Source organism: Biomphalaria glabrata, chromosome 6, assembly GCF_947242115.1.
Source record: "Biomphalaria glabrata chromosome 6, xgBioGlab47.1, whole genome shotgun sequence".
Lineage (NCBI taxonomy): Eukaryota > Metazoa > Mollusca > Gastropoda > Planorbidae > Biomphalaria > Biomphalaria glabrata.
Window position 1 is genome coordinate 36,536,374 of NC_074716.1, and position 244,600 is coordinate 36,780,973.

General features: G+C 38.0%; 2 protein-coding genes and 1 long non-coding RNA gene across 8 annotated transcripts; 2 read left to right on the plus strand and 1 right to left on the minus strand.

The window, feature by feature from the left end:
* The first annotated feature begins 424 nt into the window (after positions 1-424).
* Positions 425-162,461, plus strand: LOC106060865 (protein O-mannosyl-transferase TMTC3-like). 4 transcript variants are annotated; one of them, XM_056033756.1, is made up of 23 exons: positions 425-518; positions 22,874-23,059; positions 37,894-38,030; positions 62,749-62,830; positions 65,681-65,780; positions 66,045-66,160; positions 66,310-66,482; positions 66,598-66,850; positions 76,495-76,646; positions 79,588-79,671; positions 80,729-80,866; positions 81,043-81,167; positions 81,673-81,776; positions 99,717-99,799; positions 100,209-100,281; positions 101,761-101,847; positions 106,275-106,348; positions 111,925-112,045; positions 112,181-112,285; positions 125,960-126,043; positions 133,968-134,153; positions 160,750-160,925; positions 161,928-162,107. In XM_056033756.1, the coding sequence occupies exons 2-22, from the start codon at positions 22,874-22,876 to the stop codon at positions 160,909-160,911; spliced, it is 2,625 nt and encodes an 874-aa protein (XP_055889731.1). In that variant the 5' UTR covers positions 425-518; the 3' UTR covers positions 160,912-160,925; positions 161,928-162,107. The 4 variants fall into 4 exon arrangements, with proteins under 4 accessions (XP_055889731.1, XP_055889729.1, XP_055889728.1 ...); XM_056033754.1 differs by lacking the exon at positions 425-518 and adding an exon at positions 14,956-15,148; XM_056033753.1 differs by lacking the exon at positions 425-518 and adding an exon at positions 15,178-15,494.
* Positions 162,462-184,200: 21,739 nt separating this feature from the next.
* Positions 184,201-232,537, minus strand: LOC129926632 (uncharacterized). 3 transcript variants are annotated; one of them, XM_056031821.1, is made up of 4 exons: positions 232,298-232,422; positions 220,052-220,167; positions 218,196-218,359; positions 184,201-194,327 (listed from the first exon to the last, which is right to left on the minus strand). In XM_056031821.1, the coding sequence occupies exon 4, from the start codon at positions 194,312-194,314 to the stop codon at positions 189,875-189,877; it is 4,440 nt and encodes a 1,479-aa protein (XP_055887796.1). In that variant the 5' UTR covers positions 194,315-194,327; positions 218,196-218,359; positions 220,052-220,167; positions 232,298-232,422; the 3' UTR covers positions 184,201-189,874. The 3 variants fall into 3 exon arrangements, with proteins under 3 accessions (XP_055887796.1, XP_055887794.1, XP_055887797.1); XM_056031819.1 differs by lacking the exon at positions 220,052-220,167 and having other exon boundaries at positions 232,298-232,537; XM_056031822.1 differs by lacking the exons at positions 218,196-218,359; positions 220,052-220,167; positions 232,298-232,422 and adding an exon at positions 205,617-205,730.
* On the plus strand, positions 205,757-232,605 carry LOC129926633 (uncharacterized). The gene is made up of 4 exons (XR_008778345.1): positions 205,757-205,897; positions 218,231-218,270; positions 220,703-220,807; positions 232,471-232,605. It is a non-coding gene; the product is annotated as an uncharacterized LOC129926633 (long non-coding RNA).
* Positions 232,606-244,600: the final 11,995 nt, after the last annotated feature.

Here is a 244,600-nt window from a genome sequence, read left to right on the forward strand (position 1 = left end):
AATATGTCGGCATATTATAATGTCCCACAAAAAAGTAAAGATCCGTTCACTTTCCTGGTAGACTCTATATTCTGAGTCCTATATATATTTCATAAACGCACTTGGTAGTATTCCATTAGAAAAAAGTGAGGGCCCTAACGTTGGAAAAGATACATTTTAAACATTTTTTTAGGGGGGGGGGATTTTTATATATTTTGTGCCGACGTTTCGGTGGGTCGGGTGGAAGTAGGCCTACGTTGCGGGCCTGATCTGGCCCGCGGGCCGTATTTTGGGCATCACTACTCTAGTGAAATGTGATTATTCGTTTGTTATGAATCTTACAAATCTCACTTCTCTATTTTGTGTCTGTTCCTTTTTTTCTTTAGTTGAGGGGTCCCAAACAGATGTAGATATATATAAATGTATATAGGTATGTGATCTAGATCTAGATCTAAATGTCTTTGGACTTTTGTTGTGGTTGTTAACAAGATGGCGTCATATCAATATCACTAATTGAAGTATTCTTGTCTAAATTCGAGGTTACAATCAAAATCTAGATATAGTCATATAGATTCTATAAAAATTTAATTAAGATCTAGACTAGTTAATAGGGTATTAATAGACCTAGATCTATAGTATATAGATCTAATCCTTATTAGGTCTATCTAGACTAGAGCTAGGGCTAGAGCCAGACTAGTCATACTAGTATTACTAGTCAAGTCATAGTATTAGTATTCAATTCACTGACTAGGATTATCTTTATTTATTATTAATAAAATTAGATCTAAATATTAAACTTTAATCTTTATGACTTTATCAACTTTATGATTTTAAGTTTATGATAAGTTTATCATACTTTATGATATTAATTATTTAAATTAATTAATTATCTGAATGTTTTCTATCTTTAAATAATCTTAAATTTTAAATCTATTGCCAATACAATAGTAGTCCTGGTCACTCTAATTACTCTAAATAGTTAAAAATAGTTACTAGTACTCTATACTATAGTCAGTATAGTACTAGTAGTAGTAGGCTATATAGTATAGTATATACATTTATATATAATATTATATATATATAGACTATAGACCTATACCGATATCATACCATAGATTAGAATTGATTAGATCTAAATATAGATCTAACTCTGTCTCTACTACTCTGGATCTATTCTAGTTCTCTAGTCTAGATCTATTACTTATAGTATTTACTAAGTCTAAGATCTAGATTCAATGCATTAGAATTTTTAGATTTAATAGATCTAATCTATATTAATCTAGATCTATAATTTTAAATTTATTAATTATAATAATAATATTGTGACGAGATGTTTAATTAGTTAATATTTGGCTTGTTTATTTAAGTCTAGGGGAAATTTTATTAATTTATCCCGCGCACATATAAGATTTTGTACAGGCACACCGCAACCAACAGTAAGAACAGACCAATATTATAAGTTTATAAATAAAAATAATTTATAAATGAAAGTTTACAAAAAGATAAATGATCAATAAAATTATAATCAAGAAATGAAATGAAGGTGCTAATATCTAACATAACTGCTCATCATGGATTGCTACTTAATGCGTGAATGGAAGAGTGTTCCTATGCCTCGACTACTTATATTCTTAGCTGCTAACCCGTGGGTCGTCTTCTGGCGGTCGAAGGACTGGCACTCAGAAGGATGTTCTCTATGCTGTAGTAAGCTGGCTCTAGGGTGAGGCCGCTGCCTGTTTAGCAGTAGAGAGGGTTGGTGCTGCAGACTAAGTTGTAGTGGGGTGGACCTCTCAGCTGTGGTTTCTAGCTTGTAGATGGCCGTGCTGACTCACACCAGTTTGTCTTCTGCAGAGAAGGTTGCTCTAAGCAGTCGGCATTAGGCAACAGCTATTGGGCAGTGGACAGTTTGGGCCGGGTACTGGGCAGTATAGGGCATTGTGGACAATGGGCAATATTTTAAGGCCAAGGACAGTAGGCAATGCCTTCTTGCTAACAGGTATGTAATGGGGGGTGGGGGGTATCTGGTGTGGTCTGCACCGGTTACAGCTTTGGGTGGAGATATGGCCGTTACAGCATACAGTTACTGAAGCATCAATCAGGTACAGCTATCAGTACAGCAATTGGGTGTAGCAATCGTGTGTAGCAACCAGGCTGGGGATAAGACAGACAATTAGGAACCTCCTAAAGGCATTGAGTAGGGATTCTCATATGCCTTGCAATCAATCAGATGTAGGAATTGGTATCAATCCCAACAAGGAATTTAAGACAATTAAGTGTAAAATCTTAAAGCATGCATATAACTCAATAACAAACAAAATATAAGGAAGACAACCACAATTAATGTGTTATCATACAATGTAGGATGAAACTAGTCAAGATTCATCCATTGAATATGATTATGTCGATAAGTAATCAGTTATAGTAAAATGGGGAATGAGCATAGTATACTAAAGGATAAGATGAAAATTAAATACTAGGGATCGAGATACAATGATAAAGGTTTGATATAATTAATCAAAATTAAACTCATCCAAGGAACTATAAGTTCACAAAGGTGTGAGACATAATAATATGTATGAGGGATATATATGTGACAAGTCAAAAACTCGCTGTCAGAGTCACTCAAATTTATCACAGCATTAATTATTATTTTTCACTATTTATTTATTTTATTTTGATTATTTGTCCATCCTACCCCTAAATCATTCACCCACCACACCTTTTCCTCTCCAGGCTAGACTTAGTTGACCACCTTGGAGATAGCTAAGGCGCGTCCTTTCATTTATTTGCCCTTGACCGGGGCAAAGATAGACACGTTCTCTTTAGTCTTATCCGCGGATGTCCGCCGCGATTGACACCCCCCCCTTGGGTGGAATGTAGGTCACTCTTCCCCCCACGTCTCTCTTTGATCTAAGAGATTACACGGGTCAATACACCGCGTGGTACTCCAAGGTGTGACTCTTGTCGGACTTCACCCACGTGTAAGCTAATTCTTAGCCTAGGACATTTCCTGTGTCTCACATTTCCCAGGCATATATAAAGTAAATTAAATCAGGCCAGACCCTCTTTCATTCTCATACGAGCTGAGCTATCGAGTCTGGACTACTTCATACATTCTCTCTCCTAGAGGAATACCTGGTGCCTCCCTCAGGTGTCTGCCTATTTATCGGATTACTTACCTGCCTATTGGCCTACTGGCCTATCTAGGTGCTTAGTGCACTTGCCTAGTTGCTACCAAGAATCACCTATTGCCTAGTTTTGGACCAACGATCTATTTACCTGCATCTGTGCTTAGTGCTATTCAGCACTGCACTTGCCTACTGAGATCTACTCAACTCTTCTACTCGGCGCTATCGGCATTGCCCGCCTATTCGACAGCCCACCTGTCAAGCTATTAGGTGCGACGTCCCTATGGATTCAGATCTGTGTGAGACGTCATAGCTACGCCAACCCTCTGCAACTCACTGGACATATCCTGTCAACTACGCTGCACACGGCAGATCAGCTCTGCCCGCAGTAACCTTGTGCCCACGGTAGCCGGCCACCCGCCCTACTGTGCCCACTACAGATATTAGATTTTGGGGATTGAGACTCCACAAGAACTATATCGCCGGCGTCCCTCTATCCGCTAGAGCGCCACCTCCAGCTGCAGATCCTCAAGCCAGGACACAGCCAGCTGCGACATCAACAGGAATACCAGCTAAGTCAGAGGACAAAGTGACCTACTCTCTTATTAGGTGCAAGAGTGATGATTAAACATAGAATATACTAGAGATAGATGCAAACCCTCCCCCTTTTTATTATTATATGTATATTTATGTAAATAAATATCCTTTATTTTAACTTTTGTATCTATCTTTCATTGCTTTGTCTCGTTGCGTGTCTGCTCCCAATTCATATGCTGATAAGTGGGGGTGTGATAGCATTAAAAATAATCATCCCCTAGACATAAAACGTGCCAAACACACGTCACATTTCCCCACCTGTCACATTATGGCGAGCCCGTCCGTGGATTTAACCCATTAGTACAGCAGGCACGAACAGGCAGCAATAACTAAATTTCCTATCAATATTTTTTCTAAGAATATTTATAAGTATCATCACCTTGCATTTTCAAGAGTGTCACTTCTGTCATATTTTATATTTTATATTTATTGCATTTTGTTTGTAACATTTCATTGCAGGAATTTGTGATTAACATAGGCAGACACCACATTCCTTTTGCACTCTTTCATATAACCAGCGACTCACTTTCGTTAACTCACTTTCTTTAATTCTAGCTCAATCCTATTATCCATTCTATCTGCCCCTCCACCATCCTAGTACCTCTCATTACCCACCCCTCATCACTATGGCCAGTGGCACGTTCTCCAAAGAGCACTCTGACTTAATGCAGAAAATAGCTGAATTCAAAGGAATAGCGGCCACCCTATTTAATGATGAGGCAGAACGAAAAAAATATGTGAGAGAACGTTTTGAGGCACTTGAAAAGAAAGAAGAAGAAAGGAGAAGGCAAAAGGAAAAGGAAGAAAGGGAAGCGAAGTTTAAGCGAAGAATTGAAGAGTTGGACAAAGCCCATGAGCAGAAAATACTAGAAATAAGAGAACGCTATAGACCGCAGAGATTGGAGCTGAACATCACACCGGCAAGGCAAGACCAGGAAGCAGAGGAGAGCGGAACCACAGCTCATGTCCAAATTGAGTACACTGCCCAAACGGACTCAGAAGTTGCTGCTAAGGATGAAGCTTTCATACCTGATATCCCTCCTCTCGACGATTCCACATTGTCTACCCAGCCCAACCCTCCTGCTCAGTCCAATAGTCCTGCAAACTGCGATGCCCCCATCCAGCCCATGCCCTCAAGCAAACCCCAACCTAGAAAGGCACCAATCCAACAACCAGCCTTGCACAAAAACTGCATCTACCCAGCACGTAAGCCTCGTCATAACCAGAACAATCAAGCCCACCGTGACTGCAACGACAGCACGCGTGGCAACAAAACTAACCGTGCCTACTGTGACTGCAACGACAGCATGCGTAGCCACAAACCCAACCGCCAAAAGCAGCAGGCCTCACAGCGCATTTCAGTAAAGACCGCGGTCCCCAAACCCTCTGTGTCTAATCAGCAACCACATACTGATAGAACAGCGGGCGACCCATACGTCATATCAACACTGACTGTGGCCCCTGAACACACTGCCCTCGGCCCTACGAAAACGGAAGTCCTACCGGCACTTCCTCACCCTGTCTCTTCTTCCCCCGGGATAGAGACCATTCTGGTTAACGGGCGGTACGTCCGGTCCCTATTTGACACAGGCTGTGCGGTAAGTTCAGTTATCTGCAAAGCACTGGTTGACCCGGCTGATCTCACAGATAGAACTGTGACGATTCAGTCCCTTGACCGTGAGATTCCTCCAAAGGTTCTACCTGTCGCGAGGGTGCACGTGGAGTGCAGATACGTACATGGCACCATCGACGCCGCCGTCATGGACACGCCAGTATATGACTTCATTCTAGGCTCCAAATATGTCCCTCTTGGAGTAGTCAATAAACCATTCTTCTCTCTGCCCGTCGGTAGATCGACGGAGCAGAAAGGTGGCCGCAACCAGCCGGTTGGAAGCCCTGGTCGCCACACTAACCCGCATAGTCCCGACTCATCAGCAAAGCACAAACCACCCCGCCCTGGCATTGACTCTGCTAGGAAGTCACGAGTTAAGTCGTTTACCCGCGCTCGTGAGGGTCTACTTCACCCAGGCTACTCAGCCAAAATCATGCAACGTTCCTCTGACCTTGACAGGGTCAGAATGCCCCGAGGTAAGATTAACCCTTGCTCTCGCGGACTCACTCCTCTCCATGGCTCATCAGCCACTACTCCGAATCAACCTCTCCCTGGCATTGATAGTGTCAGGAAGTCACGAGGTAAGCCGAACCCTCGCGCCCGTGAAAACACTTCTCCCTATGGCTCCTCAGCCACCATTCCAAATCAACCTCCCCCTGGCATTGATAGTGTCAGGAAGTCACGAGATAAGCCGAACCCTCGCGCTCGTGAAAACACTTCTCACCATGGCTCCTCAGCCGCCATTCAATATCGACCTTCCCCTGGCATTGACCATGTCAGGAAGCCACGATGTAAGCCACATTATTGCACTCGTGGGGACGTTCTCCGGCAGAACTCCACATTCTTTGTCAGGCCACTCTTCCCTGACATTGATCGTGTCAGACGATACCGAGGTAAGCTAACTACTTACTCTCGTGAAGAAGCGCCTCACAGCGGCTTCGGAGGTAAGTCCCAACGAGCACACGTGCCTTGGGCACCCCGCCTAAGCCCTAATCACACTCCCCAATCCGCCCCAGAAAGGAATTATTACTCACCCAATCGCCCAATCTACTCTCCCAAGCAACCCCATATGTTTCACTCAGGTGACTACATACACAGGGACGGGAAGTAGACCACGGACAGACTTGGACAGACTCTCCTCCTGGCATGGCTATCCCTTTATTTTACCAGATTTTTTTTTCTAATGCTGTGATAACAACTGATCTTAAAGTTAGAGTGACATCAGTCTGCTCGCACTTTATGGATCTTCTGCGATAGATCCATCTTGGCGGCGGCGTATGTGACAAGTCAAAAACTCGCTGTCAGAGTCACTCAAATTTATCACAGCATTAATTATTATTTTTCACTATTTATTTATTTTATTTTGATTATTTGTCCATCCTACCCCTAAATCATTCACCCGCCACACCTTTTCCTCTCCAGGCTAGACTTAGTTGACCACCTTGGAGATAGCTAAGGCGCGTCCTTTCATTTATTTGCCCTTGACCGGGGCAAAGATAGACACGTTCTCTTTAGTCTTATCCGCGGATGTCCGCCGCGATTGACACCCCCCCCCCTTGGGTGGAATGTAGGTCACTCTTCCCCCCACGTCTCTCTTTGATCTAAGAGATTACACGGGTCAATACACCGCGTGGTACTCCAAGGTGTGACTCTTGTCGGACTTCACCCACGTGTAAGCTAATTCTTAGCCTAGGACATTTCCTGTGTCCCACATTTCCCAGGCATATATAAAGTAAATTAAATCGGGCCAGACCCTCTTTCATTCTCATACGAGCTGAGCTATCGAGTCTGGACTACTTCATACATTCTCTCTCCTAGAGGAATACCTTGTGCCTCCCTCAGGTGTCTGCCTATTTATCGGATTACTTACCTGCCTATTGGCCTACTGGCCTATCTAGGTGCTTAGTGCACTTGCCTAGTTGCTACCAAGAATCACCTATTGCCTAGTTTTGGACCAACGATCTATTTACCTGCATCTGTGCTTAGTGCTATTCAGCACTGCACTTGCCTACTGAGATCTACTCAACTCTACTACTCGGCGCTATCGGCATTGCCCGCCTATTCGACAGCCCACCTGTCAAGCTATTAGGTGCGACGTCCCTATGGATTCAGATCTGTGTGAGACGTCATAGCTACGCCAACCCTCTGCAACTCACTGGACATATCCTGTCAACTACGCTGCACACGGCAGATCAGCTCTGCCCGCAGTAACCTTGTGCCCACGGTAGCCGGCCACCCGCCCTACTGTGCCCACTACAGATATTAGATTTTGGGGATTGAGACTCCACAAGAACTATATCGCCGGCGTCCCTCTATCCGCTAGAGCGCCACCTCCAGCTGCAGATCCTCAAGCCAGGACACAGCCAGCTGCGACATCAACAGGAATACCAGCTAAGTCAGAGGACAAAGTGACCTACTCTCTTATTAGGTGCAAGAGTGATGATTAAACATAGAATATACTAGAGATAGATGCAAACCCTCCCCCTTTTTATTATTATATGTATATTTATGTAAATAAATATCCTTTATTTTAACTTTTGTATCTATCTTTCATTGCTTTGTCTCGTTGCGTGTCTGCTCCCGATTCATATGCTGATAAGTGGGGGTGTGATAGCATTAAAAATAATCATCCCCTAGACATAAAACGTGCCAAACACACGTCACATTTCCCCACCTGTCACAATATAATAGGAATGCGGATAAGTATAGTAAAATGTTTACACTCACCCGTTTGTCCCTAATGAAACCTCACAAAATAAATTTCCTAACAGAGGAGACTGTATGAATTCTAGCGGGCCTATCTGAGGATGCTTTGGTCTCTATATATAGATGGGACTTTTTGTTTAACAGGTGGGGAAGAATGCTAGGTGATTTTCTCACATGTATCTATGTACCGGAGATGTCAGACGTCAGGTCAGATTTATGGTCAATATTCGTTGCCTACCGTGAGAGTAAAAATTAAGCGAATATGTATCTGTCCAGCCCGAGTGCAATGCTATTCTTAGAGTGGTGCGTATGCTGCGCTGGGGTGGGGGGAATAGGTGTGAAAAGTTATTAGGCTGCTTCGTGTAGCGCTGGTGCCGCTACTATTGTGTGCTGCTGGTCACCTTTACAGCGGTCAAAAATTAAAAGTTAGCCCTAGAGAAGCTAGTTAATGTTTTATGTCGAGATTCGTCCACTGAGAAACAGTGCGAGGGGAGATAAATCCTAAAAGAAATTAGTTATGGGTGGACAAGAAAATAATTTTAAGGTTAAAAATAAAAGTTTCAAACGATTTGCTGGGAAAAACTCAAATGAACTTTTGCATGCAAGTTTCGTATTGTCACAAATATCTATATTTAAATTTAATAAATTAAAATACAAATAAAATAGAATTTAGATTCTAGATATTCTAGAATCAAGTAGAATCTACTAATCTAGATCTAGTAATCTAGTCATTATAATTATATCAATATGGACTATACATTTATAGAAATAAAAGATCTAGATCTATCTAGTACTTTCAGATTACATTTCTATTCTAGGCAATCAAATTTTAAATCTATATTAACCATATATATATAATAATAAATATGTATATATATTATATATATATAGATCTATATATATATATATCATGGGCGTAGCCAGGATTTTTTCGGGGGGTGGGGGGAGTAGGTTTTGGGGGGATCCCCCCCCCCCCCCTGAAATTAAAAAAAAATATATGTTTGTATGGATGGATGTGTGTATGTGCACATAATTAATCTCTATTGCATTCCGACCCTTCATTCTTTGGAAGACGTTTATTGTGCCCAAGAATAGGTTCTTCCTGGAGTTAGTGAAAAAAAGGAGACTCCTTGCCCTTGCCAGCATGGGGTCTGGGGGAGCGCTTAGAGCTCCCACAGTGCGGGGCAGAGCCCCGCCACCAAGCACTATTTCTGGTATTGAAAGCCAACTAAATGCATATTCAGAGGTACCTACAGTGCATTATTTTGTTATTAAAAAGTTTTATTTAAAAAACTAATGTGCTATTCCTACTGACTTAAACCCTCTTGCGCTGTTCCGCACATTTGCTGGCAAGCTGTTTCCACAAAAATCTGTCACTGGCAATGTCTGAAGCCTCTTCCCACCTGCTCTGAGGACCTCCATGAAAGTATGGTGCAAAGTTGTACTAGGATGTCATCACAACTCTTATTATGCGTAATTCATTTTGTCGGAGAACATGTCCCGCAAACCTCATGCGGCGCTCTGTCACAACCTTACTAAGTGGTCGACTCCCATTTTGGTACACAATTTAGACCCAATCTCTATAACTGACTCCTAAAATCCATCTTAGCCATCTTTGTAGAGCCACATTTAATGCTTTTCAATTTCATTGCACTTTATTAATGAAGCCCAGCCACTGGTAGACATGTGTAACTTCTCTTGACTACGATTTGGAATTAGGTGACTATTTTGCTTTAGATGTTATATCGAAAAGGGAAGTTTTAAACTAAAATATATCTGGAGTTTTTTTTTTTTTTTTTAAAATTCAAAACCACATTTAGCTACGGTCATAGAATTTGGTAACTGTAGTTTGGTTTAGAAATAATATTGAAGAAAGAGGCTTTCAACCTTAAAACTCTATGTAGGGGGATTTTAAACTCAAAACTATCTTGAGGGGTTTTAAACTTAAAAAAGCCATCTGGAGGAGAGGGGTTGAAACTCAAAACCCCCCATTGGCTTCGCTACACTCAAAGAATTTTAGTGTGTAATTTGCTTTTTTTTTATATTGAAGAGGTATTTTTTAGCATCAAACCCCTCTGAAGGGAAATTTAAACTCAAAACACCCAATAGGCTTGGCTACGATCATAGCATTTTGATTGCGAATTTTTTTTTTTTTTTTAATTTTGAAAATTTATTTTTTAGCTTCAAACCCCTTTGGCTACGCTCATACAATTTTTAGTGTTTAATTTGCTTTTATATATTGAAAAGGGGTTTATCGTAAATTTTGGAGAGGGTTTAAAATCAAAATCTTCCTTAGATGTGCTCTTGGAATTTTGGGATTGTCGTTTGCATTTTTTTTTGTAGAAGAGGGGGATTTAAATGCAAAACCACCTTGTAGGGGTTTTAAACTCAAAACCCCCTGGTAGGAGGGTTTTCAAACTCAAAACCCCCTGGTAAGGGGTTTTAAACTCAAAACCCCCTGGTATGGGGTTTCAAAATCAAAACCCCTTGGTAGGGGTTTCCAACTCAAAACCCCTCTAAACCCCCTGGTTGGGTGTTTTCAACTCAAAACCCCCTTGGCTGTGCTAGGGCAAGTGATGGTTTATTGTTAAAATTTCACCTAAAATAAACAAAATTAAAGCAAAAGATCAGTCACTAAACTCCGACCCCTGGTGGGGGGGGGCGCGATTTCATTTCGAGGTAGGGGTTTGAACACCCCCCCCCCGGCTACGCCCATGATATATATATATATATATATATATATATATATATATATATATATATATATATATATATATATATATATATATATATATATATATATATATATATATATATATATATAATAATTAGTCTTGAGTTGGTAGAAATCTAGTCACTCAGTTGATCTATTCTATGTCTATAGTCTATATTGACGATATATAAATAAATAAATAATAAATAAATTATAGCTTTTATATTGCGCTACTTTCATGCTTATAGCATGCTCAGAGCACTTTGGTCCAATCTCATATTTGGACCAGTCGGGAGAGGGGAGAAATTTTTCTGTGCTGCCTTCAGGAGCTCAGTAAACACAACTCTCTGCTCGGGTCGGGTGTCTAACCTGGAGCCCATTTCATATTTAGCAAATGCACATCTGACATCATCTTGATCTAGACCTAGATCTGGGTCTAGGACTAAGTTTAGGTCACTCTTGAATTTACTAATACTCTACGTCCACAGTCACAGTAAATACGTTTCTAGATCTAGTAATACTTAACTTTTTAAACTTAGTCTAGGTCTGCTATAGATATTCTCAATTCTACTTTCTAATACTTCTAGATAGATCTATTATTCTAATCTGGATATAAATTTAGGTCTACTACTGTCTTTAGGCTAGACTTTATAGCACTAGCGGATCCAGAACTTTGGAGTGGGGGGGGGGCGATTTTTTTCCAAACCCTAACCCTAACGCCCAATAAACCCTAACCCTATGTATAAACGTGTGTACAGAACACACACACACACACACACACACACACACATATATTTTAAAAAGCAGCATTTCTCAACCTTCGGCGAAAAAGTGGGGCAACGCTATAAGGTTCCCTAGTGGGGTTTGGGGCAAAGCCCCGACGACAAAAGCGTTTTCTTGCATTCTTCACTGCAGAAACGCATTCTCCTGATATCTACAGCTTATTATTCATCAATGAAGTTCGGGGCGAATCCCCGACGCTAAAAGCATTTTCTTGCATTCTTCACTGCAGAAACGCATTCTCCTGACATCTAAAGCTTATTATTCATCAATGGAGTTCGGGGCGAAGCCCCGACCCCAAAAGCGTTTTCTTGCATTCTTCACTGCAGAAACGCATTATCCTGACATATACAGCTCATCATTCATTAATGAAGTTCGGGGCGAAGCCCCGACGACAAAAGCATTTTCTTCTATTCTTCACTACAGAAACGCGTTCTCCTGACATCTACAGCTTATTATTCATCAATGAAGTTCGGGGCGAAGCCCCGACGACAAAAGCGTTTTCTTGCATTCTTCACTGCATAAACGCATTTTCCTGACATCTACAGCTCATTATTCATCAATGGAGTTCGGGGCGAAGCCCGAAAGGACAAAAGCGTTTTCTTGCATTCTTCACTGCAGAAACGCATTTTCCTGACATCTACAGCTCATTATTCATCAGTGGAGTTCGGGGCGAAGCCCCGACGCCAAAAGCTTTTTCTGGCATTTTTCACTGCAGAAACGCATTCTAATGACCTAAAGCTCATTATTCATACTATTAAAAAAAATTACCTTTTGAATAATATTGTACTTGAAAGATATTCTAATATGAATTTATAGGCCCTTAATACATTGCAAATAAAACCGATTTGTTCCTTGAAAAGATAAGATACCCCACATATTTAGATTTTGGCTTTGAGGATCGCCGCCGAAAAAAAATTTTTCGATAAATAATATTCAATAACATCGTAGTGTAAGTTATGAGTTATAGTCCCAAATTTATTTAACTAGAAAAATATCCGATTGAGTAAAGGTTGGGAAAAGGCGACAATAAATGTATTTTTTTCGGTTTAGAACTCATCTCAATCATGATTCTTATAGTGAAAAATTTCGTTTGAATTCTAACTTTTCCAAGGCAAAGTCTTTCTTAAAATAATTATGATAAATTCATGTGAAATTACATAAACTCTGGAAATGGGAGGGGCGGTAGAATGAAAACGACTAATTCTCGCTCCTTTAATAATTTCTGCTAAAGATTGCATTTGGCATTAAAGAATAAAAAAAAAAAAGTAGGGCGCCTCGATATAAGAATTTAATTTATAGTATATATAAATTATATTAGTGGCAGATTTTTTACATTTTGTAATTTCTAAACTATAATACTAAAAGAAAAAGTATTGGTTTGTCCGATGGGGGAAATGCAATTGCATATATAGCCCTTCCCACATGGTGCAACCCTTTTTCATTTAAATTTACTAATGATAACATTTGAGATTAGAGTATGGTACGACATAATATACAATGGGTTCACATATCAATACGTAGTTTATATTATAAAGATATTCAACTAATTTTGTTCACAAACTATGATTCTCCATAAAAATAGGACCGCCCCCCCACTCAGAGGGCTAGAGTGGGAAGGGCAGTACATGCAATCGCCCTCCCCCCAACCCCACCGAATCGGCCAAGATACCAGAAAGGGAGCGACATAATATAAAATTTATAGATTAATTCAACTAATTTTGTTCACAAACTATGATTTCTCCATAAAAGTAGGACCGCCCCCCCCACTCAAATGGTTTAGGTGGGAAGGGCAGTAGAGGTATTCGCCACCCCCCCCCCCCGCACCCCCAAACGGTAAACAGGGAATGACCTGATTGCCTGGCTCAAGCTGGTCATACTTTAGTCAGTGCTGGAGCCTTTGTTTTTGATGATGATGATGATTACCTCTCAGGCAATGAAATAGACTATCACAGATTGAAACTACAAGTTTGTTTCCTTTCTTAGATTTTATCTAGTGTTTATCTTAATTTATCTGTTCTCTCGAAATATTTGTGTGTGAATCTTATAATTTCAAAAAAAAAAAATAAACATAAACACCAAATCGGTCAACATACTAGAGGAGGGGGCGAAATAATAAAAAAATAGGTTGAAATATAAATAATTAGTATATATTATTAACATAAGTAATAAATTTGTATACAAATTGTGTGAATTCTATACTAAAATTCGTCCGCCGCCCCCCTTTAAGGGGGGGGGGGTCGGCCGAGTGGGGGGGGGGGGCGATCGCCCCTACCGCCCCCCCCCCCCTGGATCCGCCAGTGCTCTATAGAGAGAGTAAAGTTCCATTAGTGAACAAGTTGGCACATTTTTTTAGTTTTTAATTTTTAACTTCCTAATGGTTAGACCAAGAATTTTTTTTTTAAAGTATATATAATATCAGCCATTGGCTAATACAAATCCAGACTCAAGTCTAGTTACTTTGATTGGAACACCTTTTTATACTTAAAATTCAAGTCAATTTGTGGTAAGGTCAAGCTTTGTGAACACAAAAAACATGCGTGTTAACGTTTGCCTATGCCAAGAAAATATTGGCTACCGGGTACAATGCATATATTATAGATCTATATGTTAAAAACAATATTATCTTCAAATTCCTTTCATTGAACAATTTTCTTTTACCACACAACATATTTCCCTTCTCTGCTTGTAATTGACCTATCCTCACCTCTCACTATGCATCAATTTTTACCTATACTGGCTTAGCCTAGCCTACGATACTGGTCATGTGTGTTAACATTTGTCAACACCAAGAAAATATTGCGTATAAAGCATAAAGATTAGATCTCTGTCTATATATATGTTAAAAATAATATTATCTTCAATTTCTTTTCATTGAGCAGTTTTCTTTTAACACTATAGTTAGCAAAACGTGTGCCCGGGGCAAGCTACTTTATTAGAGCCCTCCTCCCCCTTTTCCATGAATATCACATAGAAATATAGGCATATAAATAAAATGTATTTTATAATAATATTATACAGTATATAAAATGTATTACTTACTTAGACTTAGGTCCTCCCGCGCCCCTTCCGCGCATTGGGCGGCAAACTGTCTCCATAAAGATCTATCATTGGCAATGTCTGAAGCCTCCTCCCATCTGGTGTCCAATGTTCTGAGGTCCTCCATAAAGGTGTGTCGCCAAGTAATACGAGGACGTCCAAGTTTGCGCTTTCCTTGTATTGGCTTCCATGTTATCGCAACTCTTGGTGTGCGTAATTCATTTTGAGTAGAACATGTCCCGCAAACCTCATGCAACGCTCTGTCACAACCTCACTAAGTGTTCGACTCCCAGTTCGGCATAGGATTTCCTTGTTTGAGACCCGATCTGTGTAACTGACTCACAAAATCCGCCTCAACCATCTCTGTTGAGCCACATTTAGTCTTTTCTCAATTTTGACAGATGACTCCCATGTCTGACATGCATATGTAGCTGTTGGAATGACGATTGTGTTGAGAAGGTGTATTTTTGTCTCGAGTCCAATGGCTTGGCTAGTCCAAATAGGCTGCAGCCTTTGGAAAATGCTCCCTGCCTTTCCTATTCGGCACGCTTCATCATGGTAGGCATCTCCATCATTTGTTATGATGCTGCCAAGGTAAGTGAACTTGTCCAGCTCTTCAAGCTTTGACTCGCCAAGTCTGACGGGGGGCACCCTTTGCCTTATATCCCACTCACATAATTTTAGTCTTATTCAAGTTTATGCGGAGGCCAATTTCGGGTGCCTCTCTGTCTAGGCTTTCCGTCATTTCTTGAATGCATTTTTATTTGTAGCCCCGAGTAGTGCAACATCATCAGCAAAGTCCAAGTCCGTCAATCGGAGTTGTTCAGGCCATGGAATACCAAAGGCAGTCTGGTTCATTGCTCTCCTCATTATGTAGTAGATGGCTAGGAGGAAAAGGAAGGGAGATAAGATGCACCCCTGTCTCACACCTGCCTCGATGGTAAAAAAAACTCTGTTGTTCCGTCTTCTGTTTTAATGCATCAACTAGACTTACTGTAAAGATGTCGTAGGATCTGGACGAATTTTTCTGGGATGCCGTATTCTCTGACTATTTTCCATAGTGATTCTTGGTGGACACTATCAAACGCTTTTTGGAAGTCCACGAAACTGATCGTTAGCCGTTGTTGGTACTGAAGACTTTGTTCTATGATATTTCGTAGAATGAAAATCTGCTCTGTACATGATCTGCCTCTTCGGAAACCAGCTTGTTCTTCTCTGAGCCTTTCATCTACAGACTGTTGAAGCCGTCTCATTAAAACAGTGCTGAAAAAGTTGCCCAGGACAGAGAGGAGAGTAATGCTCCTCCAGTTGTTGCAGTCTGCCAAGTTGCCCTTTTTTGGAACCTTTACAATCACTCCCTTTTGCCAGTCCTCGGGGACTTTTGAAGTTCGCCAACAGAAATTTAAGAGATCAGTCATTCTGTTAACAATGCACTGTCCCTCATATTTTAGCATTTCTGCTGATATCATGTCTAGCCCTGGTGCTTTGTTATTCTTTAGCACTATAATGCCCATGGTAACCTCCTCAGCAGTTATTGGGTCTGTCTTGACCTCGAGATCATTGTCCGGAGAAGGGTCCTTGAATGTGTAAGTTAGGTCTGGCGACGGTTGGTTAAGGATCTCTTTAAAGTGCTCTACCCATCTTGCATCCATTTCTTCTTTCGTTAACAAAGTTTTTCCTTGCTTGTCTTTTATCGGTGCCCCATGTCCACTCTTTGCTCCAGTGAGATCTCGGACAATACGATGGAGAGTTTTTGTGTCATTTCTGCTTGCAACTGCTTGTGCCTCTTGCCCCTTCTGCTCAATCCAGTCCCGTTTATCTCACCGACAGCTTCTCTTTACATTCAGATCTGCTTCCCTATAGGCTTCTTCCGCTAGGCTGCGATCCTGTGTTTCATTTTTCTAATCTCGTCTACGTTTGGCCTCTTTCCTCTCATTGATCAATATCCATGTGTTCTGTCTTGTATCCATCGTTCCTTGTATGAACCTCGCCCCCTTCTGATAACTTCTTCCTCGCACTCAATTGTGATATCTTTGAAGTTGGCCCACTCTTCTTCAAGGGTCAATATATCTGCAAGAGCCTCAAAGCGGTTTGTTAGTTTCAATTGGAACTGTGCTGCAATATTGCCGTCTTTAAGCTTCTCTACATTAAATGGGCGGGGTCGTGTGGCTCGTTTTGGTTGGCGTTTCAGTCGGAACTTACATTTGCCACTGACAAGGTAGTGGTCTGAGCTGATATCCGCTCCTCTGCGGGTCCGCACGTCTAACAGAGATGACCTCCATCGTTTGGAGATGCAAATGTAATCTATCTCGTTGAAGGTTTCTCCATTTGGTGATCGCCATGTTTTTTTTGTGTATTTGTTTGTGCTTAAAATATGTGTTTCCAACTGAAAGGCTGTTGGATGCGCAGAGAGAAATCTAGCGCTCGCCATTATCACTGATGTTTTCTGCAGAGCCATATGGTCCCATTACATATAATGTATTACCTAACTAAAATATCTACAATAATTCTACTTATATAAAATACACTACTGTTTTACGTGGTAAAAAGAACTCAAATACTCCTTGTTGTTTCTGAATTTTGTAAATCGATTTTTCTAAAATTCAACCATGAATTGGTAGCAAAAATGTATTGCAAGTAATATTAACCTGAATAAAGAAAATAATTATACAAAGTCTTCCTCTACATGGATGTAAAAAGGAATGAAAACCTCTAGTTGGTAGGCCTATAAATGTTAAAAAACAATTAGACCTATCATTTAAATTTAAATTTGTCACTTCTATCAATTCATTTTTTATATGTCATGTAAAGCCAAGAGCTAATCATACCTATCACAACTATTTCAAAATTAGTTTTTTCATCTTCTAGGACAAAAATAATTTCTGGTCACAATGCCTTCGTTTCAGAAGATTAATGAGTGGATTGTTTCACATGGTTACACAGATCCATTTCTTCTGGTCCTTAAATGTGTGTCCAGTGGCCTTCGAGCTCCTTAACTGTCTCTTTCAGAGACCATCTGCTTCCAGCTACTTTCCTCTATGCTAGTGAGGGCAAAATGGTATCTGAGTTAATCTATATATCACTGTTACGCCTAAAGAGTGGTTTTGGTCTGCAAAATCTCCAAAATACCTAGCGCTGACTTGATGTCTAAAAATACAAGATCTACGTAATTTCCTATCATATTTCACAAAAAAACTGTAGATCACATTAGTATGATGTCAGATTACATACCAACATTACATACCAACATTATTCTAAATAATTAGATATAGCAAAAATTGTCTTTTTATTGTCTATCTAATGGTCTTAGTTGCTGCACATAAAAATTATATATATATATATATATATATATATATATATATATATATATATATATATATATATATATATATATATATATATATTTATGTGTCAGACGCGAATAGCCCAATTTTTCAGTAAAAGAAATGTGCAATGTTGGACTAGTCCGTTTCGTTTCTTTGATTAAAAAGTATTGGGCCGGAAGTCGCTTTTTTCCTTATATATCTTTGCATTTATCAGTTCTCTTTTTAAATTAAACTGACATTATTATGCTATAATTTTAAGTGTGCCTGATAGAGAAAAAAAATCTGCACAAGAATACGGGTAGTTGGGATATAACCCGATAGAGGCTATAAAATAAAAGACCTGAAACTAGCTCGTGAAACTATATATTCAGAGACCAAAAAACCCAAAAGAATCACACTAGCGGAGACGTTTTAAAATGTTATCTTCAAACGTTTTGACCCATATTATTGCATGCGCCCCCGCAAAAACAGTCTATATTTAACAAGGTTCTTATTAGAAGATAAAACGGCGTCTCCTACGTAAGATATTTTAATTTTTATAGGCCCCTACATGTAATTTAATATTATTCAGATAAATTACACTGAAAATAAAACATTTTTTCACCGCCCCCTCTCCTTGTTGGTCGTTGGCTTGTCGCTCCAAACAACTAGTGCAACTGAAGGCGTTTTATATTTTTAATAAATAAACTTTAAATAACTTACAAAACTTCTTATGTGAACATAAACTCAATATAACTGTTATTTCAATATTCACACATTTAACTTGAAATAGAGACCCTAATATTTATGAAATAAACTGATATTTAAAAGAAATCTAGCTCAGGACAAAACAACGTCTTTACTCTTTTATGTCTCAAGATCGTCTGCCGTTTCACTAATTTAATCATCCTCAACACCAATCAATTGCTTAACCTCTTCTTACCGTCGCCTAGGAAGAACACACACTTTATGACACCCCGTTTTGTCAGGAAGTTGCTTCCCCCACTCCCCTAGATATATTTTCTAGAAGTAGATCTATACTGATTCTATCTTACAATTTGAATTCAACGTGAATATTTATGATTATATAGATTACAGATTTATAACTAGATTTTATAGATCTATAACTATTATGAATGACAAAGCCCATGGTAGGCCTATGTGTGAGATCAATTTTTCAAAGCAACTATAATTAATGGACTTCATCTAATACAAGTTCATTCATATATTCACATACGATTTTTTAATATATTCTTAAGCTTAGCATTATTTTGGACCAAAGTCTCACAACGACTGATGAGAGAAATTAGGTATAAACATCAGGAGAAAACACGACCCCTTAACTCAAGAAAACATTAAGAAATTAAAACAGACACAAAATAGACAGTGAGATTCATAACAAACGAAAATTCACAATTGATTACAGTTACACCTTTTTAAAAACACCTTTTAAAAAATCATTCATTAACTGTTTTAAAATCACAATTTTTATTTCTACAATTATTTTTGTGTGTGAAATTGTATATCGGAAAATGCCGGGTACTTGAAGTAAGCTAGTCCTAAAAAAAATACACAGATCTTGGGTAAAAGACTCGTCAAATAAAGTACTGTAAAATGTGTAGTTTCACGAGCTTGTTTCAAGTCTTTTCTTTTTATAGCCTCTATCGGGTTTGATCCCAACTACCCGTATTTTTGTGCAGATTTTTTTTCTTTCAGGTACACTTAAATTTACAGCCTAATAATGTCTGTTTAATTTAAAATGAAAACTGAAAAATGCAAAAGATATATAACGAAAAAGGTACTTCTGGCCCAATTTCTAATCCTAGTTTTAAACCAAAGAAACGAAACGCATAAGCGCAACATAACCCATTGGTTTATTTTCTTTCAGAAGTTAGTTAACCAATGTGAGTAATAAGCCAGAAGACCCACTACTCTTTTCTTTTCAAGCATGTTAACAAGTATGGGTAATTCCCTTAAAGCGCAGAATCCTTACGATTCGGCTTAAGTTGTCTTTTGGAGAACTTTTATCCTAACAGTCTCAATAGGGTTTGTTGGACTAGTCCGTTTCGTTTCTTTGATTAAAAAGTATTGGGCCGGAAGTCGCTTTTTTTATTTATTTATTTTATGAGTATTTTACCCAAGATCTGTGTTGTTTTTTTAGGACTAGCTTATTTCATGTACCCGGCATTTTCCGATACACAATTTCATACACAAAGTAATTGTTGAAAAAAATTGTAGTGATTTTAAACTTTAAATGATTACTTAAAAAGGTGTTACTCTAATCAATTTGAATATTATTTTGTTATGAATGTCACTGTTTATTTTGTGTCTGTTCTAGTTTCTTAAATTTTTCTTGAGTAAAGGGGTCGTTTTTCTCCTAATGGGTATACCCGATTTCTCCAAGCAGCCTTTGTAAAATATTGGTCCTAAATAATGCTATGTTTATAAACGAAAAATCGCATGGCTGCATTATGATGAATGTACGTGTTAGTTCAATATATTTTATATTACTAGGTAACTATAAATAATCGCATAAATAAATGTAAGTTTAATTTTTTTTTCTGTTAGATAAAGTCATATGGCAAATGTTTGTTTATATCCTAATTCTAAAAAGGAATAATAATAGAATTATACAGTAAAAATAATCACTAAGTTTTTCTTTTAAAAGTTTTGAAAGTCTAACTGAGTTTGTGTTTTTGCAGATGTACACAAGCTACACTATGAGTCAGTCCATCTCTTCTAACTATTTAGAAATGAGAGTAAAAATGTAGGCTTCGATATTTTTAGCCTGAATTTAAGAAGTTACAATCTTCAAACAACTAATATATTGCCTCTTCCATAAAACTTTGTACTTAGAAAATAAATTTATCCAATGCTCGAAATCCTGCTTGTATACTTAGGCCCTATTTAAATCGATCCGGTATCAATGTATTAAGTAGCAATAACCCCGCAAAAAAAAAAAAAAAATTAAATGAAAGAAGATTGAGATATACATATATTTTTGTGACGGTACGCACCGGTAGGCCTACGGGGTACCGGCACCTTTTTTCAATGTCGGAAAAAATGATTACTTTTCTTGTAATTCAACGTTAATTGTTAATTTATTATTAGTTGAAAGTTAGGCAATCTATCACTGAGCACAGGAGCCTCTTTTTTATTTTTACAAAATAAAAAGAACTTTATATACTTTCAGCCGACATGCCGTATTAGTAAAAACACCTCTATGTGAACTTCTCAATCATCTAGAGTCTTAAACAGTCATTATTTTAGACTAGATTTAAGTAGAGTCTAGACCTAGATTTAATAGGCCTATTATTATAAAAAAAATAAATCAGTCATTATAGACATCATTCGCAATTTTATTTTTAGGTCTAGGCATTGAAAAGTAAATCTATTAATAAACTAAAATCGATCTAAGTCTAAGTACTAACTTATTAAATAAGTCATTATAAGTAGAAGTATTATAATAAATATTGTATAGATCTAGATTGACTATATTATAGATAGATCTATAGATAGATCTCTAGTCTAGTAGATTAAGTATAGAGTATAGTAAACGTATTACAGTATTATTAAATCTATGTCTTATGTCTATGTCTATATCTAATTAATTCTAATAAACTAATAATTAAAAAACTTTAGTCTTTATTAATATCTAGACTTTTTTCTTATAAAAACGGACTGTAGGCATAGCATAGGCTAGACTCGGCAATCTAGTCTCAAGATAGAATCTATACTATTACTAGATCTATTCGATTTTTATATATAGATCTAGACTAGAATTAGATTATAGATCTAAATATACTAATGGAGAGATGATATGAGGTGTTAGCTAATAGCGTTGCTCAAGAAACAAACCTGGGTTTTTCTAAACTCTAATACTTGGTATGTAATAGTAAAACAGCACCTACCTAAATAAATCGTAACTAGCAATCAAAAACCTATATTTATTGTAGTATATATAGGTCTGTGGTTGTATTTTATATAGCCTTCGTAACTTTTTCTATAGAGAAATGACTTTTTGTAATTTCTTTTACTGAAAATTGGGCTATTCGCGTCTGACACATATATAAATTTTATGTTCAGCAACAAACCCTATTGGCTTTGTTGCTGAGCATAAAAATTATATATGTGTCTGTGTCCCTTTCGTAGACCCCTGGGGGTCTATATAGACCACTTTGGGAATCACTGATCTAGATCTATACAATATTCATTATAATACTTCTACTTATTTAATAAGTTAGTACTTAGACTTAGATCTATAATAGTTTATTAATAGATTTACTTTTCAATGCCTAGACCTAATAATACAATTGCTAATCATATGTCTAATTTGAGTGCATCTCTGTTGAGGATCTCCCTTATACATGTATACATTTGATTGCATCCCCTAGAGATGCTATAACGTCCGTAAGTCCTAGTCTGCCAGTTGGTTTTGGATACCAAATGCTGCATGATTCTTTTTTTGTTTTGTTTTCATGACATAGTTGATGGCAGCAGAAAGAGAAATGGGGATATTATAAGATAAACCCTTGTGTCACACCGGACTCAATGTTAAAGAACACATTTATTCCATCTTGTGTTCTAACAGCAAAGTTATTTGCTGTAGAGATTTTGCATAATATAGGCAAATTGTTATGGGATGTCGTATACTCTTGTTATTCACGGGGGCACCGTGAATCGAAATTTGGCCATAGCCGTGAGGAATATGAGTCAACAGGACAGTGGTCTGTCCTGCACTGTGCTATAATAGCTTGCTCAGCCCTGGACAGCCTCCATCACGGGGAAGTGCGGTCAGGGCGCCTCATGCGCTCCCAGACTCCACGGGCTTTTTGGGACTTGTCCTAGCACTCAAAACACTATGAAAAGACTTGTATTTATGGGTATAAAAATATGTATCCTGTATTTCAGAAAATTATTCGTTTGACACTTCAGATTAAGATTTATCAATTAAGATTTATCTATTTAGACTTTCTTAAAATATGTATTACAAGAAATTTTTTATACTTCTCAGATGGAAAATTTTGCCAAGTTATCCTTTATCTTGTGTGCAGTTGTTGCTACAATATATCACAATGCATTATGGTGTGGATTTGTATTTGATGATATGTCTGCAATAGTGGAGAATAAAGATCTTAGACCAAATACACCATTTTCAGACTTATTTTTGAACGATTTCTGGGGCACACCAATGCATAAGGTATTTCCCTTTTGTGTGTGTTGTTTTTGTAAGACTTTGTTTATGCAGTTTAGAGGTACAGTAAGCTAAGCAAATAATAATAATAAGGCTAGTCTTCGAGTCCGAAGATTAGTGAGGAATACAGTACTTCCCGTGGCTGTGACAACTGTGACCTACATATTTTGCCACATCCAGGGCAAGCATAACCATTGTCCGCAGGTGATCGATTTAGATTTTCTTTTCGCCGTCTTCGTCTGTCCTAGGCATCGGATTTTCTTTTGGTCTCAAATGTGTATCCCGCGGCTTTTGTGAGTGACCTCCAGCTGTCTCGTTCCGATGCCGCATGCAACCAGGTGCTCTCTTCTATGTCAGCCAAGGAAAGTTGACGCGTTTCCGAGGTGCACCTCTGTTACGTCGACCACCTTTTAGCTCACCAAAAAAAGACTGCCTTTGGCATACGTTCGTCTCCCATACGGGATACGTGCCCTGCCCAGTGCAACTGTCGGACCATAAGAAGACCCTCTATACTGTCCATACCGGCGTTGGCAAGGACATCGCTGTTTGTTGTGCGGTCCTGCTACCGTATGTCCATGATGGAGCGGAAGCATCTTTGGTGAAAGCACTCAAGAAGTCTTAGTTGTTTTCTGTAAAGTTTCCATGTCTCAGAGCCATAATGAATATATTAATTGCAATATTAAATGTCAGAAAGTAACCATTTTAGAGGTTACACTGAAAAGACTTTCTTCCAAGCCTATAATAGCCCAATAGTTTTACACGAAAGAAGCAATGTAAAACGTTAAGACGTGAGCTGTGGTTTTCTATAGGCCTACAGTTTCTGTTTTTATCGCCATGTACAATTACATTGAGAACTGACAGAACGAAAAAGCAACTCTTCGGATTGATAGTCTTTACCCGATCGTTCATTTTCGAAATTACAACAATATTTCCAAAATGACTTCGGGTATATATCCTTCCTTAACAAATTATTCATCCTAGCGAGGCTCGGTCACCTGATATTCCTATACTCTTAAGCGAGCAATTCTTATATGTATGTATGTATGGCCCGCTCTGGGTCCAACGGATGGTCACGCTGAGCTACCAGCATAGGCTTTCGACCTATGCTGGAGGGCAGTGGCCGGAGGGCCTATCAGAGGGCTGCTGTATTGGTCACATGTCCGGTGCGGCAGCTGACTGAGTATAGCACCTGTGTAGCCCTGGCGGGCTCATTCTGGACATCCGAATGGCTCGTCTCCTTGTTGGACTCGATGGCGGGTGGGGAGTACATGTGCCGAACTACAAGAAATGTCTATGGACAAAAAAAAAATACCCCCCCCCCCTCAGATTTGAGTCTGAGCAAGAGACGCCGCGTAGACAAAAAAAAAAAAAAAAGGAGAAGGCCACACGAAGCTGTACTACATAGCCATCATTTTTGGTGGTCAGGTGCAGCGAGGAGGGAAAAAGCCTGACAAAGATAAGCCCTTTTCTCATCTACAAGGGACTTGTAGTGGGAGAGCCCAAGACTGAATCTAAGCTGGAATTTCTCGTAGAAGTTGATAGTAAGATACACTCTGATGGGCTTCTACGATACAGAAGAATCTGTGATCTCCAAGTAGAAGTCATGCCACACCAGAGTTTGAACACCACCAATCAGCTCTAGAGACCTGCTGGAATGTTCCGTGAAGGAAATAGTGGAGGGAATTGAAGGAGTCACCCATGCCCGGAGCATTACCAGGCGCGGGAATGGTGAGGAGGTCAAAACCGCCACTATTATCCTCACATTCGGAGCTAGGACACCGCCAGAGTATGTGAAGGCAGATTACCTACGAGCCCCAGTGAGGTACTATATACCTAACCCTATGAGGTGCTTCAAGTGCCAGAGTTATGGATATGGCACTGCAGACTGCAAGAGGAACACTGTGTGTGCCAGATGTGCTTGCGAGGGTCATTAGGACAAGGGCTGCACAGCCCAGCTCAAATGCCAAAACTGTCACGGTAGCCACTCAGCCTACTCCAAGGACTACACAGGAGTACAAGGCAAGAAATGTATGGGCCTATTCGGCTTGACAAAGACCTACGCCCAGGCAGTGGTAAAGATAGGGAAATCCATAGCCACACAGACGGACACATTGACCCAACCAACCCCTCCTCCTCCTCCAACGCAGAAGAAAACAACGCCACAAAATACACCTCCGAAGAGAAAAAAAAAGAGAAAAAAAGCCCTTTTGTCATGCTAAAGAATAGGTTCTCTTTGCTCGCTGATGAGAGCATGGAGACTGAGCAGGATGTCAAAACCAACACTCCGGGAGAACTCGGAGACATTATGTCTGACACAGGTTCTCCTCAGAGAACCCAGCCAGACACCCCAACCTCTACTGAGTTAGAGGTTGACCAACTCCCTAAGGGGAGAAATGAAATAAAAGATACCCGAAGTGAGGGAGGAGGAAATAGCCTCCGCTCTAACCAGAGGGATCTCCCCTCTCCAGAGAGAAGGACTTCTCCCAAAAGGGGGGGGGGTGTCCTCCTCTCCACCTAAACCTAAGTCTAAAAATACTAGTCAATGGAATAATGGGAAACCCCTCCGGGGGCCTCCGAAGGCCTAATAGCTCCAAGTAGGTCATTTAGAATAAGCCATGAATTCCAGAATTGTGCAGTGCAACTATAGAGGCCTCAAGGCCAATTATGAAGAAGTGCAGCTACTGATGGACTCTGAGACTCCTGTAGCTGTCTGCTTACAGGAAACATTTCTGAAAGATAGCATCAGTTTTCGAAGCTACTGTGCTTACAGCAGGAATGTTGAGGATGCGGAGAGAGCATTAGGTGGAGTCTGTATCCTTGTAAAGGACAGCGTGTTTCGTACATCACCTATCCCAAGTCTCCATGTAAAGGCTGGAGAACTCTCCATGGACATAAGAATGAAAAAACTTTAAAAAAAAAGCTTAAGGGACACCTTCCGTGCTTTGTAAGGGAATTCCTAAAAGACCGGAAATTTCAGGTTCGAGTGGGCAACTCCGCTTCTGACACTTATGACCAGGTGTACCCTAGGGCAGCATTCTTTCAGTCACCCTGTTTAACATTAAAATAAACAGCATAGAGTGCTCTCTGTATGTTGATGATTTTGTCATTTTTACATATGGGAAAAACATGAATACTTTAGAAAGAAAATTACAGTTATGTTTAAACAAAATTCAAAATTGGGCAAACGATAATGGTTTAAATTTTCGGACTCCAAAACAGTTAGTATCCATTTTGTAATTTAATGGGAATCCACCCAGACCCTGAACTATTTATACACAAAAAGAAGATCCCAGTCGTGAATACTACTACTACTACATACTTAGAGTACTCAGACATACGGACTGGGGAGCTGACAGAGATACCTTGCTTCTGCTATATCGAAGTTTAATCCGATCCAAGTTGGATTACGGATCCATAATATATGGAGGAGCTAGGAAATCTTATCTAAAAATACTGGAACCCATACAAAATGCTGCCCTGCGTCTCTGTCTTGGCGCGTTTCGTACATCACCAATCCCTAGTCTCCATGTGGAGGCTGGAGAACTCCCCATGGACATAAGAATGAAATGCAATGCAGTATATAGTCAAGCCAAAATCCAACCCCACGAACCCTGCTTTCGACTCCATATTTAACCCTACAGAGGTAGAACTATACAGTCGAAGGCCTAACGTCATACAGCTGTTGGGCCTTCGAATGAGAGAACCCATCCAAAATTTAACCCCACTTATTGACCAATGGAGGCTGAGACTGACAACAAACTCAGGCAGATTGTGGAGGATGTCAGGTGGCGGCCCACATCTAAGGGTCTGACGTCGCGTGGTAGCACCACCATGTCCAGACTTAGAATTGGCCACACATACATCACGCACTCTTTTGTGCTGAAGAGAGAGGAGCCCCCACTTTGTGAGTACTGTGACTCTCGCCTCACTGTGGAACATATCCTCATTGATTGCCCCAGATACAGGATGTCAGGGAGAAAGTTTTTAGAGCACACAACTTAAAAACACTATTCGACAATGTCGACCCTGGGAAGGTACTGAGCTTTGTCCGGGAGGTGGGGTTGTCTACGAAGATCTGACTTTTTAAAATTGTGAACATATAATATTTACGTAAGATTTTTACCAAATTATTAAATTTGTACTACCTTTACTATTTTAACCGTGAATAGACCTTGTTTTAAATGATTTAACTGTATAGAATTTAGCCCTTGTTATATAAAGGGAGAGTGGTCCTTAAGGGATTACGGGAAGAACATGGCCTAAATTGTGCCGATGTGCCTAAACTCAAACTCAAACTCAGGAGTCATAAAAAGGATCCCACTTCTGACACCAGTTGTATTTAATGTCACTATTCAGACTTTCTGCAAACTGCACCATGCAACAACAACCAACTCAAAGAACTTGACAAATCAGGACTCCAAAATAACGTAATGGTTTAATGTCAAATAGATCAATGCCAATACCATATAATTGGCAACTTGTAACACAGACTGTACAATGTTCTAGTTATCTGAACTGTCGTGACGTACTGAACTGATTCGTAGATCGGGAAATTGTGTCTGACTCGACCCTCGCTCTTTATATAGGGTCCCTAATGGCTTTCTAGAACCGGACGTAACATCGCTCGACTCTTTTGGTTAATCACGTGACCACATCCAACGTGCCTGGTCTGAGTAGTATTCACTCGTGTTTTTTTTGTGTACTTCGTAAGTCACTGCAGTTGACGGTCTCGGTTCGTCACGGTTGACTGCACCTCTAGCGCTGGCCTGGGTCGATTTGCGTCGACTGACACCACACACACTACTACCCCCATCCGTGTTACCACCAGGTTTATAACCATATTTTTAAACTAGTCCACCGGCGGCGTTGCATACGCCGCTATTTTGCAGGGCTGTCCTTTGGTAACCGCAGTGGGCTCCGCACTTATGCGGCCGCAGTGGGCTCCGCACTCTCATAGGACCCGCGCTAATTCTAGATGTATAAATTATTAAATTAAACCACTGTATAACTTATAACAGATTTCCCGCGGTCTCCTGTCGATTTACCAGGAGCTCCTGGAAATCTCCTGAAATTGCAAAGTATACGAACAAGTCATGGAAATCTCCGGAAATTATTAAAAATCTTTTGAAAACTCATACAAATCTCATGAAATATATAGACAAAAATTGTCATTTTGTGGTGTCATTCAATATGGAAAAACGCCAATTCTATGTGCAGTATACAAAAACGGCATTATGCATTAGCCGTAATTGTGTAATCTGGTGAAAGAAGCTTCTCGCGCCTCAAACTAATGAAGAATTACTTGAGGTCAACAATTCTCGTCGATAGATTGAAACATTTGGTAATTCTTGCTATTGAGCGTGATCTATGTAGGAAATAAAACTTTTATGATATACTTTATGACTTCGCTACACGAAAGGCTCGTAAGGTAATTCTGTACGTAGTAAAGAATGAATAAAATGCAAAGGCGAATTTATTTTGTAATACAAACTCTAAATTTTCACTTATTATCCGTATCCCTACCCTTACTGGTCCCCGCAAATGTTAGGGCCGGCCCTGGTTGTGCAAGTAAGGCATAGATAAGCTGTGTTATGACCATTTCCTATGTTTTGGTATGGGACAGTAGACTTCGAAGCTTAAACACATTGCAATAATTCACCAGCAAAATAATAACAAAGTAAAAGCTACCTACGGGTGTACGCAATATAAGTGTAAACAATTTATAAAGCCTTTAAAACACAATAACTAATCATACATAAAGATATTTAATTTCATTATTTTTCTTCCATATTTTCATAATGGATCAATGTACAATAAGATGGTGCGCAAATGTTTAATTACGCCAATTGTTAAAACTTTTCTTGTTTGCGAAGAAATGTCTTAGTGTACTGCTGTGAGCCTAGTGACGTAAGCGGTGTCAAGTTTTTTTCCCATTGACGTCATATCCTATACTCTTAAACGAGCAATTCTTGTATGTATGTATGTATATATATATATATATATAATATCAGGTGACCGAGCCTCGCTCGGATGAATAATTTGTTAAGGAAGGATATTTACCCGAAGTTATTTTGGGAATATTGTTGTAATTACGAAAATGAACTATCGGGTAAAGACTATCAATCCGAAGAGTTGCTTTTTAGTTCTTTCAGTTCTCAATGTAATTGTACATGGCGATTAGAATAGAAAGTCACCCCAACAGTAGGCCTATAGAAAACCACAGCTCACGTCTTAACGTTTTACATTGCTTCTTTCATGTAGAACTATTGGGCTATTATAGGCTTGTAAGAAAGTATAACTTCTAAAATGGTTACTTCATGACATTTAATACTGCAATTAGTATATTTATTATGGCTCTGAGACATGGACACTTTACAGAAAAAACTAAGACTTCTTGAGTGCTTTCACCAAAGATGCTTGCGCTCCATCATGGACATACGGTGGCAGGACAGCACTACATACAGCGATGTCCTTGCCAACGCCGGTATGGACAGTATAGCGGGACTTCTTATGGTCCGACAGTTGCACTGGGTAGGGCACGTATCCCGTATGGGAGACGAACGAATGCCAAAGGCAGTCTTTTTTTGTGACCTAAAATGTGGTCGACGTAACAGAGGCGCTCCACGGAAATTCTTCAAAGACCAGCCTAGTCGTCAACTTTCCTTGGCTGACATAGAAGAGAGCACCTGGTTGCATGCGGCCTCAGAACGAGACAGCTGGAGGTCTCTCACGAAGGCCGCGAGATACACATTTGAGACCAAAAGAAAATCTGCTGCCGAGAACAAACGCAGACGGCGAAAAGAAAATCTAAATCGGCCACCTGCGGACAATGGTTATGCTTGCCCTGGATGTGGCAAAATATGTAGGTCACAGTTGGGGCTGCACAGCAAAGGGAAATACTGCATTCCTCACTTATCTTCGGACTCGAATTTCATACCATTTTGCAAGAATATCGCTATTTGTATTGTGGTCTTTGGTAAAGTCTTAGTTGCTTTCTATAAAGTACTCATGTCTCAGATCCACATAGAGGGGTTGAGAGAATACTGGTTGACACTGATTTTTGTAGACAGGAGGAGCGATTTATTTCGCCACACTCTCGCTTGGAGGCGTCCAAAAGCACGACTATCCATGATCACATATCAACCTCTCTTTAAAGCAATGCGTCAATTGATAAAATGCTTCCCAGATTATGTGAAGTTATCTACCACTTTAAGGGAAGTCTATGCGCAGTTATCTTTGGGCTGAGTAGGTTTTATTGGATGACTTTTGGAACATGACTTCTGTTTTACCGAGGTTTATAGGTTAACAAATAAAAAAAAGGCAGCAGCGTGATGAAAATTCGTTGACCGCGAGCTGGATATCATCAGGGCCAGCCCTAGGCCTATGCTGTCAGAGTGGTGGACTCCGAAGGTTCAAAAGCCCCGCGCTAATTCTAGGTGTAAATTATTAAATTAAACCATTATAATTTATAATAGGGTTCCCGTGGTCTCCTTGTTTTCAAGGAGCTCCTGGAAATCACCTGAAACTCATAAAAATGTCCTTAAAAAGACAAAATTGTCACTTTGGGGTGTCAATCAATATGGTAAACGCCAGTCCTACGCGTGATATAAAAAAACGGCATCGTCAGCTTTCATTTAATAAAAATGTAATGCAAATACGAATTTATTTTCTAATACAAAATCTTTATTTTCACTTATTATCTTTATCTCTACCCTTACTGGTCCGCGCGCAATTCTCACATTTCACATAGGGCCCCGCAAATGTTAGGGCCGGCCCTGATTGTGCAAGTAAGGCATAGATATGCTGTGTTATGACCATTTCCTATGTTTTGGTATTGGACAGCAGACTTCGAAGCTTAAACACATTGCAATAATTCACCAGCAAAATAATAACAAAGTAAAAGCTACCTACGGGTGTAAGCAATTAAAGTGTAAATAACTTATAAAGCCTTTAAAACACAATAACTAATCTTACATTAAGATATTTAATTTCATTATTTTTCTTCCATAAATTCCTAATGGATCAATGTACAATAAGATGGTGCGCAAATGTTTAATTACGCCAATTGAATCATTAAAACTTGTTCTTGTTTGCGAAGAAATGTCTTAGTGTACTGCTGTGAGCCTAGTGACGTAAGCGGTGTCAAGTTTTTTTTCCCATTGACGTCATACAGAAAATTTCATTCATAAAACATTCTAGCCAAAATAAATGTTTCGATAATGAGCCATTTTCAAACCGATATAACGGTCGACCTCGAGTTTTCCCGAAGTGGCCAGTGAGTTGAGAATTTTTTTCTCACTATTATGCACATACCGTGAACTTTTAAAGAAAATCGTTAGAGCCGTTTTCGAAATAAAATTTATATATATATATATATATATATATATATATATATATATATATATATATATATATATAAATATATATACATACATACAAGAATTGCTCGCTTAAGAGTATAGGATATATATATATATATATATATATATATATATATATATATTATTTCAAAAACGGCTCTAACGATTTTCTTTAAAATTTCAAGGTATGGGCATATATCGGTTTGAAAATGCCTCATTATCGAAAAATTAATTTTGGCTAGAATGTTTTATGAATGAAAATTTTCCATGACGTAAACGGGAAAAACGCTGCTTACGTCACTAGGCTTATCGCAGTACACTAAAATATTTCTTTGCAAACAAGAACAAGTTTTAAAGAACCATTAGACCTAATTAAACATTTGCGCACCATCTTACTGTAGATTGATTTATTATTTGAACTATGAAAGAGAAGTAATGAAATTAAATGTACCGATGTATGATTAGTTATTGTGTTTTAAGTGCTTAATAAATTGTTTACTCTTTAATTGCGTAGAGTGGTGTAAATACCTTTTACATTGTTGTTTATTTTGCTGGTGACCTCCAGCTGTCTCGTTCTGTGCTATCTTCTATGTCAGCTAAGGCAAGTTGGCGCCTAAACTGGTCTTTTAAGCGTTACGGTGTTACGTCGACCACTTTTTAGCTCACCAAAAAAGACTGCCTTTGGCATACGTTCGTCTGAGATTCGTCTCCCATACAGGATACTGCTCTGTCCAGCGTAACTGTCGGACTTAAAGAATTCCATCTATACAAAGGACGCGGATACACAAAATAAAATCTGCTGCCGAGGACAGACGCAGACGCTAAAAGAAAATCTTAATCGATCATCGCGGACAATGGTTAAGCTTGCCCTGTATGTGGCAAAATATGTAGGTCACATCTGCAATCCTCATTAATTTTCGGACTCGAAGACAAGGCTTATTATTATTATTATTTTGCTGGTGAATTATTACCATTTGTTCATGCTTCGGTGTCTACTGTCCTGTACCAAAACAAAGGAAATGGTCATAACACAGCTTCTCTGCGCCTTACTTGCTCACACTAAACATGATATCCATCTAGCGGTCAACGAGTTTGCGTACGATGCAGCCTCTTTTGATTTAATTATAAACCTCGGTAAAAAGCTTGGATTTAGGGCGTGTTGACGCAAGGCTTAGGAGAGATCTGAATGGAGAGATCTGTAAAAGCAGTCCATATCCCTCCACGGGCTGTAGCACCACTGGGATGGATGGATGGATGACAAAAGCCGGTATGAACTTCTTATAGTCCCACAGTCAGGCTGGGCAGGGCACGTATCCCGTATGGGGGACGAACATATTTTTCGTCGAAACATATGTGCCCCACGGAAACATTTCTTTAGAAAACTAATGCAATGGTTTAAGTCTATTAAGAAAAAATTTGCCAAATCAATGGAGAGATCTGTAAAAACAGGCCATATCCCTCCACGGGCTGTAGCACCACTGGGATGGATGGATGGATGACAAAAGCGGTTATGAACTTCTTATAGTCCGACAGTCAGGCTGGGCAGGGCATGTATCTCGTATGGGGAACGAAGAATATTTTTTCGGCGTAACAGAGGTGCCCCACGGAAACGGTTCTTTAGAAAACTAATGCAATGATTTAAGTCTATTAAGAAATAAATTGCCATTTTACTTTGTCACAAGTGCCTGTTTTACCCTATAACGTAGAGATTTGCGTCACTTGATGTTTCGTACTAAAGCCATAATGAATGTATACTAATTCCATAATTAAATGTCTGAACGTAACCATCTAAGAAGTAACACTGCAAAGACTTTCTTCCAAGCCAATAATAGTAGGCCTACAATAGTTTTACGCAAAAGATGGATTGTAAAACTATAAGACGGATGTGAGATCTGGTTGGTCTAGAAGTCTAGACTATAGGAGGACTTAAGAGACTTTATATTTAATCGCGTGTGCAATTACATTTAGAACTAACAGAACACTAAAGCAACTCTTCAGATTAGTAGTCTTTATCTGATCGTTCATTTTTGTAATTACAACAATAGCCCAATAGTTTTACGCGAAAGAAGCAATGTAAAACGTTAAGACGTGAGCTGTGGTTTTCTATAGGCCTACTGTTGGGGGGACTTTCTATTCAAATCGCCATGTACAATTACATTGAGAACTGACAGAACGAAAAATCAACTCTTCGGATTGAGTCTTTACCCGATCGTTCATTTTCGTAATTACAACAATATTCCCAAAATGACTTCGGGTATATATCCTTCCTTCACAAATTATTCATCCGAGCGAGGCTCGGTCACCTGATATTGTAATATAAATTAGAAGAGCAAACAAACAAACTTTATCTGATCGTTCATTTTTGTAATTACAACAATAGCCCAATAGTTTTACGCGAAAGAAGCAATGTAAAACGTTAAGACGTGAGCTGTGGTTTTCTATAGGCCTACTGTTGGGGGGACTTTCTATTCAAATCGCCATGTACAATTACATTGAGAACTGACAGAACGAAAAATCAACTCTTCGGATTGAGTCTTTACCCGATCGTTCATTTTCGTAATTACAACAATATTCCCAAAATGACTTCGGGTATATATCCTTCCTTCACAAATTATTCATCCGAGCGAGGCTCGGTCACCTGATATTAGAAAATTACATTCCTAAAACATTCTAGCCAAGATTAATTTTTCGATAATGAGCCATTTTCAAACCGATATAACGGTCCACCTCGAGTTTTCCCGATGAGGCCAATGAGTTGAGAATTTTTTGTCACTATTATGCACATACCGTGAAATTTTAAAGATAATCGTTAGAGCCGTTTTCGAAATAAAATTTATATATATATAAATATATATACATACATACATTTATATAAGGATTGCTCACTTAAGAGTATAGGATATATATATATATATATATATATTTTATTTAAAAAACGGCTCTAACGATTTTCTTTAAAATTTCAAGGTACGTGTATATTAATAAGAAAAAAAATCTCAGCTGCCGGGCCTAACATTTGCGGGGCCCTATGTGAAATGGATGACCAGTTAGGGTAGGGATAAGGATAATAAGTGAAAATAAAGATTTTGTATTAGAAAATAAATTCGTATTTGCATTACATTTTTATTAACTGAAAGCTGACGATGCCGTTTTTTTTATATCACGCTGTCGTGAATTTGCTTGTTTGGATTGTCACCCCTTAGTGTTTATTTACATTTGTTAACCTGTGTACTGACCGTATTTCGTAATCCGTGTTGTGAACTCTACTATGTGTGTAGTTGTTTGTCATTCAGTGAAATAAAGCTTTGAATGTAACATGGTATTGTTATTATTAAGTACAACACACGCGTAGGACTGGCGTTTACCGTATTGATTCACACCCCAAAATGACAATTTTGTCTTTTTAAGGACATTTTTATGAGTTTCAGGAGATTTCCAGGAGCTCCTTGAAAACAAGGAGACCACGGGAACCCTATTATAAATTATAATGGTTTAATTTAATAATTTACACCTAGAATTAGCGCGGGGCTTTTGAACCTTCGGGGTCCACTGCGGCAGCATAGGCCTAAGGCTGGCCCTGATGATATCCAGCTCGCGTTCAACGAATTTTCATCACGCTGCTGATTTTTTTGGTTAACATATTGTCAATGACAGGTTGAATATTAGAGACTGATTGAATGGTGTAATACTGGGTTCTTACTTCCTGAAGTACTCTAGACACGTGACGAGACAAACACTATACGACTGACTCAAGTCCGTTCAGCAGACAACATGAAGTTTATTTACAACATAATAATAATATACTGCACTCCTTGTTAGTGCTACAAGTCAAGAAATAATAATCCTATCCGCATAACAGCGGTATCAAAAGTATCAATCATGTCTGTCAGTCACAAATCACGTCCGCATCTCAGCGGGTAACAATAAGAACAATTACTACTAGTGACACTGGAGCTTCAACTATAGATATCCATTGAAATACGATTAGTACCTTAATATTCAATAAGCACATAATGAAATCAACTCTCAAATATAATTAATCAACAATCATTAGTCCATCGACTTTCATGCTATATAGGCCTACATATATATACACCAGTCCAGGAAGAGACGTCCAACCTTCCTGTACCGGGAGCAAGACCTTACTGACTTGACTTGACTCTAAGTCAACTTTTCATTCTACTTCCTGTTTTCTACATCAGGAATTCCACGTGTCTTTTAAACTATTAACATGACGTGAACTTTAGATCATGCAATGTCAACTAAGACTGTGACACATATAAACCTCGGTAAAACAGAAGTCATGTTCCAGAAGTCACCCAATAAAACCTACAAAGATCACAGCGCATAGACATCCCATAAAGTGGTAGTTAACTTCACATTATCTGGGAAGCATAGTATCAAATGACGCATTGCTTTTAAGAGAGGTTGATATGTGATCAGGGATAGTCGTGCTTTTGGACGCCTCCAAGCGAGAGTGTGGCGAAATAAATAGCTCCGCCGGTCTACAAAAATCAGTGTCAACCAGTGATTCTCTCAACCCCTATATGTGGATCTAAGACATGAGTACTTTATAGAAAGCAACTAAGACTTCTTGAACGACTTCCCAAAGACCGCAATACAAACAGCGATATTCTTGCAAAATGGTATGAACTTCTAATAATCCGACAGTCACGCTTTGCAGGGCACTTATTCAGTATGGGGGAAGAACATATTTTTGGCAATCTTTTTTTTTTTAGTAAGCTGAAAGGTTGTCGGAGTAAAAGAGATGCCTCACAATAACGCGTCTTTAGAATACTAACGCGATGTTTTTAAGTCTCTTAGGAAAAAATGCGCGATTTTACTTTGTTACTAGGTGCCAGTTTTACACTATAACGTAGAGATTTTGCATCACTTGATGATTCTTACTAAAGTCATAATAATAAGGCTTGTCTTCGAGTCCGAAGATTAGTGAGGAATGCAGTATTTCCCGTGGCTGCGCAGCCCCAGCTGTGACCTACATATTTTGCCACATCCAGGGCAAGCATAACCATTGTCCGCAGGTGGTCGATTTAGATTTTCTTTTCGCCGTCTGCGTTTGTCCTCGGAAGCAGATTTTCTTTTGGTCTCAAATGTGTATCCCGCGGCCTTCGTAAGTGACCTCCAGCTGTCTCGTTCGGAGGCCGCATACAACCAGGTGCTCTCTTCTATGTCAGCCAAGGAAAGTTGACGCCTAAGCTGGTCTTTGAAGCGTTTCCGTGGGGCGCCTCTGTTACATCGACCATCTTTTAGCTCACCAAAAAAATACTGCCTTTGGCATACGTTCGTCTCCCATACGGGATACGTGTCCTACCCAGTGCAACTGTCGGACCATAAGAAGTCCCTCTTTACTGTCCATACCGGCGTTGGCAAGGACATCGCTGTTTGTTGTGCGGTCCTGCTACCGTATGTCCATGATGGAGCGGAAGCATCTTTGGTGAAAGCACTCAAGAAGTCTTAGTTGTTTTCTGTAAAGTTTCCATGTCTCAGAGCCATAATGAATATATTAATTGCAATATTAAATGTCAGAAAGTAACCATTTTAGAAGTTACACTGAAAAGACTTTCTTCCAAGACTATAATAGCCCAATAGTTTTACGCGAAAGAAGCAATGTAGAGCGTTAAGACGTGAGCTGTGGTTTTCTATAGGCCTACTGTTGGGGGGAATTTCTATCCTAATCGCCATGTACAATTACATTGAGAACTGACAGAACGAAAAAGCAACTCTTCGGATTGATAGTCTTTACCCGATCGTTCATTTTCGTAATTACAACAATATTCCCAAAATAACTTCGGGTATATATCCTTCCTTAACAAATTATTCATCCGAGCGAGGCTCAATCACCTGATATTTTAAGTATATGTGACAATTGATCATTCAGACACCTTTTTTTTTTAAAGCTATAGCTTACTTCGCCTGTAGTGAAATCCAGCTCTGAGTAGGGGATTTCGGTCGAAAATTAGCATACAAAATATTTAAAATTTTGATATTAAATTGATAAGCCAAAGATAAGTCAGAGATTGTTTGTAGTTTTTACTTTTTTGTTGTTGTGGCCGAAGGGTTGGGGGAATAGTAGAAGTGATACTAGAATTTAGAATTTAGAATTTATGTGTGCGTGTATGTGTCGTGCGATGGGTGTGTTATAGAGCGGGTCATTCCAATTCATATATGTTTGATAACGTAACGATTTGTAGGAGAAAAAACAAAAAAGGTGTTTCAGAGAGAGAAAGAAAGAAGGAGAGCGAGTGATAGGGAATGAGAAAGATTCTGCGTACAAATCAACGGGGTACCCGGTGTGCAATGCTAGCAGTGCTTATAAAAGGGAAATATAGTGAATATAAAAATATGCATAAAGTATATTAAAAGGCTCTCATAAAACTTCCAGAGTATACCCATGTCAAATAAGACATACCCAGTTTTACACTAATGTTGGTTCCCAATTTTGTTGCATTTTTTTTCCAGGAAAAAAGCCATAAGTCTTACCGACCTTTGTGTGTGGCAACCTTCAGATTAAACTATGCTCTTAGTGAACTAGAGCCATTAGGTTATCATTTATTGAACATCCTTTTGCATTCTGCTGTTTGCATTATATTTATGAGGTGAGTAATATAATTCTACAATTAGTGTGCTAATAGCAGATTCCCGGTATATCAATTCTGTAATATCATGACTCACACCACATGGTGGACTCTAGGGACAAGGAATAAGTAAGAATGACTGTAGAGAAAAAATATAATGTATTTTTAATGATTTAATTTCCATATGTGTGTTCTTTTACTAAACTTAACATATCAAACAGCACTGTTTCAAATTTTACTTAAATTGAATAAAATAAGTAAACAAGAAAACGATTAAAAAACAACAACAACAGTGCGACAGATCGTCTCAGATTACTTTAAAATATCACTTAGGTTTCAGCATTTATGTATTCAGTTAACCCTATCATTATTATTTCTACCAACTAGTCTATGAAGACTATTTACTATCATCTCTACTCTTAAAAAGTAAAGTTCCCCTTTCAGACTTTGTGGTCTATAGGGCAGATGATGTAAAGGTCATCTTTTTCTTTGGTCCACGGTTATCGAGGGTGTCATGTGGCCAGCACAACGACCAACCGCCTTTGCTTTTCCCCAACTAATGTCAGGCACCTATTAGAGCTGGGTGGACTCAGAGGCGCCCAAAGATCCCGAAATTAAAAATCACAATCTTCAAGTGCTTTACCGCTCAGCCACCGCGTCTCCAACTTCGCTCATGAATAGTATTACTATCATCTCCACCCTTACGCATGTACTTTCCCATTCGACACCTGTCATAATGTGACTTCAGCAGAAATCACACCCCCTGGCGAATTTAATTATGCGACGATCAAAAATATGCCAATGAATACAAAATTTCAACATACATAAGAAGCGATGAAGAAGTGGATAGAGAAAAAATTGTCAAGTAATTGAGGAGGGGCTGAACAGAAATGAAAGTAAAAAAGCGTACCAGCCACACAATCTTAAAACATGGTAGAGAGGCTAAGTGCGCTTGAACTTGGCTACCTAGAAGGGGGCTCGAGGTTTGACACCCGGCTCGGGCAGAGTTGCGTTTACTGAGCGCCTAAAGGCAGCACGGAAAACCAACTCCTAGATACCCCCCCACCCCCCACTGATCCACAAATGAGATTGGACCAAAGCGCTCTGAGCATGCTATAAGCATTAAAGTAGCGCTATATAAAAGCTATAATAATAATAAAACTAACACAATAGAAGACAAGAAAGAATAAATGTCCGACCGAGGAAAAAGATGTGATAAGAATAGGGGCTGAGTACTGTCCAGAGTTGTATAACTTTGAAATCTCAGGAGATACCGAGTTACTAAAAGTCCATGCAATATCCAACATCGAGGAGTAGGCCTATCATATTCTCCGCTCGGAAGTAACATCAGTGGTGAAAGCACTAAAAAGGTGAAAATAAGCCGGAGTGAACAACATTTTTGTTGAGCTTCTAAAGGCTTTAGGAGAAACCATGATAAGCGCACTTTTAAATATTTCTAGCAAGATCTTGCAATCAGGAGAATGATCCAAATCCTGGACCCAATCATTCATCATCACTCTTTCAAAGAAAGGTAATTTGAAACTCTTTCAAAACTATCGGACGATCATCCTCATAAGCCATGCCAGCAAAGTTCTGTTAAAAATTATACTAAACCGGCTAAAACCAAAAGCTGACAACAAATGAACAAGTGGGGTTTAGACAAGGTTGCAGCAGAAAAGAACAAATCCTAAACCTCAGGATACTCTGTGAGAAATAGCTCCAACACCAACAGAACCTTTTTCATGTCTTCATTGACTTCAAGAAAGCTTTCGACAGAGTATGCAGGCATGGGTCAGTCTGGGCAACAATGGAAAAATACAATACAAAACATAGTAAAAGTTAACCAAAACCTCTATAAGCAGGCCTTTAGTGCAGTGTACTTCAACAACATTCGAGACTGGTTTAAAACTACGGAGTGAAACAAGGCTGCCTACTCCCACGAATTATTTTCAATATCTTCCATGAAAGGATAACGGAAGATGCTCTCGAGGGCTATGAAGGCTCTATAACTATTGGAGGAAGAACAATTACTTAATTGCGCTTTGCGGACGACAGATGGCCTGGCAGGGACAGAAAAAGAAATAGCTGACTTGGTGAAGCACTTAGACAAGTCTTCCGTATGTGAATCAATGCCGAAAAAAACATATTATAAATAAATTATAACCAATAGCCAATGGGGCTTTAAAAGAGACATCAGCATCGGTTGTGAAAAGCTTTCACTTTTAAATACCTCGGAGCTGTTGTCTCAGATGAAGGAATCAGACCTGAACTTCTGGCCAAAATTGCACAGTCTACAGCAGCACTGCCAAAACTCAAAACAATCTGAACAGACAAAAGCATAGTCCTCGACTAAAAAATCAGACTGATGCGCTCCATGATCAAGGCCACATTCCTACATGCAAGCGAATCCGGGACACTTACTGCAGATCTCGAAAAGAGGATCCTAACAATTGAATTAAGATGCTACAGAAAGTTCCTAGGTGGCACTTACAAAGACCGCACTACAAATGAAGAGATTAGAAACCCTTACCCCACAATCACCTGCTAATCACTGTCAAAAAACGTTAACTCAAACTCTATGGCCACATCACAAGGTCCTCAGGTCTCGCAAAGATCTTCCTTCAAGAGACAGTATCAGGACGAAGATTATGGGTGATTTCAACCTACCTGATATAAATTGAAAACACTAACCATAGATAAACACCAAAACCTCAAGGACATAAATGAGCTTTTCATAGAAACTTTACACAACCTAAGTTTAGATCAAATCATTAAAAAGCCAACTAGATTAAACAACACATTAAATCTCTTCTTAACCAACAGACCTGGATTAGTAGTTGATTATGAAATTATCCCTGGTCTATCAGATCATGAGATCATAAAAATACACAGTCAGATAAAAGCAGTAGCCAATACAAAACCCAAAAGAAAAATCTTACTCTGGAATAAATGTAACCTGACACAACTACACCAAGCTGCACTAAACTTTCAACAAACATTCTTATTAGAAAAAGACATTAACCAACCAGTCGATGACCTCTGGAATTTCATTAAAAACCATCTTAAAAGCATTATAGAAAATCATATACCAACTAAATACACATCAAACAAAATAAATAAATGCTGGTTTAATAATAGACTAAAGAAGCTTTGTAAACAGAAGGTAAACCTATATAAAAAATTTAAAGAAACTAATGCAGAAAGAGTTTACAAAAAGTATACAAAAATTAAACACTTAACCCAAAAAGTAAGCAGACAACTGCAGAGTGAATACATAAACAATGTAATATCTAAAGATAACAACAAAAACCTATGGTCATACATTAGGTCTAAGAAAATGGAAACAACAGGCATAGCGCCATTAAAAGATGAACATAACATAATACATAATGATAATGAAACTAAAGCAAACATCCTAAACAAATACTTTGCATCAGCATTCTCAGCCCCAGGAGACAAAGACATATTACTGAATTTGAACCAAGTAAACAACATAGAAGATATAGTAGTACAAGAAAATGGAATTCAAAAACTATTAGCCAACACCAAACCAAATAAAGCATCTGGACCTGATGGTATTCCAGCTAGATTACTCAAAGAACTAAGCAATGAGCTAGCCCCAGTGTTCAAAATACTCTTTCAGGCTTCACTTAACCAGGACAGAGTACCAAAGGACTGGAAAGAAGCTAATGTCACCCCCCTATTTAAAAAAGGAGAAAAATCTGACCCAGGAAACTACAGACCAGTATCACTTACCAGCATCACATGTAAAATCCTAGAACACATAATATGTAGCAACATCATAAACCACTTAGACAAACATAATGTCCTCACACCATACCAAAATGGCTTTAGGAAATATAGATCATGTGAAACACAACTGATAGGACTAATTGATGATTTTTCAAAAGGTTTAGATAATAGTGAATAAATAGATGCTATCTTACTAGATTTTTCTAAGGCTTTTGACAAAGTACACCACCATAGTTTGCTTAAAAAATTAAAATATTTCGGCATTAATGGTTCACTGCATCAGTGGATTAAAGATTTTCTGATAGGGAGAGAACAAACTGTAATAATAAATGGCTCTAAATCAACACCGAAAACAGTAAACTCAGGTGTACCACAAGGAACAGTATTGGGTCCACTACTATTTTTAATTTACATAAATGATTTACCAAATTGCATTACTTCAGGAACAAAAGTCAGATTATTTGCAGACGATTGCATAATATATAGAACAATAAAAACAACACAGGACACAGATATTTTACAAAGAGAACTAGATGAATTACAGAAATGGGAATCAAATTGGAGCATGTCTTTCCACCCAGAAAAATGTCAGTTGTTAAGAGTAACAAAAAAACTAAAACAAATTAATTCCACTTATCTTATTCATGGCAAACCAGTAACACAGACTAAAAACGCAAAATACCTAGGTGTTATAATAAATGAAAAACTGTCATGGAATCCACATATTGATGAAACTACAAAAAAATCAAACAAAGCATTAGGATTTATTAAAAGAAATTTCTATAAATCAAATAAGAACATAAAACTAAAATGTTATTTAAACCTTGGTTAGGCCAATAATAGAATATGCATCCTCTGTTTGGGACCCCTCAACCAAAGAAAACATTAAAAAACTGGAACAGACACAAAATAGAGCAGTGAGATTCATAACAAACGAATATTCACATTTGACTAGAGTAACACCTTTAGTAAAATCACTAAATTTAGAAAGCCTTCAGGACAGAAGGCTCAAAAGTAAAGTTGCAATCATACATAAAACACTGAACCATAATCTTCAAATACAAAAACAAAATTTAATAAAATACTCTGAAAGACACAAAGATAAAGGCACATTCCTCGTCCCATATGCTAGGACAAATTTGTACAAACACTCCTTCTTCCCTAGTGCTATTAGAGCATGCAATGGGTTGACTGAGCTAGCCAGGAAAACCAGTGACTTGGCTGAATTTAAGTCATTGGTTAATATGCATGACTAAATGCATGACGCGTAGGACGTAATCATCTTCTTTTTTGAAGTAACGTCTGTATTATATAACATAAGATAAGAAGAAGAGGAAGACAGAGGAAGCGGTGGGAAGACAGCATTAAAGAATGAAAAGGCATGTCATTGAATGAAATTCTAGCCAATGCAAAGAACAGAGAGGATGCAGAAAGATGGTTAGATCCAACTTTTTAACAGGCTAAGGCGGCTAAGGGATTGGTGAAGGTAAATGGGAGAAGCGTCACCTTCGTATACAGTAGTATACCCACAGCAGAAGAGACATTTCCACTCCCCTCACTTCATGACATACTGATAATTCCTCCCCTTCTACACCCCTCTCTCTATGTGCACTGGTGTGACGACCAACGTGTATTGCTTGTATATTTGGCGTGTTTTGTGTATAGGCCCTAGGGGATGATTGTTGGAGTGCGTTATGTGCTTGGTCACCACAGATAAATCGGCACGCAACAAACAGACAATAGAGTAAGATACAAATATTAAAATATACAATGTTTCTTTATTTACTCACAGAAAAGATAATGGGGGGGGGGCTGCATCTTAACTCTTACTGAGAATATTTAATCTCACTCTTAGCACATATATAATAAAAGAATGTGTGATCGTAATATCAGTAGTGTCACCTGAGGTAGGCTGCAAAAAAATAAACACGTTAGGAAACTTATCTCGTGCATCTTATAGATGCCCTAAATCGAAGTGCATTCATCAGATCGGTAAGATAGTGATTACAATCAGGGGAGATGATGACAAAAAATAGCTTAAAGAGTCTGTTAATAACAACTATAAATATAAAAGCATAGCTAGGGAGATGATCTCAATTAAACATAAGTTAGTGGGGCAATAAGATTTTTTGCTCGAGATACAATGTAGGTGTGGACAATCAATTAAAGTGTCACTTGCTACACTGTGTCAGTTCATCGCACTAGCGGATCCAGAACTTTGGAGTTGGGGGGGGGGGGCGATTTTTTTCCAAACCCTAACTCTAACGCCCAGTAAACCCTAACCCTATGCATAAACGTGTGTACAGAACACACATACACACACATATATATATGAGAATTTTAAAAAGCAGCATTTCTCAACCTTCGGCGAAAAAGTGGGGCAACGCTATAAGGTTCCCTAGTGGGGTTTGGGGCGAAGCCCCGACGACAAAAGCGTTTTCTTGCATTTTTCACTGAAGAAACGCATTCTCCTGACATCTAAAGCTTTCATCAATGGAGTTCGAGGCGAAGCCCCGACGACAAAAGCGATTTCTTGCATTCTTCACTGCAGAAACGCATTCTCCTGACATCTAAAGCTTATTATTCATCAATGGAGTTCGGGGCGAAGCCCAGACGCCAAAAGCGTTTTCTTGCATTCTTCACTGCAGAAACGCATTTTCCTGACATCTACAGCTCATTATTCATCAATGGAGTTCGGGGCGAAGCCCCGACGCCAAAAGCGTTTTCTGGCATTTTTCACTGCAGAAACGCATTCTCCTGACCTAAAGCTCATTATTCATACTATTAAAAAAAAGGACCTTTTGAATAATATTGTACTTGAAAGATAATCTAATATGAATTTATAGGCCCTTAATACATTGCAAATAAAACCGATTTGTTCCTTGAAAAGATAAGATAACCCACATATTTAGATTTTGGCTTTGAGGATCGCCGCCGAAAAAAAATTATTCGATAAATAATATTCAATAACATTATAGTATAAGTTGTGAGTTATAGTCCCAAATTTATTTAACTAGAAAAATATCCGATTGAGTAATGATTCTTATACTGAAAAATTTCGTTTGAATTCTAACTTTTCCAATGCAAAGTCTTTCTTAAAATAATTATGATAAATTCATGTGAAATTACATAAACTCTGGAAATGGGAGGGGGGTAGAATGAAAACGATTAATCCTCGCTCCTTTAATAATTTCTGCTAAAGATTGCATTTGGCATTAAAGAATAAAAAAAAAAAAAGTAGGGCGACTCGATATAAGAATTTAATTTGTAGTATATATAAATTATATTAGTGGCAGATTTTTTACATTTTGTAATTTCTAAACTATAATACTAAAAGAAAAAGTATTGGTTTGTCCGATGGGGGAAATGCAATTGCATATATAGCCCTTCCCACATGGTGCAACCCTTTTTCATTTAAATTTACTAATGATAACATTTGAGATTAGAGTATGGTACGACATAATATACAATGTGTTCACATATCAATACGTAGTTTATATTATATAGATATTCAACTAATTTTGTTCACAAACTATGATTCTCCATAAAAATAGGACCGCCCCCCCCCCCCACTCAGAGGGCTAGAGTGGGAAGGGCAGTACATGCAATCGCCCTCCCCCCAACCCCACCGAATCGACCGAGATAGCAGAAAGGGAGCGACATAATATAAAATTTATAGATTAATTCAACTAATTTTGTTCACAAACTATGATTTCTCCATAAAAGTAGGACCGCCCCCCCCCCCCACTCAAATGGTTTAAGTGGGAAGGGCAGTAGAGGTATTCGCCCCCCCCCCCACCCCCAACCCCAAACGGTAAACAGGGAACGACATAATATAAAGATCGGTTAAAATATCAATAACAAGTTTTAATCATATAGATATTTAATTGATTCTGTTAGCAAGCTTTGATTTCTACAAATAAATTGGACCGCCCCCCCACTCGAAAATGTATGGGGGGGGGGGCGGGATAGATACCATTGAACCCTCCCGACCCCATCAAATCGGTCAACATACTAGAGGAGGGGGCGAAATAATAAAAAAATAGGTTGAAATATAAATAATTAGTATATATTATTAACATAAGTAATAAATTTGTATACAAATTGTGTGAATTCTATACTAAAATTCGTCCGCCCCCCCCCCCCCCGCCGAGTGGGGGGGGGGATCGCCCCTACGGCCCCCCCTCCTGGATCCGCCAGTGGTAAAATCGTCGTGTTGAACATAGTAATTGATGATGAATGCTAATGAGCTAATGACAATATTAGTTAACTTTATTGAAAATGTAAAACAAGTTACACATGATATAAGGGTTGTCGAACAACTAGGTGAAAAGTTTGGCATTAGTTGCCGAACGTCTAGTTGACAAGAAGTGTACGAGTCGTCCAATAACCATATGAGGTTTCGAAAAACTATGTCATATTAAAGCTATATGTATGTAGGCGTACGTATGATATTTATGAACGTAGGATAAAACCCAGAATAAAATAGAAGCGATAGTAGACACATAAATTCAAGAGTTGTGAAACTCAAATGGTTAATACTATAGAAACCATGTTTATTAATAAGGCTTGTCTGAAGATTAGTGAGGAATGCAGTATTTCCCGTGGCTGCGCAGCTCCAGCTTGACCTAGATATTTTGCCACTCCCAGGGCTAGCATACCCATTGTCCGCAGGTGGTCGATTTAGACTTTCTTTTCGCCGTTTGCGTCTGTCCTCGACAGCAGATTTTCTTTTGGTCTCAAATGTGTATCCCGCGGCCTTTGTGAGTGACCTCCAGCTGTCTCATTCTGAGGCCGCATGCAACCAGGTGCTCTCTTCTATGTCAGTTAAGGCGAGTTGGCGCCTAAGCTGGTCTTTGAAACGTTTCCGTGGGGCACCTCTGTTTCGTCGACTACCTGCCTTTGACATACGTTCATCTCTCATACGGGATACGTTCCCTGCCAAGCGTAACTGTCGGATCTATACTGTCCATACCGGCGTTCGCAAGGACATCGCTGTTTGTAGTGCCGTCTTGCCACCGTATTTCCATGATGAAGCGCAAGCATCTTTGGTGAAAGTGATCAAGTAGTCTTAGTTGCTTTCTGTATAGTAGCCATGTCTCAGAGCCATACAGAAGGGTTGAGAGAACCACCGCATGGTAGACATTGATTTTTGTAGGCAGGCGGAGCGATTTATTCCGCCAAACTCTCGCCTGAAGGCGTCTAAAAGCTCTACTGGCCCTGGCCAGACGGTTATCAACTTCCTTTGAATGTGAGGCGTCATTTGATACTACACTACCCAGATATGTGAAGTGGTCTACCACGTTAAGGGGCTGTCCGTTTACGGTTATTTTTGGTGCAGAGTAGCTTTTATTGGGTGACTTCTGGAACATGACTTCTGCAAATTCGGCCTAGCAAACTATGGTTTGACGCAGCTAGCAAGAGTGCTATTGCCGATAGGAAAAAACAATTGGCCTCATTTATCTAAAGCTAAATCTAAAGCTATTCAGGATAGCTAACAACACGTTCAGCCAAAACGAATTCCTGGAGAAATTTTGTTTGCAGTCTGGATGCCAAAACTTCTGCTAGAAAGGTTTGGAAGGTTGTAAGGCTAATCAAAGGGAAAGAATGAATCAAATATAATTGGGCATTTGAAAAACCAAGGACGAACTGTTACGTCCCCCAATATTGCATCCTCAATAGCAGATACGTCATACACTGCACACTACACGCCAGAATTCCAAAAAGTTAAAATCAGGGAGGAAAGACATCCAATTAATTTCAGATCAGAGAACAATGAAGACTATAACAAAACCGTTCTCACTTGAAGAATTGAGGAACTCGCTGGACAAATCACATGACACGACGCTAGGAGAAGATCAAATCCATTATCAGTTCCTCACGCATCTTCCCGAACCCTCATTGACAACCCTGCTAAAATTCTATAACTGTGTATGACAATCAGGCGCTTTCCCAAACAGCTGGAGGAAAGCCACAGTTATACCAATACCTAAACCTGGAAGAGATGGGTCTGACCCAGCTAACTATCGCCCAGTAGCGCTAACAAGCTGCATCTGCAAAACCGTGGAAAGGATGATAAATAATAGGCTTATGGCAAAACATGAATACTTTATAAAAAAAAAAAAAAATTACAATTATGTTTCAACAAAATTCAAAATTGGGCGAACGATAATGGTTTTAAATTTTCGGACTCCAAAACTGTTAAGATGCATTTTTATAATTAAAGGGGAATCCATCCAGACCTTGATTTATTTTTAGACAAAAGACGATCCCTGTTGTTAAAACTACAAAATTTTTAGGCCTTACCCTAGGTTCAAATTTAATTTTCTCCCACATATTAAGGAACTTAAGAAAAAATGCCAAAAGTCATTAAACATTCTCAGAGTACTCAGTAATACTGACTGGATAGCTGACAGAGATACCTTGCTGATGCTATATCGGAGTCTGATCCGATCCAAGCTAGACTATGGATCACATAATTACAAGAGCGTGGTCAAGAAAGGTTACCAATTTCTTAAAGTGGCTGGGCTCCATTACTAAATTCAGTGAAATGTCATCTGCCAAAATTGAAAAAGACTAAATGTTGTTCAACATAGATGGCTAAGACGGATTTTATGAGTCCGTTATAGAGTTTTTTTCTCAATCAAGGAAAACCTATGCTGAAGTGGAGTCGATCCCTTAGTGGGGTTTTGACAGAGCGTCGCATGAGGTTTGCGGGACATGTCTCCGACAAAATGAATTACGCATAATAAGAGTTGCGATGGCATGGAGGCCATTACGAGGAAAGCGCAAACAGGGACATCCTAGTACAACTTGGCGCCATACTTTCATGGAGGTCCTAAGAGCAGGTGGGAAGAGGCTTCAGACATTGCCAATGACAGATTTTTGTGGAAGCAGCTTTCTGCCCAGTGCGCCGAACGGCGTGGGAGGATCTAAGTAAGTAAGAATATCATATAAAGTTTTTGAAATAAAACTTTATAATAGCAGGATAATGCTTTGTAGATACCTCAGAATATTCATTTTGTTAGCTTTCAATACCAGAAATAGTGCTGGTCGAAGATCGAAGCGCTCCCCCATACCTCCTTGCTGGCAAGAGCGGGGAGTCTACAATTTTTCCACTAGCTCCAGGAAGAACCTATTCTAGGGTACAATAAACGTCTTCCGAAAGAATGAAGGCTCAGAATGTAATAAAGATTAATCACACACACACGCACACATATACTGGCCCCGGGGGGGGGGGGTCGAAAAAAATCCTGGTATCCATAATATATGAAGCAGCTAGGAAATCGTACCTAAAAAATCTGGAGGTCATACAAAAAGTTGCGCTGCGGCTCTGTCTCAGCGCGTCTCGTACATCTCCAATCCCAAGTCTACACGTGGAGGCTGGAGAACTCCCCATGGACATCAGAATGTAATGCAGTATATAGCCAAGCTAAAATCCAACCCCATGAAGCTGGCTTTCCACTCCATATTTAACCCTACAGACGTAGAACTATACAATAGAATGCCTAACGTCATACAGCCGTTGGGCCTTCGAATGAGAGAATCCATCGACCAAATCTCTAAAATAGAAATTCCACAGAACCCTCCTTGGTTGATGAATAAACCTAAAACAAATTGATCCCTTCTTAATTTAAAAAAAAGAAAATACAGACCCAAACGCACTACAAGTCCACCTCGGAGATTGTGTCACCATTTACATTGATGGATCAAAAATGGATGGAAAGGTCGCATGTGCCTGTTTCTTTCGGAACAAAATCTCCCGTAGACTCCCCGATGTATGCTCCCCGATGTATGTATGTCTTTACGGCCGAGTTGCATGCAATCTAACTTGCACTCATGGCCGTAAAAGCAGGAAAAAAATTCTAATATGCTCCGACTCCAAAATCTGCATTGCAAGCTTTGGGGCGGATGAAGACTGACATTCTATTGATACATAAAAGCTTTTAGACCAAATAATATGTAGGCATAGAGAGAAATGAAATGGCAGACAGAGAAGCAAAGAGAGCCCTAAATCAAGTTGCGCCAGGAACCCAAATTCCCTGCTCGGACCTGAGACAGAGTGGCAGGATCGGTGGGAGGCTGAGATCCACAACAAACTTCGACAGATCGTGGCGGATGTCAGGTGGCAGGCCACATCAAAGGGTCTGACCACGACCATGTCCAGACTTGGGATTGGCCACACCTACATCACGCACTCCTTTGTGCTGAATAGAAAGGGGCCCCCACTTTGTGAGTACTGTGACACTCGACTCACCGTGGAACATATCCTCATTGATTGTCGCAGATACCAGGATATTAGGGGAACATTTTTTAGAGCGCACAACTTAAAAACACTATTCGATAGTGTCGACCCTGGGAAGGTACTGGGCTTTGTCAGGGAGGTGGGGTTGTCTGCGGGGGTTTGATTTGTGATGGGGCGGAGAAATTGTAAATATATATAATATTTACAACATATTTTTATTGAATTAATACATATTTTTTATTTTTATTATTTTAACTGAACGAACCATGTTTTTGGTGGCTTGGCTGAAAAAAAATTTAGCTCTTGAGATATGAAGGGAGAGTGACCCTTGAGTGATTATGGGTGCGACATGGTCTAAATTCTGTGATGCCCAACCGTATACAGGCTGCGGACCATTTTAATTACCGACACTCGTGTCGCGGGCCACATTAATGAAAAGACACAGAAAAATGAAATAGAGACTAAACCATTTTAAATATTTTATCACAATATCGTGGATGCAGTAGATCTACTTACACCCATAAGTCAATTACGTAGCAAGGGTTTCAGGAGTCTTGTAACTGAAAAAGTTTTTTTTCTACTTAATTAAGTGCTTGTAAACATTGTTTTCTGAAATGTGCAAGGTTAATGTAGACAACAGGGCATATAAATCTATTGTCTGTATTGCTTGAAATTTCTCAAGCAGAGAAGTCTGGTTTTGAAAGTCAATCTGCTCCAATAGTAATGATTTCACAATCTGCTGCTCTGTCATTTAGTTTTGAATGGAGCTTTTCACCAACATCATCCACTCGTTTTGCAATAGTCATGCCAGAAAGGCGGCAGAGCTTCAATTTTTTTTTCAGGCCGATTTTATTCCATCTCTGCTAGCAAGCACTTTTTAATGCTTCATTTGTCTTCTTAAATTGTGATCAACTCTGTAGCCTCCATTACAGCCAACCCATTTTCTTGGTAAATATTTTCGTCACTCGCTCAACACTAGACGTAACTTAGCGACTCTTTTCATAGCGGCTCAAGCCGACAGTGCCTCCATATTTTTGTAATGGTTTGTTATAGAATGCCTTTTTATGTTATGTTCTTTAAAACAGCCACACTTTCTGTACAAATCAAACATGTTGTCTTGTTAATTTAGATTTAATAAAAAATCTTTGTCTACTTGTCCTGGAAAGTTTCAACATCCAATTATCTTTTCTTCGACATTAACGTACAAATGTTACATGTTACCTATCATGTTGATGTCAAAAGTACTCGAACCAAAATGATACAGAAAAGATGCGCTGTGATACACACATGAGTTGTCAAGGACACAGCTAGCTCAAGGCAGCCGCGGCATCGTCCAAAACTTTAAAATAACTGTCAATTCTTGTCGCCAAAAAAACTAACTTGTGTTCTTATAGAAAACAAATTACATGAATAACTAACAAGACAAAGATTAGTATGAAATACATCAAAGAAAACGTGAGAGTCCTAACATAGAGAAAATAAATTTTTCAACCTTTTTTTTTTAATATTATTTTTATTTTCTACATTTTGTGCTCATGTTTTGGCGGGCCTGTCAGAACCAAGGCGCGGGCCGGATCTGGCCCGCGGGCCGTAGTTTGGACATCACTTGTCTAAATTGTCAGATAAGCCAAAAACCCAAAATATCAAATATATCAAGCTTTGTGGCGGATGAATACTGACATTCCATTGGTTCATAAAAGCCTAAAGCTTTTAGACAAAAAAACATCTGACCATAGGGATGTCACCTTCATCTGGGTCCCCTCCCATGTAGGCATAGAGGGAAATAAAATGGCAGACAAAGAAGCAAAGAGAGCCCTAAATCAAGCGGTGTCAGGAACCCAAATTCCCTGCTCGGACCTGAGACAGAGTATAGCCTCTGCCACCTACTGAGAGTGATAGGATCGGTGGGAGGCTGAGACCTACAACAAGCTAAGAGTATAGCCTCTGCCACCTACTGGGCTTTATCCATGAGGTGGGGTTGACTACTAAAATTTGATTTGAGATTGGGCAGAGTAATTGTAAATATATACATAGTGTTACAAATGAACAGTGACAGGTAGAGGTCAACGTGTGACCCCGGCGAGATGACACAGCAGCGAGTGTTCTCTTGAATCTACGCGTATAAACAAAGAGAGGATGTGACGTATCCTCACGTGTTGTTACAGAAGGTACTAGCAGTGTTTTTGCAATTTGGAGGCGCGATTAGGACTCTATATAAACCAGAGAGTTAATGTGAAAAGGCAGTCGTCGGTAGAATCTAGAGCAGTGGTCTTCAACCTTTTTTTAGTCTACCGCCCCCTTTTCGAATTTTTTCTTTAAAAAAATCCGCCAGAGCCCCCCTCTAAGAAAAACAGTTATAAAGAAGCGTGAGAAGGAAAATTTGAACAAAATATCATCTATCTATTAAGTTTTATGTTGTCAATCCTATACTCTTAAGCGAGCAATTCTTGTATGTATGTATGTATGTATATATATTTATATATTTATAAATTTTATTTCAAAAACGGCTCTAACGAATTTTCTTTAAAATTTCAAGGTATGTGCATATTAGTGAGAAAAAAATTCTCAACTCATTGGCCACATCGGGAAAACTCGAGGTGGACCGTTATATCGGTTTGAAAATGCCTCATTATCGAAAAATTAATTTTGGCTAGAATGTTTTATGAATGAAAATTTTCCATGACGTAAACGGGAAAAACGCTGCTTACGTCACTAGGCTTATCGCAGTACACTAAAATATTTCTTTGCAAACAAGAACGAGTTTTAAAGAACCATTAGACCCAATTAAACATTTGCGCACCATCTTATTGTGGATTGATTTATTATAGAACTATGAAAGAAAAGTAATGAAATTAAATGTGCCGATGTATGATTAGTTATTGTGTTTTAAGTGCTTAATAAATTGTTTACTCTTTAATTGCGTAGAGTGGTGTAGATACCTTTTACATTGTTGTTTATTTTGCTGGTGACCTCCAGCTGTCTCGTTCTGTGCTATCTTCTATGTCAGCTAAGGCAAGTTGGCGCCTAAACTGGTCTTTTAAGCGTTACGGTGTTACGTCGACCACTTTTTAGCTCACCAAAAAAGACTGCCTTTGGCATACGTTCGTCTGAGATTCGTCTCCCATACAGGATACTGCTCTGTCCTGCGTAACTGTCGGACTTAAAGAATTCCATCTATACAAAGGACGCGGATACACATTTGAGACCAAACTAAAATCTGCTGCCGATGACAGACGCAGACGCTAAAAGAAAATCTTAATCGATCACCGCGGACAATGGTTATGCTTGCCCTGTCTGTGGCAAAATATGTAGGTCACAGCTGCAATCCTCATTGATTTTCGGACTCGAAGACAAGCCTTATTATTATTTTGCTGGTGAGTTATTACCATGTGTTCATGCTTCGGTGTCTACTGTCCTGTACCAAAACAAAGGAAATGGTCATAACACAGCTTCTCTGCGCCTTACTTGCTCACACTAAACATGATATCCATCTAGCGGTCAACGAGTTTGCGTACGCTGCAGCCTCTTTTGATTTAATTATAAACCTCGGTAAAAAGCTTGGAGTTAGGGCGTGTTGACGGAAGGCCCAGGAGAGATCTGAATGGAGAGATCTGTAAAAGCAGGCCATATCCCTCCACGGGCTGTAGCACCACTGGGATGGATGGATGGATGACAAAAGCCGGTATGAACTTCTTATAGTCCGACAGTCAGGCTGGGCAGGGTACGTATCCCGTATGGGGGACGAACATATTTTTCGGCGTAACAGAGGTGCCCCACGGAAACGTTTCTTTAGAAAACTAATGCAATGATTTAAGTCTATTAAGAAAAAATTTGCCATTTTACTTTGTCACAAAGTGCCTGTTTTACCCTATAACGTAGAGATTTGCGTCACTTGATGTTTCGTACTAAAGCCATAATGAATATATACTAATTCCATAATTAAATGTCTGAACGTTACCATCTGAGAAGTAACACTGCAAAGACTTTCTTCCAAGCCAATAATAGTAGGCCTACAATAGTTTTACGCATAAGATGGATTGTAAAACTATAAGACGGATGTGAGATGTGGTTGGTCTAGACTATAGGAGGACTTAAGAGACTTTATATTTAATCGCCATGTGCAATTACATTTAGAACTAACAGAACACTAAAGCAACTCTTCAGATTAGTAGTCTTTATCTGATCGTTCATTTTCGTAATTACAACAATAGCCCAATAGTTTTACGCGAAAGAAGCAATGTAAAACGTTAAGACGTGAGCTGTGGTTTTCTATAGGCCTACTGTTGGGGGGACTTTCTATTCAAATCGCCATGTACAATTACATTGAGAACTGACAGAACGAAAAAGCAACTCTTTGGATTGAGTCTTTACCCGATCGTTCATTTTCGTAATTACAACAATATTCCCAAAATTACTTCGGGTATATATCCTTCCTTCACAAATTATTCATCCGAGCGAGGCTCGGTCACCTGATATTGTAATATAAATTAGAAGAGCAAACAAACATTTGTTGGGGTTGATTAGTTTTGCACAAAAAAATCCGGAACAATCAATTTTTAGATACTTAAAACTATTGAGATGATACGGGAGGAACATTAAAGGGTAAATCAGATTTTCAATAGCTTTTAGAGTTCTAGTTTTTTAAATCTAATCGTGACGGACAGACCGACCAACAGACAAAACGCACAAAAATAATCTTCTTTTATTCGGATGGGGGCACTAAACAAAAAATAAATAAAATCTGATTTTTTTTTAAAGTTTAAGGAATTGGTTTAGCACCTGATAATGTAGCGACTTTACGCTACTGCACGAAAATCGCTGCATAAAAAGTCCATTAAAAAAATGTGCGTGATATTTACATACAAAATGCATTATTAGCCTTTATAAACAAACAGAAATGTTTTCTTTTAATTTTAGCAGGTAGTTGACCAGAAAAAAACATCTTTAACTATTATTTATATTTGTTGTAAACATTTCCTGTACATTTTTAAAATATATTTGACTTAGTGATACTGAAAATACACAAAAATTGTCCATCTTTGTTAACATATTGTAACATTGCCTCCCTTACATTTACGTAATTGTTTTAGAATTGGTGTATTTTTATGAAAAAATCGCTTGCATAATTAATTTTATAAATTAAACGGTTTGCTTTTAGAAAACCAAAAGTAGCCGTTGCACCTAAACTTTTCAAGCCGCATTTAATGATGAAATAATATTTTTATATCTCTTCTAGTTTTCGAGATCTGAGTGTGACAGACGGACAGACAGACAGACGGACATTTTGCACAAACCTAATAGCGGCTTTTTCCCCTTACGGGGGCCGCTAAAAATAGGAATAAACTTTATAGAATCCTAAATGCTGCTGGCAAAATCATTGGCAAAAAACAAACCCCATTTGCGGCTTTGATCCTTTTTAAATAAATTCTATTAGAACTCAGTGCACCAATGTCTATGAACCCTCGTTAAATATCTCGTGTAAATAAAGACATTTTTTTATGGTACCGGTACTAGCCTATTGTGAGGTAATGGAATTTTTTTTCTTTGACGTCATATGAATGGACTCTTTAAATGTAATGTTAAAAGAACGCACTTGGTGCACCAATGTCTACTAACCCTCGAAAAATTGCTCGTATTAATGAAAACATATTTAAGTCTAACTAAGCCATGTGACGTAGTGTTTTTTTTTCCTTTGACGTCATATGGAATGAATTCTTTAAATGAAATGGTAAAAGAACGCACTCGGTGCAGCAATGTCTATGAACACTCGATAAATGGCTCGTATTGATGAAGGTGATTTTTAGTCTAGCTAGGCCGTGTGACGTAGTGTTTTTTTTCCTTTGACGTCATATGGAATGAATTCTTTAAATGAAATGCTAAAAGAACGCACTCGGTGCACCAATGTCTATGAACACTCGATAAATGTCTCGTATTGATGAAGGTGATTTTTAGTCTAGCTAGGCCGTGTGACGTAGTGTTTTTTTTTTCTTTGACGTCATGTGGAATGAATTCTTTAAAAGAAATGCTAAAAGAACGCCCTCGGTGCACCAATGTCTATGAACACTCGATAAATGGCTCGTAATGATGAAGGCGATTTTTATTCTAGCTAGGCCGTGTGACGTAGTGTTTTTTTTTCCTTTGACGTCATATGGAATGAATTCTTTAAATGAAATGCTAAAAGAACGCACTCGGTGCACCAATGTCTATGAACACTCGATAAATGTCTCGTATTGATGAAGGTGATTTTTAGTCTAGCTAGGCCGTGTGACGTAGTGTTTTTTTTTTTCTTTGACGTCATGTGGAATGAATTCTTTAAAAGAAATGCTAAAAGAACGCCCTCGGTGCACCAATGTCTATGAACACTCGATAAATGGCTCGTAATGATGAAGGCGATTTTTATTCTAGCTAGGCCGTGTGACGTAGTGTTTTTTTTTCCTTTGACGTCATATGGAATGAATTCTTTAAATGAAATGCTAAAAGAACGCACTCGGTGCACCAATGTCTATGAACACTCGATAAATGTCTCGTATTGATGAAGGTGATTTTTAGTCTAGCTAGGCCGTGTGACGTAGTGTTTTTTTTTCTTTGACGTCATGTGGAATGAATTCTTTAAAAGAAATGCTAAAAGAACGCCCTCGGTGCACCAATGTCATGAACACTCGATAAATGGCTCGTAATGATGAAGGCGATTTTTATTCTAGCTAGGCCGTGTGACGTAGTGTTTTTTTTTCCTTTGACGTCATATGGAATGAATTCTTTAAATGAAATGCTAAAAGAACGCACTCGGTGCACCAATGTCTATGAACACTCGATAAATGTCTCGTATTGATGAAGGTGATTTTTAGTCTAGCTAGGCCGTGTGACGTAGTGTTTTTTTTCTTTGACGTCATATGGAATGAATTCTTTAAATGAAATGCTTAAAGAACGCACTCGGTGCACCAAAGTCTATGAACACTCGATAAATGGCTCGTATTGATGAAGGCGATTTTTAGTCTAGCTAGGCCGTGTGACGTAGTGTTTTTTTTTTCCCTCTGACGTTATATGGAATTAATTCTTCAAATGAAATGAAAAAAGAACTCGATATAGTAATGTTTGTTAAGCCTCGTTATGTGACTCGCGTTTAAGAAAGGAATGATATCTTGATTTAGATCTAATCTAGATTTTTTAAACTAGATCTAGATTTTTATTACAGTATATCTAGATCTGGATTTATATTCTAATTAAAATTATTTTAGAGTCTAGATCTAGAATTTCTAGATCTAGTATAGACTAAAATAGACTAGATTAAGATGTAGAATTTCAATTTCTAAACTTAAAGTGTAAAAAAAAGTGTAGATTTTCATTTCCAAACGTTTTGATCAATATTGTAATGTTTTAATATACTAAAACTAATCTAATATTTTTTATTTAATTTAAATTTAAATTAACGGCAATTGAATCTTTGAAACATTATTACTTTTGACCATCAAAATTAAATCACCTCTTGAATATTATTTGCGAATATGCAGATCCGACAGGGATCCGACTTCGACGGGGGCCGCCTCTGAGTTTGTGTAACACAAACTCTCTTTGTAATCTTGTTAATGCTCAGATTGCCATATCATTTTAGTTATGAATTGACCTTATTTTTAATAATTTAGTTAAAATCTTAAGCAAACTACAGACACCAGATTCTAAGAACGTAGTCAAGAAAGGTTACAAATTTCTACCAGTGGCTGGGCTCCATTACTAAATTCAGTGAATAGTCATCTGCCGAAATTGAAAAAGCTAGTGGCTCAACAAAGATAGATAAGAAGGATCTTAGGAGACAGTTATAGAGATCGGGTCTCAATCAAGGAAATCCTATGTTGAACTGGGAGTCAACCACTTAGTGAGGTTGTGACAGAGTGTCGCATGAGGTTTGCTGGACATGTTTTCCGACAAAATGAAATACGCATACCTAGAGATGCGATGACATGGAGGTCATTACGAAAAACAAAATCGCAAACAAGGACGTCCTCGTATTACAGGGCGCCACACTTTCATGTAGGACCTCAGAGCAGTGGACTCCTGGCGAGAAGAGGCTTCAGACATTACCAGTGACATTTTTTTTTGTGGAGACAGCTTTCTGCCCTATGCGCCGAACGACATGGGAGGATCTAGGTCCTAAGTAAGTAAGAAAAGCAGATTAGGTATTTGAACAAAAAAAAATTAATATCAGTATAATACACTGTAGATACCTCAGAATATCCATTTTTTTAAATACTGCCTGGAGGCGGGGCGGAGCCCAACGGGGAAGCTCTCAGCACTACCCCAAACCCCCTTGCTGGCAAGGGCGGGGTGTTTACAGTTTTTTTTACTAACACCAGGAAGAACCTATTCTAGGGTACAATAAACTTTCAAAAGAATGAAGGGTCAGAATGTTATAAGATTAATTATGTACACACATACACACTAATATACCCCCCTCTCACCAAAAAAAAAACGGAGGGGGAAACCCCCCTCCCGAAAACCCTTCCTAAAAATATCCTGGCTATGCATATATATATATATATATATATATATATATATATATATATATATTAGGGGTGCACCGGATAGTACTTTTTGATATCCGACCGGAGCCGGATATGACCGGATAGTAAAATTTGATATTCGGCCGGGGCCGGAGCCGGATACCTAAGTGTCTTGTAAATATCTTGTATTGCTGAACATTTTAAGAAACTGTTAAATAACATACCTATATTGGTTGTTGTTTTTTTTCCTTTTATATACCTTATTGTTTTAAACTCTGTTACTGATTGATTTATTCAAACTTAAGAGTATTTCTAAAAATCTGTATAGCATGAGTGTGTCTGTGTGTATGTACGATGCCACCAACTGTAAAGGATGTGTGTAGGAAGGTCAATGTAAATAATGTTAGTATATATTTAACTAGTTACTAATGTAAATCTCATAAGTAAAGTACAATCTGCCTTGTATAGTGCTCGGTTGTGTGTGTTCATGAATTCCAGACCATCAACTTGGTCAGATATACCTAATGAGCCTACACATGTAGTCCTAGTGTAGTGTGTATAGTTGTTTGTGTTAACCATCAAGCATTGTTTTTTTCCTTGAGCATACGCACGCAATAGAGTTGGGTGTCAGTCAAAAAAGATAACACATTGGCATGGTCAGTCAAGCGTATAGATAAATTATACCCGTCCACTAGTTAGAGGTCAAGGGTTGTTTTTGTTTTTTTACGCTCCAGCATATTGTTTCTTTGTTTGCTAGATCTAACGGCGGTATTATATTCAATTTATCCTTTGCGATTTTAAAATTTACTGTAAGGTTTTCCGTTATTTATTAAGTCAAAAGAATTAAACAATGAAATTAGCTTTCTTTCTAAAGGTTTTAATACAAGGCAAAAAAATACACACACGCAAACATGCACATCTTTGTTTTATTTTATTGTGCAAAGAACGTACGTAAGAAACATTAAATGCAAAGAACGTATGTAGGAAACATCTTCCTTAATTATTACTTATTAATTATTTTATTCATGGTTTCAGTAACTGTTACAAAAGGGAACGATAGTAAGCCTATGGATGTCAGGTGTGTAAAAGTCGTCCTAGCCATATACACAGTGGCTAAGTACGCGTCTTAAGTAAAAAAAAAAATTAGTAATAACAAGGAGTTAATTGACTGTCACTAAATATTAAGAATATTGTTATCAAATCAAGACACTTAACTGCAGGAGTAATATTCAAGTTAACACGTTAGAAAAACTATTTAACAGTAATATTTATTGACAGTGTAATATCCTTTGTTAGCACGTTGTGATTTTTCATTCTGGCTTAAAAATGGCCAATGTCTATCAATAAATTGGGTGTCAAGGACCAAAGAAATAAAATAAAGAGTAGGGGGTGTTTAGCTCTCCATTTCAAGATAGCCCTGGTCGTGTCTTCTACAAAATAATTAGTTACTGGCTTACTGGGCTATATAATCTCGCGGTTTGTGTTCTGTGTAGCTAAAGGTCACTCGTTTAGATGCGTTTGATCTTTAGTCCAGCTTACTAATAGAGATTTATGTTCAAATAACTCGGCACACTTGAAAAGGTGTGGCCTCTAGCCCAACCACGTGATTAAGATTTTTCTCCAAATAAGCAAACTCTTTGTCCGGATACCCGTGTAGATGTTTGGCTTGAAGTCCAGTCCACCCCCCCCCCCCAATTAAGATTAACGACTAAGTAAACAAACATAGTTCCCTCGTGTGACCTCTAGAGAGTGCTTACGTCCATCGTATCTGACTTGGGGTCAACTGTCAATCAATGAATTCATTGTGATGAACAAAACAAATAAAAGGGGGAGGGAGTTGTTCATCTGGAAATATGCCTAGTTAATTAGAGGTGTGGCTCTTGTAGTCCAGCCCCCCTAATAAAGATTAACTACTAAGTAAACAAACTCAGTTCCCTCGAAAGGTGTGACCTCTAGAGAGTGTCAATACGCTGACATTAAACCTACGTCCATCGTATTTAACTTGTGGTCGCCTACCTATAAAAAAAACTCAATGTGATGGACAAAACAAATAAAAGGGGTGGGAGTTGTTCATCTCTACCTCTGGAGATATACTCGCACAGCTAGACAGACGTCTGGTCAGCATGACGTAGTCAAGGAATGTAGCATTTTAACATGTTAACTAACCTACTCAAAGGTCAAGACAAATTGAAAAAAAAAAGTGCCAGCCATTTCTGCTCTGTATGTAAAGCGCATTTATGATGTAAAGTTTCATTTCTATTTATATTAAGTTATTAACACGCCTTGTCTTTATAATAAACGATGTTTGGTGCATATTCATAAAGGCTCTATTTTTAAGCACATTATTTTGTTTTAATATAAACATTAATACATTCTACAACAGACATTAATGGAACGAGGTCCACTTTATGCATATTAAATAGGTGTATTTTTTACTATCCGGTTTACTATCCGGTAGTGATATCCGACCGGAGCCGAATAGCACCGGATAGTAAAAAACGCCGGATATTCGGCAGAAGCCGGAGCCGGAGCGACTATCCGGTGCACCCCTAATATATATATATAAGTGGCACATAATTTTAAAAAAAATCGATAAGTTGTTTTTCATATTATCGTGTGAACTGGGGAGCAGCGCCACTGCTATGGAACTCATAACTAAAGGAATGTTGTTGTTTTTTTACGGAAATGTTTGTTTTTTCTTGAGGCTTTGAATAAGAGATTGACCCTTTACAAAACAATTAAAACAATTAGATAATCATTATAAGTTAGGCCAGGTTCACATCAATGTCACATTTAATTTCAACTATCCCTTGGTCTGCAGGACCGTTGGGCACCACACCTTCTTTCTTCATTCTTCCCTGGCATTTGCCTTTGATAGAATTTCATTCTGATATTCTTTCTGAAATTATTGAAACTTCCTTTTTACCTGACTGGGTGGACCACTTCGGGGGCCGATTTTGAGCGTATGTTTCCACACAAACTGTCTTTGTAACTTTGTGTAAAAATGTTTTTGAAACACAAATTTGAAGGTTAGTTTTATTAAATAATGAAATGAATAGACCATATTTTATATGTTTATGTGCTAAAGTAAAAAAAAGAAGAGTAGATATATCGTCTTAGACTTGAATTATGTAGGCTTCGAGAGATTTTAAGTTCTGCGCATGCGTAGCCTTTCGGTCTTGTCTATTGAAAGAAGTGCGCGATGTTTGGGTTATAAAGTACACCGGGACGTCTAAATTCGCAGATATTAAGAAAAAATTTATGTAAAAATGCTTTTGAAAAACTTTGAAGGTTAACTTTATTAAATAATGAAATCGATGGACTATACTTTGTATTTTCATTAGTCACAGTAAAAAACTATCTTTGAAAGTGTATTCCTTAAAATTAAATCAAGATGCTTTCGGTCTTGTCTCATGTAAACATTCTATATGACCAAGACTCATGAATTAGTGATACTTTTATAGAGTCTGGCAACGTTTTTTTTTTTTGGAGAATTTAGGGCTACTTTATATACGTTACTGTTTCAGTTAGTACCCAAAAAACATTCATGCCATGATTTTATCAAGATTCGGTCAAACGGTTTTGATTTCTATTCGGGACACACATACGTACATTTATACATATGCCTTACTTTTTGCTATATATTATATATATAAGGCTACTCTCCCTTCATACCACAAGATCTTAATTTTATTTAGTAAAGTTATTAAAAACAAGGTATATTCACAGTTAAAATAGCAAAGGTAGTGAAAATTTAATAATTTAGTAAAAATCTTTTGTAAATATTATATGTTCACAATTTCATAAATCAAATCTACCTATATATGGATCAACAGTGAATTGTTAAAAGTAAAAATTACATTTATTAATACCAAAATATTAAAACCAGAAAGTCCAGACTGACTGTGAATTCCTTATCTGGTATTTTTTTAAATTTCATGTATCTATTCAGCTCCAATTTCTAATGGACTGGATCAGACGAAAGCTGTGTAATTGAGTGCTCTGTGTTTTTAGAATCAATATAGCGATGGTGTCATTTTCCGTTAACTTATAGAAAAAATCTTTTATTTTGTTCTGAAATATAGCATTCTGTTCTTCTTATTATTAAGGTTATGTGATAATCAAATTAATAAAAGACCACAAAACGCAAACACATTATAAATATTACTTATAAATATGGGTAAGTTATTGTTTGCTTTAACTTTAAAAAAAGATTTATTGTCATTATTTGTCATTTTATGTACAGGGTTTGTTTAATGTTCATGTCTGAAGCTACCAGTTTTGCATCAGCCTTACTTTTTGCAGTCCATCCCATTCATACCGAAGCAGTGAGTTTAATTTTTCACTAATATTTGGTCTATTTAATATGTTTTGTATGAATAAACCCCGTTTTGTCTATTTTTATACCTTTTCTTTTTGTAAAATAATGAGAGAGGTGACTGTGTGATCAAATACATAGCTCCTTATTACAGTATTAAAGAATCCCAGTTAGGGCTTAAGTTTTGTGATTTTTATGTCCTCACTGAATCACTCTACTATAAAGGATACATTTGGCGAAAAAAAAGGCAGCTGCCAACTGGCACATACATCAAAAGAAAATCATCTTCATTTAAATAATTTTTATTGTAGTCTGAGTATGTTCTTACGTTCATATTAATAAAAGTGTTATTTGTTTTTAATTGTCTATAAAGCAATATCAATGTCAACTATAATAACAATATGATTCTATTATACTTTAATAATGATGAAATAAAAAATAAATGTGTTAAAGTGGAGCAAATTGGGAATAGTGGTGTCCCTTTCAAACTGTTCCATGGGAGGGGAAAAGCTTAAATGAAAACTCGGGATCAAAAGTGTGCTATGAAGTGCAGTGTGCAAAAAAGTTGAAATATTTTGATTTAATTGAGAAGCCAAAGAAAAGTCAGAGATTGTATGTAGCTTATTTGTTGGAGTGAGGGTGGAAGACTGAAAAGTTATACTAGAAGGAGAGCATTTTAAAACAGGACATTGATGTTTATTTTAACAACTTTGTCATATATGTTGTCACGTATCAGTTTAAATAAACCTAATTTAGGGTAAATTAAACTTAGGATTTAGTTCACGCGCTGGAATTACCCGCGTGCAGGTGTCATGAAAAACCCATAAAGTCACGTATCCAGTGACCATTGGCGTAGCCAGGGGGGGGGGAGATTATAGACTGATTTTTTTGCTATGATTTGTTTATTTTAGGTGAGATTTTAATACTAAACCATCTCTTACCCCAGCGCAGCCAAGTGTTTCTATGAAACAATAAAAAAAAAATGCAAACGTGAATCCCCTAAATCCAAGAGCACAGCTAAGGAAAACCCCCTCCAAAATTAACGATAAAAACCCCTCTTCAATATATCAGTCACCATATTCTAAAAGCGTAGCCAAGAGGGGTTTTGTGTTTAAAACCCCCCTCCAGCGGGTTTGCAGCTAAAAACCACCTCTTCAATATAAAAAAAGCAAATTACGCACTCAAAATGCTATGAGCGTAGCCAAAGGGGTTTTGAGTTTAAACCACTTTCAGCGCGTTTTGAAGCTAGAAAATACATCTTCAATATTAAAAAAAGCAAATTACGCACTCTAAATGCTATGAGCGTAGCCAAAGGGGGTTTTGAGTTTAAACCCCCCTTCAGAGAGGTTTAAAGCTGAAAAAATACCTCTTCAATATTAAAAAAAAAGGAAATTACACACTGAAAATACTATCAGTGTTGCCAAAAACGGGGTTTTGAGTTAAACCCCTCCCCCTCAGCGGAGTTTGATGCTAAAAAATACCTCTTCAATATAAAAAAAAGTCAAATTACACACTAAAAATTCTATGAGCGTAGCCAAGCCAATGGGGAAGGGGGGGGGGTGAGTTTAATCCTCCTTCCTACAAAGGGCTTTTTTAAAAGTTTAAAATCCCTCTAGAGGATTTTGAGGGTAAAAACCTCTCTCTTCAATATTATTCTAAAGCGAAATACAGTCACTAAATCCTATGAGCGTAGCTAATGGGTTTTGAATTTTTTGGTTTAAAACCCCCCAACAGATGATTTCGACGAAAAAAACGTCATTTTTCGATATAAAATCTAAAGCAAACAATAGTCACCTAATTCCAAGAGCGTAGCCATGAAAGATTACAAATTTCTTCTAGTGGCTGGGCTCCATTACTAAATTCAGTGACTAGTCATCTGCCGAAATTGCAAAAGCCTAAATGTGGCTTAACAAAGATGATTGAGAAGGATTTTAGGAGACAGCTATAGAGATCGGATCTCAATCAAGGAAATCCTATGCCGAACTGGGAGTCGACCCCTTAGTAAGGTTGTGACAGAGCGTCGCATGAAGTTTGCGGGACATGTTCTTCGACAAAATGAATTACGCATAATAAGAGTTGCGATGACATGCTAGTACAACTTGGCGCCACACATTCATGGAGGTCCTCATAGCAGGTGGTAAGAGTCTTCAGACAAATTCAAAACCCCATTTAGCTACGGTCATAGAATTTGGTAACTGTAGTTTAGAATAATATATGAAGATAGAGGTTTTTCACCCCAAAACGCTCTGTAAGGGGATTTTAAACTCAAGACCACATGGAGGGGTTTAAAACTTAAAAAAAAAACATCTGTAGAAGAGGTGTTTAAACTCAAAACCCCCAATTGGCTTGGCTATGCTCAAATAATTTTAGTGTGTAATTTGCTATTTTATATTGAAGAGTGGGTTTTAAAATCAAATACTTCCTTAACTGTGCTCTTGGAATTTAGGCATTGTCATTTGCATTTTTTTTTGTTTTGTTTTATAGAAGATAAGGATTGGACTGCAAAAACCTCTGGTAGGGGGTTTAAACTCAAGACCCCTGTTAGGGGGTTTTAACCCTCCCCTGGGAGGTTTTTTTTAGAATCAAAACCCCCTGGTAGGGGGTTTTAAACTCAAAAACCCTTGGCTTGCTTGGGCAAGTGATGGTTTAATATTAAAATCTCACCTAGAGATCTAGAGATACATCCCCGGTATGTCACAGTAACATCTTGTAACATCTCAACAATCTCAATAAAAGAAACTGACAATGTTTATACCTATACATTTGTTGTGTTCTATAATAAGCCTTTTTATTTTTTACTTACAATAATTTCCAATGCCTACACATTTCATTTAAAATCTATCATTTTCTTTCTTTTTAGGTTACTGGTGTTGTAGGGAGAGCAGAAACTCTTTCTTCTATTTTTTTTCTGGGAGCTTTTATATTTTATTCTAAATCTACAGGATACAGAGAGAAAACAAGTAGAGTAAAAATATTGATTAGAAGCTAATTTAGTTCATGAATACTGCCATAGAAGTCTTAAAATTATTTTCTTTACACATACATTAACACTACATAAATTTCTTCAAGTACATGGTATATTTAATACCAGTAATTAATTTTTCATTTTTAAAGATAAATAATTAATTTTTTTTTATTTTAAAAGTATGACCTTCCTTTTGTTGTGTTTTAAAAAATAGAATCCTTTTTAGTTTATTCTTGTTTTATTTTTCACTTTTATATAGAATGGGTAGAATTGCTCACCACTGTGTTTTTAGTGACTGTTGCCATGCTGTGTAAAGAGCAAGGCATAACTGTTGTTGGTGTTTGCTGTGTTTATGAGATTTTTATTGTTCAAAGGGTTTGTGTTTTACCATTTTGTGTTAATAATGCTGCATTAGAGGTTAAATCAATGAAACATTTCATTAAGATTATTGTATTAGTGTAGCAAACATTTATATAATACATATTCAATGTATTTTATTTACATATTTTGTTTTTAACTTATAGTGCACTTTACAAGAACTGTTGATTATATTAAGAGGCATGTTTGGCAAGAAACCATCATTTCCCCAGTGGCTTATAACATCATTAGCAAGGGCTGGATTTTTAGTTTTTAGTACAACATTTCTTTTATTTGCTAGAATCAAAGTTATGGGAGCCCAGCTGCCAGTATTTACTAAGTAGGTGCTCAATTGTTAATTATTTATTTAAAGTTTATTCTTCTTTTAGTGCCTATAGTGCCATCATTTTTGTTTAGCTCTGCTGATTATTTCAAACATTTTTTTTCCCCTTTAGTTTTGATAATCCTGCCTCAACATCACCAACTCCAGCTCGCCAATTGACTTTTAACTATTTGTTATCTGTTAATGCATGGCTTCTGTTAAAACCTTCCAATTTGTGCTGTGATTGGACAATGGGAACTATTAAGGTCATCTCATCATTTTTTGACCTTCGTAATCTTTGTACACTCATATTTTATGCTGTCTTAGTCATTTTATGCATTTTCGCAGTCACCCAGCAGACACAAAGATCAAGAACAGTACTAATGGTAAGCATCAAACTTTTTTTTGTCCTTACAGCAAAAACATTTGCATTGAATAAATTGTTGATAAAACAGTTTAAATACAGTAATAGAAGACTTAGAAGTAAAAGTAGCATTATACATAAAAACACTGAACTATAATCTTCAAATACAAAAACAAAACCTAATAAAATACTCAGAAAGACACAAAGATCAAGGCACATTCCTTGTTCCATATGTTTTGACAAATTTGTACAAATGCTCATTCTTCACTAGTGCTATTAGAGCATGGAATGGGCTGCCTGAGTCAGCCAGGAAAACAATGACTTGGCAGAATTTAAGTCATTGATTAAATTCACCTAGGAAAATGTGTAGGATGTAATAATCTTTTTTTTTTAAGTAATCTCTGTATTTTATAAGCTATAAAATATTATTTGTATATTTTTTTTTTACTTGTAAGTTAAAATATGTTTGTTTGTATAATGGTTTACATGTTTCGGATGCTTTTAGAGTTGAAGATAATTTACTTCCTAGTCTGAACCTCTCGCAGGGTGACGGGGCATGGAATCGGGCAGGGCTTGAACCCGGAACCATCGATAAGTCTGAACGACAATCCAGCGCTCAAACCACACGACCAGGCAGCCATATATTGCAATTCCCAAGAGAAATGTCGCCATGGGCCAAAAAACCTTGAACGACAGACAGCCTTAAACTAATAAGATATTTTTCTTTTTCAGGGATAGCTAAAAATGAGTAGGCTATAGTGATAAAGCCAAAATAATGAAGGATGCAATAAAAAAAGGAGGGGGGCTCCCAGATATTCCCTTTAATTGTAAACGGAGAAGAAAAAGGATAGCGGGGATAACTGATCTAAATAAATAGTCAACCCTGGAAACAAATCAACTTAAAATCACAGCATTATTGTGATACTGCCCTAATGCTACATTACAAGCTGGCGTTTAACAAATCCTGCTTAAAAAACTAACAATGACAGAGTGATTTTAAACCTGCAACATATATTTTGTTTTCTATTTTATATTTGTATGTATTATGGGGTGCACCGGATAGTACTTTTTGATATCCGTCCGGAGCCGGATAAGTTTCGAAAGTAAAATAATATATCCGGCCAGAGCCGGATCCCGTACCTACATGTCTAGTAAATAGCTATATATTGAAAATTTTGTAAAAACCCCTAAATATCATACCTATGTTATATTTTTATTTTACGTTAATTTTCAACTTATTATCACATTAAATTGTGGCAAAATATGTAGGTCACAGCATGGGCTGCTCAGCATGGGAAATACTGAATTCCTCACTAATCTTCGGACTCGAAGACAAGCCTTATTATTGTTATTACCTTAAATTATGATGAATTAGAATTTATAATTATTTAACATATTACAAACTAATCTATGTAACTTTTTTTTCGATGGAGAAAAATACATGTATATTGTACTAATGTAAAGCTCTCAAAGATAAACTACACTATGAGTTGCATAGTGTGTAGATGTTTTCACATATTTCAGACGATATTGATTTATGATAGTGATTTAGTATATATTGTAAGTAATGACAGCATGGGCGTAGCCGGGGGGGGGGGGTTTGAGGTTCAATCATCCCCACCCCCCGCACTGATTTTTTGCTTTGATTTTGCTTATTTTAGGTGAGATTTTAATACTAAACCATTACTTGCCCCAGCGCAGTCAAGGGGTTTTTGAGTTTAAAACCCCCTCCCTCTCTTCTGTAAAACAAAACAAAAAATAACGCAAACGACAATCCCCATATTCCAAGAGTATAGCTAAGGAAAATTTTGATTTTAAAACCCCCTCCGAAATTAACGATAAACCTCCTCTTCAATATAAGACTATCCATTCATCAGTCACCAGATTCTATGAGCGTAGCCAAGAGGGGTTTTGACTTCCAACCCCCCTCCAACGGGTGTGGAGCCAAAAAATACATCTTCAATATAAAAAAAAAGCAAATTACACACTCAAAATTTTATGAGCGTAGCCAAAGGGTTTTGAGTTTAAACTCCCCTTGAGCGGGGTTTGATGCTAAAAAAATACCTCTTCACGATAAAAAAAAAAGCAAATTACACACTCAAAAATGAGCGTAGCCAATGCAAAGGGGGTTTTGAGTTTAAACCCCCCTCCTCCATGGGCTTTTTTTTAAAATTTAAAACCCCTCCAGATGATTTTGAGTTAAAATATCCCCCCTACAGAGAGTTTTGATGTTGAAAACCTTTCTCTTCGATATTATTCTAAATTTAAATTCTAATTAAAAATAAAACAACTCCAGAGATTTCTTTAGTTTAAAACCCTCCAACAGATGATGTTGACGATAAAACTTCCCTTTTCGATATAAAATCTAAAGCAAACTACAGTCACCTAATTCCAAGAGCGTAGCCATGAAAGGTTACAAATTTCTACTAGTGGCTGGGCTCCATTAGCCTACTAAATTCAGTGAATAGTCATCTGCCGAAATTGAAAAAGTTGAAAAAGCCTAAATGTGGCTTAACAAAGATGATTAAGAAGGATTTTAGGAGACAGTTATAGAGATCGGGTCTTAATCAAGGAAATCCTATGCCGAACTGGGAGTCGACCCCTTAGTAAGGTTGTGACAGAGCGTCGCATGAGGTTTGCGGGACATGTTCTTCGACAAAATGAATTACGCATAATAAGAGTTGCGATGACATGGATGTCATTAGAAGGAAAGCGCAAACAGGGACAACTTGGCGCCACACTTTCATGGAGGTCCTCAGAGCAGGTGGGAAGAGGCTTCAGACATTACAATTTCAATTGCATAGTTTAAAATTTAAGATTTTAAATTAGAATTAACATCAATTGAACATGCTTTCCTTAGTACACTTTAAAGAGCTCCTAATGGAAAGTTAAACATATAGCGTTAGTTTTGTACCGACGACAAATTTATTAATCGATACAAAATAATGATAACAAATATTATTATTAATCTTAACATTTAAAAGCGTACATTAACTTTTCAGGCTTTCAAACCTTAAAAACTAATAAATAACTTTAAAGTCAATTTTTTTTTTTTGATTTCTTCTTCAATTGACAGAATTGCTTGATTTGAAATTTGTGTCTCAAAGTTTGTTAATTAAAAGTTCCTTATTAACTTCAGTTTTGAAAAACTTCTTTCATAGGCCCACCTTGATATGCATTTGGAAAGAAGCTCTTGAAGACTCAATCAAAGAGCTGGTAATGGTATTCCATTCAAATTGAATATACAAGTACTTCTCAGGTTTTAGCTTCCTCAAAATTAACCTTTTCTGCCTGTAGATGTACTCTAGTTTAGGTATTTCTGTTAAAATATCTTATCCCTGGTTCAGCATAAAAGGGATCAATGCACACCAGCATTTATTTTTTGTTCTCTACTTGAATGGTAAATCCGGCATTTTGAGACTTCTCTATTGCGATTTTCATAATGTTTAAACTAATTTTTCTGCATTAACATGCTATTTTGACTTGACAAGAATTATCTTAATAGCACTTTTACATAATGCGTCACACTTTTTGTTGAGAAAACATTGTAGTGTTCTAGCTTAGCCACCGCCACTTCAATATTAAAGCTCTTAATTTAAAGCTTCTTTAGTGTTGACTTTTTTAAAAGTACATCTGCCCCCCAAAAAAATAAAACAATACAAGGTATACATGTTTTCACAGAGAGCTGACAATGGTCTTTGATCAGCGCCTCTAGTATTTGTATTTTCAGAGCGGTGGAAAAGAGCTTTAGTAGCCATCACACAATCATTAAATCGTTCTTTCTTGGTTCGAACAGTAGTATGATTAGTACTCCAGTGTGTTGTTTATAGGTTGAGACAGAGCAGCAAAAGGTTTGCGGGACAAAATAAATTACGCATACCAAGAGTTGCGATGACAAGGAAGCCAATATGAGGAAAGTGCAAACAGGGACGTCCTGGTATAACTTGGCGCCACACTTTCATGGAAGACGTCAGAGCAGTGGGCAACGTCTGAAGAGTCTTCAGACATATTTTCCACAATTTCATTTATTCTTTGTAGACTCGTTTTCAATTTTCCACGAAACGCTGCATTCTCTTTACAAGTAACTTTGTGATGCCATGCATTCTGTGCAAGATTTTTCTCATGTTTTACCTTCTTAACCTTTGTCATAGCTTTTTTTAGCGGCTCCCGAAAGGGGAAAAGACGCTATTTGTTTTGTGTGGAATGTCTGTCCGTCCGTCCAGTTTAGATCTCCGTAAACTAGAAAAGATAGGGAAAATCAGACATCATAATATTTTAGACCAGTGATGCCCAAACTACGGCCCGCGGGCCAGATGCGGCCCGCAACGTAGTTCAGACGGCCCGCCAAAACATCGGCACAAAAGATAGGAAATAGAAAAAAACTTTTTAAAAATTAATTTAAAAATTTATTTTCTATGTTAGGATTAACTTTTTCTTTGATGGATTTCATTCTAATTTTTCGTCTTGTAGTAGTTAATAATTTTTTTTCTATAAGAACACAAGTTGTTGTTTTTTCGGCGACAAGAATTAACAGTTGTTTTAGAGTCTTGGATAGTTTCGCGGCTGTCTTGAGCTAGCCGTGTCCTTGACATCTCATGTGTATAACACAGCGCATCTTTTCTGCATCATTTTGATTCGTGTTCTTTGACACCAACATGATTGGTGTCGTTCCATGTAACATTTGTTCGTTAAAAGTAAAGTGGAAGATCTTTTTTTTTTTTTTGTGGAACATAGTAAGTAAATATGTTTGATCTGTACAGTAATGTTTTTAAATAACATAACATGAAATGCATTCTAAAACAAACAATTACAAAATATTGAATCATTGTTGTCTTGAGCCGCAAAGAAAAGATCGGAAAGTTACGTCAAACGTTGAGTAGAATTTATCAATTGGCGAAAATATTTACCAAGAAATCAAGAAATGGGCAGTAATAGAGGCTACAGAGTTGCTCACATTTTAAGAAGAAAAATGAAGCATAAAAAAGTGATTGCTGGCAGAGATTGAATAAAATCGTCCCGAAAAAAACAAGTTGTATCTTTCAGCTTTTCTGCCATGAAAATTTGCAAAATGAGTGAAAGATGTTAGTGAAAATCCAAATTCAAAACTAAATGACAGAGCAGCAGATTTCGAAATCATTTCTATTGCCGCTGAGGAATGACACCAACTGGAACTGATTGACTTACAAAACCAGACTTCCCTGCTTGAGAAATTTCGTCAATACAGATAATAAATTTCTACACCTTATTGTCCTCATAAACCTTGCACATATGCGAAAACAATTGCTGGGTATGATCACAATGTTTACAAGAACTTAATTTAGTGGAAAAACTTTCAGTTACAAGACGCCTGAAACCATTGTTACATATTGACTTATGGGTGTAAGTAGATCTACAAGCATACATGGGATTGTGATAAAACTATTTAAAATGTTTTAGTCTCTATTTCTTTTTTTTTTTTTTTATCTTTCGTTAAAGTGTCCCGCGACTCGAGTGTCGGAAAGTAAAATGGCCTGCAGGCCGTATAAGGTTAAGCACTACTGTTTTAGAACATTCAAAGTTCTGATGTTCTACTTTTTAGCGGCTCCCGAAAGGGGAAAAGACGCTATTAGTTTTGTGTGAAATGTCTGTCCGTCCGTCCCGTTTAGATCTCGTAAACTAGAAACGATAGTGAAAATACGACATCACACTATTTTAGACCATTCAAAGTTCTGATGCAAGGGCTACTTTTTTTTTTCTGAAATCGAAAAATCTAATTTTTTTAAAATCACTTATGCATGCAGTTTTTTTTAAAAAGAAAAAGCTATTTAATATGCATTATAAGTTAGACCTAATTTAAAACTAATAGTAATCTTCTAAACTGCATTTTGTTGTGCATGTTTTATATTGCGGAAATATATATCTAATTTTGAGGAGTCGAAAAAGAGATTGAGCCTTTTCAAAACAATTACATCAATTATAAGACTTCAGTTAGGCCAGGGGAGGCGCGGTAGCTGAGCTGACCGGGGTTCAAATCCTGGTGAAGACTGGGATTTTCAACTTCGGAATCTTTGGGCGCCTCTGAGTCCACCCAGCTCTAATGGGTACCTGACATTAGTTGGGGAAAAATAAAGGCGGTTGGTCGTTGTGCTGGCTACATGACACCTTCGTTAACTGTAGGCCACAAAAACAGATGAACTTTACATCATCTGCCCTATAGACCACAAGGTCTGAAAGGGGAACTAGTTAGGCCAGGCTCACATCTAACTTTGCATTCACTTGCACATATCCTTTGATCTGCTGGACCGTTGGGGCACAACACAAGATCTGTCAACCTTCTTTCTCCATTCTTATTTCTCATTTGTCTTTGATATAATTTCATTCGGATGTTCTTTCTGAAAATATTGAATCCTGCCTGGATGGACCACTTCGGGGCCGATTTTGAGTTTGTGTTTCCACACAAACTGTCTTTGTAACCTTGTTTTTTTTTATGAAAGCGAAAAATCAAAATTTTTAAATCACTTATTCAAGCAGTTTTTCATAAAAATACACCACTTTTACAACTATTCACTATAAATAGTAACAAACACGGGAGGCTCTTTGTTAGGGGAGAAGACCATTTACCATTTTTCAACACATTTATGCAAACGGTTGTTGATTTTTTGTCAAAAAATATTTTTTTACTAGATCAATTAGATATTCATTATAAGTTATCAGTTAGGCCAGGTTCACATCTTACTTCACTTTCACCTAGCCTTTGGTCTTCTGGACCGCTGGGGCACCACACAAGATCTGTTAACCTTTTTTCTCCATTCTTCTCTGTCATTTGTCTTTGATAGAATTTCATTCTGACATTATTGAAACCTGCCTTTTTACCTGCCTGGGTGGACTACTTTGGGGGCCGATTTTCAGTTTGTGTTTCCACATAAACTGTCTTTGTAACCTTGTTGGTTTTTTTTTTTGTAGTTCGGGTGCCAAAGTGTTCCAAAGCCTGATAAAGGTTCTTTAGTCTTCTCGTGATTTTCTAATTTTTAACATTTCACAATAACAAAAGCAATAAAACGTATTGCTTTTGAATTTGTACCCAATTATGCTTAATTTTATAAACAAAAATAAATTCTTATATTTTTTTATCTTTTTACTTTCACATTTTTTTAAGTTGTCTATTTTTTGTTTTCAAAAGTGCATTTTTACCACTTGGGTTTCATCTTCTATTGGGTGTCACCCTGTACGGCCTGCACCTCCCGCACTCCCCTCAGTCACGCCACTGACCTCTAGACAGTGTCAAAATGTTGACATTACATCCATCTGATTTAATGTGGTCACCTGTCATGTGATGGACTAAACAAATATTGGAGATTCACCTCTACCTCCGGAGATACACCCGCATAGGTAGACAGGGTGACCGGTCATTTCATCCCCGGTCACTTCAACCTCGGTCATTTCATATTTGGTCACTTCATTTCCGGTCATTTCATCTTTAATTATATATTTTTTCCTAGTTATTGTGTAATTAATTGTGTTGTAAAGACTTTGCCTTTAAGCCCTCATTTCATCTAATATATAAATATTGTTACAAATGAACAGTGACAAGTAGAGGTCGACGTGTGACCCCAGCGAGATGACACAGCTGCCTGTGTTCTCTGGAATCTACGCGTATAAACAAAGACAGGATGTGACTTGTCCTTACGTGTTATTCCAGAGGGTACTAGCAATGTCCAGTGACAGATAGAGGTCACAACTTGTGACCCCGGCAAGATGACACTGCAGCAGGTGTTCTCTGGAATCTACATGTAAAAACAAAGACAGGATGTGACGTTTCCTCACGTCTTGTTCCAGATGATACTAGCAGTGTTTGTGCAACTTTGGAGGAGCGATTAGGGACTCTATATAAGCCGGAGAGTTAATGTGAAAGTCAGTCGTGAGTGAGTCGTCGGTACTGTTGTCTACTGTGCGAGACAGTAGAAGAGAGATGTGTACGACTCGATGCAAGTTAACTAGGGTAGAGTTAACTGGAGTGGACTACTGTCGTTAAGGTCTATACAGTGGACTTGAGCCATTACAGTCGATACAGTCGATGTAAGACGTGTACGGCTCTAATTCGGTAGACTTGAGTACGACTTGGTTCAGCTTTGGGAGACCTGGAGCGACACTGGGAAGTGTGTCGTTGGTCTGTTCTTTGGAATACGGCTCGATGCAAGTTGAGAAGAAATGAATTGCAACGAAGTGAAGAGATGAATTGCAACGAAGTATAGCTAACTGTAAACTGACAGATATTGTACAGTCTTCTACGCTACATGTTACAGTAACGAATTGTTAGAGTTAATTGTCATTAAAGTTATATGAAACTGAAAGTTTAGTCGTCAAGTTCTTTACAGTGTTTTTATTTGTGTGCCAACTAATACATCTAGCCAGAAGATTCAGAAATACGTAACAATATATTTATTCAGAAAATGCTTTTTGATATTTTTGGCATGTTATTATAGTGTTAATAGTTTTCACCATCCTCTCTTCATATTTGTTTAAAAATGAAAGAATATATCTAAATAAATAGATATATTATAATGTGGGGTTTGTATTTATTTCTATTGTTTCTATTTGAGATGAGATCTAAATATTATCATGCGCATATTGCATGTTGTAATGATCAAAGGCCATGGTGTGGTGGAAATAGTGGAAATTTTTTGAAAGATGAGAATGATTAGAATACTTATGATCATACTGCTGACAACTTATCTCGTGAAAGCCATCATATATTAGTTCTTTCTTGAATTTGGGCGGGCCAATTTTATTCTAAAAAACTCTGACGTAAACCTCCGGACCTGATTATTATCGCCTATATACTTTTTGTTTTAATCCCCGTTATAACATTTAAGTTACAAATTCTGGCAATGAAGAACGTCCAAGGAAGAAATATACAACACTGGGAAATAAATTACAAACGTTGTATAGCAATACGAATCAACGAATCATCTTGTAAACCTACGTACTATCTTTATTATTGATTTAGACATGCAAAAACAATTTTTAATGAGGTCTTTATCTATAGATATTTAAATATTTTTATTTTTAATGACATTAAGTTCTATTTTTATTTAATGTGTCACACTTTTTTTCATGCAAATTAAAATAAATGAAATATTCTTGATATTATATAACTATTATTTCTTGGATCAGAGATGAAATGACTATGGAATGAAATTAACAGGAACCGCTAGACAGAAATCTGGTCAGTGCGATGTAGTTCAAGAATATAACATGTTGACTAATCCACTTAAAGTTTTTTTTAAATGTGCCACCGATTGCTGCTATGTGTGTAATGCTCATTTATAATGTAAATTTCCTTTCTTTTTGTATTTGTAATAAAACATGTTTGGTGCATATTTATATAGGCTATCTGAAACATATAAAAAAAAAATAAAAACGTTAATATATTCCATAACAGACATCAAAGGAACCACATCCTTTTTATACATACCGGGTATTAATAGAAATGTATGTACTATGGTTACTTTTTACTGCCTGACCAACCATGATGTAGTGATATTCGGCCGGAGCCGAATATGTGTCGATAAAGAAAAATGGTGGGATATTTAGCTTGAGCCGAAACTACTATCTGGTGCACCCCTAGTATGTATGTGTGTGTGTGTGTGTTTTAATAACTATTTGTTGTTGTTTTTTTTTCTGCAGAGTTTGGCATTAATTGTTCTTCCATTTATTCCTGCTTCAAATTTGTTCTTCCCTGTTGGTTTTGTTGTTGCTGAAAGAATCTTATACACCCCAAGCTTTGGCTTTTGTATGTTGGTAGCATTTGGTGCACAAGTCTTGAAAGAAAAGTTTAGGTTTGTAAGCCAGTATCACTTGCTGCACTAGTCAAATAAGAATAATTAGGTTTGTATTATGATGGCACTGGTGCACTGATCATATATGAAATGTATGAAAATTAAGTTTTTTTTTCTCCCTGATCTATGATTTGTTTGTTTTGTAAAATGTTCCTTCATAGTTAAAGATGATTTACTTCATAGTCCAAACCTCCCACAGGACGACGGGGATGGGAGCGGGCAGATTTTGAACCCGGAACCATCGATATGTCCAGACGACAGTCCAGCGCGCAAACCGTACGACCAGGCAGCCCTCTATAATGCAACACTGTAATGTTTATGAAATAAAGTTTTGTATTATATGTATTTGTCCTTGCCAGTCCTTGCCAATCAGTTGAAATAAACCTCAGCAATAGATGTAAATATATTTTAGCATTAAGAATGCATTTATGCAATTATGACTAAAAATAAAATTATATTTGAATATTAAAATTTTACTTCTGACTTGGAACATATCAGATAAATGATAAGCTTACTGTAAAGTAGCATAATTGATCAATTGACACATCAAGAAAGTAAAGAAAATGTTTCTCAAAAACCCATGTCTAATATTGGTTCTCACGCTCATTCTATAGGCCTATAGTTTTGAGACCTGTTTGTTACATAAACATAAAAGCATATTTTTGTTACTCTGCACTTCACAACACTATCATTATTCACTGGGTTTGTTTTGTTCTCACTGACAATAAATTATTGTACACAATTAAACAAAAGACTTTGTGTTGATATAAGCAGACATTGAAATACTTTTCAAGTATGTGAAGGTGAGACAGTAGATAAAATAATTGAAAGATTTCAAAATCATTTTTTGCTTTGGTCTAACACTGTGTATGACAGGATTAAATTTTTCACAAGAAATCAGAAAGAATGTGAAATGTATGAACAGTATAATACTGGGTTGAAGAATTTGACGAAAGAATTAAGTTCGACAACCTTAGAGATGAACTTATCAGAGATCGATTAGTATACAGCATACAATCGGATCGAGTGAGACTTCTTAGAGGCGTCTACGTAGCATATATAAGTGATATATATGAAAGGACTACATGTAGATGCTGCTAATAAATAAAAGAAGACAGAAGATAGAAAGCCAGTCAAAAGCTCACAAAAGCATACACAAGTGGTTAAGATCCATATCTCGCTGTGCTTGAGTATAGAAATACTTAGATAAGCCGACTTCCTTATTCACCATCACAACAGCTGATGAGTAGAAGACTCAGGGACATTATTCTAACTGATCCTAAACTATTGAAACCATCGGTACCTCAGAATGCAGCGACATTACTTAAATAACGACAGATGAGAATCAAAATGAAATACGATGCTCATGCAAGATAACCTAACGAATACTGTCCAAAAGTGAGAGTATAGGACAAACAAGGCAGAAAGCAGTTGTCGTAAAAGCATTCGTCACCCAGATCCTACATCATAAGGACAAATGATGGAAAAACCTACCTAAGAGTTTCGAAGAAGACATTTCTGGATACTATGATACAGATGAAGACACCGAACAGACAACTGTTAGAACTAACGAAACAAATAGTTGTAGACCAACGTCTATAGAACTTGTTGTACCAGTCAAGATAACCAGAAGTGGTCGAGCTGTTTAAGTTCCAAGTAGATATCAATCTTAAATTCAAAATGAAGGATGTGCTAATATGTTTATAGTACGTGAATGTTTTTTGTGAAAAGTTCTTGAATGGATGTGACGTAATGAAAGGATAGTTTTCAATGTCTGCTTATATCAAAGCGAAGTCTCTGTTAATTAATTCTTATCTTTAATTGTCTACAATAATTTATTCTCTGTGAGAAAATCAGGGCACATATGAAGCACAGGTACAACAATTTTCATAAGTGATAAAGATGCTTTTCTGCTATGCAGCCTAAAATGGACAGTGATTTTAAGGTTATTTGAGCTACAAGTTATTCTTTAATAGGGAAGCAGCTAGGTTGCTTTTTTGGGAAATTTTTTTCTACATGTGAGACATATAACATCTGAAACAAGCATGTTATTGATGCAGCATCCAATACTATTGAGAGAGAAGTACCTGATACCATTGGTTGACAGTGGTGGCTACTGAGACCTGTTTGGTAAAGAGATTCTCATTTATGTCATCTCACTCTTATTGGCAATAGAAATGAACACTTGTCAGAATCTGGCTTTTAAAAACATTTTTTAAAATCCTTTTTACGTTATTTTCAAGAGAGGTATCTTTAATAAGTTCTGGTCAGAATGTTCATTTGAATATAACCATAGGCTCCTTACAAGATATCTTGCTGAACATGATGACGACTTTATGTGGATAAAGCTCATTACTAATGTATAATGTGCTTACATTTCTCTAACACTTCTTAATTAAACTTCATTAGACTTATGATTTTTTTTTACTAAGAGCTGTAGACACCAGAAGAATTTATTTCTGAGGCTCAGAATGCAGAAAAGCATTTTGCGCAAGGGCTCAGCACACTGATCTTCTAGACCCACAATTTAGCCAGAAACACTAATCTATGTGGTTACAGCTGTTTGCTATTGTTCTGTAAATCAGAAGCAAATCAAAAATAATTTTCCAATAGTCTGTGACTTTATCTGGCAGATGTACTAGATGATGTTAATAATACACAAGAGTACTTTCAGACAAGGTTTTAATATCTACTGATCTTTTAGTCATTCTATTCTACAGCTTTGTATCAATGTTTGGAATTAGCTGTTATGTTATGTTGTCTTAATTTGGAGGAGGAGAATATATGGCTGGGGAAGGGTGTAACACCAGTCCTTGCAATGGTGTTGGTAATAATAACACATTTGAAAAACTTTTGAGATACAAATGTGAATAAAAAGTGTTAACGTTAATTAATTATAATTAAATTTTCTAATAATTATCTTTTTTTTTTTTACTTCTAGCTCAAGAAATTGTTTTATTAATGTCGCCCTAGCTTTTTTGATTGTGGCTTATGGAGTCAAAACGTATCTACGTAACTTTGACTGGTAGTAAAATCTTTACACTGTTGCCAGCCTTTAAAATTAATATTATTTATATTTATAATTAAATTAAACAAATAAGTTTTGTTAATTATTATTTTAAGTTTTTGTTAATTAGTTATAATTAATATAACTAAAATGCTTTTTAATTATAGTACATTAATTGCTTTCATCATTTTAAGTTTACAGATTTTAATATTTTTATATGGATTAATATAAAGTTTATTCATTCAGGTAGCCCCTTCTGGTTCTGGAAAATGATTTTTAAAATCTATGACCTCTTTATTAAAAGATGCACACCTTTTTTCTTCTGTATTGCAATATATTATAATGCACAAAGATTTCTAAAGCACATAAAATAGTAACACAATGCAGCTTTACTTAGGTAGCCCTACTCTCTGTTAGGAACATTCATATTTTTGAACCTTTAATTTTACCACATACAATATTTAAGAAGTGCTTTTTTTTTCAGTTAAATAAAAAAAAATTATAACTCAAATGACACAATTGGACAATTATAATAATATGCTACAAATACATATTTCCTGGTGTGCTCTTAGTTTGTTGAAAAAGTGACTTATTTGCTAAAAAGGTATACCAATATAAGAGGAATTTTTTTTTTTCTAAATTCAAATATTTTGATAGATGTTATCTAAAATTTAATTATTTTGCTAGATATTGGTGTATAATTTTACAAAAAAGAACAACATAATATTGCTTAAGAATTAGTAGGGTTTACTTAAACTAATTAATAAAAAGCCATTTTGTTAACATCATATTTAATGAAATACTGTAATACTTCTAGTACAACAATTTAAAAAAAAATAATTAAAAAACATTTCCAAAATAGCATAAATTTTTTTTCTTATATCTGTGAGTAACCAAGTTTCAGAGCATCAAAATTCAAATTCTAAAAACCCTCATCAGTATTCATGATTCATTAGTAGCATCTATTCACACATTTTATGTTCAGAGACACATATAAATTTATGATAGTTATTCATTAGGACATTGTAGTTCATTCTTAAAGGCTTCTCTTACATTTTTTATATTATAATTTTAGGGAATCAGAATATACAATATTCCGTTCAGGCCTAAAAGTGAATCAGGAAAATGCCAAACTATTTAATAATGTTGGTCATGCCTTAGAAAAATTACTAAAGTTTGATGAAGCATTACATTATTTTGAAAAAGCAGCCAGGTAAGGAGATAATGAAATTTCTACTAGCTTGAAAACAATGATATAGATAAAAATTTGTATATCTTGATAATTTAACTAAATAAGTTTCATATGGACTATGCTTATTTAAATGTCTAATTCCAACATTCTACTGAATTTAAACTAGGTATAATAATTCTATGATTCATTCTAACTAGTGTTCAACCTGATGATATTGGTGCTCACATAAATGTTGGCAGAACTTATGTCCAACTTAACAAAAGTCAACCAGCAGAGTTATCATATCTGAAAGCCATCAGTTTGTTTCCGCCAATTATTAAAGGTAGTAATGATACATTTTAATTGGTAAAGCACTTGGCTTCCTGACTGAGAGTCATGGGTTCTAATCCTGGTAAAGACAAGGATTTTTAATTTGTTGGGAAACAAAGGTGGTTGGTCATTGTGCTAGCCACATGACACCCTCATTACTGTGGGCCACAGTAACAGATGATTTTTTACATCATCTGCCTTGTAGATTGCAAGGTCTGAAAGTGGAACTTTACATTTTTTACTTTTTTTTTTTTAGATACTGGGTATGAAAAATTGAATTTATAGAATAATTTAATTTTGTTAACTTTTTAGTTACTATGCAATATTTTCTTACATATTTCCAAGCTTTTACTAAAGACTATGAAATTAAATTAAGAAACTATATTTGTTAAATAAAAAAAAAATCAACTATAAGCTTCATTTTGTCCTCTGTCAATTAAATATAATAAATTCATGATTTAAATACATACTTATGACTGACTATAATTCATAGGTTAAAATTTAAATTTGTATTCAAGGAAAATCTTATCAAGCCAGGGTTGCCCCAAGTCATTTGAATGCATATCTCAATCTGGCAAACTTGATTTCTAAAGATCCTAATAGATTGAGAGAAGCTGATCAGGTACATTATTATATTTTTTTTTTTTTTAAATATCCTTTAAATTTTCTATATTTTGTAACTGAAAATAAAAACAGGGTCTTTATATTTTCAGTAATGTTTTTAAGAATGATTCATTTTATTTTAAGGTGGCACATTTGATTGCACAATGTCCTGCAAACTGTTTCAGTAGATCATAAAGGATAAAAAATAATATTACATTCTAATTCTGGGCATCCAGCTAAACTTGAGGCCATGAAGGTTGTTTTGTAAGGTTGTTTTGTAAAAGATTACTTTGGCCAAAGAAAAAATATTCAAAAGAATGTTTGGAGGAAGGATCAAGAATCAGTGTAGCAAGGCAAGATATTGGGACTCATTGTTCAGTGTAAATTCCTTGGAGGTTTATTATAGTTTACTATTTATTATTGGTTGTAGTTAATCATGGCATACAGTCAGTCTAGCTACCGGTACCTTATTATATTGTTACTTATACAATCTACATGGGATTTTTATTTTAATTTTTATTTCATTGTTACATATATATGCATTCCTTTTCTGTCAGTGAGTTTGAAAGCATAAAACTTCAATTAACTGAACTTCAACTTTGTATCACTTCAGTACCAGGTGACCGAGCCTCTCTTGGTTAAAAAATTTGTTGAGGAAAGATATTTACTTATTTTGGAAACCTTTTTGCAATGATGAAAAATGAGCTATTGGGTAAAGACTCCCAATCCAATTAGTTGCTTTCGTGTTCTTTTGGTTGTAAATGTTGATGTACATGGCGATTAGAATAGAAAGTCCCCATACATAATATAATATAATAGAACAATAAAAACAACAAAAGATACAGAAATTTTACAAAGAGAATTAAATGAATTACAGAAATGGGAATCAAATTGGAGCATGTCTTTCCACCCAGAAAAATGTCAGTTATTAAGAATAACAAAAAAAACTAAAACAAATTAATTCCACTTAGCTTATTCATGGTAAACCAGTAACACAGACTAAAAACACAAAATACCTAGGTGTTATAATAAATGAAAAACTTTAATGGAATCCACATATTGATGAGACTATCAAAAAATCAAAAAAAGCATTAGGGTTTATTAAAAGAAATTTCTATAAATCAAATAAGAACATAAAACTAAAATGTTATTTAACCTTGGTTTGGCCAATAATAGAATATGCATCCTCTGTTTGGGACCCCTCAACCAAAGAAAACATTAAAAAACTGGAACAGACACAAAATAGAGCAGTGAGATTCATAACAAACGAATATTCACATTTGACTAGAGTAACACCTTTAGTAAAATCACTATATTTAGAAAGCCTTCAGGATAGAAAACTCAAAGGTAAAGTAGCAATTACACATAAAACACTGAACCATAATCTTCAAATACAAAAACAAAATTTAATAAATACTCAGAAAGACACAAAGATAAAGGCACATTCCTCGTTCCATATGCTAGGACAAATTTGTACAAATGCTCCTTCCCTAGTGCTATTAGAGCATGGAATGGGTTGCCTGAGCTAGCCAGGAAAACCAGTGACTTGGCAGAATTTAGGTCATTTGTTAATATGCATGACTGAATGCATGACGCGTAGGACGTAATCATCTTCTTTTTTGAAGTAAAGTCTGTATTTTATAAAATAAAAAACAGTCTAAAAAACTTCAGCTCTTGTCCAGTCGTTTATATAGCATTTTTTGTCTAAAAGTATTAGTAGTCTTGCAGTGTAACTCCTCAAATGTTTACGTTCAGACATTAATATTGCAATATGTATATTCATTAAATCTTTAATACGAAACATCAAGTGATGCAATATCTCTAGGGTAAAACATGGACTTTTTTAGATGCCCCCAAAAGGGAAATAGACGCTATTAGTTTTATGTGGTCTTTCCGTCCCATCCAGATCTCGTAAACTAGAAAAGATAGTGAAAATCCGACATCATGATATTTTAGATATTTTAAAGACCTTTCAACGGCTACTTTTTTTTTCGAAAGCGAAAAATTTGATTTTTAAAATCAACAATGCAATCAGTTTGTTTTTTTCATAAAAATACACCATTTTTGCAACTATTCACTATTAATAGTAGCAAACACCGGAGGTTATTTAGTAAGGGAGACAACTATTTACCATTTTGTAACACAATTATGCAAACGGATTTATATTTTTTGTAAAGAAATATTTTTTTTTTACAAATGTATTGCAAAGTTATATAAGTTCTGTCATACTACTACTACATTCACAGAAAAAAATGTTTATTTTTTTAAAGAGACAATAATCTATTTAATATGCATATATGTGCAACATAATTTAAAACAAAAATTAATATGTAGTTTTTTTGTATGTTATCGCTTGAACTGCACGGCGCCCTCCATTACATAAGAGACTGAACTAAAGAATTTTTTTTCTTGACCCTTTACAAAACAATGAGATCAATTAGATAATCAATATATGACATCAGTTAGGCCAGGATCACACATATCTCTTGGTCTGCTGGGACACCACACAAGATCCGTCAACCTTCTTTCTCCATTTCCTCTGTCATTTGCCTTTGATAGAATTTCATTCTGATATTCTTTTTGGACATATTGAAACCTGCCTTTTTCCCTTCCTGGGTGGACCACTTCAGGGGCCGATTTTGAGTTTGTGTTTCCTCACAAACTGTCTTTGAAACCTTGTTTTACTTTTAACGAAATAACATGGCAAAAAAGACTTAGAAACATTGCGTTAGTATTCTAAAGAAGGATTCATCAAATCAATTTTTGAAAAAACAAACAAACTCGGAGCACTCAACGAAAAAAAAAACACAAGTCATGTTCCAGAATTCATCCCCTGAATGTGGTAGACCACTTCATATATCTAGGAAGCATGGTATCGAATGATGCATCGTTTTCAAGGGAAGTTAATACAGTCTGGCCAGGGCCAGTAGAGCTTTTGGACGCCTCCAGTTGGCGGAAAAAAATCGCTCCGCCTGCCTACAAAAATCAGTGTCTGCTAAGCAAAGGTTCTCTCACCCTTTCTATATTAATCTGATACATGGGTAATATACAGAAAGCAACTAAGACTTCTCGAACGCTTTCACCAAAGATGTTTTTGCTCCATCATGGAGTTATGGTGGCAAGACCGCATTACAAACAGAGATGTTCTAGCGAACTCGGTATTGACAGTATAGAGGGACTTCTTATGGTCCGACAGTTACGCTGGAGAAAGCACTAACCGTATGGGGGGACGAACGTTTGCTAAACGCAATCTTTTTTGTGAGGTGAAAGGTGGTAGACGTAACAGAGATGTCTCACAGAGACGCTTTAAAGACCATCTTAGGCACCAACTTGTTTTAACTAACATAGAAGAAGGCATCTGACTGCAGTCGGCTTCAGAACGAGATAGTTAACCAGATAGAGATTTTTTTACAAACGTCGCGGGATACACTTTAGATACCAAAAGAAAATCCACTGCCGAAGACAGACATAGACGGCGAAAAGAGAATCTAAATCAACCACCTGTATATAATGTATATGTTTAGCTGTGGCACTCCTCCTTAAGTATTCGGACTCGAAGACAAGGCTTGTATAAAGGCATCATGGAAACCAGCTTCCAGATCCCCCTGCCCCCTCCCCATTGTAAAGCTATAGAGATAGGACCATAGTGATCTGTGAATGCTATAAGCATGAAAGTTTCACTAAAAAAGGTATTCATTAATTACAATTACAATGTAATTTAATAAGGCACAGAGTTCGATCAATAGATTATGGAATTTTGGAAGAAAAAAAATGAACTTAAATTTGCAGAGGTAGGTTTGGTTATTGTGTTTTGCAAGTTTTATTAATTCTTTATTATTTTAATTGCGGAGAGCCGTGTAGGTGACTTTTACTTTGTTGACAAGGCTAATAGAGACTACAATAAGATGGTGCGCTAATATTTATATTTAATTAGGTCTATTAATTCATTAATACTTGTTCATGTTTGCAAAGAAATGTAGTGTATGTTTAAAGGCCCTCCCACAACCGGAGGGCCCTAAAATAAACAAAAAGTGCCTAATTATATCTCTATTAAAGAACGAAACCTTTTAACGAATCGGATAAACACGTTTTCACAGTATTTTATATTTGATAATGAATATGTCGGCTGAACAGGTAAACTCATTGTCACACTCTACTTTTATTTTTCGTGGCAAAATAAAAAAAAATTGTGAAAGGAACATTCTCTATAGTTGACATAGATCTAAATCAAATTCAGTAGATCAGTAATACCATGGACGTAGCCAGGGGGGGGGGGATTCAACCCTCCCCCTTCCGAAATGAAATCCCCCCCCCCCTTATAAAGCAAAAAAAAAAATTGCAATCTATAGGCTAATCCCCAAATTCCAAGAGCATATATAGCTAAAGGGGATTTTGATTTTGAAATACCCCTACGAAATTATTTTACGATCACCTCTCAGCTCACTAAAAAAAAAAAAGATTGCCTTAGGCATATGTGCATCCTCCATACGTGCCCAGCCTTGTTTGACAGTCGGACTATAAGAGGTTTATACCGGCATTCGCAAGAACATCACTGTTTATAGTGCAGTCTTCCCACGTATGTCCATGACGGTGTGCAAACATCTTTGATGAAAGCGTTCAAGAAGTCTTAGTTGCTTTCTGTAAAGTAGGCTACCCATGTCTCAGATCCACATAGAGGGTTGAGAGAACCACTGCTTGGTAGACAGGCGGAGTGATTTATTTCGCTACAAAAACACTACTGGCACTGATCAGACGCTATTAACCTCTCTTAAAAGCATTTCCACGCACCCATTCGAGGCCGGGTGGTATAGCGAGGACTTGATTATCTTCACATTGAAGAATTTACAGACTTCTATGTTTAAATCTGAACCATATTGAGAACCATTGTCAGAGAGAATGGCCTCTGGAAAACCCATCCTCGTGCAGATCGAATACAAAGCTTCTATCACAGTAGTTGTCTCTATATTTCTCAATGGTACAGCTTCAGGCCATCTGGAAAATGTGTCTATCATAGTTAGGATGTATCTATGTTTATTTTCTGTCATAGGAAGAGGTCCAACCAGGTCTATAGCGATTTTCCTAAAGGGTACACCTTGTCTGTCCATCTTCCCCAGCACTGCTTTACCAGCTCGACCTGGAACTTTTGCATGTGTCGCAGCACCTTACTAACTGTTTAACCTCTTTGTCAACTCCTGGCCAATAAAATTCAGAGTAAATGCGTAATTTGGTCTTCTTTACAGACATATACCCTGCCAATTGTGAGCTGTGTGCGTTTTCAAGTATCAACTTACGTCTGCCCTTGGGAACAACTAAAAGATCTTTCACTACTTGCGGTTCTGTAAGGGACGTAACTCTTTTGTAAAGCAAATTTTTCTTCCTGACAAACGTAATACTTGCTTCTTTAGTTACCTGTGTTGTTTTCTCGATGCATTTTCTCCATAGTGGTGCCAGAGTTTTATCTTCTTTTTGTTCTTTCTCTAGATTTCCTTCTATAATTGTACCTATGATCGGAGTCTTTACCTGAGTTTCTTCCCTTTCTCCGTTCTTCATCCCTTGCGTCTCTACAGCTGACACAAACAGACCTTTCATATTTCCTATTAAAACATCAGCGACCGGCTCAGGAAACAGTACAACAATAAATTCTCCTTTAAGGTATGATGTATCAAGCATTGCCTTTGCTGTTTTGTATCTGAATACTTGCCCGTCAACTAAGCACAATGAGCATTTCTCCGGCAAAATATCATCTTCATTGACAAGTGACTCTCTTACGGCGATAACGCTACAGCAGCTATCTCTCAGAATTGACGCCTTTCTTCCATTAAGTTTTCCTTCTATATTTAGTGATCCAATAGACTTGTCATTCATAATGAAGTTGGCCACACTTTCTGGATTATGATAAATCAGATTACAATTCCCTTGTCTTTCCGGCAGTTGCACCACGGCACATTCGGCACGACTTGAATAGTTCCTTCTTGTCTCATTTCTATACCTTCCTTGGTTGTTCGAGTACACCTTATTACCATAGTTGTTTCTTCTGATTCCTTTAGCTCAGTGGTTCCCAAACTTTTTTGTCTCGTAGACCCCTTTGCATGTTTTTAAGTTTTTCGGTAGACCCCCCAGCATTTTTTTTGAAAATTCATTAACTTCAGATGTGCTTTTCTCACTGATTACTATGCGATATATATTTATTGATGACATTTAAAGCAAAATAAAATTTAATATACATTACAAGAAGTAACTAAACAACAACAAAAAAAACGCCTATTGGTGGGCAGCTTTCATAATAAAATGTCAATCTTGGGCTTCAATTTAGTTCGAGTTAACATTCTATCTTCTCGAAAGTAAGAAAATTTATCATTGTCATTGTAAGCTTCATTAATTTAATCCTAACATGAAACACTGAGATTATGCCTTCGTGTTCATCAAATTTAGGTTATCACATTGTAGCTGCAAGTTAACCTCATTCAATTTATGAAACAAGTTTGTGAAATAGACTATATCCGATTCCCGTTTAATTTCTGTGTTTCAAAATATGATCTTAGCAACCAAGAACTCAGAAAAAATAGTGTCAAAGATAAGCCTTTCGAAAACTATCATACTTCATTGTGAAGGAGCAATTGATCAAAATCTCAGGCAAAAAGCAATTCTTTTTGAATTTCTTGAATCATAACAAAAATATAATAATACCACTACATTATCAGGCAAGGTTAACTAGTCCAGCTTTTTAAAAAAGTAAATCGTAATAACACGATAACCATTCATTGTCCAAAACTCATTTCACCATTACACCTTTGAACTGTATTGTTGCTTAGAGGAATTTTTAATGATATCAGATATAGGATTGTGTAAAACAGATTGTAAAACCTCTTCAATGGTTGGCAAAGTCAATATTTTGCTTATAGTGTGCAGTTTTTTAGAGTTTGATATAAGCCTAACTAAATATATTGTAAGACGCTCACAAACCTATTCTCTATTATGATGTTTAATCAACATTTTTCTACTGTGGCTTAATTCTGAATTTAAAAGTTTTCAAAAGTATTTCAAATCTTAATCTATATTATTTCATGTTGACTTTTCTCAATGTTCCAGCTTCGATGGTTTCATAGCGACATAGCTTCAAACTTTGTTTAAAAAAATAAAGAACAAATGCAATAGTTGTTCAACAAAGAAAGAATGAAGCCAAATTTTTAATAACAATTTACGGTCAACATTTTATTTTATAGACTCGGCCATGTAAATTATTACTTTCCTGTAGACACAATTAAGGTATTTAAAATAATACGTTAAAATGTTTAAATTAAAAAAAAAATCATTCCACTAACAGGGTTGAAATTCAAAGGATTAACTAAGGTACAAATCATGCGTGAACGAGTTAATTTCATGAATGGTCATGCTTCAATGAGATCCGCCTTCGTAGACCCCCATTAACAGGCCATAGACCCCCAATTTATTTTTTCACTTCCGTAGACCCCTTGGAAGTCCTCGTAGACCCCTGGGGGTCTATATAGACCACTTTGGGAATCACTGCTTTAGCTTGATTGTTAAAGATGTAATTTGGCCTATTCCATCTTCCTCTGGCTCTGTTGTACGAATTGCTATAACGTGGTCTGATGAGATTTCTTCTGGGCTCATTGTATTGAATGTTTGGCCTGATGTAGTTTGCTCTGTTGGGACTGGTTTGATAGTCGTAATTTTGTCTATTAAAATTTCTTCTGTCACTCACAGCGTAGGCCTGATAAATTCTCGATTTCTTAAAAATGCTTTTACTCGAGAAGATTATCTTTCTATTCTCCAACAGATCCACTAGCTTTTCCAACGACTCAGGTTCTTTATCTAGGATCTCCTCTCTTACTTCCTCGTTTAGGGCACTGAGTATAGAGTCTTTCAATATTAGATCCTCCAGCTGATCAAAGTTCCGTTCTATTTTCGCCGCCTCGCACCACTGTCGGAAGTTTTTTTGTAACGCCACAAAAAATTCTCTTGGGCCATCTTCAATTGGGACAGTCTCATGCCATCTTTTCCGAGAGGCTTCCTCCGTCATTCCCACATAGTCTAGGAGCTCTTTTTTAATTTTATCGTAGTCAGTGCAGTCCACTTATCTTCTCTGTGTCAGGAATTGCCTTAGTTTAGGTGTTATTTTCTCCTGCAACTGTGCTACCCAGTCTTCCTCTAAAACCTTGTCTCTCCTAGCTGCCATCTCGAACATGTCGAGGTAACAGGGTAGATCTTCGGTTGTCATGGCAGTCTTGGTCTCTGGGCCGTGACTCCGGTTGTCGCGCTTGATGGTGTTTTATTTTTTTCCTGGGCAATTTGTAAATCAAGTTTCTTCATTTTTTCCTCATGCTCTCTCTGCTCCTTTTTTTCTTGTCTTTCTTTATCCCTTTCCTGCTTATCTTTATCTTTTTCCTCCAATTCCAGTTCTTTATAATACACAGCACTGAGAGTACGTTTGCTACACTAAGTTTACAGAAAATTTTAAAATAACAGTCTTAGTATTTCTTTTACCTTAAATTACTACCATAAGAAAAGTTATAGTGTTCTATTGTAAATACCATAAGCATTAGTAGAAAAGGTACATTAACATGAGAAAATAAAATCAATCCTAATTTTGTACAATAAATTTGTAGAAAATATATTTAATAATATCTTATAATAGATCAGAAAAATAAGTAGTCAAATAAAGGATCACAAGTGTCAAATACAAATTGAAATAATACAGATTATTAGCTCAAGCTAGAAAGATAGAATACTTTAGCAACAATTGGAAGAGAAAAACAGGATGAAATGACTGAAGCCTAGACATTGATAGGCTAATATGAATGAAGAAAAGACAGACAATTTATGACAGTCAAATAGAAAAATTATAACAGAGGCAAGAAAGTACAGGGTTCAATTGCAAGAGAGGTAATACAAATCTCTTAACTCGCCACTCCCTGCATGTGATCCAACCTGTCCTTGTGATGCAACTTAGGGCTGTCGCTGTCCTCTCTTCTCTGTACTGGTACTTCAAACCACCGCCGTTCCTCAGGCCAAATCAAGGGGCATAACACATGAGGAAAAATGTTTAAAAATAGAATGAGTGTCAAATTAACAACAATATAACATGTAGAACAATATTTGTAAGTTTAAGTACATCGATTACAATTTATAACTGTGACGAGAGGTCCTGGTTTTCTTTCACAAGAGCCCCCAAATGTAAAGGACTTGGGTTAGTCCAATACAGGTATAGCTCGTGTAGGGGTATGATTCTCACATGCAGACCTTTACATGTATAAATATTGTAAAGTACCACTCAACGAAGGAGTATAAAATTAGTATTTATTTACAGCCAACTGAAAGTTACACATATAATATTGAATGCATCATAATCAATAACTGAAATACTAAATGTGCCCGAATTAATACTACAGGGCGCTTAGACTAGATTCATTTTAACAAAAGCCATCAATGCCACACATAATATTACCCCCAAGAAGTCCGTTCACACACATAGCAAGAATAATAATATAACCTCTCCTTACACTAGGCATAAAAACTGAGAATAATCACTAGCACCCTACTCAGACCAGGTCAGCTATAAAAGTGATAAAAACAATGGACCTCATTCAACAATCGTAAACAAACAACATTTAGTCACGTGATCTTACTGATAAAACAAATGGAAAAACTGTCACTTGACAACCATCATGAATTAAACATGAGATCCTAAATTATATAGAAGATATAGAGCGCCACGTGGCTAAATGTTGTTTGTTTACGGTTGGTGAATGAGGTCCATTCACAAACCAACTAATAAAATAAACAAACACACACACAATCTCACATCTTACACACCCCGCTCTTGACATGCGTCATTTCATACTATGCTTCCCAGATATGTTAAGTTGTCTACCACGTGGTCCATTCACGATGATCTTTGGGGTTGAGTAGATTTTATTGGGGGAATTCTGGAACACGACTTCCATTTTTCCGAGGTTTATTGTTTAAAACCAAAGAGGCGGCGGCGTACGCAAATTCGTTGACCGCGAGCTGGAGATCATGTTCAGTGTCAGCAAGTAAGGCGTGAAGAAGCTGTGTTTCCGTTGTTTTGATATGTGACTGTAGGCTTTGAAGATTGAACACATTGTAATAATTCACCAGCAAAATAAAATATTACCCTGCATAATTGTGTGACAGGTTAGCGAAAGTGACGTGTGTTTGGCTTGTTTAATGTCTAGGGGATGATTATTTTTGAAGCTATCACACACCAACCTATCAGCATATAAATCGGGAGCAGGCACGCAACGAGACAAGCAATGAAAAAGAGATACAAAGTTAAAAATTGAAGAATATTTATTTACATAAATAGTTACATAGGAGAATAAAAAGGGGAAGGGTTTGCATCTATCTCTAATCAATACTATATTTAATCATCACTCTTGCACTTAATAAGAGAGTGTCACTTTGTCTTCTGAACTTAGCTGGTTGTCCTGCTTGGGTCGCAGCTGGCTGTGTCCTGGCTTGAGGTTCTGCAGCTGGAGGTGGCGCTCTAGCGGATAGAGGGTCGCCGGTGATACAGTTCTTGTTGGAGTCTCAATCCAAAGTTCTAATATCTGTAGTGGGCACAGAAGGGCGGGTGGCCGGCTACCGTGGGCACACGTGCGTACTGCGGGAAGAGCTGATCTGCCGTGGGCAGCGCAGTTAACAGGATAAGTCCAGTGAGTTGCGCAGTTCAGGCGGAGCTATGACGTCTCGCACAGACTCTAGGTCTATAGGGACGTCGTGCCTAATGGGTTGAGAAGTGGACTGTCGAATAGGCAGGCAAGTTGAGCAGATAGCGCCAAATAGTAGATCGCGGTGCTGGATAGCACCAAGTAACTAGTTGAGTAGATCCTAGTAGGCAGTAGATGATACTCAATCGCAAATAGGCAGTGATCCGATAAATAGTTGAGTAGATCCCAGTAGGCAGGAGATGATACTCAATAACAAATAGGCAATTGACTAGGCAGACAATGCCAAACAAATAGGCAGGTGATCCAAACAAATAGTTGAGTAGATCTCAGTAGGCAGGAGATGATACTAAATAACAAGTAGGCAGTAGTGCGGTGCTGAATAGCACTAAGTACGAAGGCAGACACCTGAGGGAGGCTGCGGATAAATAAAGACAAGTTAGGACATGTCTCTCATGCATCTTATTGATGCCCTCGACTGAGGTGCATTCGTCAGATTGGAAAATTGCTTTTGAGCACAATAGGGAGATGATGACAAATGGGATTTGGAAAATAGATGGCTGATAGTAGCAATATAAAAATGTACATAAAAGGGGGAAATAATAATCTCAAATGAACAACACAAGTTAGAAGAGAACAGGGGGGGGGGGGGGGGAGAAATTGACGGTGGTCAGCGACCATGACGGTTTGTTTACAGGTGACCGTCGGCCAAGAACAATGGAGCGCGCTTGAATGGAGAGGGTGTCCATTCAAGGGCGCAACTCTCGTCAAAGCAAAATGAGTAAAGGGGGAGATGATTCATATATCTTCTCTAAGCGCAGTATTAGTGCGCTAGTAAAATTATCAAGGCGGTCAGCCGAGATAAAGGGAATAAAATAAGATGTACAAATACATACATGGTTGCATCAACTATCAATTGAGCAACGTAGCATTAATAGATTAATGCAATACATAAATACACACATATGCCATGTTTATGTTTTCTACTTACGACAGTGAGAAATACACAATGCACTAATTAAATATAAATGAAATAATGAAATACACATGATAATATCCAGTGAGAAATATGCACACATTAATTAAGATGGAACTGTAATTAAATTCGGCTTACCACCGGGTATTCTTCTAAGAAAAATGTCAGTTGTTAGGAGTAACAAAAAAACTAAAACAAATTAATTCCACTTATCTTATTCATGGCAAACCAGTAACACAGACTAAAAACGCAAAATACCTAGGTGTTATAATAAATGAAAAACTGTCATGGAATCCACATATTGATGAAACTATAAAAAAATCAAACAAAGCATTAGGATTTATTAAAAGAAATTTCTATAAATCAAATAAGAACATAAAACTAAAATGTTATTTAACCTTGGTTAGGCCAATAATAGAATATGCATCCTCCGTTTGGGACCCCTCAACTCAAGAAAACATTAAGAAACTGGAACAGACACAAAATAGAGCAGTGAGATTCATAACAAATGAATATTCACATTTGACTAGAGTAACACCCTTAGTAAAATCACTAAATTTAGAAAGCCTTCAGGACAGAAGACTCAAAAGTAAAGTAGCAATTATACATAAAACATTGAACCATAATCTTCAAATACAAAAACAAAATTTAATAAAATACTCTGAAAGACACAAAGATAAAGGCACATTCCTCGTCCCATATGCTAGGACAAATTTGTACAAATACTCCTTCTTCCCTAGTGCTATTAGAGCATGGAATGGGTTGCCTGAGCTAGCCAGGAAAACCAGTGACTTGGCAGAATTTAAGTCATTGGTTAATTTGCCTGACTAAATGCATGAGGCGTAGGACGTAATCGTCTTCTTTTTTGAAGTAACGTCTGTATTATAACGACATGGCCTAAATTGTGCCGATGTGCCTCAAATCAACAAGTCTGTATTATAAAAGATAAGAGTAAGAATAAATGAAATAGTCCAGACTCGATTGCTCAGCTAGGATGAAAAATGAGAGAGTGTCTGTCCCGCCTTATTCTACCTTATATATGTCTGGAAGAGGTGGGCAGAAACAGGAATCGGGATTGTCCAAAGGTTATCTCTCACGTGGATGAATCTGACTCGAGATGGGAGTCGCTCCTTGGAGTGTCGAGGGGCGTGTTGATCCGAGTGATCTCTTTGATTGAAGAGAGACGTGAGAGAGGGGGGGGGGGGAAAGAAAGAGTGATTTGTATTCCACCCACGGTGGAGTCAACCGCGACCGTCAGACATCTGGCGGGTAATATCAAAGAGATTGTGTGTTTATCTTTCCCCGATCAAGGGGAGATAAGTGAAAGCTGTGGCCATGGCCAAGGTGGTAGACTGAGTCTAGCCTGAAGAGGGAAAGGTGGGGCGGGTGATGAAATTGGGGATAGAACGGGGAAATAATTGAAATTAAAATAAATAAATAATAATAATTAATGCTGTGATAAAATTGAGTGACTCTGACAGCAAGCTGGTTTGCTTCATAAGATAAGAGCCGTGGGGGGTGCGGGGACGGATATATTACTGGATTAGAGACTTCCTACAAGAGCGTACAATAAGAACAAGGATGTACGGAGAAGTCTCAGGGGAAATTACCCTCGAGCATGGCCTCCCCCAGGGCTCCGTCCTGTCATGCGCCCTTTTCACGGCCTTCATAAATGACCTACCGGCTCAGCTAAAATGCCAAAAGCTGCTATATGCTGATGATATTGTCCTTTGGAAATCCGGAAGGAGCGCAACCTCTATACAAAAAGTGCTACAAGAAGACCTCCATACGCTCTGCTCATACACACAAAAATGGAGGCTAGAAATAAACACCTCCAAGACGGTCTATTCTCTGTTCACGCTCGGGACTGGCATTCTCGGGCAACCTTTCCAGCTCTCCCTCAACGGAGTGGCTCTCAGCATGGAAAAGCTACCCAAGTACCTTGGTGTAACTTTAGATCGCAAACTAAAAATGTGTGAGCACATCCAGGATGTTGTAAGAAAGGCCTCAGGGAAACTTTGCATTGTGCGGAAGTTGGCATCCACGAAGTGGGGAGCCCGAGCAGACATGCTCCGATCCCTGTATTTAGGAGCAGTCCGATCACAGATAGACTACAGCCTACCTGTGCAAATTTATGGCTCTAGGACTGCTCTTGAACAACTTGATAAAATACAGTCCCAAGCACTAAGATTTGTCTGTGGAACCTTTAGGACAAGTCCAGTAAATGCGGCTGAAATAATGGCTAATATAGGTCTACTAACCCTTAGGAGGGAAAGGTCAGTACTGACCTGCTATGAGCGGTATAAAAGACTGGATGAATACCTCCCAGCAAGAAAACTAGTGGATGGTTGGAGATGCAGAAGACGTATCCAGATGCAGTCTTTTATGCATCATGCCACTAGACTATCTGATGAAGCTGGCCTCTCCACCAACCGACAAAACATTCAACGCTTTCATCCCCTTCCCCCTTGGTGTCGCCCAACTACCCCAGACATACGCTTGAAATTAGTAGACCCTAATGCCACTAAGCAAAGCCGTTCATCTAACGACCTTCAAATCCTAGCTCTGGAGACCATTAATACCTTCAAGCCCAGTGCTATTTTTGCATACACTGATGGGTCGGCATCAATAGATTCTGGAAGAGCAGGCTATGGAGCCTACATCGACTTTCTTGGCTCTTACACAGTCAAAATCTTTGGACCATGTGGTAGTGTTTGCAGTTTTGATGCGGAGACCATGGCAGTCTGAAGCCTTAAAAGTCATTGACTCTCAACTCGGCGAGGGACATTTGAGGGCAACACAGATTGTTGTGGTCACTGACTCAAAATCTGTACTACAGGCTTTGCAAAGCCACGGACCATGGCCCCCCAATATCAACAGTGTCATCATGGCTTCACATAACATCAAACAACGCTATGGCACCCCTGTAATAATGCAGTGGGTACCGAGTCACATAGGTGTGACTAGCAACACAATCGCAGACTCTTTGGCCCACCAGGGAGGGCAAATTCCACCCACTGATCAGGCTGTAAGCTTTCATTAAGCCCTGGCTATAATACAAAAAACAGAAATGGAAAAGTGGTTTGAGTGCTGGGACAAGTCCCAAAAAGCCCGTGGAGTCTGGGAGCGCATGAGGCGCCCTGACCGCACTTCCCCGTGGTGGAGGCTGTCCAGGCCTGAGCAAGCTATTATAGCACAGTGCAGGACAGGCCACTGTCCGTTTGGCTCATATTTCTCGCGGCTATGGCCAAATTTTGATTCACGGTGCCTCCGCTGCGGGGAAGAAGAGGAAACCGTGCCTCATATTCTGTTTGACTGCCCCAGACTTGCTGATCTCCGTCTCGACAGGTCTGGGAAACCCAAAATTCTCAACCTGTATGGCGACATTTATGCACTACGCAAGACAGCAGGGTTTTCTTTCCAGGGCTTTTGCAAGAGAGGATTTGAGCCTCTCAAGCCCTCACTCTAATGGAGTTTGATGATGATGATGATGACAGCAAGCTTTTGACTTGTCACAAATAGAACTATGTTAATTATTCTAGGCTATCTAAATTGGGAATAGATAGTTATTAGCTTTGAAAATTTGAATATTTATAAAGGACATCTATTTGCATACACTTTAATTGCGGAGAGCCATTTAGGTAGATTTTACTTTGTTGGCAAGGCTACAGCCTACAATAAGATGGTGCGCAAATGTTTAATTAGGTCTATTGATTCATTAAAACGTGTTCATGTTTGTTTAAGTAAACTGCAGTAAACCAGTGACGTAAGCGGTGTCAAGTTTTTTTCTTTGACGTGTTATGAAAAACTAGTCGACCCAAGGCGTACGCCGTTATTTTGCAGGGCCGGCCTTAGGCCAATGCAACCTAAGTGACCGTAGTGGGCCCCGCACTTTCAAAGGACCCGCGAAATTCTAGGTGTAAATTATTAAATTAAACCATTTTATAACTAATAACAAAATTCCTGGAAATCTCCTGAAATTGCAAAATATGCGAAAAAGTCATGGAAATCTCCGGAAATTATTAAAATCTTTTGAAAACTCAAAAAAAAATTCCTGAAATATATAGACAAAAAATTGTCATTTTGGGGTTTCATTCAAAATGGTAAACGCCAATCCTACGCGCGATGAAAAAAACGGCATTATGCAATAACCGTAATTGTGGAATCTGATGAAAGAAGCTTCTCACGCCTGAAACTAATGAAGAATTAGTTGAGGTCAACAATTCTCGAAGACAGATTGAAACATTTGGTAATTCTTGCTATTGAGCGTGATCTATGTAGGAAACAGAATTTTTATGATTTACTGTATGGCTTCGCTACACGCAATGCTCGTAAAGTAATTCTGTAGGTAGTAAAGAATGAATAAATTGCAAAGACGAATTTATTTTCTAATACAAATTCTTAATTTTCACTTATCCCTACCCAAACTTGGCCCCGCCAAATCCATTTTGCATAGAGCCCCACAACGGTTGAGTCCGGCCCTGCTATTTAGTGACATGTAAATACAGAGTACATTACTTGTTCTCCCCTCCCCTCTTTTTTTTTCGCAGATAAAGTTACATGGGGTAACTCTAGTCCGATTTGCAGAAATAAAAGAGTTATCTTTTCATGACTTCTAGGTCAAAATGGTTACGCCCGGCCCTGCTATTTATTGATGGGTGAATACTACTTGTTCTCCCCCCACCTGATTTTTTATTTCATAAGGTAACTCTAGTCTGTCCGACTTGCAGAAATAAAAGAGTTATCTTTCCTTTACTTCTTGTGTGTCCAAACTCTTGCGCCATGAAGAGAATTATATATATAGATTTTCATTCATATAACAATCTAGCCAAAATAATTTTTTCAATAATAAGACATTTTGAAATATATATAACTGTCGACCTTGAGTTTTTGCAATGTGGGCAATGAGTTGAATTTTTTTCTCTCATTTATATACATAGATACATGAAATTTTAAAGAAAATACATACATACATACAAGAATTGCTCACTTAACAGTATAGGATTTAAGAGAACTCGGGATAGTCTGCATTACATTTTGAGTAAATCAAATCAATAATACAAAGATCTAAACTCTCATATGAAACCCCCACATGTTGTTACTAACTTTGATGCATTGAAAAACTACTTTTGATAAAAAGATGTTATTTATTATTTGTAGTAAAAACTGTTTTCTTATTTTATAAATAGATACATTTTTAAGGGGTCTGGGAGAGCACTGTAAACCTCCCAAGGGAATCTTGATGTCAAGCTTTTCCAATCATTTTGAACTGCAGAAATGTCTTCTGCAGCATGCTCCATAGTAAAAAGAATGCAAGTAAAAATCAAAGAAATTAAAAGGGTCAGGATGGACTAATCAAATCAAAGATTTTAGACCTTAAAAAAAATAATTGGGGGCCATGAATTGGATCTTTTACCATTGTAGAGAAGATTGAAGTATTTTATGACAAAACATACTAGAACTTTTATTGTTCCCTTAGCAATAAAATTACTGAACAAATGCCAACTTTTTCAAGTAAACCCCTACATAACATTCATGTGAGACAGCTGTGTAATTGTAGCCTACAATTCATTTGCATTGCTTTAATATTTCAAATATATTTCACTACTGTGAAACTAATTTCTTATAAATTTATTTAGTTAAAAAAGTATAATATATAATTATTTATATATAGTTATATATAAAATATAAATAAAAATATATATAATTAGGTTAAAAAAACTACAGATTTTATGTTTATTTTCAGCACTAATAAGACTAGTTTCTGCTGAAATATTAAAAGCCTGTTTTTTCTGAACTATTTGCTGCATGTTTCTTTTAATTCATTATTAAACAGTGACTAAAATATTTTTATGTAACAAATCATTTGTGATTTTTTAAAAAAAAGTTCATTCACGTAGTTGAACAACAATCCTTGAAATATGATGTTTCCTATTTAATAAGAACCAAATTTAGAGTTTCCCTAATAGGAATGGGACAACATGATAAGGCAGCCTTACAAAACTTGCAGTTACTAATTTTATATATTTAAGAAATAAGCAAATTATATGAGGAATGTATTTTCTTAGGGAAATCATCTACTTTAAAAACAAATAACCTTTTTATTGTGTCATTTAAAGTTTGTTACATATTTTTTAAAGAATTTTATTACAAACTTGGAGTAATCTTTTTTTTTTTATCTCCATGTTAATAATTATTTGTTAAAAAAAATTTTAAGCATAAAAAACTGTTTTTTAAACTTATAAGATATATATTTATATTATCTGTGTTTTAGTTACTGAGACAAGCTATCACAATGAGGTCTGATTTTGTTGAAGCTTATATTAATCTTGGTGATATTCAAGTCAAACTTGGCAAGTGAGTACTTTTTAAAACATTGTGAGTAAAATGATACCTTACTTTTTATTACAAATTTATTTTACTTATTTTTTTGATAATAAGGCTTGTCTTTGAGTCCGAAGATTAATGAGGAATGCAGTATTTCCTGTGGCTACGCAGCCCCAGCTGTGACCTACATATTTTGCCACATCCAGGGCAACCTTTTGATAACCTTTTTGTCATCTACACACTTTTCACAATTTTGTGAAAATCAAGAATATTGTTAAAATATCAAAGAAAAAAAAATTCTCTTTGTTAAAAAAAAAAATGAAATATTACAAAATCAGTAAGGACATAATGAGCTAAAGTTTCCTAGTTAAAGAACTTGCTATAAAAAAAAATCAGAAATGAAAAGTTTATATTTATTACAAATGTTTCTTCTCTCTAGGCTTGATGATGCAAGAGCCACATATGAGGCAGCTCTTAAACAAGATCCAACAAATGCAGATCTTTATTACAATGTGAGCCAATATGTGTATAATTTTTGATACTGGTTGTTTAAGCCAATAATATTAAGGTATTGTCTATGAGTACAAATATTAATGTCAGAATGCAGCATTTTAGGTGACAAAATAATTTTATAATATAATTTAATTTCATGACTGATCCAAACTAATTGATACAAAGAAGCTTTGTTTTTTTGAAAAGTATTTTTTATATTTTTCACTTCTGATGCTAATGAAACGTCTCCTGATGGTTGATTAAGTTCTCCATTTTCCTCAACTATAGTTTTTTAGAAGTCAACTGTCAATTGTTCTTGTCTGCCTATAAAAAAGGTGATGGCTGAGGTGATATTTAAGGTTTCTTTTTATAAAGCTTATTTCAACTCACTCTGTTGGTCTTTCTGTCTGTCTTACAAATTTTTGTACATGTTATTTCTCCCACACTCAATCCTGGATCAAGTTGAAATTTTCGTACAATTATTTCTTGTACCTGACAAAACAAGAATCAATTTTAAAAAATTAAACAATTAGTTATTTAATTATTAATTATTGGTAATTAATTATTTTGTCTGGTATCAAACAAGGGAAAGAAATAGAACTTGACAGATGTGGCAGTAAAGTTGAATTAGCTCCTTTATACTTTGTGTAGAGAATTAGGACATTGCTTAAAAATTTTAAACTAACAATAGATAGCTATGAAACCTTTTATTTTCATAAGCACTTTGCTGGCACAGGGGTTAGCATATTGCTATGAGGAGGCTAGAGCCTTGAGTTTGAATTCGCCCAGATATCCCAATCTTTATCCTCCTGCTCCCTTCCCAACTCGTCCAGATAAGTGATAAGATCCTAGCACACTGAAACAGCTAAAAGCTTGAAATTGCGCTAAACAAAAACAATTGGTATAAATATTTATAATCACACAGATTTATTGTTGTTAGTCTAGATCTATTACAAATAAAATTTAATTTCATGACTGATCCAAACTAATTGATACAATGACACTTAAGAGAAGCTTTGTTTTTTTTTTAAAGTATTTTTTTTATTTTTATTTTTTCTTCTGAAAAGGCAAATATATAAAACCCTTTATAAACCCCTTGACTCACTGTATTAAAAGTTTTATTGAGATTAATATAAGCTCTTCTAAGTCGCATTTCCATTCCATACATTTTACTTGCAATAGTTGCGTAACAAAAATTACAATCACTTTACTTTTTGCTTCAAAACTACATTTTCACATTACATTCTGCTATAATCTTATTCAGCTTGTCAAGAAAGATTCTAGGTAACAAACATTGTTTTTTGTTAGGAAATACAAATTTAATCAAATTATATTGTTTTTTCTTTTTACATTTTTACTTCTTTTTGATGCTCAGGCTTTACATCATCTGTCCTATAGACCACAAGGTCTGAAAGGGAAATTTTACTTTTTTTTACTTTACTTCTCTTAAATAATGTTTTTGACTCAACTTACATTTATTATTTCTATTTTATCCATAGCTTGGTGTTGTCCTTTTAGAACTAAATCAAACAAAGATTGCCAGGGCACATTTTGAAAGGGCTCTACAGTACAACCCAGATCATTGGGTAATAACTATAGTTACATTTCATCTTTTTGTTTTTTCTATTTATTTCTCTCATAATGTTGTTAACATTATGAAATTATCACAAACAAATTTTTTTTTAGTACAACTTGCTCGTGGTTCCTGTACTTCTATATGAAAGTGATAGTTGAAATCAGAGTCTTAAAGAAGAATTCAAGCCTTTGAGAGAAAAAGCTACTGAAAAATGCCGGGTATCAAATATCAGAAATAACAACAAATGAGTTAGTACTTTTAGAAGTCAACACTGTTGACTCACTGTCAGAAACCATCCTTCAGGTATAGTAGAAAGAGCATGAAAAAGCTGGCTAGACAACTTGCTGTTGCTGACCTGGAAGAGTGGAGGGAGCGAACAATCACAACACCTTTAGGATAGAAGTAAAGGGACTCATAATAATCTGTATGATCATAATACACTCATGTTTATGTAATACCATTTACACTACCAGTATGAGTATATTTGATATGGGATTGTATGTGACTCTAGGTATTGTTCTGATCAATTGTTTTGCACCTGAGACACCAACCAATTTCAATTGTAAGGAGCTCTAATTGTTTTCCATTTCACAGATTGGTTAAGATCATGCATTTATCTGTTGCTGCTAGTTCTGGACTTTTTATTTCTATGTCAAGTATATCATTTTTATATATTTTAAATCCACCCTATTGTTAGTCATCAGTTTATCTTCCAATGGAAAGCTTTTTAACCTGGCTTAACCTGAAACCAAAACAATTAGATGGTGTATCCTGATTAGAGAATTGCTGCTTGCAGATGCTGCTGCAGCACTCAGCTCCCATTTAAAAGCAAGATTGCAAACACTAGTGAAAGCTTTGTTTGGCAGCTGCATGTCAATAGCTCAGTTTTATGTTACGTCTCACTAAGACTAAAATTCTGGCACAAGACATCACAGAAATACCAGAGATAAAATAAGAATTCACACATTTACGTTTGTGCAAGAATTTACCTACCTGTGATCAACTATCACCAGTAACCTAAATCTAAATCTAGACATTGAGGTGACAAAAAGAATTAGAGAGGCTTCTGTAGCCATGTTCTAAGCCAGTTTGAAAAAATGCCCAATAGACCACAGCACCCAAAATGTATAATGAGCACTTTACTTTATTTTTGTGAGAGCTGCTTGAGTATCAAGAGCATTTGAACAGTTTTCCCATGCATTGCTCGCATTACATAATGTGCATCTCCTGGAGGTAATCAGTAGGGTTTTGAAGATTATATTAACCTCACCTGCATGCCAGATGGAGGAATTCCCTCAGACATAATTTATGCTGAGTTTGCTGAAAGAGTCTGATTCAAGGGATACCCAAGACTAGCCTACAGAGATGTCTGCAATAGGAATCTCAGAATACAGGCAGGGTGGGATATAAGTGAGTGGAGGCCCCCAGGACAAGATTTTTGTGGAGGCTCCTGCACTTTGTTAAAAAGCTTCAATAAAAATGCATTTGTTAATAATAACACTTACATCTAAATGCATTCATATTTAAAATTAAAGAAATAAGGTACTTGTAAATTTTAATCTCATTTTCCTTCTTAAAAAAACAACAATTAATTTTAGTTACAAAAAAATTATATTTATGAGTTTGTGGAGGGTAAGGCCTTTGGTTGACGCTCTCCGGAGCTGCATTTATTTATTATGATAATGCTACAAGGACACTTATTAAATGCAACAGTGTTGCCAACTGTAAGATTTAAAGTATTGTTGTAGAAAATGCAAAAACAAGTATTTTGAAACAAAAGTTTCTAATCCGTCAAAATTGTTATTTAAAGAAATATCTCTTTTGTGGAGGCCCAGACTACCCTCCCTTAAATTCATCTCTGACTACAGGCATCAATTAAAGTATTTGTGGGAGCAAATTGCCCAAGATTGTATAGCATTGGAACTGACTTTTCATGCTGGTATGACTGATATTCATTGAGAGCAAAAGCCTTAGACAAGAGGAAGAAATTCGTCCTATCCAATAGCCCTAAAACAAATGCTTTCTCATGTGCAAACTGTGGCAATGTTTGCTGCTCCAGAATTAGTTTGTTTAGTCACAGAAAATTATGATCCATTTCAAGGAGAAAAAAACATCACCAATAATTCCTCTGTGCGCATCCATTGTCTTTCGAAACAGAAGGGGCCTTAAGTCTGATATCTTACAAGCCTATTAGACAATACAATCACCGTTATTCAAATTAGATATGACCCAGCTATTGCAGGAATAAAATGCTTTATCACAAAGTAATGAATAATTTATAGTACAACTATTGAATTTTGAATACCCTTCTATCAGAAGAAATAACTGTGGGCTATATAATCAGTCTGCATTACATGAAAGAGACTAAAAATAATAGAAATATGTCTCTAACTGTCTGTCTGACTGTCCAATCGAATCTAATTTAATTGAATCAAATCTCTCTAATATATGTCTGTCTGTCTATTTATCTCTGTGTTTCTTTCTGCCTTAATTTTGTCTGTCTGTTACAGACATGGTTGGCAGTCTAATCCAACTTTGGCAGACCCTACTACCACTACAGCCCAACATAACAACAATCTGTACGGCAATACTGAACAATTGAAAGAACAGTACACTAATTTTGCCTGGCACAGTCTGCAAAATAACTTAAGCCCTGCAGCAAAAGCTGGCTACAAGAAGAAGAAGAATGCTTTCACCAAACATGTTTGCACTCCATCATGGACATAAGGTGGCAAGACCACACTATAAACAGCAAGGTCCTTGTGAATGCCGGTATGGACAGTATAGAGGGACTTTTCATAATTTTGATAGTTACGCTGGGCAGGGCATGTATCCCGCATGGGAGACAAATGTATGCAAAAAGCAGTCCTTTTTGGTGAGCTGAAAGGTGGTCAACATAACAAAGGTGCTCCACAGAAATGCTTAAAAGACCAGGTTAGGCAGCAACTTGCTTTAACTGATGAAGAGAGTACCTGGCTGCATGCAGCTTTGGAACGAGACAGCTGGATTTCCCTTACAAATGCTGTGGAATACACATTTGAGGCCAAAAGAAAAATCCACTGCCAAGGTTTGACATAGACAGAGAAAAGAAAATCTAAACCAACAACCATCAGAAAATGTTTATATCTGCCCTTCGCATCTGGGGCTGCATACTGCATTCCTCATTAATCTTTGGACTCGAAAACCATCCTTATTATCTGTATATAATTCTCTACATTGCCTAACCATGCAGGACACCACGCACGCACACCCACTCTCTAACCCTTGATGAAAAAGTCATGGAAAGATAACTCTTTTATTTCAGCAAGTTGGACTAGAGTTACCCCACATAAATTTCGCGGCAACAGAGAGCACGACTCAGAAAAAAAAGAGGGGGGGGGAGAGAACAAGTCTCTACGTCACCCAACCATGCGGGACACCATGCAGGCATGCTGACTCTCTAACCCTCCTTCTGCCTCCTCTTGCCCACACCTGCGCCTTCCTTGCTCTCCAGGCATGCGCACACACTCTTTTGCCCGAACCTACCCCATTAGGACAACTGTGTCTTTCAGGAAGTATTCATCCATCACTAAATAGCGGCCTATGCTACGCTGCGGGTCGGCTAGTATAAAATAAATATCTACATTTTCTTAATACAGCTTTCCCTGTTTTTTACTATTAATACTAAATGGTGTATTTTTATGGAAAAAATAGCTTACATATTTGATTTTATAAACAAAATGGTTCACTTTCAGAGGATATAACTGACTTAAAATAAAAATTCCTTCTCGATCACTTCGCTCTTAATAACTAATGTAATATACTTGCATATAGGCCTTATATTTATAATAACTAATGACTGATTGATAAAAAGAAAGAATTATGCAGCCCCCCCTCTCATAATACATGTACTAAGTTTGGAGTTTAGTGTCTTGGAATGTAACCTTGGTAATATGTAGATCTCACATTTGATGACTGGACTTACAGATTCTTTGTTACCACTTAAATGTAATACAAATCCCTAAAAAAAACAGAAACACACTCCTTGAATTGAAAGTTCAATGCTTTAATTAAATAAATTTATAAGTACATTTGTATCTCTGAATTACATTATTCAATCAATAGTTTTACTAAAATTAGATTTATCAGTCCAAAGTAATAAACTAGTCAACAAACCCTAAATGTATCTTCATCTTCCAAATCATTCTGGTAATTTCTAAGTGTCACTTGGAAGTTTCTGAGCTATTTTATGGCTTTCTAGAAGATTCTCTATTTTCTAGAAGTGGATGACTTTAATATTTCACTGTAAACAAAATGAAGCACATCATCTCCCTTGTGCCTTTCTAGATTGACTTGTGACAATAAAATGCAAATCACTTGGTAAACCTAAATAATACAGGGCAGATCAGTAAACCAGTATTCAATTATTTAATTTTTTCCTATAAATTTATGTCTTAGCAATCTTTGTATAATTCTGCTATACTGATGCAAGAAGGAGGAGATCCCAAAGAAAGAAATTTGGCTTTTAAAAGGTACTAACATATTTATTTTATTAAATATATGCTCTCTAGCATGTAAAGACAAACTATTTTTTTTTTGTCAATCCTAAAAAAAAAAAAGTTTTATCTCTTTAAATTAGATTTTGATATTTTACAAAATTTTTTTTTATTTAATTCTGCTTGGAAGACCAACCTGGACATAAATTGCCCGCAGGCCTTAATTTGCGTATCACTGATATAGTCTCTGATATAGTGCATTAGAAACAAACAAAATAATAATGTTATAAATAAAGCAGATGCATGAATGTAAATATGTTATGTTCTGCGCATGGGTGACCTTTCGGTAGTGTCTAATGTAAGAAGCGCGTGATAGCATGAATGATTATTTAATGTACACCAAGACAGAATGAATTTATGTAAAAATGCTTTTGAAACACACATTTGAAGGTTAATTTTATTAATGAAATGAATGGACTATATTTCATATGTTCATGTGTAAACGTAAAAAATTATCTTTTCGAAGAGCAGATCTATCATCTTAGGATTACTTCTAGATCTAGGCTTTATCCTAGAATTAGATCTAGATCTATGCTTCGAGAGATTTTCAGTTTTGTGCATGCATGACATTTGGTTCTTGTCTCAAGTAAACATGGCTATTTGATCTAGATCCATGAAAAAGTATTACTTTTATAGAGTTGGACGCACTTTTTTTTTTTTGAGTGTCTTAAATTTATTTTTGAGCTACTTTACATATGTTACTTTTCCAGTTAGTATCCAATGAACATTTATGCCAAGTTTTATCAAGATTGGTCAAACGATTTTGATTTCTATTGGGGACATACATAGGCTACATACTTTATATTATACATAACACAATTTTGGATTTAAAAAATCTTTTATTTTTCATTTTCTTAAACTAGTATTGATATTTTTAGAAATCATATATTAATTCACTCTGTCTGTCTGGTAAAAAGTTTGAACATATTATTTCTCCCACACGTTCACACCTATTCTCGGATCAAGTTGAAACTTTGCACAATTACTCATTGGCAAACAATAAATGAATCAATAAAAAAGTAAACAAATTAATTAATTATTGGTAATTTTGTTTAATTCTGAAAAGGGAAATTAATTCTTTAGTACTGGTATTAAGGGATATGGCTATATATCTGGGGTTTTATCCCCTTTGATAATTGTGCACTTTATTTGTCCCACACCCATTCTTAGATCAAGTTTGATATAAAAAGGAAATAACATCTACATTATTTAGAGAAAATAACGTCTACGTTATTGAGATATATTGTTCTGAAACTGGAGTTTTTCCCCTTAGGTGTATTTTTTTTATTATCTATTGTTGCCATGTTCTGAACTTAGGCAAGGCAGGGAACTCCATGTAAAAGATTATGGTTGTTTAATTACAAGTGATATGAGGATATCACAAACATAGAGATCTTGCCTACTGAATTCAATTCACTACTTCAAAGTCACAGTCCTTGTCTCTAGCTATCCTCACCAGTTGTCACAAGAATTGGTAGCCTTCCCAAACCACCTAGAATTTCTTACAATCGCAGGAATGACCCTTCTACTTCTTCTCTTGTCCATACAGTCCCAAAGAGCACTTCAACTGTCTCTATTAGCTCATCTAAATATTACATTCTATCCCCATGTTAAACCGTGCACTGGTGCCCACCATAAGTTCTTTTGCAGGGGCAGAGTTATAATAGTTAAAAAGGTTTGTTGTTCTTCCTCGTTCTCATTTTACATGTCGGAGGGTTCAGATCAGTAGATCTATATCTGAGATGAACCGCGCAGTGGTTTCCAGATGTGACAGTTCTCCATATAGTTTTTCTTCTATAGGAGGTTTTGGGGCCAGAGTCTTGTTTGGGCCTCTTGATATAGTGTGCAGCTTTGAAGGACATGGTCAATATTCTCTGGTGATGCTCCACAAGGCAGGTTTTGCTAGTCCTGATTTTTAGCTTCCGGAATATATGTTGTCTCATTCTGTTGTGTCTAGTTCTGAGTTGAAAAATTATGTGTTGGTCATTTATTTGTTCGTTCTTCCATCTCTGGCCAGTATGTCTGCTTTTTCATTGCCTTCTAATTCAATGTGTGGTGGAACCCATTGAAGAACAGTTTCCTCGCTGTTGATGTTAAGGTTTACAAGAGCTGTCCTGAGTTGCTTTATATATGAAGTATCACAGTTTTTCAGGCTTTGAAGGACTGTTTTAGTATCGGTCAGTAAGACAATTTGGCTGTTTAGTGTACAAGGGTAGTTTATTAGAGTAGTAGCTGCTAGTTCAAGTGCTTGCTTTTCTGTTCTATGGCTGTCTGAGAGATTGTCAGTTGCAATTGACTTTTTCATTCAATTAGTATGCCAGCGCCTCCATTTGTGTTGGATTTTTGAGAGGATCCATCAGTGTAAACTCTGACCCATTCATAAGGATTCTATTTTTGGTGCATTGGGACATTTTTTTCCTCTTCTTCCATCTAAAGAAACGAGGGCAGCGATTTCCCCCATAGCTCTGTAACATAATGGGTGTTGTCTATTTTCTGCAAGTTGATTTTGACTGCTGAGCCCCAAGCTGCAGCACAGCATTCTAGAGTGGTTCTGATGTAACTGGTGTATTTCTTTTTTAGAATGTTGCTCCCTAGTCGCTGCCGGCTAATTCTTTCATAAGGCACAATCTTTTGATATCTTTACTCTGTATTTTTTCTATTTGTTTTTTCCAAGTTAGTCTCATGTCATATGTAACTCAAGATATGTGGGACTGTCATTTTTTTTCTAGAGCTTCCTTATCTAGTGTTAATTTTATTGTTTGCCGTTTTGTTGATAGTGAAAAGATGGTGTATGTTGTCTTTTTGGTGTTATGGTCATGCCACAGTCTTTGGAACACTGACTGAGTTTGTCGAGAGCTTCCTGTAGCTAAAATTTTGATGTTCCTACATATCTGTGCTGATTAAGGCGAGGTCATCTGCATACATGCTTTTGATTTTCTTTGTAGGTTTTGGTTTAGATCATTAATGTATATTAGGAACAGTGTTGGAGACAGAAATCCTCCTTGGGGAACGCCATTTTTTTTATGCCCACAGTGTGTCCTTGCATGCAGACCAAAGCTTTTCGATTGTTCAGATATTCTTTTATCCATTTGTACATTGTGTGGGATATGTGATGGTCTATTAACTTGAACTTGCTCCCAGACTTTATCGAATGCTTTTTCCAAGTCAACCCAGACAATCATTGTTGGCTTCTTTCCTTGAAATCCATCTTCAATTTTCTGTGATGAAGGCGATTTGGTTCTCTGTAGATCTGCCTTTTCTAAAGCCAGCTTGGGCTTCTGTAAGTAGATTGTTGAACTCAAGGATCCAAGTGAGACTGTTATTTACAATTCTTTCCATAAGTTTGCATGTACAGTTGGTGAGGCATATTTGGAGGTAGCTCTCTAGTTTGTTTCTTTGTTTGCCCTGCTTTAGTGTGCGAATCATGATGGCTTTCTTCCAGATGTTTGGGATTCTACCTTATTTCCAGCTACCATTTAAGATTTGTAGGTTGAGGACCTAAGTGGAGTAGCATGTCGTTAGAGATTGTGTCGTGGCCTGGGGCTTGTTTTGGTTTGAGGTCCTTTAGAACTTCATCTGCTTGTTTCATTTTTAGATTTGTTGTGACTCCTTGAGAGTATGCTGTTTTGTTAACTTGATTTTTATCCTGAATTTCTGCGTGGACATCTTTAATTCTGCTTTCATTGATTTGCATATGACCTACACATTGAAAATATTTTCTAAATTCATTTACAGCTTCTTGGCATTTCAGGGGTTGGTTGTCAATTTCTATAACTATGGTTGATCATTTTTCTTCTTGATTTAGGCATTCCGCAATGTGCCACAGCTTGTGGCCATCTCTGTCTACATTTAGTTGTTTTTTCATGCCAACTTGTCCTCGTTGCAGAGAGGTAGTTTTTCCTAAAAACTGCATTAGCTTCTTTTAGTTTAATATTATTTTCTAAACTAGGGTTATTTTCTACTGTATTTTTTGGCTTCAACTGTGGCGTTGTGGAGTTATTGTATGTTATTAGACCAGTTTGAAATATAATCTTTTCTTGCTCCTCTAGGAATAGACTCCTTAGCTTCTTAAAGGATTCTTTTGACGAAAGCTGAGTATGATTTGTTAATCTGGTTTGATTTACAGTTTATTGATGCAGTGTATTGGTTTGTTAGTTTTGAGAAAAGATTCCAGTTGGCTTTTTGTAGTTCCATCTGAGGATAGTAGAGTTTTATGTTTTGTAGGTGGCATCGATACAGATGAGTATGGGCCTGTGGTCACTTGTGGCTAGCTGGTCAGCTAAATCTCTCTTGAAGTTTTAGGAGATATTATTAGTTACAGAGGCTAGATCTGGAGTGGAGGATGTTAACCAGACTCTTGAAAAGGAGGTTGGTTTATCATCAGGCTTATTTAACAAAATAAGACTATTTTCTGCTTGCCATTCTTCTATTTCTTCTCCCTTGGCATTGAGATCTGGGTAGCCCCACCCCGGAGAGTAACTGTTCATATCCCCTATAACCAGACATTCTCATGGTTGATCTTTATGCATTCCAGGTTAAGTTCCTTGTCTGGGGGCAAAAGCAATTGAAGATATTTAGGTTTTCCTCTGGAAGAATCAGCCTAGTGCCCATTATTTCTTATTCAGCTGGGTTGGCAGTGTTATATCTGTGGCAGGAATAGCATTTTTTATAATGGAAAGGTTTCTTCCTTTAGGTCTTTTTTCTCTCTCTTGTCTGATACAGGTACCGTGTAGCCTATAATGAAGAAGCGTAGGTGGCTATTCAGGAGTTCAGGTAGGTTTCTTTGATGCAGGCTACATCTGTTTTATTTTCATGAAGAAATATTTTTAAAGCTTATTTTTTCTTTTAGATGCTCTCTGCATTCCATTGAATGATTTTTAGTTGTTTTTTTTTTTGTCTTGGAGTGTTGGCCAGTAATTTTTACTTTCTAATCACTGCTCCTGGCTCCAAAAGCAGAGAACCACTAACTCGCTTGTGTGTGTGCTCCTTCGAGGCGGAGAGCCTGGGCCCTACCTTTGCGGCGGGTTTCCACAGGCAAGACGCCACATCTATAAGAATCATTCCTGAACTCCAACATAGATGAGGTTGCTTGTCGATGTGATATGCGTCAAGAGGCCAATTGAATCCTGCTTCAGCCTGCTTTTTCTTTCTGGGTTTGCTCCCATAGCCTTTGATCAGCCAAGATCATCTGCAAGGCAGCAGTTTTATTTCGGAGTTGTCTCTCCTAGATAAATAATATCCCTAGTTAACGAGTTTTATCTACCCGGGTTTAGAGTTAAAGCGCCCTATACTCACTTTTTTAGATGTTTTAAGAGAATATCCTGGGATACCCCACCTCATCCTCCAAGACTACAAACCAGTTGGTCCGAGGTTGTTTATTTGATATTCACAGCAAACCCTTATATCTAAGGGTTTTTCCCTTTCCGCCACCTGGGAACTCACTTAGTAGAAGATGGTAGCTTCCATAAGAAAAGGTTTGTTAATATTAAAAGATAAGCAATCTTTTGAAAAGTAAATACAAAAAAAAAGGTTTTGTTTTTGCTTACTTTCAGGTTGGAGAGGTTAAAAGTACAGAAAGGGGAGGATCCAAAAGTTTACTTCAATTATGCCATGCTGGCGATGGATGAATATAAATTTGAAATTGCTGAGCAAAATTTTAAAAAAGCTATTGAAGTAATTTCTTTAAGTGTAACTGGTTTTATTTCACTTAAGTAATGTTGTGTTTTTTTTACCATTTTTATTTTACTCAAGCAATAATATTTTTAGTGTAAAGAAAATAATAGTATACCAACAATTTTTTTTTTTCAGCTTGATCCAACATTTCGCAGTGCCTTGTTCAATTTAGCCTTAATGTTAGTCAACAATTTGAATAGACCTTATGATGCTATCCCTATTTTAAATCAACTTCTTGAGGTAAAGTTTCTTGCTTTTATATTATAAAAATCAAAATTGTATGGACATTTTTTATGGAAAAAAGAAGTGACTCATATGAATACTTTTATAGAAGGTAAAAATGGTAATGAAATTGTAGAAAAATCATTCAAACATGTTGAACTTTTATTTGGTTGAATGTCATTTTATTATTTTTGTTTTTGTTACTCTTAATAATATGCAATTCTCTGGGTGGAAAGACATGCTCCAATTTGATTTCCTATTTCTCATTCTCTTTGTTCTTTTAGTATTTTGTGTTGTTTTATTGACTACTAGCCGGATATTACCCACGGCCTGCAGACCTTATATATAGTTGTCTTAGGCTTGAATTACTGTTTACTGTTATCAGAGATGAGTTAAATTTTTCGTTTTGTTGTATTAAAATCAAACCAAATTCATTAAAAAAGCTATTTAACTAATAAACTAATATCTTTAAATTATATATTTTACTCAATTCAGCATTTTTTCCACTAATTAATTCAAATTAACAACTCTTAGCTTAGGACTATTTTGTCTCACCAATCCTTATAATTTAATTTAAATTTAATATTATTTAGATGAGGTCTATATTTTTTATTATATCCTTAGATTTTAGATCTTGTCAGTCTAGTGTTAGACTTAGACTTTAATTAAGGCTTTAGACTTTAGATCTACTAATCATCTACTAATACTACTAATAATAACTAATAGTAATATTCTATATAGTTAGTTATACACGTAAATATATTGATCTAGAATTAGAATTAGATCTAGTCTAGGTCCATATTTTAAATTTAATAAACCATTTGATCTGATTTAATTGTCGTTGTAAATTAGCTCTTATAGCAGAAGAAATTACCTTACCTAACTCAAAAAATATAGAATCAACATTTTGTAAAATTAATACCACCTCAACATCCCTAATAATAGGCAGCATTTACAGACCACCAAATTCTAGTTTAGAATACATGCAGGAACTATGTAATCAGATTACTACACTTAAAGAGACAAATAAAAATGCAGTTTTTTGGATTATGGGTGATTTCAACCTACCTGATATAAATTGGAAAACACTAACCATAGATAAACAACAAAACCTTAAGGACATAAATGAGCTTTTCATAGAAACTTTACACAACCTAAGTTTAGATCAAATCATTAAAAAGCCAACTAGATTAAACAACACATTAGATCTCTTCTTAACCAACAGACCTGGATTAGTAGTTGATTATGATATTATCCTTGGTCTATCAGACCATGAGATCATAAAAATACACAGTCAGATAAAAGCAGTAGCCAATACAAAACCCAAAAGAAAAATCTTACTCTGGAATAAATGTAACCTAACACAACTACACCAAGCTGCATTAAACTTTCAACAAACATTCTTATTAGAAAAAGACATTAACCAACCAGTCGATGACCTCTGGAATTTCATTAAAAACCATCTTAAAAGCATTATAGAAAATCATATACAGACTAAATACCCATCAAACAAAATAAATAAATGCTGGTTTAATAATAGACTAAAGAAGCTTTGTAAACAGAAGGAAAACCTATATAGAAAATTTAAAGAAACTAATGCAGAAAGAGTTTACAAAAATTATATAAAAATTAAACACTTAATCCAAAAAGTAAGCAGACAGCTGCAGAGTGAATACATAAACAATGTAATATCTAAAGATAACAACAAAAACCTATGGTCATACATTAAGTCTAAGAAAATGGAAACAACAGGCATATCGCCATTAAAAGATGAACATAACATAATACATAATGATAATGAAACTAAAGCTAACATCCTAAACAAATACTTTGCATCAGCATTCTCAGCCCCAGGAGACAAAGACATATTACTGAATTTGAACCAAGTAAACAACATAGAAGATATAGTAGTACAAGAAAATGGAATTCAAAAACTATTAGCCAACACCAAACCAAATAAAGCATCTGGACCTGATGGTATTCCAGCTAGATTACTCAAAGAACTAAGCAATGAGCTAGCCCCAGTGTTCAAAACACTCTTTCAGGCTTCACTTAACCAGGGCAGAATACCAAAGGACTCGAAAGAAGCTAATGTCACCCCCCTATTTAAAAAAGGAGAAAAATCTGACCCAGGAAACTACAGACCAGTATCACTTACCAGCATCACATGTAAAATCCTAGAACACATAATATGTAGCAACATCATAAACCACTTAAACAAACATAATGTCCTCACACCATACCAACATGCCTTTAGGAAATATAGATCATGTGAAACACAACTAATAGGACTAATTGATGATTTTTCAAAAGGTTTAGATAATAGTGAACAAATAGATGTTACTAGATTTTTCTAAGGCTTTTGACAAAGTTCACCACCATAGTTTGCTTAAAAAATTAAAATATTTCGGCATTGTCCACTGCATCAGTGGATTAAAGATTTTCTGATAGGGAGAGAACAAACTGTAATAATAAATTGCTCTAAATCAACACCGATAACAGTAAACTCAGGTGTACCTCAAGGAACAGTCTTGGGTCCACTACTATTTTTGATTTACATAAATGATTTACCAAATTGCATTACTTCAGGAACAAAAGTCAGATTATTTGCAGACGATTGCATAATATATAGAACAATAAAAACAACACAAGACACAGATATTTTACAAAGCGAATTAGATGAATTACAGAAATGGGAATCAAATTGGAGCATGTCTTTCCACCCAGAAAAATGTCAGTTGTTAAGAGTAACAAAAAAACTAAAACAAATTAATTCCACTTATCTTATTCATGGCAAACCAGTAACACAGACTAAAAACGCAAAATACCTAGGTGTTATAATAAATGAAAAACTGTCATGGAATCCACATATTGATGAAACTAAAAAAAAATCAAACAAAGCATTAGGATTTATTAAAAGAAATTTCTAAAATCAAATAAGAACATAAAAACTAAAATGTTATTTAACCTTGGTTAGGCCAATAATAGAATATGGTTCCTCCGTTTGGGACCCCTCAACTCAAGAAAACATTAAGAAACTGGAACAGACACAAAATAGAGCAGTGAGATTCATAACAAACGAATATTCACTTTTGAGTAGAGTAACACCTTTAGTAAAATCACTAAATTTAGAAAGCCTTCAGGACAGAAGGCTCAAAAGTAAAGTAGCAATAATACATAAAACACTGAACCATAATCTTCAAATACAAAAACAAAACTTAATAAAATACTTTGAAAGACAAAGATAAAGGCACATTCCTCGTCCCATATGCTAGGACAAACTTGTACAAATACTCCTTCTTCCCTAGTGCTATTAGAGCATGGAATGGGTTGCCTGAGCTAGCCAGGAAAACCAGTGACTTGGCAGAATTTAAGTCATTGGTTAATATGCATGACTAAATGCATGACGCGTAGGACGTAATCATCTTCTTTTTTGAAGTAACGTCTGTATTATATAAGATAAAAAGATAATTAGATTTAGATCTAGAGATATTTTAAGCTCTGCGTATGCGTAACCTTTCGGTCTTGTCTAATGAAAGAAGCATGCGATGAATGGGATATAATGTACATCTAGCTGTCTAAATTTGCAGATATAAGAACCGAATTTATGTAAAAATGCTTTCGAAATTAATTTTATTAAATAATGAAAATGAAATCAATGGACTGTATTTTCATGTGTCTAAGTAAAAAACTATCTTTGCAAAGTGTAGTTCTTAAAATAATCTAGATAAATCTAGATCCTTTCGGTCTTGTCTCATGTAAACATGGCTATATGACCTCGAGCCATGAAATAGTAATACTTTCTAAGAGTGGGCAACTTCCAGTTTGTACCCAAGGAACATTTATGCCAAGTTTTATGAAGATTTGTCAAACAGTTTTGATTTCTATTAGTACGTACATACATACGCCTTACTTTTTGCTTTATATTATAGTTACGTTGTTGGTACTCAAGACTTTGTTCTATGATATTTCGTAGAACGAAGATCTGCTCTGCACATGATCTGCCTCTTCGGAAGCCTGCTTGTTCTTCTCCGAGCCTTTCATCTACAGACTGTTAAAGCCGTCTCAACAAAACAGTGCTGAAAACTTTGCCCGGGACAGAGAGGAGAGTAATGCTCCTCCAGTTGTTGCAGTCTGCCAAGTTGCCCTTTTTTGGAAGCTTAACAATGACTCCTATTTGCCAGTCCTCAGGGACTTTTGAAGTTCGCCAACAGAGTTTAAGAGATCAGTCATTCTGTTAACAATGCATTGTCCCCCATTTTTTAGCATTTCTGCTGACACCTGGTGCTTTGTTATTATTTAGCACTGCAATGGCCATGGAAACCTCCTCTGCAGTTATTGGGTCTATCTTGACCTTGAGATCATTGTTCGGAGAGGGGTCCTTGAATGTTTAAGTCAGGTCTGGCGACGGTTGGTTAAGGGTCTCTTTAAAGTGCTCTACCCATCTTGCATCCAGTTCTTCTTTCGTTAGCAAAGTTTTGCCTTGCTTGTTTTTTATCGGTGCTCCATCTCCACTCTTTGCTCTAATGAGATCTCGGACAATACGATGGAGAGTTTTTGTGTCATTTCTGCATGCAACAGCTTGTGCCTCTTGACCCAACTGTTCAATCCAGTCCCGTTGATCTCGCCGACAGCTTCTCTTTACTTTTAGATCTGCTTCCCTATAGACTTCTTCCTCTAGGCTGCGATCCTGTGTTTCATTTTTCTGATCTCGTCTAGGTTTGGCCTCTCATCGATCAATTTCCATGTTCTGTCTTGTATCCACTGTTCCTTGTATGAACCTCGCCTCCTTCCGATAACTTCTTCCGCGCACTCAATAGTGGTATCTCTGAAATTGGCCTACTCTTCAGGGTCAGTATATCTGCAAGAGCCTCAAAGCGGTTCTTTAGTTTCAATTGGAACTGTGCTGCAAGATTGCAGTCTTTAAGCTTGTCTACATTAAATGGGCGGGTTCATGTGGCTCGTTTTGGTTGGCGTTTCAGTCGGAGCTTACATTTGCCACTGCCAAGGTAGTGGTCTGAGCTAATATCCGCTCCTCTGCGGGTCCGCACGTCTAATAGAGATGAGCCCCATCGTTTGGAGCTGCAAATGTAATCTAACTCGTTGAAGGTCTCTCCATTTGGTGATCGGCATGTTTTTGTGTGTATTTGTTTGTGCTTAAAATATGTGTTTCCAATTGAAAGGCTGTTGGATGCCCAGAGAGAAATCAAGCGCTCGCCATTATTACTGATGTTTTCTGCAGAGCCATATGGTCCCATTACGTATTCAAAGCCAGTTCGGTTGGGATTGATTTTGGCGTTGAAATCTCCCATCAGTAGAATTAGGTCATGAGTGGGTGTTTCTTCAAGTGTGGTTTGAAGTTGATTATAGAAATTTTCTTTGATGGTATCTATTGCATCATCTGTAGGGGAATATACTTGGATGGTAGTGATTTCGATTTGGTTTGTTTGGAGTTGAGCTGTAATGATGCGGTCGCTGACTGGCTTCCAGGCAATTAGTGCTGAAGCTGCTATTTTAGACATGATGATTCCTACACCACTAATGTGTTCTTTATCGTGTCCTGAATATATTATGGTCTTGCCATCATTGATTATTTGTCCACCTGATGTCCACCGCATCTTGCAGATCCCAAGGATGTCCAGCCGGTAAGAGTCAAACTCTCTTAAAAGTTGGGCCAGTTTACCGCATTGGGTTAGGATACTTACATTCCATGTGCCTATAAGAGTCGGTTTCTTTGCGTTGAAGGACTTGCCATGTATCGGGCATTGGACGTCCAGTTGGGTTTGATCCAACACCGTCTTCGGGGGTTGGCCGCCCTCGCCGCATGTATAATTTTTTTTTATGTGTCAAGTTTGCTGTTTCTGTAGCCATTGTGGTTTTACAGGGTGGGGTCGCTAGCCCCACGCCAAACGCTCCTCCTTTCTCAATATATATATATATTGTTATAAATCTACGACAAGCACTCAACGAAAGGTAGGAGATATTAAGAAACGATGTATATATTATAAGCTATCAACAAATAGTTAGACTTGGACTTTCGCTATCAAGTCACAGGGAGTAATGTCTTAAGTTCTAAGAGTCCTACTTAGTACTAGGACAGACCACCGACACACTTCCCAGTGTCGCTCCAGATCTTCCAAACAGTTCACTAGTATCACACAGGACAGCACTTAGCCCCAGACTGTTCAAACTGCCATACTACAGCCGGATCTACAACAGTCCTTCCTCCTAGTATAAACATGTCTTATACTACTTGTCTTGAATGGTGCTCTCATGCGCACCATCAGTGTGGCGCTGGAGTGGAGTTACAACATTGCCCCCATCTCAGCTCTGTTCGTCCCGAACAGATTCAGGTGCCCTACAGGGTAGTGGTTGTTGGTCAGTGCAGGTCTGTGGGGGCCACATCCTGCAGGGAGCATGTTCACCACGAAGCCATCTGTAGTGTTCTCTGCGGTTGCCGCTTTCTCTTCCTCCAGTTGGCCAGTCTGTTCTTGAGACGATTTCGTGATTGTTACGGTGACTTTTCTTGATCGTTGTCGTAGGCGCTCGCCTTCTGACACGTTTAGAGGTAGTGACGATCCCTGTAGTTGTCATCAGAGCAGTTGGTCCGGGACTCCGCTTCAGCAGACCTTCTCGTTGAACGTCCCATGACAGACTTGTAGACCCACACGTAGCCATGGTTGCAAACATATTGTCATTGTCAGCCGTGTCACTAAGGTATGCCCATGAAGCATCTTTGCAATGCTGATGAAAACACAAGTATCGATGTCCAATGGTTTCAGACCCTGTATGTGTTTTTTTTTTGACATTTGCATCCCCTTCGTGAAGAACTGCATGTACAGTTCTTGTTTAACCCCTGGTAGCAGTTATCAAGCATTGAAGTCTCTTTATGGACGCTGGACAGAGGTCTTTAAGGTCTAAGGTGACAGGCTCTGACGCAGGCCCAAAGTTGTCTTGATCTGATACGGTCGTTGTGGTACTCATAACAGGTACAGCAATAGCTTCAGTCACAAAGCAGATTTGTTCTCTTTCTTCTACTCTCTTTCTTTTCAGATCTGTTATAATCGTTGAAATCATGGTGGCAATCGTTTTCACATTTGTCATCCTTATGGTAGGACTCGATATCGTTGAGGCGTCCCAAGACATGACGTTAAACTGCGCTCCTCTTTCCTTAGCACTTTTTTAGCTCAAAAGTACCCTACTTCTTTACTGCCATTGTGTCTGCCTCCTCTTTTTCAGTCTGCTTTCATTACTCATCACTCTGTCTCCTTATCTTTAAAATCTCCCTATGTCTTACACCACTCCGTTTGCCATGGACTGCGACGGGTAAGGGGGGATAAAGAGATCCTGGTCTTTGAGTAGGTGTCTATCCGAGGATAAACTGCCGCAACACAATACTTTGGCTCCAAGTTCCCTTAGACCTCAAGCACAGATGACCCGCTCTGGGTCAAAAGGCTGGTCATGTTGAGCTACCAGCAAAGGTCGAAGACCACTGGAGGGAGCTGCTGTATGTCCGATGCAGCAGCTGACTGAGTATAGCGCCTGTGTAGCCCTGGCGGGCTCATTCTAGACATCCGAATGACCCGTCCCCTCGTTGGACTCGATGGCGGGTGGGAGCACAGGGGCCGAATTACTACTAATGCCCATGGACCAACCCCCCCCCCCCCAAAAAAAAAAAAAAAAAACTACTTGCCCAGATTTGTGTCTTGGCAAGAGACGTCGAATAGAGGCGCAAGAAGCTGGTCAGTAGTGGGAGAGCCTAAGAGTGTATCTAAGCTGCACAAATCATCAGAACAGAAGTTGATATTAAGATACACTCTGATGGGCTTCTTCGACGTAGAAGAATCTGTGATCTCCATGTGGAAGTCATGTCACACAAAAGTCTGAACACCAGCAGAGGTGCAATCAGCTCTAGAGACCTGCTGGAAAGTTTCGAGAAGGAAATAGTGGAGGGCATTGAAAGATTCATCCATGCCCGGCGCATGGTGAGGGATGGTGAGGAGATAAAAACCGCCACTATAATCCTCAATTTCGGAACTAAAACACCGCCAGAGTATGTGAAGGCAGGATACCTACGAGTTCCAGTGAGGCCCTACATACTTAACCTTATGAGGTGCTTCAAGTGCCAGGGTTATGGACAATGTGCTGCAGTCTGCAAGAGGAACACTGTGTGTTCCAGATGTGCTGGAGAGGGTCATGAGGACAAAGTTGCACAGCCCAGTTCAAATGCCCGAACTGTCAATCTGGCCACTCAGCCTAATCCAAGGACTGCCCAGTGTGGAAACAGGAGGTTTCCGAGGAGGAGTACAAGGACAGAAATTGATGTACCTTCAGCCAGGCGAAATCGACTGTATTGGCCCTATATATATGCTAATTCGGCTTGACAAAGACCTACGCCCAGGCTGTGGCTAAGATAGGAAGATCCATAGCCACACAGACATACACGTTGACCCCACCACCCCCTCCTCCTCCTCCAATTCAGAAGAAAACACCGCCAAAGAACACACCTCCGAAAAGACAACAAAGTCTTGTTGTCATGCTAAAGAACAGATTCTCTGTACTCGCTGATGAGAGCATGGAGACTGAGCAGCATGTAAAAACCAACACTTCGGAAGAACCCGGAGACATCATGTCTGACACCCCATGGATTTCAGAATGTACAGTGGAATTGTAGAGGCCATAAGGCCGATTATGAAGAAATGCAGCTACTGATGGACTATGATACTCCTGTAGCTGTCTGCTTATAGGAAACATTTCTGAAAGATATCATCAGTTTCCGAAGCTTCAGTGCTTACATCAGAAATGTTGAGGATGCAGAGAGAGCATCAGGTGAAGTCTGTATCCTTGTGAAAGACAGCGTCCCCCATGAGAGGGTAGAACTACAGACCACACTACAGGCCGTAGCAGCTAGGATAACCCTACACAAGATTATCACTTGCTGCAGCCTGTATCTACCACCAGGCGCTCCATTAAACCCAACAGACATGGAGGACCTATTGAAATAACTCCCTCGGCCTTATATAATCCTTGGGGTTTTCAATGCCCATAACACCATGTGGGGATCCAACAATACCGACACAAGAGGTCGTATGCTTGAGGATATCTTCCTCCAACATGATTTATGCTTACTTAATGATGCATCACCGACCTACGTGCACACAGGAACTGGATCTCTCTCATGCATTGACCTCACCGTATGCGTCCCCGGACTTCTGGACGACTTTAAATGGTCAGTTAGCAATGATCTACGGGGAAGTGATCACTTCCCAATCATCATTACTAACAATCTCCCCTCATTGGGACCTCAGCGGTGGAAACTGAATAAGGCCGATTGGGAACAATTCCAAAAAAGATGCTCCGAGGATATCACAGAAAAAATCCATGATGAACAGAACCCAGCTGATACCTTTGCTAGCAAGCTACTTAGTATAAACAGGAAAGGTGTACCCCTAACCTCCGAAAATCGAAAACGGCCTAGCAAACCATGGTTTGATACAGCTTGCAAAAGTGCTATTGGCGATGGGAAAAAATGACTTGCAATTATAAAGAATCCTTCCCAGGAAAATCTAAAGCTATTCAGGATAGCTAGAGCAAAGACTAGACAAACCATACGGTCAGCCAAAAGGAATTCCTGTAGGAATTTTTTCGGCAGTCTGGATGCCAAAACTTCTGCTAGAGCGGTTTGGAAGGCAGTAAGGCGAATCAAAGGGAAAGAATCAAATGCAGTAGGGCATTTGAAAAACCAAGGACGAAATGTTACGTCCCCCAGAGAAATAGCTGACTGCCTTGCAATCTCAATAGCAGATCAATCATACACTGCACACTACACGCCAGAGTTCCAAAAATTTAAAGTCAAGGAGGAAAGACACCCCATTGATTTCAGATCTGAGAACAATGAAGATTATAACAAACTGTTCTCGCTTGAGGAACTGAAAGACTCGCTGGACAAATCACATGACACAGCACCAGGAGAAGATGAAATCCATTATTAGTTCCCGAACCCTCATTGGCGACACTGCTAAAAATTTATAACTGTGTGTGGCAAACAGGCGCTTTCCCAATTAGCTGGAGGAAAGCCACAGTTATACCGATACCCAAACCGGGAAGAGATGGTTCTTACCCAGCTAAATATCGCCAAATAGCACTTACAAGCTGCATTTGCAAAACCATTAAAAGAATGATAAACAATAGGCTGGTCTGGTACCTTGAGAGAAACAAGATAATCTCCAACTACCCGTGCGGATTTCGGCAGGGGTGGACAACAACTGACCACCTGGTAAGGCTGGAAGCCTTCATCAGAAATGCATTGCTAAGACGAGAACATCTAGTAGCTGTATTTTTCGACAAAGAAAAGGCCTACGATACAACCTGGAAACATGGTATTCTACGTGACCTGGAGCCTATGGGGCATAAGGGGCACCTTCTCTGCTTTGTGGGGGAATTCTTAAAAGACCGGAAATTTCAGGTTCGAGTGGGCAACTCTTCTTCTGACACTTATGACCAGGAAAAGGGTGTATACCAGGGCAGCATTTTCTCAGTAACCCTGTTCAACATAAAAATAAACAGTATTATAAAGGCTCTGTCCCATGGCATAGAGTGCTCGCTGTATGTTGATGACTTTGTCATTTTTACACATGGGAAAAACATGAATACTTAAGAAAGAAAAGTACAGTTATGTTTAAATAAAATTCAAAATTGGGCAAACGATAATGGTTTTAAATTTTCGGACTCCAAAACAGCATGCATTTTTGTAATTTAAGAGGTATCCACCCAGACCCTGAACTATTTCTACACAAAAAGAAGATCCCTGTCGTGAATACTACTAAATTTTTAGGCCTCACCCTAGATTCCAAATTTAATTTTCTACCCCATTAAACATACTTAGAGTACTAAGCCATACGGACTGTGAAGCTGATAGGGATACCTTGCTGCTGCTATTTCGAAGTTTAATCCGATCCAAGTTGGATTATGGATCCATAATATATGGAGAAGCATGGAAATCTTATCTAAAAATACTGGAACCCATACAAAATGCTGCCCTGCGTCTCTGTCTCGATGCGTTTCGTACATCACCTTTCCCAAGTCTCCATGTGGAGGCTGGAGAACTCCCCATGGACATAAGAATGAAAAAGCTTGCAATGCAAGCTAAAATTCAACCCCACGAACCCTGCTTTCGACTCCATATTTAACCCTATAGATGTAGAATTATACAGTCGAAGGCCTAACGTCATACAGCCGTTGGGCCTTCAAATGAGAGAACCCATCCAAAATTTAACCCCACCCATCGACCAAATCTCTAAAATAGAAATCCCACAGAACCCTCCTTGGTTGATGAATAAACCCAAATTAAATTTATCCCTCCTTAATTTCAAAAAAGAAAACACAGACCCAAGCATACTACAAGTTACTTTAGGGAACTGCAGGAGAGCTACGGAGATTGTGGCATCATTTACACTGACGGATCCAAAATGGATAGAAAGGTCGCGTTTGCCTGCTCCTTTTGGAACAAAACAATTTCCTGTAGGTTTCCCGATGGATGCTCCATCTTTACGGCCGAATTACATGCAATATCGCTTGCACCTATGGCATCAGAAAGGAAAAAATGTATAATCTGCTCCGACTCCAAATCTGCATTGCAGGCTTTGGGGCGGATGAAGACTGACATTCCATTGGTACGTAAGAGCCTAAAGCTGTTGGACCAAATAACAGTCGACCATAGGAATGTCAACTTCATCTGGGTCTCCTCCCATGTTGGCATTGAGGGAAACGAAGCCGCAGACAGAAGCAAAGAGAGCCCTAAATCACGCGGTGTCACGAACCCAAATTCCCTGTGCGGACCTGAGACAAAGTATTTGCTCTGCCACCTATCTAGAGTGGCAGGATCGGTGGGAGGCTGAGACCCACAACAAACTCATACAGGTTGTGGCGGATGTCAGGTGGTGGCCTACTTCTAAGGGTCTGACATGGCATGGTAGCACGACCATGTCCAAACTTGGGATTGGCATCAAAAAGGAGAAAATTTATCATATGCTCGGACTCCAAATCTGTATTGCAAGCTTTGGGGCGGATGAAGACTGACATCCCACTGGTACATAAGAGCCTGAAGCTGTTGGACCAAATAACAGCCGACCGTAGGGATGACCCCTTCATCTGGGTCCCCTCCCATGTTGGCATTGAGGGAAACAAAGCCAGAGAAGCAAAGAGAGCCCTAAATCATGCGGTGTCAGGAACCAAAATTCCCTGCTCGGACCTGAGACAAAGTATTGCCTCTGCCACCTATCGAGAGTGGCAGAACCGACGGGAGGCTGAGACTCACAATAAACTCAACCAGATTGTGGCGGATGTCAGGTGGCGGCCCTCATTTAAGGGTCTGACCAGGCGTGTTAGCACGACCATGTCCAGACTTAGGATTGGCCACACCTACATCACGCACTCTTTTGTGCTGAAGAGAGACTAGCCCCCACTTTGTGAGTACTGTGACTCTCGCCTCACCGTGGAACATATCCTCGTTGATTGCCCCAGATACCAGGAACCAGGGAGAAATATTTTAGAGCCACTAATTTAAAATTACTATTTGATAATGTCGACCCTGGGAAAGTACTGGGAGGTGGGGTTGTCTACAAAGATTTGATTTGTGAAATTGTGAACATATAATATTTTCAAAAGATTTTTACTAAATTATTTTTTTTCCGGGAAGAGGGGCTATCTACGAAGATCTGATTTATAAATTTGTGAACATGTACTATTTACATTAGATTTTTACCAAATAATAAAATTTTTATTACCTTTACTATTTTAACTGTGAATAGACCTTGGTTTTAATGATATGACTGTATAGAATCTGGCCCTTGTTGTTTAGAGAGAGAGTAGTCCTTAAGGGACTGCAGGCACGACATGGCCTAAATTGTGTCTATGTGCCTAAAATAAAAATGAAATGAAATCAGGTTGTGGCGGATGTCAGGTGGCGGCCAACATCTAAGGGTCTTACAAGGCATGGTAGCACGACCATGTCCAAACTTAGGATATGCCACACCTACATCACTCACTCCTTTGTGCTGAAAAGAGAGGAGCCCCCACTTTGTGAGTACTGTGACTCTCGCCTCACTGTGGAACATATCCTCATTGATTGACCCAGATACCAGGATATTAGGGGAAATTTTTTAGAGCGCACAACTTAAAAACACTGTTCGATAGTGTTGACCCTGCGAAGGTACTAGGCTTTGTCCTGGAGGTGGGGTTGTCTACGAAGATTTGATTTGTGAAATTGTGAACATATAATATTTTCAAAAGAATTTTACTAAATTATTATTTTTTTTACTATTATTACTATTTTATCTGTGAATAGACCTTACTGTTTTATGATTTAACTGTATGGAATTAAACTCTGGTAATATGAAGGGAGAGTAATCCTTGATGGATTACGGGCACGACATGGTCTTTATTGTGCCGATGTGCCAAAAACTCAAAACTCTGCTTTTGAGCTAACCGCAGCGGCTGACGTTGACCCTAGTGATGCCACCTAACGTAGAAAATAAGCTCAATGTATGTTATTATGGTTCAACAAAAGAAAAAACAGACGGGAGTTGTTTTTTTTTTGTCAAGGGGGGGGGGGGGGGAAATATAATCTGATTGCACTTGTAACACCAATCCTAGTGACCCCATAATACTAGCTTATACTTGTTTACATTTCAGCAATATCCTGACCATGACAAAGGTCTAATTTTGATGGGAGATATTAATGTCAACACATTAAAAGATTTGGATGCTGCTGAGAAGGTACTAAATCATTAACACTGTCAATGTTAATTTACTATACTGTTAATGCAGATTTTGTCTATACATTTTAATGTTACCAGTATCAGTAGGCCTATATACAATGCTAGTGTTATAGTAATTGTGCCAACATTGTATCTTCACTAGTATTGTTTCTTGTGCGCCCCGAGGCATAACGTTAAACTGCGCTCCTCTTACCTCAGCACTTTTGGAGTTAAAAGTGCCCTACTTCTTTTCTATCATTGTGTCTTTTTCTCAGTCTGCCTTCACTGATCATCACTCTGTCTTCTTATCTTTAAAATCTCACTACGTCCTAGACCTGTCCGTTTGCCGTGGACTGCGACGGGTAAAAGGGGGGGGGGGGATAAAGAGATCCTGGTGTTTGAGTAAGTTTATATCTGGGGATAAACCACCACAACACAATACTTTGGCTCCAAGTTCCCCTAGACTTGAGGCCCAGATGGCCCGCTCTGGGTCAACCGGATGGTCATGCCGAGCTACCAGCATAGGTCTTCGATCTATGCTGGAGGGCGGTGGCTGGAGGGTCAATCAGGGATCTGCTGTATCGGACACATGCCCGATGCAGCAGCTGAGTATAGCACCTTTGTAGCCCTGGTGGGCTCATTCTGGAAATCCGAATGGCCCGTCCCCTTGTTGGACTAGATGGCGGTTCGGGAGCACAGGTGCCGAACTAATAAGAATATATATATGGATAAGAAAACACCCCAAAAAATACTTGCCTCAGACCTATTTCTGGGCAAGAGACGTCGTATTGAGGCAAAAAAGGAGGAGACCACAAAAAGCTGTGCTACCTGGCCATAACTTTTGGTGGTCAGGTGCACAGAGGAGGGGAAAAGCCTGACAAAAATGAGCCATTTTCTTATCTACGCGGTAGATAGTGGGAGAGCCCAAGAGTGTATCTAAGTTACACAAGTCAATGGAACTTCTTGTAGAAGTTGACAGTAAGATACACTATAATGGGCTTTTACGAACACTATAATGGGCTTTTACGATGCAGAAGAATCTGTGATCTCCAAGTGGAAGTCATGCCACACAAGAGTTTGAACACCAGCAGAGGTGTTATCAGCTCTAGAGAGACCTACTGGAATGTTCCGAGAAGGAAATAGTGGAGGGCATTGAAGGAGTAACCCATGCCCGGCGCATTACCAGGCCAAAACCGCCACTATTATCCTCACATTCGGAACTAGGACACCGCCAGAGTATGTAAAGGCTGGATACCTACGAGTTCCAGTGAGGCCCTACATATCTAACCCCATGAGGTGCTTCAAGTGCCAGGGTTATGGACACGGCAGTATGCAAGAGGAACACTGTGTGTGCCAGATGTGCTGGAAAGGGTCATGAGGACAAGGGCTGCACAGCCCAGTTCAAATGCCCAAGCTGCCACGCTGGCCACTCAGCCTACTCCAAGGACTGCTCTGTGTGGAAACAGGAGGTTGCCGTGCAGGAGTACAATGCAAGAAATGGATTTACCTTCAGCCAGGTGAAATCTGCTGTATCGGCCCTACCTAAGGGCCAACTCGGCTTTACAAAGACCTACGCCCAGGCTGCGGCTAAGACAGGAAGATCCATAGCCACACAGACGGACACGTTGACCCCACCACCCCCTCCTCCTCCTCCAACTCAGAAGAAAACACCTCCGAAGAGACAAGAAAGCCCTGTTGTCATGCTAAAGAACGGGTTCTCTGTTCTCGCTGATGAGAGCATGGAGACTGAGCAGCATGTCAAAACCAACACTCTGGGAGAACCCGGAGACATTATGTCTGACAAAGGTTCTCCTCAGAGAACCCAGCTAGACAACCCAACCTCTAATCAAAGCGGAGAGGATGCCCGAGGTAAGGGAGGAGGAAATAACCTCCGCTGTAACCAGAGAGAAAGACTTCCCCCAAAAGAGGGTTGTCCTCCTCTCCATCCAAACCCAAGAATAAAAATACAAAGGTCACTGGAATAAAGGGAAACCCCTCCGGGGCCTCCCAAGGCCTAATAGCTCCAAGTAGGTAATTAGAATAAGCCATGGACTCCAGAATTGAACTGTAGAGGCCTCAAGTCCAATTATGAGGAAATGCAGCTACTGATGGACTCTGATACTCCTGTAGCTGTCTGCTTATAGGAAACATTTCTGAAAGATATCTTCAACTTCCGAAGCTACAGTGCTTACAGTAAGAATATTGAGGATTCAGAGAGTGCTTCAGGTGAAGTTTGTATCCTTGTGAAGCACAGCGTCCTCCATGAGAGGGTAGAACTACAGACCACACTACAGGCAGGCCGTAGCAGCTAGGATAACCCTACACAAGATTATCACTTGCTGCAGCATGTATCTACCACCAGGCGCTCCATTAAACCCAACAGACATGGAGGACCTATTGAAACACTCGGCCTTATATAATCCTTTGGGATTTCAATGCCCATAACACTATGTGGGGATCCAACAATACTGACACAAGAGGTCGTATGCTGGAGGATATTTTCCTCCAACATGATTTATGCATACTTGATGCATCAACGACCTACTTGCACCCAGGAACTGGATCACTCACATGCATTGACCTCACCGTATGCGTCCATGCAATTCTGGACGACTTTAAATGGTCAGTAAGCAATGATCTACGGGGAAGTGATCACTTCCCAATTATCATTACTAACAATCTCCCCTCATTGGGACGACCTCAGCGGTGGAAACTGAATAAGGCGGATTGGGAACAATTCCAAAAAAAAATGCTCCGAGGATATCATAGAAAATATTCTTGATGAACAGAACCCAGCTGATATCTTTGCTAGCAAGCTAATTGATATTGCTCAGAAAGTTGTTTCCCTAACCTCCGCAATCCAAAACGGCCTAGCAAACCATGGTTTGATACAGCTTGCAAAAGTGCTATTGGCGATAGGAAAAAACGATAGGCTGCATTTATAAAGAATCCTACCCAGGAAAACCTAAAGCTATTGAAGATAGCTAGAGCAAAGGCTAGACAAACCATACGGTCAGCCGAAACGAATTCCTGGAGAAATTTTGTCGACAGTCTGGATGCCAGAACTTCTGCTAGAGCGGTTTGGAAGGCAGTAAGGCGGATCAAAGGGGAAGAATCAAATGCAATAGGGCATTTGAAAAACCAAGGACGATATGTTACGTCCCCCAGAGATATAGCTGACTGCCTTGCATCCTCAATAGCAGATAAATCATCCACTGCACACTACACGCCAGAGTTCCAAAAAGTCAAAACCAGAGAGGAAAGACACCCCATTGATTTCAGATCTGAGAACAATGAAGATTATAACAAACCGTTCTCGCTTGAGGAACTGAAGGACTCGTTGGACAAATCACATGACACAGCGCCAGGAGAAGATAAAATCCATTATCAGTTTCTCAAGCATCTTCCCGAACCCTTACTGGCGGCCCTGCTAAAAATCTATAACTGTATGTGGCAAACAGGCGCTTTCCCAAACAGCTGGAGGAAAACCACAGTTATACCGATACCCAAATAGGGAAGAGATGGGCCTGACCCAGCTAACTGTCGACCAATAGCACTAACAAGCTGCATCTGCAAAACCATGGAAAGGATGATAAACAGTAGGCTGGTTTGGTACGTTGAGAGAAATAAAGTAAACTACCAATGCGGATTCCGGCAGGGGCGAACAGCTGACCATCTGGTAAGGCTGGATGCTTACATTAGAAATGCATTACTTAGACGAGAACATCTAGTAGCAGTTTTTTTCGACATAGAAGAAGCCTACTATACAACCTGGAAACATGGCATTCTACGTGACCTGGCGCTTATGGGGCTTAAGGGACACCTTCCGTGCTTTGTAAGAGAATTCCTAAAAGACCGGAAATTTCAGGTTCGAGTGGGCGACTCCGCTTCTGACAATTATGACCAGGTGTACCCTAGGGCAGCATTCTTTCAGTCACCCTGTTTAACATTAAAATAAACAGCATAGAGTGCTCTCTGTATGTTGATGATTTTGTCATTTTTACATATGGGAAAAACATGAATACTTTAGAAAGAAAATTACAGTTAGATCTATGTTTAAACAAAATTCAAAATTGGGCAAACGATAATGGTTTAAATTTTCGGACTCCAAAACAGTTAGTATCCATTTTTGTAATTTAATGGGAATCCACACAGACCCTGAACTATTTATACACAAAAAGAAGATCCCTGTCGTGAATACTACTAAATTTTTAGGCCTCACCCTAGATTCCAAATTTAATTTTCTACCCCACCTTAAGTCATTAAACATACTTAGAGAACTCAGCCATACGGACTGTGAAGCTGATAGGGATACCTTGCTGCTGCTATTTCGAAGTTTAATCCGATCCAAGTTGGATTATGGATCCATAATATATGAAGGAGCTAGGAAATCTTATCTAAAAATACTGGAACCCATACAAAATGCTGCCCTGCGTCTCTGTCTTGGCGCGTTTCTTACATCACCAATCCCTAGTCTCCACGTGGAGGCTGGAGAACTCCCCATGGACATAAGAATGAAATGCAATGCAGTATATAGTCAAGCTAAAATCCAACCCCACGAACCCTGCTTTCGACTCCATATTTAACCCTTCAGATGTAGAACTATACAGTCGAATGCCTAACGGCATACAGCCTTTGGGCCTTCGAATGAGAGAACCCATCCAAAATTTAACCCCACCCATCGACTAAATCTCTAAAATAGAAATCCCACAGAACCCTCCTTGGTGGATGAATAAACTCAAATTAAATTTATCCCTCCTTAATTTCAAAAAAGGAAAATACAGATCCAAGCTTGCTTCATCTATACGGCCGAATTACATGCAATATCGCTTGCACTAATGGCCGTCAAAGAATCAGAAAGGAGAAAATTTATCATATCTGCATTGCAAGCTTTGGGGCGGATGAAGACTGACATAGAGCCTAAAGCTTTTGGACCAAATAACAGCTGACCATAGGGATGTCACCTTCATGTGGATCCCCTCTTATGTTGGCATAGAGGGTAACGAAACCGCAGACAGAGAAGCAAAGAGAGACCTAAATCATGCGGTGTCAGGATCCCCAATTCCCTGCTCGGACCTGAGACAAAGTATTCCTCTGCCACCTATCGAGAGTGGCAGGACCGATGGGAGTCTGAGACCCACAACAAACTCAGACAGGTTGTGGCGGATGTCAGGTGGCGACCCACATCTAAGTTTCTGACAAGGTAGCACGACCATGTCCAGGCTTAAGATTGGCCACACCTACATGACGCACTGCTTTGTGCTGAAGAGAGAGGAGTCCCCACTTTGTGAGTACTGTGACTTTTATCTCACTTTGGAACATATCCTCATTGATTGCCCCAGATACCAGGCTATTAGGGGAAAATTTTTTTAGAGCGCACTATTCGATTGTGTCGACCCTGGGAAGGTACTGGGCTTTGTCCCGGAGGTGGGGTTGTCTACGAAGATTTGATTTGTGAAATTGTGAACATATAATATTTACAAAAGATTTTCTAATTTATTAGATTTGTACTAACTTTACTATTTTAACTGTGAATAGACCTTGCTTTTAATGATTTAACTGTATGGAATTTAGCTCTGGTGATATGAATGGAGCGTAATCCTTCAAGGATTACGGGCACGTTATGGCCTAAAATGTGCCGATGTGCCAAAAAAACTCAAAAGCTAAAAAAAAAATTGTTTCTTTTTATGTCTGTAAATAATTATATGCATGCATTGTGTATCATTCTTGGATGCTTGAATCGAACTTTTCTACTCATCCAATGGTCATCAAATTTTGCATACACGTTAATGATCAATGACAATAAATGAATCAATTTTAAAAAATCAAACAATTTGGTATTAATTAACTAATTTTTTAAAAAGTATAATATATATAAAAAAAAATGAACTCATTTTGGAAACATTAATGACAAAATGAGCGATGAGGAAACCACTACCAATCCGATAAATACATACATGTTCTGTTAGTTCCAAATGTCATAGTACATGTTGATTTAAATAGAAAGTCTCTTAGTTCCCCTAGTTCCGAGAACTGTTGCTCACTTCCAGTCGTTTTACATTGCAGCTTTCTTTTACGATAATGAAAGGTTTTTAAACCAACATAACATTTGACCTCGATCGACCCGATCTTGCCAAAAATATGAGAATCTTTGTCTTATTTATATACGTATACCTTGAGTCGTTTTCAAAATAAAATTAGTATATATATATATATATATATATATATATATATATATATATATATATATATATATATATATATATATATATATATATATATATATATATATATATATATAACAAGAATCGCTAGTTTAAGCGTAAAGGATTTTATCAAAGACTATATGTATATTCGTCAATTATTTAAAATAAAACAATTTTGTAATAGATTTGTTATTGTCTAAATCACCATTTTTTACAATTGATAATTTCTTTTACGAAAAAACATTGACCCACACTATGAGTATAGTGTAAAGGTAATACAAGCGTTGAAAAAAATAATAGTTTTTAAAAATATCAAGGCTACAAAAGACAGTTTGTGTGGAAACACAAACTCAAAATCGGCCCCCGAAGTGGTCCACCCAGGCAGGCTTCAATATTTTCAGAAAGAACATCCGAATGAAATTATATCAAAGACAAATGAGAGATAAGATTGGAGAAAGAAGGCTAACTGATCTTATGTAGTGCCCCAACGGTCCCGCAGATCAAAGGATAGGTGAATGTGAATGTAAATTTAGATGTGAACCTGGCCTAACTAGTTCCCCTTTCAGACCTTGTGGTCTATAGGGCAGATGATGTAAAGTTTATCTGTTTTTGTGGCCTACGGTTAACGAGGGTGTCATGTAGCCAGCACAACGACCAACCGCCTTTACTTTTCCCAAATTAATGTCAGGTACCCATTAGAGCTGAGTGGCCTCAGAGGCGCCCAAAGATTCCAAAGTTGAAAATCCCAGTCTTCACCAGGATTCGAACCCGGGACACCCGGTTCGGAAGCCAAGCGATTTACCGCTCAATCTCTTATTCGAATCCTAAAAAAATTCCGCAATAATAAAATAGTTCAGGAAAATGAAGTTTACAAGATTACTATTCGTTTTAAATTAGGCCTAGGCCTGATTTTAAAAATTAGATTTTTCGCTTTCAAAAAAAAAAAAAGTAGCCGTTGCATCAGAACTTTGAATGGTCTAAAATATTGTGATGTCGGATTTTCAATATCTTTTGTAGTTTACGAGATCTAAACGGGACGGACGGACAGACGGACAGACATTTCGCACAAAACTAATAGCGTCTTTTCCCCTTTCGGGGGCCGTTAAAAACAATGCCAAGATTAAAATGAACGCAATAAAAAGTATACACAAAAAAAAAAGTGTTGGGTTTGAATTTCACTTAAACTCATACCTAACTTTTTTTTTTTACAAAATGCGTGGCAGTACTGTGGAATATGTTGTGATAGATTTTGGGAGCCACACTGTTTATGAGTAGACAATCATATATAGTTAGATCTCTAGAAGGGCTCCGAGTGCATGACTTGAATTGCGTGAAGCTTATTGGCAAGACACCATGTATTAATGTAATGGAGGAAATGAAAAGACTACGATAGTTAGAGTCAAATACAAAAAAATTAATGTTAAGATTACATAAAAAAACTTTATGTATATTTATCAGTTATAAATAAAAGTTTGTAATGGATTTTGTAATGAACATTGTCTTAATTACCACTTTCACAAGTACAAAAATATTATTAATTTAAATAATATAATCGTAGACAATCATAATACATCATTATTAAAACGCGCTATAAAGTAGACAATTTAAAAAAGAAAAATATCGGGTGTGAGCTTCTCTTAAACTCTTACTCAACACATTTTTCGTCTTCTTTTTAAGCGTGTTTTTTTTTTTTTTACTTTTTATTATTATTATTATTTTTTTTCTAATTCTTAATAGAACTTCAACAGTATTCTAAGTAGAAATCCAAGAAACAGCCAAGCTATGCACAATTTGTGTGTTGTTTATGTGGAAAGAGGAGACTTGCTTCAGGCTGAGAAATGTCTTCAGCAAACCCAAGAGCTTGATCCTACTGCTGAATACATTCAGAACCACTTAAGAATTGTCCGCAACAAAATATCTGAGGTAACATTATTTTTCAGCAACTGGTACTTTAATTGTATTTCACTTGCCTCTACAGTTTGTATCCAACTATGTGTCTCTACAGTGCATGGGGAGCTTCAGCCTCTCTCACAACTTCCTTTTTTTTTTTTTTGTGGACGAAGTTTATTTATTTATTTTTTTTTTTTTTTTATTGTTTTTCATGTAACAAATAGTTGTCAAGGATATGTCTAGATTAACTGTTACATTATTTGTTTGTGGGTTTTAATTATACACTATCTTGAACATTCTGTCAGTCACCAAGTGGGATGTTTGTCAGAGACATTTACTTCATTTTTTTTTAACCTTAACATTTCTCTGTTGTCCTCAATATGAGGCCCATCCCTTCCTGTATTAGTTTTCTTACTGTTCTTTCTTTTGCCAGTCTCTTTTCCTTTTTCTTTGTATTGTGGGTGATCCTTAGTGTGTCTTTGTTCTTCTGCATTCTCCTTATTATGTTGGAGGGTTCCGATGACTAGTCGGTAGGGTTCCGATAAACTGCTCTGCGGTTTCCAGGACAGACAGTTTTTCGTGTACTTTTTCTTATAGATGGATGTTTTGGAGCCAGAGTCTCGTTTTGGGACTCTCTATTATGTATGCAGCTTTGAAGGACATTGTCTGCTTTTTTTGGTGACACTTCACAAGAGCTATTTCACTAGTCCCGATATTCAGCTTCAGAACATGTGTTGTTTCATTCTGTTTCTGAGTGTTGTTTCTGTTGGGATAGCTTATAGTAGGCAGTAGCTTTGTTGTTGTTTTTTGGTAAATCTTATATCAACTCACTCTGTCTGTTGGGACTGACATTCTCGGGCAACCTTTCCGGCTCCCCCTCAACGGAGTGAAAAGCTACTTAAGTACCTTGGTGTAACTTTAGATCGTAAACTAAAAATGTGTGAGCACATCCAGGATGTTGTAAGAAAGGCCTCAGGGAAACTTTGCATTGTGCAGAAGCTGGCATCCACGAAGTGGGGAGCCCGAGCAGACATGCTCCGATCACTGTATTTAGGAGCAGTCCGATCACAGATAGACTACAGCCTACCTGTGCAGATTTATGGCTCTAGGACTGCTCTTGAACTTGATAAAATACAGTCCCAAGCACTAAGGTTTGTCTGTGAAACCTTTAGGACAAGTCCAGTAAATGCGGCTGAAATAATGGCTAATGTAGGTCCACTAAACCTTAGGAGGGAAAGGTCAGTACTGACCAGCTTTGAGCGGTATAAAAGGCTGGATGAATACCTCCCAGCTAGAAAACTAGTGGATGGTTGGAGATGCAGAAGACGTATTCAGATGCAGTCTTTTATGCATCATGCCACTAGACTATCTGATAAAGCTGGCCTCTACACCAACCGACAAAACATTCAATGCTTTAATCCCCTTCCCCCCCCCCTGGTGTCGCTCAACAACCCCATACATACATTTGAAACTAGTAGACCCTAATGCCACTAAGCAAAGTCGTTCATCTAACGACCTTCAAATTCTAGCATTCATGCCACTATCTGAAAAATCTGGCCTCTCCACCAACCGACAAAACATTCAACGTTTACATCCCCTTCCCCTTGGTGTCGCCCAACGCCCCCAGACATACGTTTGAAACTAGTAGACCCTAATGCCACTAAGCAAAGTCGTTCATCTAACGACCTTCAAATTCTAGCATTGGAGACCATTAATACCTTCAAGTCTAGTGCTATTTTTGCATACACTGATGGGTCGGCATCGATAGATTCTGGAAGAGCAGGCTATAGAGCCTACATCGACTTTCTTGGCTCTCACTCAGTCAAAATCTTTGGACCATGTGGTAGTGTTTGCAGTTTCGATGCGGAGACCATGGCAGTCTGTGAAGTCTTAAAAGTCATTGACTTTCAACTCGGCGAGGGACATTTGAGGGCAACACAGATTGTTGTGGTCACTGACTCAAAATCTGTACTACAGGCTTTGCAAAGCCCCGGACCATGGCCTCCCAATATCGACACTGTCATCATGGCTTCACACAACATAAAACAACGCTATGGCACCCCTGTAATAATGCAGTGGGAAACCAAAAATTCTCGACCTGTATGGGGACATTTATGCACTACGCAAGACAGCAGGGTTTCTGTCCAGGGCTTTTGCAAGAGAGGATTTGAGCCTCTCAAGCCCTCACTCTAATGGAGTTTGATGATGATGATGATGATGATACAATTTTAGTACTTGTTATTTCTCCCAAATCCATTCTTGGATCCAATAGAAACTTTACATAATTCATTCTTGTACCTAACAAAACATGAATCAAATAAAAAAACAGTTTTAAACAATTAGATTGTTACTTATTTAATTATTTAATTATTTTGTTTGGTATCAAAATAGGGAAATTGGCCATGGTCGAAATACATTATAAATTAAATTGAGAAGCCGGAGAAAAGTCATGAGTGCATGCTTGTGTCGTGGGCGCATAATGGAGCGTGTGTTATCAAATAAGTCAAAAGTCTATGTCGGAGTACGATGTGCAGTTTAAAAGAAAACAAAATTAGGGTTCCATAGAGCGAAAAGTGAGAGAGAGAAAGATAGAACAGGAAATAGAGAGCGGGACGTAAAATTTCATTGCAACAGATATACTAATTCACGGGCTGAAAAAAGTATGTTAGGTTGATCGTTAAAGTGTAGCCCGTTTATTACAATTCCAAATAAGAAAAAAAAATTAAAAAGCTTTTATTAAGCGTGTTTGTATCAATTAGTTTCGATCAGTCATGTAATTAACATAGTTATAGATCTAGAATAACAATAAAAAATCATTTATAAAAATAAAAAATAGGGGGAACGACCTGAATTCGAACTCATGGCTCTAGCCAAAAACAGTAACCTAGAGGAGAGCTTATGAAAAGGGAAGATAGTTGTTGTGCGCTTCCGCGGTGATGAGTAATTGAACTATAAACACTCAAAGGAGGTAACACCGAACTCAATGCTGGAACAGCAACACCGACGAAAGGCCAACAATCGATAAAAGGAGTCGACGCTGGTGTTAAACAACAAACACTTTTAATACTCAATGCGGAAACCGACGGATGTTCTCTATTACTAGCCGTCTATAGAATTCTTCTTATTCCTAGTGTAAATGAGAAAGCGTCCTGATTCTAGCGTCTCTTAGAGCGTTCTTACTTTCACTTCATTTGTCACTAAGTAAAACTTCCCCCTTATTCCCGAAACAAATACCTAATTCCTAATCATAATCATAACAACTCCTCCCCCTCCCGCTAAAAACAAATGCCTGTCTGTTATCTAACGTCATAGTTATACATTATGCAAGGGGCAAACTGTATGGGAAACATAAAAGACAACACATCTTGATTCCGGTTTCAACTTTACCTCCAGTGTCCCAAAATCAAGTTCATATGCACCCCTACTTCACTCAGGTGTTACTAAGTGATACTGTCCAATGTGATGTCTCACAAGTGACCGCAGACGTAGTTCGTTTGCGCTGATACTATAGGTGTGTCTAGCTATGGTCAATTCATGTTCCAATGGTTACACCGCTTTCCACCACACGTCAGGAGAGACATTTCACCTAGTACAATAAATTAACATTTATCACTACTCGTTCTTCCACTACACGCCTAACGTTTTTTAAGGCATTTACAAGTGTATTTAATTTTTTTCTCTCCACTTGCTTGTCCCATCGCGACCTGCGTCCCGAGACAGATTTCTTCTCTTTCTTCTACTCTCTTTCTTTTCAGGTCTGTTATTATCGTTGAAATCATGGTGGCAATCGTTTTCACATTTGTCATCCTTATGGTAGGACTCGATATCGTTGAGGCGTCCCAAGACATGACGTGAAACTGCGCTCCTCTTTCCTTAGCACTTTTGGAGCTCAAAAGTGCCCTACTTCCTTTCTATCATTGTGTCTGCCTCCTCTTTTTCTCAGTCTGCCTTCATTGACCATCACTCTGTCTCCTTATCTTTAAAACCTCCCTATGTCTTAGAGCAGTCCGTTTGCCGTGGACTGCGACGGGTAAAGGGGGGGGGGATAAAGAGATCCTGGTCTTTGAGTAGGCGTATATCTGATGATAAACCACCATAACACAAATCTATAACTGTGTGTGGCAAACAGGCGCTTTCCCAAACAGCTGGAGGAAAGCCACAGTTATACCTATACCTAAACCGGGAAGAGATGGATCTGACCCAGCTAACTATCGACCAATAGCACTCACACGCTGCATTTGCAAAACCATGGAAAGGATGATAAACAATAGGCTGGTCTGATACCTTGGCGGATTGGTTGGCGCTCACGAGCTAGGCTCTAACTAGCCCGTTCCCTGGTGCGCTGGTGGAGAAATTCACCGCGAAAAATGGTAGTTCCAATACTGTGAATGTCAAAAAACGTGCGCCACCCCACTCCTGCCCTGCAGGAAACTTATATGCCAAACTGTGTTGGTGATTGCTGGGGCAGATTTTTCCTTGCCCTTTGTATAGGCCATACACGCTGCTACATTAGAGCAGTAACTAAGGCCGCCAACGGCCTTAACCATACATCTATGACAAGTACAGACACGGAAAAAAGCGGGCACGAGCAGACCCGAACAGGCTCTGCGCCCCGGGTAGTGGGCGACAGGCCTGGGCACGAAAAGTCCACTACTGGTCGCCCCGCGACCTCGATGAGGGGGAATTTGTCAAGTCGTGATAAATGGACTAAAATTCCTCCACCAAAGTCCTCTTCTCAACGAACACTGCATTCCTACCTCCTTCGGAGGCCGATTCGAACAAGGTTGATGGAAGTCAGCCACAACCTCCTGTCGATAAAGATACACGACAGGCAAATATGACTGGAAGCGAAACAGTGACGAGAGCCTCCGGCTCTCAAACAACCCAACCATACACTAGTGGGATCCAACCCACCCCAGGGACTAAGCCCTTAAACACTAGGTCCCTCCTGATTTTACAATTAAACATCTGTGGGGTAATACCCAAGATGTTAGAGCTCTCAAAACTCCTCCACGAGAGGGCAATAGATGTGGCATAACTACAAGAGACACTAACTGGCAAGCGTAATGCCAGTATCACCGGTTATACTGAATTTAAGTGCAAGTGCACCTACGTACGTAACAATCGGGTTACTACACAAGTCCCCGGTCCACGAGTGCACGGACGTACCGACGCCATCACCCTCGAGATACACAAACTAGGGCGCAAACTCACGGTAACTAATTTGTACAACCCCCCTCCCCCAAAACACTAAATCTGCCTAGAAGTTGACTGCACAAATATCAACTCACATAATGTCATCGCGGACGATTTCAATGCTAAGTCTCCACAGTGGGGCTATGACGTAATTGATTTGTCAGGACATAAAATACATGATCTCCTCAATAATTCTAATCTCTTTTCCTTACAAAATAAACATACTCCCCCAACATTATACTATACTGGTAACGGCAGTCAATCCAGACCTGACCTTACTCTAATAACAGCAAATTTAAAATCCCATACACAATTCCAGGTCCTTGACGATATTGGGAGCGATCATATGCCCTTATTGATCACTATTGCCCTCTCAGAGGCCAGGGGTGTAGCCCTAAAAGTCCCACGGAAGTGGAGCTATACCAAAGCGAACTGGCCAGCATACGAGGCAGCAGTCGAAGCTGCCCTAATGAATTTAGCGGTGGAGGAGAAAGACGTCGACACTACCTACGGCTAAATAACAGCAACAATGTTGGGTGCGGCCAAGAGGTTTGTCCCGCGGACTTATCCTGGCGTTAGGATTTGAACAAGCTGGTCCTGAGACGCAAGCGGGCCCGGAGGCTCGCTGAAAAGAAGGGTACCCCTGAAATCCGGCGGGAGTACAACCGGCTCTGTAGAGCCAAGAGTAAATTGGCCCGACGCGTTCGGTCGGACCATTGGAACGCTGCGCCGGGATGGATCTTCGGGACTCCTCGAAAGCCTGGCGTCTTCTACGAAACCTTGAGGCCAAAGACACAGGTCGAACGGCTACCCCTCTATCCTCACCCAGAGTGCCGGTCTCAACGGTAACCAAAATGGCCGGGTTGCTAAATCGACATTTTGCTAAAATTAGCAAGCCCGTAAAGAAGACAGCCATGTCCAAAGCCCTCAACAAAGAACGTAAAAGACTCGAGATGGAGCCAGATGAGCCTGAAACCCAAGCAACGTGCAACGCCCCCTTCTGTTGTGCTGAGCTGGACAGAGCGATAGCTAATTGCAAAAACCGAAAAGCCAGACAAGGACCAGACAAGGTTACCCCTGAGATGGTAAAACTCCTGGAGTTTATGAATCGAACCTAGGCAGAGTCCAGAATTCCCGGGGCCTGGAAGAGTGCTATCATTGTGCCAGTCCTTAAGAAGGGTAAAGACGCGACTAACTTGGAGTCCTACAGACCCATTTCACTAGCCTCAACCCTTGGCAAAATTGCTGAGCGTATGGTTAACGAGCGGCTAGTTTGGTCCTTTGAGAGTGCCGGTATCCTGGCGCCAGAACAGGCCGGCTTTAAGGCAGGCTTGAGCCCGATCGACCAGGTCACGATATTCGCATAGGAGGTGGCCGATGGGTTCCAGAGGTCCGAAAGCACATAGACCTAAAACAGGCTTACGACCGTGTGTGGAAGCAAGGCCTCTATCTTAAGCTTAGAGCCATGGGTGTGCGGGGAAAGATATACAATTAGATACAATCCTTTCTGGGAGGAGCACACGTAAAAAATACCAGCACTCCCTTAGCAAGCCAAAACAGCAACTTCATGGCCTGCCCCAGGGCTCTGCCCTGTCTTGCACACTTTTCATGGCCTATCTTAATAGTTTGCCCAGCTCAGTGCGGTCCAAAAAACTGCTTCATGCGGATGACATTGTGCTCTGGTCAACCGGTAAGAAAGCCGACCAAATTCAGGCGGCATTACAAGCAGACCTCCAAAACAATCTCCTCGTATTGCGACAAATGGCAGATTCAGTTAAACGTTGCCAAAACGACCTGGTCCCTGTTCAGCCTAGGGATCGACATTCTTAAGGCTCCATACGAGCTTCAACTCGGTGGGCTGCGACTCCAACGTGAAAACACGCCAAAGTATCTATGGGTGACCCTGGATAGAAAACTGTCAATGCTCCAGCACGTCCAGGATGTTGAAAGAAAAGCCTCGGAGAAGTTAGCGTTACTAAGAAAGCTGGCCAGCACAAAGTGGGGTGCCAAAGCTGACATGCTACGCACATTGTACCTAGGGGCATTCAGATCACAAATTGAGTACAGCTATACAGTTCAAGTATATGCTAGTAAAACTGCCCTCGAATCACTCGACCGAGTACAAGCACAGGCCCTGAGGTTCATTTGTGGCACCTTTCGACAAGCCCAACAAACGCTGCTGAAATCTTAACAAACGTGGCCCCCTTAAATCTTCGGAGGGAAGTACTTACGGCCTTCGAGCGCTACCAAAGGGGCGACTCTAGGCTACCCACCTCAATATTAGTGCGACAGTGTAGAGAGAGGAACCGCATAAAAATGCGATCGTTCCTCCACATTGCGGCTAATTAGTCTAAATCAGCTGGGCTCTCCACTGACAGAATCTCAATAAGAAGGATTAGTACCTGTCCCTAATAGGGCAAGAGGGAGCCACCAAGAGGCGACTAACACCTGCCATTCTCCAAAATTTGGCATCAGCAACAATTAAATCCTACCCATCAGGTGCCATTTTCTGCTATACCGATGGGTCGGTATTGAGGGACCCCGATAGATCAGGGTATGGGGCCCTTATAGTCTACCCAGACCGGACATAACCAGACCGGCTACGCCGCATGCTCCATGGACGCCGAGTTAATGGGAATAACTCGGGCGTTTGAGGCAATTAGAGCCCGAATGAAAAAACACGAAACTGGTGCCACTACTGTGGTACTAGTAACCGACTCTTGCTCCAGTCTCCTAGCTATGGGTGGCGGCGGGGGAGGGTCGCCCGTAATAGAAGAGGCAATCGGCGCCACAGATAACATCCGCCGAGCTATTGGAGCTGTCGTTTTCATGCAGTGGGCGCCCTCACATTGCGGCGTGTGGGGCAATGAAACGGCAGACGTCCTCACAAGGGAGGGTGCTATGGCAGCCACACACCTCGAAGCATCAAGCACGTACTTACAAGCAACGGCACAAATCTGAGCACTCATTCATGAGAAATGGTTAAAGTCCTGGGAGGAATACGACAGAGCATGTGGTGTCTGGCAGCACATGCGTCACCCAGATCGCGACTATCCATGGTGGCGGCGTCCCGAGACATGACGTTAAACTGCGCTCCTCTTTCCTTAGCACTTTTCAAGCTCGAAAGTGCCATACTTCTTTTCTATCATTGTGTCTGCCTCCTCTTTTCCTCAGTCTGCCTTCATTGATCATCACTCTGTCTCCTTATCTCTAAAATCTCCCTACGTCCTAGACCAGTCCGTTTGCCGTGGACTGCGAGGGGTATGGGGGGATAAAGAGATCCTGGTGTTTGAGTGGTTGCTATCTGAGGATAAACCACCACAACACAATACTTCGGCTCCAAGTTCCCATAGACCTGAGGCCCAGATGGCCCGTTCTGGGTTAACCGGCTGGTCATGCCGAGCTACCAGCATTCGACCTTTGCTGGAGGGCGGTGGCTGGAGGGTCAATCAGGGAGTTGCTGTATTGGACACATGTCCGATGTAGCAGCTGACTGAGTATAGCACCTGTGTAGCCCTGGCGGGCTCATTCTGGACATCCGAATGGCCCGTCCCCTTGTTGGACTCGATGGCGGGTGGGGAGCACAGGTGCCGAATTAACCAAAATATATATGGACAAAAAAACACACACAAAACTACTTGCCCCAGACCTATGTCTGGGCAAGAAACGTCGAATTGACGATAAAAAAGAGGAGGTCCCAAAAAGCTGTGCCACCTGGCCATCATTTCTGGTGGTTAGGTGCACAGAGGAGGGTAAAAGCCTGACAAAGTTGAGCCCTTTTATTATCTATAAGGGACTCAAGTCAGTAGTGGGAGAGCCCAAGAGTGTGTCTAAGCTACACAAATCAATGGAACTCCTTGTAGAAGTAGACAGCAAGACACACTCTGATGGGCTTTTAAGATGCAGAAGACTCTGTGATCTCCAAGTGGAAGTCATGCCACACAAGAGTCTGAACACCAGCAGAGGTGTAATCAGCTCTAGGGACCTACTGGAATGTTCCGAGAAGGAAATAGTGGAGGGCATTGAAGGAGTCACCCATGCCCGGCGCATTACCAGGCGCAGGGAGGGTGAGGAGGTCAAATCCGCCACTATTATCCTCACATTCGGAACTAGGACACCGCCAGAGTATGTGAAGGCAGAATATCCTACGAGTTCCAGTGAGGCCCTACATACCTAACCCCATGAGGTGCTTCAAGTGCCAGGGTTATGGACACGGCGCGGCAGTCTGCATGAGGAACACTGTGTGTGCCAGATGTGCTGGAGAGGGTCAGAGGACAAGGGCTGCACAGCCCAGTTCAAATGCCCAAACTGTCAAGCTGGCCACTCAGCCTACTCCAAGGACTGCCCTGTGTGGAAACAGGAGGTTGCCGTGCAGGAGTACAAGGCAAGAAACGGATGTACCTTTAGCCAGTCGAAATCGGCTGTACTGGCCCTACCCAAGGGCCAATTCGGTTTGACAAAGACCTACGCCCAGGCTGTTGCTAAGAAAGGAAGATCCATAGCCACACAGACGGACACATTGACCCCACCACCCCCTCCTCCTCCCCCAACTCAGAAGAAAACACCGCCAAAGAACACACCTCTGAAGAAACAAGAAAGCCCTGTTGTCATGCTAAAGAACAGGTTCTCTGTGCTCGCTGATGAGAGCATGGAGACTGAGCAGCATGTCAAAACCAATACTCCGGGAGAACCCGGAGATATCATGTCTGACACAGGTTCTCCTCAGAGAACCCAGCCAGACACCCCAACCTCTACTGAGTTAGAGGTTGACCAACTCCCTAAGGGGAGAAATCAAAGCGGAGAGGATGCCCGAGGTGAGAGAGGAGGAAATAACCTCCGCTCTAACCAGAGGGATCTCCCCTCTCCAGAGAGAAAGACTTCCCCCAAAAGGGGGTTGTCCTCCTCTCCATCCAAACCCAAGAATAAAAATACCAAGGTCACTGGAATAAAGGGAAAACCCTCCGGGGGCCTCCCAAGGCCAAATAGCTCCAAGTAGGTCATCTAGAATAAGCCATGGATTCCAGAATTGTACAGTGGAATTGTAGAGGCCTCAATGCCAATTACGAGGAAATGCAGCTACTGATGGACTCTGAGACTCCTGTAGCTGTCTGCTTACAGGAAACATTTCTGAAAGATTGCATCAGCTTCCGAAGCTACCGTGCTTACACCAAGAATGTTGAGTATGCAGAGAGAGCATCAGGTGGAGTCTGTATCCTTGTGAAGGATAGCATTCCCCATGAGAGGGTAGAACTACAGACCACACTACAGACCGTAGCAGATAGGATAACCCTTCACAAGGTTATCACTTGCTGCAGCCTGTATCTACCACCAGGCGCTCCATTAAACCGAACAGACATGGAGGACCTATTGAAACAACTCCCCCGGCCTTATTTAATCCTTGGGGATTTCAATGCCCATAATACCATGTGGGGATCCAACAATACCGACACAAGAGGTCGTATGCTGGAGGATATCTTCCTCCAACATGATTTATGCATACTTAATGATGCATCACCGACCTACTTGCACCCAGGAACTGGATCATTCACATGCATTGACCTCACCGTATGCGTCCCCGGACTTCTGGACGATTTTAAATGGTCAGTTAGCAATGATCTACGGGGAAGTGATCACTTCCCAATCATCATTACTAACAATCTCCCTTCATTGGGACGACCTCAGCGGTGGAAACTGAATAAGGCCGATTGGGAACAATTCCAAAAAAGATGCTCTGAGGATATCACAGAAAATATCCTCCATGAACAGAACCCAGCTGATACCTTTGCTAGCAAGCTACTAAGTATAGCCAGGAAAGTTGTACCCCTTACCTCTGCAAATCCAAAACGGCCTAGCAAACCATGGTTTGATACAGCTTGCAAAAGTGCTATTGGTGATAGGAAAAAACGACTGGCTGCATTTATAAAGAATCCTTCCCAGGAAAACCTAAAGCTATTCAGGATAGCTAGAGCAAAGGCTAGACAAACCATACGGTCAGCCAAAAGGAATTCCTGGAGAAGTTTTGTCGGCAGTCTGGATGCCAAAACTTCTGCTAGAGCGGTTTGGAAGGCAGTAAGGCGAATCAAAGGGAAAGAATCAAATGCAGTAGGGCATTTGAAAAGCCAAGGACGAAATGTTACGTCCCCCAGAGAAATAGCTGACATCCTTGCATCCTCAATAGCAGAAAAGTCATCCAAAGCCCACTACACGCCAGAGTTCCAAAAAGTTAAAACCTGGGAGGAAAGTCACCCCATTGATTTCAGGTCAGAGAACAATGAAGACTACAACAAACCGTTCTCGCTTGAGAAACTGAGGGAATCGCTGGACAAGTCACATGATTCAGCGCCTGGAGAAGACGAAATCCATTACCAGTTCCTCAAGCACCTTCCCGAACCCTCATTGGCAGTCCTGCTAGGGGTTTATAACTGTGTGTGGCAAACAGGCGCTTTCCCAAACAGCTGGAGGAAAGCCATAGTTATTCCGATACCTAAACCGGGAAGAGACGGCTCTGACCCAGCTAACTATCGACCAATAGCACTAACAAGCTGCATCTGCAAAACCATGGAAAGAATTATTAACAGTAGGCTGGTCTGGTACCTGGAAAGGAATAAAGTGATCTCAAACTACCAGTGCGGATTCCGGCAGGGGCGGACAACAACTGACCACCTGGTAAGGCTGGAAGCTTATATTAGAAATGCATTACTCAGAAGAGAACATCTAGTAGCTGTATTCTTCGATATAGAAAAGGCCTATGACACAACCTGGAAACATGGCATTCTACGTGACCCGGCGCTTATGGGGCTTAAGGGACACCTCCCCCGTTTTGTGGAGGAATTCCTGAAAGATCGAAAATTTCAGGTTCGACTGGGCAACTCCGCTTCTGACACTCATGACCAGGAAATGGGTGTACCCCAGGGCAGCATTCTGTCAGTCACCCTGTTCAACATTAAAATAAATAGCATCATAAATGCTCTGTCCCCAAGCATACTACAAGTTGACTTTAGGGAACTGCAGGAGAGCTACGGAGATTGTGGCACCATCTACACAGACGGATCCAAAATGGGTATATAGAATATAGAATAGAATTTTAAGTGTGTAATTCGCTTTTTTTTTTTTTGAAGAGGAGTATATTAGCTTTGAACCTGCTTGACGGGAGTTTAAGCTCAAAACCCTTTATGGGTACGGTCATAGCATTTTGAGTGTTTAATTTGCTTTTTTTTTTCATATGAAAGATGTATTTTTTAGCTTCAAATCCCGCTGAGGAGAGGTTTAAACTCGAAACCCTTTTGGCTACGCTCATATGTTTTTTAGTGTGCGATTCGTTTTTTTTTTTTTAATATTGATGAGGGTTTTTTTAGCTTCAAACCCCACTGAAGGGGGGTTTAAACTAAAAAAAACCTTTGGCTAAGCGCATAGAATTTTGAGTATGTAATTTACTTTTTTTATATTGAAGAGGTGGTTTTTAGCTATAAACCCCTCTTGGCTACGCTCATAGAATCTGGTGACTGATTTATCTGGTGACTGATGTATGGATAAAGGGGGTTTTATCGTAAATTTCGGAGGGGGTTTTAAAATAAAAATTTTCCTTTACTATGCTCTTGGATATTGGGAATTCTTGTTTGCATTTTTTTTTTTTTGGTTTTGGTTTAATATAAGAGGGTTATTTGACTGCAAAAGCCCCTGGTAGGGGTTTTGATTTTAATATCCCTTTGACTGCGCTGGTGCTAGTGATGGTTTAGTATTAAAATCTCACCCAAAATAAATAGAATCAAAGCAAAAAAATCAGTCACTAAATTCCGACACCCCCCCTCCCCTGCGAAAGGGACCACCTGCTACAGCCAGTACAACCCATCCTCATTGACGATAAATAAATAAATTCTGCTATATCGGATTTACAATTCAAGATGACCTGTCTCTAGAAGACGAGATAAAAAAATACGCATAAGGAAGGCCGCATCGACCTTCCCTAGACTCTGACCAAGAGTTTGGGAAAACCAGAATCTCACTACAGCGACCAAAATGCCTTCTTAGTACGCTACTGTACTGCATTGAGTCGTGGACTACCTACGAAAGCAAGAGAGAAAACTAAACTCATTCCACTTGCGCTGCCTTGAAAATCACATGGCAAGAGAGAGTGTGCAATACTAAGATCCTCGCGCGAACGGGCCTTCCCAGCATCTTTACAGTCCTCAGGCAACGCCGCCTGCGCTGGCTCGGACATGTCCTCCGGATGGAGGAAACTTGCGATCTGGCTCAAGAAAAACTGGTCACCCCACCTCCGTTACGTGAATGTAATAAAACGGGATTTAAAAACAGTGAACATTGGTACTGACCATTGGGAAGACATAGCCCTAGACCGCACTAGTTTGAGAGAGACAGTGACCAAGAAAGCTATGGACAGCGAGAAAACGTGGGCCTCAGCTCTTGAAGAAAAGCGTGCCATACGAAAAATGGCCGGTTCCTCTTCCACCAAAACGAAAGCCATCTTGGCCTGCAATATAATTGGACGGGAGTATCTCTCCGAAATAGGGCTCCACAGTCACATTAAAAAATGTTCAAGAAGAACCATAGTCGTTCTAGGACTGATGGAGGCCAATGATGAAATAGTAAAAGCGTACTAATGATAACGTAATGCTGACATCTATGAAAATTATCAACAACGAAAAACATGAAATGGTCAATTATGAATAAAATAGGGCCTACATATACCGGTAAAAGAAAAGGAAACATCAAAACACATTTAGGGCAAGAACAACAAAATTTAGGAGAGAAGAGAGGGGATGCATTAGGTGAACTTCTCCCCTCGCTCTTAGTTATTAGATGCATGGCTTAAAGAGATTTGACATGACACCACGGTGGAGCTCCACTTGGAATAAGGCTGGGTTGGGCTGGCGAAGGGGGGGGGTCTTTTCTGTAGACAAAAGAACAAAATATATCAATGTGATTTTTTTTTATCGGCCCTGTGCTAGTTCTCAAGCTAAGCTTGTTGCGATTGACTTGTATCAATTAGTTTTGATCGGTCATGTAATTAAATTTTAATAGATCTAGTCTAACCATAATAAATCTGTGCGATTATATTTTTTTTGCCAATTGTTTTGTTTAGCGCAATTTCATGCTTTTAGCTTTCTCAAAACGCTATGATCATGTCACTTGTCTGGACCAGTTGAGAAAATGGGGGTGGTGGAGGGAGAAAGAAAGTGACATTTGGATGAATTTTAACGTAATCCCTTTTTAAAGCATTTTTTTTAAAGGAGGAAAGACCTGAATTCGAACTCATGGCTCACGCATGGGCGCCCGTAGGATGGGGGTCTCAAGGTCGAGGACTTGTACCCCCTTGGATTCTGAGTTGCGAATTCTAGCCAATCTATTTTTTTGCATCGTCAAATCTGCCTACGGGGCTCCAAAACCAGATTTTTTGTTAGGGTTCCTTAAACGACGCAAGAGCTGGAACGTAAAGAAGAATATCATCATCATCATCATCATCAAACTCCATTAGAGTGAGGGCTTGAGAGGCTCAAATCCTCTCTTGCAAAAGCCCTGGACAGAAACCCTGCTGTCTTGCGTAGTGCTTAAATGTCGCCATACTGGTCGAGAATTTTGGGTTTCCCTGACCTGTCGAGACGGAGATCAGCAAGTCTGGGGCAGTCAAACAGAATATGAGGCACGTTTTCCTCTTCCTCCCCGCAGCGGGGGCACCGTGAAACGAAATTTGGCCATAGCCATGAGAAATATGAGCCAAGAGGACAATGGCCTGTCCTGCACTGTGCTATAATAGCTTGCTCAGGCCTGGACAGCCTCCAATACGGGGAAGTGCGGTCAGGGCGCCTCATGCGCTCCCAGACTCTACGGGCTTTTTGGGACTTGTTCCTGCACTCAAACCACTTTTCCATTTCTGTTTTTTGTATTATAGCCAGGGCTTGATAAAAGCTTACAGCCTGTTCAGTTGGTGGAATTTGCCCTCGCTGGTGGGCCAAAGAATCTGCAATTGTGTTGCCAGTCACACATAAGTGACTCGGTACCCACTGCATTATTACAGGGGTGCCATAGCGTTGTTTTATGTTGTGTGAAGCCAATTGTTTTGTTTAGCGCAATTTCATACTTTTAGCTTTCTCAAAACGCTATGATCCTGTCACTTGTCTGGACCAGTTGAGAAAATGGGGTTGGTGGGGGGGGGGGGGGAGAAAGTGACATTTGGGTGAATTTTAACGTAATCCCCTTTTTAAAGCATTTTTTTTTAAAGGAGGAAAGACCTGAATTCGAACTCATGGCTCACGCATGGGCGCCCGTAGGACTTGTACCCCCCTGGATTCTGAGTTGCGAATTCTAGCCAATCTACGTCCCGAGACATGACGTTAAACTGCGCTCCTCTTTCCTTAGCACTTTTGGAGCTCAAAAGTGCCCTACTTCTTTTCTATCATTGTGTCTGCCTCCTCTTTTCCTAAGTCTGCCTTCATTGATCATCACACTGTCTCCTTAACTTTAAATTCTCACTACGTCCTAGACCAGTCCGTTTGCCGTGGACTGCGACGGGTAAGGGGGGATTAAGAGATCCTGGTGTTTGAGTGGTGGCTATCTGAGGATAAACCACAACAACACAATACTTTGGCTCCAAGTTCCCCTAGACCTGAGACCCAGATGGCCCGCTCTGGGTCAACCGGCTGGTCATGCCGAGCTACCAGCATAGGTCGTCGACCTATGCTGGAGGGCGGTGGCTGGAGGGTCAATCAGGGAGCTGCTGTATCGGACACATGTCCGATGTAGCAGCTGACTGAGTATAGCACCTGTGTAGCCCTGGCGGGCTCATTCTGGACATCCGAATGGCCCGTCCCCTTGTTGGACTCGATGGCGGGTGGGGAGCACAGGTGCCGAATTAACCAAAATATATATGGACAAAAAAACACACACAAAACTACTTGCCCCAGACCTATGTCTGGGCAAGAAACGACGAATTCACGATAAAAAAGAGGAGGTCCCAAAAAGCTGTGCCACCTGGCCATCATTTCTGGTGGTTAGATGCACAGAGGAGGGAAAAAGCCTGACCAAGTTGAGCCCTTTTATTATCTATAAGGGACTCAAGTCAGTAGTGGGAGAGCCCAAGAGTGTGTCTAAGCTACACAAAACAATGGAACTCCTTGTAGAAGTAGACAGCAAGACACACTCTGATGGGCTTTTAAGATGCAGAAGACTCTGTGATCTCCAAGTGGAAGTCATGCCACACAAGAGTCTGAACACCAGCAGAGGTGTAATCAGCTCTAGGGACCTACTGGAATGTTCCGAGAAGGAAATAGTGGAGGGCATTGAAGGAGTCACCCATGCCCGGCGCATTACCAGGCGCAGGGAGGGTGAGGAGGTCAAAACCGCCACTATTATCCTCACATTCGGAACTAGGACACCGCCAGAGTATGTGAAGGCAGGATACCTACGAGTTCCAGTGAGGCCCTACATACCTAACCCCATGAGGTGCTTCAAGTGCCAGGGTTATGGACACGGCGCGGCAGTCTGTAAGAGGAACACTGTGTGTGCCAGATGTGCTGAAGAGGGTCATGAGGACAAGGGCTGCACAGCCCAGTTCAAATGCCCAAACTGTCAAGCTGGCCACTCAGCCTACTCCAAGGACTGCCCTGTGTGGAAACAGGAGGTTGCCGTGCAGGAGTACAAGGCAAGAAACGGATGTACCTTTAGCCAGTCGAAATCGGCTGTACTGGCCCTACCCAAGGGCCAATTCGGTTTGACAAAGACCTACGCCCAGGCTGTTGCTAAGAAAGGAAGATCCATAGCCACACAGACGGACACATTGACCCCACCACCCCCTCCTCCTCCCCCAACTCAGAAGAAAACACCGCCAAAGAACACACCTCTGAAGAAACAAGAAAGCCCTGTTGTCATGCTAAAGAACAGGTTCTCTGTGCTCGCTGATGAGAGCATGGAGACTGAGCAGCATGTCAAAACCAATACTCCGGGAGAACCCGGAGATATCATGTCTGACACAGGTTCTCCTCAGAGAACCCAGCCAGACACCCCAACCTCTACTGAGTTAGAGGTTGACCAACTCCCTAAGGGGAGAAATCAAAGCGGAGAGGATGCCCGAGGTGAGAGAGGAGGAAATAACCTCCGCTCTAACCAGAGGGATCTCCCCTCTCCAGAGAGAAAGACTTCCCCCAAAAGGGGGTTGTCCTCCTCTCCAACCAAACCCAAGAATAAAAATACCAAGGTCACTGGAATAAAGGGAAACCCCTCCGGGGGCCTCCCAAGGCCAAATAGCTCCAAGTAGGTCATCTAGAATAAGCCATGGATTCCAGAATTGTACAGTGGAATTGTAGAGGCCTCAATGCCAATTACGAGGAAATGCAGCTACTGATGGACTCTGAGACTCCTGTAGCTGTCTGCTTACAGGAAACATTTCTAAAAGATTGCATCAGCTTCCGAAGCTACCGTGCTTACACCAAGAATGTTGAGGATGCAGAGAGAGCATCAGGTGGAGTCTGTATCCTTGTGAAGGATAGCATTCCCCATGAGAGGGTAGAACTACAGACCACACTACAGGCCGTAGCAGCTAGGATAACCCTTCACAAGGTTATCACTTGCTGCAGCCTGTATCTACCACCAGGCGCTCCATTAAACCGAACAGACATGGAGGACCTATTGAAACAACTCCCCCGGCCTTATTTAATCCTTGGGGATTTCAATGCCCATAACACCATGTGGGGATCCAACAATACCGACACAAGAGGTCGTATGCTGGAGGATATCTTCCTCCAACATGATTTATGCATACTTAATGATGCATCACCGACCTACTTGCACCCAGGAACTGGATCATTCACATGCATTGACCTCACCGTATGCGTCCCCGGACTTCTGGACGATTTTAAATGGTCAGTTAGCAATGATCTACGGGGAAGTGATCACTTCCCAATCATAATTACTAACAATCTCCCTTCATTGGGACGACCTCAGCGGTGGAAACTGAATAAGGCCGATTGGGAACAATTCCAAAAAAGATGCTCTGAGGATATCACAGAAAATATCCTCCATGAACAGAACCCAGCTGATACCTTTGCTAGCAAGCTACTAAGTATAGCCAGGAAAGTTGTACCCCTTACCTCTGCAAATCCAAAACGGCCTAGCAAACCATGGTTTGATACAGCTTGCAAAAGTGCTATTGGTGATAGGAAAAAACGACTGGCTGCATTTATAAAGAATCCTTCCCAGGAAAACCTAAAGCTATTCAGGATAGCTAGAGCAAAGGCTAGACAAACCATACGGTCAGCCAAAAGGAATTCCTGGAGAAGTTTTGTCGGCAGTCTGGATGCCAAAACTTCTGCTAGAGCGGTTTGGAAGGCAGTAAGGCGAATCAAAGGGAAAGAATCAAATGCAATAGGACATTTGAAAAACCAAGGACGAACTGTCACGTCCCCCAGAGAAATAGCTGACTGCCTTGCATCCTCAATAGCAGAAAAATCATCCACTGCACACTACACGCCAGAGTTCCAAAAAGTCAAAACCAGGGAGGAAAGACACCCCATTGATTTCAGGTCAGAGAACAATGAAGACTACAACAAACCGTTCTCGCTTGAGGAACTGAGGGAATCGCTGGACAAGTCACATGACACAGCGCCTGGAGAAGACGAAATCCATTACCAGTTCCTCAAGCACCTTCCCGAACCCTCATTGGCAGTCCTACTAGGGGTCTATAACTGTGTGTGGCAAACAGGCGCTTTCCCAAACAGCTGGAGGAAAGCCACAGTTATACCGATACCTAAACCGGGAAGAGACGGCTCTGACCCAGCTAACTATCGACCAATAGCACTAACAAGCTGCATCTGCAAAACCATGGAAAGAATGATTAACAGTAGGCTGGTCTGGTACCTGGAAAGGAATAAAGTGATCTCAAACTACCAGTGCGGATTCCGGCAGGGGCGGACAACAACTGACCACCTGGTAAGGCTGGAAGCTTATATTAGAAATGCATTACTCAGAAGAGAACATCTAGTAGCTGTATTCTTCGATATAGAAAAGGCCTATGACACAACCTGGAAACATGGCATTCTACGTGACCTGGCGCTTATGGGGCTTAAGGGACACCTCCCCCGTTTTGTGGAGGAATTCCTGAAAGATCGAAAATTTCAGGTCCGAGTGGGCAACTCCGCTTCTGACACTCATGACCAGGAAATGGGTGTACCCCAGGGCAGCATTCTGTCAGTCACCCTGTTCAACATTAAAATAAATAGCATCATAAATGCGCTGTCCCCTGGCATAGAGTGCTCTTTGTATGTTGATGACTTTGTCATTCTTACTTATGGGAAAAACATGAACACCTTAGAAAGGAAATTACAGTTATGTTTAAACATAATTCAGGGTTGGGCAAACTATAATGGTTTCAAATTCTCTGACTCCAAAACAGTTAGTATGCATTTTTGTAATCTAAGGGGGCTCCACCCAGACCCTGAACTATTTATACACAAAAAGAAGATCCCTGTCGTGAAAACTACAAAATTTTTAGGCCTCACCTTAGATTCCAAATTTAATTTTCTCCCCCACATTAAGGAACTTAAGAAGAAATGCCAAAAGTCATTAAACATACTAAGAGTACTCAGCCATACGGACTGGGGAGCTGACAGAGATACCTTGCTGCTGCTCTATCGGAGTCTAATTCGATCCAAGCTAGACTACGGATCCATAATATATGGAGCAGCAAGGAAGTCGTACCTAAAAATACTGGAACCAATACAAAATGCTGCCCTGCGTCTCTGACTCGGCGCGTTTCGTACATCACCTATCCCAAGTCTCCATGTGGAGGCTGGAGAACTCCCCATGGATATAAGAATGAAAAAGCTTGCAATGCAGTATATAGTCAAGCTAAAATCCAACCCCACGAACCCTGCTTTTGACTTCATATTTAACCCCACAGAGGTAGAATTATACAATCGAAGGCCTAACGCCATACAGCCGTTGGGCCTTCGAATGAGAGAACCCATCCAAAATTTAAGCCCACCCATTGACCAAATCTCTAAAATAGAAACCCCTCAGAATCCTCCTTGGCTAATGAATAAACCTAAATTAAATTTATCCCTCCTTAATTTCAAAAAAGAAAATACAGACCCAAGCATACTACAAGTCCACTTTAGGGAACTGCAGGAGAGCTACGGAGATTGCGGCACCATCTACACAGACGGATCCAAAATGGAGGGAAAGGTCGCGTGTGCCTGCTCGGAACAAAACAATCTCCCGTAGACTCCCCGATGGCTGCTCCATCTTTACGGCCGAATTGCACGCAATATTGCTTGCACTTATGGCCGTAAAAGCATCAGAAAGGAGTAAATTTATAATCTGCTCCGACTCCAAATCTGCATTGCAAGCTTTGGGGCGGATGAAGACTGACATCCCATTGGTACATAAGAGCCTGAAGCTGTTGGACCTAATAACAGCCGACCGTAGGGATGTCACCTTCATCTGGGTCCCCTCCCATGTTGGCATTGAGGGAAACGAAGCCGCAGACAGAGAAGCAAAGAGAGCCCTAAATCATGCGGTGTCAGGAACCCAAATTCCCTACTCGGACCTGAGACAAAGTATTGCCTCTGCCACCTATCGAGAGTGGCAGAACCGATGGGAGGCTGAGACTCACAGTAAACTCAGGCAGATTGTGGCGGATGTCAGGTGGCGGCCCACATCTAAGGGCCTGACAAGGCGTGGTAGCACAACCATGTCCAGACTTAGGATTGGCCACACCTACATCACGCACTCTTTTGTACTGAAGAGAGAGGAGCCCCCACTTTGCGAGTACTGTGACTCTCGCCTCACCGTGGAACATATCCTCGTTGATTGCCCCAGATACCAGGATGTCAGGGCGAAACATTTTAGAGCCACTAATCTAAAAACACTATTTAATAATGTCGACCCTGGGAAGGTACTGGGCTTTATTCGGGAAGTGGGGCTATCTACGAAGATCTGATTTCTGAATTTGTGAACATGCACTATTTACATTAGATTTTTCCCAAATATTTAAATTTTTACTACCTTTACTATTTTAACTGTGAATAGACCCTAATTTTAATTATATTACTGTATAGAATCTGGCCCTTGTTGTTTAGAGAGAGAGTAGTCCTTAAGGGACTGCAGGCACGACATGGCCTAAATTGTGCCGATGTGCCTCAAATCGACAACAACAAATCTAGCCAATCTATTTTTTTGCATTGTCAAATCTGCCTACGGGGCTCCAAAACCGGATTTTTTGTTAGGGTTCCTAAAACGACGCAAGAGCTGGAACGTGAAGAAGAATATGAGCACGGTGCACAATATGCAATATTGACAGTTTCTGTGGCCACAATCTGTTTGCAGTTTGTTTTTTTGTCGGCCATAGGGAGGCCGGTCCACGCGGATAAGCTTAACAACGTGTACAGTAAATAGTTTGTTGGCTTGTTTGGTGTGTTTTTTTATTTTTTTATTTTTATGAAACAAGCATTTACAATGGTCTCAATATTACACAGGCCAAAAAAAAAAGGGGGGGGGGGCGCACTATTTCTTTTCTCTAATAATCTGCGTAATAAGAAAGTAAAAGATACGACTTTGAGCTATAGATCGCAACTTGCACCCCCCTGCAAATTATCCTGCGGGCGCCCCTGGGCTAATAGAAGATTGTATAGTTATCGTTTGTTTCAAACTTACTTTAAAGATGCGACCTATAAAGGGGACTAATTCAGCTTGAGGCCTACCACCACTTCAGTCAAGTAAAATTTCTTTCCCTTGTTCGAGATACCAAACAAAATAATTAATTACCAATAAATAATTAACTAATTGGTTAATTTTTTAAATTGATTTTTGTGCTGTCAGGTAAAAGAAATAATATTTCGCATATTCAGCTTGATCCGAAATTGGGTGTGGGAGAAATAACGTCCACTTATAACCATACAGACAGAGTTGATATAAGCGTTGTAAAAAAATAATATGAGCACACATGTGTGTCAGGGTTCACTTTATGTTTGTCTGGACTTGGTTCCTGTGGCTCTATAGGGGGTTTCTTGGCTTGATAATGGTTATATAATTAGGAACAATTACTACTAGATATAGTTAACTCCAACTCCAGAATTCCAAGAACATGACAATGATACTTTAATACTTAATAATCCAATAGAGCACAAATAATGACATAAACCTCAATGTATATTTAATACACAACACCAGTCCAGGAACATAATACAACTGACTACCAATTCCACTCTATCAACCAACGGAAACTCACATTCATAAAATATCACGTGTATACTGTTCACATTCATGTCTGGGGGAAATAAACACAGGGATATGACTCTTTCATACTTAAATAGTACCAAGAAATAACACAATCACTCTCGCCATACCTGCCCCTGACAATGTGCATTGAATATGTAAAGAAAAAATGTGTGGATGTCAATGTCCAAGTCTTAATAAGAACATTTTATAGTAGTTAAATATCTTTGAGATTTTCCAGCTCAGCATGTAAATAAAAATCATCGACTTTATAGATAACATATAGATTTATATTTTCTTGTTTTTATTTAACATTTCTTCTTAGATAGTTTGAAATGATGTTTTAACTTCCCGGAATGTGTGAAACGCTAAGCTTAAATTCTTGTAGTAAAAGGGCACAGCGAGTTAGCTTCGAATTTTTATAACTACCTTTGTTTAGATATTGTAATGCCCGTTGATTGGTTTCTAATACAAAATGGACATTACTGAGATAGAGGGCCTATTTGCCGACGTTCCACAGTGGAACATCGTGTCTCCCGTGCGGTTAACTTTCGGCTAACAAATTTGACGGCCTTCGTACGCCCCCTCTCTCTTGAGATAGCACCCCATCGATACCGGGAGCGGAAGCGTCTGTTCTGAGAATAAAACGCATTGTGTCAGACTTTGTTATTTGACACTCATCGTTCCATACAACTTATTCCAATTTTCCTTTTGTTAGTAAGTCGGTGAAGCACCGCCTTAATCTCACTAAATCGAGGGATAACTTTGGAATAGTAAGAAGTGAGACCAATAAGAAATCGAACCTGTTTTTGTTTTTTTTGCGACCCCCAAAAGGGGAATAACCGCTATTTGTTTTGTGTAGTCTGTCTGTCCGTCGTCCGTCCCGTTTAGATCTCGTAAACTAGAAAAGATATTGAACATCCAACATAATGATGCAACGACTGTAATCGAAAAATTTAATATTTTCAATCAACTATGCTAGCAGTTTTTTTTTTTTCATAAAAATATACCAATTTTACAACTATTCACTAGTAATAGTATTTAGTAAGGGAGATAACTATTCACCATAATAAAACACATTTATGCAAACGTTTTCAGGAGTTTTGTCAAAAAAAATAATATTTTTTTTACAATTGTATTGCTAATTTAAGTTAAGTTCTGTCACCTTCTGCTATCCAGTTGTAGCCTATGGTGGACCGTTGGAACACCGCACAAGATCTGTCAACCGTCTTTCTCCATTCCTCTCTGTCCTTTGCCTTTGATAGAATTTCATTCGGATATTCTTTCTGAAAATATTGAAACCTGCCTTTTTACCTGCTTGGGTGGACCACTTCGGGGGCCGATTTTGAGTTTGTGTTTCCGGACAAACTGTCTTTGTAGCCTTGTTTTTATTAGGCCGTGCAATGTAGTGATTTTTTTTCCTTAGACGTCATTCGGAATATTTCTTTTGTAGGTGGCCGCCTCTGAGTTTGTGTGATAATATAAACTCTATTTTTAATCTTGTTTGTTATATATTTTCAATGCTGTATATTAAAGAAAGAAAATAGCTTAGTTCCCATGGTGGAAATTCTTAGTAGGTCTTATTGTTTAGCTTATTCCAGAGTTATATTTACAGTGGTAATAATGTCGTTTATAGTTACAATGCAATTACAACCATTATTTTTTGTTCTTAAGCACACACACATTATGTTTTTGCACCCATCTTATCAGCATGTGACATTTTGAAAATTTTAAGGAAATTAAAACCAAAATTTGTGAAGCAAAAAAATAAAATAAAATAATAATAATAGAGAGATGTAGGTCTGAGAATTACAAGTGCATTAGCATGTTTGGTTTCTAGCTACTACTAAAGTTTTATTATCACTTTTATTTATCATCCCCCCTCTCCCGCCAACAAAACAAAACCCCTAATAATACGTAAAATCTCTGACTTTTCTTCAACTTATCTATTCAACATTTAATATGTTGCTTTTTTCACCACCGTAACACACACACACACACACACAACAGCACACACACCCTCTTTCACACTTTTAACTATCCGATTGATTCAACACACACTTTTTAGCTTTTTACATTCTACATATATAGTAGAGGTTAGATGCACATTTTTTTCTCCTAGTCAAGAGCCACTCAAGCCCGAAGCTTACGAGAAAAATAATGTTCGTCTCTATCTATAACTGACGAAATAAAACAAAAATTCATGTGTAAACATTGGACCGAAATGCAAATAAGCGTTTTTCTTTCAAATGGGAAGAGGATAGCTTAAAGAATTCATCCATTTTCTATAACTCACTGGCCAAAAAGAAAATGCAGTGCGGTGTTTGGGGAAGTGTTGGGGCCCTTGGGGGACATAAAATAAAGGAACTTTTTTTTTTCCTTTACGCTTACAACTGAGGGCCGTCCCACCAAAAATGCAAGTACCAAAAAGTGTGTGGAGTTGGGAGGATGGGTGGGATTACATTGGAAAATAAAAAAAAAATCATGAGTAACAACAACAAAAAAAAAGAAGAAGAAGAAGGGAACCTCAAAACTTTAGAGGCCAGAAAACTGGGGGGGGGGGGCATTTCAGTACGGGCCTAGCATTAAAGGACAAAAAAAAGTTTCCGGTCAAAATAAATACGTACCAACTATTACAATCATAATAGGTATATTTCTTATTATTATTATACATATATATTACTTTAATTTCCCCACTATTGTTATCTGTCGCCCTTTTTAACTTTTTCATTCATTAAATCATTTATTTATTTAAACTCATTTTTTCTCCATTGCATTATTGTATGTCTTCTTTGTGTCTGTTTCCTAAACCTTAAATGTACGCTTCTCTATAGTTCTTTGAAAGAATCTCCTAGACCAGGGATTCCCAAAGTAGTCTATAGAAACCCTAGGGGTCTGCGACGACTTCCAAAGGGTTTACGAGAGTGAAAAAATAAATTGGGGGTCTGAGATGTAAATGGGGGTGTACGATAGTGGTTCTCATATAAGCAGTCGAGTTTTTATAATTCATTTCTTATTTACGAAATTAACTCATACACACATTGATTTATACTCTAGTTAATCATTTGAATTTCAACCCAGATATTCGAATGAATTTTTAAATTTGTAAATGTTAACATCGTATTTAAATAACTGTGTCTATGTGAAACATGGTTGAATCCAGAAAGTAATGTAGACAGTACAGTGTTGATTATTTGAAATTTGGCTTCATTCCTATCTTCATTGCCTATGTGTCTATTATGCAACAAAGTAAAGACGCTAAGAAACCAAGCTGGAGGATCATGTGAGAGGAAAGTAATAAGCAATGTCTTTGATTCCGAAGATTAAGGATAAGTGCAGTGTTTCACTACGCTAACTCAGTTGCGACCCTGCATATCTTTCCGCATCTCGTGCAGACAACGCCGTTGTCCGCTGGCGATCTATTAAGTTTTCTTTCCGTCTTCTACGCTGATAAAATACATAAAGATTTGAACTAGTTTCAACCACTCAATGATGGAGTTCAGAATTAACACACAGAGAACAAAAACCTTCAACATCACAAAGAGAAGAGGTTTGCGAGCGCTGTACAATATCTCTACTTAAAGTAAATTTCGTAAAAATCGCAAACTAAAGACAAAAACTGTTTTACACAAACCTGTATCTGATATAATAAAACAAATTCATGCAAGCAGCAACACAGTTAAAAACCGTATTGGTGAAATTAGTTTTTCATTAAAAGCTGTTTACTACTTATCTCTCTATTAATTTGGACGAGTTAACCTTGCCTGGTAATGAAACATTTTATTGGTATATGTTTGTTTTATTATAAATCAAGAAAACCATGAAGAACTTTGCCAAGAAGTTATATCATTTGCTCTTTCACAAGATGTTTAACGAAAGTCTTTGTTTGACAATATTTTTGTCTCTTTTTAACACTGTTTTGGAGTAGGACTACTTGGATGAGTAAGATCTAATTTAAAAACAATAGTACCGTAATCAAGCAGAAATCATAATCTATTGAACAGACTTGTTTCAGAAATTTAGATTTAACTTGCAGCTGTATGGTGATGCCAAAATTTTATAAAGAGGTCCATAATCTGAGCATATTAATTCTTGTGAGAATTTAACTAATAAAGCTAAAGATTGGACTGGGCGAATATTTCCAAATTTCTATGAAGCTGATGTTTTGACTTGTGTTGAGTATTTAAATGCCTTCTGTTTCAATTTTCAGCTAAGGTTTGGGGATATTCTGAATACGGTAATAGCTCAAAGAATTATCAATCCCTATGATGATAATATAGGAAAGACGGATGGAAAATTACAAGAACTGTTCAAAATTAATACTGATGAAGAGCTTAAAGAGCTATTTAAAAAATGGATATCTGCCTTCTAGCGCCACAAATACTGGTACCTAATATTTATTATTACAGTTAAAGAGCCTGATGTCACTGTTTGTAAGTTTCTCTCTTGTTAGTTGAACTCGTTGTTGATCTTTGCCGAAATTCGTCAGGGGCGCTGAAATCTTGTAACTGTGATGCCCAGGATTCTATAGATGTGTATATCTAGATCTAAATGCTATCTTAGAGATTCTATAAACGAAGATCCTTTTAATTGAAATACAGAACTTTAATTCGTCAACCAAGAATCACTTTATATGGACAGAAATAAAACTGTATCAGATGAATAACTTCTTTCAAAGCTCAATAAAATATATTCAGATTAATACTAGATCTAATAAAATACAAAACTTGTCACTGCAAGCTCTAACTCAAACTAAAATACGTCCTATCTCTATGAAAAATCTGTGCACTCGCGTTTTTCTAACCTCCAATTTGACACTTGGCTATTTAAACTAGACTTTGGTTTAGTTAAATTGATACATGACACTTATCATCACGAAGTTTTTAACTGTGATTCCATCTTCATATTTAGTGGAAAAAAAGGTTTCATGGAGGTTGACAATCTTCTAATGATAATGCAAATAACAGGAAATCACTAACCGAGAAATTAAAATATTAAACCTAACAAAATGAAGCCCAATTTTGAAATGTTATTATCAAAGCAGCCCGCCCACTAATAGGCATTTTGTTTGATAAATTTATGTATAAAATATTAAATTTTTAAAGCTAAATTTTAAATTTAATATTCCTTAATAAATATACACGACTTAGAAATCAATGAGAAAATAAATACACATTTGAAGTTTGACAAATGCAAGCAGGGGGTCTACCGAAAATTGAAAAACAAATTTTGGGAACCTGTGCCCTAAATTAAGCATTGCCATCTCTAATTAAATATTCAATTAATTAAATTAAAATTACACTATGTCACATTAACATTTACCCCCAATATTCTATTGTATTAATTGAATTTGTCTCTTCATATTTCTTTGCTTTTTTTCTACTCTAGGTCAGAAGCAGAATGACAGCTGATAAAAAATATGGACAGCAACCAATGAATCAGCCTTTTGAAAATTTAAAAGATGAAAAAAACAAATTAAGTAATCAAGTTAGTCCTCCATCTGATAAAACTAATACCAGATGATAAATCATTCATGTTTTTTTAAGTTACTATTTCAATATTAACATATCTCACAATATATCACAATAAATATTAAAATCTTTGTATTTCATGTACATTTTTTTAAAATTGCTTTTCATATCATTTTTTTTTAATAAGCCAATAAATAAATATATATGAATAGTTTTGTTGCATCAGTAGTCTGACCTCAAAGCAAAACATTTAAGCCATATCAACATGTTTATGTCACTAAGATGGATTACATGTCCTCGCATTTTTTATGTTTTTTTAAATCTTAGCAACTCTAATGTTTCAGATTCAAAATTTATATTGACCCAAGCAAATTTGTTTATAGATGGTGCATTTTTTGTATCTGTATGTCATTTTTTTTTGTTGCTTCTAAATAAACTATTTCTAAATAAACTATATTGTATGTTGGTTTCTATGGTAAAATATGTCATTTTCAGTTCATAGTAAAAATATATGCCTATATTTAGTCAATATTTGAGTATTATAATTTGATAAAAAGCAAAATTTAAAAAAAATACTTAAAAAAAACAAAGTATTATTGTATCAATTAGTTTGGATCTCAGTCATGTAATTAAATCTGTAAAAAGCCTCAGATGACAATCTATAATTATTAATCAACACACTAAAGATCAATGCAACTTCAAAAATAATCTTATATACACATCCATAACACTAATTACCCATCACAAATGGAAGTTCTCAATTAACAGAAGGACCTAGATCTAAAGAAAGATGCAACATCTGTAAAAAAAAAAGTGTGCACCATGAAACAGAAATCCATTCAATGTGACATCTTCGATGAATGGTACCATGCATCATGTCTCCATACACCTGTGTATTATGCATTAGGACTGCTTGACTCCTTTGATTCAGACACTTCTAATCCATACAACATCCTAAACACCATCCCAAAACAAACTCAACAACCACTAGACCGATCCACTCCTGTTAAATCTGCTAAAACCAATAAAACAACCTCATTAAACAAACCTACTAATGCAGTACCTTAAAACCTTAGTAATACATTTTCAAAGCATTAGGAACGAATCGGCAGGCTTAGAAATCTTATTAGAATGTGAGAAACCACACATAATTGCAGTGACAGAAACTTGGCTACATCCTGAAATTTTTAATGCAGAAATTTTCAATAGTGATTATGAAATTATGAAAAGGTAGGACGGATAATCATAATCATCTTTTAGCAATAAAAAAAACACCCATATAGCAGAAGAAATTACCTTACCTAACTCAAAAAATATAGAATCAACATTTTGTAAAATAAACATCACCTCAGCATCCCTTTTGATACGCATTTTAGAGTACATGCAAGAGCTATGCAGTCAGTTAACTACACTTAAAGAAAAAAAAATGCTCTTTTTTTTTTTTTTGGATTATGCGAGAATTCAACCTACCTGATATAAATTTGAAAACCCTAACCATAGATAAACACCAAAACTTAAGAACATAAATGAGCTTTTCATAGAAACTTTACACAAATTAGATCAAATCATTAAAAAACCAACTAGATTAAACAACACATTAGATCTCTTCTTAACCAACAGGCCTGGATTAGTAGTAGATTATGATATTATCCCAGGTCTATCAGACCATGATATTATTAAAATATACAGTCAGATAAAAGCAGTAGCCAATATAAAAACCAAAAGAAAAATCTTACTCTGGAACAAATGCAACCTCCCTTATAATCGCAGTATCTACAGCAAGCTGCATTAAACTTTCATCAAACATTCGATGACTTCTGGAATTTCATTAAAAACTATCTTTAAAAATTCTAGAAAATCATTTACCAACAGAATACACATTAAACTAAATAAATAAATGCTGGTTTAACAATAGATTAAAGAAGCTTTGCAAACAGACGGAAAACCTATGTGAGCAGGTCAGGAGGCGCGCGAGAGAGGACCTTTTCTCTGCTCAACATTAAATTTTATAAAAGAAAAAATAGAAAATTTAAAGAAATTAAGGCAGAAAGAGTTTATAAAAAATATATTAAAATTAAACACATAACCCAAAAAGCAAGCAGACAGCTGCAGGGTGGATTCGGTACATAAACAATGTAAAATATGGATAACAACAAAAACTTATGGTCATACATTAGGTCTACGAAAATGGAAACAAAAGGGATAGCACCATTAAAAGGAGAAGATAACTTAACACATAATGATAACAAACTATATAAATATTCTCAGCCCCAGGAGACGAAGACATAATTTGAACCAAATAGACAACATAGAAGATATAGAAGTACAAGAAAAGGGGATCCAAAAACTCATACAACCACTTCAAGTATTATTTCTTTCCCTTGGAAAGGGGACTAATTCAGCTTACACCACTTCAGTCAAGTACCTGGTACTATTTCTCTCCCTTGTTTGAGATACCAAACAAAATAATTTATTATAATTATTGGAGCACAGAGAAATATCCAATTAACTAATTTGTTAATTTTTTAAATTGATTCTTCTGTTGTCAGGTAAAAGAAATAATTGTGCAAAATGTCAGCTTGGGTGTCAGAGAAATAACGTTTCATGCAGACTTAACTTTTGGTGGAATAAAACAGACAGAGTGAGTAAACTTTGTAAAAATAATAATAACTATGTTGCCTTCATTGTATATACTTTTTATTCATTACGCCTCATCAATTTGTTAAATTTATTTGTGTTTCACTGGCACTAGGTGCACTAGGGGTAATCAACACCTCTCCTCCCTGTTATATTAAGTAAGATATCTTGCCACGGATTTTGTTGTTGTTGCATAAAAATCGTCCCCATAAAGATGTACAACAGTCAAGAGAATTTCTACCATTATTCTGACACAAAAAATTTGCGAAGAATCACTTTAGCGGAGATCTTTGAAATGTCCTCTTCAAAGAGTATTTTGTTGATATTGTTTCTGATCCCTCTCGCAAAAACGGTATACATTTTAAAAGGTCCTTATTAGAAAATAAAATATCGTCTCTTACTTCAAATATTCTAATTTTATTTTAGTGTCAATTTGATTGGTTAATTTTCAAACACGATTGTGTTAAGGCTTAAGCACGGTGTTGATTCTTTGAAATATAACTAGTGTAGATCTAAGTCTGACTGGAAGTAACACTGAACTCAAACTACTTCAGTAACACTGGCGAAAGGCCGAAACAATCAAATATGTAGTCGGCGCTGATGTTGTTCTACAAATATATTTAATCATCACGAAGGGAATCGTCCGATGTAAGCTATGTCCGTAAATCCGTATATCTATTCTACTGCTCTACACGAAGCGTCTTCTTTTTAGCGTCACTTAGAGCGTTCTTGTTTTTTTTTAACCAACTTTACGTCATCGTCGCTAAGTAAAACTTTACCCTATTCCCGAAACAAATTCCTAATCATGTCATAACAACTCCTCCCCTTCCCGCTAAAAAAATGCCTGTCAATTTTTTAATCTACTGTCTTAGTCTTACAATGTGCAAGGGCCAAAATGTAGGGAAACATAAAAAAACAACACAACTTGAGTCTTGATTGCGATTTCAACTTCTCTTCCTGTGTCAACAATCAAGTTTCTCTGAATACATATTTCCCTCAAGTGTCACTAAGTGATACTGTCCAATGTGATGTGCCATAGGTGACCGCAGACACTAGAGGTGTGTCTAGCTCACTGGCGGATCCAGAACTTTGGAGTGGGGGGGGGGCGATTTTTTTCTAAACCCTAACCTTAACGCCCAGTAAACCCTAACCCTATGCATAAACGTGCGTACAGCATATATGTATATTATATATATATATATATATATATATATATATATATATATATATATATATATATATATATATATATATATATATATATATTCGATATATGAGAATAAAATAAGACTGTTTCTCAATCTTCGGCGAAAAAAAACAGAAAAAAAAACAGTCTTTCTCTTGCAAGCTTGGGGGTCTGGGAGAGCGCTGTAAGCTTTTTCAGTGGGGTTCGGGGCTAAGCCCCGGCGCCCAAAAGCGTTTTCTTGCATTTTTCTATGCAGAAACGCATTCTTCTGACATCTACAGCTCATTATTTATCAGTGGGGTTCGGGGCGAAGCCTCGACGCCAAAAGCGTTTTCTTGCATTTTTCACGGCTGAAACGCCTTCTCCTGACATCTGCAGCTCATTACTTATTAGTGGTGTTCGGCCCCGACGCCAAAAGCGTTTTCTTGCATTTCTCACTGCAGAAACGCATTCTCCTGACATCTACAGCTTATTATTTATCAGTGAGGTTCGGGGCGAAGCCTCGACGCTAAAAGCCTTTTCTGGCATTCTTCACTGCAGTAACGCATTTTCGTGCCCTACAGCTCATTATTCATTCTATTATAAAGTGCCTTTTGAATAATGAGAAAAATATTCTAATATGAATTTATAATCCCTTAATACATTGCAAATAAAACCGATTTGTTCTTTGAAAAGATTAGATTCCCCACATATTTAGATTAAGGTTTTGAGGATCGCCGCCGAAAAAAAAATATTCGATTAATAATATTCAATAAAATTCTAGCATACATTGTGAGGTATAGTCCTAAATTTATTTAACTAGAAAAATATGAGATAGAGTAAAGGTTGGAAAAAGTCGACCAGGAAAAGATTATCTGGCTTTTGAACTCATCTCAACCGTGACTGTTGTATTGAAAAATTTCGTTTGAATTATAACTTTTCCAAAGCAAAGTCTTTCTTAAAATAGTTATGATAAATTCATGTCAAATTACACAAACTCTGTCTGGAAAGGGCAAGGGCGGTAAAATGAAAACTATTAATTTTCGCTCCTTTTTATAATTTCTGCTATTGATTGCATTTTGCATTAAAGAATAGGGGTTGGGCGACTCGATATAAGAATTTACTTTATAGCATATATAAATTATATTAGTGACAGATTTTTTTAATTTTGTAATTTCTTACTATAATACAAAAAGAAAAAGTATTGATTTGTCCGATATTCGACTAATTTTGTTCACATACTATGATTTCTCCATAAAAGCAGGACCGCCCCCCCCCACTCAAAGGGTTTAGATAGGAAGGGCGGTGGAGGTATTCGCTCTTCCCCTTCCAATCGGCCAACAGGTGAACGACATAATATAAAGACCGGTTAAAATACCAATAACAAGTTTTAATCATATAGATATTTAATTGATTCTGTTAGCAAGCTGTGATTTCTACAAATAAATAGGACCGCCCCCCCCCACTCGAAAGTTTATGGTTGGGGGGGGGGGGCGGATTGATGCCATCGCCCCTCCCGACCCTACCAAATCGGCCAAAATACTAAAAAGGGGGGGGCGAAATAATCTAAAAATAGGTTGAAATATAAATAATTAGTATATATTATTAACATAAGTAATAAATTCGCACACAAATTGTGTGAATTCTATACTATATTTCGTCCGCCCCCCCCCCGGTCGGCCGAGTGGGGGGGGGGGATCGCCCCTACCGCCCCCCCCCCTGGAGTTAACATCTCTTCTTACACCACTATAGCCCGCGTGCGGCCTTCTACCTCTGTATGACTTGCGATTACCACTACCACAGTCATCTCTTCTATCATCCTTGTCGGATACAGACCTGTGCCTCCTATCCGAACTCGCAATCTTCTGTTCAGACTGTTCTGCCCTACTCCAACAGTCTTTAGCGATGTGCCCATGTTTATGTCAGGTTTGTTTCGCCTCATGTTGTCATACCTGCTTTTCCAACTTCTAACCTGTTTGTCAGTATCGGCTCTGACACTTGCTACATTTCCAAGTAAAACATCTCTCGATAACCTTGGCATGGCTACCCCTTCACAATACCCTGTGTATAATGGAGATCGAAGGAACACTTTGCATGCTTCGAACCTCTTAACTGCCCGTCTGCCAATCTGACTGATTTGGTATAGCCTAAATAATCCTTAGATTTCACTAATCCCCCTCGAACTGCGAGTGTACTGCTAGCTGTGTCCCGGATCACATTTATCTGTTTATTATTTATCATGCCCGGATATAATTTAAATCTATCTTCCCCACAATCAACGTAGTTAATTTCTTCATCTGGTTCACTATGTCCACTATCACGATCCCTGTCTTGGATGTTCCTTACAAAATTAACTCTATCCGGTGGCCGATTATCCCTCTCCTGTCTACGGTTTCCCTGATTAACTCCCCTGTCATTAGTGCCACTGTTACCCTGTGCATTTCTTACACTGGTATGCCATGTGTCCCTTTTCCTGACAGTTAAAACATGTAACATCCCTAAGGTTTCTATCACCCGCTTTAGGTCTATCGCTTCTCCTATCATAACTTTCTCTACCATTATTCTCATTTTCCCAGGATTTTTCATTTATGCCCTCATAACTATCCCGACCATTGTTCCAACGTTCCCTGGACCTATCATTTCTCCTACCATAATCCCTATCATTACCATCATTTCTCTTTACATAATTTACCAGGTCAATAACTTTTTTGTGGTCTCTAACCGAAAGTGGGTTGTTTGAGTAAGCATACTTAAAGATCCTAATGATTTCTACCAAGTCTTCAATTGTTTTAGGGTTTCTTTCCTTTATAAAGGACTGTAGCTGAGGGTCACACTTGTTGATGAAATTGTCGATCAGAATAAAGTTCTTCAGGCCTTCATATGTGTTTTCCACATTCTCGAATCCAAGCCACTTGCTGAAAAAATCTTTTCCAAATTGATGGTCGTTTGTGGATCTACCTGGCTGGATGGAGTGTTTTCGTAATACTTTTTCCTGAACGTTGCCGCGTTGTGCCCGTATGCGTTTAGCAGCTCCTTCTTTAGCACCTGATAGCTGTTTCGCATAGAGTGGTCGTGTTTTTGGCAAATCGTGAGGGCTTTCCCATGTACGAAGTCCAACATGATTTCGGACCACTCCTTCTCTTGGACATTAAACTTTGCTAGTTTAATTTCAAAACGTTTTAGATAGTCGCCAATGTCATCTTTGTCTTCCGCAAAATGTTGTATTTTCTTTTTCATCCATGCGGCGCTACTATGGCTTTCTATGTTGGCGCTATTATTGCTATTCCCTTCGGTGGGCACACTTACACCAGCCTCTATATTCATCTGTTCAACTTGAATTCTTACTTTTCTGTCCGCCTCTTCTTTTTTCTCCCTCTCGAGGCGTTCCGCTTCTCTGACTTTTTCCCGTTCTACACGGTCTGCCTCTTCTCTTTCTTTTTCTCTGGCTCTTTCAGCTTCTCTGACTCGTTCCTACTCTCTGCGGTCTGCCTCTTCTTTTTCATTTTCTCTGGCCTTTTCCGCTTCTCTAACCTTCTCACTCTCTAAGCGCTCAGAGTCTCTACTCCTCTCCTTCTCTAAGCGTTCTGTTTCTCTAATCCTCTCCTTCTCTAAGCGTTCTGTTTCTGCCGCCACCATCTGCTGTACATAGGCGGCCAGTTCTTTGCCGCGTAATTCTAGTTCTGTCTTGGCCTCTTGGATTAGCTTTTCCCTAAACTCGTCTAGGTCGTACCCTGGAGCAGTTGCCATATTACTTATTTGTTACTTTACCTTACGTATTATCTAAATTATGGTACCTCTTGTCCCAACGAACAAAACCCTTTCTTTACTCTGTTCTATAACAAGAACTTTTGGACTCAACCTCGCTCCGAGGCTTCCCACTATCTCCCAATTACCAACTTAGGTTTACCACAACTCCTGCTTTCTAAAATACACACACAGTACTCTTGGTACACATATGTACCATCTAAATGACCCGACTGAATATGATGTGCGACACACGCACACCCAACCGACTACGTGTTACTCAACACGAGTCGTTGGTAAATAGACCAACTTGTCTATTCACAACCAACAAAATTATGAATGGGCAATCAGGCTTCACCTCGATTGTTCCCCAGATCTAGTCTAGATTACGCTAGATCTTAGTTACTTCTTACCTGCTTTCACAGCTAGGATTTTATACAACTTACAACTCATACAAATAACCTATGAAAATAAACCTAAATACGATAAACATCAAACTATAGATCTAGTTCTAATGAATGAGACTTTCGTCTGACAGTAAGACTTAAGACAGGAGTATTGCAAACATTTAATACATGACGTTACTAAAAAAATTCTTAACTAAATGATTCACATTCACATACAGGACGAATTAACAGCTAAACGTATTGTTACGAATCTCACTATCCAGGCTCTCTGCAAACTGCACCATACACCACCAACCTAAAGAACTTGACAACTCAGGGCTCCAAAGTAACGTAACACTTTAATAGTTGAATAAATAACAGCCAATACTGTACAATTGGCAACACGTACACTGTACAAATATCTCTCCGATAACACCGTTCCGCCGTATCAACTCTTGGACTGGCCTCTCCGTCTCGTTCCGGGCTTGCACTGGGTTCAACAGTTCAGGACTGACTTCACACACTAGGCTCGTTGTGTCGGACTCGATCACAGACCAAGATAAAGACGCCAGCCGTCTCAACTGTACTTGACAGTACTCCGCACTGAACCGTCGTAATGCTCCGCACAGAACCACACCGCTGAACTGTGCTGTAGTCGACCGGACTGTAGTGAACCGGGCTCTGAACCCCTGCCGTGAACCGTCTTGACTGCGACACCTCCGCTCTTATATAGGGTCCCGACTGGCCTTCTCGAACCGGACAGAACGCCGCTCGACGTTTCTAGGTGGTCAGATGACTACAACTCTCGTGACGCTGCGATCCTTCCCGAACCGTCCTGTTGATACTCGACTCGGCTGACAGTCGTAGCTCGTCACGGCTGACCGCTCGTCTAGCGCTGGCCTGGGGCGATTTGCGTCGGCTGACCACACACACACCACTACCCCCATCTGTGCCACCACCAGGTTTATAACAGTATATATGGACCTCTTGCTAGATTACACATAATTTCAAGGATATCCCCAATCCACCACGATTTAACCTGGTAGTGATAATCTAGCGAGTGGTCATTTCCCTACAGACTCTAATTATTCTAAGGAGAAAGTAGTTAAATAACACCTGACTTATCTGTCTAAGAAGCGGCGATAACTCCACAGTCAGTCTCGGGTCCACTCTTCCTACGCTAATGTCTGTCCCGGCTGCAAGGCTCACGGCGATGTCTTCCCTAGCGGTGAGATAAGGACAGCGAACGTTTCGGCTCTCCAAGGTCCTTCGGTTCTGGTCTGCAATGGCTCCGGTTCTTCGGTGGTACGGCCTCTGGTTCTGGTTCACGGTGATCTGTCGTCTGGTTCCGGTTCGTCGATGGCGTAGAGTCTGGTTCCGGTTGCTGGTTTCGACGCAGGTACGGTGGTTCCAGGTGGTCGTCTGTACAAAGCGAAACTGGAACGGACCAACAGTCGATACAGCGACAAAGTCAGAGTCCAGTGATAAAATACCGGCTATCTGGCTATCTAACGTGTAGCACAGATTCAGCCGAGCCGTAGAGCAATATAGCACTACTGCACTTAAGTGTCGTAGGCAGTACGATGGCTCCTACGTCAAAAGTTCTTTGGCGTGACCTCAACGGTCGATCTTGGCCTTGCAGAGGCGACCTTCACGTTCGTTCTCAAGATGCCGGGCATGCGATATCTCTTCAGTACGGCTTCGACAGGACGGTTTTCTTCCCTTCCACAAAACTGTAGCCTTCTCGATACAAAACTATAGGCTTCAATACGATGACCCAACGTTTGGGCGTTTACAAATTACAAATGTAGATCTATATCTCGTTACGGTACCTCCTAGGTCTACGAGTCCAGGACCTCACTGGCTTTCCATCGCCAACGTGGCTGTACAATCAGGGTCTAGCTGCAGACGAGGCCGATGACGTTAACTTCTGCCTCCTCCTAACAGAGGGCTTCTCTTTTTCTGGATGTTGCAGCCAGTAAGCTCCGAGTCGGGGGTCGCCAAGTTGTTAAGGCTTCAGCGCGGTGTTGATTCTTTGAAATATAACTAGTGTAGATCTACGTCTGATGGAAGTAATGCTGAACTCAAACTACTTCAGTAACACCGGCGAAAGGCCGAAGCAATCGACGCTGATGTTGTTCTACAAATATATTTAATCATCACGAAGGGAATCGTCCGATGTCAGCTATGATGTAATCAGAAGAAAAAGGGAACATTATTGAACCCCAACCCCCCTGGCTACGCCTATGCCCAGTAGCGGCATTAGGGAGTGGCAAGTGGGACAACCTCCCCAGGCCCCGCGATTGGAGATTCCCTTGACACTGTCAGTTTCGAAAACCAGAACAGTTCTCATATATACTCAATATCTTTGGAAATCTTTCCAGGCATCTTTATAATACCAAATACTATTTCTATGTAAGCTCTTAACATGACATGAACTTCAGCAGCACGATGTTTCTGTACATCCCGTAAAGTGTGTGACTTTCTGGTTGGATTTAGCTCTGAGAATGTCAAATGGTAGCACAACGAATAACGTGATGCAAGAAAAATTAGAAAAGTAAAACTGCTGTAGCGCGCAGTCTTAACAAAAATTCTAGCGCTTGTACAGTACCTTTAAGAAAACAACACCGCATATAATGGGAGAACAGAGAAACAAACGAACAACGGTGATAGCCGAAGTCGACCCAACCATGCAAGTACATCTTCGAAGAATTAAGAACGCCGAGGTTCACGGCCATTACATCGGACATAGGATTCAAAACGAGCATATGAACATTATGGCATCAGAAGTAAAAGGGAACATTATTGATAAAATCAAACTTGCAAAATATTTTCCCGTCATTCTTGACTACACACCTGATGTTAGCCACAAAGAGCTGATGTCCCTTATATTGAGTTTTTTGGACGTATCCTAATGTTGACAACTTAACAGGAAAGGGTTTGTCATGGCGCTTCTTGCTGCGCTGGTGAACGTTGGTCAGGACATCGCCGATTGTCGTGTCCAGGGATACAAATACAATGGTGTAAACTTGAAGGGAAAGCACCAAGGAGTCCAAGCACACATTATTCGCATCAACAATCGACCTTTTGCGCTCTTCTTGCGGCGACCATAATCTTAACCTTCGGAGTGTTTAGCAGAAATATATTATTATGTAGTTTGTTGATTGTTCATGAATAATTGTCTTAATCATTAGTTACGTTGATTAAACTTTAAGGCAAAATCTTTCATAAAGTACATTATGTAATGTAGTCAAACGGCCAATAGTACAGTACATACGTAAGGTACTATGTTTTGTAGCAAAAATAAGACCTACAGCATTAGAGGCGGACGAGACATTAGCGTGATGTGATGTGGTATGGATATATAGCCTACACTTACCACTTAGGGTCCCGCATATGACACTCACCCAGGGCCCCGCGCACTGCTAAGGCCGCATCTGCCCATGCCTCCAGAGTGTCGAAGTCCGACAGCCATCAACAAATACAAGGCAGGACTATTACAGTAGGCCTACACACGCAAGTATCTTTTTTTCCATAAATTGTGAGAAGTCACCTTCCAGGAGCTTCTTGTAAACCAGAAGACCACGGAAAATCTGTTATAAGTTATAAAATGGTTTCGTTTTAATAATTTACATTGGAGTGGGTTCTATGACAGTGCGTGGCTCACTGCGGTCGCATAGGTTGCAATGACCTAAGGCAAGCTCTGAAAAATATCGGCGTATGCTACTCACTGTATAATAATAAGCTTTTTTTTTTTACATGAACTAATTACCATTTTTAACATCGTTTACTTTCAAAATACACCACCAATAAAACACAACAAGAGAAATAAATAAATAGAAATGGCTATATGACAAGCGTGAGAGACATAAAACGCTTGGGCTTGTGATAGCTACATATAAAGAGGCTCGAGGTTCTCAACATCGGACTCAATCAGAGTTGTGCTTACTGAGCAACTAAAAGCATTACTGAAAACATTTACCCTGGATACCTCCCCCCCCCAACCCCCTAGTGATCCTGAAAACAGATTGGACCATAGTGCTCTGAGCATGCTATAAGCATGAAAAATGCTCTTTATGAAAATAAAAACTATTTAAAATAATATGGAATCTGGTCTAGCAATTCATAAAAGCTATTTTAAAAAAATCTCAATTCAGATCTTGTCTTATAAAATACATGCGTAGGTTACTTCACAAAATAAAGTATTTACTCAGAGAATGTAATAATTCATAATTCAGTGACAACGAAAAGTAACATCTATTTAGCACACACACACAAAATGATTGCAATAAATCTTAAAAAAAACAAACAACTATTTTATTGTGGTCTAAATTATTTTGTCTAACATTAATACATCTGTACATAATGGGTGTTTCTCATTCCTAGTTGGCAGCACTTAATGATGCCAAAATTATTTTTGATAAACAAATCTGGATTTGTTTTTGGCCAGGAAGAGAAAACAAGGAATGTCGCGAAAAATAATGTTTGACGCTCACATTCATGATTACCCAAAATAAATCTAGATCTACAACAGAGTAATATCAGTTATAATAGCACAGCAGAGTAATAGTAACATGTATTTCAGCAGCTATATTCAGCAGTTAAAACAGCAGTTACAATCAGCAGTAATAATAGCCTGCAATACATAAAATCATATATATTCTATTAGGTCTAGAAAACTCAAAGCATGACTGGTGGACGCCGCCATCTTTAAATTAACATGCTCAAAACTGCCAACTAGAAAATAAAACTAAATTAAAATATATATATCTATATATTTTACACAGTGTGCCATAGATCTAGTAAAAGAAAATATAAAATAGTTACAAACTTACAGGCCGTCCCAGGTATAGAAATATAAAATAATTAAACGACAGACCACAAAGATCTTCGGCTGTCACACAGACATACTATACTGACCACTGGTCAACTGTACACTGAACTGTTTTAAGACAGCATGTAGTACATAACTTTTTATACACCCCACCCTAACCTACACAAAAAGCGGAAGTACAAATAATAAATTTGGCACTAGCCTATAAAAAATAGAATACATAAAAATATAGCGCAAGCTCACATATGTGTAAATATGCTAGATATATCTTAATTTTGTTTTTTGGAATATTTTTCAAAAGAGTTGACAGTTGTTCCCAACATGCTGTTTTGAAAATGGCGGCGACCAGCTTAGCCTGATATGAATATGTTGTTCATGTTCTAGATCTAATAGAATATATGATTTTGTATTTCTAGTTTTGCATTATGTATTGCAGGCTATTATTACTGCTGAATATAGATCTAGCTGCTGAATATTACTGCTGAATATATATTTTTACTGCTATTACTCTGCTGCATTTATTACTGCTATTGTTATTGTTTCTGTAGATAGGGAATCTAGTGTTATTTTCATTAGTTTGTTTCTGTTCATGTTCTAGATCTAATAGAATATATGATTTTGTATTTCTAGTTTTGCATTATGTATTGCAGGCTATTATTACTGCTGAATATAGATCTAGCTGCTGAATATTACTGCTGAATATATATTTTTACTGCTATTACTCTGCTGCATTTATTACTGCTATTGTTATTGTTTCTGTAGATAGGGAATCTAGTGTTATTTTCATTACTTTGTTTCTGTAGTGTTGCCTTAGTTGGCTTAGTAGAGGCTTAGTTAGTGGCTTAACTTATAGTATTTATAGTCTGTTCTTAGTGAATAGTAAGGTACTAAGGTGTTCTTGTTTTAGTGTTATGGGTTGGTTGTAGTGGTAAAATAGTGTAGATCTAGACTAGTTTATTGTAGTGTGTTTGTGTAGATCTAGGTCTAGTGTAGTTGTTGTAGTAATTTAGTTCTCTTTAGATAGTTGGTTTGATCAGTTTGTGTTAGATAGTTGGTTTGGTTAGTTTGTTGGTGTTTGTAGTGGCGTAGATGTAGAGGGTTGTTTATAGTGGTTAGTATATATATTATATTTTATTGTTGATTAGAGGGTTGTTTATAGTGGTTAGTGTATATATTATATTTTATTGTTGATTTTTTTTTGTATATGTAAACAAAGTTTCATTTTGTCTTGTTTAATTTCAAATAAAGTTTCGTTTGTGATTTCATTTAATTTAGGTTAGTATGTCTGGTTACTTAGGCGACTCTAGCCCCTTGGTCGTAGACTGAGGTGTCACAGATGAAACCCACCCAGTAGCGCTAACATCTGCCTACTGTAATAATTTAATATTGAGCAGAGAATAAAGTATATCCACTCAGCGCCTCCTGACCTGCTCACATTTTTTGGTGTCAGAAATGGGATCTGTGCTTGAGTAGCCAGACACGCATATATTTTTTTTTTTTGGATTAGGATAGATTAGGTTCGTGTTAGAGTTCATTGATAGGCGGCAGAAATAGTGATAGTTTAGTTTTTCCTTGGGCGTTTGTTAGGGAGACTTTATTTTGTTGAGTACTTATAGTAGGATGGACAGCGAGGCAGCAGCAGCAGAAAGAATGCAGCCGTCTCAGACAGTGATTGTGGTGCCAAGGACAGAGATGAGTATCCGGCGCTTCCATGGCGATGGACCTTCCAGGGAAGTTGAAGAGTTCCTTCATAATGTGGAGAAAGCCTGGAAGTCCCAGCACATACAGCAGCCAGATGAGAAATGTCACTTCCTCTTTGCACATCTAGATGAGGCAGTGAAGGCCGAACTTAGGTGTCACCCTCAGACGACAAGGGCATGCCCAGTTCAAGTTCTACGCTCCACTTATGGAGAAAGGCGGAGCATCAACTGCCTGATTGGGCAGCTTTTCAGAATATGCCAGCACCCGAATGAGTCTGTCCGCACCTACTCACACCGCCTCCTTCAGGCATTTGAGTCACTCACTGACGGGCAGAGAGCTCTATCTGAAACTCCCTTCAGCGAGTCTATCCTGAGGGACCAGTTCGTAGAAAACCTCAGTGACAGGGCCCTAAGGAGAGACCTGCGAGAGAGACTACACGATAGGCCAGAAACCGAATTCCTGGCGTTAAGAGACGCGGCCATTAGGTGGGCGCAGGACGAGGATGTCGCACCGCAAGTCAATCTCACATGCAGTGAGATAAAGATTGAAGGCCAGCTAGCTGCGCTTTCCAAACAAGTGGAGGAGCTGGCAGCCCAGATTGTACGCCTACAACTTTCAGGGCCAGAGAATTCTAGCTGTCCCCACTGCAACCACCATCAACCAGGTCAAGTTAGGGACATTCCAGTCCGACAGATTACATCACAACAGCGTGTGAAAACAAACCGTACTCTTAACCATAAGAGGCCAGCGACGAAGAACAGAAAATGTTACACGTGTAGCAAACCTGGCCATCTTGCTAGGAATTGCAAGCTGAGGAACAGGTTCCAAGTCAGCAAAAGAAGCCAGGGAACCGGGCTCACCAGCAACACCCTTCTAGAAGCAACTGCTCGAATTGTGGCAGCCGGGACCACTTCACCCGGGCTTGCCCTAATGTTTGTGCAGCAGTGAGCAACATTCAGGTTGCCTTATTGGAAGAACCACAGGCAGTACAACTGCGACCTGCCCCCAAGCCAACAGAATTGTCGGTTGAAGTGCCACTGAATCATAGGCAATCCAACACTGCAGTGATCCACACAAGCCAACCCGCAGTGGCAGAAATGTTGTCAATGCATGCAGAAGTAGCCTCAGCTGACGCTACCCGAAACCATATGGAGGCTGGTAGAGAAACACACACCTTCCTAGAGTTGTGTCAGCCTGAATCCACCCTTAATCCCCAGGATGATACAGAAGGCCGGAGGAAAAGGAACGACCTTCTGAACATTGGATGCAGAGTTCTTGTCGAACAGAGAGTCAGAGGCCAGGGCAGAATGTTCATGCAGTATGAACCCTCATGTTATGTTATTACTGCGGTACCCAAGTATGCTTCTGGCTGGTACATGGTAGAAGCAGAATATGGCAGTACATACAGATATGTACGAGAGGAGGAAATGAAGTTTGTTTCCTCGCCATACTAGCATAATTCTTGCATTTGCAGTCCTCCACTCTAGGTGTAATCCACTAGTTGCGTCTCAAACAAAGAATGTCGCCTTATTTATTTATTTTTGTTTTCAAACAACTGTTAAATGTTGTGCTCTTTATAAAGAGCCCCACTTTCTTTATAAAACAAACATGATCGTTACCGATCCATTTACTCTAGCGTAAGGATTTTTTTTCAAAACTTATCTTTTTGTGAAGAGGGAATTTTCTACACTTTGTGTCGACGTGTCGGCGGGCCGGATGAAATCACGTCGCGGGCCGGATGTGGCCCACGTGCCGTATTTTGGGGAATTCACTGTTCTTACTTATATTACATGTAATTTCCGTGCTATGAACTTTGAAGAACTTTGAATGTGTTCCGGATATTGTTTTATATAAAAAAAAATATGTCAAAACAATATAGATCTAGATCTAGTAGACTAGTACTGTAATGGTAGACTCTAGATCTAGAATCTATGTATAGATCTTGTCAGACAAGTGTTGTTCAGGATTTAAAATAAGAAAGTAATTTACTAGAAACCAGTGGCGTAGCTAGGGTTTATGATGCCCAGTGCGGCAGCTCGTGATGATGCCCCCCACCCTAAAAAAAAAGCAAAAAAGAAATAAAACAGAAAGTAGTTTTTTCCCCCAGAAGTAATTTAATATCATTTATTTAATCATCAATATTACTAATTTAGCCCACCAAGTGCTAAAAACGTAGCCATCACCCCTCCAATTCCAACCCCCACCCATTTTTTGGCATCGGTGTCACATTTTACCTTCCATATCTTGACACGAGTACACTGGCTGGCCACTTGAAAGAGCCCATTCAACTCAACGCCTCGGGCAACGCTGATCGCCTAGCGCTAGCCAGTGTCAATGTGTAATCCCCCTTGATCTGGCCGAACTTTGATAATCTCCCCTTCACATTCTCCGACCACCTGGGCAGAAAGACAGGGGGGACGCGAGCCGACCGGTTTCCTGGTCTTTCAATTCGCGCCTTCTCGCAATTTCTATCCCCAGGAACTCGAATCTCGTCTCCGTCAAGCGGGGAATTCTTTATCGAAGACGCCAGATAGTTTACATCACATTTGCGCTTATCGCCCCACCGCCCTTGTTCCACTTCCTACCCAACTTTAAATGGACAAACCTCTCAGTCCGAGATTTTATTCACGCTCAAGACCTGCTGGGGAGTGCATCGATCTCTAGCTTGAGCCCTACATATTTGACTAAAACGCAAAATACATAGGTGTTATAATAAATGAAAACCTGTCATGGAATCCCCATACCATGAATAAGATCATCATCATCATCACTCCTTTGAGTTCCTAGTGGAACATAGGACCTCGACAAAAACACGCCACTCTCCACGGTCTCTTGCTAGTTTTTTTATGGTTTCCCAGCTCTTCCCAGTCTTCTCTGCTTCTTCAAGTACACTGCGTCGCCATGTTCTTTTTGGTTCCACTCTAAGGCCTGCCTAGCTCTGTTGCTGGTATCTTTTCTAAGGGTGTGACCAATCCATCTCCACTTTCTCTCTAAGATTTGCACTTCTATATTTTTCTGTCCACTCATCTCCGACAGTTTGGTATTTTCTACTTTGTCATACCAGTGTATTTTTAGGATATTTCTCAGGCATCTGTTGATGAAGGTCTGTAATTTTTTTGTTGTGGCTTCAGTTGATCTCCATGTTTCAGAACCATACAGTAGGACAGCCTTGACATTAGAGTGAAAGATTCTTAGTTTAGTCTTGCTTGAGATGTGAGATTTCCAGGTTGGTTTTAGCTGTGTAAATGTCTGACGCGCTAGATTTATCCGGCGTTTAATGTCTTCATCTGTTCCACCTGTTATACTGACTTCACTCCCAAGGTATATAAAATTTTCTACTTGGTCTATTGTCTGAATAAGATAAGTGGAATTAATTTTTTTTTAGTTTTTTTGTTACTCTTAATAACTGACATTTTTCTGGGTGGAAAGACAAGCTCCAATTTGATTTCCATTTCTGTAATTCATCTAATTCTTTTTGTAACACTACTGTCTCTTGTGTTGTTTTTATTGTTCTATATATTATGCAATCGTCTGCAAATAATCTGACTTTTGTTCCTGAACTAATGCAATTTGGTAAATCGTTTATGTAAATTAAAAATAGTAGTGGACCTAAGACTGTTCCTTGAGGTACACCTGAGTTAACTGTTATTGATGTTGATTTAGAGCCATTTATTATTAGGCTACAGTTTGTTCTCTCCCTATCACAAAATAAATCTCATTCATAGCATATGTAATCTCTCTTTATGGGATTTCACACTGTTATTATTGTTATCTCCCTTAATGGGATACAATATTTATTTGTTAGTTCCCTTTGCTATTTATGAAACTAGCTTATTGTTTCTCTACATCATTCTGAAGATGTCCTTCACAGGAAGACATGTACTCTCCAGTGGTATCATTATGGCTAAACCTTTATATATTATGTCGTTGCAGCTTTTGTTTATAGGCAACCTAACGGTGATACCAGATTTGTTGGCACCAGATCTGCTGATACCACTCTACTCACTCTTCACAAGTGTCCAATCGACAACGCTAGCCACAGACCCGTCACTGCCTTGACTGACAGTAGCCGCAGCAGAGCCCTGCAGCTACGAACCGCTGGACTGCATCCGGCGCCTGGATCCACTACGACAGCCCACCAGCAAGTGTGGGTTCTCAAATTGTAAACCCCCCCCCCCAGACACCCTAAAACGGCCAAATTCTAATCCACCTTGTCACAAGTGGGTTTTAACCAAGCGCTTAAGGCTAGTTCCGATTATTTTGGTGAGGACATCCTAGCGGTGTGCTGAAGTTGATAAAAAAAAAAGGTGTGTAAACGGTCCAGTTTATATAAAAATGATAATGAATGGATTTCAAATTCAGCAACCCGAATTCCTGCCAAACTTGGAGATTGGTTCAAGCAGACAAGGAATTTAGATAATGTCAATGAAAGAATTAGTACACCATCATTATACAAGACAAAGTAGCCTTAACATTAGGGAAAATCGATCCAATTTCGAGATGTTAGGTGTACTTTCAAAATTATCTAGAAATATCTGGCTCGTAATCACCCAATAATACAACAAACAATATTAAGTTTGTTTAGCATTTGTGGGGACATTTACATATTCGGTCCGGAGCCAGCTTGATTCGGATAACATATGGACTTAGGATTGCAATTCTTCTTCAACTTGTTTGCGATGCCCATCGAGTGCCAGATTATGTTTTGAGAGAAAACAATTCTTTCAGGTAGCACTATCAGATTTTTACCCTCTCGACCGTTTGATCCCTAACGTCAACCATTTCAACCAGAGATGATAATCTCTCCCTCTGAGCTAGCACTATGCGCGCCAACATCACTTTTCGGTCTTGACAAACGACCATAATATTGTTTACTAATGTTTACATTATAGTGTCACAATTACTAGTTTGGTGATGAATATGTAAAATGAAATAAAAAAAAAACATGTAACAAAAAAAGATAATTTGCATAAAAAATAATGATACCGGTATCAATGTAATTGCTCAAAGGTCATTAAAGTTTAAAAGGAACTAACAAGAATCATATTGAAATGAAAATTAACAACGACAATTATTCTAAATCTAGAGTCTAGAGCAGTGATTCCCAAAGTGGTCTATATAGACCCCCAGGGGTCTACGAAGACTTCCAAGGGGTCTATGAAAGTTAAAAAGGGAATTGGGGGTCTACGATAAAGAATCTCAATTCAGCATGTCGTGACTCTAATTTTGATAATTGGAATTTTTGATACACACATTTATGATTTATACCTTAGGAAATCATTAAAATTTTTATCCTGCTGATTGAATAAATAATTGTTTTCTTTAATTTAATAACTATATTTAAAAAAGTGTAGTTTTGTCTGGTTATAGCTTTAACAAAAAGAAAAGACTGTACAGTATTTGAAATTGAACTTCATTACTTCCTTGTCAAACAAGTGAGTGTTTATGTGCCATTTTTTAATGATGCTATGACAATTAAGCTTGAGGATCAAGCATTAGGATTTATTAAAAGAAATTTCTATAAATCAATTAAGAACATAAAACTAAAATGTTATTTAACCTTGGTTAGGTCAATAATAGAATATGCATCCTCCGTTTGGGACCCCTCAACTCAAGAAAACATTAAGAAACTGGAACAGACACAAAATAGAGCAGTGAGATTCACATTGGACTAGAGTAACACCTTTAGTAAAATCACTAAATTTACAAAGCCTTCAGGACAGAAGGCTCAAAAGTAAAGTAGCAATCATACATAAAACACTGAACCATAATCTTCAAATACAAAAACAAAATTTAATAAAATACTCTGAAAGACACAAAAATAAAGGCACATTCCTCGTCCCATATGCTAGGACAAATTTGTACAAATACTCCTTCTTCCCTAGTGCTATTAGAGCATGGAGTGGGTTGCCTGAGCTAGCCAGGAAAACCAGTGACTTGGCTGAATTTAAGTCATTGGTTAATATGCATGACTAAATGCATGACGCGTAGGACGTAATCATCTTCTTTTTTGAAGTTACGTCTGTATTATATAAGATAAGATAATTCGAGATGATGCCACCCTGATAAAAAGATAAAGGTTTGCAAAACTTTCGAACACTCAAAGATAATGTTCAGAATACATCCACAAAATCTCTCTTTGGCCTGAGAAGATGATGATTAGTGAGCGTTTTACTATACCTCTTTACTTATAGTAAAATACTGAAAACATCACACGATAGGCAAATTATTGATTTTACCAGCCGTTGAAGAAATTGTAAAAACTCTTACACAAACTTATATCATTAAAAGAATTTCATGTTTAGGTTTTGTGGCGGGTGTCTTGTTTTGGGTCTCTTGATGAAGGCAATTTTGAAGACATGGTCGGCATTCTTTGGTGACACTCCAAAAGGGCAAATTTCAATGATCCCAATTTTGAGCTTCCAGAACTTATGTTTTCTCATTATGATGTGTACGGTTCTGATATGAAAATTTCTAGGTGATCCTATCGGGATAGTTTATAATAGGTGTCATCTTTCTTGTATATCGAATGAGAGCTCATCCATTTCTCGTTTTTACAATTCACTATTAGTTTCTTCATTTCTTCCGTATAGAGAGCGATGTTCAATTGTGTATTTGTTTTCTCACATTTGGCAAGTGTGTCAGCCTTCTATTTCAACATTGGAGAACAGTGTTCTAGCAGTTGTTTAGCTTTACAAGGTCACACAATATGTTTGGTTTAAAATCTTTTGGATGTTCCTTCAGATTATCCAAAATAATTACATCCTAGCCCACGAAAAAAATGTAACTGTTAGGCGAACTAGGCTGATTGGCTAGCATGGTAGCTGTTAGCTCCAGCACTCCTATTTCTGGTTGTTATAGAGCTCATTAGTTACAATAAGCTTAATTTTTATATTATTTTTTCTCCATTGGGTCATTTATTTGGGTCGTTCATTGAGTACCACCCATGCAAACTCTGACCCATTGGTTGTTAGGGCAATCGATTTGTAGAAGAGTTCACTAAATTCTTGAGCTCTATTGGAATATAGACAAATATTTCATTCTTCTTAAGTAAGTCTTTGCAAACGACATGTTTCTGCAAACGCCATATTTCTGCAAACAACAAATTTCTCTATACAGCTGGCTAAGTCAACCTTGTTTGGTAATGATGTATTTTTTAATTCAAATTATTATGGCCCAAGAAATCCGCGAAAAACTGCTCTTTGTGAAAACTTTTACTATAATACTATAGGCACATTAATATTCAATGTTTTGAAAAAACTACTTCATAAAACAACATATGGTGAGCTTAGAAACCTTTTAAAAACAAAAAGTAGCCAATGTGTTTAGTGATTGTATGCTATACGTATTAACTTATATAATGGGTTTAAATTTGATTTTGGTTAATAAATTTATTTTACAAAATCAATTCAACTTAAAATGTAAGTTTTAAATTCCTTTTTCACTTCTCGTGTCACTGGTTAGAAGTTATTTTGAACAAAATGTGTAATTTGAAATTGATGAATTTTTAAAAATTCAATATAACTTAAGCAGGGGGTCTACAGAAAACCAGACAAGGGGTCTACGAGACAAAAAAGTTTGGGAATCACTGGTCTAGAGGTTTAAGCTCTTGATCTAGATGTACCGAGCAATGAACTGAATGAAGTAACAACATGTACCACTTGCCCCAGAAGAAAATAGGTATGCAAAAGAGCATCGCCATAAGAGATTTAAACAAATCTAGAAAATTTGATACAACTTACATTTTATTGAAGAAAGAACATAGGAGATTAATAAAGTAGCAAAATAATTAAATTTGTAGTAAACATTTCAAATACAGTACCGTTAGTTTTTTTTCCCCATGCATGTTGAATATGTTGTTTTTATTGAGAAAATGTATCCTTAGTTTGATGCCCCTCACCACTTGATGCCCCGTGCGGCCAGCACCACCCGCACATTGCTAGCTACGCCACTGCTAGAAACGATTATTGAAAAACACTTTTTAGACTTTCTTGCTGAAACATAACAGAAGTTTTTTTTTTATCTGTAAAGAATGTTCCAGATTTGATTTGAAAAAGAAATCAACCTACATTGCTTAATTTTTTTTTTTACAATTCGTGGCCAAAATTGTTCTAAATTTTATATGAAAAATTTGCTAACACACATTTGATTTCCAAACGTCTAGATCAATATTGCAATATACTAAAAGTAATCTACTATTTTTAAATTTAATGCAAGCACTAAACGAAAGGAGGTAACAATAGACAATGTATTTTCTACAACTATGAAATACACAGGGAGTCTTAAGATCTTCAAGTGCTTTTCTACCTATAGTATAGACCAGTGATTCCCAAAGTGGTCTATATAGACCCCCAGGGGTCTACGAAGACCTCCAAGGGGTCTACGAAAGTAAAAAACTAAATTGGGGGTCCATGAGATGCCCACGGGGGTCTACGATAATAGATTTCATTTAAGCACATTTAATGTTCACATTCCACTAATGTAATTATTGCATATGATTTGTACTTTCGTTAATCCTTTAAACATTTATCCTGCTATTCAAATGAAAAATTGTTGTAATCAATTTCAATACTTATTTAAATAGCTTAATTTTGTCTACATCTACATGTAACTAATATTTAGAACAAAAAAAAAAAAAAGAAAAGAACTGTAGACAGTACAGCATTAATAATTTAAAATTGGGATTCATTCCATCCTTGTCGAACAAGCCTAAGTGACTTTTTTATGACGATATGAACCAGGTTCGCTGGAAGATCATCTGAGACAATGCTACCGTGACAAAAATAAAGATTTTAAACACTTTCGAACACTCAAAGTTCAAAATAGACCCGCAAAATCATAGTTCGACATCATATAGAGAAGATGATGTTCTTACAAGATTTCTTTTCTTATAGCAAAATACGGAAAACAGCAAAGGTCAAACATTGATTCTATCAGCCGTTTTGCACAAACCTACATCTGTTATTATTAAAAGAATTTCTTTAAGCAACAATACAGGTCAAGGTCGCTTCGGTGGCATGAGTTATAAAATTAAAAGCTTCTTATGCAAATCTTTGCAAAATACATAAATACAGTTTGGTCTGACAAGGTGTAGCGCTGTGTGCTACAAACTGTCTAATGGTCACCATCTCATCTCATCTATGCCTGTAGTCCCTTCTGGGCATAGGTTACCAACCAGCTTCCTCCAGGCATCTCGATTCTGGGCGAATCTCTCCAACTGTCGCCACGTCTTGCCCATCTGCTTCCAGATCGCGGAGACCTGGAGAACCACCATCACCACCATGAAAAAAATCCAGCTATTCATCAATACCTGCCTGATGAAAATTCTTATGATCCGCTGGCCAGACAAGATCTTGAATGAGGAACTGTGGCAAAGAACAGCCCACTGAAGTAGATATCCTTCAGAGACGCTGAAGATGGATAGTTCACAGCCTTCGCAAGCCTGCATCCAACATAACAAGGCAAGCCCTAACCTGGAACCCCCAAGGAAAGAGAAAGAGGGGACGGCCCAGAAATACATGGCGCTAATGGTCACCATCTCCTTATATTTCCTTAGGGACCTTTCCCATGTTTGGGTATAGTAGCAAGGCAGCAGAGGTTTGAATTCAGTTTTCCTTCTGCTAGGTGGGTAGCAAGCCAAGGCTAATGAGCCCTTCCTGCTCGAAGTTTACTGGTTTAGGCTCCAGTTACTCGCCTTTGACCCATCTCCTGTTAATGAAAACAGTTCAGCAGATTCAACATTTGAGCCACACGTGAAAGATCAAGAAATACACGAGAAACTGCTCTATGCGAAACCTTTTACAATGATACTTAAGGCATATTAATTAATTAATTAATTAATATTTAATGTTGGAAAGACTACATAGAACGACAAATTGGTATATTAAACATAATATCCTAAGTTGTGTAGTTTTAAATTACTTTTTTACTCCTCAACTCACTACAGTTAGAAATTTGTTTAAAAAATGTTAATGAATTTGCAAAAATGTGCAAGTTGAGCAGGGGGTCTACCGAAAACCAGAAAACATGGCAAGGGGTCTACGAGACAAAAAAGTTTGGGAACCACTGGTATAGACAATGTATTTTCTACGGTTCCCGGTCACTTCATCCCCTGGTCACTTCATCCCCGGTCATTTCATCCCCTGATATTTTCATCATCTGATCATTTTTATCTAACAAATTGTAATTTTAAAAATCATGAAATGAGCAATATTTAATGTATTCATTTTTATTTAAATGACAAAATTGTAACACGTTAATGTTTAAAAGGAATTAAAGCAAAACTTATACATGCGACATGATATCACGAGGATGGGTGAACTTCGCCTTTATTAGAAAAAAATAATAACTTAAGAAAGAACGATTGAAAAATAAAATAAAGTGAAACATGGTCGTACTTCCACCACACCTTGGCCTCTGATGATAAGTTATCAGCGGCACGGTCATAATTATTGTTATCGCACTTCTATCTCTCAAAAGATTTCCACTACTTGCACCACACCTTGGCCTTTGATGATAAGTTATCAGCGGCACGGTCATAATTATTGTTATCGCACTTCTATCTCTCAAATTATTTTTTACTACTTCCACCAAACCTTGGCCTTCGATCGGGAAAATATTATAATATTACAACCCCCACATCCAATAGAAGCGCTATAGCTAAGTACACACCCAGATTTACAATATAATATAAGATTTCTCATTCAGAAAACAAAGTGGAACAGGAAACACTATAAACGCATTAGTAACAAAATGTCAAAAAGCATTTTACATAATCATATTTATATATAAAATATTTAATTGGGGATGAAATGACCGGGGATGAAGTGACCGGGGGATGAAGTGACCAGGGGATGAAATGAGCGGGGATGAAGTGACCGGGGATGAAGTGACCGGGGATGAAGTGACCGGTCACCTTTTCTACAACTAACTGTTCATTGTCCATTATTTCGAATACAGGTAGGCCTACGTGGAAATAGTTGTAAGGGCTCTATTTAATTTGGATCTAGTCAGCACTGGATATTTCTCTGTTGTCCAAATTAAGGACAGCTTAAACCCCTAAATAGAAATTACATGATTTACTAATAAAAAATGCTTTTTTTATTGTGTGTAGGCATGCAAATAAGAAGAAAATAAACAGTTTTTCTTTATATCTTATTAACTTGTTTAGATAAAAAATTTGGGGGGCTATTTTTAGCTAAAATGATGAAAAAAATAGTTAAATTTCATGTCAAGATTTCTTGAAAACTACTGAATCTAGTTTAATAAAACTTCAGCTGTTGATTATTCAATACCAGTAGAAGGCTGTGAAGCAGAATTAATCATATTCATTGAATAGATAAAAAGTTACAGCTCTGAACATCGTTGTGGCCCATTATTTCATGTTTTTATAGGGGGGTAGGCATAGAAAAAAATTACTCTAAAAATTTTCAACGTTTAGTATTTATTCTGCTTCATTTTCATACTTGTATATATAACATTATTTGTACCAATTTTCAAGGCGAAATATTCATATATACATTTGTTATCATGCCATCTCTGAACCTATTGTCGATATTTTAGTAAAATAGTATGTCATTTGACAACTTTTTTAAAGTTGAAAATCTAGAACAATTAGATATCGATAATAAAAATATATTGACCTATCGGTACTGTCCAAGAATAGCAAGGGTAATATAAGTAAGAAGTGCGATTTGAAACAATCATTTGACTTGAGTAACAATATTAGGAACAACTCTTTAGGTAATGAAATACAAGTCAATATAGAGATTTTCATTTAGCGTTTTATGCTATTTATTTAAACAATCCGGAAAAAACGTATTACCGGTATTGATCTTAAATTTTTGCAACGTTTAAGCAAGAAAATTAAATGCATTGTAAGTTAGAAGAGCAACACCTGTACATAACCTGGAATGATTTGTTTTTCACAATAACATCCGGAACAACCAATTAGGCCCTATAGACACTTCAAACTATTGCGATGTTTTGGTATAAAAATTAGAGTTTAAATCAGATTTTCAATAGCTTTTTGTCTTTTTTTTTTTTTTTTGCGATCGATCTAAACGGGAATGATAGACAAAACGCACAAAAGTAAGCTGCTTTTATCCTGAGGGGGGCACTAAACAAAAAATAAATAAAATCTGTTTATTGAAAACTTTTCGCATTAGTACCTTGTGGGTGCGGCCATCACGCTCCTGCACGAAAGTAGCGAAATAAAATGTCGATTTAAAAAATGTGCGTGACATTTAAGCATTTACATACAATATTCATTCTGAGCGAAGAGTTTTTTGTTTTTTTTAAATATCTACAGTGTTTTTTATTTATTTTAGTATCTAATCTACCAGAAGCAAAAAGGTTAACTAATATTTATATTTGTTATGAACATTTCCTGTACATTTAATAGATACCGGTATAGGCTATTTGAATAAGTGATAGTGAAAAATACACACAAAATTATTTCGTTGTAAACATATTGTAAAAATAATCTCGATTGCATTTATGTAGGCCTATTGTTTAAGAAGTGGTGTATTTTTGTGAAAAAAATCGCTTACATACGTAATTAATTTTATATACGGTTAGCTTATAGAACAAAAAAATTGCCGTTGCACTTGGAACTTTGCAAGCCACTGCGCATGGTGAAATAAGATTTGTCATTTCTCTTCTAGCCGCTAAAAAAACCCCCGATACTTTCTTGAGGTAGACCAGATCTGATTAGAAAAATCAATTTCCATGCACCGACGCACTGATTTACTTGTGAGATAAGCAACTTTTTTAAATTTTATTTTGCGGGGGAAAAGGCGTATTTTCGTGTCATTATGTGTACAAAATACCGCAACTTGCATACTTGTAGGTTTCTCTGCAATTTATGACCTCTTGGAATTTTCAAACAAGAATATTTTGTGATAAATCTAGAACCGTAGGTAAAGCTAGTGGTTTTATTTGTTAATTCGATTTGTAAGTTTGTAACTTTGGCAGCCTCTAAAACAAAGTGCTTTTCATTACAATGAACGTATGAATTACATTGAAATTACAATAAAACAGTAATAATAAATGTACGTACATTTAATGGGTAGACCTATGCATAATGCAATAGAAAATTAAAAAATAAAATAAAAATATAAAGATCTAACTATCTGATTAAAAAAAAAATAATACCCCGGTATTGACAACTAAACACCAGGGCAATTTACCTCACCATCTACTTCTCTAATTATGAGTCATTTGAGATATTTTTTCCCATTAGTCCAAGAAATACTAATGATAATGTCTGGAGAGAATTTCCTAATTTTTTACTATGCAAATTAAATCTGTTAAGTGCTGGTACATTAAATTTATTTTTTATTTAAATGTTACTGGACTATTGTGGAGATAAAATCATGTAACAAATGGTTTGATCCCTAATATTTTTTTGTTCTTTTATCATTGTAAAAAGTCCTGTACCGGTATGAAGGGTGATTTCTGTCCCTATCCCTATCAGAGTATTTTTTCCTCTCATTTGAGTATTGTCTTTGTCTGTGAGACTCTCTAATACTCGCTCTGGTCCAGTTTCGCTTATCATTGTCTCTTTCTTTGCAATGTCGACCATTCTCATACTTCATTTTTTTATCTGAATTATGCTCTTTGTGTTGTTTAGCATTTTTTTCCGAGTTCAGACTTTGATCTGAATCATTTACTTGATAGTTAGCATTTTTTGTAGGCTCATGAGACCACGATCTTTTCCCAAATTTAACAAAGCTGTCCCTATAGCCAGATCTAGAAGTTTCAGGGGATTTTTCAAGCAAAACTGTAGCCTTTTTGCCACTAGCATTTTTAAGAGTTTCACTTTTTTCCTTGAATATTTCATGTTTAGAATGATTATGTACATCTCTTTTACGGCTGTCAATTCTAAGACTGCTCACTGGCACCGGTAAATGTTTCTTCAGTTTATTTTCACAGCTATCATCAAGTATTTCACCATCCTCCACAACTTCCTCTGAAATTGGCTGATGTAATGCCAAGTTGACTATAAATGAATTTGTTTCACAAGATTCACTGACTTGAATTAGCTGCCCTTTCAAAAAGAATGCATGTTCACTGTAATTAAGTACCGGTATGTCAGCAGGAGGACTTGTTAATGAGTCAGAGATATTGATTAAAGGACTTTTCATACATGAACTAAAAGTTGCATTACAATCTAAATCCAGCTTTTTTCTCACATTTTCAACTTTTCTAATGGATTCATTTTTTTTCTCTATTTGCCTCACATTGATCTTATTTGTATCATAAGATGAATCAGGATCCATAAAGACATATTGATTTTTAACTAATTTACTATCTTTCAACTCATTAAATGATTTGTGTCTGCTGTTTATAGAATCGGGCAGATCAGCTACCGGTATCGAGAGTTCTGGTGACAATGTTTTAAAGGGATTTTCTTTATCATTTGTCTCTGGTGATCTCCGAAAAGCATTTCTTTTATTATATGGTACTGGTAATCTAAAAGGACTATGGGCAAATTGTGAAGGGGTGTAATTATCTGTTCCATTCTTTGGGTTAATCTTATTTTTGAAAGATAAAGGTGAGGATGATGGATCAATTGGTACATTTTTGAAATGTGTCTCTGGAGTATTCTTAACATCTACATCAAACTCTGACAAACTTGCATCTACAAGACTGATTTCTTCTGAGTAAACAGGTATGTCAAAATGTTGAGTAACATTTTGGTTTGGAATGGAAAGCATATGACCATCATTTTCTGTTAACTCATCTTCAGTGTTTAACTTAGGAACAATAAATGTTGCATTCAAAAATTTAACTCCACTTGAATGGCGAAGTGGTAGTATATCATTGTCCATTTTCTTAGGAGAAAATTTTTTATTTAGTTTTGATCTTAATGGGCTAAATGTTATCTTACTGGAAGATGCACAAGAGTTTGATATTTTTCCTTTAGCTTTTACAACTTCGTTGTCCTCATCACTTAGATAAAGATGAATATCACAACTGTTAGCATTGTGCTCAATCTCAGGACATTTCTCATGTGACACAACTTTTGAATTTCCAACTTCTTCCAAAACTATATCACCCAACACATCTTCAAATGACTTTGTATGCATTTCGTTTGTTTTATTAACTGATTCACTGACAAAAGATTTGGTTAAAACAGAATGTTCACCAATGAGTTTGGCAATTGTGGGTAAAACACTCACATTTTGTAATTCACCATTTTGAAAAAATTGTTGGTTACTTCTGTTGACTAATTCAATTTTCTTTTCTAAAATCTGATTGTGCCTACTTTTGCTGAGCTTTTTAATAGATTGGGAGATTTTTAAATTACCTTCTTTATATGTCCTTAGCTCTTTATGAAAGACTTTGTGAAATTTGTGTTCCACTAAAGATGTCCATGAATTAAGACTATTTCCTATCATGTTTTCCAAAGTCCCATCAGATTTAGGCTTAAGCTCTGCCTTAATTTTCTTAGATGCCATTGTTCCATTAGTTTTTTTAATTACCCCTTTACATAGATCAGCACCTTTCTTGTCACTTTTAATTTCCTGCTCCTTTTGAAGAAAATGGCAATAGTTATTTTTATCATTAGAATATGGTAGAAGTAAAGAGAGTGCTAAAGGCTCATGTATCACTTCTGGCTGTCCACGGATATGACGAGCATGAGATCCCTCATCCTGCACTGTGGCCCTGACCCCAGGTGGGTAAAACTCTGAAGGCAAGTAATGTGGTTTACAAGGACTAACAAAGGTGGTGCATGTAGTTTCTTCATCTCCAAGCAGTATCAAATTAGATGTGCAGGTGACACTAGTTGCAAATGGCACTGGTGATTCCAACTTAGACATTTTCGTGTTCTTGGATAAATCTTCCCCTGACAGAGATAGTTTATCAGAATCTATACTCACTGAGCTGTTACTACCAGCTTTCTCTGAGTCAATGGAATCATCTGATTTGTCTTTGGATTTCTTAGTCAAGACCTTTGAAAAGGATAAATGAGGAAGAGATTCCGACTCATAGTTTTCTGGATGCCTTCTAAACACATTTTTAGTTTTCTGTCTTAGAACTTTATTGTTGATTTTAATGCTTTGAACTGGTATTATTCTAATGTCAGATTCAATCTGCTCTTGTTGAGCACAAAAAGATTTTGTAAGATTTTGAGTATTATTACTCCTTTGGGAAGTATCATTTTTATCTCCTAATGAATCAATATTTATAAAAGATGATGTGGATTTCTGTTCTGTATTTGATGTAAGAAATACATTGTCTGTTGGAAATGTTCTCATACATAAACTACTATGACCAAAGATACTATTTTCGCTTGGAGCATCATAAGGATTTTTAGAAATCTCATTTGTGTTCATCTGAAAAGGCCAAGTTTGGTTGGTGAAAGAACTATTTGAAATTTCAGTACCAAAGTTAATCTTGTAAGATACCGGTATGTCATGAGACATGGTTTCATTTAATACATTCTTAGTCATCTCATTATTTTCTACAAACTTATATTTCTTCACAGGTGTTAAATTTGAATATTCTTCACAAGGATTTATTTTACTTAATGTCAGATTTTTCCTTTTAGCATTTTTTTTTATTTCTGGTAATTCAAGATATTTTGTTACACTCCTAATTTCTTTAGGTGAATTGGACTTAATAGTTATTTTGCTACTTGTTACTTTTGTAGAGTCAGGGGATAATTGTCCTTGAAAATCAAATGCACTGCTTTTCTTAAACTTTTTAAAATCTGAACTTAATTGATCCTTACTTTGTGTATACGATTGAAAAATAAAGTGATCTTCTTGAATATCACTTTCAATTATCTTATTAGAATCTTCAAGTGACTTCGTACACTCCTTTAAATCTGAATAACTTGGATGAGAAACAACTGTTTTTTTAGAACTTGCAAAACATGGAGTATAAGTATGGCTTATAAACTCCTGCGGCCTATCTTGAGAAAGAGCTTGAGGATTTTCTCTAGAAAGAGATAATGTCTGATCATCAGCTGGCTGTGAGATTTCTTGAGTGCTAGGATGTTTGTTGTTAATACCTGGCTGTGGGTTGTCTTTGGAGAGAGAAATTTTTCGGTTGATATTTTGCTTGTTTTTTGTTTTAGAGAGAGAACATGTTTGACTGATAGCTTGTTGTGGACTATCCCTAGCCTTTCTGTGAAATGAAACATCTGAATTTGTCTGTGCTTCCAAATTGAAAGGTTCATTAAGCATATCAGATTGTTTTTTAACATTTGTATTTTTCTCAAGAACAGATGTTAGTTTATTATTGGGCTTTGATTGCTGCCTAACAACATTTATGTATTCTAGTTTGTCAATATTTGTTTGCACTTTGGCTGTTTGCTTACCAAAATGTTTAGTATCTTGAGGTATGGATTTTTGAGATACATGATGATTATTTTCTACAGGTACAGTTTTTGTTCTTTCGTCTAACTTCTTTTGACTGGAATGGGTGAAATTTGAGTCCTCCTTTTCATTGGAGAATTTACGTTCTTTCTGTTCCTTTCCCATGTTCTTAAACAATTTCTTTTCCTGTAGATCACAACTTTCATTTATTTTTGAAAGTCTGTCCTCAACAGAAGGTCTGCTAAACAATTGAACACAATCTTTAATGGGTGATTCAGTTAAAGGGTTTGAATGAATCAATTTGTCATTATGTGTTGCAGGAAAAAATGAATTTTCTTGTTTGTTTTTGCTGGATTCTTCATATTTTAATGATTGGTAGTATCTGCTTTTATCTAAAGCTACTTTAATTTTACTATTCCTCTCAGATGTCTTGTCTTCATTTCTGAATTCAACAGAAGTGTCTTTGAAATGTTGACAGATTTTATCAGAATTGGAGCCTTGCTTCATGTCAACGATTTTCCTGAAACAAAGAATGACACGAAATGAGAAATAAAAGACAGAAAACAGCTAACAAAATTATTATTATTATGACACAGCATGATGTAACAAACCTTTTTAAAAACATTTTGTACAAATTTCATTCAAACTTTTTTTAAATTAAAAAGAGTAACAAGAAATATAAAAGTAACATTAAAACAAGATTACAAAGACATTTGTGTGGAAACACAAACTCAAAATCTGCCCCTGAAGTGGTCCACAAAGGCAGATAAAAAGGCAGGTTTCAATATTTTCAGAAAGAATATCAGAATGAAACTCATTCAAAGATAAATGACAGAGAAGAATGAAGAAAGAAGGTTGACCGATCTTATGTGGTGCCCCAACGGTCCAGCAGACCAAGGGATAGATGAAAGTGAAGGTGAAGTTAGATGTGAATCTGGCCTAACTGATGTCATATAATTATTATCCAATAGATCTAATTGTTTTGTAAAGAGTCAATCTCTTATCCAAAGCCTCTAGGAAAAAAAACAACATTTAAAAAAAAAATTTCCTTTACTTTAGTATTCTATGGCTAGGGTAGTGCAACAAGGCAGTTCACGCGATAATATGAAAAATACTTATTAATTGTTGTTTCAAATTATGTTCCACTTATATGCATATTAGATAGATTTTTTTCTCTTTAAAAAAACCAGGTGGTCAGTTGTTGTCCGTCCCTACTGGAATCCGCACTGGTAGTTGGAGATTATTTTATTTCTCTCAAGGTACCAGACTTACCTATCATCCTTTTCATGGTTTTGCAGATGCAGCTTGTTAGTGCTATTGGGCTATAGTTAGCTTGGTCAGATCCATCTCTTCTCGGTTTAAGTATCAGTATAACAGTGGCTTTCCTCCAGCTGTTTGGGAAAGCGCCTGTTTGCCACACATTTTTAGCATGGTCGCCTATGAGGGTTCGGGAAGATGCTTGAGGAACTGATAATGGATTTCATCTTCTCCAGACGCTATGTCATGTGATTTGTCCAGCGAGTCCCTCAGTTCTTTAAGCGAAAACGGTTTGTTATAATCTTCATTGTTCTCAGATCTGAAATCAATGGGGTGTCTTTCCTCCCTGATTTTGACTTTTTGGAACTCTGGCGTGTAGTGTCCAGCGGATGATTTATCTGCTATTGAGGATTCAAGGCAGTCAGCTATATCTCTGAGGGATGTAACAGTTCTTCCTTGGTTTTTCAAATGCCCTATTGCATTCGATTCTTTCCCTTTGATCCGCCTTACTGCCTTCCAAACAGCTCTAGCAGAAGTTTTGGCATCCAGACTGCCCACACAATTTCTCCAGGAATTCTTTTAGGCTGACCGTATGGTTTGTCTAGCCTTTGCTCTAGCTATCCTAAAAAGCTTTAGGTTTTCCTGGGAAGGATTCTTTATAAATGCAGCCAGTCATTTTTTCCATTCGCCAATAGCACTTTTGCAAGTTGTATCTAACCATGGTTTGCTAGGCAGCTTTGGATTTGAGGGGGTTAGGGGTACAACTTTCCTGGCTATACCAAGTAGCTTGCTAGCAAAGGTATCAGCTGGGCTCTGTTCATTGAGGATATTGTCTGTGATATCCTCGGAGCATCTTTTTTAAAATTGTTCCGGCTTTCAAAGCCACCATCAATGCTGGTCTTGGTGCCTTCCTGGTCTTCCCTAAAAATAAACACTTTGAGATCAGCGCACCCTGTGGCGATTACTGCTCAAACATCCAAGCCGAAATTGAGACAATTACCATAGCACTACAGACAGTGGAAAACAAATTATATGAAGGAGTGCAACCACCATCAGATATTGTTGTCTTTACATACTCCCAATCTACTCTGCAAGCACTTAACAGCAGCACCTCAAACAGCCCAAGAGAGTTGACAACACTCATTGTGATAATCCATCAGATGATATCAAAATTAAATATCAATATCACACTACAGTGGATCCCTGGACACATTGGCATCATGGGAAATGAAAAGGCAGATAAGCTATCAAAGGCAGGTTCATCTATGGAACAACCAGATAGACCTGTTAACTACCTCACCCTAAGGTCAACGTTAGTCAACAATCACAAGGAAGAGTGAGAACCAATGGGCATCAGGAAACACAGGCAGAGCCACGTACAAAGAAATGACTACGCCTAACAAACTGGACAGTATTAACTTCCTCCCCCGCAAAGAACAATCTACAATCTTCCAACTAAGAACAGGACACACACCACTATTAAATTACCACCTGAACAAAATAAACTCCACACAACTCCCCCTTTGCAGACACTGTGCCCACCCCTTTGAAACCGTAAACCATATCCTTTTGAATGCCCTTCCCTAATCCACCTTAGGCAGACCCTACTTCCACTAAAGCCCAACATAACCAACACCCTGTACGGCAGTGCTGAACAACTGAAGAAAACAGCACACTTTTTTCCATGGCACAGCCTGCAAAAGAGCTCACAGCTCAGCAGCAATTAAGCTGGCTAGAAGAAGAAGAAATTGTTCCCAATCAGCTTTATTCAGCTTCCACCACTGAGGTCGTCCCAATGAGCGGAGATGATTGGAAAGTAATCATTTTCCAGTAGATCAATTGCTTACTGACCATTTAAAGTTGTCCAGAAGTCCGGGGACGCATACAGTGAGATCAATGCATGTGAGAGATCCAGTGCAAGTAGGTCGGTGATGCATCATTAAGTATGCATAAATCATGTTGGAGGAAGATATCCTCCAGCATACAACCTCTTGTGTCAGTATTGTTGGATCCCTACATAGTGTTATGGGCATTGAAATCCCCAAGGATTAAATAGGGCCGAGGGAAATGTTTCAATGTCTGTTGGGTTTAATGGAGCGCCTGGTGGTAGATACAGGATGCTGCAAGTGATAACCTTGTGTAGGGTTATCCTAGCTGCTACGGCCTGTAGTGTGGTCTGTAGTTCTACCCTCTCATGGCTGTCCTTCACAAGGATACAGACTCCACCTGATGCTCTCTCTGCTGTAACTAATGCTATCTTTCAGAAATGTTTCCTGTAAGCAGACAGCTACAGGAGCCTCTACACTTCCACTGTACAATTCTGGAATCCATGGCTTATTCTAAATGACTTACTTGGAGCTATTAGGCCTTGGGAGGCCCCCTGAGGGGTTTCCCTTTATTCCAGTGACCTTAGTATTTTTAGTCTTGGGAGGAGAAGAGGACACCCCCCTTTTAGGGGAAGTCTTTCTCTCTGAAGAGGAGAGATCCCTCTGGTTAGAGCAGAGGTTATTTAATCCTCCCTCACCTCGGGCAGCATCTCCGCTTTGATTTCTTCCCTTAGGGAATTGGTAAACTTCTAATTCGGTAGAGGTTGGGGTGTCTGGCTGGGTTCTCTGGGGAGAACCTGTGTCAGACAAGATGTCTCGGGTTCTCCCGGAGTGTTAGAATACACTGGTATGACAGTAGAAAACACCAAACTGTGGGATATGAGTGGGCAGAAAAATACAGAGGTTAAGATCTTATAGAGGAAGTGAAGTTGGATTGGTCACACCGTGAGAAAAGATGCCAACAACAGAGCTAGGCAGGCCTTAGAGTGGAACCCCTGGGGAACAAGACACAGAGGAAGATTAAAAAGAATGCAGTATACTATAGGAAGCCGAGAGGACCGGAAAGAGCTGGGAAGCCATAAAAAAGTAGCAAGAGACCATGGAGAGTGTCGTGTTTTTACAGAGGCCCCATGTTCCATGAGGAACTCAAAGGAAAGATGATGATAACATTAAATGTATTCTTTGTGGCACTGAAGAACGTCCAAGGAAGAAATATGCAACACTGGGGAAGCAATTACAAATGAATCAATGAATCGTCTTTTGTACCAATGTACTATCTATCTTGTTGATTTAAAGTAACATGTAAAAACAGTTTTTACATTACAGATGTTACATGTTTATTTTTTAATGACATTAAATGCTATTTTTATTTGATGTGTTACACTCTTGTCATGTAAATAAAAATAAATATATGACATATTCTTAATATTAACACTCTTTTACAATTATTATAAGTTGGATCAGAGGATGAAATGACTAAGGGGTGTAATTACCAGGGGATGAAATGACCAGGGGATGAAATGACCAAGGATGAAGTAACCGGGTATGAAATGACCATTAACCCATTTTCAAGATTCATAACCAGCCAGGAATTAGGCAGATTCAACTCATGAAAAGCTTGCAAGCAAGTATGAAGAATTGTAAAAAAGAAATCTAAACATACTAATGGACAGCACCCAAAAATTGTGGCTTTTCCACTAAGAAAAGTAATTGATTATACGCCTAGAAATAAAAAAAAATGAAAACAAATATTTAACTAAGAAGCTATAAATATTTTGATCATAATTTTATTCAAATTGATAAGTAATTAATTTTAAAAGTCAACTGAGGTGCTCATTTGTCATATCTATTTCTGACACAGTTTTCTTAAACTCCTAAAAGTATATATGCTGATGTAAACATAGCACAACTAATCTGATTTAGAGGTATAAAATATGAAAAAATTGCACTTGTTGCATTATTATTTTTGGAATATTTAAATAAATGTTTGAGATGATTGGCATTAACAGAGATGCTTACATGCCAAAATGGAAATGTGTATTCCCAGACCTGTAAATGTGTATTTTGAGGGGCAAATGTGTATTTTCATAATTATACTCAGAAAATAAAATAATTCAAGCACGTTACGAAATTAAGCAATCCTAAAGTTAAGACAGCATCTATTAAAGTTATAAAAGGCATTTGTACATGAATGATGCTGTTCTTGTCACTTGGCAATGATTTTATGATCATAATGCCTCTAGTGTATTCTACATTCCATAATAGCGGCAACAGAAAATTCATTCAAAAGAATGGGAGTTTTTGTTACAAGTGAAATTAGACTTAAACCAGATGTAATGGTTTGCTTGGCTGGATTAGTGACATCTAATTCTATAAAAGTAATTTGATTTATAGGCAATTTCTTTACAAAGTATCCAGACACTGGAAATATTTTATCACATTTTGAAAGAATTCAGATTTTCTTCTTTCAGACCATTCTTTGCAGAGTTAGCAATGAAAGCTTTGGCATCCTCTACAATCCTCTACAATCACTAATAACAAATATTTAAAAGATTTTTTTCAGGCAGATAATCCTATTTTGTCATTGCACTTGTTTCTAATATAAATACTGCTGAATAGCTTTTTTAAGATAAAGCTATTCTGGTTTCTGATGCTTGAAGTTGTTTTTGAAAACAGATGTGTTGAAGGCACTGGCGGATCCAGGGGGGGGGAGGTGAGGAGGTAGGGCCCTCACTCGGCCGACCTGAAAAGGGGGAGGGCGGACGAAATTTAGTATAGAATTCACACAATTTGTATACGAATTTATTACTTATGTTAATAATATATACTAATTATTTATATTTCAACTTATTTTTAGATTATTTCGCCCCCCCCCTCTTATATGTTGGCCAATTTGGTGGGGTCGGGAGGGGGCGATGACATCAATCCCACCCCTAAACTTTCGAGTGGGGGGGTGGTCCAATTTATTTGTAGAAATCACAGCTTGCTAATAGAATCAATTAAATATCTATATGATTAAAACTTTTCAATATTTTAAACCGATCTTTATATTAAGTCGTTCCCCTGTTGGCCAATTGGGGGGGGGGGTGGGGTGGCGAATACCTCTACTGCCCTTCCCACCTAAACCCTTTGAGGGGGGCCTACTTTTATGGAGAAATCATAGTTTGTGAACAAAATTAGTTGAATATCTATATAATATAAACTACGTATTGATATGTGAACCAATTTGTATATTATGTCGCACCACATTCTAATCTCAAATTTTATGATTAGTAAATATAAAATGAAAAAGGGTTGTACCAGGTAGGAGGGGCGATACATGCAATTTGAACCAATTTGTATATTATGTCGCACCACATTCTAATCTCAAATTTTATGATTAGTAAATATAAAATGAAAAAGGGTTGTACCAGGTAGGAGGAGTGATACATGCAATTGCCTTTCCCCCATCGGACAAACCAATACTTTTTCTTTTTGTATTATAGTTAAGAAATTACAAAATAAAAAGAAAATCTGTCACTAATATAATTTATAAATGCTAAAAATTAAATTCTTATATCAAGTCGCCCCACCCCTATTCTTTAATGCCAAATGCAATCATTAGCAGAAATTATAAAATTTCACATGAATTTATCATAATTATTTTAAGAAAGACTTTGCTGAGTTGGTGCCAAAAGTAACGCAATGTGTTCCTTTGGATCACATCAGCAAGGTCGAGAGAGGGATAAGGACGCATGGGCCACCCATGACCCCTTTATCCAAGGCCCAAGAATGCGCCCCGGAGAGGAAACTCTGGTGCTGCTGCAAAGCGGCTATATATTTATCGAATAATTTTTTTTCCGGCGGCGATCCTCAAAGCATTAATCTAAATATGTGGGGTATCTATCTTTTCAAGGAACCAATCGGTTTTATTTGCAATGTATTAAGGGCCTATAAATTCATATTAGAATATTTTTCAAGTACATTATTCAAAAGGTCCTTTTTTAATAGGATGAATAATGAGCTTTAGGTCAGGAGAATGCGTTTCTTCAGTGAAGAAAACGCTTTTAGCGTCGGGGCTTCGCCCTGAACCTCACTGACGAATAGTGAGCTGTAGATGTTAGGAGAATGCATTACTGCAGTGAAGAATGCAAGAAAACGCTTTTGGCATCGGGGATTCACCCCGAACTCCACTGAAAAATGAGCTGTAGATGTCATCAGTGGAGTCATTAGAAGGCTGCGGGGGTGGGGGGTGCACCGGGTGACACCCATCAGGGGGTGACACACAAGTGGGAAAAAAGCACTTTTCCAAAATGCAACTTTTAAAAATAAAAATTACTACCTTGAATGTTTCTCACTGTTTAGTATCAGAATGCCCAAATCATCTTAATTTAATTCTATGACTTGTAGTCTTCCTAATAGGACCAAAATAATGCATTGTAAACGCGAGGAGGAAGAGTTTCTGACGTAAAGAAATGTAGAAAATGCCTGGCGCCGGGGTTTTTCCCCGGACAACTCTGAGTGGGCTTATGGCGCTCCCCCTAACAACTTATCTGACCAGCTGAGTGGCGAACGTAACATTTTTTATTGTAAAGTGTTGAGAAACACATAGGCTTAAGCGCCCTCTCGCGCCCTCCGACGCATAGGGCTGCAAGTTCTCTCCACAGAAATCAGTCTAAGGCAACTTCCACAGCCACTTCCCAACTGGTTGGGTAAACGTGTTTTGTCTTGTCTAATGATATGTCTCAAAAATGTCAACGTTCAGTCGCCACTTTCCTTAGACAGCGAATGACTGTGGGGGAAAGAATTTCTCTATTGGTAACATTATCTCGGTAAGTTATTCGTAGGATCTTTTTCAACCATCACTGCTCAGCCTCTTTTCAACCTTCCACGTCTCGAAGTTAGGTGGCCGTTGGGACAATGATTGTATTGAGTAGGAGAATTTTAATCTTTAGGCTAATTGATTTGTTTGTTCAGATAGGCCTTGCTTTTTTAGTCTTTTTGAAAGGCGGCTACTTTCCAATTCAACATGCAACACCATGATACGCATCTCTATCACTTGAGATTACACTGCCTAAATATGTGAACTTTTCTATTTGTTCAAGATCTGTAGGACAAGTGTTTATGGGGGTACTGGGTTACCTGCATCCAATATGAATAACTTTGAGGACATCTTTATCCATCATCTGGTGTATACATTTAATTGTATTCCAAAGTAATGCTATGTCGTCTGCAAAATACAACTCAGTTTGGTATACGCCATGGAAACCCGAATGTAGTCTGCTTAATGTATTTTTATGTCATCTTCAGTGGTTACAAGAAAGAGAAATGGGGAATAAGATAACCTTAACCTCATATTCGTCTCGATGTTGAAGAATTCCAGCAATTTTTTTTTGAGACACAACACCTTGATTTGCTTTAGACATGTCGCTGAATCTGGACAAATTGTTGCGAGATGCCTTATTCTCTTGCTATTTTCCAGAGTGATTCCGATGTACTCTATGAAACTTTTTTTTAAATCTACAAAACTGATCAACATTTTTTGTTGGTATTCCAGGCTTTGCTCGACAATGTTTCGCAGGACGTAAACCTGCACAGTTAGTGAATCGCCTTTTCAGAAGTTATAAAAGATGTAGACCTACTATCATAAGTGTGAATTCAATGGCTCAAGAAGCTTATTTCTTCTTCTTCTTCGTTCTCATTGTTATGTTGGAGTATTCAGATGACTAGACCAATACATGAGATGAACTGCGCAGTGGTTTCCAAATCAGGGAGCTCTCCATATAGTTTTCTTTCTTTTGGGGTGATTTGGGGCCAATGTCTTATACGGGCCTCTTGGTAAAGAGAGCAGTTTTGGAGGACGTGGTCGGCATTCTCTGGTGATACTCCCTCCACATGGGCAGATTTCACTGGTTCCAATTTTGAGCTTCCGGTACATGTGTTGTCGCATTCTGTTGTGTCCGGTCCTGAGTCGAAAGATTAGACGTTGGTCTTGTCGGGATAGTTTATAGTAAGCGTCATCTTTCTTGTGATTTGGATGAGAGCTCGTCCATTTCTCATTTATTTTATTTACAATTAATTTCTTTAATTCTTCTGGATAGAGTGCAGAGTTTATTAGTGAGTTAGTTCTCCCACTCTTGGCGAGTGTGTCAGCCTTCTCATTTCCTTATAGTTCTATATGAGCTGGTATCCATTGAATAACAGTTTTTTTGCTGTTGTTGTTGAGCTTTTTAAGTGCTGTTCTGAGGTTTTTAATATAAGAGGAATCAGAGTTTTGCACGCTTTGGAGGGTTGTTTTCGCATCGGTTAGAAAAACAATTAGACTATGTGGGGAACTTGGATGATTTGCTAGCATGGTAGCAGCTAGTGCTAGTGCTTCCCCTTCTGCTCTGTGACTGTCAGAGAACTCTCCAGTTGCAATGGATTTTTCTAGATTTCCTCCATCTGGCCATTCGATAAGTATTCCAGCTCCTCCATTTGTGGTGGCTTTATGGGATGAGTCATCCGTGTAAACTCTGATCCACTGATTGCTAGGATAATTGGTATGTAGAAAACAGTTCACTATTTCCTTGAGCTCTGGTGGTCTGTAATCAGATTTTCTTTTTATGTTTCTGAAACGGTTTTTTGTGCCAGTTTTGTGGATTTTTGTTCTGAGTGGGTACCTCTCCAATGTTTCCAATTTAGTGAATTGGGAAAGGATTTTTATTTCTCTTCTTTCATCCAGAGAGATCAGGGCAGCGGTTTCCTCCATAGCTCTTATGGGTGTTGTTTTGATTGCTCCTGTCATTATCCTTAGACCAATATTTTGAACCTTGTCTATTTTTTTTTAGGTTGGTTTGGGCTGCTGAGCCCCATGCTGTGGCACCATCTTCTAGTACAGGTCTTACGTAACTGGTATAGGTCTTTTTCAGGATGTTGTGATTAGCTCCCCAATCTGTGCCAGCTAATTTTTTCAAGAGGGATAGTCTCTGGATGCCTTTACTCTGTGTTTTATCTATTTGGCTTTTCCAGGTTAGTCTCGGGTCATAGGTGACTCCAAGATATGTAGGGTTGTCATTTTTTTCTAAAGCTTCCTTATCTAGTGTTAATTTTATTGTTTGTTGTTTTGTTGACAGTGAGAATATGGTATATGTTGTCTTTTTTGTGTTGATGGAGCATCTTGTAATCGAAATTTCGATGTTCCTACATATTCTTCTGTGCTAATTAAGGCAAGGTCATCTGCATTCATACTGCTTTTAACTTTTCTTGGTAGGTTCTGATTTAGATTGTTTATGAAAATTAGGAAAAGTGTTGGGGATAGGATTCCTCCTTGGGGGATGCCATTTTTTATACCCAATGTGTGGCTTCTTTGTCCTTGCATGCAAACTAAGGCTTTTCTATTATTTAGATATTCCTTTATCCAGTTGTACATTCTGTGGGATATGTGATGCTGGATTAGCTTGAGCAAGAGACCTTGTTACCAGACTTTGTCAAATGCTTTTTCTAAGTCAACTCACACAATTGTTGTTGGTTTCTGTTCTTGAAAGCCGTCTTCTATTTCTTGTGTGATGAAGGCTATTTGATCTTCTGTTGATCTGCCTTTTCTAAAGCCAGCCTGGGATTCAGTGAGTAGGTTATTTGACTCAAGGATCCATGTCAGCCCTCTATTTATCACTCTTTCCATCAGTTTGCATGTACAGCTAGTGAGGCTGATGGGACGGTAGCTATCTAGTTTATTTCTTGGTTTGCCGTGCTTTAGTATAGGGATCATAATGGCTTTTTTCCAGATGTTTGGAATTCTGCCAGATTTCCAGCTAGCATTGAATATTTGTAGCAGTTTTCTTTTGGCTTGAGGACCCAAGTGAAGAAACATGTCATTAGATATTTTATCTGGGCCCGGGGCTTGTTTTGGTTTGAGGGCTTTTAGGGATTCATCAAGTTCCTTCATTTTAAGATTAGTGGTCATTCCCAAGGAGTAAGCTGGATTGTTTTCTTTAATTTTATCTTGGATTTCTGAGTTTACATCTTTATTCCTACTTTCATTGATTTGTATTTGTCCTACGCTTTGGAAAAACTAAATGAATTCATTTAATTAATTATTGTATATTAGTAAATATCTAATATCCCCCATAAGAGTCTCATGTAGCCTGTCCAGTCATAGTGTGTTCACATAGTGGTGTGCACGACACAGGAAGGGGTGACAAAAAGCGATAAAATATATTTTTTAATCAAATCGAACGCGTGAATGTAATTGTTAATAAAAAAAAAATGTTTCCTTATTTTGTTTATTTTAGGTGAGATTTTAATACTAAACCATCACAAAGGTTTTTGCAGTTGAATTCCCCTATTCTATAAAACAAAACAAAAAAATGGAAACGACTATCCCCAAATTCCAAGAGCACAGCTAAGGAAGATCCACCCCTTGCTTAAGGAGCTCCCAGAGCTCCTCCAGAACCCCTTGCTGGCATTGGGGGGTAGTCTACAATTTTTCTACTACCTCCAGTATGAAGGGTCAGAATATAATAAAAATTAATTATGTACACACACTCACATATATATACTTATACTTCGGGGGGAGGTTTAAAAAAAAATCCCCCCGAAACCTTCCCCCCCCCCCCCCGAAAAAAAATCCTGGCTACGCCCATGTTGTTTATATAACATTAGTTTAATTTCAAGTACATCTAGATCTAGAATATAAACAATTTGAATGCCACAGCAGTCTAGTCAATAAATAAAAACTTTGAGCCTATTATAGTAAAAGACTATACACTTTGTTATCACTTTGAGGTTGTGTTGCCCTAGATACTGTAGGCTGTAGTGTTGACCTATATACAGCGCCATGATGAATGACGTGTTGTGAACTTGTGAACACGTCTAAAACTTGTGAACACGTCTAATGTATATGTGTAGCTATGTTATCAGATCTAAATGCGCATAAGTAAATCTGAAAGAAAAAAGTAAATTGAAAATGAAGACTTAAAATTAAACCGAATAGGTAGTTGTTGGCTTAAATGCTTTAAAACATACAATGGAAAGTAAATTGTATTATGTAAGTAGTTTATAATTAAAATAATATGCCTTTATAATCCGCGATATTATGACCTCTGACATTAATTTCATTTGTATCATTACGCGGTGCGCATGAGTTGCGAACGAATTTATTTTAAAACATTTTGTAAACTCAAATTTGAAGGATAATTTTCATTAAATAATGAAATGAATACACACTAATTTGTATGTTCATGAGTAAAAGTAAAAAATTATGTTTTCTTGATTGAGAGCTAATTTAGGTCTAGAGATGTTCCCCTCTGCACATGCGTGACCTCTCCGTCTTGTCTCATCATGTAGAAATGGTAAACATTGCCTAGATCCATAAAATACTATAGCTTTAATAGAGATATTCAACTTTTTTTTTTGAGGGTCTTAAGTTTGTTTTATGGCTACAATACATACACTAAGGTCAAAGTTAGTACCCAAGGAACATTTATGCCAAGTTTTATCAAGATTGGTCTAACGGTTTTGATTTCTATTCAGGACATACGTACACCTTACATTCTACTTTATAGTATTGTTATGACTTTGCCATGCGCACCGCCATCCAAGATAGTGCAGAAAGAAGGTGCGCACTATCAGTGACCAGACAAGTCGGATGTTGACATAAGAGACTAACGATTTCCGCCCAAGTAGAGAGCCAATATGGAGATGCTATGCTCAAGGCAGATGCCCCTTTGTGTTTGTCATGTCTCCATGTAAATAAACGTCTATGTCCTCGTTGAGTTGCCTCACTTAAGTTATTACATTGGTTGTCAGAAGTGGGATTATAGGCAACTCAACGAGAGGAGGTAGGATTTACAATGGCAGCTTTGAAACGATTAGACCAACTCTCAGTTAGAGAGCTTAGGAAGGAACTTCGTAACCGATATGAGATAATTGGTGGTACCAAGGAGGTGCTTACAGCTCGTCTCCGGCAAGCCTTGATAGATGAAGACGAAGATCCAGATACCTACTTATTTGAAATTGAACCGGAGATTTATGAGCTTATTGGCAAGATAAATGAAGCAATGTGTGAATAAATTAACAGTATGGGGAACAAGGTAGATAAAATGGTGTCTCGAATGAAAGAAGGGGTAGACTCGTTGGTAAAGGAGGAGTTGCCTGTAGACTCGTTGGTAAAGAAGTTGCGTGGTCAAGACTGTGGCTGCACAAACAGTGGTGACGGAGACGCTGGGAATTGGAGCGCCGTCTGTGTCTGTGTTGTGGGCAAGTCTTGTGGTTGTGACTTTCAAGACGAGAAACGTGACAATGATTGCTGTGATGATCTCAACGAGATGTACCGAATCAAAGGGAAAGAGACAAATGAAGAAACTGAAGACTGTTACGTGCCTGAAGCGATTGTTCATGTTGTACCTGTTACCAGTACCTTAACTGAAGTCTGTTATGAGCCTGAAACTTTTGTTTCTGGTATACCTGCAACGAGCCGGACAGATCAAGACAACGTTGGGTCTGCGTTCAAGCAGATTGCTATGGACCTTAAAGACCTCTGTTTATCTGTCAGTACCTTTGATGAGAACTCCAACCATGAAAGCCTTAAGACCGTTTCTGATTCCTTGCCTTGGATGTCGTCGAGTGAAGCTGCGAATGCGGGCCCCAACAATGGCCGAGGCAGAAACAACGAATTTGACTTTGGCCACGGCATAAAAGAGAACTCCATACTTGACAACTGCATCCAGGCGATTGACATGAACTGTATATGCGGCGTCCTGCTACAAGATCTGAACTTGATTGAAATGTGTACTTCTGCCCACATCAGTGAGAGTGACTTGAACGGTGGTGAATTAATCCCAGCGAAACCTGATGTAGTGGTGGATGAACATTACAAGGATGCTTCATGGGCATACCTTACAGATGAGGCTGAGAAAGACTATGTGCTTGAAACCATGGCTACCGGTGGGCCAACAACTGTGTTACGAGACGTCCATGGAGGAGGTCCGCTGACTCAGCATCTTAGAACAACAACCCTGGAAAATACAGTGATGGCCACAACCTCCATTTGTGTTACGTGGCTGGCAACCCTGACCTCCACTAACTCTCCCTGTGTCAGCTGGCTAGCATCAGCGACTATCTCTTTGTGTGTCAAACGGCCACGTCATCGTCGCAATAACAGCCTGGTCAACTGGAGAAAGAGAAAGCGGCACTGGAGGAAAACAATGCGGATGGCCTCGTGGGGAACACGCTCCCTGCCGCCTGTGGCTCCCACTGATCGACCTCCACCTGAACTGTCAAACCTCAGCTGCAGTGTTTCTTTTCGGGAAGAAAAGTGCTAAGACGGGGGCAATGTTATGACTTTGCCATGCGCACCGCCATCCAAGATAGTGCAGAAAGAAGGTGCGCACTATCAGTGACCAGACAAGTCGGATGTTGACATAAGAGACTAACGATTTCCGCCCAAGTAGAGAGCCAATATGGAGATGCTATGCTCAAGGCAGATGCCCCTTTGTGTTTGTCATGTCTCCATGTAAATAAACGTCTATGTCCTCGTTGAGTTGCCTCACTTAAGTTATTACAGTATACTAGCTTTAATTTTACCCGGCTTTGCTCGGATTTTTCTTTCTACAAATAGCATGCATTTATTCCGTTTGAATAATCAATAATGACATGAACAAAAAGATGATATTTTAAAAAATAAATCAATTCATCTAGTATTTTATAATCAAATCGAACGCGTGAATGTAATTGTTTATATAACATTGTTAGTTTATCTTATCTTCTTATCTTATATAATACAGACGTTACTTCAAAAAAGAAGATGATTACGTCCTACGCGTCATGCATTTAGTCATGCATATTAACCAATGACTTAAATTCTGCCAAGTCACTGGTTTTCCTGGCTAGCTCAGGCAACCCATTCCATGCTCTAATAGCACTAGGGAAGAAGAAGTATTTGTACAAATTTGTCTTAGCATATGGGATGAGGAATGTGCCTTTATCTTTGTGTCTTTCAGAGTATTTTATTAAATTTTGTTTTTGTATTTGAAGATTATGGTTCAGTGTTTTATGTATTATTGCTACTTTACTTTTGAGCCTTCTGTCCTGAAGGCTTTCTAAATTTAGTGATTTTACTAAAGGTGTTATTCTAGTCAAATGTGAATATTCGTTTGTTATGAATCGCACTGCTCTATTTTGTGTCTGTTCTAGTTTCTTAATGTTTTCTTGAGTTGAGGGGTCCCAAACAGAGGATGCATATTCTATTATTGGCCTAACCAAGGTTAAATAACATTTTAGTTTTATGTTCTTATTTGATTTATAGAAATTTCTTTTAATAAATCCTAATGCTTTGTTTGATTTTTTTTTTTTTAATTTTTTAATTTTTTAGTTTAATTTTATGTAGCTCTAGATTTAGAATCTAAACAATTTGAATGCCACAGTAGTCTAGTCAATAAATAAAAACTTTGAGCCTATTATAGTAAAAGACTATAAACTGTGATGTGAGCTTGTGTCAACCTAGGTGTAATGAATTGACCTAGATACATTAGCCGTGTACATTTCGTAGCTAAGTTGCTAAGAGGTCTAAATGCACATAAGTAAATCTTAAAGAAAAAAGTAAATTGAAAATAAAGACTTTAAAATTAAACTGGATTATTAACTGTAGGCTTAGCTGCTTTAAAAAAAAACACATTGGAAAGTAAATTGTATTATGTAAGTAGTTTATTAGTTTAATAATATGCCTTTATAATGCACGATATTATGACCTCTGACGTTCATTTCATTTGTATCACCGTCCCGAGACATGACGTTAAACTGCGCTCCTCTTTCCTTAGCACTTTTGGAGCTCAAAAGTGCCCTACTTCTTTTCTACCATTGTGTCTGCCTCCTCTTTTCCTAAGTCTGCCTTCAATGATCATCACTCTGTCTCCATAACTTTAAATTCTCACTACGTCCTAGACCAGTCCGTTTGCCGTGGACTGCGACGGGTAATGGGGGATAAAGAGATCCTGGTGTTTGAGTGGTGGCTATCTGAGGATAAACCACCACAACACAATACTTTGGCTCCAAGTTCCCCTAGACCTGAGGCCCAGATGGCCCGCTCTGGGTCAACCGGCTGGTCATGCCGAGCTACCAGCATAGATCGTCGACATATGCTGGAGGGCGGTGGCTGGAGGGTCAATCAGGGAGTTGCTGTATCGGACACATGTCCGATGCAGCAGCTGACTGAGTATAACACATGTGTAGCCCTGGCGGGCTCATTCTGGACATCCGAATGGCCCGTCCCCTTGTTGGACTCGATGGCGGGTGGGAAGCACAGGTGCCGAACTAACAAGAAAACATATATGGATAAAAAAAACCAATAAACTACTTGTCCCAGATTTAAGTCTGGGCAAGAGACGCCGTATTGAGGCAAAAAAGGAGGCCACAAAAAGCTGTACTACCTGGCCATCATTTTTGGTGGTCAGGTGCACAGAGGAGGGGGAAAGCCTGACAAAGCTGAGCCCTTTCCTTGTTGATTTTGATTTTTGATTTGAGGCACATCAGCACAATTTAGGCCATGTCGTGCCTGCCCTTTCCTTGTCTAAGCTACACAAATCAATGGAACTTCTTGTAGAAGTAGATGGCAAGACACACTCTGATGGGCTTTTAAGATGCAGAAGACTCTGTGATCTCCAAGTAGAGGTCATGCCACACAAGAGTCTGAACACCAGCAGAGGTGTAATCAGCTCTAGGGACCTACTGGAATGTTCCGAGAAGGAAATAGTGGAGGCCATTGAAGGAGTCACCCATGCCTGGCGCATTACCAGGCGCAGGGATGGTGAGGAGGTCAAAACCGCCACTATTATCCTCACATTCGGAACTAGGACACCGCCAGAGTATGTGAAGGCAGGATACCTACGAGTTCCAGTGAGGCCCTACATACCTAAACCCATGAGGTGCTTCAAGTGCCAGGGTTATGGACATGGCGCGGCAGTCTGCAAGAGGAACACTGTGTGTGCCAGATGTGCTGGAGAGGGTCATCAGGACAAGGGCTGCACAGCCCAGTTCAAATGCCCAAACTGTCACGCTGGCCACTCAGCCTTCTCCAAGGACTGCCCTGTGTGGAAACAGGAGGTTGCTGTGCAGGAGTACAAGGCAAGAAATGGGTGTACCTTCAGCCAGGCGAAATCGGATGTATTGGCCTTACCTAAGGGCCAATTCGGCTTGACAAAGAACTACACCCAGGCTGTTGCTAAGAAAGGAAGATCCATAGCCACACAGACGGACACATTGACCATACCACCCCCTCCTCCTCCTCCAACTCAGAAGAAAACATCGCCAAAGAACAGAGGTAGAATTATTTAGACTATTTGGTCAATGGGTGGGGTTAAATTTTGGATGGGTTTTCTCATTCGAATGCCCAACGGCTGTATGACGTTAGGCCTTCGATTGTATAATTCTACGTCTGTGGGGTTAAATATGGAGTCGAAAGCAGGGTTCGTGGGGTTGGCTTTTAGCTTGACTATATACTGCATTGCAAGCTTTTTCATTCTTATATCCATGGGAAGTTCTCCAGCTTCCACATGGAGACTTGGGATAGGTGATGTACGAAACGCACCTAGACAGAGACGCAGGGCAGCATTTTGTATTGGTTTCGGTATTTTTAGATAAGACTTCCTTGCTGCTCCATATATTATGGATCCGTAGTCAGGGATCTTTTTTTTTTTGTGTATAAATAGTTCAGGGTCCCCTTAGATTACAAAAATGCAAACTAACTGTTTTGGAGTCTGAAAATTTAAAAACCGTTGTCGTTTGCCCAACCCTGAATTTTGTTTAAACATAACTGTAATTTTCTTTCTAAGGTGTTCATGTTTTTCCCATAAGTAAAAATGACAAAGTCATCAACATACAAAGAGCACTCTATGCCAGGGGACAGCGCATTTATGATGCTATTTATTTTAATGTTGAACAGGGTGACTGAAAGAATGCTGCCCTGGGGTACACCCATTTCCTGGTCATGAGTGTCAGAAGCGGAGTTGCCCACTCGAACCTGAAATTTTCGATCTTTCAAAAATTCCCCCACAAAACGGGGAAGGTGTCCCTTAAGCCCCATAAGTTCCAGGTCAAGTAGAATGCCATGTTTCCAGGTTGTGTCATAGGCCTTTTCTATATCGAAGAATACAGCTACTAGATGTTCTCTTCTGAGTAATGCATTTCTAATATAAGCTTCCATCCTTACCAGGTGGTCAGTTGTTGTCCGCCCCTGCCGGAATCCGCACTGGTAGTTGGAGATCACTTTATTCCTCTCCAGGTACCAGACCAGCCTACTGTTAATCATTCTTTCCATGGTTTTGCAGATGCAGATTGTTAGTGCTATTGGTCGATAGTTAACTGGGTCAGAGCCGTCTCTTCCCGGTTTAGGTATCGGTATAACTGTGGCTTTCCTCCAACTGTTTGGGAAAGCGCCTGTTTGCCACACACAGTTATAGACCCCTAGCAGGACTGCCAATGAGGGTTCGGGAAGGTGCTTGAGTAACTGGTAATGGATTTCATCTTCTCCAGGCGCTGTGTCATGTGACTTGTCCAGCGATTCCCTCAGTTTCTCAAGCGAGAACGGTTTGTTGTAGTCTTCATTGTTCTCTGACCTGAAATCAATGGGGTGTCTTTCCTCCCTGGTTTAGACTTTTTGGAACTCTGGCGTGTAGTGTGCAGTGGATGATTTTTCTGCTATTGAGGATGCAAGGCAGTCAGCTATTTCTCTGGGGGACGTGACAGTTCGTCCTTGTTTTTTCAAATGCCCTATTGCATTTGATTCTTTCCCTTTGATTCGCCTTACTGCCTTCCAAACCGCTCTAGCAGAAGTCTTGGCATCCAGACTGCCGACAAAACTTCTCCAGGAATTCCTTTTGCCTGACCGTATGGTTTGTCTAGCCTTTGCTTTAGCTATCCTGAATAGCTTTAGGTTTTCCTGGGAAGGATTCTTTATAAATGCAACCAGTCGTTTTTTTCTATCGCCAATAGCACTTTTGCAAGCTGTATCAAACCATGGTTTGCTAGGCCGTTTTGGATTTGCAGAGGTTAGGGGTACAACTTTCCTGGCTATACTTAGTAGCTTGCTAGCAAAGGTATCAGCTGGGCTCTGTTCATCGAGGATATTTTCTGTGATATCCTCGGAGCATCTTTTTTGGAATTGTTTCCAATCGGCCTTATTCAGTTTCCACCGCTGAGGTCGTCCCAATGAGGGGAGATTGTTAGTAATGATGATTGGGAAGTGATCACTTCCCTGCAGATCATTGCTAACTGACGTTTAAAGTCGTCCAGGAGTCCGGGGACGCATACGGTGAGGTCAATGCTTGGGAGTGATCCAGTTCCTGGGTGCAAGTAGGTCGGTGATGCATCATTAAGTATGCATAAATCATGTTGGAGGAAGATATCCTTCAGCATACGACCTCTTGTGTCGGTATTGTTGGATCCCCACATGGTGTTATGGGCATTGAAATCCCCGAGGATTAAATAAGGCCGGGGGAGTTGTTTCAATAGGTCCTCCATGTCTGTTGGGTTTAATGAAGCGCCTGGTGGTAGATACAGGCTGCAGCAAGTGATAACCTTGTGAAGGGTTATCCTAGCTGCTACGGCCTGTAGTGTGGTCTCATGGGGGATGCTGTCTTTCACAAGGATACAGACTCCACCTGATGCTCTCTCTGCATCCTCAACATTCTTGCTGTAAGCACTGTAGCTTCGGAAGCTGATGCTATCTTTCAGAAATGTTTCCTGTAAGCAGACAGCTACAGGAGTCTCAGAGTCCATCAGTAGCTGCATTTCCTCATAATTGGCCTTCAGGCCTCACCAATTCCACTATACAATTCTGGAATCCATGGCTTATTCTAGATGACCTACTTGGAGCTATTTGGCCTTGGGAGGCCCCCGTAGGGGTTTCCCTTTATTTCAGTGACCTTGGTATTTTTATTCTTGGGTTTGGATGGAGAGGAGGACAACCCCCCTTTGGGGAAAGTCTTTCTCTCTGGAGAGGGAGATCCCTCTGGTTAGAGCAGAGGTTATTTCCTCCTCTCTCACCTCGGGCATCCTCTCCGCTTTGATTTCTCCCCTTAGGGAGTTGGTCAACCTCTAATTCGGTAGAGGTTGGGGTGTCTGGCTGGGTTCTCTGTGTATTTAGTTGGTATATGATTTTCTATAATGCTTTTAAGATGGTTTTTAATGAAATTCCAGAGGTCATCGACTGGTTGGTTAATGTCTTTTTCTAATAAGAATGTTTGTTGAAAGTTTAATGCAGCTTGGTGTAGTTGTGTTAGGTTACATTTATTCCAGAGTAAGATTTTTCTTTTGGGTTTTATCTGACTGGGTATTTTTTTGATCTCATATGTACGTCAGGACTTCTAACATCGCAGATATAAGGAACGAATTTATGTAAAAATACTTCTTAAAGACAAATTTGAAGCTTAATTTTATTAAATAAAGAAATCAATTGACCATATTTTGTATTTTCATGTGTCAAAGTAAAAAACTATATGTGCAAAGTGTAGTTCTTAGAGAATTAGATGTAGATCTAAACCCTTTCGATCTTTTCTCATGTCAACATGGTAAACATAGCCTAGATTTATAAGATACAATACTTTTATAGAGTTGGTCACCTTTTTTTTTTTTTGAGAGTCTTAAGTTTGTTTTAGGGCTACAATACATAGGCCTATACTACTGTCCAAGTCAGTACCCAAGGAACTTTTATGCCAAGTTTTATCAAGATTGGTGAAACGGTTTTCATTTTTTATTTCTATGGAGTACATACATTTATACATATGCCTTACTTTCTACTTTATAGCATAGATATATATATATATATATATATATATATATATATATATATATATATATATATATTTATTTATGCTGTACGCGCATAGGGTTAGGGTTTACTGGGCGATAGGGTTAGGGTTTGGAAAAAAAAGCGCACCACAACTCCAAAGTTCTGGATTCGCTAGTGGTTGAAGGAGGGCACAAGAAATCAAATTGTAATATTTTTTTTAAAGATTTTCTTTTGCAAACACACTCAGCATTGAATGTCCTTGATTTCATTCTTTGAATTTAGGCCTCATAAGTAAGGAAACCTAGCTAGTCACTAGTTACTATTCCAGTAGCTTTAGATCTGCCGCAGAAGATACATTCTGCAAGTCAGGGAATATCAGTTTGAGTCCCTTTATCTTGCTAAGAGAGAGATTAAGCTCTACCTATATTTCTTCTATTAAAACCTTTGGCCTTCTCACTTTCATCTCAAAAGAACTCTCTCCTGAATTTGGTAATTGCAATAAAAAAAAAAGAATGTAGAATAGATCTAGATCTGTAGGCAGCTTCATTAACAGTTGATTGATTTTTAATGTGCATAGGGCTATTTAAAGGTATTTTAACAATCCCACAGAATTGTAGGCTATTTCATGAATGTTGACTATTAGAATTTTGATCTATACCTATACAAAGTTAGAACAGCAGCCAGCCAACTTTGCCCCCTTTTTAATTGTAGATTGCAAAAAGGATAAGATTGGAGATAATAAATATCTTTTAAGATGGCAGAAATTGCTGCTTTTGATTAGATCTAGATTTAGATGAAAGTTTACTTTGATCTAGATTAGTTCTAAATCTAAGTCTAGTACACACCTGGTCACATCAAGATCTGGAATCTAAATTAGTTTAGACCTCAAGATCTAGATCTTAATTCTAAATCTAGATTTATCTTCTTCTTCTTTTTCATCGTTCTCATTGTTATGTTGGAGTGTTCATATGACTAGACCAATACATGAGATTAACTGCACAGTGGTTTCCAAATCAGGGAGCTCTCCATATAGTTTTCTTTCTATTGGGGTGATTTGGGGCCAATGTCTTATACGGGCCTCTTGGTAGAGAGAGCAGTTTTGGAGGACGTGGTCGGCATTTTCTGGTGATACTCCACATGGGCAGATTTCACTGGTTCCAATTTTGAGCTTCCGGTACATGTGTTGTCGCATTCTGTTGTGTCCGGTCCTGAGTCCTGAGATTAGACGTTGGTCTTGTCGGGATAGCTTATAGTAAGCAACATCTTTCTTGTGATTTGGATGGGAGCTCGTCCATTTCTCATTTATATTATCTACAATTAATTTCTTCATTTCTTCTGGATAGAGTGCAGAGTTTACTTGTGAGTTTGTTCTCCCACTCTTGGCGAGTGTGTCAGCCTTCTCATTTCCTGCTAGTTGTATGTGAGCTGGTATCCATTGAATAACAGTTTTTTTGCTGTTGTGGTTGAGCTTTGTAACTGCTGTTCTGAGGTTTTTAATATAAGGGGAATCAGAGTTTTTCAAGCTTTGGAGGGTTGTTTTTGCGTCTGTTAGAAAGACAATCTGACTAATAGAAAGACAATCTGACTAGATTTATCTGCTAACAAATGGAATAATAATAATTTTCATCTAAACTGTTGCTCCGCTTAGACCAAAAACAAATTTTTGAACAAAAATTCTCAGCAAAATCTTAAAAATTTTAGAAGACAACATCCATCATAAAGTCAAGTTGTCACTGATTGATTTCTGTCAATCAACTAGAACCAAACTGTACAAAAATTTCTTCATTCCTTACTTGGTCAGACTGTATCCTTCTTGTTGACTAGGAACGTAAAAAGGATCAAGAAGTCTGTGTGTAGTCACTCAACGAATTCTTTATGTTGTCTCATTAAATTTTCAGGATGCAATAATGAAAAAAGGCTTTCGCTAAAAAGCATTCAAGAGTTGAAAAGCTGAAGAACATTTTCTAAGGCATAGGTTTAGAGAGAGGCGTTACAAAGCGGGCCGTGCTAATTAGACATGACAGAAAAGGGTGAGGGAGAAAATGATATAGAATTCACAGGCCAGAAGTGAGTGTTTGGGAGGGCATTTTAAAGCTGGTCATTCCAATTAAACATAACATATAATAGAATACGTGGGCCAAATGGGGGGCAGTTTTATTGAAGGGTAATGAATGGCTAAAAATTATGTCAAAATTATGTTTTGCAGGATGTAATTTAAACAAGGTTACAAAAGACAGTTTGTGTGGAAACACAAACTCAAAATTGGCCCCCAAAGTGGTCCACCCAGGCAGGCTTCAACATTTTCAGAAAGAACATCCAAATGAAATTATTTCAAAGACAAATGAGAGATAAGAATGGAGAAAGAAGGTTAACAGATCTTGTGTAGTGCCCCAACGGTCCCGCGGATCAAAGAATAGGTGAAAGCGAATGTAAAATTAGATGTGAACCTGGCCTAACTAGTTCCCCTTTTAGACCTTGTGGAAAATGATGTAAAGTTCATCTGTTTTTGTGGCCTACGGTTAACGAGGGTGTCATGTAGCCAGCACAACGACCAACCACCTTTACTTTTCCCCAACTAATGTCAGGTACCCATTAGAGCTGAGTGGACTCAGAGGCTCCCAAAGATTCCCAAGTTGAAAATCCCAGTCTTCACCAGGATTCGAACCCAGGACCCCCAATTCAGAAGCCAAGCGCTTTACTGCTCAGCCACCGCGACTCCCCTGGCCTAACTGATGTCTTATAATTGATCTAATTGTTTTGAAAAGGCTCAATCTCTTATTCAAATCTTTAAAAATAAATAATTTCCGCAACAAAAGGAAGTTTACAAGATTACTATTCGTTTTAAATTAGGTCGAACTTATAATGCATACTAATTAGCCTTTTCTCTTTAAAAAACTGCTTGCATAACTGATTTAAAAAATTAGATTTTTCGCTTTCAGAAAAAAAAAAAGTAGCCGTTGCATCAGAACTTTGAATGGTCTAAAATATTGTGATGTCGGATTTTCAATATCTTTTCTAGTTTACGAGATCTAAACGGGACAGACGGACAGACAGACAGACATTTGGCACAAAACTAATAGCGCCTTTCCCCTTTTCAGGGGCCGCTAAAAAATAGCCCAGGCCAAAATATAAAGCCTATCAAATATTTCTAATATAAACTGAAAAGCAGAAGAATAGTCAAATAGTGTGTAAATAAGACTATTTGTTAAGGCGGAGATATTATGGGCCCATCCAATTCAACTTAATAGATACTAGAATTCCCTGGGCAAAGGAATGTGTGGGGGACCCTTATTTGTGGGCTTTAAGATAATTATTATTATTGTTATAAGTAACACAAAAAAGGGACATGTTCCTTGGCAAAAGAAACATATATAGCCTGGGAACAAATCCATTAGCGTAACTGGTTGGGGGGAGGTGGCGGGGAGTGGGGTATAGTATCCAATATTTCTAATTTTGTCTCTTTAAACCATCTCTTTAAACCATGTAAGGCTTATCAGCTAAGGACCATATTTTGATCAACAATGATATTATATTTGCAGATTTGATAACTTAAAAAAAGTACCTGAGTTCAATTAATTCCTTTTCTTTTTTCTGAAGCTCTTTTTTGGCTGTCACATACAGAGAAGAAATATTTTTGGTAAGTTGGATTTTTAGAGCTTCAAGCTTTTTGTTTTCTGTTATTAATCTTTCATTTTCTAAGCGTAGTTTGCTCAACTCTTGATCACTCTGAAATTAAAAAAAAGTAATATTTAAAAAAAAAATATAATAAAGACAAAAAATACTTGCTTATATTGAGTAAACTGTGTGTGATTATAGTGAGAGGTTACTGGCTGTGCTTGTTTATCAGGTTGTGCTTTGGGTGAAGAGCACTGTTTTATCACTGCCATATTTCTCATTTTTGCAAGACCTATCTCCTAATTGTTTGTTTTTTTTACATAAAAATACACCACTTTTAAAACAATACATAAATGAAAGGTAGATTATTTTAAAGAAAGATAAATATTTTTGATAATCATGAAAATAATGTTATTATATATATATATAACTAATTTTTGACAATATCTTATGACAGTCAACAGAAAACATGTACAAACATATCTTTATAAATAGGCAGTGGTTCATGTTATTTAATAGTGGCATAATGCACTGTGGCTTACATATTAATGAAAAAGTTGGGCCAAAGGATTTCTTACAGAGGTTAGTACTGAGGGGCTATTCTGTCTGAAGCACCCCAGTCAGATAGATGATTATTTGATCTTTTTCATAAGTGAGAAAAATATAGAAAATCCTGACCAAATGTACACAGGCAACAACCATTTTGTATACAGAAAGGTAGGATAGTGGTTATTGGTAGCTTTTAGTTCATAACTTCTGATATTCATCCAGAACTGTTGGACGCCACCTGAGTTTCTGTGATAGCACAAACTTTCCTTGTAATCTTGTTTGTGTTTGTTAATAGCTCTGCAGGCTACATGGAGATCTTAAGCTGTATAGTGACAAACCTTTTGTATTGAATAGCAGATTGAGATATTAGTGATAGTGTTATGTCCAGGAATTGAGCATATCCACTTAAATAGTAATCAAAACAGAATCATCTAAAGTTCTTAGTGGTTCCAAGCAATGCTAATTTGGTTTGCGCACAGAACAGTGGCAAGCAAGCTTATTTAAAAATAGTTTTAAATTGAGTTTACTGTTTTTAGTTGGTTTCAATTTATCTAAATAATTATCACATGGATCACTGAAAATGAGTTCTGGCCTCCCATTAGTGACATTATGAGGAGTGAGAGAAAATGGTGGAACATATCAGGAAGGGGAATGTGCCTACAATGTAACTTGACCTGTATGGGTGCTTATTTTTTTTATAAGGCACTAAGATGAGAAGCAGAATTTCCTGCCAGGACAGTATGGGAGGAGTAGGCATTCCAGTCCTGTAACCAATAAGAGTTCATCTCAGCTCTTTTCAAGTGAGAAAGGAAGATGTGGGCCTGGGTGGTTAGTCAGTGGAGTGGTCAAATAAATTATCAGTCTGCAAAATGGGATGACAATTTTACCATAGAGTCAATAATATCCATCAACTTAATAATAATGGACAGAGCTTGACTGAAAAGATAAGAAAAGAGAGTGCAACGCAAAAAAACTTTGTTTTAATGTTTTATTTTTTTGTTTCAGAATAACTGAGCTAGCAGTGTACAGAATTGATTCTTTTTTAAAAGAGATGCTTTACATCAGTGTTTCTCAAACTTTTATTGGTGGCATCCCCCTAAACAAAAGAAAAAAATGTGTTCGCTGCCCCCCCCCCCCCCCCCAGCCAGCTGTGCACTGGAAGAATGGCTATAGACTCACAGAGAATGGTGTGGGAGGGTTTTTAGACAGTAATAAAAAAGAAAAGAAACTTAAAGACATAAATTTAATTCTTACTGGAACTAGTATTGGATATGTAGGTGGTTCTATTCTCCCTCCATCCAGCAAGAAGGTCTGGGGAGTGCTGTAAGCTCCCCCAGTGGGGTCCTGGGGACCTAGCTTTTTCCTGCGTTCTGAACATCAAAAAAGATACAAGACACCGATAGCATAGACAAACAGACACAAACACTCTTTTGTTCCCCTGGCAATCAAATCATTAAATAGGAACAAGCTGATATAAACTTTGTCACATGTAAATTATGAGTGAGTCTGGTGTGAATGTACACTTTGGTTTCTTATAGTTATGTTTTTTGTTTGGTGTAATGCACAAATTGTAAGACAAATTTCCATACGGACAATAAAAAACTTCACATACTTAAAATATTTCAATTATATTTTATTTTAATATTATTTAAGTTGATTGAATAATAATTACAATAAAATATTTTTTTTTTTAAATAAATTGACACTCTTAGCCCCTTCCTTTTTAAGCCAGGACATTGCGTCCCCCTTAAAGCCAAAGTTTGCAAAACACTGTTACACATATTCATTTTCATATTTTATATATAGGCTATGAAATCTTATAATGCAGCTGAATTCTCACTTCTACCTAAAGTACATTTTGTGACAGACATTATAAATGTGATTGAATAAATTTATGAATTATAGAGAATCAGGCTGCAACAGGGTCGAAACTGAGGGAACAAAGTAAAAAAGGTGCAAATTGGAAAAGTTAAGCACAAATTTAGAACATTTAGGAATGTTTAAAAGAAGGTAAATTTTTCCAGACACTTTTTCATTTATTAAAGGATTTTTCTGATTATTTTAGTTTACCTTTTTAACTCTGCTTTATTAATAAAAAAAATATTTTGTACTTCATTATTCTGACTGAGATGATCAATCTGAGAACTAAAACTATGTTCCATCACTTAACATGTGTGCAGGTCATGTTAAGGTTATTGTTCTTAACTTCAGCAGACAAAATAATAATAATAATAATAATTTTATTTATAAAGCGCTGTTAACAAACAAAATGTAGGCTCAAGGCGCTGTAACAACATTACAAACAAAAACACGAGAGCTAAAATGACAGTTAATCTAAAAAAGTAATAAACAGATAGGTCTTAATGTTCTTCTTAAAAGTGGTGTAGCATGTTGTCTGTCTGAGATCAATGGGGAGTGAGTTCCAAACCTTTGGTCCGTGAACTGAAAAAGTACGCAGACCGTAGCTTTTGAGGGAGAAACGAGGCACTAATAAAAGCGTTGAGTCCATTGAGCGCAGGGCTCTCTGGGGGACATATGGAGTAATCACTTCGCTAAGGTACAAGGGCATCTCCTTGTTATATATACACTGATATAAGAGTATAATATAGAACTTGATAAGACCTATTTTAAAAGTGACTTTGTCATTTGAGATGCATATCAAAAAAGATCCTGGTTAAGGGTATGCAGAGTATATAAAATTCTAATGATAGATCTATCTAGACTTAGAAGACAGTGTAAAAAATGTTCCTGAATGTCTATGAATTTGAAAAACTCTTTAATGAATAGGAACTACATGCGAAATACCCAAAGATGCAATCTAAGATAATAATTGTCTAGTCCTCTCGCCAAATTTCAAATATTTTTTTTTTATTTTGAAAATTTTTAACATTCAAACTAGAACCTTGAGCCAGACCTTGAAGCTGAACGTTTGCTCAGGTGAGGGTCGTGCACTCAAAGATATAAAGTTTCATTGGAGTATGGCTGAACACAGCATCATCGCAGTGTGACTTTGTTTCAAGCCAAGTCGTCAGTTTTACATGCAGTCGTCGCCTGCTCGATCGTACGTTCAACGAGCCGTTAACTCAGGGTGACCTTCGTCAGGACAGTGATCATCTCAACGTCTGGTCTACTCAACGAGTATATTAGCAACGCCTGATCTTCGTATGCTGAATCGACCTACAGCCAGAGGAACCGTTCATTCATAACGGGTGAGAGTTTGTTAGTGAACCTGTTGGACATATTTTTTCTTCGCTTGCGAAAACAGTCGTAGGAGCCACATAGTCGTATCAAGTTTTACCTTGTCAGTTTTGAGAAGGACAGTTTGCCCGCTGTCAGAAGTATTGTGAGTACTACAAGTTTGTTAGCTAACTAAATCGCTCTGTCTTACCCTTTGAGAGATTCTTGTGGAGCAGTTTGCTCATTGAACCGGTTGCTTGCCACTTTTATAACGGTCACTGCGTTTAACCTTTGGAAGGTTAGTGAAGTCGTATTTGTCGTTGCTGGACATTGATCTATTTATTATACGTTGATCTAGACCATATCTAGACTTGTTAGTATTGAAGTTGTGGAAACAGCTACATCCACTTATTTTTTGTGAAAAAACGTTAATCGTATAACGGAACGTCGTCAAAGGTGACCTTGGTCTCACCTAGTCTACATTGGACATTACGGACATTTTGGTCTAGTGAAGCAGCATACAACAGCAAACTTCGTCGTACTACCAGATTAACAGCAGAAACAGTAAACTATTTTAGAGAACCGTTATTCGTCAGCCCAGATCAAGTCATCGTCAAGAAAGTCGTTATTCGCCCGCCCAGATCAAGTCATCGTCAAGAAATTCGTTATTCGTCAGTCGTCCAGATCAAGTTGCAGTCAAGAGACTGTTATTTGTCAGTAGTCGTCTACGCAAATCAAGTCGTCGCCAGGAGAACCCTTAACCTATTCGTCAGTAACTGTGTACACATATGGTCATCAACAGTTGTCGAAGAAATTGAAACATTTTGCTGTGGCATATCAAGACATCTGGGGCATTACGTGGGATACTCGACACGGATTGTATCCACTGGTAGCACCGGAGAACAGAGTCAGAACTGGAAGAGAGGCAGTGGAATTTGCTGTAGATCTATCATATTCGAGAATCCGAGCAGAGGGATCTTTCTTATCGAAGCTAAGTGCCATTTTTCTTATTAGTATATGTTTAGATTGCCCTTAGAAATAGATTTTGTTTAAATTTGGTACGTTAGCCTGAGTAAAATCAGGTGGTGCGAAAAGCTATATTATACGTTTAGGATAGTGATTGTTTTTGTTTGTGTAAACGTCATATCCGTTGTTGCTTGGCTACTTTGTGACGTTATCAATGTGTGCCATATTGTCATATCCCAACCCATAGCGATAGTCTCATTTAATTATTTCATTTGTGTATATTATATTATATTATTTATTTTTATTAATTTAATTAGATCTGTTATTCTTTCACTTAATGATAGAAAGTGCAGGTAAGATTCTTTTATTGAGAATCAGCCTAAAATACTTTTTAGTTTGAGCGGTTAAAATCAAATATGATTTTGCCATGCGAATAATGCCAAAACTGGCATAGTAGTCAAACATTGTCGTCTGGCTAATCTTAGATCCACAAATTTTTTTACATTTCGTTTGTACATCTACTGATCTAGGCTCTAATTTTGAATATTAATTGGAAAGATGAATGAAGGTAGTACATTCTAGATATATATATCTTGTTAAAGATATATTTGACATATGGTATGAAAATATTCATTTCATATGGTTAAATAGAACCATAAGTTCTGGATTAGATCTATCTACTCTAGACACTTCAGACTTCAGTCACATCAAATTTGAAATTGATCATAGAGGAGATCTAGTTATTCATACTCATAGTCATAGTGATCTTGGTAACTGTAGATCTAAATGGTACTATTATATATACTATAATATACTAGATTTAAATTTGTGTGATATTAATATACAGATTTGAATATAACTCTGACTAGATTTACACATTTACTGAATCTATAGAGACATAACACTTAAAACTTATATAAAAGTGTGTAAAAACTTAAATATAAAATAAGTTTAAAGTATAGCCATAACCAATATAGGCTAAGTAAAAATATATATAAATTTTGGGTGAAAATATAATACAATGGCTACATCATCATATGTGGACCTTAAGGAGGTTAAGGAAGCAGCTATGTGGGATGGAAAGGCCATGGAGTTAAAAGGAAAGGACTTGGCAGCTTATGTACAGCAAGTTGTGAGGGAAGAAATGGAACGTCAAGATAAAATAAGAAAGGAAAAAGAAGAGATAGAGAGACAAGAAGAACGTCAAAGACAAGAGATAGAGAGACAAGAAGAACGTCAAAGACAAGAGATAGAGAGACAAGAAGAACGTCAAAGACAAGAGATAGAGAGACAGAAAGAAGAAAAAAGACAAGAGATAGAGAGACAGAAAGAAGAAAAAAGACAAGAGATAGAAAGACAAGATAGGATCAGAAAGGAAGAATATGAGAAGCAAAAAGAGGACCAAGAAAGGCAAGACAAAGAGAGAGAAAAAACTAGAGAACATGAAGCTAAAATGGAGAAGATGAGATTGGATGCAGCACAAGCCAGAGCTCAAACTGCACAGACAACTCAAGGAAATAGCACAAATAATTCAAATAATACTACCACACAAAGAGACAACCCTAATTCACAAACATGGCTAAAGAGGAAGATACAAAGTTTTGATGAACAGAAGGATGACATTGGTGATTTTCTGAAAAGATATGAGGCAAAAATGTCTACATTTAATATGCCAGAAGAAGAATGGTCTGAAATACTGATAGACTTGTTCATGGTCAAGCTCTAACAATATGCCAAAATCATGACCATCATATTGATGATAGCTATCAAGTCTTGAAAAGAGAGTTGTTGAATGCCTATGGTCATAATGCCACAACTTTCAGAAAGAAATACTTTGACAATATACCATCATTAGGAATAGAACCGCAAACTACCATTAATATGGAAAAGGATTTTTTCAATAAGTGGGTAAAATTAGAAAAAGTGGTAAATTCGTATGAGGGATTAAAAAATTGTATTCTAGTGGATAACTTTGTAAATAAATGTGATCCCCAATTACAATCTTTTATTAGAGAAAGAAACCCAAAAACTATAGTTGAAATAACAGAGATAATGAGAGTATACAAAAATGCCTATCCAAATAAACCATTTTCTGATAGGGATAAGAGCAAAGTAGATTTAATAGGATACACCAAAGAAAATATGGATAGAAGTAGAAATAGAAATAGAAAATATAGTGAAATAACCTGTTTTAAATGTCAAGGAAAAGGTCATATAGCATCTAACTGTAGAAAAGGGAATAGTAGGTCGGGAAGTAGAAATAGATACACTGAACAAAATAACAGTAGATATAGGAGTAGAGATAGGAATGACAGGGGGAAATTATAGAAATAGGAGTTACAGTAGGGAATACAAAAATAAAGGTACAGATAGGGTATATTTCATGGAAGGAAATAGGAACAATTTTGCAGTGTACCCAGGGTTTGTAGATAGAATTCCGGTGGAATTAATCAGGGATTCAGGTTGTAACACTTTGGCAGTAAAAACTAAATTTGTCAAACCTCATTGGTATAAAGGGTTTAATAGGAAAGTAGAATTAGCAGATGGCACCGTAAGGGAATTTAAAGCTATAAGGGTATACATTGAAACTCCATTTTTCACTGGTTATTGTGATGGCATTGCGATACCAGAAATGAGATATGATATATTAGTAGGAAACATAAGAGGAGTTAAAGAATGTTCAAGAAAAGAATTAGAAGACTGGCAAAACAAATACAAAAACATAAGACAAAATCATGAAAACATAGAAACACAAAACATAACAAGTATGGTAATAACAAGATCATTGGATAAACAAGATGAGAAACAGGAAAATACAATAAATGTAATAAGTAATGATGAAGAAAAAGAAACCAGTAATGTAATACAAATAGAAAATACAGATGTCAAGGAAAGGGAGATAGAAAATGAAACACAAAATAGTCCTGAAACACAAATATCTCAAAGTGAAAAAGAAACAACACCCAAACTTGCATTAGAACAAATGAATGACAATATTATTGGGAAAATATATTCAAGAATATCAGATAAAAACAATAATAATCCAATGGAGAAATTTTGTATAGAGAATAAAATATTTTTTAGACAAACAAGTAATGATAACAAAAAAATAAAACAACTTGTCTTACCACAGAAATATTGGAAAGATGTTTCAATCATGACACATGATAATAATTTAGCAGCACATAGGGGAGTAAAAAAATGTTATAGGAATTTGTCAAAACAAGTATTTTGGCCCAAAATGAAAGCAACAATCAATAAATACATAAACTCATGTGACATATGTCAAAAGAGATCTAACAAAAGTTTAGTGAATAAAGCACCCATTCAAGAAATGGATGAACCTACAGAACCATTTCAGAAAGTAGCTATTGATTTAATAGGTCCTTTAATTCAAACAGAAAATAATAATAAATACATTCTAACAGTAATAGACGTTTAGAAGAATGCTTGATGATAATAACAAATGAAAATCACAATGAAAATGATATTAAGGAAATACCTGTAATAGAAATAAAAGAGAATCAAACTTGGCAAAAGATTAATCTTAATAATTTAACTAAGGAAAAGTCAAAAGATATAACTAAAATAATACAGGAATACAAAGAAATTTTTTCCAGCATACCAGGAAAAACAAATATTATTAAACATGACATTAAAGTAACAGACCCAAAACCTATCAAGCTTAAGCCATATAGAATACCTTTACATTTACAAGACAAAGTAAAAAAAGAAATAGACAATTTACTAGAATCAAGTATAATTGAACCATCAACATCTCCTTATGCTTCACCAATTGTGATAGCTAAAAAGAAAAATGGAGATATAGGATTATGTATTGACTATAGGAAACTTAACAACATCACAGAATTTGACCCATATCCAATGCCAAATATAGAGGATATTTTACATAAATTAAATGGAGCAAATTTTTTTACTAAATTGGATTTAACTAAAGGTTATTGGCAAATACCGTTAACAGAAAATGCAAAACCTTAAACAGCATTTGTAACGGGGACACGACAATTCGTTCACGACTTTTCGTACACGCGACTATTCGTTTACCAGACATTTCGTTCACCCGACAATTCGTTCACGCGACATATCGCTCACAGACTATTCGCTCACAGACAACTTGTTCACCGACAGTTGGTTCACGACAAATCGTTCACGCGACAAATCGTTCACTAACAATTCGTTCACAGACAAATCGTTCACTTGTTATTTCCAAAAACAAAAAATGGCTAAAGATCAGGCTTAATCCGAATTTTTTTGTTAATTTTTTGTTTGTTGTTAATATTTTGTTAATGAGGACAGTATGTGATAAAATATATACTTAAAAGAAAAAAGAGATATTACAAGCAAGCTGAAACATTTAAATGGGACCTCACTTTACTAAAGGTAAAATTTTTACTTTCAACATGTAGGCCTTCTTTTACACTCATGTCCGTCATGTAGTCTTGTTCGCCCTACCCATATTTACTTATCTTCTTAATAGCGGTCCAGATGTTTAATTAACATACCAATTTTATTGACATCTTATTAACAAAAACAAATATACGCACATACACACTAGTATTTTTTTCCACAATGCTGTCAGTGTTTTTACGAGAGTTAATTTAGATTTTTAACAATGGTACTAGATTTGTTACAATATGTGTGGTTTCACTGTTCAACTCTGAAACATATCTAAGGTTAATACTTATCAATTAAGACATCTAAGAAAAAAAAACTAATTACATATACAGCACTAGGAAATATTTTGGTTCCCTATCAAAAAATTATAAATTTATCGCAATACAACAAAGCAAAATTGTTTCCATAAATTTGATATTGAAGTCCAAGCAATAAAATTAGTCTACCAATGGGTGGTCACATATAGAAACAAGTTAACTAAAATAAAAATAAAATAGAACTCCTTTTAAACTTGATGGAAAGTACTATACTAGTGTCTAGTAGATATTTTCAATTTTAACAGATTGAACATGTGTATAGGCAATGTCCAATAAAGTTTTATTATTTCCAGAGGAGCCAGTCTGTCTAGCACTCAACTAGGTGTTAACTAGAGTATCCAGATGAATGGGTAGATTCCCGGTAGATGAAAACAAAAGATGGAGGGGGGGGGGGGTGTAAAGGTATATTAAAGGTGAAAGTAAAAATGTTACCTATTGTAAAGTGAGACCCGTTTACATTTTTCAGCTAGATTGTAAGATCTTTTATTCTTTTAAGTATTATTTTTATCACATACTGTCCTCATTAACAAAATATTAACAACAACAACAAAATTAAATAAACTCGGATTAGACCTGATCTCTAGAATTTTTTTGTTTTTGGAAATAATAGCTACAAAAGTTTTAATGTAAATAAATTAAACACGCAACGAAAATATATAATATTAACAATATGTTACTATCCAGTGAACGATTTGTCCGTGCCGTGAACGAATAGTCGCGTGAACGATTTGTCGCGTGAACGATTTGTTGTGAACCAACTGTCGGTGAACAAGTTGTCTGTGAACGAATAGTCCGTGAGCGATATGTCGCGTGAACGAATTGTCGGGTGAACGAAATGTCTGGTGAACGAATAGTCGCGTGAACGAAAAGTCGTGAACGATTTGTCGGTGAACGAAATGTCAGTGAACGAATTGTCCTGGAACCATTTGTAACACCATATGGTATTTTTCAATGGAATTATATGAGTTTTGGGTTAGTAAATGCACCAGCCACATTTAATAGAATGATGAACATGATAATTGGAAACAAAGAAAATGTTATTTGTTATTTGGATGACATATGTATTTTTAATAATAGTTGGGAGGAACATTTGGTAGATGTAAAAGAAGTGTTCAAAATAATAAAAGAAAGTGGACTTACAATTCAGGCAGAAAAAGTAGAAATAGGATTGGAGGAAATAATTTTCTTAGGACATAAAGTAAATAACAACATGATTAGCCCTATTGAAAATAACATAAAGAAAGTACTTAATATTGAAATACCTACAAAAAAAAGACAAATTAAAAGCATATTAGGAATAGTAAATTATTACAGAAAGTTCATAAAGAACTTAGCAGAAATAGTGAATCCATTAAGTGATTTACTTAAAAAAGGAAAACCTCAAAAAGTAGTCTGTAATGAGGAATGTGTGAAAGCTATTGACAGAATTAAAGATGTTTTTAGTCATGAATTAATATTAAGACTACCCGATAAAGACAAAATATTTTATGTCACAACTGATGCATCTGGTAGTGCTATTGGTGGTTGTCTAATGCAGAACTATGATAACTTACATCCTATATTATATGTAAGTAGAAAATTATCAGAGGCAGAGAAAAAATATATAGTGTCATTGAACGGGAAGCGTTAGCTGTAATATGGGTAATTACTAAGCTAGAGAGTTACCTAATAGGGAGGAAATTCATATTATTAACTGATCATAAACCTATTCAGTATATACAGCAAAAGAGTATGAAAAACAGTCGTGTATATAGATGGTTCTTAACACTACAGGAATATAAATTTGAAGTGAAAGCTATTAGTGGATCTGTGAATATTGTAGCTGATCTACTATCTAGAATGACATTGAAATGAGATAATTTTGTAAATAAACTATGATTATATTGATTATGTAATATATATGTTAATAAATTGGCACAATTTATATGTTATGGAAAAGGGAGATAAGTAAATTTTATGTTAAGCATTTAAAAGTAAGTATGGATATATTTTTAAGTGAATCATTTCATATATCATTGACGAAAGTTAGTTCGATTGATAAGGGTGAGTATAAAAGAAAAATGGACAAAAGCTTATAAAAGGGTGGTACGGAAAAGCTTATTGAATGTGGAAATAAAGTCAATAATTGTTTTTGAAATATTATATTTTGTCAGATTACTGCCAGTGGAGAACATTTGTGAGAGATGATACTATATGACGTGCCCATGAGATGCCACATTTCCATGATGAACTGTTACTGTTTATTAAATGAAGATGACTTTGGAACTTTGGAAGTCTACACAGTATAATGATATGAACATTGGCATGAACATGATGAACTGTCAAGCCAAGATGAAGATGTCAAGATTTTATGTTTGTTGTCTTCCACATAAATTGCAAATGCCCTTGTAAGACTTGACAGTAGTGGAAAAATATTGACATATTTTTTTTCAAGGGGGGGGAGGAATCTGTTAGACACCTTATTTATAGTTTAGTTATTTAGCGACGCACCATAGAAGAGGCTTATTGAACGGGACTAGTGACGTTTGGGATATGTTGGGTTAGAGACCGGAAAATCAGTTAGTGATAGAATCCTCTAGGGTAACGATGTGTTTAGTTGACAGAGACTTTTACTGTGGCCTTTTTCTTAGAATAAACATAGGATAAATTGTTCGTCAGCGTTGACTACATCTCTTTACTTGTTAAATAGATGTGTTGTTCATTCTGTATTGTTGATCAACTACACTGAATACACCCGAGCAATAAAACTCAAACGCTTGCAGAGTAACTGGTTGAAATTCAAGTCATCTAGAGTTGACCTCAAGACAGCCTGAACAAGCAACATCACAATATATATATCTGTCAGTCAGCTATATAATCACTATCAATCCAACCAAACAGTCCACCAGCTGTGGCATGTGAAACATATTCTTGATGAAAATATGACTTCTCATAATCTGAATCAAAGTAACAATAACCTGTTAGACTGTGATAAGCCTAGACCTAAAAACTTTTGTGTTAATGTGCTTGGTTCATCAGCCCCTCATTTTATTTTGAATTAAACTAAGTAATTTCAAATCCATGGAGACAGACATATGTGATAGTTTTAACATGATTGGTTCATTAATTTAAGTATAGTGGTTCAAAGGCAGATTAAGAAATTAAAAATCTGTATAGCAGTCATTGTATGCTATGTTATCCACTCAATATATTAACTGAAAGTCAGTGTTGTTTCCAAGTTGGTAGAGGCACATTTGACATGATTTTTTTGTCTTGTGTCAAATGCAGAGATCAGAACCTGGACTTGTACGCTGCATTCATTGATTAAACCAAAACATTTGAAACAGTGAGTCATGAGGACCTGTGGAGGACTCTATCTCTACTTGGATGCACACAAGGATCTATCGCCATACTGAAGCAACTTCATGAGTGTCAAAGAGTCAAATCAGATACAACGGTGACCTATAAGCTCACTTCTCTAAAAAGAATCTTGTGAAGCAGGGTTGTCTACTTGCTCCAACACTCTTTGCAATATTCTTTGGAGCAATGATAAATAAAATGTGGCAATATCTGCATGAGGGCATCTACATCAGGTCCCCCCCCCCCCAGCATTATAAAGATCAACTCAGGCACCATAGAGGAAAGTAGATGGCAGCAGATGGCCTCAGCAAGAGACAGCTGGAGAGCTCCCACAAAGGCTGTGGGACACATTTGAGACCCAAAGGAAAGCCCTTATTAAAGACAGGCGCAGAAGACAGAAAAAGAACTTGAATAGACTGCCAGCGTACATCGGCTTTGTCGTCATGAGATGTGGAAAAATATCCAGGTTTCGCAATTAACTAGGTTTGCATAGTTATGTGAAACAATGCACTCATCCTTAATCTTAGGAATCGAAGACATTGCCATAATATTAACTGGTACTTTTAGGTGGTTGTGATGTTACAGACATGCCACTAGAAATTGAAACCAAGCATGGGGATGGTGAGGGAATATAATAATATAAACTGTTGTTACACTGCTTTTAATAAATATCCAAGAATTTAAAGTTTACAGGGATAATGCCCACTCAAACAATAGGTACATAAATGGAATTTGAAGCTTTTAGTGCTGAAAGAAATTAGTGAACATGACATGTAACATATAATAATAGGAACCAATGTTATTGAGAGTAGAAGGTGAAGAAAATATGGCAAAACAGAGAAGATGTGAGGAGGACCTGAACCACAGACCCTGACACAGCGCCATCGGGCTAGTGTCAACCATCTACCAGTGTGACATCTACTTGGATTATCCAGCTCTTAAAAAAAGAGCTTTCCAGTCAGTGTTGTTATCTGGCCTCCACATTGCCACACAGATCAAACTTCTCCATAAGTGTCCTCACAAACAATTCTATGTTTCACCATATTACTAAATACTACAATATCCTTAACAAAAAATACTTCTACATCGTAAACAAAAGTAACAAAAACATTTTATTTGATACACATTTGATTTCCCTCCTTCTCAATACAGACAAATTGACTTGCTGCAACTTCCACAAAAATCCTGAGAATAAACTAGTCAATTTAAAATTGTCTAAGGAAAATAAATATCTTTTTGAGATACAATAAATCAATAGATATTTTTTTTTCTCATTATAACTCACCTTTATATCTAAGTTATTATCTGTTAATTTTAATGGACTGGAATTTTTCTCTTGTTGATAAACGCAATCTAATGATAAGTCACTATAAATGTCTACACTGTTTTCATCTATATTTCTTTCTGAAGTCACTTCGTGGCAAGACTTGAAAAATGTTATACTCTTCTTCCTTACAGGTGACATTCTTACAGACAATTGGGAAATTTGAAAAACTTCTGGATAAAGCTCATCTAAATCAGTCATTTTCAAACTGAAAAAAACAACAATATACACAATAACTTCTGTAGTGTGATTTTTACAAAGCTTATAATAATATTAACTCACTTCGGATGTCCATCTGGTATAAAGTTTATACACATTTCTCCCAGACCCATTCTTGGATCAAGGTGAAACTAGGGCCAGCAGTGCTTTTGGACGCCTTCAATTGAGAGTGTGGAGCAATAAATTGCTCCGCCTCCCTAAATAAATCAGTGTCTACCAGGGAGTGGTTCTCTCAACCCTTCTTATTAATCATCTGAGACATCAGTACTATACAGAAAGCAACTAGGGCTTCTTGAACACTTTCACCAAAGATGTCTGCGCTCCTTCATGAACATAGAATGGCAACAACACACCACAATAGCGTTGTTCTTGCAAATGCCAGTATGTACAATATAGAGGGACTTCTTATAGTTTGACAGCTACAGTGGGAATGGGACGTATCACATATGGAGGATACCCATAGCTCTGCAATTTATATAAATATTTTTAAAAAATATAAATATAATTATCAATTAATGGCTATTAACTAGCAATAATTGGGCTACTAAAATTTCATAAAATGAGTTGCATAACTATATAAACAGTAGCCAATGCATAGCTTAATATTATATTGATACTACGATTTATTTTCCATTACCCTGACTTCCCAGAGAAAAGAAAAAAAATAACTACATGCAGGTTTGTTTATTTTCCTTTTCCAGTAGGATAATCTTTTCATTTATAGTCTAAACACAATTTAAAGCTGGGTTACAGTTACCGATAAACTTGCTGACTGAACTATCTAATGATTCTATTCCGATCAACAATTCAATCTAATAAAACGTGAGACATTTGAGTGGTAGGTCAATGTCTTACCTATGAGACAAATCAAAATTTTTCAATTTTTACATATAGATTTATAAAACTATATATATAATTCTCTTCATGACTCAACCATCCTTACACCACCAAGAAGTCATGGAAAGATCACTCTTATTTCTACAAGTCGGACTAGAGTTACCCCACGTAACTTAAGCGGCAAAAAAAAGAGGGAGGGGGAACAACTAGTATTCACCCGCCACTAAATAGCAGGGCCGGACATAACTATTGTGGGCCCTATGCTAAACGGATTGTGCAGGGCCTAGTCTGGGTAGGGATATGGATAATAAGTGAAACTTAAGAGTTTGTATCAGAAAATAAATTTGTCTTTGCATTTTATTCATTATTTACTACGTACAGAATTACTTTACGAGCCTTGCGTGTAGCAAAGTCATACATTATATCATAAAAATTCTGTTACCTACATAGATCACTTTCAGTAGCAAGAATTACCAAATGTTTCAATCTGTCTTCGAGAATTGTTGACCTCAAGTAATTCTTCATTAGTTTGAGGTGCGAGAAGCTTCTTTCACCATATTCCACAAGTATGGGTATTGTATAACGCCGTTTATTTTTAGTGCGCGTAGGATTGGCGTTTTCCATATTGAATGACACCCCAAAATGACAATTTTGTCTATATTTCAAGAAATTTTTATGAGTTTTCAAAAGGTTTTTAAATTTCCAGAGATTTCCAGGACTTTTTGTATATTTTGCAATTTCAGATTTGCAGGAGCTCCTGGTAAATCAGGAGGCCGCGGAAAATATGTTATAAATTATAAAATGGTTTAATTTCATAATTTACACCTAGGATTAGCATGGGGCCTATGAAAGTGCATAGGTTGCAGTGGCTTAAGACTGGCCCTGCAAAATAGACGCGTATGCTACGCCACAGGTTGACTACTATAATATATTTACGTAAGAGTGTAACTAAATCCATATTTCATTATACAGTATGTAAATTAGTAGATCTAGGTCTAATTTTACATTATAGATTACTTTTTCAAGATTTAGATCTAGTAGACTTAGACTTCTCAGACTAGGTCTATGAATTTTAAGATTAAAGCTATTTGCTAGTGTAGTATATAATTTTAAAGTTTGTTTTCACTAGAATAGTTTTTAGCAGTGTATTAATATATAATGTATTTTTTTGTTCAATTTTCAGAAAATCTTGTTCAATGTTCTATAAAATTTACCACTGGGCCTATAGCAATAATCTATTAAAGTTATTAAATCTATATATCATTGGAAAGCTAAGAACAAGGAATTCAAAGTATTTTTAACATAAAAATGAAAAATAAACAACATTATTATAAAAATTAAAGATATTAGTTTTTAATGTTTAATTACAAATTAATATACTTTATTAAACACATCATTAACTTTGTACTGTTTTTTTAATTTTTAGATATACACTGAAAATTAGCAAAAAATATGCATTTTCGTTCAATTTTCATAAAACCTCACTTATAAGTTAAGTGAAAACGTGTTTAAAATATCTGTAAAAAATTAATTGTTGGGCATATAGCAATAATCTATATCATTGGAAAGCTCAGGACAAGTGCTTCAATTATCTATTATTAAGTATTATCAACATTTTGTTAAAATAGAAATATAAGAACATTTTATTACAAAAATAAAAATAATAACCTCATATTGAGTAGGTTAAAAATAAAAACAAATTAATATAGATCTAGATCTAAATAAATCTTATAAAACAATAAAATACTTAAAAAATGATTAGGCACACCCTAATTGGCCTATAGTATGTTATTACTATAAATTATTATTACTATAAATTAGAGGTGCACTGGATAGTACTTTTGATATTCGGCCAGAGCCGGATATGGCAGGACAATAAAATTAGATATTCGGCTGGAGCCGGAGCCAAATACCTACATGACATTTAAATAGCTTGTTTTACTCAGGTTTTTGCCAATCTTCTAAATAACATACATACCTATATTCATATTAATCTTTTTTTTTAATTTTATTTAACTTCTTATTTGAAACTTTATTACTGATTGATAAATTAAAGCTAACAGCATTTATTAACAGATAGGCCTATCATAAACTAATCTGTGTAACATATGAGATGGTGTGTGTTTATGCATGAAAGCTATGGACAGCGAAAAAACATGGGCCTCAGCTCTGGAAGAAAAACATACAATGCGAAAAATGGCCAGCTCCTCCACCACCGAAGCGAAAGTCACCTTAACTTGTGATATTTGTGGACGGGATCATCTCTTCGAAATAGGGCTCCACAGCCACATGAAAAAGTGTTGGAGATGAACCATAGTCATTCTAAGACTGAAGGAGGCCAACTTACTAAAGACACACATCACAAGAGAGTAAGATTCGAAATTAACGCGTTTGAAAAAAGTAATTCAACAGTGATATTTATTTATAAAATAATGCACAATGCTAATTTAAAAACATTATATGATAATAATATACACATCCTTTAAAAGTTAAAGCATTTAAGTACAGCAAAATTAAATAAATATATAAGACAAGTTCTTCTAAGTTTCAACAGAATTCATTAGTTATTACATAAAAGTTGAATTATGTAAGAAAAATAAGTTTTTCAGCACTGCCTGGTATACATTTTGAACGATAGTCGCCCAGCGATGCTGAACAGTCTTTCCGTAGTTCAGCGCCATAAATGACATTTCTCTCCAAGTAAACAATTTAAATGTCATCATCTAGTGACCTCTAGACAGCATCAATTAGTCTTAACGATTTGCGTTAATCCATTCTGGCTTAAAAATGGTCAATGTCTAAAAATACATTAAGTGTCATGAGCTTAACAACGAGTTGGGGGTGTTGAACTCTTCCTTTAAAGGTCAGTGTCTTCTATGCTAATATAAACAAATCCTTTCTACTTATATCTTCATTAAAATTAGTTTCTGGCTTACTAAGCTATGAAATATAATAATATACTATTGATTTTAGGGTTGCAAACAATCACTCCTAAAGGCGTGTGTTTTATAGTCCAACCCATAATTGACATTTTTCTCCAAAGTAGCTATCTTGGTAACCGTGTAGAGGTGTAGCCTGTAGTCCAGCCCCATAATTAAGACATCACCAACTAAACAAACTCATTACCCTGTCAACCATGTAGAGGTGTGGCTTGTTGTCCAGCTCCTTAATTGACAACCATCTCCAAGTAAACAAACTCATACCATGTTAACCATGGAGAGGTGTGGCTTGTAGTCCAGCCCACTAATAAAGATTCTTCTCCAAGTAAACAAACTCAGTTCCCTCATAAGGTGTCACCTCTAGACAGTGCCAACATGTTGACATCTTGCTTAATGTGAGCACCTGTCTATCTATGAACTCAATGTTATGGACTAAACAGTAAACAAACAAAAAAAGATAGGTGTTACTCATCTCTACCTCTGGAGATATACCCGCACATCTAGACAGATGACTGGTCAGCATGACGTAGTTAAGGAATAATAATAATAATAATAATAATAATAAGGCTTGTCTTAGAGTCCGAAGATTAGTGAGGAATGCAGTATTTCCAGTGGCTGCGCAGTCCCAGCTGTGATCTACATATTTTGCCACATCTGGGGCAAGCATAGCCATTGTCTGCAGGTAGTTGATTTAGATTTTATTTTTGCCGTCTGCATCTGTCCTCTGCAGCAGATTTTCTTCTGGTCTCAAATGTGTATCCTGCAGCCTTTATGAGTGACCTCCAGCTGTCTTGTTCTGAGACCACATGCAACCAGGTGCTCTATTCTATGTCAGCTAAAGCAAGTTGGCACCTAAGCTGGTCTTTGAAGCGTTTCTGTGGGGCGCCTCTGTTACGTCGACCACTTTTTAGCTCACCAAAAAAGACTGTCGGACCATAAGAAGTCCCTCTACACTGTCCATATCGGCGTTTGCAAGGACATCGCTGTTTGTTGTGCGTCTTGCCACCGAACTTCCATGATGGAGCGCAAGCATCTTTGGAGAAAGAGATCAAGTAGTCTTAGTTGATTTCTGTATAGTGTCCATGTCTCAGATCCATATAGAAGGGTTGAGAGAACCACCTCCTGGTAGACATTGATTTTTGTAGGCAGGCGGAGCGATTTATTCTGCCAAGCTCTCGCCTGAAGGCATCCAAAAGGGCTACTGGCCCTGGCCATACGGTTATCAACTTCCTTTCAAAGTGAGGCGTTATTTGATACTATACTACCCAGATATGTGAAGTGGTCTACCACGTTAAGGGGCTGTCTGTTTACTGTGATCCTTGGGGCTGAGTAGGTTTTATTGGGTGACTTCTGGAACATGACTTCTGTTTTTCTGAGGTTTATGGATAAACCGAAAGAGGTGTCAGCGTATTCAAATTTGTTGACCGCATTCTGGAGATCATGTTCATTATGAGCTAGTAGGGCACAAGGAATATTACTATATATATATATATTTTATATATTACAATATTTAATAGAAATATAGGTACTACGGTGTAGTTTTTACTATCCGGCCGAAGCTGAATATTTGCAGAAGCCAGGGCGACTATCCGGTGCACCCCTACTTTAATGGTGTTGTTTCGGTGTTTAAGTGTTACCTCCATTTGATATATCTGGAAAAGACTTAGCGTGAAGGCGCCTAACAATATTTAATAGAAATATAGGAATATAGGTACTACGGTGTAGTTTTTACTATCCGGCCGAAGCTGAATATTTGCAGAAGCTAGGGCAACTATCCGGTGCACCCATACTTTAACTGTGTTGTTACGGTACTTAAGTTTTACCTCCATTTGATATATCTGGAAAAGACTTAGTGCGAAGGCGCTTAACAATATTAAATAGAAATATAGGAACTACGGTGTAGTTTTTACTATCTGGCCAACTATTCGGCCGAAGCTGAATATTTGCAGAAGCCAGGGCGACTATCAGGTGCACCCCTGCTATAAATTTATATACCTCTAGTAAGATCGAACAAATTCTAATATTTATAGTACACAGTATATAATACAATACTAACATACAGTCTAAACAAAAGTTCTATAATTATATTCTATATCTGAGTGTTTCTCCAGTACTGGTATCAAAAAGTGTCACATTAGGCCAAAAATTACAGTGGAAGTTTTTGGTTTCATTTTAAGTGTATTCACTTCTTCACCCATTGTACTTTAAGAATTTATCAATAGAAAATGAATTGGAATGTGTACATTTCCTCAGCAGTGCTGACAAAAGGGGGTACACACTTTAGCATTTAAGGTGCATCACTGGGACACCATTGATGATTAAAGTATAACTAACTGTTAATTTGTTTGCTTTCTAGCACAATTTGAATGTTTCTATTGTATCAAGCAGCTAAATAGAGAAAAAAAAGTTTTTGAGCATTTACGTTATGTTTGCGCTCAATTTAAAAAAAGGGACACTGTAGCACCTGTAACACTACAGGTAAAAGTTTTTTAAATAACATTTTTTATAAGAAAATAGAATTTATGCTATACTTGCATTATAGCTAAATATATAGGCTATTATTTGCTGCAATATCTCAACAATAATTCAAGCATTTATTATAACATGACTATTATATCACAAGATGTTGCGGGTGCTGCAACGGGACACCAATATGAAAAATATAGTTTTTTGTTAATACATTACCAATTACCATATTCTTTTAGTGATTCACAAAATAGTTTTCTTATGACCAAAAATGAATGTACTAGGCCTTTGTGTGTGTGTGTTCAACAATCCTTTAAAAATATATTAGACATAACTGCCTCAAACATGACCATGGTTCATACAGACATTTTCCAGACTTTTATCTTATGTTTTCCAGACTCACTAACAGTATAGGTTGAGACTAAATGTAGGTTAGTAGAAGACCTAGATCTAGTAGAATTTAGTAGATCTAGAACAGATCTAGTAATCTAAGTCGCACATAGATCGAGACTAGATCTAAATCTAGTAGTAGTTGAGTTGAGTTTTGAGTTTAGGTACATCGGCACAATTTAGGCCATGTCGTGCCCGTAATCCTTTAAGGATCACTCTCCCTTTACATAACAAGGGCTAAATTCTATACAGTTAAATCATTAAAAACAAGGTCTATTCACAGTTAAAATAGTAAAGGTAGTAAAAATTTAATAGTTGGGTAAAAATCTTATGTAAATATTATATGTTCACAATTCAAAAATCAGATATTCGTAGACAACCCCAACTCCCGGACAAAGCCCAGTATCTTCCCAGGGTCGACATTGTTGAATAGTGTTTTTAAGTTGTGTGTTCTAAAAAATTTCTCCCTGACATCCTGGTATCTGGGGCTATCAATGAGGATATGTTCCACAATATGCCCTATTGCATTTAATTCTTTCCCTTTGATTCGCCTTACTGCCTTCCAAACCGCTCTAGCAGAAGTTTTGGCATCGAGACTGCTGACAAAATTCCTCCAGGAATTCCTTTTGGCTGACCATATGGTTTGTCTAGCCTTTGCTCTAGCTATCCTGAATAGCTTTAGGTTTTCCTGGGAAGAATTCTTTATAAATGCAGCCAGTCAGTTTTTCATATCGTCAATAGCACTTTTGCAAGCTGTATCAAACCATGGTTTGCTAGGCCGTTTTGGATTTGCGGAGGTTAGGGGAACAACTTTCTGGGCAATATCAAGTAACTTGATAGCAAAGATATCAGCTGGGTTCTGTTCATCAAGGATATTTTCTGTGATATCCTCGGGGCATCTTCTTTGGAATTGTTCCCAATCTGCCTTATTCAGTTTCCACTGCTGAGGTCATCCCAATGAGGGGAGATTGTTAGTAATGATGATTAGGAAGTGATCACTTCCCCATAGATCATTGCTAACAGACCATTTAAAATCGTCCAGAAGTCCGGGGACGCAGACGGCGAGGTCAATGCACGTGAGAGAGCCAGTTCCTGGGTGCAAGTAGGTCGGTGATGCATCATTAACTATGCATAAATCATGTTGGAGGAAGATATCCTCCAGCATAAGACCTCTTGTGTCAGTGTTGTTGGATCCCCACATAGTGTTATGGGCATTGAAATCTCAAAGAATTATATAAGGCCGAGGGAGTTGTTTCAATAGGTCCTCCATGTCTGTTGGGTTTAATGGAGCGCCAGGTGGTAGATACAGGCTGCAGCAAAAGATAACCTTGTGTAGGGTTATCCTAGCTGCTACGGCCTGTAGTGTGGTCTGTAGTTCTACCCTCTCATGGTGGATGTTGTCCTTCACAAGGATACAGACTCCACCTGATGCTCTCTCTGCATCCTCAACATTCTTGCTGTAAGCACTGTAGCTTCGGAAACTGATGCTATCTTTCAGAAATGTTTCCTGTAAGCAGACAGCTACATGAGTCTCAGAGTTCATCAGTAGCTGCATTTCCTCATATGTGGCCTTGAGTTGTACTGTACAATTCTGGAATCCATGGCTTATTCTGAATGACCTACTTGGAGCTATTTGGCCTTGGGAGGCCCCCAGAGGGGTTTCCCTTTATTCCAGTGACCTTGGTATTTTTATTCTTGGGTTTGGATGGAGAGGAGGACAACCCCCTTTTGGGGGTAGTCTTTCTCTCTGGAGAGGGGAGGTCCCTCTGGTTAGATCAGAGGTTATTTCCTCCTCCCTCACCTCGGACATCCTCTCCGCTTTGACTTCTTCCCTTAGGGAGTTGGTCAACCTCTAATTCAGTAAAGGTTGGGGTGTCTGGCTGGGTTCTCTGAGGAGAACCTGTGTCAGACATGATGTCTCCAGGTTCTCCCGGAGTGTTGGTTTTGACATGCTGCTCAGTCTCCATGCTCTCATCAGCAAGCACAGAGAACCTGTTCTTTAGCATGACAACAGGGCTTTCTTGTCTCTTTGGGAGGTGTGTTCTTTTGCTGTGTTTTCTTCTGAGTTGGAGGAGGAGGAGGAGGTGGTGGGGTCAATGTGTCCGTCAGTGTGGCTATGGATCTTCCTATCTTAGCCACGGCCTGGGCGTAAGTCTTTGTCAAGCCGAATTGGCCCTTGGGTAGGGCCAATACAGCCAATTTCGCCTGGCTGAAGGTACATCCATTTCTTGCCTTGTACTCCTGCACAGCAACCTCCTGTTTCCACACAGGGCAGTCCTTGGAGTAGGCTGAGTGGCCAGCGTGACAGTTTGGGCATTTGAACTGGGCTGTGCAGCCCTTGTCCTCATGACCCTCTCCAGCACATCTGGCGCACACAGTGTTTCTCTTGCAGACTGCAGCGCCGTGTCCATAACCCTGGCACTTGAAGCACCTCATGGGGTTAGGTATGTAGGGCCTCACTGGAACTCGTAGGTATCCTGCATAGGTCAAGAATTTTAAATCTAGATCTAGAAGTAGACCTAGACTCTAGATCTAGTAAGTAATTCTTGTGGCCTAGTCTTTTAGTTAAGACTCAAGATCTAGATCTATATTCTATGTTGACGTCATTGATGAGATATATTTGTTTTCTTTATTTAAAGGGGGGGGATGTTCGCGCATGCACAAATAAATCTAGGCCAAAAACTAACTTCCCGACCTTTGGTAGCCTAACTGAAATTTGAACGACCATCTAGATCAGTGGCTTCAACCTTATTTGGCCTACCGCCCCCTTTGTGTATTTTTGCTATTTAAAAATCCGCCATTGCCCCCCCCCCCTCTTAGAAAAACACTTACAAAGAATTGTGAGAGACAAATATGAACGAAATGTCATCTATTTATTAATTTTTTATCCAGGATTGAAGACGACCGCATGCCAAAGGCGATCTTCTTTAGCGAGCTTAGAGTAGGACAGAGTTACAGAGGTGCCCCTGTAAGCGCTATATAGTCCATTTAGGCGCCATTTCACCCTCACCGGCATAGAGGAAAGTACCTAGCAGCATTCTCTTGCAGCAGATGGCCTCTGAGAGATGCACTTGGAGATCTCACAAATGCTGCAAGACAAACATTTGAGACTTAAAGAAAAGCCATTATTGACATGCACCAAAAGAAGGAAAGAAAACTTAAATAGAACACCAGCAGCTAACGGCTTTGTCTGCTCAAAATTCAGGATAATATGCAAGTCACAACTAGGTTTGCATAGTTATGTGAAACACTGCACTCAGTCTTAATCTTCGGAATCGAAGGCATTGCCAATATTATCATTATACAAAAATAATGGCAAATAATTTGCAGTGATTACATACAAAAATTTATCTCATTGTCATGACTTTCCCATTCAAGTCCCCTTTTAAATTTTTGAATATTAGGGCCTACTGTATATAGGTTTAATTGTAAATTTAGTTTTATTTTTCATATAAACATTATTATTGCTGAATTCACTACAAAATGAAATTAAGCTAATGGGAACCCTGTGCCTCCTGCAGTATGACAATATTAGAAATTTCAAGCTTTAAATTAGTCAAAACAAGGCGAAGGTTTCATCTAGTGGCTACATCCAGTCTATTTCTTTGCTTATTCATTAAGTTTGTTATACACTAAATCTAGATTAACCATGTATGTTGATGGAAAAGCTAAAACATAATTCCAATTTCGACCAAAGTTTGGGAATTTTACTGAAACATTCAAATGCAGCCACATCTCTGTCGTGCCTCCTATGTTAAAATTCTTTTTACTGAAGACATAATTTTGTAAATCTTTATTTTTCCCTGCAACTCAATTTGAACATAGGCAACAGATCAGATGTTTAATAATTGTCATTTTTTATTTCTTTATTTATTTACATACTAAAAGCGAATCGTAATTTCTTCATAGAGCATCCTTGTGTGAATTGCAGATATCGGTGTCTTTAGGCAGTATTTCATTTGTTAACAAACAAGTTATGTAAGATTGTAAAACTCTTTAAAATAGATTTAATATCTCAATAAAAAAGAAAATAAATGATATAATCAATGAAAGTCCATTTCTTTTGTAGCAGTCGGAGGTTGGTTTCATCCATTTACGTTAGATGCCTACCATAAAAATCGCAAACCGTTGAATCTTCCTGTTTCTCAAAAAAAATAATTCTAAATTATATTTAGGAGCTTAACAAAACGAGCAATAAAAAAAACATTTAGAAATCTGCGAACTTCAGTTTACAACAACATCTAACATCTTTTTCATCATTTTTTTACTTAGTGGCAATTCACTAAAACTCTTTGCAATATTCCATTACATGCCAGCGAGTTTTCATAACACTTTGTCAATGTTTTTTGTTTAAAAAAAGATTAAAATATTTAAATGTTAGCTTTAACTTTTTCTTAATGAACATTTACATATCAATATATTGACATATATGTAGATAAAATAAACTATAATCTAAAAGGAGTATTACTTACTTTGTTTATCAAATCATGAACGTTTGTGCGCGCAAGATCAAGGGACACTAGATACCCTCCAATTTCAGCAAAAGAGTAAGAATTTAAAAATAGAAAATGGGATTCCCGAACTCAATTTCTAACGTTTAATTAGAAGCAAGCCAACTATAATTTATTTATATTTAGTTTGCCAGCTTTAACTTATAAGAATTTTTTTTTGTTTTGTTTCAGTGCACCTTTTGTTTCTTCTGTCCCCTTTTATGCCCAGTGCCCCCCTACCGACCCCTTTGGCTCCAAGCGCCCCCCCCCCCCCAAAATCTCAAAAAACGCCCCAAAGGGGGCGATAGCGCCCCCGTTGAAGACCACTGATCTAGATAATATAAACTAACATCAGTCATAATAAACTAGTCTAGGGCAGTCTAGGCCTAGATCTATTAGATTACAAAATTTAAGTCTAGAAAGCCGTGGATTGCGAATGATTTCCCCATATAACAATAGATTTAGTAGGCCTAATGGAAGCCTCTATGCAAAACTAGATCTAGCCTTCTAGCGTTTTACCGCTTACGGCACCTGAATGACATCTGATTAAAAATTATTATTTTTCAAATTCCAGACTTTTTACAGACATTTATCAAAATTGCCCCAAAAAGTAGAAATTTTCCAGACTTTTTTAATTCCAGACTTTCCAGGCCGCCTATGAACCCTGATGACTTAAACATAGACTAAAAGCTTTCTGACTTTCAATGCACCAAGAACAAGATCCAAAACTAGATTTTTACATATAAATTGAAATTAGAAATGGGAATCGAACCCAACTTTTAAAGTTCGGGTTCGGTTCGGTTAGATTTAAGTTCGAGTTCGGTTCGATGACGAGTATAGTTCGGGTTCAGTTCGGTCAGGTCTAAAGTTCGGGTTCGGATCGATGTTATGAAATTATGTAATAGCAAAATTAAGTTATAAGG

Excerpts from the sequence above, each read along its gene's own strand:
- LOC106060865 (XM_056033753.1), top strand. The coding sequence starts at position 15,435 with ATGGCTAGGAGGAAAAGGAAGGGAGATAAGATGCACCCCTGTCTCACA. Across the intron at positions 66,851-76,494 it reads GATCAAGAACAGTACTAATG|AGTTTGGCATTAATTGTTCT; the intron begins GTAAGCATCAAA and ends TTTTTTCTGCAG. Across the intron at positions 79,672-80,728 it reads TATCTACGTAACTTTGACTG|GGAATCAGAATATACAATAT; the intron begins GTAGTAAAATCT and ends TTATAATTTTAG.
- LOC129926632 (XM_056031819.1), bottom strand. The coding sequence starts at position 232,537 with ATGACTGATTTAGATGAGCTTTATCCAGAAGTTTTTCAAATTTCCCAA. Across the intron at positions 218,360-232,297 it reads ATAATAACTTAGATATAAAG|AGTGATCAAGAGTTGAGCAA; the intron begins GTGAGTTATAAT and ends TTTTAATTTCAG. Across the intron at positions 194,328-218,195 it reads AAGGAATTAATTGAACTCAG|GAAAATCGTTGACATGAAGC; the intron begins GTACTTTTTTTA and ends TCTTTGTTTCAG.